At 40.1% G+C, this 288,358-nt stretch overlaps 4 protein-coding genes, 3 long non-coding RNA genes and 1 other non-coding gene across 33 annotated transcripts in view; 5 read left to right on the forward strand and 3 right to left on the reverse strand.

Annotated features, from left to right (window-relative positions):
* Positions 1-36,867: 36,867 nt before the first annotated feature.
* LOC135970955 (uncharacterized) lies at positions 36,868-60,901 on the reverse strand. 6 transcript variants are annotated; one of them, XR_012434941.1, is made up of 6 exons: positions 60,779-60,901; positions 54,777-54,880; positions 52,518-52,599; positions 51,314-51,471; positions 43,712-44,001; positions 36,868-39,161 (listed from the first exon to the last, which is right to left on the reverse strand). It is a non-coding gene; the product is annotated as an uncharacterized lncRNA (long non-coding RNA). The 6 variants fall into 6 exon arrangements; XR_010586904.2 differs by having other exon boundaries at positions 51,314-51,477; positions 52,518-52,610; XR_012434940.1 differs by lacking the exon at positions 36,868-39,161 and having other exon boundaries at positions 43,320-44,001.
* A 22,185-nt stretch (positions 60,902-83,086) lies between these two features.
* Positions 83,087-90,748, forward strand: SPP1 (secreted phosphoprotein 1). The gene is made up of 7 exons (XM_005555383.4): positions 83,087-83,176; positions 84,254-84,321; positions 84,431-84,469; positions 87,434-87,514; positions 87,781-87,822; positions 88,861-89,184; positions 89,902-90,748. The coding sequence occupies exons 2-7, from the start codon at positions 84,268-84,270 to the stop codon at positions 90,304-90,306; spliced, it is 945 nt and encodes a 314-aa protein (XP_005555440.3). The 5' UTR covers positions 83,087-83,176; positions 84,254-84,267; the 3' UTR covers positions 90,307-90,748.
* A 1,163-nt stretch (positions 90,749-91,911) lies between these two features.
* Positions 91,912-108,701, reverse strand: LOC102137500 (uncharacterized). The gene is made up of 3 exons (XR_010586906.2): positions 108,619-108,701; positions 100,524-100,676; positions 91,912-92,769 (listed from the first exon to the last, which is right to left on the reverse strand). It is a non-coding gene; the product is annotated as an uncharacterized lncRNA (long non-coding RNA).
* Positions 100,516-100,679, forward strand: LOC123573797 (U1 spliceosomal RNA). Its single transcript, XR_006698529.2, has one exon. It is a non-coding gene; the product is annotated as a U1 spliceosomal RNA (small nuclear RNA).
* Positions 107,885-177,212, forward strand: PKD2 (polycystin 2, transient receptor potential cation channel). Of its 5 annotated transcripts, none has more exons than XM_005555387.5 (15): positions 107,885-108,581; positions 120,827-120,940; positions 137,929-138,062; positions 140,060-140,310; positions 145,030-145,254; positions 148,579-148,807; positions 153,962-154,129; positions 157,864-158,045; positions 159,733-159,853; positions 163,735-163,833; positions 166,776-166,897; positions 167,162-167,279; positions 169,286-169,449; positions 176,157-176,304; positions 176,803-177,212. In XM_005555387.5, exons 1-15 carry the CDS (start codon positions 107,984-107,986, stop codon positions 177,037-177,039), a joined length of 2,910 nt encoding a protein of 969 aa, XP_005555444.3. In that variant the 5' UTR covers positions 107,885-107,983; the 3' UTR covers positions 177,040-177,212. The 5 variants fall into 5 exon arrangements, 4 of the variants coding, with proteins under 4 accessions (XP_005555444.3, XP_065401309.1, XP_073896205.1 ...); XM_074040104.1 differs by lacking the exon at positions 107,885-108,581 and adding an exon at positions 127,162-127,234 and having other exon boundaries at positions 120,825-120,940; XM_074040103.1 differs by lacking the exon at positions 107,885-108,581 and adding an exon at positions 136,783-136,880 and having other exon boundaries at positions 120,835-120,940.
* Positions 114,857-115,921, forward strand: LOC135970956 (uncharacterized). Its single transcript, XR_012434945.1, has 2 exons — positions 114,857-115,007; positions 115,135-115,921. It is a non-coding gene; the product is annotated as an uncharacterized lncRNA (long non-coding RNA).
* Positions 177,213-192,437: 15,225 nt separating the features above from the next.
* ABCG2 (ATP binding cassette subfamily G member 2 (JR blood group)) overlaps positions 192,438-288,358 on the reverse strand; it is a 142,202-nt gene continuing 46,281 nt past the window's right edge. The window contains exons 1-17 of one of the 17 annotated variants that reach the window (XM_074040112.1): positions 253,926-254,160; positions 252,803-252,857; positions 239,870-240,091; positions 234,110-234,169; positions 233,338-233,452; positions 232,607-232,759; positions 223,968-224,125; positions 220,409-220,560; positions 217,550-217,651; positions 215,893-216,143; positions 209,675-209,757; positions 203,715-203,804; positions 201,475-201,599; positions 199,609-199,763; positions 197,679-197,768; positions 196,735-196,817; positions 192,438-194,544 (exon numbers count right to left, since the gene is read on the reverse strand). In XM_074040112.1, coding sequence (XP_073896213.1) covers positions 194,397-194,544; positions 196,735-196,817; positions 197,679-197,768; positions 199,609-199,763; positions 201,475-201,599; positions 203,715-203,804; positions 209,675-209,757; positions 215,893-216,143; positions 217,550-217,651; positions 220,409-220,560; positions 223,968-224,125; positions 232,607-232,759; positions 233,338-233,452; positions 234,110-234,169; positions 239,870-240,072 — 1,968 coding nt within the window. In that variant the 5' untranslated portion in view covers positions 240,073-240,091; positions 252,803-252,857; positions 253,926-254,160 and the 3' untranslated portion in view covers positions 192,438-194,396. Of the gene's footprint in view, positions 194,545-196,734; positions 196,818-197,678; positions 197,769-199,608; positions 199,764-201,474; positions 201,600-203,714; positions 203,805-209,674; positions 209,758-215,892; positions 216,144-217,549; positions 217,652-220,408; positions 220,561-223,967; positions 224,126-232,606; positions 232,760-233,337; positions 233,453-234,109; positions 234,170-239,869; positions 240,092-251,476; positions 251,567-252,802; positions 252,926-253,876; positions 254,161-254,744; positions 254,831-287,269; positions 287,366-288,358 lie in introns of those variants that run through there. The other 16 variants (XM_074040109.1, XM_074040111.1, XM_074040110.1 and 13 more) reach the window with 16 other exon arrangements.
* On the forward strand, positions 258,848-259,210 carry LOC102140135 (large ribosomal subunit protein eL31-like). Its single transcript, XM_045393357.3, has one exon. It carries the CDS (start codon positions 258,848-258,850, stop codon positions 259,169-259,171), a length of 324 nt encoding a protein of 107 aa, XP_045249292.2. The 3' UTR covers positions 259,172-259,210.

Here is a 288,358-nt window from a genome sequence, read left to right on the forward strand (position 1 = left end):
AATTTATAAGAAAAAGAGGTTTAATTGGCTCAAGGTTCTGCAGGCTGTACAAGAAGCATGGCTGGGGAGGCCACAGGAAACATACAATCATGATGGGAAGCAAAGCAGGTGTAGGCCTCTTACATGAAAGAAGCAGACCCAGAGGTTGCGGGGTGGGATGCAACACGATTTTCTTTTTTTTTTTTGAGATGGAGTCTCCCTGTTGTCGGCCTGGGTCGGACTGCAATGGCATGATCTCGGCTCACTGCAACCTCTGCCTTCCGGGTTCCAGCAATTCCCCTGCCTTAGCTTCCGGAGTAGCTGAGATTACAGGGTCCCGCCACCAAGCCCAGCTAATTTTTGCATTTTTAGTAGAGATGGGTTTCACCATGTTGGCCAGGCTGGTCTCAAACTCTTGACCTCAGGTGATCCACCCTCCTTGGCCTCCCAAAGTGCTGGGATTACAGTCGTGAGCCACCGCGCCTGGCCGTGACACACTTTTAAACAACCAGATCTCACAAGAACTCACTATCACAACAACAGTGCCAAGAAGGAAATCCATCCCCATCATCCAATTACCTCCCACCAGGCCCTCTAACATTGGGGATTATAAATGAACGTGTTATTTGAGTGGGGACGCAGATCCAAATTCTATCAAGGATTTTAAGAGTAGAAATGAAAAGTAAATCTAAACGACTAACAAAAAATAAATATTCCCTACACTCATTTATTCAATTTTATGACAAGTCCATTAACATGATTATATATAATACATCGTCAGAGGCAATAACGGGAAATATGTGCAAGCCCACATCTTTCCAAAATGCATATTCTGTATTATCTGAATATTTCCTAGCAGACTCTAGAAAAAATAAATGCTCCTCCCCAATGTAAAGAGTGGTCAAGTGTCCATTTCTTCTTAGTTCTACCATTGCAAGAGGAAGAATTGTTTTCTTTTAGGAAAAAAAAAAAATAGCTTCCTTCAAAGGCATTAAAGAAAAAGGGAAAAGAAGGTGGCCATGAATCTTATTCTGGTAAAGTGCACCTGCTTAGGTTTCTTAAGTAAGTCTTATTTTTTACAGTCTTTCTTTACTTGAACTCCCCAACACCTACACACACAAAAAGAAACATCTCTCTCTCCCATTGACATACACACAAAAAATCTTTACTCACAAAAGAAGCAGAATTATGACTTTTTTTTCCTTTTTAAGTAAATTGATCTCTGCAAGCCATCACTTCATTGTGCCAGGAACCGGGTTTTAAACCCTATCTTCTCATCTAGGAATTGATTTTTGTTTAAAGGAAAAATAAAGCAGGAACAGGGACATTTCCTTTTTCACGCTCATTTAAAAAAACAAAAACAAAAAGCTAATGGTGAGGTTCTGCGTGGCCTAAACGCTTTCCAAAGGAGACAGTAAGCTCCCACACAAAAAACGAGTAACTTAAAATTTCCCCCTCTCTTGTCCTCATTCGGGCTTAAAATATTACCAAGTATTAATTTTAGTGTTCTGCCTGGCTATTAAATCACAAACCACACTGGCTGGTGAGAAATGAAGAAAGAAAAGAACCATTATTCACAGGCAAACCAGACAGTCCCACAAATAGCTCTATAAAAGTAAACTAAGTTATAATTTCTCTCTCCCTCATGAGTCAGAAGAGAAAGGTTCTAACTATCCAACTATGCAAGTTTGGGGTGGGAATTTTTAATTGGACAAGCAAACAGAATTTACTTAGAGATAAGAGATCAGCAGAGAAATTATGATTGGGTTGGTAAAGATTTGCCTACATTTTCTCTCTGATAAGAGGGCAATACAGAGGCCAGAGAGCCTGAGACCTGATCAGGCTTCCAGATGTGTCTCTGCCACACATGACTGCACACCACAGATAGTTACACTGTGTCTTTCTACCATGTCACCGCGCCTTTCTTTCTGCCTTGTCCAACCTGTTTCCCTCCATCTGCTGTCTATGACTTCTCCTTTCTTCCCTCAAAAAGTCTCCACTCTCACCTCCGTTGGGCATCTCCCTCTCGAAAGCTCTCAAAACATTGCCCATTTCTATTGTATGGTCTACCCTCATTTGTCTTTCTTAGTGTTCGCTGGGCACATCTTCCAACTAGACTTTCGTAAGGTCTGTGAGAATGATGAACTTGCCCTTTCTTAACTTTCAGTTCTCTCATGTGCTTTGGACATGAAATAAGTACACTACATTTGTAAAATATTTCCTAATTTATGTTATTTTGTTGGTTCATCCTTTTATTTCCACTTCTGTCCCCATACACCATAGAACAAAGCCAAGAATAAAGCTGGAGTGAGGGAGATGAAATGTGGAGTCGCATGTAGCAGGGAAGGAGGAAAGCTCGGGGAAGAGGAACAAGGATACATGAAGACAGAAATGTACAGTCAGACTTCCCTGAACTTGAGCCCAGAAGGAAAAGAGATAGAAAACCCAGATAAATTTCATGACAGGGGTGGGCATTTCCTAGAGCAGAAGGAATAATTGCCTGGCTTTCCAAGGAACAGTCAAGAGATCAAGCTTCACAAGGAAACGTAACATCCAAAAAGATGCTCCCCAGGATATAACAGAGACCAAAGACACAGTAGTGTGCTGTGATTAGGCAGACAGACAGTCAGATTAGCACTTGTTCTCCTCTCCAAGCTCTCAAGCGTGAGAGACAAATCCAGTAACTCCAATGTACCCCAGAGTAGGCACAGAAGAGAGTTGGCCAGAGGGGTGGAAATCTTGCTGAGGGACAGCCATGGTGAATGAGGTCATAAAGCAGGCAGGCTGGATTCAGACTGCATGGATGATGTGGCAGACATGCAAGGGACCTACAATGCCAGCAACCCTAGGTAGGGTTAAGGCAGCAGAAGAGGACCACTGGCCCTGACCCAAACAAGAGAATAGGTCACAAATTCGCCAGATGCAGATTTTGTCAGAGGTCAACAGGGCATTTGGCACCCACCAGAGGCCCAAGCAGAGAGTACAATAGCAAAGGAATTTTCTTCTTGCTTTAACTAAGCAAGTGAGTGCTATGGTCAAGTTTAATTGATGTCTGCAGGAGGAATCACCAAAAAGGAGTAAAACTTGTTCCCAGTTATCAGGACAGAGATTCCCAATTTAAAAAGATATGGGCAGTACAAGGGCCCCACACACTTTCAGTCCGTGTACCAAATGAAGACAGAATTCACTCCAAGAGACCATATACACCAGATCCAGTCAGGGTCAATTTAAGTTCATCATAATGCCACGTTTTGTTGTCACTTGTTTTCTGACCCAATACTTTGCCTAACTTGTACTAACCTGCTTAGGGAAATTGTAGCATATTCTCAGAGGTGGGAAGGTCCTGTATAAACAGAAATAATTATTTACGGAAAAGAGTTGTAAACTGAGAGTATAACAGGTTCAAGGCGATGGCTTTTGCAGGCTGGAAAAAGTAGTCATACGTAGGTGAGTGTGTTCTCCCCCACCTTAAAGTAGGGCCCTCTTTATCCTTCCACCAAACCAAACAAAAACACACAGACAACAATTACTCTTTCAAGCATTAGCTCCCAAAATGCAAACTTGGCTGACAATTTCATGGGTGACAGAAACACAAGTTTCTATCATATGCCATACAGAAAATAATAATAATAATAATAAACCCCACTAAACATTTCTATTTTGTTTCAAATTCCTTGTCAGATGCCAAGTTCAGATTTCTTCCCCTGGCTCAGTCCTTCCCCAAGATAGTCTTCAAAATCTCTTCTAGCAAAGTTCACATCTGTCCCTAAATTTGCAAACCACATTAGGAAAGTAAAATCCTAAATTCTAAAATGAAGCCAGTGGTAATTGAGCAAACACCTCTTGCTCTTTCATCATCAAGGTTCTCTTCCTCATGCCTCTACCCTAAGCAGAAGTCTCCATCCAAAAAGAGTGGATTTATTCACAGGGGCACCTAACAAAAGTACATTAGATGCTGCCTATATATTTATAATTGTGTCACATGCACATAGTTGCAGAAATCTGGTTTATAACTTAGGTGTGGAATTTAAAACCAGTAAAGTGATTGTATGTTCTCATGTGCCCCACTTTGTCTCCTGTCTAACGAGACATGAGACATAATGTTGCATGGATCCTCGATGCTAAGGCATATGCACTCATGTTAATATGCACTTTATGTTAATGCCACACTGAAAGGCTAGGCACAATCACAGATGCTCAAGTATCACTGATATTATAGGCCCTCTTCCAGCTACAACCTTGATTGTTTTCATACAGACATTCTTTCCGTCCATATCACATCTTCATTTTTCTCCATTTTTTAAATATGTCACAATTTTTAAAATGTGATCCTGTGCCTAGCAAGTGGCTTATTCTCTTATTGATCTCCAAATCAGAGACAGGGAGATGAAATAACTTAGGTAATTTATGAGTATTCCTATCATTTTCTAACGTGAGATGTTTTTTAGAGTTTCTGGCTTTTGCCCTCAAATAAAACTAAATTGGAATATCTGCCACTTGTTAGTTTATTGATCTTGGATGAGTAAGAATCTCTCTGAGCCACAGTAAAATACTTAATAAAGCTTGTTATTACTTGGAAGAACAACATAATAATTGAGTGCCTACCATAACATTTGTGTGAAGATTTAATGAGATGATAAATTTAAGTTTCTCAGCCAGTACCTGGCACATAGCAAGTCAGTATGTATCAACTGTCATAAGGCAGGTGCTGGGCTAAAAATTTAATGTGTGTTATTTAATCCAGACAATACCCCTAGAACCTTCATACTTTACTGTCTCCATTTTAGCCAATGAGGAAACTGAGATCTAAAAAGGTTAAATCACATGCCTAGGATCACACAATTGAAGATAATGAAGGGGAAATTCAATGCCAAGTCTGTTTAACTTCTTATCTGTGAGGTGGGGATAATAATTCCCACCCTACAGTACTGTTCTCAGGATTAAATGAGTTAATACTGTAACATGTAGCATGTGACAGTTACTCAATATGTTTTCGTTTCCTTCCTGTTCTGCCCATGTGTAACTCCTGACTTACAATTTATCCCATCAAATTAAAAATTATCAATAACTAAGATCAGGGCAGAATTGAAGTAGATAGAGACACAAAAACCCTCCAAAAATCAATGAATCCAGGAGCTGATTTTTTTTTTAATTAACAAAATTGATAGACCACTAGCCGGACTAATAAAGAAGAAAAGAGAGAAAAATCAAATAGGCACAATAAAAAATGATAAAGGGGATATCACCACTGATCCCACAGAAATACAAACTACCGTTAGAGAATACTATGAACACTTCTACACAAATAAACTAGAAAATCTAGAAGAAATGGATAAATTCCTGGACACATACAACTTCCCAATACTAAACCAGGAAGAAGTCAAATCCCTGAATAGACCAATAACAAGTTGTGAAATTGAGACAGTAATTAATAGCCTACCAACCATAAAAAAGCACAGGACCAGATGGATTCACAGCTGAATTCTACCAATGGTACAAACAGCTGCTACCTTTCTTTCTGAAACTATTCTAAACAATTGAAAAAAAGGGACTCCTCCCTAACTCATTTTATGAAGCCAGCACCATCCTGATACCAAAACCTAGCAGAGACACAAACTTCAGGCCAATATCCCTGATGAACATTGATGTGAAAATCCTCAATAAAATACTGGCAAACTGAATCCAGCAGCACATTAAAAAACTTATCCACCACGATCAAGTCAGCTTCATCCCTAGGATACAAGGCTGCTTCAACATATGCAAATGAATAAATGTAAAATCACATAAACAGAAGCAAAGACAAAAACCACATGATTTTCTCAATAGATGCAGAAAAGGCCTTTGATAAAATTCAACATCTCTTCATGTTAAAAACTTTCAATAAACTAGGTATTGATGGAACATATCTCAAAATAATAAGAGCTATTTATGACAAACCCACAGCCAATATCATATTTAATTGGCAAAAGCTGGAAGCATTCCCTTTGAAAACCAGTACAAGACACAGATGCCCCTCTTACCACTCCTATTCGACATAGTATTGGAAGTTCTGGCCAGGGCAATCAGGCAAGAGAAATAAAGAAAGGGTATTCAAATAGGAAGAGAGGAAGTGAAATTGTCTCTGTTTGCAGATGACATGATTCTATATTCAGAAAATCCCACCATCTGAGCCCAAAAACTCCTTAAGCTGATAAGCAAATTTAGCAGAGTCTCAGGATACAAAGTCAATGTGCAAAAATCAAAAGCATTCCTCACACCAATAATAAACAATCAAAGAGTCAAATCATGAACAAACTCCTATTCACAATCGCTACCAAGAGAATAAAATACCTAGGAATACAGTTAATATGGGATGTGAAGGACCTCTTCAAGGATAAATACGAACCACTGCTCAAGAAAACAAGAGCAGACACAAACAAATGGAAAAACATTCCATCCTCATGGATAAGAAGAATCAATATCATGAAAATGGCCATACTGCTCAAAGTAATTTACAGATTCAATGCTATTCGCATCAAACTACCATTGACATTCTTCACAGAATTAGAAAAAAAACTACTTTAAATTTCATTTGGAATCAAAGAAGGTCATGTATAGCCAAGACAATGCTAACCAAAAAGAACAAAGCTGGAGTCATCATGCTACCTGCCTTCAAACTATGCTACAAGAATACAGTAACCAAAACAGCGTGGTACTGGCACCAAAACAGACATAGACCAATGGAACAGAACAGAGGCCTCGGAAATAATACCACACATCTACAACCATCTGATCTTCAACCTGACAAAAACGATCAATGGGGAAAAGATCTCTTATTCAATAAATGGTGCTGGGAAAACTGGATAGCCATATGCAGAAAACTGAAACTAGACCCCTTCCTTATACCTTATAAAAAATTAAGTCAAGATGGATTAAAGACTTAAATGTAAAACCCAAAACCATAAAAACCCTAGATGAAAATCTAGAAAATACCACTCAGGACATAGGCATGGGCAAAGACTTCATGATGAAAACACCAAAAGCAATTGCAACAAAAGCCAAAATTGGCAAATGGTATCTAATTAAACTAAAGAGCTTCTGCACAGCAAAAGAAAGTATGATCAGAGTGAACAGGCAACCTACAGAATGGGAGAAAATGTTTGAAATTTACCCATTTGACAAAGGTTTGATATCCAAAATTTACAAGAAACCTAAACAAATTTACAAGAAAAAACAAACAATCTCATCAAAAAGTGGGCAAAGGATATGAACAGACACTTCTCAAAAGAAGACACTTATGTGGCCAACAAACATACGAAAAAAAGTTCAACATCACTGATCATTAGAGAAATGCAAATCAAAACCACAATGTGATACCGTCTCATGCCAGTCAGAATGACGATTATTGAAAAGTCCAGAAACAACAGATGCTGGTGAGGCTGTAGAGAAGTAGGAATGCTTTTACACTGTTGGTAGGAACGTAAATTAGTTCAACCATTGTGGAAGACAGTATGGAGATTCCTCAAGTATCTAGAACCAGAAATACCATTTGACCCAGCAATCCCATTACTGGGTATATATGCAAAGGAATACAAATCATTCTACTATTAAGACACGTGTACATGTATGTTTATTGCAGCGCTATTTACAATAGCAAAAACATGAAACCAGTCCAAATGCCCATCAATGGTAGACTGGATAAAGAAAATGTGGTACATATACACCACGGAATACTATGCAGCCATAAAAAGGAATGAGATCATGTCCTTTGCAGGGACATGGATGAAGCTGGAAGCCATCATTCTTAGCAAATTAACACAGGAACAGAAAACCAAACACCACACATTCTCACTCATAAGTGGGAGTTGAACAATGAGAACACATGGACACACGGAGAGGAACAACACATACCAGGGCCTGTGGTGGGTGCAGGGAGAGGGGAGGGAACTTAGACGATGGTCAATAGGTGCAGCAAATCATCATGGCACACATATACCTATGTAACAAACCTGCACATTCTGCACATGTATCCCAGAACCCAAAGTAAAATAAAAACTAATTATATAAAAGAAGAATACATATTAACGTTATTCCATAGTATTGTTACCTCCCAAAGGCTTCAATTTTGTGAAGGGATTTTTTTAAAGTAGAACTATTCATAATTTCATATACAGCTAGTCATTATATATCCATCGCATTGCCATATTCCTAATACACACCAAGATAAATGCAAACCCCGAAGCTTACAATTTACTTGTTATCATATTAGACATTCAGATGGTGATCCAAGTAGCAGTTTACTCAGATTAAACACACTAAGCAAGTCAAGATAAGAATATCAAGATTAAATTATTATTTAGAATTATTTTTAAAGGGCTTATTTTTTCCTTTTAAAATTTTCACTTTCCCCCAGCATCCAGACAATTCTTAGGCTACTGAGTTCTTTTTTCCTGAAGTATATTTCTGTCCTGAGCTCAGTCCTATGTCCTATTCTCAAGTCTGTAACGGTTTCCAGTTACCTATTAAACTACTTAGAAAATCTTTCATCTGACATTCAAAGTCAACCATGATCTTACTCAGAATGAATTTTTCTGCCTTAATCTCTCTCCCTGGTATGTGTTCTACCCTATACCAACTATTCTCCAAAAACACTCATTGGCTGCCTTTACTCATAGGCTTCTCTGTCTGGTTTACACCAGCTTGTTTAGAAAAGCATGTACTCATTTCAGAACCATAAATTTCCATACACATAATTCTGTGAGAAAATCAGCTTGCTTTCCAGTTACACATTCACAAGCATTCATATCATCTAATTACTACAAACCCTTTGTATGCTCTGCATATAAATTGCTAATTAGCTTCCAGTTAAAAATAATTAGTCCCTTGTGATTTTATGTGAAAATGGGTGAATCACAGCGACCTGCCTGATTTTCATTCATAAGAAACAGTGGCATTGGTGTAGGAGAATGAAAACAGGGAAGGTATGTTGAAATTCCGAGAGGAAGAGGGCCACCCTCCGCTGAGTGAGGCAGCTTACACTTCACGCCCAGGGGAAGCTGACTCATTTCCTGCCCTCTCCTCAATTACCTCTGAAGCCTTCTCCTCTTTCTTCACCTCTCGCTGAAGCCGCCACTCTTGCCACTGATTCAGTGAATCACAGAGAGGTCACCCAACCAACCACGAAGAAAATCTGAGTTAGAGTAGGAGACGAAGAAATATGTTCTCTTTTTTCAATTAGAGAAAAATAAAAGTAAATTCTCCAATGGGAAGTTTCTACAATTATTAATAGAATTGATGGAACTATAGAGTAATTTAAAAAAAATCTTCTTATTCAGGTATATGTACACGATGTACTGCATGGTGTACAAATTGTAAGATGCAACTCAATTAATTTTTACGTATCTACGTAGGTATACATGGATCTATGTATGCGTGTTGTGTGTATGAAAACCATGTAATCCCACGACCATCAAAAGATACAACACCCAACATCCAGAACACTCATGTTCCTTCCCAGTCAATACACACCATCTGTCCTCACAGAAGTAACTGTTCTGCCTTCTCTAGCCATACATTTGTTTCCCCTAAAACAAATCTTGTTTCTTGATGTTCTCGTCATTGGACTGTAGCACCTACTTTTTTTGTGTCTGGCTTCTTTCACTCAGTCTTATATCTGTGGAACTCATTCCTATTGCTGTATACAGCAGCAGTTTGTTCTTTTTAATTACTCTATAATTTTTCTATTGTCTGGATTTTATGAAAAAAGCTGCTATTATGAATGAGAAGTCGTAAACATTCTTGCACGTCTTTTGCTGGATTTACAAAAACTATGCAATAACCTTTTACCTAATCGTTCTACTTCTGCTTCTCTGCTTCGACCTGGCTTACGCACCACCATCCCAGGAATCTCCCTCAGTTGGCTGGAACCCTGGCCCCGCACGGAGCTCAACAGGTCCCTCCCTGTCAGTGGAGCGCATTATGACTCCAAACAAAACTTTCAAGGCCCTACATGATTTGGCCACATCCCACCTCTCCAGGCTTATTTCTTGTCTAATTTCAACATTTATTACCCCCCCCCCCCCAGTCTCCAGTCAAAATACATAGCTCACAATTCTCCACACATGCCCCAAATGTTTGTTTGTGAACATACCAATCCCTCCCTACCCAGAAAGTATTTTCCCACCAATTATAAATATGTGAATTTAAAAAAAAAGTTTGCCTCTGATAATTTTAAAGACATGTTCCTGACATGACTTTATGGAAAGGTTATTAAAAAAAAAAACCATAAATGACCTAAATGGAACTTTCCACTCAATTTGGAAGAAACTAGCTCCATATACCTGGGACAGTTTTGCTCATAGGTTAAGCTTAGGGGCTTTGAGGAATGCTGGCTTTGCTACTTCCTAGCTGTGTGACTTTGGTTAGAATATTTCAGTTTTTTTAGCCTTAGTTTTCTTATCTGAAAAATTGAAGCAGAAACCTCCCTCAGAAGATAGTTATAAAGAAGAGATAAAATATTGCATACAAACTACTTAAAACAGTGACATGCACAAAAGGAACATATAATAAATAGTATGTAACATTATTAACAAAGAAGTGATACATCTTGGAGGCTAAGAGTAAAAACTTGGAGACCAGATCACCTGGATTCAAATCCCAGTTCCTAGCTTTCTGGCTTCCACTTACTAGCTGGATGACGTGGGCACATTGCTAACCAACCTGTGCCACAGTTTCCTCGCCTATAAATGGTGGCTAGAATAGTACCTTCTTCAGAGGGAGTCACAAAGAATAAAAGAACTAACATATACAAAGCACTGAATCTGACAAAGTGAGGGAAACATAATTATCAGCTACTTATAGTACTGCTATTATTACATATCAACAACCACTATTACCAGTATGTTTAAGAGAATACTATCATTCTTGTAGATTTGAAGTTTTGATTGACAAAGAAAAGACTCAAGGTTATTAACCTAGAGATCTTTTGCTGACAGATTATTCCAAATAAGAAAGAAAACTCTATAAAGGCAGAATGGTGGACCCAGAGGTGCTATTACTGTGGTATGATCAGTAACACATGACTACAGTGTCACAGACTTACACAACAGAACTACCAACATCCAAGGTGAATTCATACTGTGAAACGGACATCTTTGAGCATCCTTGCTTCTCACTGACTAGCAGGGTTCTCTACTGGGCAATGGTCAGAAGGTGGTGCTTAGTAATTCACATTGACATCATCTGTGTGTCCTAAGACCCTATTATCAACTTCATCTTTAGGACCTGATCACCTAAGGGAAGCAGGGCTCCCTAACACTAGCTTCTAAGCTGTACCAGGGTAATCCATACTTTCCAAAGACAAGTAACAAGTTATAAAAAGAATAAGAGAGTAAGGCTGGAGTTCAGTGTCTATGGTTAATAAAATGATTCCTTATTTTATTATTTTATTTCTATTTCATAGATAAACTGAAGCAAGATAAAGTTAAGTACATTGCCTATGGCCAAGTAACTCAGAATAAGCAAAAGACAGGCTATAAATGCACAAACTTGAATTCATAGCCTAAGCTATTCCAACACAAACAGCAAACTTTATCATTTTTTGGTGGGTGGGGATTTCTTACTAGTAACTTCCAACAGATAAATCCCAGTGGAAAAATAAGTTCAGATAAGAAATTCCTCATATCATTTTAGAGTAGAGTCCAGTAAAATTAAAAGGTGGGCCAGGTACAGTGACTCGTGCCTGCAATCCCAGCACTTTGGAAGGTCAAAGCAGGTGGATTACTTGAGCCCAGGAGTTTGAGACCAGCCCGGGCAACATGACAAAACCCTGTCTCTACAAAATATACAAAAATTGGCCAGGTGTGGTGGCACACGCCTGTGTTCCCAGCTACTTGGGAGGCTGAGATGGGAGGATTGCTTAAGCCCACGAGATTGTGGCTGCAGTGAGCTGAGGTCACACCACTGCACTCCAGCCTGGGCAATAGAGTGAGATCCTGTCTCAAAACCAAAAATATAAATAAATAAATAAATAAATAAATAAAGGGGGTCAACTCGGGAGCTATCCTTTCTGTGGACCTCTCTGAGGTAGCTGTTGTTGACCAATAAGAGATGGAGAGTGACAGAGAGGGTACAGGAGCAACTTTTGCCCTGATTTCCACGGAAGCTTAATTTTCTGAAAAGAAGAAACAGAATGGACATGTTTAAGGGTAGAGGCTTTGGGGATCACTGAAGTCTGTAGGTAATTTGCAGGTAGTTTTATGATTCTGCTGTCACAAATGTGCCTTTAGAATGCTTCCAGGTTCCATTACTCCCCAAACGTTACCAAATTTTTTAGTTCTCCTGAATCATTTTCACTAACACATTCAAAAATTCTGAGTTGTTTGAGTTGGTGAAGAGAAAAATTTTGAAACATCTCATTTTGCAGAAAAACAACACCTCTATTTTACTTTAGGGTTGGAAGCTTTCTCAATAAGCCCTGCTAAGACTTACAAATGTTAAAATAAACCTCCATTTTAAACTTCTAAGGCACTATATTTATTTATAACCGCAATCATCACTGGAAGCATTAATCTGCTTAATGGATACCATGTTAAAAATTAGAAAGAGCTCACGATTGTCTTGTTGGAAACACTAATATTAGCAGAAAAGGGGAAAGACGACTAAACAGAAAAACCACAAACTACTACCAAAGTGATATTGTGTTCAAGAAAAGTGGTGAGAGCGTCTTGTGTAGCGGTGAGTGAAGCCAGTTAAGGGCAAGCTTATTTCAATCAATCACTCGTCGGTGGAGATGGCCTCATTACCGTCTCTCCTTTGGTAGGAAGTGCTTCATGAGGGAAGTACAGTTTAGGGAGGGAAAAGAGGAGATAGAAGAATCTATTCAAGGGATAGAAGTGTCACCTAGAAAAAAAGCTTCATAAAACAGGGGACAAGTATTATTTTGTAGAAAGGGAACTCTAAGATTGCTTCAATAGGCAAAGAAGTTGGACCCACTTTAGCAGGCACATCACCTCCCTATGGGATCTCATTCCTCCTGTGTTCACGGCTCCTAGCTCAGGGCATTGGCCCTTTTGAGATATGGGCATTTTCTGAGTAAGTTAATTCACTTTCATTGTCCATTGTTTCATAATTCAGTCCTGAATTATGAGACTACTCTGTGTTTAATATCAAAGACGACTATTTCAGGGTATATTAAAATCTGTCCCCAGGATTATCATTTTCTGTATACATGTAGGCAACACTTGCTGTATTATTTTCTATTATTAAATTCAGTTTTCTGCACTGAATCACTCTCTTCACAACAATTTCAAGTTCACTGAAGACAAAGAGCAACAATTGTACTTCTTTGTTTAATCTCCATAGTACCTGCTCTATGCACGTAACACACAATACATCTTGGTAGAATAGATTTACTTCCTTCAATGTTTATTTCCTTCGATGGAAACCCTAATGTTTTCCATTTTAATTTATAAATGCTGCTGTGCTTCATATTTCAAGTGATTGCTCTGAAGAACAGACTAAACCAAAATGCATGAATTTAACAAGAGAGGGAGTTCAGGGCATAAAAATAAAACTATCCTTCTTGCTTTTAGTTCACATATCAAATCTTGTGATTGTGTAATTAGGGCATATGTAGTATGGAAAACACCTCATGTTCCTTTTGCAACAATAATTTTTCCCACTGAGGAAAGAAGGTTTGTAGAATAATTCCAAAACAGAGAAATTGAAATCTACTAGAATGGGGTATTCATTATTGCAAAATGCTCACTATCCCTTCGGAATGTTCTGCTGTATAGAGATTACCAGAAAGTATAGACTCTGAGCTATAAATAGCCTCAAAAAACCATGGAGCATCTGCTTTTAATTTGTGCCTGGGTGGCTTATACATCAGACAGGAAAACATGCCTGGTTTTAGGAGGTTTGAACAGATGCCAGGAGTAAGTGCCCATTTCCCAGAGTTTGTTGTCATTTTGGTTAGTGAACTCCACCTACCGAAACAAAAATTATCCCTGTGTCTCACAGGCTCCCCTTTAAAGAAATAGAAAGAAGAGCAACCCTTTTTCCCAGCTCTTCCATACAGATATGTTTAAGCCAGTGATTCATAAAAGACTTTCAACACTTTATTTGTGCATACTGTACAGTCTTAATTTTGGTGTTAATTCAACCTTATTTTTGTTGTCTCCTGGCCCTGTATTGATGACTGTTGCATTCCAGATCTTTGTCTGTTTTGTGTTTAACTTCACACAATACCCATTAAGCTGATAAATATTCCATTGGATCATTTTTATGAGTAAACATGTCTTCACAGCTTGAGGTTTAGTTGAATCTTAAATCTGGCAGCAGTTATCACTGTGTAAGAAAAATTGGGTCAAATTAGAAATTTGCAGAACTTCTCCTGGTCTTTTCACCCTCCAATTCTGCCTGATTTACTATGTCTTCCCACATTTACACTTTGTGCATGCGGGGTCAAGAGACCAAGTTGTTGAACCAAGGGATTCTCTTTGTTTTCCTCATGAGGGAAATGAACTTCACAAAATGAGCTTGCTGAAAGTTCCAAATCTCATGAGGTAAAATCTTTCCTGATTGATTCTCTGCAGGTATCAAATTTGTTTTCTTGTTGAAAAGCAGGTTAACCAATAATTAGGTGCAACAATTTCTCAACATGGATCTTATGCGGAAGAAATCTTTCTAAAAAATAACTGTGGTTTATGTTTCCTGTCTGAGGTATGCCTTACGTTAATTCCACAAAATATTTAGTTTTTCCTAGCTCAGATCTTGAACAACTCTCCCAAGATTTTGACCCTTATGCGCTCCTTATTACCAAAGAACTTTCTTTTATCTTGGGCTCTAGGGGGTATTTATTTGTTGATTAACTATAGTTGGCTAGTATTGACTGAAGACTCATTATATAATGTATTGAGTAGATTTAAATGGGCAGAGAATACAAAAGGTGCACAATAATCCCATTCCTCAGACAGCGCTGTCATATGGTTGATTATCAAGACAAAACTGACACCCATGGCACAACTCTAGGATGAGTAGAATTGATGAAAAAATCGAAATCTGCCATAGGAGTTCAGAGAACCTATTAATGTGAACTGGGGCAGTCAACCTGAGTCTTGGGAGAGTTTAGACTTGATCTGGACCTTAAAGTATGGAGAGATTTGAGTGGGTAAAAGGAAGTCAAAAAATATTTGCTTCAGATATGAAAGTAAAGAACAAAAAATGAGATGTTGTTTCTGAGAAACAGGGAGAGGTAGGGCTAAAGAGCTGAGGGCTTGCTTTTTCAGGTTCCTGAGAACTGTTCATATGAAAGCTCTTTTGCTGCCTCTTTTAGCCTCTTGACTCTTGCTGAAGGACCCCCAAATTTTTTCACTAGGGCACGAAACTAGGACCCCTAATAGCCTGCATGAAAAAGTAAAGTCTAGAGAATTTAAGTTCCCTAGACAGTTACTAGAGAAAATAATATATTTTGGAAATGTGTTAGTGCCTTGGCTCCTTATCTAATCTTTCAGGTATACTTATTTTTTGCTGTTGTTTTTTGTTGTTGTTGTTGTTTGTTTTGTTTTGTTTTGTTTTTGAGACAGATCTTGCTCTGTCGCCCCACAGGCTGGAGTGCACTGGTACAATCTTGGCTCACTGCAACCTCTGCCTCCTGGGTTCAAGCAATTCTCCTGCCTCAGCCTCCTGAGTAGCTGGGACTAGATGGGCGTGCCACCACACCCTGCTAATTTTTATATTTTTAGTAGGGACGGGGTTTCGCCATGTTGGCCAGGCTGGTCTCGAACTCCTGGCCTCAAGTGATCCACCTGCCTCGGCCTCCCAAAGTGCTTGGATTACAGGCGTGAAACACCACGCCTGGCCTCAGGTACACTACGTATTTAAAAAAAGAAAGCTCCATCTGCATCATTAGTGATGACTGTCAACCTCTATTTCAGATATGAAGAACAATAGCACAGATGTAGGAGACATGGCTATAGAGTCACAGAAGTGATGCTTCTCTTAAATACAGCAAAATATCTAGCTTTCAATGGTGTTGACATCTTCAAAGTAGAATCCTTGAAAGGCTATGTGATTATTCCAATGATGCATCCATTCTTCAAGTCAGTTTTAGGATCCTTTTTTAAAAATTGCTCTGGGAAACTGCAGCAGAGCTCCTAGAGTATCTTCCCTAGAGGCAAATCTTCCATCCTCGCCTCCTGATCTCTGCATCAGCACCTGCCTGCCTTGCATGCAGACTCTCCCCAGCCTAAATTGAGGCATCTTCCTTAATTGTGTCCCTGCCTCTCCTCTGCCCTTGTCTTATTTTTCGCTTTTGTCCCTACCCCTGCAATCAGACAATGCAAGACAAGGCAGAGGGCATGTGGCTTGAATCTGAGGAGACAAACTAAATTATGAGGCAAAAAGTCAACAATGCAGTGAAATAGAGAGAGGTCAGAGATGCAGGAGAATTAAAAAGATATCATATAAACAACCATCACAGCCAAAAATACTGTGAGGATAGGGTAACTAGGACACTGTAGGGAATGGAAAGAACATACTGAGTCACAATGAGAATGCAGCACAGACACTAGAATTTGTAAACTAAAATTACAAACTAAACACAATAGCAATTATTGGTATGTCCATTGACTTCCAGTTTATCAGACCAATTTCTATTCGCTTTCCCTAAAGTCAGCTTATCTCTGCAAAACCCTTTTCTAATCTTTTGGGATGCAGAATTGGAGAGCAAACAGATTATTGCAGAACCCGAGAGGCAAGAGGAATGGAAGGGCCTAGCGGGAGAGGGGGAATTGCAGTTGGCAAATGAGAATCTATAATTACGTGTCAAAGAGTATAAGGTGTGAAAGAACAGGGATCCCAGAAATATTCCAGAAGGTCCATAAGTATTTACTTTAATGCATTTCAAATTACACAATGAACAAATTGATTAACTTTTCAAATATGGTTGGTTAAGAACTGTGCCCCTTGGACAGAACACCAAACAGACTAGACCACACACAACAGCTTCAATGAGGTTACATGATCAGATGCAGCTGCTACATTGCACTAGGCCTGTAGGCTATGAGGTACTCACATACACTTTCCCGCAGGGCAGGAATGCAAGTGGTGCTGTGGCTGGCCAGGCATGGAAAGGGGCACTCAGTCCATTTCCCAGTCTATGAGAGCAGACTGCTGACCAACAGTGGGCAAAACAATCAATCCCCTAGATGCCTTGAGCATTTTGAAGTCTATGGAAATCCCAGGGCAACCCTAGGGCTAGAGACTATAGTATCAATGGCATGAGGCATGTTTTCTCTTGTGAGCTCACCTCAGCTTCAAAGGAGGAAACACGCACACACATATGCCTGCTTTTCTTAGACTCTCATTGTGTTTATCCCAAACCACCTCTTCTGTTCATAGGAAAAGAAAGGAATTTATTTGTTGTATGTTGCAGACCTGGAGATGAAAATCACCCTTAGACTTTTCACTAGAGCACATTTTTCTCATTTCATTTCTGAGTTTCACATCATCTGTCACGAACAAGAGGTATAACCATATAGTAGTAAGATTTTATTTTACTAATACATCATAATATAGAAGTGCAAGTAAATATTTTATTTCCCGAGGATAATCATGGGTGATTTTACCTTTAATCCCAATATGCTGACCCCGCCTAATTGCTTCTGAAATAACTTTTGGAAGTAACATTCAGAGCTATTATATGAGCATATCAGAAAGTGTCATTTTATAGTGACACCTCATTATATTTGGTTACAAAGACTTTTAGCATTTTTTTTTTTCCGGAGACAGTCTCATGTTGTTGCCCAGACTGGAGTGCAGAGGTGCCATCTCAGCTCATTGCAACCTCTGCCTCCTAAGTTCAAGCAATTCTCATGTCTCAGCCTCCCAAGTAGCTGAGACTGCAAGCATGCACCACCATACTTAGCTAATTTTTGTATTTTTAGTAGAGACGGGATTTCACTATGTTGGCCAGGCTGGCCTTGAACTCCTGGCCTCAAGTGATCCTCTGGCCTTGACCTCCCAAAGTGCTGGGATTACAGGCATAAGCCACCATGCCTGGCATTTTAGCCATTTTTAATATCAAATTAAAAATTCAATTTAAATATTAGGAGTATAAAAACTTGCCATCAAAGAGGATATGCAAAGAATGAGAAACAACTTTGACTGCAGTTGAAAAGAGACGTTTCAGCCATGTTTTAAACACTATTAACCTAATTTAAATGAATGCGTAGCCTTCCCTGAAGACTGATTCAAAGGGAAAAGTCATCATTTTAAAGGTCTACATTTTGGCTCACTGCAGCCTTAACCTCCTGGGCTCAGGTGATTCTCCAGCTTCAGCCTCCCAAGCAGCTGGGACTACAGGTGCATGCCACCACAGCAGCTAATTCTTGTATTTTTTTGTAGAGACAGGGTTTGCCATGTTTCCCGGCTGGTCTTGAACTCCTGGGCTCAAGTGAGCCGCCTGCCTCATTCTTCCAAAGTGCTGGGAAGGACCAGCCACTGTGCCTGGTCCTTTAGGAGAATGCTGATGCTGGCTTTATTTTCTTAATGACAAGAAGAAACAATCTCCTGAATGAGTTTTATACATAAACACAAGCAATATAGCACTTTGCAATCAGAGAGAATTTTTTATTCCCAGATGTTCATAACATTTAAAGATGGTTATCAAGTAATCAATGCAAAATGTTGGTTGAGAAGCTTTTATTCCAAAGAATAAAACTGTGCTTAAGAGCTTTATTCAGTGTCAAAGCATGTCGGTGGCCGAATGCAAACAGGTATTCTGATTCTCAAATTGAAATATATCCCTGTGCCCTTTTTTTTTAATATGACAAAGTGACTATAGACCTACAGGGATTTGCTTACAATTATTTTTTCTCACAATTATTTATCTATAACATCTCCCTTGTGGGGACATTTACAAGATAGTTGGCCGAGAGAGAATAGAGGTTGAAACATAATGCTCAAAAAATAAAATAGAAACCGTAATATTATAAATAACTAATATTCTAATGGAACAGTCATATCATAGGCTCTTAATCCCATTCTAAGAAAATAAAAATATCTTTACTTCAGAAAAAGTAAAGACAAACTTTTAAATATGGCACAATATTATTTTTAAAAAGAATTAGATTGAAATACTGCCATATATTGTGATGGAAAAATGTGAAGATTTTAAATGAAGAATAAAACCAAATTTGATTCTTCTCTTCTGCTCTCTCCCATCCTCTTTGCCTTTGTTCCTTCCTCTCACAACCACGGATGCCTGGGACACCCACTAGCACAGGGATACAGCCAGGAACAAGTTACACATGGTCCTTAACATCTTGACACCTTCAAAATTGCAGGAAAGACATATTAGATAACTAATGCAATGTGAGGTGTATAGTGAAATGGAAATATAGTACTTTTTACACAAGTGACCGTAAGTAATCTTAGTTTAAGTGATTATTGTCTGTCTCTGCACCTTACATAAAAAATGAAATCCCATCTCTATTCTGTGATGGCATCTCATGGCTGCCAGTCATATCCAGAAAATTTCCCCTCAGGTATGAATAGATCAGTGATAGGCTCTACTGGCATGATTGCCAGTTCTGTTTAGCAAAAATTTTCACGATTTTTCAATCTTTATTCGTTTAACAGCCTAACTGATTCTTTTCCTGTCCTAAACAGAAATATTTAAATTTTGCTAACTTTCTTTGAATTTGGAACTGTCAACATATGCTTTTATTCTAAAATATTTCAAGTCAAAAAAAAATGTGGTAGGATGAGGTGCTGGTACACAGTCTATATCCCCCAAATGAGTGTGCTAGAGCTGTCACCAAAAGTGCCACAAATTGGAAGACAACTGAACAACAGAAACATCTGTCTCTCAATTCTGGAGGCTAGAAGTCCAAACTCGAGGGTCGGCAGGGCCACACTTCCTCAGAAACCTGCAGAGGAAGCATCTTTCCCTGGCTTTTCCTAGACTCCAGTGGTTCTCTGGCAATGTTTGGTGCCTGTTGGCTTAGAGGTGCATCATTCCCATCCTCCAAGTTCACAGACCATCTTCCCTCTGTGCATCAGGCTCTGTGTCCAAATTTCTCCTTTTTACAAAGACACTAGTCATATTAGATTACGGCCATTCCTAGTGACCTCATTTTACATTGATTACCTCTGGGTAAAAACCCTTTTTCCATGTCGGGCGCGGTGGCTCACGCCTGTAATCCCAGCACTTTGGGAGGCTGAGGCGGGCGGACCACTTGAGATCAGGAGTTTGAGACCAGCCTGACCAGCATAGAGAAACCCCGTCTCTACGAAAAATACAAAATTAGCCAGGCCTGGTGGCGCATGCCTGTAATCCCAGCTACCTGGGATGCTGAGGCAGGAGAATCACTTGGACCTGGGAGGCGGAGGTTGCAGTGAGCTGAAATCGTGCCATTGCACTCCAGCCTGGGCAACAAGAGCAAAACTGCGTCCTAAAACACAAAAAACAGACAAGACCCTATTTCCAAATAAGGGCACATTCTGCAATACTTCAACCAACAATTCTACCTCTAACAGCCCCAAGCAAAAAGACACATTCTTTATTGATACTTGTATGAAATAACTACTTACCGAACCACTTCACCCTGTACTTATAAATCATCTTTAAGGAAGGCTATGCATTATCTTATCTAATGCTGTAGTTTTTCTCTTCATGGGAAGAGTCCTAAAGAGATGAAAGAAAAATTCTTGGTCAAATTTTTCTTTAATGTGTGGAAAATTTTATCACTTTGAAAAGAGCCTGACAATAGTGGAAAATTCATAAAGGAGCCTTGGTATGTCACCAAACTAGATTTTTATTCTCATCATGCCCAAAGGTGTGCCTTATGCCTTTATATCCAAGTGACTTCAGCAACTAGATGTGATGAGAAAAACATGATAAAGCATTGGGAAATGTAAAGTCAGCTCTACTATGAGGAAGAACAATAGTAAATGGTTGATTCAACAAATATTTATTAAGCGCAACTATGTGCAGATCCTGTACTAGGTTGTGAGGACGCAAAGTTGAATGTAACGCGGTCTTGGTTTTCAGAAGCTTATCTCCCTAAATGAAGAAATAAGATAAATAAAAAATATATATAATACAGGATATTTTGGTTCCAGTGGAGGAAAAGGGAAGATTAAGTAGAACCTTGAAATAGAAGTGTATTTCCAAAAGTCAAAAATTAAATAATGGGGACTAACATACCTGTTTTTAGTATTCCATGGCATTTTTAAGTACAGAAATAGTAGTATTTTTGTGATGTAATACCATAACTTAGATGGGGTCTTGCTCACACTCCCTAGCCTCAAGCAGTCCTCCCATAGCGGCTTTCCAAAGCGCGGGGATTACAGGTGTGAGCCATCACGTTTGGCCTGTAACTTAGGCTTTTAAAATGTAATTTTAATCTTTCACATCTTGAGAGGTGTCCGATGATTATAAGTGGCATTCAATTTTTGAACGGAACAAAGATGCACTCATTTGAAAGCATTTCATTCCTCTATATCCTAAAAGCTAACCCCTCGTTCCCAACCACAGCCTGTACACATGCTGCTCCTCCTGTATTCCCATCTCTGCATTGACAGCCCCATCCTCCAAAGCACTCAAATGAAAATTTCAACCTTTTCTTTGCCTCACTTGGTGGACACCAAGTCCTGTATAACCCACCTCCTGAGAATATCTAGAAACTGCCCCTGTTCTTCGTCCCCATTGGCCATCAAGGGTCCTATCTTTTCTTGCCTGGACAATATAATCATTCTAAGTAGATGTTTCTGCTTCTTTGAATCTTCTTCCTCCTCACAATTATCTACTTTCCCATCCTGTTACCAAAAAGACTTTTCCGAAATGAAATATGATCACATTATGACCCTGCTTTAAAGCATAGGGTGTGTCTTCATTGTCTTCAATATGGAGGAAAAACTCTTTCACAGCCCAGCCCCTGCCTCTCTCCGGAGCTTCCTCTCCTACTGTGTTTCCATGCATGCTTCACTGCAGACACACTGACTGCCTGTGGTATCCTGAACATCCGTTGCCCTCTTACAGGTTTTGTCATGCTAGCCTCCTGCCTAGATTGCCCTTCCCTGCATTCCCTCCTGTATTCATCTCATGTCGCTGCTGACACAAATCACTGCAAGCTTAGTGGCTTAAAACAGCACTCACTTATTTTCTTACCATCTGCAGGCCAGAAGCCAGAAATCAGTTTCACTCAGCTAAAGTCAAGCTATTGCAAGGCCAGTTCCTTCTGGATGCTCTGGGGGAGAATCTATTTCCTTGCCTTTCCTAGCTCTGGAGACCTTGGGCATTCCAGGGCTGGTGACCCCTTCCTGTACGTTACTCTGACCTCCTGCTTCCATTGTCACCTCTTCCACTGTCTGCTCCTCTGTTAGCAGATTTCTATGTCCTTTTTATAAGAACATTTATGGTTACAGAGAAGCCCACCCAGATAATCTAGAACACTCTGTCTCAAGATCTTAATTTAATCACATTTGCAAAATCCCTTTTGCCATATAAGATAACATTCACAGGCTGGAATGATTAGGCTCTGCTTATTTTCAGGAGCCATTATTCTGCCTAGCACACCTATCTTATCCTACCTCAGCCTTTCAGAGGCAGCTTAAACATTTCTTCTTTTCTGGGACATTTTCTAACATCCTATTCCCTCCCCAATCCCATTACTCCCTCCAGCAGTTCCCACTGAGTACCTCATTAAGACAACCAACTGTCTGGTTTTGCTTGGGACTAAGGGGGTTCCCAGGACACAAGACTTTCAGTGTTAAAACCAAAAATCTGCCAGACAAACCAGGATGAGTCAGTTACCCTAAGTCCTCACCTTTCTTTCCATATCACCCTCTCTGTAGCACTCAGCACGTGGGATGGTAAGTTAGAATTCTCAGTTCTCTTGCCTTTCTCCTCTGCAGGGCTATGAGTGGGAATGTTTCTTTTGTGTTTCTGATGCTCACGCCTCGTTTCTGGCATGTGGCAGATGCTCCGTAAAGTGAATGGAGTTTGTGGAGGAGCCCTGCAACAGCAGACAATCTAGGCAAAGTGGAAATTTTCCGTCCTGTGTTTAGAACAAAAAACAAAATGAAACAGAACATCAAACACCGGTATGATGTGCTATGTTCTCTTGGGTACTTTTTTCTCTGATTTTCTCATCTACACTCGCAAATTTGAGTAAAATTAGACACAGTTCTTTGCAAGAACCCAAATATTCGCAGTCCTTGACAGAACACACTGTCTTCAAACAGAGGCTCTACTATTTATAGCTGATTGCTTCACGGCTTCTCTTGCCTGTTTTTTGAATGCCCTTTGCCACGAACAAAGCAGACTGAAAATAGATTTGGGGCCAGGTTCTGGGAGTCTTCTAACATTTCTTTATTCTCTTAAACACTGATAAAATTGACCCATTCTGGGAATCTGCCTCCTGAATGCTACAGCAGCTGGAACACCAGACATGTGACCCTCTCTGATATCACTTCTCTCTGTGTGCCCTCCAACCAACTTTGTTTACCTCTACAAAAGTGCCCTTGGGCAAAGATGCCCTGCAACTTAGAGTTAATGGAAAAGCAACTGAGGTAAACATTAAAAAGGAAGACTCTCAAGCCTGTAATCCCAGCACTTTGGGAGGCTGAGACGGGCGGATCATGAGGTCAGGAGATCGAGACCATCCTGGCTAACACGGTGAAACCCGTCTCTACTAAAAAAAATACAAAAAACTAGCCAGGCGAGGTGGCGGGCGCCTGTAGTGCCAGCTACTCGGGAGGCTGAGGCAGGAGAATGGCTCGAACCTGGGAGGCGGAGCTTGCAGTGAGCTGAGATCCGGCCACTGCACTCCAGCCTGGGTGACAGAGCGAGACTCTGTCTCAAAAAAAAGAAAAAAAAAAGGGAGACTCAGACAAAGACATCATTTAACCAGAGCCATGGCTTCCACAGTCCCAGTTCAGAGAAAAATCATTTCTATTGCTGAGTAGGGAATACGTTTATGCCCTGAAGCCAAGTGTGCCTATAATGCTTATGAACAACCACATGAATGGAAACCCTGGACAGAATGAGGGACCAGAAAGAATTAAATTCACATCTTCTGTTGCCCACATTTAAAATGAGAGAAACTGGGAAATTGAAAACTATTTGTGTTATGCATCTGCATAAGCAGAAGCTGTGTAAGAAGTTACTCCTAATGAAAAAGAAAATAAAACGTGAAACTTTAAAATGAGAATCAATTATATTCTATCAGTATATTTCCAGATCTTTAATGATGAGCTATGCCTTCCATATAGAATTGAATCACATCAATCAAAGTGACGAATTCAGCACAAAAGCAATTAGAGGGAAATATTTGGAAGACTACAAAAACATAATGTTGTAGATAAAAGTAAATATATTATTTTGGTTTGGAAAAATATTTCAAATTCTACTTCAGGTTTATAAATCCTTTCTGTAATTCATGATAAAGGGGAAAGCTCTTGATTATTCTCCTCAAGACATACACATATCATGTCTACGTGAATGAATCTGAAACCTGTGTGAATGAGGATAACTCCAGAGGTCATGACAGATGAATGACTCATCTACTCAAATGCAGCCACCAGAGCCCTGATTTGAACTCTGGGCATACAGCTCTTTAAACACACCCCACCATTTGCCTGCCAATGTGTCATCACAGCTATAATTTCACTTCCAAACTCACTAAAGAGCCATCTATCAATGCACTACTGATTGGTTTTTACACATAGTGAGTTGCAAAGCAGTATTTTAAAACTAGCTGTGTAAGAAAACCCAGATTTCCCTAGCGTTATGTGCTCTCCAGACACAAGGACATAAAGCTAATGGAAATGAGAAGGAAAAGCAAATGTCCCCTTCCTCATTCCATCAGATCTGGCTTTCTGATCACCCTGTTTTATCAGATTAAAATGTAAAATGAGACTAGTGAAGCTGATTTAAATAATCTCTCTCTAACCATGAGAAAAATTGGAAGGCCCAACTAAAGTCATGTTAAATGTTAACTTCTGCCAGGAATTGAAGCTGAAGTTTCACCAGCAGAACAGGAAGTCAACTTGCCTCTATTGTCTTTACAGAGCACCAGGTAACATTAAAAATTCAAAATTGCTAAACACACACACACACACGGATAACTTCTTTCTCGTCTTCATGACATATTTTATGTTTTCTTTCTCTTTTTTGTTTTTCTGACTCTCTAACTAGGTAGATATTTTACTTCTCGAGTCCCTAAGACCTTACTTTGTAGCTTCAGAATTTTAGAGTCCGAAGGGATCATCATCTAAGGCAGTGGTTCCTGAAAAGGCTATAACCTTAGGGGGTGAAAGAGAGAGAAAAATATATTTAAATAAGTTTTGTTGTCTGATAAACTTACTGACTTGTTTTCTCTTTTCATCACAGACTGGATAGAACTTTGTCTAAAATGAACCCTGATTCACAGACAACAGCTTGGGAACCCCTGATCTAATTTCATCCCCAACCTTCCGCTACACAAATTAAAATTCAAGGTCACTTGGCCAAGATCACAGAGTTCATTGCTTTTGAAGGGAGCCAGGCTTTAGACACTCAAGTCTCTTGACTGTGTAGTGTGTATTCTCTCATATGGGCACCACGCCCCACCAACTCCTTACCCATGAATAAAGTTAATGCTACCATTTTTATATACCTCTCATGGTAATCTGGAAAATTAAGTGAAATTATAATGTATTTTCAGCCAAACATATAATTAGATTATAAAAACTAAGACTTTATTCTAGACCTATAATGATTATAAAATTAAAATTATAATTCCATAATTTTATAAATTCTCATATTCACAAACAAAGTAACAATGTCATGCAATGGAATAATTTCATCCAAATTGCAGATGATGCAAAATTAATGCTTTACAACTATTTTATTATGAAATTAATTAAAAAGCATTATATAAAACTACGTGGACATGATTATCTCAAAAATGAAAAGGAATATTAAAATACATGTCTAGTTAGAAGGTTTAAAGATAATACTCCAAAATAACAATGGTTATGTCTGATAGTAATATTCTGGATACTTTTTTCCTTTTGAATGTTTCTATAATTTCACTCTTTTTAAAAATATTCATCTTTCCTTTTATAATGATAAGAATCAACTACATTTTTTAGTCCAAAGAATAAAAATAAATCCAATATTGTGTTTGTGTATGTTACGCCAACATGCTTTTTTTTTTTTTTAAGTAACACAGATGTGTTCATTCAAATAAGTTGACATTTTCATCTTGGTTTCATCTTGGTTAGTTGGTTTGATGAAAGTCCAAATCACATGCCAATGAGTAAACTCACTAGCCCATATGACCCAGCTCTGTATAATTTTGTTTCACAAACATTGAGAAGCAACAACTTTTGGGGTAGGGGGGTGCTAGAAACATCCTTTGACCAAAATTTATGTGAAATGCATGTGCCAGAAATTATAATGACAGAAAAAGGAATTTGATGTCAAACATTTTAGTAAATTACAATATGTACTCTAGAAACATTTCCACTGGAAGGAAAACATCCATTTGAGTGAATGTGTAATTTCTATTTTTATAATACAATGTGGGCAGATTATTACAAAAAGTATATGCAACCATGTGAAGTTTAATGCTTAAATATAAATAATTAGTATCTAGCTTGGTTATGAGTTAATAAAACTTTAGAAATCAATTAGAAAAATCATACATTTAATTTCACTTTCCACTATTAAGTACGTTAGATGTTTTTAAAAGCTAAAACAAAAAAAATATTGCAAGGATAAAAATGAAATTAATACTGTCAAATCTTTTCTGGCTTCATCTGATGTTAAACATTAAAGAGATGTCTGGCCTGTTAAAAAAAAAATCTTGGATCACAGAAATAAATAGCCTCTGAGAGAATTAAATGGGTTTTTAAAAGCATATTATTAATTTTAACTTTTATGTCAAAATCATTAAAAAATCATATACAGGACATAATAGAGAAGACGAGGGTGACAACAATTGAGATTATAGATGGTCCCCAATTTGTAAGATTTCGACTTAGATTTTTCTACTTTACAATGATGCCAAATCCATATGCCTTCAGTACACTCCTCAACTTACGATGTGGTTACCTCTGGATAAACCCATTGTAAGTGGAAAATACCATAAATTGAACTTTACTTACAGTATCAAGATACAACCCCATTGTAAGTGGAGGAGTATCTGTATTTGAAGGCAAGCTTCAAAAATTCAATTCAAATTGGCTTGAAGAAAATGAGAATTCATCGCTTCATATAAATGAAGAAGCAAGGGGTTCTGGCTTCAGGTGTGGCTGGATCTGAGAACCCATATGACATCCCTAGGACCCGGTCTCTTTCCATCTCCTGAATCTGTTCTTCTCTGCTTTAATGTTCCTAAACGCAAACAACAGAAACCAACTATGGATAGTTTAAGCAAAAAACTGAATTCACTAAAGTATTTTAGCTAGCTCACACTACCTTTGGAAAGCCTTGAGAATGAAATTTGGAAACTCGTAGCCAGTAACTCAACTGCAAATCAAGTTAAAAACCAACTCACTGGAGATACCATTGCCAGTATAACTTGTCCTAGCAGCTCTGGTTCCAGGCACCCGATGCTTCTGCTAGAATCATAGCTATTGGGGCTTCTAGAAATGGGATAAAGCTGCTACTGCCTCCCAAGAATAAAGTCCTTATTTACCTCATTGGCTTCTGATTAAAAGTCTGACAAGAGTGAGTTTGATAGCAAATTCTAGAACACATATACTGGAGTAAGAAAGACTCAAAGGTAAGAATCTAGCTTTTACAGACAAAGGTGGTCTCATAAATTGGGGAATTCATCAACATAGGAAAGTTGTTCGAAGGTGCTCAGTGGCCAAAAAGAATAACAAATATATGCCATGCCATGGATTTTTCCTTAGGCAATATATGCTGCCAAATGGCTACCAGCAGCTCCAAAATCCCCCCAGGTCCAACTCGTACAATGAACACATCTGTGCTTCTTCCTGCTAACCTGGCAAAACACTCGTTCCCCACTGGCTCTGACAGTGTTTCATGCCCAAGTCTGAACAAATCACATGGTCAGGGGAATGTGTGCCTTTGGCCAACACTGAATCACGTGCCCATTCCTGGAGGTGGAGGCAGTGTTATCCCTACTTGAAGCATTTGAAGTACTTATTCTGAAAGCAGAGAATGCAGTCCTCCAGAGAGAAGCTGCTAGATAGCTTCCAGAAGAAGGAATGGAAGAAAGAATAGGAGATGAGGAGATGGGTAAAGGCAACAAATGTTTTTTACAAATATTTTGATATCCAACTTAACTTCTCAGTTCAACCAAGAAATGGAATGAAGTTTCTGGTCAGACCATGTGTTCTGATTTGGATTATCTTTGCTTTGGTCAGTCTTATAAAAATAATTACAATAACAGTACTAAGAATGACACTTGTATGGTGCTAGGTTTCTCTAAATTATGTACGTATAAGTTATATATATATATAAAGTTATATATAACTTAATTATGTTCTAACTAATGTGTGTGTGTGTGTGTGTATATATATACATATAAAATCTTCACAACCTTATGCTGTATATTATTACCATCATTTTATAGATGAAAGGACTGAGACCCAGGATGTTAAATAATTTGATCAAGATCAGATCCTTGGTTGAGTAGAGTAACTGGAATTTGAACCCAGGCAATCTGACTTGAATCCATTCTCTTAACTATATAGTATAAACTCCAAAGAGAGTACATTACCTGTCACTGGTGATCTTTAAGAAGAATCTAGGTAATCGCTAGAGGGAGTTGTGAAAGATATTTTTCTATTTAAAGTAAGATTGAGGATCTTTCTCTCCTCTCAATTGGCTGAACGCAGAGAAGTGCCTTATAGAGAACCTACAATTATCCCCCCGTGGCCCAGCAGTGTGGGTTCTGCTACCCGGGGGCAGGTCAGGCTGGGGCGACTCTATGACTCATGTTTCCCAGGCTGGCCCAGGTGCTAATATGCTCTAGCTTCCTTTAAGGAAAGCTACTTCTGGAAGTTTGTGGCCTGCCTGGGTGTCCGCAGTTATCCCCCACTCCAAAAATTCCCCTGGAATGCCTAAGCATTGGCCAGTGAATCCTCATCTCCACATTTCTAAGCAGCTTCTGTAGTCTGGGGCTGCTCAAAGATCTGCTGTGCAGAGATAAAAATGCTTTGCTAATCTGGTGGACCAGCCTCTCATTCCTCTCTCCTACATCTACAAGATGGCGAAGGAGGAGCCACAAATCTTTCCCAAGCCTTGTACACAAATCCATTAGTCACAGTACAAACTGCACTTGAATGACAATCTACTACCAATTACATTAAACTGTCGGTCTCCACATTCAGCTGTAGCATTTTTACTTTTTCTGAACCATTCTCATCATGTCAAATATTGAACCTGTGAGAGTAAAGTTATGTCCATATGCACTATGAGACAGACATTGCTGACCTCTACCCAACAAATCATTGCACCTGCTTCTTTCAGCTGACAGAGCCCTGTTCTTGGGACGGGAACTGAAAATGTCAGATTCAGTTGTTTCAGCTATAAGTCCGTTACTGGAAATCCTTGTTTTTTTGCAAAACTAGGCCCTAAAAATAATAGAGCTTATAGGAAAAAGAAGGGGTTGGGGGTAAAAGTAGACCTAAAAAAAAAACATAGAGGGTATTTCAGAATATAATTTGGACAACATTAGGCCGGCAGTTAAGATAGCTAGGGCTACTCAGGATATAATAAAAAGCATTAAAACAACATGGACTATTCATTTCCGGTTCATGTATTCACATGTGGTTCATATATGTTATGCTTAAAAAGTCACTTTAAAAAGAGAAAGAAAGAACAATATGGAATGCATTCCAGAATTCTGAGACAGTGAGGCTGCTGATAGAGTGGGTATAGAGTCAGGCCTCTGAGCCCAAGCTAAGCCATCATATCCCCTGTGACCTGCATGTCTACATCCAGATGGCCTGAAGTAACTGAAGAATCACAAAAGAAGTGAAAATGGCCTGTTCCTGCCTTAACTGATGACATTACCTTGTGAAACGCCTTCTCCTGGCTCATCCTGGCTCAAAAGCTCCCCTGGTGGGCACCTTGTGTCCCCCGCCCCTGTCCACTAGAGAACAACCCCCTTTGACTGTAATTTTCCACTACCTACCCAAATCCTATAAAACGGCCCCACCCCTATCTCCCTTCGCTGACTCTCTTTTCGGACTCAGCCCGCCTGCACCCAGGTGAAATAAACTTGTCGCTCACACAAAGCCTATTTGGTGTTCTCTTCACACGGATGCGAGTGAAATATAGGAGGAAGTGGAACCCGCCACAGGCTTAGAGTTGTACAAGACTCAGGAGTAACAGGTGCCCTCACATGAGGGAGTGTCAGGAATAAGCACTCATTTTACATTTTCTTTCACAAAGTTAAAAAAGGTTCCTGCCTGTACAGCTAAAGGCTTTTGCCTTTCCTGCTAAAAGTTATTATTAATTCTCTCTCCTGCTAGGCTGCTATAGTCTGCTCTTTTGCTACACCAACACAGCTTCCAGAGTATGTCAACATAATTCCCCTATTTATCAATGCATGTATGTGCTCATTTCCTGGAAATGGATGTGGCAGAACAGACTGTACTCCCTCTCCGAGCCTTCCTGCAGCAGGCAATGGCCATGTGACTTGGTTCTGACCCATGAAATAAATATAGGGAGACTGCTGAGAAAGCCTCAAGAAGAACCTCTTCCTTTCCTATTTTATATTTTGTCATATGAGGATATAATACTTGGAGCAACTGATGCCATTGTATAGCCATGGAGAGAGATACTGCTGCCACACTGATGGTGAAGAAGAGGAGGGAGAGGGAAGGAGGAAGGAAGGAGGAGGTGAAAAAAAAGAAAAGAGAAGAAAGGGGAGGGACTGGGAAGGAAGGGAAGGAGAGGGGAGGGGAGGGAAGAGAATGGGAGAGGAGGGGAGGGAAGGGAAGGGAAGGGAAGGGAAGGGAAGGGAAGGGAAGGGAAGGGAAGGGGAGGGAAGTGAAGGGAAGGGGAGGGGAGGGGAGGAGAGGGGAGGGAAGGGGAGGAGAGGGGAGGGCAGGGGAGGGGAGGGGAGGGGAGGGGAGGGAAAAGGGAAAAAAGGCAAGAAAAGAGGGGCCAGATCCTTGATGATAGCATCAAAACACTGAAACAACCCTGGAACTATTTATCACCAATTCAAACTTTTAAGCCACTTTTGGCTTTATGCTTTTAATTTTATTTTATTTTTAGAAAGATAGGGTCTCCCTCCGTCACCCGGGCTGGAATGCGTGATCATAATTCACTGCAGTCTTGAATTCCTGGGCTCAAGTGAGCCTCCCACCTCAGTCTCCCAATCTAGATAATTTTTTAAATTTTTGTGAAGACTGGAATCTAGCCATGTTGCCTTGGCTGATCTCTAATTCCTGGCCTTAAGTGATCCTCCTGCCTTGGCCTCCCAAAGCACTGAGATTACAGGTGTGAGCCACTGTGCCAGGCGGGTCTTATTCTCTTTACTTGCAGCACACCAATATCTCTGGCATTTCCTGTAGAGCACTATGAAAGGAAATTAAATCTTGGTATCTCAAAATCACTGAACCAAGAGTAAAGTCAAGCTGGGAACTATGTCAGGCAAACCTGCCTCCCATTTTATTCCTAAATAAGATAGCTACAAAGATAAGAAGCTACATACCTCCCTCACAGTTTGCCCACAAGAAATTCCTTGTGGACAAAGGACAGACAGAGCTCAAAGTCATCCCTCTGAGGCTCACCTGAGACAAATGCATATCTGATTGCTTCCTCTGCCCTATTGTTTATGTAAAAATGCAGATTCACTAAGTCAGACTAAATCATGTCTTCAGTGGAAGGCTGATCAGGGACTCAAAAGAATGCAACCTTTTGTCTCTTATCCACTTTTAACCTGGAAGCCTTCACTTCAAGTTGTCCCGCCTTCCCAGAATGAAACAATATACATCTTACATATTGATTGATGTCTCATGTCTCCCTAAAATGTGTAAAAGCAAACTGTACCCCGACCACCTTGGGCACATACTATCAGGACTTCCTGAGGCTGTGTTGTGGGTGTGTCCTTAACCTTGGCAAAGTAAACTTTCTAAATTGACTGAGACCTGTCTCAGATATTTGGGGTTCACAGCACTCACATATCTATTATGTCTGTTTCCTACAGGCCTGTAACGAAGTATCACAGACTGGGTGACTTAAACAACAGAAATTTATTGTCTCACAGTTCTGGAGCCTGGAAGTCCAAGATCAAGGTGTGGGCAGGGTTAGTTCCTTTTGAAAGCTGTGAGAAAAGGATCTATTCCAGCCTCTCTTCTTGCCTTGTAGATAGTGATCTCTCTATACCTGTTCATACCCAAATTCCCTCTTTCTATATGAACACCAGTCATACTGCATTAGAGCCTGCCCTAATGACCTTATTTTAACTTGACTACCTCTGTAAAGACCCTATCTCCAAATAAGGTCACATTTTGAGATACTTGGGTATGAGGGCTTTAACATAAGAATTTGAAGGTGAGGGAGACACAATTTAACCCCAAACACCCACATAATACCCTGAGATCTGGACAAATGTATTTCCCTTTGACATACCTTTGTGAGATGTTAGTTATACAGGTCCACAATCCTTTATCTGAAGCCCTTGGGGCCAGAGGTGTTTGGGAGTTCAGAATTTTCTTGATTTTTATAAAGATAATGATATTTATACATGTATATTACAGAAGAGTCTGGGGCAATACCCCATAATCAATCATATTGTAAACCAAAAATAAAATTCTAAGCCTCCCATCTGACTGAATGGATCTTTTCTCTCTGCCAAGGGCATTACAAAGTTAACCTGAAAAACTGGTTCAGGCTATGATGGAAAGAGGGGGCAGCCAAACATCCCTCATTATACTCTCCACCCTTTGGAATTCGGGCACAACTGACCAACATTAACATTAAAACAGGGATCTTAAGACTGAGAAAATAGGCACTTTGTAGCAATAACATACCAAATTCCAACCTGACTCTAGTATCTCATCACATGACAGATAGCAGGCCCTGAAAGAAATCTGAGTATTTTACCCCAAAATATATTTCTTTGACATACTTTGAAATGACCCTGCAAAGCTGTCTCCTATGGGAAAAATCTACATTCTGTAGAGAATCCCCTTCCCTTTCCAGGTCTTTTCCTGATCTAGGAGAGATTAAGTAAGAGTTTGGTACCTTTTGGAGTCTAATAAGAGACATTTTCATCTATTCTTTCTGAAGGCTGCTACCTGGAGGCTTCATCTACATAATAAGAAGCTTGGCCTCCAAAACCCGTTATCTTAACTCAGACATTCCTTTCTGTTGATTCCAGTTCTTTATCTAATAACTCTATCAACCAAGTGCTAGTCAAGAAACCTTTGAAGCTACCTATGACCTGAAAGCCTCTGCTTCAAGTTGTCCTGCCTTTCTGGTCCAAGCCAACTTACGCCTTACATATATTGATTGACGTCTGCCTGTAACTTGTGTCCCCCTAAAATGTACAAAATCAAGCTGTAACCCAACCACCTTGGGCACATGTTCTCAGGACCTTTTGAGACTGTGCCTTGGGCCTTGGTTATTCATATTTGGCTTAGAATAAATCCTTTCAAATATTTTGCAGAGTTTGACACTTTTTCATCCACAATATTAACCTTATTGCAGTAAAACTAAGAAATATTCCCACAACACAAGAAAAAGACTATGAAGACCTTCACAGTAATTCAGGTCAGGTTTTGCTATCAAACGAATTTTTTAAAATGTTTGTTTTCATGCTTTCATAATTTCAGAATTGTAGGTAACAGATTTTGGACCTGAATTGCCTACTCTCTGTCACATGAAGCCTTCCTCAATTTCTAAGTTTGCCCAACCTTTCTTCCCTGAGCTTTTCCTCCTTCTCTCCTTTCTTCTGTCACCAGTTGTTCCATTTCCTGTCTCCTTTTCTTCTTTCCTTTCCCAAGACTTTTAGAAGAACAGTTATTTTTTTGTTGATGCCCTTACCAATCTGCACAGGCAAATCTAAGAAGAAACATCTGTACATCCTTTAGTACCTTGAATCAAAAGCCATCGGCCTTGTTCAAATCCTAAGAAACCCTTCTGAATCTTTGTGCACACAGCTACGGCTTCAACAAAATGAGAAACTGACATTTAATCTGTGGGTATACCCCTCTCCATTTATTCATTCGTTCAGCAAATATTTATTGAACACTTGCCATTGTTACCCATGGCAGGTATCTGAATTACCAGCGGCGAATCCAAACTGTAACACCATGAGCCAGGAATTGTTTTAGGTAGTTGTTATGCATCTGTGAACAAACAAAAAGATTCCTGCCCTCCTGGGGCATATTAAAATATAGAAAGTGAGTATGATATGAAAAGACTTTAGAGAACTCTGAAAATACCATGAATTAATGCCGTGAATTGATGAGTTAGTAGAATCCAACATAATTGAAATATAAAATCTAAAAACTAATGTATCTAATAATTTATAAGCCTGAATCTAAAAATCTATTAAGATATTTTTGAGGTAGGAATTTACTCTGTGTTACTGCCACTTAAGGAGCTGCCAAGAATGCTCACAAATAATCAAAAGAATCAGTCTTTCCGGTCCATCTAATTCTCCAGAGCTTATTGAGATTCTGCAAAGGAAAGAAATCACTCTGTGGCTCATGCCTGTAATCCCAGCAGTTTGGGAGACTGAGGCAGGTGGATCACGAGGTCAGGAGATCAAGACCATCCTGGCCAACATGGTGAAACCCCGTCTCTACTAAAAAATACAGAAATTAGCTGGGCGTGGTGGCTGAGGCAGGAGAATCGCTTGAACCAGAGAGCCGGAGGTTGCAGTGAAACGAGATGGCGCCACTAAACTCCAGCCTGGCCGCAGAGATAGATGCCATCCCCCACCCAAAAAAAAATCACTCTGGCTGCCCATGGAAATGGAAATGCAAATCCATGGGACCCTCCCTGCCCTTTCCATTAATGGGCAGCCCAGGTGATTCTTAAGTAGATGACCCTGAGAATCAAACTTTGAAAATTCAAATTGCTGCTCTTCCCTTAGCTGATGACCTATATTAAATTACATTTACTACAGGGAAGGCAGAGTTGCCTTTTGCTCAGGTGTATCAGTCAGCGGTTAGTTTTTTGTCTTGAAATGCAAACACTTTACAGCACTTCTTTTCAAATATGTGTGGCACCCATTCTAAATCCCTATGCTAGGAAGGAGATGGATTTCTATTCAATCAGTTTTTAAAGGATATTCTGAAAGAAATGGAGCCATACTCTTGAAAGGAAGGAAGAATGAAGGGGATTGATAGGGTTGTTCTCTATTTTATTTTGCTGCTACAGTTTAATTACAACTGCTTTAAAGAAGTGACGTCTCAGTCTGATAAATGCAATAACATCTTGATGACTGAGAAAGTGACTCAATAAATTACTGAAAAGCTATCACATTACTTTGCAAACAGACAAAATAGTCAACCAAAAATCAATTTATTACCCTGAGATTTTTTCATGGGTGTGTTTGATAGTTATATTCGTGTTTCTCTTCTTAATTTTAACTGATGATCTATGCTAAATTAGAAAAATTAAGTATTATATAGACATTTCTTGAATAATAGGGGGTTTTCATTAGACAGTTTGGTTTTAAAATGTTCAAAGTTTTCTAAGAGTGCATTGGGTTATACACCAACCTTGTTCAATCTGTGGCCTGCCGGCTGTATGCAACCCAGGACAGCTTAGAATGTGGCCCAATGCAAATTCGGAAACTTTCTTAAAACATTATGAGATTTTTTGCGTGTGAATTTTTTTTTTTTTTTTTTTTTAGCTCATCAGCTATCATTAGTGTTAGCGTGTTTTATGTGTGGCCCAACACAACTCTTCTTCTTTCAATGTGGCCCAGGGAAGCTAAAAGATTCGACACCTCTGTTATACACAATTGTGATCAGAAGTAAACACCACTCAAGAATGAAATGAAAATTGTTTTGTATATGACAGGAAATATTTTATTTTACACCAAGTGGATATCCTAAAAAAAATTGATAAGTTACTAGAAAAATGCCATGTACCAAGATTTAATCATGAAATAAAAAGTCTGAACAAACCTGTAACCAGTAAGGAGACTGAATCAGTAATCAAAAACCACCCAGAAAAGAAAAGACCGGTACCAGATGGTTTCATTGTAGAATTCTACCGAATATTTTAAGAAAGGTTAACACCAATTCTTCTCAAACTCTTTCAAAAAATTAAAAAAGAGGTAACACCCAGTCTTATTATCTGAGCACAGAATTAACCTGATAGCAAAGCCAGATCAATCTACTATGAGAAAAGAAACCTATGGGGTTCAATATCCATGATAAATATTGATGCAAAAATTCTCAATAAAATTCTAGCAGAGTTCACCAGATGCGGTGGCTCAGGCCTGTAATCCCAGCACTTTGGGAGGCCGAGGTGGGAGGATCATGAGGTCAGGAGATCCAGACCATCCTGGCTAACATGGTGAAACCCCATCTCTACTAAAAATACAAAAAAATTAGTCAGGTGTGGTGGCGGGCGCCTGTAGTTCCAGCTACTCAGGAGGCTGAGGCAGGAGAATGACATGAATCCAGGAGGCGGAGCTTGCAGTGAGCCTAGATCGCACCACTGCACTCCAGCCTGGGCGACAAAGCAAGGCTCCCTCTCAAAAAAAAAAAAAAAAAGAGAAAAAGAAAATTCTAGCAGAGTTCAAATGTACATTAAAAGGATTATACACCATGACTAAGTGGGTTTTATCCCTAAGAAGCAAGGATTGTTCAACGTGTAAAAACCAATCAGTGTAATAAACCACATTAACAGAAGAAAGGATAAAAATTACATAATCATCTCAATTGACACAAAAAGCATTAGACAAAATTTTCATGCCTTTTTATTATAAAAACACTCAACAAACTAGAAATACAAATAAATTACCTCAAGAAAATAAAGGCCATATATGAAAAGCCCACAGCTAACATAACGCTCAATAATGAAAAACTGAAAGCTTTTCCTGTAAGATCAGGAACAAGGCAAGAATATCCATTCTCTCCACTTCTATTCAACATAGTACTGGAAGTCCTAGCAATTAGGCAAAAACAATTAGGAAAAAAATACAAGGTATCTAAATTGAAAAGGAAGAAATAAAGTTATCTCTGTTTGCAGATGACATTGTTACTGGAAAAGGATCCCGATCCAGAACCCAAAAAAGGGTTCTTGGACCTTGCACAAGAAAAAATTTGGGGTGAGTCCAAAGAGTAAAGTGAAAGTAGGTTTATTAAAAACCTAATGAAACAAAAGAATGGCTCTTCCATAGGCAGAGCAGCAGTGTGGGTTGCTCGATTGAGTATATTTATAGTTATTTCTTGATTATATGCTAAACAAGGGGTGGATTATATATGAGTTTTCTGGGAAAGGGACAGAGATTTCTCAGAACTGAGGGTCCCTCCTTTTTTGAAACTATGGAGGGTAACTTCCAGTCACTGCCATGGTATTTGTGAACTGTCATGGCGCTGGTGGGAGTGTCTTTTAGCATGCTAATGCATTGTAATTGGCATATAATGAGCAGTGAGGACGTCTAGAGGTCACTTTCATCACCATCTTGGTTTTGGTGAGTTTTGGCCAACTTCTTTACCTCATCCTGTTTTATCAGCAAGGTCTTTGTAACTTGTATCTTGTGCTGACTTCCTATCTCATCCTGTGACTAAGAATGCTTAACTTTCTGGGAATGCAGTCCAGCAGGTCTCAGCCTTTTTTTACCCATCCCCTATTCAAAATGGAGTCACTCTAGTTCAAACGCCTCTGACCATATTTGTAGAGACTTGTAAGAACTCCACAAAAAAGTTGTTTAAGGTAATAAATGAATTCAGCAAAGTTGCAAGATACAAAATCAACACACAAAAATCAGTTGCATTTCTATACATTAACAATGAACAATCTTAAAAGATAATTAAGAAAAATATTTCATGTATTATAGCATCAAAAATATATAATACTTAGGAATAAACTTACGCAAGGAGGTGAAAGACTTATACACAAAACTACACAGCATTGCTGAAAGAAATTAAAGAAGACACAAATCAATGAAAAAACATCCTATTTTCACAGATTGAAAGGCTTAATATTATTAAAGTATGCAAACTATGCAATCTACAGATTCAATGCCATCCCTATGAAATTTCAATGGAATTTTTTAAAAATAAAAAATCCTCAAATTCATATGAAATCTCAAAAGAAGCCATATAGTCAAAACAATCCTAAGAGAAATGAGAAAACCAGAGGCCTCACACTTCCTGATTACAAAACATATTACAAAGCTACTGCAATCCAAACAGTATGGTATTGATGTAAAGACAGACATACAGACCAGTGGACCAGAATAGAGTCCTGAGACAAATTTTCATGGGGATTGAACAATTTTACATCACCACTAACAGTGCACAGGGGTTCCAATTTCTCCACATTTTTGCCAGCACTTGTTATTTTCTGTTTTTTGGTTTTTTTTTTTAAATGGCAGCCATGCTAATAGGTATAAAGTGATATCTCACTGTGGCTTTGACATGAGTTTTCTAAATAATTAGTGACGTTGAACACCTTTTCATATGCTTATTGGGCATTTGTATATCTTCTATGGAGAAATATATATTTAAGTCCTTTGCCAATTTTTTAAATTGGGTTATTTTTGTTGTTGTTGTTGTTAAGTTACAGGTGTTCTTTATATATTCTTGATATTGACTCCTTCCCAGATATATGATTTGCAAATGTTTTCTCCCATTTTTGCCTTTTCACTCTGTTGACTGTTTTCTTTGCTGTGCAGAAGCTTTTTAGTTTGATGTAGTTCCATTTGTCTATTTTTGCTTTCATTGCCTGTGCTTTTGGTGTCACAGGCAATAAATCATTGCCAAATTCAGCTTTGTAAAGATTCTTCCCTACTAGTTTAGGAGTTTTAAAGTTTCAGATCTTTAATCCCATTTTGAGTTCATTTTAAAATATGGTATAAGGTAAGAGTCCAACTTTATTCTTTTGTATATGGATATTCAGTTTTCTCAATACCATTTGTTGAAGAAAATATTATTTCCCCATTTTATAGTTTTAGTGCCCTTGTTGAAGATCACTTGACCAGTGGGTATAGAGTCAGTTTTGCAAGATGAAAAGTTCAAAAAATCTGCCAAAACAATGAGCTATAGTTAGCATTACTATACTGTACACTTAAAAATGGTTGAGATGGTAAATTTTATGTTTTTTACCACATTAAAAAAAAGAAATAAAATATTGCCAGCACCACAGAAGTCCCTTGAAACTATCTTAATCAATTGCTTACACCATCCTCAAAGGTGATTATTACATCTAACATTATAATTTAATTTTGCCTGTTCTTGACATTTATATTAAAGGAAATTAATATTATGCTTTCAGATATGTTCATGTTGTAGCATATAGCTGTAGTTTATTCTTTTCCATTGCTGCATGGTATTCCATTCTACTGTTGATGCCTATTTTAGTTATTTCCACTCTAGGTCTATTATAAATAATGCTGCTTTAAACATTCTTGTATATTTCTCATTTCACATGTGCACATATTTCTATTAAGTACATACCAATGAGCAGAATAGCTAAAAATGGCATAAATAGGGTGACCATCTAACTTGCTTTCTCTAGCAATAGGACCTCTCTGTGCCAATTATCCCAGCATTTTAGCAAGTTTAGGCTTTGTCCTTGTCCTTCCCTCCCTTCCTCCCTCCCTCCTTTCCTTCCTCCCTCTCTCCTTTCTTCCTTTCTTGACTTTATTCTTGTGCTCTTTACGTTCTAGTTGAAGTCCCTTTTTTCCTCATTGAAACATCTTTGTCACTCAATGTTTTACACCTTAAGTCTTCTTAATGATATAATTCCTACAATAAGCAAATAGACTACAAACTACAGCAGTGCAGGCTGCCCTGGCAGTAATGAGATATCGATCAGACTCCTGTAGAAATTATCTGGATCTGGACAAAAGGCATTTGCAATAGGCTTAAAAATGTTTCAACACTTCTACCAGAATAGTCAGAAATAATACATGGTTTGATGAGGGAAATAAAAACTTGGCAGACACATACTTGGAAAAAAGAAAAAGACTCGTGCCAGTTAGAATGATGATCACTAAAAAGTTGGGAAATAACAGATGCTGGAGAGGATGTGGAGAAATAAGAACGTTTTACACTGTTGGGAGTGTAAATTAATTCAACCATTGTGGAAGCCAGTGTGGCGATTCCTCAAGGTTCTAGAACTAGAAATACCATTTGACCCAGCAATACCATTATGGCATATATACCCAAAGGATTTTAAATCATTCTACTATAAAGATACATGCACATATATGTTTACTGCAGCACTGTTCACAATAGCAAAGACTTGGAACCAACCCAAATGTTCATCAATAACAGACTGGATAAAGAAAATGTGGCACTTATACATCATGGAATACTATGCACCCATAGAAAAGAATGAGTTCATGTCCTTTCAGGGACATGGATGAAGCTGGAAACCTCATTCTCAGCAAACTAACACTAGAACAGAAAACCAAACACCTCATGTCCTTACTCATAAATGGGAGTTGAACAATGAAAACACATGGACACAGGGAGGGGAATATCACATACGGGGCCTGTTGGGGTTGGGGGGCTAAGGGAGAGATAGCATTAGGGGAAATACCTAATGTAGATGACAGGCTGATGGGGAATACCACATATGGGGCCTGTTGGGGTTGGGGGGCTAAGGGAGAGAGAGCATTAGGGGAAATACCTAATGTAGATGACAGGCTGATGGGTGCAGCAAACCACCATGGCACGTGTATACCTATGTAACAAACCTGTACGTTCTGCGCATGTACGCCAGAACTTAAAGTATAATAAAAAAAAGAAAGAAAAAGACTTTCACACGAAACTGAATAAATGACACAAAAGAACAAAATTCAGAAGACACCAATATAAATATAATATAAACTCAGAAGACACCAATATAAACTCCCTCTTCCTTCTCTACATATAATTCATTATTAAATTTATCTTTATAATGAGACTGTTCTGCCAATGTGATGTCTATCACTAAAGATTTAATTCTGTGTTTACTCAACTTTGGTCCAGGAAATGCATGTTCTATGAGATATTAATAGGATTCTCATAAAGTATTTTCTATTCTAATCAGTTGGGGTAGCTTTGCATAGTACATCTGCCTTCCTTCACAAGAAACATATTAAAGGCTCTAGGAATTCCTACAGTAAAGAGACATTAACCAAATATTTAACAAAGTTATTTTGGCTGCTAAATCATGGAATGTCTTCTTAACATCTTACTGAACTGTTCAACAGCTTTGTGTTCCCTTTTGGGAAATGGTAATTTAGTATTGGAGAACAATTCATTTCTAATTCTAGCATGGCTAAGGAGATAAAAGGCTCCCCATTATTTTTCCAGGAGTTTTGTCTCACATAAGTTAAGATTTGCTCACTACCTCCCATAGCTCATCTCCCATAGCATTTTAATTTTATTTTTCTCCTGCACCTTTTAAATTTATGTTTTAAAATTGACAGAGTACATTGCATGTTTTTATCATGTACAACATGATGGTTTGAAGTACATATGCATTGTGGAAAGGCTAAATCTAGCTAATTAACAAGACGCATTGCCTAACACCGTTATCATTTTTGTGTTAAGAGCACATAACGTCCACTGTCTTTACATTTTCCAAGAATACATTATACCATCATTAACTACAGTCACCTTGCCATAAAATAGTTCTCTTAAAATGTATTCTTCCTATTTAACTATAATTATGTATCCTTTGACCAACTTCTCCCCATCTCTCCTCCCGACCAACCATCCCACAGGTAACCACTGTTACCACTGCTCTCTGCTTCCACGAGATCAACTTCTCTAGATTCCACGTATCAGTGAGATCATGAGATATTTGTTTTTCTGTGCCTGGCTGATTTCATTTAACATAATATCCTTTAGGTTCATCCGTGACGGTTGCAAATGGCATTTTTCCTTTCTATGGCTGATTATTTCATTGTGTATATATACCACATTTTCTTTATCCATTCATTCATTAATAGATACTTAGATTGATTACATGTCTTTCCCACAACATTTTTAGGCTTGGGAAATCAGACGAGGAATAGACCCTGGTGTATGGATATCAGAAGTCATAGGCGCTGATTCTCACACTAATAACTGTAACCTCTGAACTCCTGTTACCTTATCTATAGGATGGAGCTAATCTCTGCTTTTTAATTTAATATCAACACATATTAAAAGCTAGTCCTCAGCAAATTTTTCTTCTAAAGCAATAGTGGGGCCAGGTGCAGTGGCTCATGCCAGTAATCTTAGCATTTTGAGAAGCCGAGGTGGGAGACTCACCTTAGCCCAGGAGTTTAAGACCAGCCTGGACAACACCGCAAAACCCAGGCTCTAAAACACACACATACACACACACACACACACACACACACACACACACACAAATTAGCTGGGCATGGTGGTGCACACCATGCTACTTGGGAGGCTGAGGCAGGAGCATCACCTGACCCCAGGGAGGTCAAGGCTGCAGTGAGCCATGATCACACTACTGCACTCCAGACTCCAGCCTGGGCAACAGAATGAGACCCTGTGGAAAAAAAGCAGGAAAACAAGAAAGAAAACAAGAAAGCCAGAAAGAATGCAAGAAAGCAAGAGAAAGAGAGAAGAGCAAGGAAGGAAGGAAGGAAGGAAGGAAGGAAGGAAGGAGAGAGAAAGGAAGGAAGGAAGGAAGGAAGGAAGGAAGGAAGGAAGGAAGGAAGGAAGGAAGAAAAGAAAGAAAGAAAGAAAGAAAGAAAGAAAGAAAGAAAGAAAGAAAGAAAGAAAGAAAGAAAGAAAGAAAGAAAGAAAGAAGAAAGAAAGAGAGAGAGAAAGGGAGGAAGGGAGGGAGGGAGAGAGGAAGGACGGAAGGAAGGAAGGAAGGAAGGAAGGAAGGAAGGAAGGAAGGCAGGCAGGCAGACAGACGTGATTGATAGATGATTAAAGGTATAAAAATGGACGAGAAAATATCAGTAATTGCTTGTTATTAAGTCCTGTGAGAAGAGTTAATATAGGATAATGTGACAGTGTTTAGATGACTGCTTTTGACTGAATAGCTAGGGAAAGACTCTGAGGAAGTGATATTTCAATTGAAATTTGAAGTACAGGTAGGCAGATCTCGGGGATGAGCACCTCAAGAGAAAGAGCCACAGGGGATCTTAACGCGACTTGCAACAGGGTTGAAGGAGAGTGGGGAGAGATTGGCCTGGAGAGGGAGGCAGACACCAGGTCAAGTATGGCCTTGCAAACCATACTCTTTGGGTTTTATTTCAATTACAATGACAAGGCACTAAAACATTTTAAGCAAGAAAGTGACATCACGTACCCATCTATGCCATTGAGTGGTTGCAAAGAACGAACTAAGTGTGTGCATGAATCAGAGTTCCAGTGGGACCTACTCAGGCCAGGTAATTTGAGGAGAATTATTTAAAGAGACTATTATGGGCATGTTTTAAGGAACAAACTAGAGATAGTTCATTACCCACTGGCTACTAATAGAGGGGAACCCATTACCCCTTAACCTGAAGGGGCAAGATAATTTAGTGGCTATCTAAACCTGGAGGAAGTTGTTAGCTGGCAAATTCCAGCTGAAAAGGGCTGTAGACTTGAGGAAACGGGCATGTCCAACCTGCAGCTCTATGAAAAGAAGGAGCCACAACTTCACTTTCTTCTGCTTCCCATTGTGCAAACCCAATTAGGAGCCAGAGGCAAAGTCCATTGATCAAGATCCACACAGACAATGATAGATGAGGGTGGAGGATGGATCTGGTAGAACGGCAGAAAGGATCCAGCATAGTCTTGCTTCTTGACATCCACTATCATCCTTTGCTTGGGTGACAACTTTGTGTTCCCAACCAGTTACCATATCTCCAAGGCCAGATCACTTGCAACCTAAAAATGTTAGCCATCAGCAGTGCTCTTCATAAAAGGAGTGGGAGGAAACATGGGGACAAGAAAAAATGATTAGAGGACATAGCTGTTAAAATCTCTGCTTCTGTAACTGGTCAGTATGTCTAAGTTGTTAACCACAACATCTTTCTTCCAACGTCCATTTCTTGTTTCCTTATTCTATTAAAGTATCTTAGTTGAATGGGTTTTTAACCTGATTGCCTGAGTCAAACTTTAGTCCTATAGGAGCTGAGCCCTTTGGTGGTCCTATCTTTACTACACTGCCACAATTTTCTATTGCCAAGGGCCACGGGGTGATAAAGTCCTAAGTAGCCACAAATCCCACTGGGGTTCCATAAATAATCCTCCTCATCCCCACTGCATATTTGTTTCTCCTTGGTAATCAGGATCAATCAATTACCCAGCCAGTACATGCAATAAGCTCTTCTCTGTCTTTGCTTCATCTGCCTAAAATGGCCAATGGGCAATCTCAGGTTCTAATTCAATGGAACTATTATTGTATTTCCTTATGGATTCATTTCTCCTTCTGGTACTATAAACCCACAGAATCCAAGATTGCAAGGATGTGAGGAAAACATTCCCCAAAACAAATATTTGGTATAATAAAGTCCATTCTCGCCTACAGCCCTTGAATCTTGGACATATGGTTTCACACACTTAGGAACTTATATTAGCCACTTGTTTAAGGAATATACTGCATCATATAAGTAACACCCTGTCCTCACAAGATTTGTCTCCATATGGTGCCATAAATGAGTCTACATACGCCATTCCACAGGAGACTTACCTGAATATCACGAATGGTGTCATATTTCAGGTTCATATTGCTATAGGCAGATTGAATACTCAATGATGGCATAGACAAATCAGTTATGGTGAGACTGAGCCCATACTGGTGAGACCATGCATAGCCTCCATTCCTGCCACCATGTTCACTTTATATACCTCCATTGACCAATCATATAAATGGCTAGGGAAATAGGCAGACTGACATCGCTAAGAGAGATCATCTTATCCATTTAATTATTCAAAGCACTCATTCACCACTTGGATGCCCTCTAATGGGCATTTACATGGGACACAAATATCTTCCCACTCTGTGCCCATGCTGAGAGGCCCATCACAGACATCTCCTCAGACCTTGTCACCACTCTTCTTATTTTGTTCTTTCCAATTCCTTAACCACTGGCCAGTCAGTTTGTATAAATTCACCCTTTGAGCTATCTCCCCTTTCACATTAAATAGACACCCAAAAGACTGCCCAAAATTCTGCCTCCTGAGAACATTTTCTTTCCTTACTATCTTTCAGTACCACCTATGCGGGGCCGTAATGCAGTGTCTATCCATTTCTGTTAGAGGTCCACATGCCATCCATCCATAAGCCAGGCCCATTCTTTCTTCTCCTTCAGCTGGTCATAGAGAATTCCCTCAACGAATTGGAGCTATTATCCAAGGGAAAAGCAGGAGAGTAGTAAGAGCAACTACCGTGGAAGTCTGAACCACTCACTCATGCAGTTTATTTGTGCTTCCTGACCCTTCTTGGCCCTGTCTCATACATAACACTTTCGTTTTACACTGGAATGATATGTGCATGTCTAAATTTATGATGCATATTTTCTTATTTTCAAAAGTCAGGTTTTCAGTCTTTGACTCACCCAGCAACAAACTAAAAGTTGTTTTTCAGGTCAAGTATAGTTGTCAGAAGAGGCCAAGTCTTATTCCAAACACCTGAGAGTCTTGCTCTGCGAGCCTGCCAGAAGCTCTCTATAACATCTTTGTCTGAAACTAAAGTGTAGTGCCTTGAGTCTAACAGGTTAGAAGAGTGAAGCAGCCTAGACTTGCTGAAGAGCCTTTTGTTGCTTTTCTTGGTGTGACCCTACTCAAAACTGGCAGCCTAATGGATTTTCCAGCAAATATCAGGGGCGGCGTCTCCATGTGTGGTATATGAAGCCTCCCAGATCCAAAGACGCTTACAAAACGCTGTGCCTCCTTCCTTGCAGTGGACCAGGCAAGATGCAGAAACTTATATCTCACTTTAGTAGGGATACCCCAAAGTACCCAAACAAGATGACTGGATACCTAATAACCTTGCCTATGTGACAGGTCCTTGCAACTGAATTGGCACCCTCTAGCATTCATGTGTCTTACTTAAGGCATATAGGTTCTTGATAGTTCCTGCTCATACAGTCCAAGTAGCAAAATTTCATAAAAGTAATGGACTAGCATAAAGTTTTGTTCCCTCCAAACCACATTATAAGAGAAACAGGTGAGTTGATGTAGATAGCCCTTAGGGAAATCAGTAAAGTATCCTGCTATCCCTGCAACTTGAATACAAACTGCTTCTTATTCACTTAGCTGATAGAGATGTCAAAAAGCATTTGCTAGATCAGTAACTACATACGAGCCAAGGGCTATGTTTTATTTTGCTGTTTCAGTGAAGATACCACATCAACTGCAAGTGGCATTACCAACTTATATCTATGGTAATCTACAGTCATTGACAAATGGTCTCCCCAAAATAATATATTAATAAAGTTTTCCCCACTGCTATATGGACTCATTAGCCAAGGAATGAGAAGGTTGTTTGCTCAAATGAAAATAACACCTGGCTAATCTTTTCTGAATGCTGGGCACTCTTGCTCAGAGAAGTGTTAATAACTTGTGGATTCCAGGGTTAGAGTGGGAATAAAATAGTGTCCTATTAGTGGTTGGTGGGGTATTTGAGGCTTTGAGGTCAAAAGGAGATCTAGTCTCGCTCCAGGAGGGAGTCGGATTCCCTGAGTTTAAAAGGATGTTTAGGTGGCAGTTTCCATAAAAAGCAGAGTTCTGCGTCCTGCCCAGGGAAACACCCCTGGAAACTGCCAAACTTCTGAGTGGAGTGGCAATGTGGATGTGAAACAAAATCACTAAGCACCGGCCAGGCGCGGTGGCTCACGCCTGTAATCCCAGCACTTTGGGAGGCCGAGACGGGCGGATCACTAGAACAGGAGATCGAGACCATCCTGGCCAACACGGTGAAACCCCGTCTCTACTAAAACTACAAAAAAAAAAAAAAAAAAATTAGCCGGCCGTGGTAGCAGGGGCCTGTGGTCCCAGCTACTGAGACAGGAGAATGGCACGAACCCGGGGGGCGGAGCTTGCAGTGAGCCGAGATCGCGCCACTGCACTCCAGCCTGGGCGACAGAGCGAAACTCCGTCTCAAAAAAAAAAAAAAAAATCACTAAGCACCCTCACCTCATGCAGGGGAGGTCCTGATGGCTGAGCTCAGCACAGAGCTGCCAGCGCAAAAGAATTTGGACAATTCACATTTTAGTGGTGAGCAGGATGGACCAAAAACAGAGGCTGGTTCTTGTGCAATCTCCAGAGTCCACAAAAAAATCATTGCATTTGGATGTCCCATTGTCTAGACAGCCCACAGCTAAGGCAAATTACTTTATCCAATAAGACCCTTAAAAGTACTTTTTTTCTGGTGCATATATTTATAAAGCATTTTGAAGCCTTGATATAAAAGTACCCAGAAAGCAGAAGGGTGACCATACTCTAAAAATGAGTTTAAACCTGTGGAGGATCATGCAGGAGTGCCCTTTGGAGAGTGAGCCAGGAACTAGCCTTTGTTTCCCTGCATGAGTCTGTCAATCTTGCTTTCATGCTGCTTTCTTTAGCTTTTTCATAATAGTCTTAACAGTCATGTCAACACATCACTTATTACATATTGTTAAAAGGGATTACTTTTGGGAGACTGTACTGAAAGGAGAAATTGCTGCCTTTTGCAATTTCCTATTTCTATTCTTCTGGTAGAAAGGCAATAAAATCTTATTTTAACAAAAACTAAAACTAAAATTTTTCATGTAATGTTTTTACAAGGAATATTTTTTAAAATCACCCTTGCTATAAAAATAGTGCTGCTCACTCCATCAGTTCTTAATTTAAAACAGATTTTCAACACTCTTAGAGAAATAGAGTAATTTACCCAAGGTCTGTGGCTTTCTTCGTTATTCCAGCCCCAGCACAAGGAAAATATTCTCTGTTTGGCTCTTCCCAGTTGCATAATGGAGAAAAAACTATCAGGACAATTTTCTTCAGTATGAAGTGGGAAGCTATGTTTTACTGGATTTTTTAAAGACACTCAAGTGTTACATCTTTTTGACAAAATTAATGGTTCCTCTCTGGTTAGCAAAATAAATGGCAACTTAATTAACTATATGAATGTTATACTTGAAGTCTGCCTGTCCACATTTTCTTCTTAGGAGTTAAAAATGATACAAATCCCTAGGGAATTATTCTTATTTCAGATCACTGAAAACAGCACAAGCATATTTTTAAAGTGTAGAATTGTCCAAAAGAAATTCTATAAAAAGTGGTTTCTATTTTTTTTTTTTTTTTTTGAGGCAGGGTCTTGCTCTATTGCCCAGGCTGGAGTGCGATGATCATGGTTCACTGCAGCCTTGACCTCCCAGGCTCAAGTCATCTTCCCAACTCAGCCTCCTGAGTAGCTTGGACTATAAGCATGCACCACCATATCTGGCTTTTTCATTTTTTGTAGGAGTGGAGTCTCACTATGTTGCCCAGGCTGGCCTCAAACTCTTGGGCTCAAGCAATCCTCCTGCCTCTGCCTCCCAATGTCCTGAGATTATAGGCATGAACCACTGCACCCATCCCTCTATTTTTTTAAATTGTCCTGCAAGATACTCATGGAAATACAAAAATTTTAAACTCATGGCCACAAACTATACAAGGGCCATGTCCTCTATTAAAAAACAAAATGAAGACCAGGCATCAATGTCATTATACGGTACATTCTGGGAGAAGATTTAAAGAAAAACAAAAAGAAAGAGAGAGAGTGACTGGAAATGCTTTTTAAATGCCTCTGGAAACATTGTTTCTATACTGTACTCCCATTTGTTTTTACTTTTCCATTTGTGGCCTCATAATGTTGTAACAGGATCTGGATACATCACTCATCAAAATAATAGGTGAAGGTTTTGCCATCAACACGAGCTCATGCATCAGACAGCAGAAGCTGACTACATTTCTAGATCTGTGATTTTCAAAAGGTAAAAAAATCTTAAAAGACACCCTTAAGAATATGATACTCTGGTGGTTTCTGTAAAAGAAAATGGTAGAGAAACCTGAAAACAATGTTCTCTGTGGTGTTTTCCAGAAAACCTAGAGGTCCAATCTGGGTATCTCACAGAGGAGTTTGTTAACACATTTACAGGTTTTGCAATGAGTCAATAGTCCAGGCTTATCCTCTGGGATAGCAAAACATTAGGGCTACACATAAATACGTCTAAAGGAGGTCATTTCTCCCAGGATTCAGTAAATCAATATCTGTTTTCTTTCTTTCCTTCAGCCAAAATGTGAAGGACTTTATAGGCCCTGAATGCAGATAGAAAGATATAACTAAAATCAGCATGATAAAAAGCATTAGTAGAGAAGCTATTGAATCTACTACTATAAAAAAGAAACTGAGGCACCTGGGGGAAGGGGTGACTGTGGGCACAGCTTCAGCAGACTTAAACGTTCCTGCCTGCTGGCTCTGAAGAGAGCAGCATATCTCCCAGCACAGCACTCGAGCTCTGATAAGGGACAGACCGCCTCCTCAGTTGGGTCCCTGATCCCCATGCCTCCTGACTAGGAGACACCTCCCAGCAGGGGTCAACAGACATCTCATACAGGAGAGCTCCAGCTGGTATCTGGCAGGTGCCCCTCTGGGACGAAGATTCCAGAGGAAGGAACAGGCAGCAATCTTTGCTGTTCTGCAGCCTCTGCTGGTGATACCCTGGCAAACAGGATCTAGAGTGGACCTCCAGCAAACTCCAGCAGACCTGCAGAAGAAGGTCCTGACTATTAGAAGGAAAACCAACAAACAGAAAGCAACAGCATCAACATCAACAAAAAGGATGCCCACACAAAAACTCCATCCAAAGGTCACCAACATCAAAAACCAAAGGTAGATAAATCCATGATGATGAGGAAAAACCAGTGCAAAAAGGCTGAAAATTCCAAAAACCAGAATGCCTCTTCTTCTCCAAAGGATCACAACTCCTCACCAGCAAGGGAACAAAACTGGGCAGAGGATGAGTTTGATGAATTGACAGAAGTAGGCTACAGAAGGTGGGTAATAACAAACTCCTCTGAACTAAAGGAGAATGTTCTAACCCAATGCAAGGAAGTTAAGAACCTTGATTAAAAAGTGACAGGAACTGCTAACTAGAATAACCAGTTTAGAGAAGAACATGAATGACCTGATGGAGCTGAAAAACACAGCACGAGAATGTCATGAAGCATACACAAGTATCAATAGCCAAATCAATCAAGCAGAAGAAAGGATATCAGAGATTGAATATCGACTTAATGAAATAAAGCATGAAGACAAGATTAGAGAAAAAAGAATGACAAGGAATGAACAAAACCTCCAAGAAATGTGGGACTATATGAAAAAACCAAACCTATGTTTGATTGGTGTACCTGAAAGTCATGGGGAGAATGGAACCAAGTTGGAAAACACACTTCAGGATATTATCCAGAAGAGCTTCCCCAACCTAGCAAGGCAGGCCAACATTCAAATTCAGGAATTACTGAAAACATTGCAAAGATACTCCTCGAGAAGAGCAACCCCAAGACACAAAATCATCAGATTCACCAAGGCTGAAATGAAGGAAAAAATGTTAAGGGCAACCAGAGAGAAAGGTCGGGTTACCCACAAAGGGAAGCCCATCAGACTAACAACAGATTTCTCTGCAGAAACCCTACAAGCCAGAAGAGAGTGGGGGCCAATATTCAACATTCTTACAGAAAAGAATTTTTTTTGTCAGACAAAAATTTAACTTTTTATGAGATTTCAGTTTTTGAAATACACAACTCTTATAGGTAACAAACCTGCACATTCTGTACATGTATCCCAGAACTTAAAGTATAATAAAAACTTTTAAAATTTAAAAAAAGATAAAAATAAATGTCAAATTTGGGTACATATATTCTTTTTCTTCTTATCTCACAAGTTATAAACACAATATTCCCAATTTATAATTAATAAAACCTTGATTATTTTAAATGAAAAAAATTAAAAATAATTAAACTGAGTAAACAAGGTGAAATATGGCCTGTTAGGGCACTTCTATCATGGCTTTAATTAAATATTGTCCTAAATGAACAGAAAAGAAATTTAATGAAGCTTAACAGTGTTAGCTATACATATCAATAAATTATACATCCATATATATACATGGAGTATGTATTTTTGGAAGGGTAACCTGAAGAAAAAAGGCATACAGAGGCAGAATGATGGTGTGCTGAATGCAGATAAGAGCTAGCTCACCTGTTTGGCCTTGATGTTGAAGGGGCTACTCTCTATCATCCATACAGCTTTCACCTGGTTAACTCCTGCTTCCCCTTTCAGGATCTTTGTCTGATGTCCCCAGGTGAGGTTAGGCGTCGTGCTGTGTGCTCTGAGAGCAATGGCATGCTGGTAAATGTCTATAACTGGCTCTTTGAAGGAAAAAACCTGATCTGTAGCAATTTCCACAGTGTAAATATTCACACCATGGTTTATCTCGAGCTACCAACATGATGTCATTGAATGAAGAGTTAGGGAAATGCATGCACTAGCCAGCATTGAGAACAATTCCACCACACAGATACGACAGTCATAAAGAACCTCAGGAGCAAGATTATCAGGAAATGATGTGGCATTTATTACCTTTGCTTTTTAGTCTAATTTATCTAATTTATTTTTAATATAATTTATCTAATTATAAGTTTACATAACAATCTTTAATAATGTCTGTTTTTAAAATGAGCTTGCAAAATTCCTGGAAATTTAACAATCAGCTCCCATCAACTGGCAGATGCCACCTCTTCCTCCTATCCCTGTTCCATAGCATCCTGTATTTATCTCACAATAGCACTACCATGATTGATTTTAATTGCTTGTTTAACTGTCTTTCTTCCCTGATAGACTTTATTCTTGATGAGGGCAGAGATTGCTTACACCTTGCTATTGAGCTACCAGAGTTCCTGACACATCACGTTTCAGAATTCTGTTTTATAAACAAATGAACAAAATGGATAAACAAATGCCATAGGTACCAGCCCTGGTCTCAGCACTAGCTACCAAGAGCCAGCCTTTGTGTTACTGCCCAGAATGAACCAGCCGACCCTGCACTCTGGGTTGCATTTCAAAGAATCACTCAAAAGTCACCTATCAGAATCCAATGAATTAAGAAAGCTACAACATACATAAATCAAAACACCATACTGTACATTTAAAATATATACAATTTTAAAAAGAAAGCTATAACACAACAGAATATAAGTAAAGATAGAGTTTGGATGAATGCTATTCAATCCATCCATTTAAAAAAGTTTTTAAGGACCTGTCATGTTCCAGGCACTAGTGATAAAGCAGTGAACCAAGGAGAAAATTTTCTACCGACATAGGCCTCACATCCTAGTGGTAGAGACAGGCAAAAAAATTAACTAATTAATTAATTACTGTCTTACAAAATGCCAAGAAAGGATACATTCTATGAAGAAACCGAGACAAAATATTAAAGACTGAGAAGTACGAAGATAATGGGGAAAGCCTTCTTGAGGAAGCAGCGTCTGTGAAGACACTTGAGTGAGGGGAAGGGACCAGTCACGTGACCATCCGAGGGAATATTCCAGGCAGAATGGACCGCAGAAGCACAGGTGATGTGGCACATGGAGTCCAAGCATGTTGGAGAAACAAGAAAGACATACATAGGATTGGAGTGAGGTGTGTTAGGGGAAGAGTGTACATGAGATGAAAGCATAGCATGGGGACAGATTATGTAGCTACTTAAAGGTCAAAGAAAAGATTTGATTTCATCTTGTGCATGTGATGCTGTCAAATTGTCAGAAAAACAGTTTGCAATATTTCACCAAAGCAGAATGAGTTGAGTGTGTGTGTGTGTGTGTGTGTGTGTGTGTGTGTGTGTGTGAACTTTAATCACCACCCTGGGTGCAGTTAGCTAATATTTGTAATATTCTGAGCAGTAATTCACACACAGGCGCATTTAGTGTTTGGAAAACCATAATCAGGAGTACACATTTCAGAGCTGCTTTTAGCAAGTGCTTCAAATTTCCCTGTCTAAATCCTCACCAAAACGTTTAAAAATAGCGTTAGGGACATTAGAAATAATCTTACGTTGCTGTGATTAGTAGTATTTAATAAATATAATTGGCTACAAAGTCTGTATAAACACTCTTTTCCTTGCAGAAAAGAGGTGTAAAAATCTGGCAGGCTCAACAGTCTAACATTTACAGGACACGGCTGTGGCTCTGAAGTTCTGTTCATCAGGCCTGCGTCTCCCCATCCCACCCCATCCCCTTCTGTCCTAAGTGCACACACATACACACACTTACATTTTATACAAGACTGTTTACCTGATACTAGTAGATGATTGGCTCATCCTACACTGAAATATTGACAAGGCTGCCTTAAAGTGGATCTTGTGGAATGACAAAAGGACAAAGGACTGAACGAGATTGAATAAGTGCTTTTATATCTGTTTGCTAATAGTTGCTTATACGTGTGGCAGAATTCTGAACATTCCCATACCCTACCAGGGAGTGAAGCTATGGGGACGAAGATGAATGGCACTCATCCACATCTAATGGGAGTGGTATAATGTGTGGAAAACCTGAGGGAGTTGTTGGGCAGCATGATAACATGCCTAACTTGCATTTTAAATTCTCATTTAGAGTAACCGTTATTAATTTTTGAATATTTAAAAGTGTTCAGTAATAATTAGCACATAAGCTTCAAACTTCTTTATAAAATAGAACTATAACAAACAATCATCCCCTTCTGAGGAGAAAACTTTGCTGAGGAACAGTAGACATGAGTAGACTGATACGTGGGTGAAATGGGTGTTTGCAGAAGGCCTGCTCTTTTGAGAACACTAAATCCTTCCAGAACTAAAGATATTTCACATTTCAGTGATTTTCTGTGAGCAAACAAGATTTTCTCAGTATCATGTTATTTACTCTGTTATCTCACACTTCACAGAGAACCTCTTTCTGTCATTAGGAAGGCTCAAGTGATAAAAGCAGAATGTTTCATGACTATTACTGCAAAACAAATAATTAGGCTAAAGTATTTTTTACAGTCTGGAATCTCTGGGTCAGGAATTCAGGAAGTGCTGGGCTTGGTGGTTCTGGCTTGAGATCTCTCCTGCGGTTGTAGCCAAACAATGGCTAGAGCTGTTATAATGAGGACTGGGCGCCTGGGTGATAACCAGGTACCACCACCCCCACTCTGTCCATTTGGTTTCAGAGTTTCTGCATGTGGTCTCTCTGCATGGGCTAGCTCGGGCTTCCTTACAGTATGGCACCTCAGGGAAGATGGGCTGTTCATATGGCAGCTGACTTTTTTGAAAACAAATGTGCCAAGAAAACATGATAGAAACATGCATTTTTATGACTTCATAAATCACATAGCATCACTTTCAACCAACTCTCTTGGTCAAGGAAGTCACAGAGGCCCTCCGTCTTCAAGGAGAGTGGACTTTGAGTCCCCTTTGATGGGAGGCATGGCAAGATTACCCTGTAAGGAGAGCACACATGGGATACTGCAAGATATTGTTGCAGCCATCTTTGGAAAATACAATCCATAACATTTTATTTTTTACCATATTGTCAATATGGGTATGCTGCACACGGACTTGACATAAGTGCCATCATCTTAGTCTGCTTGGGCTGCTACAACACAATCCCATAGACAGGGGTGGCATAAACAACAGAGACTTATTTCTCACAGTCTGGAGGCTGGGAAGTCCAGGATCCGGGTGCCAGCATGGTTGGGTTCTGCTGAGGGCTCTCCTTCTGGTTCACAGATGGCCATCTTCTTGCCGTGTCCTGACTTGGTGAGGAGAAGAAAGAAGGTGAGCTCACTCCTGCCTCTTCTTAAAAGGGCACTAATCCCATCATGAAGGCTCCACCCTCATGACCTAATTGCCTCTGAAAGGCTCCACCATCCCACTGGAAGTTATAGTTTCAACATATGAATTTGGGGTGAGGGGAAGGACACAAACATGCAGTTCAAAACAGCCATCATAACCTGTTTCAAGAAGGATCATTGTATAATAGTTCACATCCATTTAGCCTTTGCCATGTTCCCAGCACTTGCTAAGTGCCTCATGTGCCTTAGCTTGATCTTCACAACATTTCTATGAGGTAGAGATGACTAATTTCTCCATTTTTCTGAGGAGAAACTGGGTTTCAGAGAAATGAAAGTAGCTTGCTGTGGAATGTCCTTACCAACTCAAATCATAATATCATTAAAATAAAGCTATAAAAACAAAAACACAATAAAAATACCCAATTGATGAAAGGTTTCTCCCTTACATAATTAGAAAAATATAAATAATAAGGAAAATAACTTTATATTTTGTTCTGTTTTGTTTTAATAAAATTCCGTCCAGAAATGATCTGATGTATTGATAACTAATCCCTTCAATGTCTTCAGTTTTTATATCTACAGGCAGTGTATTGTTATAAGGTGTCATTAGTATTCAGAATGATAAAAATACTTTCCAATAAACCCTCCATTAGCTAGAACCCTGTGTTTCCTGAGGACCGGAATTCACCATGGTTTTTCCCTAATTTCATTTGGATAAGAAATTTTTGTCGCTTTTTATTCCTATGGTCATACAACATAGAAAATGGAAAATTCGGAAAAACTAGACCTTTCCCACTAGCTGATAAATCTTTTGGGAAGAAAATGAATCCTATTTCCTTGTTCTGTTGAACTTTTCTTAGGGGAGTTTTATTAAAGAACCATGCCATTTAAAAGGAAATTTAACTCATCTTTCTAGCCCAGTTTACTCTTATCCTTAGGATTATATGTGTAGGGAGAACTCTTCACAGGAAAACATTTTGTCCAGAAAATACCCTCTTCTCCCATCCAAACTCCCTGAAGTCTAAATATAATTATTGGACTCTTAATATGTTATTCACACTACTAGTTCTTACAAAAAAAACTCAGTTAAAATATTGACAAGGCTTCCATAAAGTGGATCTTGTGGAATGACAAAAGGACAAATAACTGAATGAGGTTGACTAACTGCTTTCATATCTGTTTACTAAAACTCGTTTATACAAATGGTACTTGATATTTAGAATTTCTGAAACAAATCTGAACTTGAATGGAGCACCCCAGCCCTGTGGAGTGGGGATGTCTTTAAGACTTAGGGTCAGCCAGGAGAGGTGGCTCAAGCCTGTAATTCCAATACTTTGGGAAGCCAAGGCAGGAGGATCACTTGAGCCTAAAAGGTTGAGACTAGTCTGGCCAACATAGCAAAACCCTGTCTCTATCAAAAGTACAAGAATCATCCAGACATAGGTAGCCCATGCCTGTGGTCCCAGTTACTCAGGAGGCTGAGTGGGAAGAATCGCCTAAGCCTGGGGAGGTTGAGGCTACAGTAAGCCATGATCACGCCCCTGCTCAATCGTGATAAAGCTTGAGCAACAGAGTGAACCCCTGTCTCAAAAAACAAACAAATGGAACAAGATTTAGGATTATTTGGTTAAAAAAAAATCAGGAAAAAATCCTTGTTCATGTATTACTTTCAGTATCTGGGTAATGAGAGCAGTTTCACCAGTAATATTTACATGAGAGCACAATCAAAGGTAATATTAACATTTATATGGGCACCAAATTGTGTGATACCCCAAAAGGAAATGTGTAATTTCATTAGTACATCTCTCCCTGATCTTCATCCAAGCAGAATTCGTTGGATCCTCATTCGTTTATACTGTATCATTGTATCTCTTAACATATTGCATAGTAATCATTTCAAATCCTTGCTAGCCACTTATTTGTTTTGTAACCATAGGAAAAGTACTTAACATTTCTGTGCCACCATTTTCTCATCTGTACAATGGGAATAACAATAACGTTATAGCACAGAGTTGTTAGGATGTCTTAACGTTTGATAAATTAACCACTGATTATGTTTGTCTCTCTTCTACACAAAACATTCAGGAAAAAAAGAAATTCAGAAGAACCAAACAAGACTCACCAAGCAGTTAAATACCTAGATGTTAATCATATCTTATTATATAGAAAGATAAATTCAAAAATTCCAGCCCTAGTGACATTTTAACAGGGCCTTGATGATACATGCTAATATATGCATAAAGAACAATATAATCACAATCAAAGATGTTCTTCCTGAACTGCTCTTCAACCTATGTTTATTTCCTTTGGCTCTTGGCCATCTTGTTTCATTCTCTTGCCTCTCCTAATGAATTTTTCATTTTGATTCAACTTTTGAACTGTTTTTTAGTTTGTTAATGTTCCATTTCTTTTCCAAGCCTTTCAACAGCTTGCTGCCTCCTGAAACAGTGTCTCTTAATTTACACTCCTTTGGCATTGACCCAGATCCCTTCAGTGCCTCCCACCAACTACCATGCACCTCCTCTTGCCGGGTATGACCCTGACTAGCATGAATCACCTCTCTCCCTGCCTAAACCAGAAAGGGCTGGACAAGGAGCTAGCCAATATGTAAACCTGTGTCAACCAGGATAAGGAGGTAAAACGCAAAATTTAAAAGAGTCATTTTATAAGATAATGAGATTGGGGATAATTACCCACTCCTGCAAATATTCTTTGATTTTTTTTTTTTTTTTTTTTTTGAGATGGAGTCTCCCTCTGTCACCCAGGCTGGAGTGCAGTGGTGTGATCTCGGCTCACTGCAAGCTCCGCCTCCCGGGTTTAAGCGATTCTCCTGCCTCAGCCTCCCGAGTAGCTGGGACTACAGGCGACCACCCCTAGGCCCGGGTAATTTTTTGTATTTCTGGTAGAGACGGGGTTTCACCGTGTTAGCCAGGACGGTCTCTATCTCCTGACCTTGTGATCCGCCCATCTTGGCCTCCCAAAGTGCTGGGATTACAGGCATGAGCCACCGCGCCCGGCCATCCTTTGATTTTAAAAAGGGTCAGGGGGAGGAATATAAACGTGGATAGACCTTACAGTTTTCAAATGTTTGAGACACAACTAAGAATTTTGACAATTCCAGCTCCTTGTGAGAATTTGAAAAGCAAGAGTATCTTATATCTGATATTCTTGTACAGTGAAAACAGCAGGGACATAAGAACCTGGCATAAGAACCTGTATGCCAGTCAGGGTCATACATGGCAAGAGGAAGTGTACAGTAGTTGGTGGGAGGCACCAAGAGGAAGGAGATCTGGGTCAATGCCAAAGGAGTGTAAATTAGGAGACACTGTTTCAGGAAGCAGCAAGCTGCTGAAAGGCTTGGAAAAGAAATGGAACATTAACAAACTAAAAAACTATTCAAAACAGTTCAGACATAGGTCAAATTCAGGTTCTATCACTAAGTAGCATATGACTGTGACTTTGACTGAGACCTTCTGCTACAACTTCTCATCTGTAAAATATGTTTAATAATACCAACCTTGCAGGAATGTTGTAAAGATTAAAGACAATATAGACCAATTGTTTACAAAGATGACTTGAGTAAATGAGTGCTGAGAGTGCCCTGGAATTGCAAGTTATATCACAGGGTTGTTAGGATGTCTTAACGTTTGATAAATTAACCACTGATTATCTTTGTGTCTCTCTTCTGCACAAAACATTCAGGAAAAAAAAGGAATTCAGAAGAACCAAACAAGACTCACCAAGCAGTTAAATACCTAGATGTTAATCATATCTTATTATAGAAAGATAAATTCAAAAATTCCAGCCCTAGTGACATTTTAACAGGGCCTTGATGACACATGCTAAGATATGCATAAAAAAAAGGGTGGAATCAAAGGAGCAGCTATCAGGATGGGAGAGATTAGGGAAGGAGAGGTTTGGAGAGTCAGCTGCATTTCCTTGGCTTATTCATGTAAGCTAACTGTTATGGACTGTTTAAAAAGAATAACCTTTTGTTTTGTTTAAACCTTTTGTTTAAAAAGAATCCTGAAACCAGTGTATGACTAGCTGACAAGATATTTCCTTTTCTTTCAGAATTAGTACCTCTACAAATTCTTATTGTAATGCAAGTGAGTAAACTCAAGAGAGAATATGTGAAAATGCAAAAGGAAAACCAACCTCAACCAACCCCCACCCATCTAATGGCCCTGTGAGAACTTCAGCGCAAAGAGAATAAATCACATTTGTCCCCACAAAGATTGATGGTGAAAAGAATCCTGCCATAGAACTCATTTATATCACAGGAGAAACTGTAATGTCAAAACTCATCTGGGGGCAAAGCGCAGTAATCCAAGCACTTTGGGAGGCTGAGGTGGTAGGATCACTTGAGCCCAAGAGTTCAAGACCAGCCTGGGTAACATGGTAAAACCCTGTCTCTACAAAAAAATACAAAAAATTAGCTTGACATGGCGAAGTGCACTTGAAGTCTCAGCTATACAGGAGGCTTGGGTGGGAGGATCACCTAAGCCTGGGAAGTTAAGGCTGCGGTGAGCCATGATCACACCACTGCACCCCAGCCTGGGCCACAGAATAAGACCCTGTCTCAAAAAAATAAAAATTAATAACTTTCATCTGAAGTCTGAAAGTAGATATCATTTTGTGTTTAACATACAGAGAGGAATAGAAAGCAAAGTTGTTCTGCTTTAGAAATGGAACTAAAATTTGGGGATTGGGGGTGAAACAAAAGAGGAGAAAGGACTCGGAAGCTGTTATGGGCTGAATTGTGTGTCCCCCAAAATTCACAGATTGAAGCCTTAGCCTCCAGAATCTCATAATGTGACTCTAATTTGAGATAGGGTCTTGAAAGAGGTAATTAAGCTTAAATGAGGTCACTTAAATGAGGGTGGCCCTAATCCAATCTGATTGTGTCCTTGTAAGAAGAGAAGAGGACACATAGACACTAGGGATGTGTGTGCACAGTGGAAAGGCCAGGTGAGGGTGCAGAAAGAGGGTAGCTGCTTGCAAGCCAAGGAGAGAGGCCTCGGGAGAAATCAACCCTGCCTACACCTTGATCTTCAACTCTAGTTCCAGAACTGTAAGAAAATATGTTTCTGTTGTTTCACAGAATACACCCAGTCTGCGTCCTTTGTTATAGCAACTCTAGCAGACTAATACTGGAGATGACAGGGAAAGGATGTGAGCAGGAGTGGGCAACGCAGTGACCAAGAGTGAAAGCAAGCAAGTCTAAGGAGAAACAGCCAGTAAGAAATGGTGGATAGATGGCCAATGGAGGCCACGGTAGAACCATGATGACTATTACTAAATTTTAACCTTTGGCTGGTAGTCAGTAATACTGTAATTCTACTGTACAACTCCAAAGCTTCAGTAATAGGATGCTACATATAACTATGGATTTGTGTGTTTGTTGTTGTTGTTTTAGTCAATGAAGGAATCAAGGCATTGTCTAGAGGGGGGCAAAATGATTTAGAAAAAAGATTGCAATTGCAAGAAGCGGAGGGAGGTGAACACTAAAACTTCAACAGCTACAGATATCAGAGCAAGAGGAGACTGTGGAGACCTAAGTTATCCAAGCAGCTGCTCCTGCGACCACTGGTGCAACTGGACAGCATGGAATGAATGCACTGAGAGGTGCTTGCTTTCTGCCTTGAAGGGCCCCGAGGGATTTTGGCATGCCTGGAAAGTGAATCTTAATTTAATTTTTAATTTTTAATTTTTTGAGACAAGGGTCTCGCTCTGTTGCCCAAGTTGGAGTGCCAGTGGTGTGATCATGGCTCACTGCAACCTCAATCCCCTGGACCTAAGTAATCCTCCCACCTCAGCCTCCCAAGTAGCTGGTACTATAGGCAAGCACCTCCACACCCGGCTAATTTTTTGGTAGCAGTGGAGTTTCACCATGTTGCCCAGGCTGGTCTCAAATTCCTCAAGTGATCTGCCTGCCTCAGCCTCCCACAGCAATGAGATTACAGGCAGAAAGTGAATCTTAAGTAGACAAGAAGAAAGGAAAATGTTTAATACATAGTTGTCATTTGGTGTACTACTTTACACTGAATCTCACATTAAAGTAAGACAATTAAATGTATCCACTGTGACTGAGCTCAGATACCTTCTGAAAAGTTTCCATGTAGTAGACAGTTAATGCTTTTCTGATTTAACATTAGCAGAAAATAGGAGTTTAAATGCTATATGTTAAAACTGTGCTCTCAAATTTAACAGGTGATAACCCTGATTAGACTTAGGCTAGTGTCTCAATACTCATCTTTGCCTTGATATATTGTCATGTGATGAATAATAAATACGCTGATACATGATCAGTAATAAATACCTTGGCACGTTAATGTGAAACATACTAGAAAGAATGAAAATGGACTGAAAAGAGTCTTTCTTTGACATTCTAAATACTTCATTACCTCTAAAGCACACGTGACCGTCTTAGCTAACATGCAAAACAAATTACTGTGGAACGGGGCTACTTATTTTAACATTTCACTTTATTTATTGAGCCAGCTAAAGAAGGATCTCTACGTAAGAAGAATAGAATTTTCCATCTAGTGACCAGATTTTGAAGAATGATTTTTTAATTATTGAATTTGTAGTAATTATTATTCCAAACAACTGATTTTTGAGGGCTCAAATACTGATCTTTCTATAATTGTAGTCTCATCAGTTTCAGTGAGGTTCTCCAGTGTAATTCCTGACTTCTAAGATTGGGATTTGAATTATGCAATTTTTATCAATTCAGCAAAATGTACACATGTGCTGTGGTGAGGGTTTCATCTTCCTGAGGTTATGCTTATGGGCAGGGGAGAAAAAAAGATCTCCAATGGATAAACTGTCATTATAGCTTGGTCATAGTGGACTTTCCTAGACTTCTTTTTTACTACTTAAACAGGAAGCTAAAGAGACAAGAACTTTCTTCACAAACCTAACTTCACATATTTTTTTAAAACTGCATAAACCAGAGCCAAAAATAACTGCCTGATAACTTCTTCTTTAACTCCAAGTTACTTTCCAAATTATACCTTTTTATAACAGGAAACAAACTATGTTGATTGTATTTTATACAGGAGTATGCTTTCCGTGATTGTCTAAAATAGACTAAAATAGAAATTTTCGTAACAGCCTAATTTGAACATAAGTATTTTGCTATTTAACACTATGAACACAATAAGCTATTGTAATATATTTATTATAACATAATGTATTATATATATATGGGTGTGTGTACATATATATATAGAGAGAGAGCACATATATATATATATATACAGAGAGAGAGAGAGAGAGAGAGAGAGAGTCTCACTCTGTCACCCAGGCTGGAGTGCACTGGCGAGATCTCGGCTCACTGCCGCCTTTTGACATCTCAGGATTCAAGGTCCTCCCACCTCAGCCTCCTGAATAGCTGGGAATTCAGGCCTGTGCCACCATGCTTGGCTAATTTTTTTGTATTTTTTGTAGAGACATAGTCTCACTTTGTTGCCCAGGCTGGTCTTAAACTCCTGGGTTCAAGTGATCCTCCCGCCTCAGCCTCCCAAAGTATAAGGATTACAGGCGTGAGCCATGGCACCCAGCTGTGTTATATATTTAGTTGTCAACTTTTTCATAATCAGCTTTCATGCTAGAATTCAAACTCTTTGAAGGCAGGGGCTTTGTTTGGTTTCACTGCAGTTTCATTAACTGAATGAGTGAATTTCTGATTGTTACCTGTACATACTTACGTCTCATGTTTCTTTTGCTCTATAAAAATAACTAAATTAATTATATCATAATATGAAGATGGAAAATAAAACATTCCTGCTGTTTCATAATTATAAACTTTAACAGAATTAATCCAAAAAAATTGTATTACTCCTTTAAGCAATACATGGCTTACTTATTGTTTCTCTAGTTTTGGATTCTATGATCTTCAAATACAAAGGAAAATAAATGGAAGGAATAATAATAAAGCCACTTAGTAAGTTCATAATTTTCCCATGGTGATGGGACAACAAAAAGGGTACATTTTTCAAAAATAAGGAATTATCTTGTATTGGGTTTTATGTATGTTTTTAAATTGAAATGCATGTATAAACTTTCATATGTATTGTGAACTAAACCAAAATTTAAGTAGAAATATCTTTAACTGATAATACCTTTTGTAATTTAAGCTTTTCAGTGGTCGGTAATTAAGTAAGAAACAGTTTTCATATTTTCTGCATTGGACAAAGTATGCTAAACAGTAAGAATAAATCTACTGTGTCTGGTGAAGCAATGTATTCCAGGAAAAGAAAGGTACTTTTTAAAACCACTTTGACCAATGAAATTAGATGTAGTAGTCAGGCTCTTTTCTCCTAAGGAAGGTTCACCAAGTTCCCGTCAAACCTGCCTGTATTCAGCTCCTTAAGTACACACCCCAGGTCTTTTCTTTTCTTGCAGATGGTGCACATACTGTTCTCTGTCTTCTGGAGCATTCTTTTCCTTGCTTTTACAGCAAACTTCCCCCGAATTTTTTATGTCCCAGCTTATATGCATCCCCTCAGAGAGGCCTTTCTTGACCACACTATCTAAATAATTCATTTTTAACTATTGAACCTAATTGTTTATTTGTATTTCTTTGTATTATTTTTCTTCCTCTCCTCCCTCTCCCCATTCAACTGAAAGGAAGAACAGATATTATTTCCCATGAAAAGAAGCCTATTTCAAGCTTTATGGTAATTTAGAGGAGAAAGATAATACTTCTTTTGGGATGGCCAGGTAGGTTTTGCAGGACACATGCTGTTTCCTTCCACCACAATGGAATAAATAACATTCCTTCTCATGGCTGCTAGCTCATACAACCAGTGTGACCACTGAGCGAAAAGGGAATAGTTACCCATTGATTCCAGCTTCCTTTCCTCTATCAGCTGTGTGCAATTGCTGCCCATTTGTCAAAAATTCCTGCTTTCACTGTGTTCATGTTTTCCTCTCCTTTGCTCATAAACTTGTGAACTCCCCTAAAAGTTGTGATTAATCACATTTGCCTTAGCTACTCTGAGCTCTTCATCCCTCTGAGTATTTGTAGAACAGTGGAGAGTCTCATGGTAGGAGGGAGTCCAAGGACAGTGATGTGATAGCATTTCACTGGCTACATAAACAAAACCAGAAGAGAGACAGAGATTTGGGCTTTGGAGACCCCACAGCAACCCACCTCCCTTCGGGCCCAGGCACATGATGGCCATTCACTCTCATTACTTTCACTTGCAACCTGTGTGTTTATTTCTAGTTCTATTTGCTCTATAATTGCCTTTAATGAATGTTCTGTCACACTTGAGCAGATGAGGGCATTAAACTAGCCAAAGGCCATAGTTGTCTCCAAATTCTGAGGAGAAGAGGTTAGTGTCAAAACATGGCCTGTGTTTGGAATAAATTGTCATACGTATATCAGTGGGTTTGCTATGAAGACGTAAAAGGAAAATGTGCTGCTGTTTCATGCTTCTTAGCTCAAAATCACAGTGATATACTTCTTACCTTTTCCAAGAAGAGTCACACCACCAGCCTCACATTGCCATGCAAACTCATTCCCAGCCACATGAATCAAGTGAGATGGGAACACCAATGCATTTGAGTCAACAAAGGTTAACCTTTTTCTGGAGGGAAAAAGTGTTATAAATTCCCTGAAAGTGTGTACATGATTATTTACCATTTCCTAAACCTGAATACATTTATAAATAGTGCCATTTAGCTATTTTCAATTAAGTCTTTTGTTTCCAGAATTCTTATAGGGGAAATCCTGCATGGACCTTACCAGCTATCAAAGTCATTTTAGCAGAACTTACAGCCCACTACAAAATTGGTGTCCCAACAATGACAAAATGGACATCCCTTCAAAAATGCAGCTGGCGGCTTTTTTTGCTGAGTTGATATTTGTTAATGCAAAGATTGGCACCACTATCCGTTGGAGGGAAGCAAGGGAGAGACATAGACAGAGACAAACAAAGAAACAAAGTTTCTATCAATTGTTTTCTATCTAAACTATTTTTAAAAGTTGCATTTGCACTTCTCATGGAAAAGATGATGTAGCATAATTAGGACAAGTGCTTATTTCCCTAAACAGCTCATAATTTTCCATCTGCAAAAAAATGTCATTTGACTTCAGTAAGCTGAAAACACTCAGGAAACAAAGGGAACATAAGCTGAATGTTGACCGTGGTTTTAGATTTGCTATTTCCCAATATATTGCCTGTTTAAATGCAGTAACTTTATTTTGTTGCAGATTCCCAAGTCCTAGTTATTCTGCATTCTCTGCTATTATTACATACAGTAGCATTTCTCATCATGTATGTGCAGAGTGTGCCCCATTAAAATAATTTTATTTTTAAATGTTTTTCTCTTGCTGCCAATTTGTCAAATTTCCTAGCTATAACTGGTTTTCTCTTCTTTGCTTGTAAGATGGAACACGTGATAAACTAACATGATTTCCTACATTTAATGTCATATATAACTATGCATTTATCTGAAACATATTTCCTACACTTTGAATTTAGCACAAACTCCAGAATCTCAGGTATTGTTTCTGTGAGGCCTTACTAAGTTCCAGGCACTTGGAACTAAGTAATCTTTGTATGTGTGAGCTCATTTAATCTTTACAACATTCTGGAGGAGGTGCTATTTCTGTCCCTATGGACAGAAAGGCCCAGAGAGGTTACAGAGGCCCAGAGAAAGTAAATAGCTTGCTCGAGTTGCCTCAGTTAGGAAGTGACCAATACAACGTTCGAACTAACCAATACAACTGACCACAAAGCCCTTGCTCCTAACGGTAGTGCTATAATAAAATGTAGAGTAGTGAATGGATCTGTGATTTATGAAAAAAATAATTTTTTTGAGACAGAGTCTTGCTCACTCACCATGGCTAGAGCGCAGTAGTACAATCATACTCACTGTGGCCTTAAACTCCTGGGCTCATGTAATCCTCTTGCCTTAGCCTCCCAAGTGGCTGGAACTACAAACACACACCACTGTGCTTGGCTAATTTTTTGTAGAGATGGGGTCTTGCTATGTTACTAGGGCAGGTCTTGAACTCCTCAGCCTCCATAACTGTAAGAAATAAGTTCCTTTTCTTTATAAATTTCCCAGTTTCAGGTATTTTGTTATAAGCAACAGAAATGGACTAAGACGTCAGTACATTCCCATTTTCTCTTCCACTTTTCTGTGGCTACATATAGTCATCCTTTTCCATCAGAGAGCTATTACTCAATCAAAAAGCAGAAATTTTAGAACTCATGTAGTAACTGGTCAGTCATCCAATGATATTACATCATGAGGATAAGCTTCAAGGAATAGTGCGTTTAAAATTGCAAAAGAAAATATAATAAATTAATGTGCAAAGGACCTTGACACAAATGCTCCATGCTTTGGGACATTTATTGAAATTTAGTTGCAGACTATTTCCTTATTGAGTTTTGCTTTTCTGCTTTCCTGGAATACAGTCATAAAGCCAAATTTGACAACCTTATACTGGTAAATCACATCCTGCCACATTACATTATTTCTTTGTACTCCCACAGAGATATTTAATGACTATTTTAGAAGAATAGAAAAGATGATAAAGACTCAAAAAATGTAATGTTCAACTTTTATAAAGTATTTTAAAATAATTTCTCAGTTTCAAAAATATTCTTACCTTAAGCACTTATTATATGTTATTTTAAAAAAAATTCTAAGATGTGTTAAAAATCACCCCCGAAACAGTAAAGTTTATAAGCTAATAGACATTCACAGCAACTTGCTCTGTTCTTATCCAATTGATACTTTCTTATCTTTAGTCAAAACAATGGACATTTATAACAACTTGGTCTGTTTTTAATAAATTTGGCACTTTCTTACCTTTAGTCATTCCCTCAAAAACTCCTATAACAGGCTTCTCTGTCTACGGAGTAGCCATTCTTTTATTCCTTTACTTCCTTAATAAACTTGCTTTCACTCTACGGACTTGCCATGAATTATTTCTTGCCTGACATACAAGAACCCCCTCTTGGGGTATGGATCCAGATCCCTTTCTGGTAACATCTTTCTGGTGACCACGAAAGGTACTATAGTGAGGAAACCCCCAACTCAAAAGCTACCTTTCGGTAGGTGAGGGAGTGCGGTAGCATCTTCCTGGCAAACCCTGAAGGGACAATATTGAAGAGACCCCTGACCCAAGAGAAAATCATCTGTGTGCACCAATTGGCTGACTTTGGGCAAGTAGGGTGCATATACCTGGGTAAAGGATGGGATTGGGTTAGAGGCCCCATTTAGGGGAGTTTCTCTCCTAAAACAGAGTGGGTAAAAGGTCCTTCTTAAGAAAATGCAAGGATGCTTGACCAAACGTGGGTCTGAGGTCCAACTTAGGAAGGTTAGAGTCCTTCCTAAGATTTAGGGAGTTAGAGTTCCCTCTCAGTGAAGTCCCTTTGGCTAAGAATGGGTTTGGCACTATGGGATGTTAACTACTATCCTCTTTGGATTAATCTGCCTTGCACTCTTTGCTGATCGCTGTGGCTAACAGAATTAGGCATGTACAGGACCATGGGACATGAGGAGCTTTTTCCTCCCCAAAAGGGGAAACTGGAAAGCTGATGGGTCTGCTGGAAGAGATCCCTTCACTACCGACAAGTGGAAAATGCCATATTTTCATTTGCTAAATCTGGCATCCCTATTGTCTAAGTCCATTTGTGCTGCTGTAACAAAATACCTAAAATTGGATAATTTATAAAGAACAGACATTTATTTATCACAGTTCTGGAGGCTGGGAAGTCCAAGATGAAGGCACTGGCAGGTTCGGTTATCTGGTGAGGGCTTCTTTCTGTTTCCAAGATGGTGCCTTGTTGCTGTATCTTCCAGAGGACAGGAATGCTGTGTTCTCACTTAGTAGAAGGGAGAAGGGCACAAGAGGGGCAAACTTCTTCTGTCAAACCCTTTGATAAGGACACTTAATCCCACTCTGATGAGGGTGGACTCCTCATGACTCAATCACCTAAAGGCCACAGCTCCCAATACTTTTGAATTAAGGATAAATTTCAACATGAGTTTTGTAGGAGACAAACACATTCAAACCATAGTACTTACCATAGGGTTAAATACAAGTTTCTGTTTTATCATGGGTTAAAAAATGTCTTGATAATCAGACATATTGAATGGTGATGGCCACCCAATAAGATTTGCCAGGTATCAGTGGAGAAACTAATATTGATCATCCTTATAATCTTTTAAACTTTTTAATAAATTATTTGAAAAAAACAATTTAGTTTAAAAATAAATAACTTGGATAGAAAAAATCTTGGCTGTTCAGGCAAACCATATTCTGAGACCTGGTCCTGCAATTAAGTAAGTATATGCCATTGGAAAACCATTTATCCTCTACAACTTTGTATTAATAAAATGAACATAATTCCTTTCTTATTGTGTTGCGAAGGAAAGAGGTAGATTCAATTGTGAAAGTTTCTTTATACCCATTCGTCTCTCACTCTGCTCCGTAGACATAATCATTGCTGACCATTGGATGTGTAGCATTCTCACCATTTTGTATACATTTGTATATTTGTGTGTATGTGCACGTGTTCTTTTTTATTTACAAAAATTGAATTATATTTTACATATTGTATTGAGACTTGCATTTTCATTTAAAAGTCTTGGATATCTAAAAGCACTTTTATTTATTTAACTTTACTAAATAGGTAATACATGTTCTTTATGCTGGGCTGAGTCCAAAATAGCCCACCATGATCCCCAATTTGTGGTATTCATGCCCCCCGTGTAATTACCTCCCCTTGAATGTGGGACGGCCTAACAACTTGTTTTAAGGAATCGAATATGGCAAAAATAATGGGATGACATTTTCATGATTAGGTAACACAAAAGTTTGACTTCTGTTTTGCAAGCAGACTCCCCTATTGTCTTCTCGGCTTGTGTGCTTTGATAAAGCAAGCTGTCATGTTGGAGAACTAAGGATGCCTCCTGCAAATAGATAAGTGGGAACTGAGGCCCTCAGTCCAATAGTCCTCAAGGAATTGAATCCTGCCAACAACTATGTAAGCTTGGAAGCAGATCCTTCCACAACCAAGCCTTTGAATGAGACTCAACTCTGACTGACACTTTAATACCAGCTTCGTGAGACACTCTGATACAGAGAACCCAGTTAAGCTGTGCCTGCATTCCTGACCCACAGAAACTCTGAGATAATATATGTGTGTTGCTTTAATCTGCTTAATTGGTGGTAATTTGCTACTCAGCAATAGGTAGCTCATGCACACATTATACAAAATTTAAAAGCTATAAAAATTATTTCTCTGAAAATTTGTTTCCCTCCCATTCTTTTCTCTAGCCAATCAGATCCCTTTCCCAGAAGCAAACAAACACTGTTACAAGCATCAATTTAGACAGTCAATCTGAAAACACTTCAGATTTTTAAAGGACCATGCATATTAAAGGTACTGATACTATTCTTATTACAATTCAAAGATTTACAGATGATTCTAAGATCTTTGATTAGTGAAAGTGAGAACATGAGACCAACCTGGGCAACATAGTTAGACCTCATCTCTACCAAAACAAAAAAATTAGCTGGGCAAGGTGGCACATGCCTGTAGTCCCAGCTACTTGCTAGGCTGAGGTGGGAGGATCGCTCGAGCCTAGGAGGTCAAGGCAACAGTGAGTCACGATTGGGCCACTGCACTCCAGCCTAGATGACAGAGAAAGACCCTGTCTCAAAAAAAAAAAAAAAATTTTTTTAAAGAAAGTGAAGACAACAAGGATAACTACAGAACTATCTCACAAGAGACTGTAAAGAAAAGGCAAAAAAATTAGCAGGTAAGTAACAGATAAGTGTCAAATAATTTACATGTCAAATGCAAGTAGGAATATTTACACCTGGTATAAATTTAAAGTACATTTACAAGATTTTGTAAAAGGAACTGTTACTTATTACCAGAAAGGGATCAAACAATTATTAAATACTTATCCCTAATATCATTGATTCAGTGACCCATGCTGACCATAATGCAAGGCATTATCAGGATGCATGAAAACAAAAGACAAAGCATTGTATTGAATGGTTCAAAGCTATGCTCATGCATCTGACACAGTATATGGAAGACAGTCAATGGCACCTCAAAACTGACTTGATGTAACTAGAAATGACAGGGTGGGGATGAGGGTGAAGGATTGACTCATATACTTGAGCTAAATAATAGACTAAAATTAAAAAGATGTTTCATCTGGAAGAGAGGTGAGCAGACTTTTTCTGTAAAGGGTCAGAGAGCAAATATTTTAGGCTTTGCAGGCCATATGGTCTCTATCACAACTATGCAACTCTACTGTTGTAGCACTGAAGCAGCCATAAACGATGCGTAAATGAATGGGTGTGGTCGTGTTTCAATAAAACTTCATTTACCAAAATAATCTATGAGTGGGTTTGGGCAAAGGGCTTTTGAGCTCCTGATCTACAAAGATAAAGACAAATGATGCAAGCAGCTGAAGTCTTTTAGTTTCATATGATTAAAAGCTTGAAGATATCAGAAAAGACCCAGATGCCAAGAAGAAACCCATCTCCCCACCTCATAATGTCAATTCCAGTACTGCTTTCTGAGGACATGGAATCGACTATCATTGAGGGCATCTTTTTCAGTTTGCACTAAATCTGCTCTAATCTTCATTCCTTGTGATTTTCTGCCCTTTTAGAATTTAAGTTGTCTTAGAGCTGAAATGAAGCCACAAGTCAAGAACCATCCCCTTTTTCCTCAATGCCCTGCCTTCCTACCGTCTGTCTTCCAGCTGGGAGAGTCTAGGACTGGAATCATAGTGCTAGATAGGAAATACTGTTTTTAATAGAGGTCTCATTTTTATCTTTTGAGATTCCTATCACCATTTTTTTTCAAAAATGCATTTTGGTTAACTGCATAGATACATACAATGCATATTTTTAAATCATAACAACTGAAACTGATATTTTTATTTTGTTGTTTCAAAGCAACTAAAATTAACATTTACATGCCAACGTATAGAACTAAATGTTTTATATTTTGTGCAATATTTACTCCAACACTTAGCTTTCTTTTAGAATTCTTCCTGAATTCTTAGCTTTCTTTTAGTAAATTCCTCAGCTGTTTACTATATACTTTTATGTTTCACACATTTTTGTTAAAAAAAAAACACCACTCAAATCCTGTGTGTGAAAGAAAGATCTACACACAACCGTGTACCCACTCAAACCTGGTACAGTAGGATAACAGTTTAATCTTATTTCCTAGTCCTAATCTGCCTGTCCACCTGGTTAACACTCAGACTAGAAGATGGGACCACAAAAAATAATAAGTCAGCTGCCAATTTTGTAAAACTGCTGTGGAAGTAAAACATGTTTTAGAAAAATAGATTTACTGTATGTAGGATTTCCATCCTTCTTAAAAAGTAAAATTTTTATACTCATTTGTATTCTAGTCAGGGATTACAAAATGTTTGTAATCTTTGTAATCATCATCTTTGTAATCTTTGTAATGAAACTCTGTCACCCTTTTCCTTCTAAATTCAGAATAACATCATCTCTACCGTAAACCGGATTCCTAAGAGACCACGCTTGATGAAACAACATGTATGTTTTAAATCTTACTAGAGGTTAAGACACCACAGTTTCACTTGTGTCTGAACCAACTCCTCGTAAACAAAAATAAAGCTGAAACCCCAGTCTGAGATGCTTTGGCACTGTCTAAAAACAGAAAAAGGCCACTTTGCTGATCGCAGCCTCCACTTCCTCCCCAACCCAGACAAATGGGTGTACCCACTCTGCTGATATGCCACACATAACCTCTTTTGCTACTTCACTAAGAACTCTGGCTAACCCCTTAGCCCAGCTGTGACCCACAGACCAAAAGACCACCAAAGGTTTAGGAATATCAGTGAAATAAATATACAGGAAAGGATCAAAACTTCAGCTCCCAACAATAAACAGTTTCTTACATAACCTACTGTTTCCTCTAATTATGGTCATCTCCATATGAGGATGGTAGAGTGCTTTAAAATTCTTCAAGTTTCCTAGAATTTACCTCCCACACAATATTTGATCTGGTGAGAGGCAACTAAAACTAAAATTAATCTGTGAACACATCCTTACTAGTAAACGGAAGTCATTCAAAACCTTCAGAAAACATGACTTTAAGTTCTCAAATATAACTAGATGGGTTGATTTTAACTTGATCTCTTATTTATTTATTTATTTATTTATTTATTTATTTATTTATTTATATAGAGACAGGGTTTTTGCCATGTTGACCAGGCTGGTCTTGAACTCCTGAGCACAAGTGATCAAAGTGCTGGGATTACAGACTTGAGGACAGAGCCTAGACAATTTAACTTGATCTCTAACTGCCACTGTCTACTTGTTAGCAGGTCAAAAAGCAAAAGGTATCCAAAAAACAGGTAGCCTAACTAAGAAGTAAAAGCAAATGATGCTGTGCCAAAGATTCAGAAGCTGCGAGATGAATTTATCATTTAGTGGAAGGCAGTTGTAGCCTCTTTCTTCTCAGAAACAAGCTAACTTAACAATATTTAATTATGTGGTATAGGCAAGATAAAATTCAGGTTCCCAGATTCCCAACATTGGACACTATCCACTAAAACCTATATCAAAGCTGATTCTCTCCTTGCAAAAGTGGGAAAAACAAAAACAGAGGATCAAGAGAAGCCCACTATCCTAATCACTTATCTGCTGATATTGCATACCATCTTCTTGTGGAAATAAATGAGTCACATACTTACTGTATAAAATAATCAACTTCAAGTCTAACATATTAGTAACCTCGCATGAGCTTATTCTGGCTTTCAGAAATGGGAGCAAAAGTTAATAGAAAATAGATACATATAAAGTTATAGCACCATAACTTAAATTCAGTTTCACGAGTCTGGTGACCTGGAACACAGATGATAAAACCCAAAAGCTATGAACTGAGCAATATTATGCATATGACATTGTGTCAATTAAGGTAACATCTGCTATCGTAACAGATATCACTTAAGGCAATAGAAACTTATTTCTCATTCATACTGACGGCAACGGTGGGCCATCTGGAGCAGCTGCTGTCACCTTGGCAGCTGCAACAGGGAGGCGCCAGTGGTGGTGGCAGGAGCAGCTGTAGGAGCAGCCCTGAGGGGGAAGGGGTACCCCTGTGTCCTGTGTCCAATGTCCGGGAGGCAGCAGACTGCGCCACCCCCACCCTAGCAGGACACACCCCCAGGCCCAGAGCCTCCGTAGCTCGGACCCTGGCCCCGTGTTGCTGCTTTCACCCGCTGCTGCTGCAGGGAGGACGTGTGGAAGATGCGGACAGTCCCCGAGGCCCACAGCCCTGGGGGCCACCACAGTGGGTCCAGGCCAAGTCGTCCGCTGGCAGCGGAGCAGCGGTCAGGCAGAGAGGGTCCCCAAGGCAGAGCTGGGTCGGGGGCAGTGTGACGCTTGCACACAGAGCGTGGCAACCAGGCCAAGGTGCTGACCTGGGGTGCACTTCAGGGCCCCATGGCTGAAAGTGGGAGCAGTGCCCACTTTAGGACCCAGCCAATGGTGCAGTGACAGCACCCACCCCACCAAGCCAGGTTCCTGCACCTTGGGAGAAGGCCCTGCACAGGCTGACTGGGGCTGGGACTGTGTCCCGGGGGTCCGTTTAGCATTGAAGTGACCACCGGGCCTGACACTGTCGACTGCGGGGCTGGGTCCCCGATCCACTCCCAGAAGGTCCCCCTCAGACAGGGCTGCGAGCTGGGTGGGCAGGATCCCCGCCCCCCCAGGAGCAGGAACTGGACGTCTCTGCAGTCTGCACCCCAGGGGGCCTGTCTGCTCCTGCTGCCTGGTCTCTCCCCACTCCTGGAACCCACTCCAATCTTGGAGTGGGGTTGGGGCCAAGCCGGAGAGCTGTCACAGCCCAGCCGGGTGTGCACATGCTCAGGACAGCGCTGACACACCAGCCCCCTGCCACCTCGGCCTCCTCCAGACTTTAGGCACTGATGAGTGTTGCGGGGAGGGAAGTGGAGGCGAGGATGAAAGCAGCCCAGTGCTGACTTGCAGGTGCCCCTTTGTGCAAGCAGCCTGGGTGCCATGGACAGCCACAGGAGGCAGACCAGCTCCTGGGCAGAAGGGGGCAGGTCCAGGTGAGGCCCCACCTTCAGGCCAGGGAGAGCCTGAAGGCTGGGGGCCAGGCTGCCAGTCCCACAGACTGGAGTGGAGAATTGTGGTACCTTTTCCAGGCCTGTCCACGGTTGCCCATGGACCAAATGGTATGCACTTCTTCACCTCTGAGGTCCGTAAATGCCCTGGGCTAGGCCACACCAGGGCAGAGGATGGAGAGATAACGGGACAGCCAGCAGCAGAGAGGAGCTACCCACTCTGCTGAGAACTGAACACTTTTCGGGATGACCTGCCTATATCTCTGATAGGAGCTGAACACTTATCAGGACACCCTAGCTACGGAAAGGAGCTGCCCACTGTGGGTCTTCTCTGAGGTGTTCTGTTGCTTAATAAAACTCCTCTTTGTCTTGCTCACCCTCCACTTGTCTGCGTACCTCATTCTTCCTGGTCACAGGACAAGAACTCAGGACTTGTGGAATGGTGATGCTAAAAGAGCTGTAACACAGACAGAGCTGAAATATGCCCCTTGCTCACCACTTTGTGGGCAAAGAGGAGAGAAGAGCTGCAGCCCTTCAGGGAGCCCAGACCTGGGATCTCCCTGAGCTAGGGCTGTGACTCCCTTTTTGAGACCTTGTGGTTCCTGGTGTCTCTGAGCCTCTGGGCACCACCGCATTCCCTAGTATGAGCCAGGAAAGCTGCAGCCTTGCAGAGAGCTGGCACCCATGTCAGCACCTGGAGCTTCCTGCCCCACAGCAGCAGCTGGCGTGTCTGACTGCATAGTGGCCAGACCCTATGCTCACTCACACCCCATTGCCACTCCATGCCTGACTCGTGGCCTCCCTTGGAGGCATGGGATCCAGACCAGTAGCATGAGCTGAATGCAGCCTGCCAGGCTGAGTGGGCAGAATGAGTCCAGTGGGCCAGAGCAAAACTCAGGCAAAGGCACCACCGGCTGCAGGTTTCAGGCCAAAAAAGCAACACTCCAAAGATCCTATAACAATATGATATCTGATGCTAGGGTTCCAGATCAGCAGACAGCTCAAGCCATGTTCCCCCCGGGCTCTGCTATCCAAAATGCTTGAGTCCTCTTCATCTGGTGAAAGGGTAAGGAATAAGACTATGGGGGAGGCACACTGTTTGAAGTTTTTAGGCACTTCCTCCTGGAAATGAAACATATCACTTTGGTTTACATTCCCTTAGCAAGAACTAGACATGTGGCCACATCTAAATGCAAGGGAGGCTGAGAAATATAGTTTCAGCTGCTTCCCAGCAACTACTCTGAAGACAACACATCTTTGGTGTACAGCCAACAGTACCTGCACAATTATTATTGTAGGTGCTACAAAGAATTCAAATGTAGTAAGACATAAGACTATGAAAGGTGTCTTTCTGTAGAAATATGATACCTGTTAAAATACAATAAGCAATTTGTTCAAAGTTTAGAGAGTTAAGAAAACTAATATTTAAGATCATTATATCTATTAAGCATGAAGCTAATGATATTAACCCACAATCAGTAGGTGTGTGTTTTGAACAGGTGACTCACAGCAATTTGAGATTAGCAGAGACATATTGACATTCTCCCACACTGTATGACTCATGACCATAGCATGGCATTAGCTGGGTGGCATATGTGAAAAAAAATAAGCTTTTGTTCTTATTAGATTTGAACTTGTTAGAGGCAAGATTTTTGAAAATCCCTACAAAATTTCTCTCGTCAGTATCACTGGAACTTACAGCTTTTGATGTATGGTTATTTAGATTTCTTTTTTCTTTTTTTTTTTTTTTCATTTCAATCATGTTTGGTCAAATTTGGATGCTTATAATTTTGATTCTTATCTTAGAAGTTAGCCTCTGGGGCCAGGCATGGTGGCTTGTGCTTTCAACCCAAGACCACTTTGGGAGGCATTTTAGGAGCTGAGACAGGAGGATCTTTGAGTCCAGGAGTTTGAGACCAGCCTGGGCAACATAGGGAGACCTCGTCTCTATAAAAATTTCAAAATTAGCCAGGTCTGATGGTGCACACCTATAGTCTCAGCTATAGGGAAGGGAAGGCCAGCTACTGGGAAGGCCAAGGCAGGAAGATCGCCTGAGCCTGGGAGGTCAAGGCTGCAGTGAGTCATGATCACACCACTGCACGCCAGCATGGGTGACTGAGCAAGATCTTGTCTCAAATAAATAAATAAATAAGTTTGTCTCTAAACATTAGCTCCTCAACTGAGCTGCATCTTAGCATCCTCTTGAAAGCTTTTGTTAACACTGGTGTGTAGAACTAAACACTTCCTTCCCTGGAACCCTACTGACCCTGTAAATATACACCTAATATTTGTGCAAAGAGTAAATGCAATCAGGTAAACAGAAGTGACTGGCACATTAAATGGCTTCTATTATAGTTATCTGAAAAAATTGAAGTCATAATACCAAACTTATGTCATCGTTAGGAATATTAGACAAAATGCATATTTTTAAATCTAGTACTTTACAGGTTTCCCATAAATATATATACAATTACCATTATTGTTGCTGTTATTATTGTTGTTATTATTTTGAATATCTCTCCTTTTAAAAGGCAAAGACAGAAGTTTTAGGCTTGCCCTTTCTACCGTAGAAAAAGTAAATGTTAAGGGCATAATAATTACAAGAAAATTCCCTTGTTTCTTAGGGAAAAAACAAGCAGCAGAAATTGTGTTAAGCATGAAATGGGTGAAAAGAGGACAAACTGATTCTGAATGACTCGTGAACAATATCATTAGATACAAAGGGAAATTAATAGGTTGTCTAGACTAGTAAAATCCACAGATGCTTGGAAATGAAGGAGATGTGAATGCGGGAAAGAAAAATCTAAAAACATCTCCAGATTATGGTGAAGCCCTATATGCCTGACCTGTTTGGCAGCAAAACTACCCCCAAAAACCACAAGAGGCATTTTCCAGGAAAGAGGCAAACCAGTCTCTCAGTTTCTCCTTGATCCCCCACTCTGGGTAGTGAAATCTGAAAGAAATTCATGTGACCCATACTGGGAAAATGCCTCTAGAAAACCCATATTGTGGGAGGTAAGAATAAAAAATTCTCAGAACATGAAAGATTGATTTATTAAAGTTGTATGTTGGGATTGATTTACCTCCTTTTTAAAAAAAAAAGTTTTATTTTTAGTAGTGTTATTGTAATAATGCTCATTAATTTTTATCTATAGTTTAAAATAAAGCAAAATACATGATATTTTACTTAAAAACATCATAATTCTTCAACTTTCACCTGTCCACTGGTCTATTAAAGACTCTTTGTGTTAAAATCCTCCTTCAATGTGAACTTCTCTCAAGACCATCTCTGCTCCTACCATCTGTTTACTCCTCTTGTTGTAATGTCAATATTTTATTCCTCATGAACTTGAAAAGGAAACATAAATCACAGAATTTTAGAGCTGAAATTGACCTCTAAAATAATCCAGATTAACTCTGTCAAGGAACCTGAGACCCAGACAAGAGAAAGCATATGCCAGAACCCCATAGAAAAGAATGTGAGATGGGAGACAAGAAAATCTAGCCTCTTCAAATTCTGCAATGGCATTTTAAAAATGTATATATAAATTATTTTAAGAACCCAGTAAGAGCTCCAGCCTCTTGGAGTTTATACTAAATGTACATGCTACCTGTGGCTACCATAGGATTAAACATTATTAAAATAATGCTCCTTCATTCACTTGTTCCTCTAAGCATTTACTGAGTGCCTAGCAGGAAATTGTGTATACAAACATGAATAAATCCCGGTCCCTGACTGCTGGGAGTTTACTTTTTGGCGTGAGGAGGACAAACATTTAAGGCAATAAAGCATCATCGGTGCTATGCTAGATCAAGTGCAGGCTGTAGGAGGGGTTAAAAAGTGGCAGTTGGTTGTTTCTATTTAGACCAGAAAAGGCTTTATAGGGAATGCTTTGATGCATGATGTGCAAATATTTTGGAGACAGGTGAGGATGAGACTGGATGGATATTCTAGATATAAGGACCATGCAATGTGAGTAAAGGCATGGAGACCTGAAACAGAACGACACACTGGGGAACCCACATGGCTCTGCATGATTGTTTTAGGGAGTATAGCGAGAGAAGATGGGCAGAAATAAGGCTGGAGAGACGGAGTAATGCCAGACCCCAGAGGACCTCCATGTTATGTAAAAAGTAGCAATCACCTGGGCAGTCCTTTTTGGGCACAGAAAGCATGCCTGAAGTTCTCAGGTGTAATTCACTCAAGCTGAACACTACCTCTGTTTGAATCTAAAGACGTTTAATTTAGGGAGCCGGGGGCAGTGGTTCATGCCTGTAATCCCAGCACTTTGGGAGGCTGAGGTGGGCCGATCACTTGAGGCCAGGAGTTTGAGACCACCCTAGCCAATATGATGACATTTCATCTCTACTAAAAAAAAAATTAGCTGGGCATGGTAGTGCATGCATGCCTGCAATCCCAGCTACTTGGGAGGCTGAGGCACAAGAATCGCTTGAACCCGGGAGCCAGAGGTTGCAGTGAGCCAAGATCGTGCCACTGCACTTCAGCCTGGGCGACAGAGTGAGACATTGCCTCAAAAAATAAATAAATATGTTTAATTTGGGGCTTTATGAAAACAACAGAAAATAATCAGCAAGAATAACTCAATTTATGTAAGAATTATATACATTTCATAAATGAGCTAAATTTCTTCACTGAATAAATATTTTTGGTGCATAAACTGCAGAGGGATTAGCATATCATGGAATGTACACTACGAGGAATTCAAACATTAAAGAAGAAATCAAATTTTAATATAGAATATTTTAAATTACAGGTTTAAGAAACATAAATGTTATGCCATGGGATCGGGGCATTAATGTAAATTACGCCTTGACAAGAATTGTCGAAACAAAAATCCTAAGCCAAATGTGACCAGAAAAATATCTGATTGAGCTGCTTTTGTTGTCTAGTTTTGCTCCCCTTTCTTCTGATTTTGTTTTCTCTTTTGCACTGAAATTGTCACCTTTTCATATCAACCTTATGATAGATTCTCTACCAAAATTACTCAAACGTCGGATTTTAAGTAAGAATTCTCATAAACCAATTTCGGAGAATGATTTTCTCCCCTCAAATATATTCTGCAAAATGACTGTCACTGACCGCTTATTGCCACAAAATGTCTTTTTCTGAACAAACAAGGTCCTCCTGCAGCTGCTAGACTTTCTATTTGTGTTTTTCCACCCTGTTCTACCTCCCTCTTTGGGTCCTCCCTGATTACAGCCTCCTCTATTGTTCCCCAGGTTGTTACAGGTCTTATGTTGCTGTGATTGATGCTGAGTGGGAAGGGGGACTTTCTGTTTGAATCCAATCCCAGAATACCCATCCCTTCAACTCCAATGTGGACACAGGGTCTCTACCATATACCTTCTCTACCCAGGGTGCTGCCAAGTTTACTGTTTAGCCACACCCTCTTAATCTCATTGGTTACTCAAGTTTCAAATTTCCTAGTTGATTTTCATGAATAAATGGGCTCCATGAGGGTAAGAATGGTGTCATTTAAGAAAAAAAAAGTTAGTAATTTAAGTCCATTTTAAAGAACCTACCATTTAAAGAGCATTAGAATGCCCTCAGAGTTACTAATACTACTTTAATGAAGAAATGCTAGATTTCTAGAGTACTGGCAGATATTAGATATCAATATATGAGATATATTCTGAATTCAAGCATAGTGCCTATGCATTGTATTCATAAGCAAAAACTCTAAAGTCAGAATTCGTTGTCATAGATGCAGGGCTGAGTAGGTAATCACCAACAATTTATTGAGCACTCATTCCATAACAGTTCTATGGGTCTAAAGCAAAACTTTTTTTCATTTGTTTTAAATTGAAACTAATGTTTACCAATAGTAAGACTACTTTTTCAGGAGCTGACTTTTGTTGTCTAAGTTATTGAGCAATGGAATAAAAGGTTTTATGGGTTTTGTTTTTGTTTTTGTTTTTTGTATTTCTGAAATGCTCTAATTTCATGTCTGAACTTGAAAATAGCACCCTCTTATCATCCACCTTTGCTTGCTACCCTGTGATAAATAATGCCCCCTTTCCCAGTCTATATATGATGATTGGTGCTAGGTTTCCAAATAGCTTTAATGCCCAACTTGTTTATGAGAGATTTGTGGTGTTACCAAGATATCAGAGTCATATCTGAACCTTGACTGGAGGGAAAAAGTAATTATTTGTAGAGCTGAAAATGCTGAAATAGTTGGTTACACTTTACTAAGTAAAATATAATTAAAAATGTTCAAATAAACTAGAAGTCAGTTTAATAAAGTTGTCCACCAAAGTAGTGACATTGAACACTTACTTTTTATTATATGGGAATTTTCATGTAATTCAGGAAAAAGACCATAAGGCTCTTTGTTTCCATGTGTCCTCTTAGTGTCTATAATTTAAGATCACAAATTACTCTTCGCATTCTAGTTTGACAACTAAACATTTTTTGCTTTCCACATACAAGATTTACGGGGAGTTTGTGCATTTTGACCTTTTGATTCTAACAACCAATCATTAGCCAACCAAGAATGGAAATTTTGGAAATATTACAGATAGAACCACTGTGATTTAAATCATTTAACATGTCAATTCTGACAGAAAATCCTACTCAGAAAAACAACCAGCAGCAGCACTTTTGAGTGCAAACAGCATGAAACATCAAGAAACATGAGCCTCCCCAATAGTCACAATGACGCAGCATCCATTCCCTACTTTACAGAATTGCCTCCCATTATAAATCACTTTATCTTCTCAACTCTGAAGCATCCCAGACACATTCTTTACCTGTGATTTCACAAGACTTTTCTCTGAGAGAGGCCTTGGGACTAGGAACTTTTTGAATGAGTGTAGAAGTCCGGAAGGAGACAATAGTGTCAACCTGGGATTGCCTAAGGCAACAACAGAGCAAAACAAGAACGCTTTGGTTCTCTGGGTCTCTGTCCCTGATTGCATAATGGATCATTGTTGGGAAATATTTCCTCACCTGGCATTCCAGGAAATGGAGCGCTCTACAGCTGTATATAGTTCTGTCATTAAATGTGTTCTATCCGGCTGGAATAAGAAAATTCATAGAACCAGATTGTGGTCTGAAATCTTTTTTCAGAAATGCTGCCATCGTGTGGCACTGTGGAGCTATGACCAGAAGAGTCCTGTAAAGGGTCATATGGTTCATCTCAAGATGGTTGGGCTCCAGCATAATCTATTCCTATAATTAATTCTAGCTTCATATTGAATCATTCCCGTGGGCCAGAGTAAACTACAGTAAATCCTGTGGAAATTTTGTTGTTTTTAGAATTTTCGGACTTCCCTCCACTAAATTGACAACATGACAAGCTTATGTGGGTAATATGTTTAAAGGAAAAAAATAGTTTTTAAAAGCAGAAAAAAGAAGTCTATTTTGCAACTTTATAATCTGTGTGCTTTCTATTTTATAGAGATAGTTGTCATCTTACTTATTAAAATGGGTGCTTATTACCTACAAGCCAATAATATCAATTCATCTGGAATACATCCAATTTAAGGGAGACATATTTCCCCCTACCAAATGTTCATGAAACCTACTTATTAGCTATATACTAACACTGCAAGAAATTATTTAATCTATATTTATGTTAAAAGTAATATTTGGCAAAAAGAAGCTGACACTTTAGAACTAATAAAAACCACAATTACTTTTGCAGCAACCTAATAATAAATAGGACCATTTATTTTTCATCTTAATCACACACAAGTCTTACAATAAAGGTGTAAGGTAAATAAATAGTGCAATCTGCATTTCACAACTGAGAAAGCAGATGAAGTAATCTCAAGACAATGTTAAATATTTTAAAAGGACCCAGAGCTCTGCTATCCCTGAATATTCAGACTTCCCCTGTAATTTTCTTTTATTCAAATACGTTTTAAATACCTAGTAAAGTGTTTTTTAATCCAGAAATTTTTAAAAATCTTTTTCTTTTTAAGTAGCCTAATTTACATACCCTGGGAGAAAAACTAGAAAAAAAGATGATTCCAAAATCGAATCTGTTCCTTTAGAAATGCGCAAAATTTCCTTATTGATGCATACCATTTAAAGATCTTACATCTACTCTCATTTTAATAACCTATTCTTTTTAAAGACATTACAATTCGTGACTGCCTGCCCCTCTTAAAAATTTCATACTAGTTAACACACATACACTCCTTAAGATACGCAGGGCATTTGTATCTAATATGTGCTAAGCATTGTTAGTTTAACATACTAATTCATTTAAACCTCTCAAAAATCCCATGACCTAGGTAATAGTATCTGCATTTTATGGATGAGGAAACAAGGATAGGTAGGCTGGGCGATTTGCCCAAGGTTGCACAGGTCAGCAGTGACACAGCGGAATTCAGAGCCACAGTCTGGCTCCTGAAGCGGCCCTCTCAGGCAGTCATCCTGCTCTCAGTCAGAAACTGCTTTACTTCTGCAACATCTAGAATAAGATACCATTCTTCTCTTTTATATAGAATTTTATATTTTAATGTCACTAGTGTCTTTTGTCTAAGTAACAAGCCACTGCATACTTGAAATCACAAAGCTAAGCTTGAGTAGTAAAGGACAGAGGCAGGTTTTCTGAACTCTTTGCAGGCTTGAACAATAGCCTTCTAGAAATATAGTTCTTCAATAAGTATAATCATATAGGCAAGAGTGGTTGCAGATATTACTTTTATGTTACTTAAACTGAAAGAAACAAAACTCCTTTCTATTTAATCTTACATTAATGTTTTTCCCTACTTTCTCCCTTTTCCATGGGATCCCTAAGTGCTCTTCCTGGATGCTGAATGCCCATCCTGTAAATGAAAAAGCTAGTTAATGATACTGTACATAAGTAATGTTTTAACTGTAGATGTGTGTGTGTGCGTTTTTGTTTTTTTGTTTTAACCACAAAACCAGAGGGGGAAGTGTGGGAGCAGGTGGGCTGGGCAGTGGCAGAAAACCTCATGACACATCTCTCCGCCTCCCTGTGTTGGTGGAGGATGTCTGCAGCAGCATTTAAATTCTGGGAGGGCTTGGCTGTCAGCAGCGGGAGGAGGAGGCAGAGAGCACAGCATCGTCTGAGACCGGACTCCTGTCAGGCCAGTTGCAGCCTTCTCAGCCAAACGCCGGCCAAGGTATGCCTTCAGTTTGCTACTGGGTTGTGCATTCAGCTCAATTTCATGGGGAAGTTCAAGTTCTAAGGAAAAATATTTTTAATTGTAATGCTGTTAAACAGATTTAAATTTTCTAGCCTTTTTAATAAGCAGATTAGATACATTGCAGGTCTCCTGGAACAAAGGTGTCTAGATATTTGGAATGCCAATCAAATATAAAACTTAAAAATACTTCCACTGGGTCCTCAAAAGAACGGAAACTACTGCGGCTAATCAGAAAATAGTAAAATTCAATTCCCCTTTGGAATAATTATACCTATATCATTTTCAACGGGTGACTGCAGGAATGTAAAAGAAAAGGGATCTTTTACACTAATTAAGCCAATTACAATGCTATTTTTTAAATGATGTATCTTATTTTCAAGGGGAAGAAAACTCTTTCTGAATATGTTACTGCTAAATTTAGCTGTTAAAATATTCACCAAGATACCTGCATGACACTATGTAGGCTTATTATTACAAATAGAAAAGTTGTTGGCTATTTTCAATGTTTTCCTTTGCATTTCAAATTTTTAGAACATCTTACTTAAATAACAAATTTCAGAGATAGTTTCATTTCACCTAAGTAGCATCTACTTAATAATTTAAGCTAAAAATCACATTTAAAGTACATATTGGAAAAACGAATAAAGCAAATTTTTTTCATTTTTTTATCTGTGCTTTTTCTTCTCTAAAAAGCATTCCCATACTAGCTTATTAATAGAATTAAGTTACTGTTGATCTGTTTGTAGGTTTAGTAGAGCTAGATATATAAGGTAGTAATCGTACAATTTCTGGAACTCTAAATTTAAAAGTTGAATAAATACAGACTTGTAAAATTTCCCTTTCCCTTACCTAATAAAGATGGAGAATAGGTGGCAATATAAATATTAACTTGAAAGACCATAATACTAAAAAGAAAAGGCTTCTCTAAGAAGTAGAAAAGATTTTACAGAAAATATATTTTATTTGTGATTATTTTGTAATGTGGTAGTACAAAAAGGTACCATTGTTTTAACCTATGAGGATGTCAGCTATTCCTTATGAAATGTTTTGCAGGAAAACTCACTACCATGAGAATTGCAGTGATTTCCTTTTGCCTCTTAGGCATCGCCTATGCCCTGCCAGTGAGTACAACTGAATCTTAAAGAAAATTCCTGAAAATAACTGAATTATGTGCTTCTATGTGCTAGGAGGACATTCTTGTAATCTTTCTTCATCTTTTCTGTTTCAAAGGTTAAACAGGCTGATTCTGGAAGTTCTGAGGAAAAGCAGGTAAGCATCTTTTAGGTTTATTACATAGTGAAATCATTTACTCAATTACAGCGAGAGGCGCAACAAACATATTTGCTGCAAGATTACTTATCTTCTCAGTCAAATCTATTGGTTTACAAGTATTTATTGACTGCCTGCTATGAATCTAGGCCAGTACCAAGCACAGTATAGTTTTTAATAAATATAAGTTTGTAAAACCAACCCAGATATTTTAAATATAATAATGTCTAGGCCAGTATAGCATGTAAGATAGAGTTATACGAAGCTGTGTGACTTTTTTTCCATTAGTCCACATATTGATCTAAAAGCAGAAAATTCCAGCTTTTGCTTTATTTAGTGGATTGCTAAGTTTAAAATTCACATCAGATATTAGTCAGAACTGTTTGTATGACCATAATATTCACAATATCGTCTGAGATATTAGCTGAGAAGCCCATTGTGAAAAGAAAGTCTATGTGTGCTGTTTGTATCTATTGTGATTGTCAGCTGATGTTAGATCACATTTTCCAACCAAACATAAGACCAACCAAACTCTTTATTATAATTATTTGACCAGCACTAAAGATGTACCTACCCCTCCACAACAGATGAAACCGTGCCAACCAAACAACAAATGGGCATTGTCCCCAGCAGCTTGGACAAAAAGGCACACAGAGTTCAATTCCAGTTGAACAGAATAAAGGCCAAAATAAGAGTTGCCTTGGGGGTCACTGCAATTAGATTTCTTAATGAAGACATTAAAAGAAGTATTCTGTGTGTGTTTGTGTGTGGGGGTGTGTGTGTCTGTTTTCCAACTGATTTGAAAACACAGATGTTGACTCCTAATAATAAAGCAGAAAAATTAACATCTCCAGAGAAGATAGAGGTCATACTATTTCAGGCAAGAATTAGTGCCTTTTTAATAAATGAAAACATGGCAAAGATGCATTTTAGAAGGCACGTGGAGTCATAACAATTTAAGAAATCTAGAAGGCTCAAGGCCCAGCCTTCTAGAATCCCAGAAACTTAAAGCTAGTAAAAAATTGGGGAAGTCTCTAAGGATATATGCCTGAAAATACACACTGGTTATCTGTGAGTGTTAGGATTACTGGGTGGTTTTTAGTCTATTCATTTTGCTTACCTTTATTTTTTTCACATTAGGTTTTAAAAATTATAAATTTAATTTATAAATCCATTCTCTCCAAGCCTGTATTACATGTGTCATGAGAATAGATAGATAGATATGAAAAAGTGAAGAGAAAAACTCTGAACGCATCTAGTCCCATTGTTTCTGCATCTTCTTTTTTTTTTCTGGGACAGAGTCTCGCTCTGTCACTCTGTCGCCCAGGCTGGAGTGCAGTGGCGCAATCTCAGCTCACTATAAACTCCACCTCCTGGGTTCACGCCATTCTCCTGCCTCAGCCTCCCGAGTAGCCGGGACTACAGGTGCCCGCCACCACGTCCAGCTAATTTTTTATATTTTTAGTAGAGACGGGGTTTCACCTTGTTAGCCAGGATGGTCTCGATCTCCTGACCTTGTGATCCGCCGGCCTCAGCCTCCCAAAGTGCTGGGATTACAGGCGTGAGCCACCGCGCCCAGCTGTTTTTGCATCTTCTTAAAGCAAGGAACCCCTTCTTTCAGCAAAACCTTTCAGAGAAGCCCAGTATGAAGCCCCTCTGGTTAGAGCCAGCCATGAGAGAAACTCTAGTACTTCTGACTGGTTTTCTCTCTACCCATCTACCCCTTAGGTGGCTGCAGAAGGGACTCTGTACAACCCCCAGAGTTATTCTGAATGACAGGGACATGTAATGATTGGCCCTGAATGATTCAGCAGATCAGATGACACTTACACAGAGCAATTTCCACTCCTCTGCAGTAGCATATTATCAGTATTTTCCAGATAAATAACTTGGCTAAAGAAAAATCCATTTCATTTACATCTTTGGCACCTTAGAGCTATAGAACTTTTGTGCAATGATTTTAATATTATATTTCTGCATTGTCTGGTAAGATAGCTGCCAGATACATATGGCTATGGAGTACTCAAAATGTAGCCTAGTGCAACTGAGGAACTGAATTTTTATCTTATTTCTTCGTTTTTTTTTCTTTTGAGATGGAGTCTCGCTCTGTCGCCCAGGCTGGAGTGCAGTGGCACGATCTCGGCTCACTGCAAGATCTGCCACCTGGGTTTACGCCATTCTCCTGCCTCAGCCTCCCGAGTAGCTGAGACTACAGGTGCCGGCCACCATGCCCGGCTAATTTTTTTTTTTTTTTTTTTTTTTTGGTATTTTTAGTAGAAAGGGGGTTTCACTGTGTTAGCCAGGATGGTCTCGATCTCCTGACCTCATTATCTGCCTGCCTCAGCCTCCCAAGATTTCAGGCGTGAGCCACTGTGCCCGGCCATTTCATTTTAATTAACTTAAATGTAAATAGCCCCATGTGGTTAGAGTATACTGTATTAGACAGCACAGCCTTAGAGAGTTCCTTCTTGTTCCATGGACTGGACACAGTGAAGATCAACAGTAATTAAAGGCACGTCTGGTTTAGATGTGCTTTATCTGAGAGGAAAATTCAGCCAGCAAACATACAAAAAGAAAGCATAGTGTGAAGTTCAGGGTTAAGAGCTAGTTTGCCTGCGTTTGAATCCTGCCTGGCTCTGCCATTTCCTACCACTTAACTGCATTGTGGCTGATTGTAAGGTGGGAATATTAATGATACCCATCTCATAGGGGAATGAGAGGATCAAATGAGTTCATATTTGTAAAGCATTTTGAAAGAGTGCCTAGCCCACACTAAGTGCTACATAAGAGTGTATTAAATGAATCTGCAAGAAAAAAAAAATTACAAAAAGGTACCTAAGGGTCTGAGTGACTATATGCATGCATATTATGCTTATCCATCAAGACTGGTGAAGAATGGTTGTTTCTTCCATTCATCCCTACGTTTCTTTTTTTAATAATGATAAACATGCAACTTTTTTATAGCTTTACAACAAATACCCAGATGCTGTGGCCACATGGTTAAAGCCTGACCCATCTCAGAAGCAGAATCTCCTAGCCCCACAGGTATTTTTAAACTTCTCATAATTCAACTACAACGATGAAAGATAGCTACAAGCAGGCCATTTGGGCTGCTCAGATGAATCCTGCCTGCCCGCCGGCAAGCATGTGCTTAGGACATTGACTGATCTGCCATGTTGGCTTCTTCCCGTGTTAAGCCATCCACAGATGAGGCAGAAAAATAAAAACTGCTTTGGATTAAAAAGGTTAACTTTTGAATAAAAAAGCTAGGTATGTGTGATGCACACTAACATGTGCCATTCCTTCTTCAGAATGCTGTGTCTTCCGAAGAAACCAATGACTTTAAACAAGAGGTAAGTTCTCATTTTCAATCAGAGGCCCATCATACCTTGAAGAAACGAAAGAAGCCATTGCCTGGATTCTCTTCTGATGAAATTTCATTAGCTAATTTTCCAGTAAATTGGCAGTCTTTAAAACTTGCTCAGAAAGAAAACATGTATTTACTAAATATCAGAAATACTAGGTTTCCTCAGATATGTTTAGCATTACAGAAAATGTTCATTAATGCCTGTTATTTGAAACATTAAGCTGATTGCAATTTATTTAAGGTATTTTGTAGATATCAAATATCTAATAAGCATCTAATTAATGCCTATCAAAGCTAAGATTTTGCCTTTAGGAAAGTTCTCTTTCCTAAAAAAATAGTTTATTTGACAACTATTCTTTTTATTAGGATCATTCATATATTTGCTAAGCAAAGAGTAAATTTATTTTCCTTAAGATTCAATTTGAATATACTAAGAATATTAAATCAAGTTAAATTACCCAATATATTTGTCAATCTGAAATTTAATGGACATTAATTGTTTAATTCAAGGACAGTTTTGAGCTGCAGTTTATACACACATGCATAACAGTCACCTTTCAATTATCCATGCTAATAGGAAAGGGGTTATAGATTTTAGTACACACATTAAAATAGGGATACTCTTCTCTTTTGATAAATCTCATTTCAAATTTTAAAAAGTCTCATAATTATGTGTCTGTAACTATTACATCATTGAATTTAGTAAATTAAATAATGTTTAATATGTATAAGGCAAAACAATGCTATTGATATGAAGATTATACTCACATATTTGGCTTGAAAATATCTATGAAAATAATTTTTGTTGGAAAGTAGGAAAAGTTCCTCAGAATGTTATTAATCCCTGTGTTAAAAGAGAAATTGGAAGATGCTCACTTTAGCTCCTAAAAGCCATGGTATATACTGTGAATGCAAAGATTCTGAAACTAAATAAAAAGAAAGATAGTAAAAGACTAATGTGCTATGAAGACTAAGGGAAAATAAAAACCCACACACTAATTTTCCTGGCCATTTTAATTTTCAGACCCTTCCAAGTAAGTCTAACGAAAGCCATGACCACATGGATGATGTGGATGATGAAGATGATGATGACCATGTGGACAGCCAGGACTCCATCGACTCGAATGACTCTGATGAAGTAGATGACACTGATGATTCTCACCAGTCTGATGAGTCTCACCATTCTGATGAATCCGATGAACTGGTTACTGATTTTCCCACAGACCTGCCAGCAACTGAAGTTTTCACTCCAGTTGTCCCCACAGTAGACATATATGATGGCCGAGGTGATAGTGTGGCTTATGGACTGAGGTCAAAATCTAAGAAGTTCCGCAGACCTGACATCCAGGTAAATCCTTTAACAGACACACCTGATAGTTCTGACTAGAGCTCAAGTCTAGGAAACCACAGTTTGCATATTCATTCATTCATTCATTCATTCATTCATTCATCCATTCATCCATTCATTCATCCATTCAGCAAGAATTCATTCATATTCTACTTTATGATCATTGAATACAAATCTTTTTCTGCTCGGTGGTTTTTGTAAGTACATAATTTCTCTCTAGATTTGATTCTCAAACACAATTCTACTTTTTGAAATCCTGGATCACTTATTTTTAGATTAAAATGAATGGAAAACACCAATTATTTAAAAAAAATATAATGGTCATGTTTCGAAGTTAAATACCTAAGAGGAGTTGTAGTTGCAAATTACACTGAATCCTTAGTCACAGAACCTGGATTTGACATAGGCTTGCCATTTACTATTCTCTTTATTTTTTAACTTCCAATTCACTTCCTCTTTATGTAGGTTTCAATATAATGAAACCTACCTGATAAGTTTCATTACATATGTAAGTGATGTACTTATTAAACTAAAGGAGACGACATATGTGAAACGGCTTGGTAAAGTACTATACAAAGTAACATGCTAGTATAATTTCAGCCAGATTTAGCCAATTTTTAGTATAAGATGGCCTAAAAGCTAGAGAGCAGAAAAGGATTACCGTATTCCCATCCCTAGCTGTTCATATAATTCTTCTTCATTTGTGCCATGATTCAGTACCCTGATGCTACAGACGAGGACATCACCTCACATGTGGAAAGCGAGGAGTTGAATGGTGCATACAAGGCCATCCCAGTTGTCCAGGGCCTGAACGTGCCTTCTGATTGGGACAGCCGTGGGAAGGACAGTCATGAAATGAGTCAGCTGGATGACCACAGTGCTGAAACCCACAGCCACAAGCACTCCAGATTATATAAGCGGAAAGCCAGTGATGACAGCAATGAGCATTCCGATGTGATTGACAGTCAGGAACGTTCCAAAATCAGCCATGAATTCCACAGCCATGAATTTCACAGCCATGAAGACATGCTGGTTGTAGACCCTAAAAGTAAGGAAGAAGATAAACACCTGAAATTTCGCATTTCTCATGAATTAGATAGTGCATCTTCTGAGGTCAATTAAAAGGAGAAAAAAATATAATTTCTCACTTTGCTTTTAGTCAAAAGAAAAAATGCTTTATAGCAAAATGAAAGAGAACATGAAATGCTTCTTTCTCAGTTTATTGGTTGAATGTGTACCTATGTGAATCTGGAAATAACTAATGTGTTTGATAATTAGTTTAGTTCGTGGCTTCATGGAAACTCCCTGTAAACTAAAAGCTTCAGGGTTATGTCTATGTTCATTCTATAGAAGAAATGCAAACTATCACTGTATTTTAATATTTGTTATTCTTTCATGAATAGAAATTTATGTAGAAGCAAACAAAATACTTTTACCCACTTAAAAAGAGAATATAACATTTTATGTCACTATAATCTTCTGTTTTTTAAGTTAGTGTATATTTTGTTGTGACTATCTTTCTTTTGTGGTGTGAATAAATCTTTTATCTTGAATGTAATAAGAATCTGGTGGTGTCAATTGCTTACTTGTTTTCCCACAGTTGTCCAGCAATTAATAAAACATGATCTTTTTTACTGCCTATATAATGTTTTTAAAGGTTTACTTTGGTTTTAATTGATACATAATAATTGTACATATTTATGGGATACTGTGTGATGTTTTGATACATACATACATTGTGTAATTATCATATCCATCACCTCATACACTTGTCATTTATTTGTGGTGAGAACATTCAGTCTTCTTTTCTAGCTATTTTGAAGTATACGATACATTATTACTGACTATAGTCAAGCTACGTTGCAATAGAATACTAGAATTTATTCCTCCTAGCTAACTGTAACTTTGTAGCCATTGACTAACCTCCCCTCATCCACTTTCCCACTCTCCCAGCTGCTGGTAATCACTATTCTACTCTCTACTTCTATGAGGTCAACTTTTCTAGATTCCACATTAGTGAGATCATGCAGTACTCGTCCTTCTGTGCTTGGCTTATTTAACTTAACATCCTCTAGGTTCACCTGTGTTGTCAAAAATAGAAGAGAACATTCTCCAATACACTTTATGAGACCAGAATTACTCTGATATCAAAACCAAAGACAGCATCAAAAGGAAAAGAAAGAATAGCATAGATCAATATCTCTCACAAAAGTAGACACAAAAATGTTAGCAAATCAAATTCAACAATAGCAAGAATAATGCACCTCGATCAAGGGGGATTTACTTAGGTATGCAAGGCTTGTTCAATATTTAAAAATCAAACAATATATTTTATTATATCAAGAAGCTAAAGAATAAAAACCATGATAATATCAATAATGTGGCTAACGTATTTCACAAAATTCAACATCCATTCAAAATTTACCAAAAGACAGAAACAAAAACGCCCAGAAACTCTCAGGAACAGAAGGGAAGTTCTTCAGCCTTATAAAGAGCATTTAGGAAAATCTATAGCTAACATCATTCTTAAGGCTGAATGCTTTTCCTCTAAGATTGGGAAAAAAAGCAAGAATGTCACCTCTTGGCCGGGCGCAGTCGCTCACGCCTGTAATCCCAGCACTTCGGGAGGCTGAGGTGGGCGGATCACAAGGTCAGGAGATCCAGACCATCCTGGCTAACACGGTGAAACCACATCTCTACTAAAAATACAAAAAATTAGCTGGGCGTGGTGGTGGGTGCCTGTAGTCCCAGCTACTTGGGAGGCCGAGGCAGGAGAATAGTGTGAACATGGGAGGCAGAGCTTGCAGGGAGCCGAGATCATGCCACTGTACTCCAGCCTGGGTGACAGAGCAAGACTCTGTCTCAAAAAAAAAAAAAAAAAAAAAAAAAGAATGTCACCTCTCATCACTCTTATTCAACATAGCACTATAAGTTGTATGAACTGTAATAAGGCAAGAAGAAGAATTAAACGGCACACCAATTGGAGAAAAGAAAATGAAACTGTCTCTATTTTCAGATAACATGATTATGCAGAAAATTCTAAGAAACCTACAAAAACACTCCTAGAACTAAGAGTTCAGTAAGATTGCAGAATACAGATCAGCTCACAAACATCAACTGAATTCCTATATTCTAACAATGAACAAATGGAAACCAAAATCAAAAACATAATACCATTTATAATTGCTTCAAAGAAAATGAAATATGTAAGTGTCTGTCTAATAAAGCAGTGACCTTTTTGGCACCAAGGACCCATTTCATAGAAGACAACTTTTCCACGGACTGGCAGGAGGTGGAGTGGGGAGGATGGTTTGGGGATGAAACTGCTCCACCTCAGATCATCAGGCATTAGATTCTCATAAGGAACATGCAACCTTGATCCCTCGCATGAGCAGTTCACAACAGGGTTTGTGTTCCTATGAGAATCTAATGCCACTGATCTGACAGGAGGTGGAGCTCAGGTGGTAATGCCTGCTCGCCCACCACTCACCTCTTGCTGTGTGGCCCAGTTCCTAACAGTCCGCAGACCAGTACTGGTTTCTGGCCCAGGGGTTGGAGACCCCAGTAATAAAGCATGCACAGAATCTGTATGAAGAAAGTTACAAAATGCTGATTATAAAAAAGAAGACCTAAATACCTGGGGAGACACAACATGTTCACAGATTGGAAGGCTCAACATATAAACAGGTCAGTTCTCCCTAAATTGATCTGTACGTTTAACACAATTTTTATCCAAAAATCATCAGCATTTTTCGTAGACATAGGGAAACTTATTCTAAAATTTATATGGGAAGGTAAAGGCTTTATGAATAACCAAAACAATTTTGAAAAAGAATAATAAATCACTGTTTATGATTTTAAGGCTTACAATGTAGCTACAGTAATCAAGAAAGGGTGGTACTGGCAGGAGAATGGAAACATAGATCTATGGAACAGACTGGAGAACCCAGAAATATACCTACATAAACATGCCCAGTTGTTTTTGACAAAAGAAGGAAAACAATCTTATAAAGAAGAAGAGATTGTCTTTGCAATAAACAGTGTTGGAGCAATTGAATATCCATAGGCAAAAACAAAAACAAAACCCTAACCTCACACTTCGTACAAATATTAACTCAAACTGGATCAGAGACTTAAATGTAAAATATAAAACTATAAAGCTTCTAGAAATAAAATAGTAGAAAATATTCAGACTTAGGACTAGGCAAATAGTTCTTAGACTTCATACCAAAGGAATAATCCATAAAAAGAAAGAGTTATAAATCAGACTTCATAAAAATTTAAACCTTTGTTCTGTGAAACTTCCCACAAAAAGGATGAATAGACAAATTACAAACAGGAGAAAATACTTGCAAACCACACATCCTGCAAAGAACTTTTATCTAGAATATAAAGGTCTACGCACTAACTACTCATAGTGCAGAATCCACAAGTTAAAGGGCTTAGACTCACAAGACTGTCTTCATTTCAGACATCAGTCCTCACCAGTCCTGGGTCTCCAGGGTACCCATAACTGATGTCCAACTTGGCTACACATTCGGGGGTTTCTATGACCTCCTTTCAGGTTTAATACTCTGCTGAAAACAACTAAAAAAAAACTCAGAAAAACATTTACTCATGTTTACCCATGATACAGTTTGGCTGTGTCCCCACCCAGACGCCATCTTGAGTTGTAGTTCCCATAATCCCCATGTGTCATGGGAGGAACACAGTGGGAGGTTATTGAATCATGGGGGCGGTTACCCCCATGCTGTTCTCATGATAGTGAGTGGGTTCTCCAGAGATCCGATTTATTTATTTATTTTTATTTATTTATTTATTTATTTATTTTTAGATCGAGTTTCGCTGTTGTTGCCTAGGCTGGAGTGCAGTGGCACAATCTCGACTCACTGCAACCTCCACCTCCCAGGTTCAAGTGATTCTCCTGCCTCAGCCTTCCTAAGTTGCTGGGATTACAGGCATGCGCCACCACGCCCAGCTAATTTTGCATTTTTAGTAGAGACAGGGTTTCTCCATGTTGGTCAGCTGGTCTTGAACTCCCAACCTCAGATGATCTGCCCACCTCAGCCTCCCAAAGTGTTGGGATTACAGGCGTGAGCCACCACACCTGGATGATCTGATGGTTTTATAAAAGGCATTTCCCACCCTTTGCTCTGCAGTTCTTGCTGTTGCCGTGTGAAGAAGGATGTGTTTGCTTCTTCTTCTGCCATGATTGTATGTTTCCTGGGGCCTCCACAGCCATGCTGAACTGTGAATCAATTAAACCTCTTTCCTTTATAAATTACCCAGTCTCAGGTATGTCTTTATTAGCAGCATGAGAACGGACTAATACAACCAGCTTATTATAAAAGGTACAACTGAGGAACAGCCAAATGACATAGATGCATTAGGCAAGGTATGGGGAAAGAGGGGTGTGCAGAGCTTCCATGCTCCTTCTGAGTGTATTACTCTCCCAGCACCTTGATTTGTTCACCAACCTGGAAGCTTCCTGAAATCTATGCTTTAGGAGTTTTTAATAGAGGTTTTATTGCACAGATATGATTGATTATACCATTGGTCATTGGTGATTGAACCCAGTCTCTAGCCCCTCTCCCCTTTCCAGAGGTCAGGGAGAGGGACTAAAAGTTTCAACCCTCATAACCATGGTTTGCTCTTTCTGGTTACCAGGCCCTGTCCTGAAGCTATCCAGGGACCCTGGCCACCAGTCATCTTACTAGCAAACAAAAGATACTTGCCACTCAGGACAGTAAAGTGTTTTATGAGCTGTATATCTGGAACCAAGGACAAAGATGAAATATATTTTTTACTAAACCACAATAAAGAATTCTCAAAAGTCAAAATTTAAAAATCAAACAATCCAGTTAGGGAATGGACAATAGACATGTCCTGACATTTTAACCAAAGAGGACACGAAGATGGGAAATACACACATGAAGAGATGCTCAACATCCTTAGCCATTAGAGAAAAGCACATTAAAATTGCAATAGCATATCACTACAACACACCTATCAGAATGACTAAAACTAAAATTAGTGACAACATGAAATGCTGGCAAGGATGTGGAGAAACTGATCATTCATACAGCTGGTAGGAATGTAATACAGCATAACGACTCTGGAAAATACGTTGGCATTTTTTTTAACTTAAACAGACTTACTTATGATCCACAAATTGCGCTTTTGGCTATATATCCTAGGGAAATGAAAACTTATTTATTTTCATACAGAAATCTGTATATGTTTAGAGCAGCTTTATCTGTAATAGTCCAAAACTGGAACTACCCAAATGTACTTCAATGGGCAAATGCTTGAACAAACTGTAGTGCTGTATGCATTCTATGGAATACTCAGCAACAAAAAGTAATAAACTACTGATACACACAACTTGGATGAACCTTGAGGAAATTATGCTGAGTGGAGAAAACCAACTATAAAAGGACACATAGTGCAAGAATTCATTCATATAACATTTGTGAAATAATGTAATTATAGAGATGCAGAACAGATTAGTGGTTGTCAGAGATTAGAGATGGAGGAGATGAAACAGTGTGGCTATAAAGTTGTAACATGAGGTAGTTTTGTGGTGATGATACCTTTAAGTATTTTGATGGTGGTGACAGTTATGCAAAGCTACACATGTGATAAAACTGCATAGAGCTATGCACACATGCAATAACTGAAATCTGAGAAAGCTCTATGGATTGTACTGACATCAATTTTCTGGTCCCAATATTGCACCTGGTTTTGTAAGATGTTAACACTGAGGAAGCGTTGGTGTAGGGTACACAGGACCTCCCTGTATATTTCTTGGTACCTTCCTGTAAATCTATAGTTATTTCAAAGTAAAAAGTTTAATTACAAAAAAAGATATATAACTAATCTCCCATCATACCGCCTTTTCTAACTTTCACTAAAATGTCCATGAAGACAGAGAATAAAGATGAAGATTTACACCAACGAATCATCTGAGTATGTCCTAATCTCTCCTAACTATAAGACAAAAAGTGTACACAGATTTTTCCTCCAGATTTCCCCAGATTTTGCTTAAGGTAAAAGAAATCAAGAAACAGGAGGAGGAGGGAGAAAAGGAAAAAGAGGAGGATAAAGAGAAGAAGCAGGAAGAGGAGGTGAGAGAGGGAACAAAAGAAAGAGAGTCAGGGGTGATGTCATGCCTATAGTCCTAGCTACTCAGGAGGCTGAGGCAAGAAGACCCTGTGAGCCCAGGAGGTCAAGGCTTCAGTGAGCTATGACCGCACCACTGCATTCCAACCTCAGAAACAGAGTGAGACCATGTCTCAAGAAAAAAAAAAAAAAAAAAAAAAAGAGGAGAGAAGACAAAACCACTTCATACCTGCCCACTGTCTGATGGCTAACTCAAAGATGAAGAACTTGTGCCAACAAGAAAGCGTTGCAGTAATTCCTCCATCTTCCATTAGCGATCTGAAAGACAGTAATGTTCTGTACTGTACCCTTTCCCTGATATCTTTATTTATCAGAGCAGAGATGCCAAATCCCAGAAAACAGTTGAGCAGGAAATAGAGAAGGAAATAAGCCTACGTAAAATTCTGAAAATTAATTTTCTTGCAGATAAACCAATATATGTGGATTAGAGATAAAAATAACCCTGGTAGCAGTATGCACAAGGATTTTACACACATATTTTTGGTTTTATTTTATTTTATTTTAGACAGAGTTGCTCTGTCACCCAGGCTGGAGTGCAATAGTGCGATCTTGGCTCACTGCAACCTCTGCCTCCTGGGTTCAAGTGATTCTCCCGCCTCAGCCTCCCAAGTAGCTGGGACCACAGGTGCGTGCCCCCACACCCGGCTAATTTTTGTATTTTTTTAGTAGAGACAGGGTTTCGCCATGTTGGTCAGACTAGTTTGAAAATCCTGACCTCAGGTGATCCACCCACCTCGGCCTCCCAAAGTGCTGGGATTACAGGCGTGAGCCACTGCACCCAGCCTACACACACACTTTATGTTGACAAATTCTTTCTTTAATGGGACATTAGAAAATTACATGTCAAAGAATGCTTAAAGATATCCATTTATAGAATTTAACAGAGGCTATATAGCTTGCAAATATGAAGGACAAAATAAAGAAAATGGTACATAAAGCGAAACTAAATCATTGAATAACAAGAACGTATTTTTAAAGAGAGAACACTGAAATAACAGAATGATGAAAGAAATCAATTGTAACAACAAATATAAATAGACGAAGCCTCTGCATTAAGACAAAGATTCACATAATGGAAAATAATAATAATAGATCCTACATCATTTTTTGTTTCATTTTGGTTTAGGTGTTTTCCTTACAAATAAATTAAAACATTTTTAAAGATTTGCAACATTATTGTCAAATAAGAAGTAAAATTTAAAAACAAACAGCATGAAATGAAACAAAGAATTTATTCCACATTGTTAAAGATCCAATAAAGATATAAATACCATAAACCACTATGCACCAAATGAAAGACCAACAAAATATTATAAAGCAAAAACTATTACAACCACAATGAATAATAAAAACATACAAAGAGTGAAAATTTTTAACTGATTAGATGGAATAACTTAGATTCACTTAGAAAATTGGTGACATACTTAGTTGAATAGTTTCACAAGGAGGCGTACAAGACAGATCAGCCTTTAGACTAGTTTGGTCCTACTACAGAGGCATTGTCCTTCTGAGTATTCTCCTCAACACCTCATATAGTATAAGATTTCTCCCCCTCAGATGACAAAAACTTGAGAAATTTCTTGGTCTACGTGAACATCAGGAATTTTTCCACCTGCTTCTTTCCGGTAGTTCTTTCCCTTGCCTCAGATGGGTTCCCCAAACGCATGCTCTGAAAACTCAAGGGAGACTCTCTGGAGGTAGCCGGAGCTCTTTCTCTGTGCCAATACTCTTTTTTCTAGCTCTTTGTGAATTCTGTCCACTTTGATTTTCCCCAAATTCTCAACAAACTCTGTCTTCTCAATTGAGTGAGACTTGTAGCTTGGAATCTCTCTCTAGGGAATCAGTGGGGAAACCATAGGGTTTACTTCCTTTGTTTATCTTCTTTGAAAAATTACTGTTTATGGTCCGTGTTGTCCTATGTTTGAGAACCATCCTTTATAAATTTTGTCTGTATTTTTTTTAAGTAAGAGGGTAAATCTGTCCCTGTTGCTCCATCAGAGCCTGGAACAGAAATCCATTAAAAATAATTTTAGCTTTAAAAAAGAATGAAAAATATAAAATAAAATACATGACCATGGAAAAATGAAAAGTGAGCTGGCAGAATTCACAGGAGGAATTAAAGATTTTAAATAAATAATTAGGAAAAGAAAAGCCACCTTTAAAACCACAAAATCATGAATGGTACAATAATATGAAGGTCAAGATTTATAAAAATCCTATTAAAAATAAAAATAGAAAATGACAAAAAGAGAAATTAGAAAGGAGATAATACAGAAACATGACACAGTAGCTCAATATATGCATAATAGGTATTGCTAAATTTACAGAATTAATAAAACAGCAGATTATTTGAAATTATAAAAAAAGAAAACCTTGTTAAAATAAGTGAAAATTTGAATTTGCTAATTAAATATGCACAATACCTCCTAGGTAAATAATTATGCTGAACAATCAACAGAAAGATGTATCTGAGAGCAGGATAACAATAATGAAAGTAATAACAATAATTTCACTAAACAGACATAACTTCTGGGCCAAAAAATACTACTAATAAAATAAAGTCATCTACTCAGCCTAAGAGAAAAACAATGGGTTTAATCTGACCTCCTACTTTTCCCATAAAAACATTTAATGGTAGAGGAAAGTAGAGGAATATTTAGAAAATCCTAAAGAGAAGGAGAAAAGATTGAGCCAAAAATACAATGCCCAATCCATTCGTTTTATGTCTATGGTAACAAAAAGGCTTTCTTAATTTTGAACAGATTTGGGGAATAATGAAGCTTTAATGGGTTGTTCTTTGAAAACAAACAAACAAACAAAAAAAAACACCTAATAAAAAATCTACTCAAGAAGGATTAAATCAAGAGAAAAAAATTCAAGGAAGAAAAATTCATGTTTGTAAAGTACTGGTAGTAACTAACTATTGGGTACTGTGTTCAGGACCTGGATGACAGGATCTTTCACACCCCAGATCTCAGCATCACACAATATACCCAGGTAACAAACCTGCACATGTACCTCTGAGTCTAAAATAAAAGTTGAAAAAAAAAAAGAGAAAACTAGCTTTATTTTTAACGGTTTGCTTTGATATAACAGTGGTGTGTAACTCTGTACAAACATTGAAGGTGAACAGAAAACTTATGAATTTTGATTATAGGAACTGTGGAATATTCTATATATATCTGAAACGTATAGTTACTTGTTTTAGGATATCCATAATAAAACTCTTTCATGTGGTTTTCTGGGTCATTGTTTTCAGGAATAAGCTTGGTGTATAATATTGAATGCTCTTGGAAGTTGGATCTGCATATTTTCCCTTTTATCTCTGTAAATTAAACAATATTAGGAACTATCTTCTATAAAACAGAAATTTAACAAATGTGTTAATGACTATCTATAAAGATAATATGCTTTTAAAAAAGTACTGGTAGTGAACAATGAAAAATTAAAATATATAAAATAAGTTATATTTACTGTTGTACAACAAAATAAAAGTTTATAGACTTTGGCAATGTAACAGATATTTATTTTAAAAGGTGTTTGTTGGTAAAAAGTTTACATTTGCTAATATCCTTATCTTTAGAAGAAAGGTCAAAGGCTACTGTTTTAGTCCGTTCTCACACTGCTATAAACATACTATCCAAGACTGGGTAACTTATAAAGAAAAGAGGTTTAATTCATTGGGCACATGTACCCTAGAACTTAAAGTATAATTAAAAAAAAAAAAAAAAAAAGAGGTTTAATTGACTCACAGTCAAGGACCTTCTTTACCTGGTGGCAGGAGAGATAAGTGAGGATGCAGGAAAAACTGCCATTTATAAAACCATCAGATCTCATGAGAATTCACTCACTGTCACAAGAACAGCATGGGGGAAACTGCCTCCATAATTCAACCACCTCCCTCCCTTGACATGTGGGAATTACAATTGGTGATAAGATTTGAGTGGAGACACAGAGCCAAACTATATCAGCTACTGAAAAAAGTTGATAAATTTAAAAAAAAAAAAAAAAAAACCTGAAGATAAGCCACAGACTAAGAGACAGTATTTGCAAAAGACCTATCTGATAAAGGATTGTGATTCAAAATACACAAAGAACCCTTAAAATTCAATAAGAAAATAAGCCACCCGACTGAAAAATAGGCCCCAAAGACTTACCAGGCAGGTAGATACCATGACCACAAGGGTAGTTTTTCCTAGGGCAAGGCTTCTCTAGTCCAATGAAGACTTGCTTATCCCTGTGATTTCTGCAAATGTGGGAAACTCAGCTGCGTAATTTGTGGTAGTAGCATACTGCAGTCATGCTTTTCCCTGGTAAATAAAAGGAAAAAAAATGAGCCAACAACCTGAACAGACACCTCACCAAAGAAGATATACAGATGGCAACTGAGCATATGAAAAGTACCCCACATATATGTCATTAAGGAACTGCAAATTAAAACAATGAGATCCAACTGCCTGCCCATTAGAATGGCCAAAATCCAAAACACTGATAATGCTACTGCTGTTGAGAATGTGGAAAAAGAACTCTTACTTATTGCTGGTGGGAATGCTGTAAATAATATTACAAAGACATACGTACCTGTATGTTCACTGCAGCACTATTTATAATAGCAAAGACATAGAATCAATCTAGGTGCCCATCAATGATGGATTGGATTTTTTAAAACATGGTACACATACACTATGGAATACTATGCAACTATGAAAAAGAACAAAATCATCTCCTTTGCAGCAACATGGATGCAGCTGGAGGCCATTATCCTAAACAAATTAACATAGGAACTGAAAACCAAATACCACATGTTCTCACTTTTAAATGGGAGCTAACCATTGGCTGCCCATGGATAAAGATGGCAACAATAGACAGTGGGGAATACAAGAGGAGGGAGGCAGGGAAAGGGGCAAGGGCAAAGTCGAAATTTTTAAAAAAATTTTTTAAAAAGGATATTTTTTGGTTCATGGAGTCCAGGGGTGGATCTAGCTTCAATCAGTGCTAACTCAGTGGCTCAAATGATGTCCTGCGAACCTGGTCTTTCTCTGTCTCTTTGCTCTGCTCTCTTAAAACACAGATTCCTAGGACCTAGCTGAGACATAATGAATCAGAATCCCTAGAAGTTAGACTCCAGAATCTTTATTTAAAATAAAACAAAATAAAAAACCCTTCCCAGAAGAATGTCATACAGCTCTTATTGGTTAAATGTTTTATCCACGTATAGCAAGCTAGTTACAAGCTTCTTGCAGGCATAAACAACTTCTTTAGCATCCTAATCATATCTAAGATTGTATAAAGTGGACATAAAACAGGTACTCTGAAAAGTCTGGTAGATCTGGGAATGCTGGAAGCCTCATTCATGTTGGCATCAAAAGGTATTTGAAAAAAAATTCTGATAAGCTTTGGAAAAATCTGGGCTATTGAAAATTGGATTTAAAGTTTTTTAAAAAACAACTATACCCAAAGGGTATTAGTGAATAAACTAGAGTTGATGAAAAGAAGAGTCTCACACAGTATTTCAAAGAACTCCATTCTTGGCCCCACATTGTTCAAAATTCTTTTGAACCTGGATAAAAATATAAATAATAAATATCATATCTGCATCTGACAAAACCAGGAGATGGCACATGATAAAAATGTATTTCATAATGTTCTTGAATAGCATGGCCACCCAAACATTAGTTCAATTTTAGTATTGTTCCAGTATCCACGTTATAAATATTTTTTGTATCTCTAGTGTTGGCGCCATTTTTCCCCTGGGCATCAACATTTTGGCTGCCAGCTTGTCTGGACTTACATCTTTACAACTCGAAATCTGGTGGGAAGAAAAGCTTTTCTTTTCCAACAACTGGAAAAAAAATTTCTAGCCTAATCTTTTTTAACAGAACAGGATAACATACTTGTGAAATACCATTCACAGGGGCCAAGGGGACGGGGTGCTGATTGGCCAAGCCTGAGCTCCACAGTCACCACTTGGGAGCTAGCGGTGGTGTCAGCCACACCTGAGACACACATAGGCTAAGAATGGCAGCTGGGGTGGGAGGGTGCGGCTGTCCCCAAGAAAACTTGCACTAGAAAGCGGACTGGCTGCCGAGCAGCTAAATGATGGATTCAATAAGCCAGGGTCCCTGCTCTCCAGGAGCTTATGTGCCACTCAGGAAGATGTTTATGTGAACAGATACTTTCAGTATAAGGTGGCAAATGTTGGAATAAAGGTTTACAGGGTAGAGAGGCATGTAAATTCAGGCTAGGGGTCAAGATTGTGTCTATGGAAGGTTCCAGGGAGAGACGAAGTCTGAGTCTAGAAAGATTCCTAAGTTTTTATGGGTAGAGAAGTTGAGAATGATCTAAGGATGTTTCCAGGCAGTTTAACTATAAGATTTGATCCTGTTGAAGTTGGGAATCATGTCTTATCTTTGTCACTCTGGAATGCAACACAGTGCCTGGCACGTAGTGGACACTCAGTAAATGTTTATAAATGTATTAATATTCCTTCATTAGTCCTCAACAAAAATCCCGTGGGGGATTTATAAGATGGGTATTTAACCTCATTATCCACAGAAGGAAATTGAGATAGAGAGATTAGGTCATTAAAATCACGGTGCTTGCCAATTATGGTGCCAAGATAACCCCCACAGAGACAGGGATGTATGCAGGTCAATCCAAACCAAAATCTAGTCATGAAGAAGGCCATAAATTCTAGCTTTATGTTATTAAAGCAGCAAAATGAGAAACAAAGTAAAGTCAAAGTCTTACTGTGGTTAGCAGTTCTTCTCACAAAGCCCAAAACACCAGATTTTCTTCTAATGATTTCAGATGTCAAGTGGTAAAAACTGATTTTACAATGTTCTTGAGTAAATAAGTACTGGGGAAAAAAATGAGGAGGAAACATGTTTGTTTGGGTAAATTGCTAAGCAACACCACACATGCCAGAAACTCCTTTTGGATTTCCTTTCGAGGTGGAGACCGCGAAACCAACGGGTACTTCAGTTCGTGTCTGTTTCATTAGTTCACACTGGAAAATAAAAGCCAAACAGGCAATTCTAATAATACAAGAGTCAGAGGTGTGGAGGCCACTAATATTAAATTAGACTGAAGTGCTTAAGGTTGCCTTTTAAAACGGCCCATTCCAGAGTCCACGGTGGCACTAAGACTGAGGTAGGATTTGTGCAGCGTGTCCAGGAAGATCTAGCACACTGATGAAGAAAAAAAAAAGAAAATAGCAGCCAGGCCATGTTATCTATCCCACTTGATAGTTCCAGACCCTGCAGACGATGGAAGTTTGTAATGTGACAACAGGATTGTGGCAATGAGATGAAAAAAAACTTGGTGCATGTCACTTATTTAATAATGGAAAACTTCTTATGAGAAGTAATGTCTTCAGATGGATATTAAAGGAAGGAATTCTGTGGGTAGGGAGAGAAATTTACAGCCTCAGGGCCTGCTTGAGCAAAAGCTGGGCACTCTAAAGGGGAGAAACAAATTAACATAAAAGCACAAAAGGGAACCTTAGTAAGCCAGAAGGAATGAATAAGTATTTGAACAGGAAATCCATGAGATGGCTGGTGCTGGGTTTATGAAACTTAAGATTGAAATTAATATTGAAACTCCAAAATGTAAGATTCAGGGTGCAATGAACCAAATGCTATTTAAGTGGTATTATACACAAATTGCTGTGAATTTTTAATGATTACATTTCTTGCAATAATTTGTAAAGAAAATTTTGGGTAAGCACACATATAACTCTGAATTATGTATGTGCAGACACATTTCCAATCAATTTGAATTCTTTTAAGGGTGAGGATATAGTTTTAGGAAGAAGATTCCAGATTTTGTTTTAAATAGGAACTGACACTGTAGAAAGAAAAAAAAAGGCCTATTTATGATATCATTAACTATAGATAGTCTGTATTCCTTAACATGCATCTGAGGCTTCCCATGATCTGGCCCTACCTACCTTCCCTACCCATGCCAGCCTGGGCAATCTCTCTTCTGAATCCCCTCAAACCCTGTAAAATATAAGCTCACCTCTATTAGAGCTCGGCTTTTCCCCTATTTAATGAATTGCCATCTCTCCTAGTATTGTGCCTGGCATATAGTAGGTGCTTAGTAAGTATTTATCATGGAAGCCTCTAGGATGGGCATGGAGCCCTCACAGCCTCACAGAAACTCACAGCCTAGCTGGAACAAAGATAACCACAAAAACAATTATAATAGATGAAAACAGTTATCATAATTAAGATATAAGAGCTAAGACTAGTTCTAACACTATTAGCACGTACATGTCAGACGGTGTTGTTCCACATGCTATGGTCTGGGTGTTTGTGTTCCCCCATAATTCATACATTGAAATCCTAATCTTCAAAGTGATGGTATAAGGAGGTAGGACCTCTGAGAGGTGATTACATCATGGGGGTGGAGCCCTCACAAATGGGATTAGTGCCCTTAGAGAAGAAGTTCAAGGGAGCTCTTTTGCCCCTTCTACCATAAGACACGGCTAGGAGGTGCAGCCTGTGAACCAGAAAGTGGACCCTCACCAGACAACAAATCAGCTGGTAGCATGATCTTGGACCATCCAGCTTCCAGAACTGTGAGAAATAAAGGTTCACTGTTTATAAGCCACCCAGTATATGGTATTTTTTATAGCAGCCCGAATGGACTAAAACATATGTATTAATTCACCTAATCCTCACAACAACCCTATGAGGTAGGCATTATCATTATCCTCATTTTTGGACGCACAAGGCGATGAAGTGACTTGCCCAAGGTCACACAGCTAGGAAGTAGGGAGCAAAATCGGAATCCAGGCAGTCTGGTTCCAGGGTCCTTACCACGAATTAGTGACTGCAGGCACAAGCACAGAGTAAGTGTGACTCAAAGACCACTGAAGTTTCTTCTAAGTCTGGGATTCCAGATGATTGCTTCACTAGTGCTAACAGTGAAGTATAGAAATATGGGGGAAATATTTATGAAACCTCTTCCACACTGGTGCTGCTCAAACTTCGGATGCCTGATATTCCCCTGTGAAGATTCAGAATTTCAGGACTGGAATCCGGAAGATTCTGAGTCAATAAGGTTGGAACAGGGACCCAGTATCTATATTTTTATCAAGTGCTCCAAGTGATGCTGGAGATCTTCTGATCACAGTTTGAAAACACTGTACTAGGCCTATTCTCCAGAGGACCCTTTGGCTCAGATTCTGCATTCTCTTTCCAGGCCTGGCTCTCCTCTATTGGAATGTGTCTGTAATAATCCTTTGACTCCGCAGTGCTGGTGGTGCTATTCAGGGCATCTTCAGCTTTAGAAGTTCCTTGGATGACAGGCACCATAACCCTTAACCCACTTGGTAATCTCTCATTTTTGGTCTGTCTCCTCTTGAGGGCCAGGGCCGTATCATACCCCACTCTACATGCCCAGATCTTAATTCAGGGCACAGGAAATGTCTTCAGAATGAACTGATGAATAGCATGAGCCAAGGCTGTACTCCAGACCCACCAGTCTTGCCTTTGAGAAGCTCACAGTTAAGAGAAGAACATGAATGTCTAAATTAACAAACTGCAGGATCAGGTAATAGGTAGCCATAACTACCTAAATATTAGCAGCATGTTATGTGTGCCTAGGGAACAAATGAATAATTTGCTACGGGGGATGGACGGCATGGGAGGCCATGCTAGAGGAGTAGATTAAGAGCTGTTATAGCTAAATTGTGTCCTCCCCAAAATTTGTGTTGAAGTCCTAACCCCCAGTACCTCAGAACATGACCATACTTGGAGATGGGGTCTTTACAGAAGTAATGAAGTGAAAACAAGGTCATGAGGGTAGGCCTTAATCCAATATGATGTATAAGAAGAGACAATTAGGACACAGACGCATACGAAAGAGGGTAGAGGGCGTGAGGACACAGAAGCGGGGCCATCTGCAAGCCAAGGAGAGAGGCCTCAGAAGAAACCAGCCCTGCCAACACCTCCTGAGAAAATACCTTTTTTTCTTTTCTTTTTATTTCCTTCCTTCCTTCCTGTTTTTCTTTCTTTCTCTCTTTCTTCTCTTTCTCTCTTTCTCTCTTTCTTTCTCTATGAGACAGAGTCTCACTCTGTCTCCTGAGTGCAGTGGCCCGATCTCCGCTCACTACATCCTCTGCTTCCCGGGCTCAAGCGATCCTCCCACCTCAGCCTTCTGAGTAGCTGGGACCAAAGGCATACGCCACAAAGCCTGGCTAATTTTTGTATTTTTTGTAGAGACGGGGTGAGAAAATAAATTTCTGTTAAGCCACCTAGTCTCTGGTACTTTGTTATGGCAGCCCTAACAAACAAATACAGGAGCAGAATACGAGAATTTACTAAACCAAACAACGGAAATTAAATTTTATCCTTTAAGCTGCCGGAAGCCCACAGAGGTGTCTAAGCATCAACGTGACAAATAAGTAGCTTTGATTCCGCAATATAACCTGGAAATAGTGAGGACACCGACGTGGAGAATAGAGATGGAGTCCACAGAGATCAATTGTTCTAATGTGCAATAATGCAAGACATAAGATCAAGCCAGCAGGAGTGAGAAACAGCGATCATATCAGAGAGATATTTGTGGGACAAAAGTAACAAGAAGATGAGGTGTAAGCGGTGGAGGGTAAACGGCGAGCCTTCCCATGAAGAAGAGTGGCCTGGGAAGTGAGGAGGACAGCGAAGCCCCAACCCCCACCTGGGGATACGGGAAGGAAGTGAAGCAGGTTCCAGACAAGGGGACAAGATAATGGCTTAGGGTAGGATAAGTTTCAGACAATTGCAGAGCATCACGTTAGATGTGTTCAGAAGAGTGGAAACAAAGTCCTGTGCCTAGGCCCTCATGCAGGATTCTGTTGCTATAAGTCAGTGCTGGCCGCGGGGAGACGGAAGATCACGGTGGAGGCACCAGCGATCCGAGAGTCCTAAGACGAATCCCTGGGTCCCCACAATGTGTGGAGAGGGAAGCCAACCAAAGATCGAGAAAGCATCTCCAAACCAGCAGAATCAGGGACAGGAGGCCCGTCAAATGCACAGCAAGTCAGCCTTGGTAGTTTGCAAATGAAAAGATTTCTTTGCCCCGCTGGAGACTTCAGCTCAGGCTGGATGTCGCTAATTCACATCATCTCACCAAAAGGTTCTTTCCCTGCACTTTGGTAAATCGAGGCAGAAGTGGCTAGTGCTTAACGGGCACCCAAGAGTTTTCTTGGTGTCGGGCAGGCAGCGACAGCTCCAGGAGCTCTTTCCCTGCAGGCGGGCGGGCGGGTGAGCGGGCGGGTCAGCGACTCCCGCCCTTCCCAGGCCTTCCCGGGAATGGAATGTGGGCGCCCGCGCCCGGGCTCCGGTTCCACTTGGAACGCGGGCCCGGGAGCCGCAGGGCAAGCGCGCAGACCGCGGGGGCGGCTCCCGCGCGCCTCCCTCCTCAGCGCGCCGCGGCCGATGGGCGAGGCGGGGCGAGGCCAGAGGGAGGCGGGCCGAGGAGGCGGGAGAGGGTACGCGGGACCGCGGGTAGGTCGGGGGCGGGGAGCAGGAGGCGGCGGGCGCCGCGAAGAAAGGAACATGGCTCCTGAGGCGCATAGCGCCGAGCGCGGCGCCGGGCACCCGTGCGCCGGACGCCAGTGACCGCGATGGTGAACTCCAGCCGCGTGCAGCCTCAGCAGCCCGGGGACGCCAAGCGGCCGCCAGCGCCCCGCGCGCCGGACCCGGGCAGGCTGATGGCGGGCTGCGCGGCCGTGGGCGCCAGCCTCGCCGCCCCCGGCGGCCTCCGCGACCAGCGGGGCCTGGAGATCGAGATGCAGCGCATCCGGCAGGCGGCTGCGCGGGACCCCCCGGCCGGAGCCTCGGCCTCCCCTTCTCCTCCGCTTTCGTCGTGCTCCCGGCAGGCGTGGAGCCGCGATAACCCCGGCTTCGAGGCCGAGGAGGAGGAGGAGGAGGAGGTGGAAGGGGAAGAAGGCGGAATGGTGGTGGAGATGGACGTAGAGTGGCGCCCGGGCAGCCGGAGGTCGGCGGCCTCCTCGGCCGTGAGCTCCGCAGGCGCGCGGGGCCGGGGGCTTGGGGGCTACCACAGCGCGGGCCACCCGAGCGGGAGGCGGCGCCGGCGAGAGGACCAGGGCCCGCCGTGCCCCAGCCCGGCCGGCGGTGGGGACCCGCTGCATCGCCACCTCCCCCTGGACGGGCAGGCGCCCCGAGTGGCCTGGGCGGAGAGGCTGGTTCGCGGGCTGCGAGGTAAGAGCGTGCGACCCGCAGCTGCCAATGCACAAACCTGAACGGCCGGCGCCAGCCGGGGCCATCTCCCGCGGCGGCCGCTCCCGGGGTTCCATCTGGCATCCCCTCTGCGTTGCGCCTGCCTTGGAAGCGCATTCCCCACCTCCGCTAATCCTGCCCTATTTCCGGTACCCAGCGCGGAATTCCACTGCGCTCTTGTTGGTGCACATTTATTGAATACCTCCTTCTTTAGGATATGTCACTATAGTCTTTTTTTAACTGAAAATTAGTGAAAGCCTAATTAGAGTGAAAGAGTACATCTGGGTTTTTTTTTTTTTTCTTGTAGGGGAAAAAATGAAAATTACTTGTAGTATAACTGATGGTAGTTGCAACTGCATATTTGATAATGTCACAGAATCTAAAGGAAAATATTACAGTCACCCGTGGTTTCCTTCTTACCTGGATGCTGCATTGTCCCGGGCTGAAAAGGGTAGCAGTACAGAACATATAATGTCAAGTTGTGGGAGGAGTGTGGCAGATTGTCATTGATGAATTTTTTTGGTGATGTGTGTGTTTGTTTTGGGGAGTGGGAGCTGTTGAGAACACCACAAATAGAATAAAATAATATCCGTGAAGTTACTTGGCCGTTTCTGATTCTAGACATTTTTCTAAAAACAGTTGCAAAGGAAAATTACATTGTTTTAAAAAAATTTGATGTTTTTAAATAACTAAATTAATGTTCTTTGAAATTCCACCAAAATGATGAAGTCACCAGATAGCAGCTGATAAATGTATCTGAGTCCAGTGCGCTCAGCTCTACAAAAGGCAGAAGAGGAATTTTCGAATTTGCCAGTGCCCCAGTAAGAGGACATGAATTTTCCAATACCAGAGGAAATTATCTTTTTACAAATTTTGTCAGAGGTGTCCTTGGAAAAGTGTCGCGTTTGCTTTTACCCTCCAAATTATTTTAATCTATATTTTTAAGAGTTTCCATTCTCAGTTGTTTTGAGTTTTTCTTGTTCTTCCCCTTATGTCAGTTTTGAAAGTCTTGCACAAAAACAATCCAGGTGCTGTTACAGCAATGTGATTAAAACCAGGTCAGGCCTACACAATAATCCCAGTTCCACCACTCATTTGCTGTATGACCTTGAGCAAGTTACTTAACCTCTCTGAGCCCCGATTTTTGGTTTTTGTTTTTTAAAGATATGATCATAACGCTTAGTCCTTGACTCGTTGAGAGAATTAAATGAGCGAAGACAAAATGTGCAGCGTGTATTTGCCATGTGTTAGCACTTCAGAAATATACATGTAAACATTTTGGTACTTCTTTTATGGAGGTACTTACACTAGTTAATTCAAGGCATGGTGGGGAACAAAAGATCCTTTTTGGATAACCTGTGTTAGTAGGTTAATGATTAATAAAACACACTTTTTAAGGTTCAAAACTAGATTAATTAAATTATATGTTATTTTACACCATTTAAAATGTGCATTTAAAAAATATTCACTGAAGTGAAACAGAAGTTCCTTTTAAGTTAATAAATAATGGTAAGTTGCATGATCCTTTTAACTCAGTTTAAGAATTTGATAACACACCTAACTTTGTTTGAATAAACTTAATAATAGAATATAGAGAAATAAAATATATATTTCATATGAGTATGTATGTAAATTTATTTCTTTTAAAGAAAAATTTCAGGAAACAAAATGAGTAAGCTCCTAGTCATAAAACCTCTAGTGAAAGCGTGTCAGTGGTCTGATTTGTAGGCGAGCAGACTCAGGACTCAGGAATTTTTTTTTTTTTTTAAGAGACAGGGTCTCATTCTGTCACCGAGGCTGGAGTGCGGGGAAGTGAAAGTAGCTCACTGCAGCCTCAAACTCCTGGGCTCAAGCTGCCCTCCCACCTCAGCTTCCCAAGTAGTTGGGATTACAGGTGCAAGCTGCTGCTCCTACCTGAAGAGTTTTAATTATATAAAATTCTTAAATAAATTGTTATTCCTTTTATGAAGAAATATAATTGATATTCTTGTCACTTATTCAATAAGCACATTTGTTAAATATTTAGCACCTACTGTGAAGATAGCACTGTGCTAGCTGCTATGAAGAAATAAACTAGAATAGCATATCACTGTTTTCCTATGGACGAAAACCCAGAAAGGTAAAATAAGTAGCCATGAATGGGTTGAGATTCCCCCCGCCCCCTTTGAATACTGATGACAGAAATCTTATATGCGCTATGTAAGCAGTGCCCTAGGGTCAGAACAGAAAGTAACTTGCAATTTTTAAAGGTAGGAGAAATGACCGAAGTTTGGAGTGGTCAGAGTTTCCCTGGAAGTCTCTTGCCTGTGGGACTCACTCAGACTACCTGAGCCTGAGCTCCTCATTTATAAAATGGAGGAGTTGAACCTAGCCTCCAAGGTCCCTTCTAGCCTCACCATGCTCTGGTTTATTGTTTAATGATATGAATCCAAGATGGACAAATGGTCGATTTTGCTGCTTCTACAGTAGATAGATCTATCTTCTTAAGTGGAAGTAAAATAGTAAAGAAGACATGTTTGAGGCCTGTTTGCAGGATGCATTGTATCTCATCAAGGAATTGAGAATGTATCCCTAAATATTAGGAAGGAGTTGAAAGTTTTTGAGCAGGAACAGAACATGCTGAAAGGAAATTGAGTCAGCAGCATGGCGTACAGGAGAGCTTGGCAGAGGAAGACAGGAGGCAAGAAGACCTGTGGGAGGCAGCCAGAAAGGAGGTGAAGAGGGCCGGCAAAGGAAGCCAAGGATGATTGAAGAGAGGCCAGGCGCGGTGGCTCAAGCCTGTAATCCCAGCACTTTGGGAGGCCGAGACGGGCGGATCACGAGGTCAGGAGATCGAGACCATCCTGGCTAACACGGTGAAACCCCGTCTTTACTAAAAAATACAAAAAACTAGCCGGGCGTGGTGGCGGGCGCCTGTAGTCCCAGCTACTCGGGAGGCTGAGGCAGGAGAATGGCGTAAACCTGGGAGGCGGAGCTTGCAGTGAGCTGAGATCTGGCCACCGCACTCCAGCCTGGGCCACAGAGCGAGACTCCGTCTCAAAAAAAAAAAAAAGATTTAAAGACGAAGCGCAGACTTAAAAGTATCCTCAGGTATTTGTTTATTCTTTTCTTAACAAACTCTTTCAGTACAAAGATAAAATGTGGCACTCTGAGTCATAAAATTTTCTGAATTTCAGAAGTTGAATATTTTTCTGAATGTATCAACCTGTTAAAGTCAGTTCCTGTTTGTTATTTTAGGCATATATTCTTGGGCTTTTTTTTTTGTTTTTTCTAGAGAAACTATGAAGTACCAGCTGTACAAGTAAGGGTAGGCCAAACTGCTAAAACAGATACCTCCCTCCCCTTCAGTACCCTGAAGAACAAGAAGTTAATTTTTTGCTCATGTAACATTTCGGAGAGGGTATTCCAGGTTAGCAGCAGCTTTCCCCCATATGGTTATTAAGGGATCCAGGCTTCTTCCCTGCTGGCTCTCCCAGGGCCCTGTCATTGCCTCTGTGGTCGTGGCTTAACAGCCACATGTAGGTTCTGGTGGAGAGTGTGAAGAAGGCTTGCCACTGCTGTTTCCTTAAAGGCCTTGTCCTAGAAATGGCCCACATCACTTTCAGTCATGACCCATTGGCAAAGTTCTTAATTATTTAGCCAAGGATACCTACAAGGGAGGGTGGAAAATGTAATGTAGGCATGTGCCCAGGAGGGAAAAAATGAATTTCAATAGATGGCTAGCGATGGCCTTATTAGTGCTCAGACTCAAATGAAATAGTAAGTCGACTCTTATTTCTTCTAAAATAATTGGGTCTTGACATTGAAATTGGTGTGTGTGCTGATTGTGTTTAATAAGTGACCTCCAGTGCAGTTATTTTATTTTGCCACACTTTATGCAATTTTTATTTTTTCTGCCTTCCCTTTTGATGTCTAAAGGGAAGCATAACTAATTATTGGAAAAGTTATTGAAACTTAAAAAAAGATTTGAACTTGGCTTTAGTTGATGCTACCCCACAGAAACTGCAAACATCCAACTCACCGTTCTTAGTTGCTGCTAGTGATAGTCTATACACAGTGACTCATGAATTTAGCCTGTCTTGAGGCTTCAGAACTTAGTCTTAGGTCGTCACCAGAAGAGCATTATCCTAAATTACAGCTTTTCAATGGAGGGGAGGGGCAATCTTGCCCCTCAGGGGACATTTAGCAATCTCTGGAGATATTTTTGATTGTCATACCTGGGGGGATGCCCCTGGCATCTCCTGGTTTGAGGTTAAGGATGCTACTAATCTACAATGCACAGTACAGTCCCCGCCACACACCCTACAAAGCATTCTCCCACCCAAATTACCAGGAGTGAGGACTTTGAGAAACCCTGCCCCAGACTGTTAAATTCAAAAAGAAATAATGGTTTATTACTCACTGTGTGCCAGGCACTGTGTTAAAATCCTTATATTCATAGTGTCATTTTTATCCTCACAACAACCTGTGAAGAAAGAACTATCATCCATCACCACTTCACTGTTGAGGGCACTAAGCCTTCTAAAGGTTAAATGACTTGCCCAGGGCCACAACTAGTAGATGTTGCAGTCAGGACTTAATTCCAGGCACTTTGTGTTCAAAGTGTTTCTCATCCACTGTGCTGTATGCCAGTAGTGCCCAAACCTAACTTTAGCCAGCAATTGTCTGCATCTCTTTAGTTTATGAACATTTATTTATTAGGGCATTGCAGGATAAATCATACCAACACAGTCCATGTATCCAGAATTCTAATTGATCTAGGGAATGGGAGAGCCTGCCTCTCTATAATTTTTTTTTAAATTGGTGTGACATATATATAACATAAAGTTGGCCATTTTAACCATTTTAAGTACGTAATTGAGTAGCATTAAGTAGATTTATTATATTATGTAAATGGACTTAACGCAATTTATTTCCAGAACTTTTATCATCCCAAACAGAAACTCTGTACCCATTAAACAATAGCTCCCTGTTTCCCCATTCCCTCTTGCCCTAGTCCCAGGTAGCCTCCATTCTACTTTCCCTGTCTGTGAGTCTCCCTATTCTAGCTACCTGATATAAGTGAAATCAGACCATGTTTGATCTTTTGTGTCTAGCTTATTCACTTAGCATAATATTTTCAAGGTTTATCCATGCGTGAAAATTTCCTTCCTTTTTACGACCGAATAGGATTTCATTGTGTGTGTACACACACATTGTGCACACACAGTGAAATCCTATTTGGTCGTAAAAAGGAAGTTTGCATTCATATGTACACACACACCACATTTTGTTTATCCATTCATCAGTTCGTGGGCATTTATGGTTTTTTTCCACCTTTTGACTGTTGTGACTTTCCCTTTATTTTTAATCTGAACTTTACTCCATCACTTCCTCCCTTTCCTTTTTTATTTGCACCATAATTTTGAACAAGCAGACTTTGTATTTTCATTACTCTGGGGATTTTTTTGAGGGAGGCTTGCTGCCCTTGGGGTTATGATAAGGTTGTGCCGGTAACAGAATTCATGCAGTAAAAAACTTTTATGGGACTTTCTTTTGTGATAGGTACTAGGGATGCAGAGATGAATAGTACAAGGTCTCAACCTTCAAGGACCTCAGGGTTTAGTAGAGAAAACAGAGGTATAAGTAAGTCATTGCAATGCCAGTTCCCAGATATGGGAGGATTCCAACAAAGGGAGGATCAGGCCAGGCACAGCAGCTCATGCCTGTAGTCCCAACACTTTGGGAAGCTGAGATGGGAGGATCACTTAAGCCTAGCAGTTCAAGGCTACCCTGGGCAACGTAGTGAGTGGCAAAAAATACAAAAATTAGCCAGGCAGGATGGCACATGCCTGTAGTCCCAATTATTTGGGAGGTTGGGGTGGGGGAATCAGCTGAGCCTGGGAGATTGAGACTGCAGTGAGCTGTGATCACACCACTGTACTCCAGCTTGGGTGACAGAGTGACAGCCTGTATCTAAAAAAAAAAAAAGGGAGAGAGAGAGAGAGGATCAGATCTACCTGGAGAGGTCAGAGAAGGTTTCCAGAGAGAATAAAACTTGAGCTACATTTTGAAGAATGAGGGGGGAATACAAGGAGGGAAAAATAACAGGAACAAGACCTGTTCCTGTTACAGCAAACCTGTAACTCCCGCCATGGAATGGGCACATTTTCCTGTAGACAGTTGGAGCAAGTATGGGCTTCAAGCTTAGGGGGCTGATATGATCACTTGTCAATCTGAAGATGACTCTTGCAACAGTGTAGAGGATAGGGTGAGGTGGATAGGTTGGCGGCCGACAGACTAGGTCAGTGTAGAGGATAGGGTGAGGTGGATAGGTTGGCGGCCGACAGACTAGGTCAGTGTAGAGGATAGGGTGAGGTGGATAGGTTGGCGGCCGACAGACTAGGTCAGTGTAGAGGATAGGGTGAGGTGGATAGGTTGGCGGCTGACAGACTAGGTCAGTGTAGAGGACAGGGTGAGGTGGACAGGTTGGTGACCAGTGTAGAGGACAGGGTGAGGTGGATAGGTTAGTGGCCAGTGTAGAGGACACGGTGAGGTGGATAGGTTAGTGGCCAGTGTAGAGGACAGGGTGAGGTGGATAGGTTGGTGGCCAGTGTAGAGGACAGGGTGAGGTGGATAGGTTGGTGACCAGTGTAGAGGACAGGGTGAGGTGGATAGGTTGGTGGCCAGTGTAGAGGATAGGGTGAGGTGGATAGGTTAGTGGCCAGTGTAGAGGACAGGGTGAGGTGGATAGGTTGGTGACCAGTGTAGAGGACAGGGTAAGGTGGATAGGTTAGTGGCCAGTGTAGAGGATAGGGTGAGGTGGATAGGTTGGCGGCCGACAGACTAGGTCAGGAGAGGGCTGACCAAGAGGAGGAGGGGTGACGAGGGCTGGAACCAAGGCATATGAGCTGCGATGGAAAGAAGCTAGGTAGAAGAGAAATAAAAACCATCAGAACTGTGGAACCAACTCCATGGGAGGGATAAGAAGAAGGCCTATTCTAGGGTGAAACCCAAATTTCTGGCATGGTACCATTAACCCAGACAGAAAGAGTAGATTTTCAGAGAAAGAAAAAGAAACAAATTTTTGGGGAGGTGAGTGTGAGCTCTCTAGAGAATATGCAGGTAGAACTACATGTTAACTGTAGCATATACTTGTCTGCACCTCAGGAGATGACTGATTAAGAATTCAGGATTCAGGCCAGGCACGGTGGCACACACCTTTAATCCCAGCTGCTTAAGAGACTGAGGCGGCAGGATTGCTTGAGCCTGGGAATCCGAGACCAGCCTGGGCAACATAGCAAGACACTGTCTCAAAAAAAAAAGAGAAGAAAAAAAAGAAATTCAAGATTCAGGAGTCAATATTACTTAAGGTAGCAACTGTCTTTTCTATAGAAAATGGACAAATATAGATAAAAGCCACTTCCCTTTTTAAAAGTGTCCCTACAATTCAAATGAATACTAGGAAGGATTGTATTCATTCTTGTAAATGAGACTCACATGTGTCTTAGCACAAAAAGAGGATTCTTTTATGATATAAATACACTGAGAATTTGGTCAGGCCATCACAATGAACTGATAGTTCATACGGATTTGAGTCTTTATACCACTCTGAAATCTGGACCAACTGGGCCTCCAAAAGGCCATTTTGCAGATCTGGGCTTATTTCTGAAGCTACAGACAGGCCGCTTCCAAGCACTCTTAAGTGCTCCACAAGTAATATTTCTAATTCCCAAGGACAACCCCACAAAAAGGTACTCTTACTTCATTTTTAGATGAGGAAGCGGAGGCTCATGATGTCAGGTAAGCTTTCTCAGCTCCCAAGTGGTTAAGCCCTCAGTTTAATATCATTTGACTCCAAAGCCCTGCGTTGCACCATGCCTTGATAATAGGCCATATGGGTTTCATGTATTTCAGATGGGGCAGGGTAGTGTGAGGTGAAAGATCCACAATTAACCTTTTAACCATGGAACTGAAATATTAACAGATGAAGTGATACAATAGCTGGAATTAATTCTAAAATAATTGGGGTGGTAATGGTCTGTGACCTGTTAGGAACCAGGCCGCAGAGCAGGAGGTGAGCAGCAGGCTAGTGAGCATTACTACCTCCTGTCAGATCAGCAGTGGCATCAGATGGGTGAGGATGTAAATGAACTAGGATTGGCATTGAGTTGAGATTGTTGGATCTAGGTGATAGATTTGTCATTATATCATTCTCTCTTTGTGATATTTCTGATATTTTCTAAAATAAAAAGTTGTAGTTATTTATTTATTTAGACAGAGTTTCACTCTTGTTGCCCAGGCTGGAATGCAGTGGTGTGATCTCGGCTCACTGCAGCCTCCGCCTCCCGGGTTCAAGCGATTCTCCTGCCTCAGCCTCCCGAGTAGCTCGCCACCACACCCAGCTAACTTTTGTATTTTTAGTAGAGACCAGGTTTCACCGTGTTGGTCAGGCTGGTCTCAAAACCCCTGACCTCAGGTGATCCACCCACCTCAGCCTCCCAGAGTGCTGGGATTACAGGCGTGAGCCACCGTGCCCAGCCAATAAAAAGTCTTTGAAAGGGTTTAGATAAAATAGTTGGGGAAATGACATTTTTGTTCAAAGCCAACTATTTATGTTTGGAATATCTTTTGTGCTTGGAGTTCTCCATTACAGAGTTCCCCAGTGTTCATATTAAGAAGTAACATTGTGCAGAGGAATGCACTGTTTAGATCAGCAGTCCCCAGCCTTTTTGGCACCAGGGACCAGTTTCATGGAAGACAATTTTTCCACAGACCTGGGGTGGGAAGTGTTTGGGGATGAAAGTGTTCCACCTCAGATCATCAGGCATTAGTGAGATTCTCATAAGGAGCAGGCAATCTAGATTCCTCACATGCGCAGTTCACAATAGGGTTGTCACTCCTGTGAGAATCGAATGCCACCGCTGATCTGACAGGAGGCAGGGCTCCGGCGGTAAAGCTTGCTCGCCTGCAGCTCACCTCCTGCTGTGGAGCCCGGTTCCTAACAGTTCATGGACCAGTACCCATCTGCAGCCTGGGGACTGGGGACCGTGCTTTAGATGATGTACTCTGGCTTTGCATTCTGGCATTAGCTAAGCACCCTCTTAAAGGAAGTTGGGTCTATACTCATTCCGTGTTCTCCCTAACAGCTGGAAACATTGAATACCTGCAGTGCTGGGAAGTTACTCCCATCACAACTAGAACAGCTGTGGGAAAGACAACAGTTGATTTTGAAGAATGTCATCAATTTGCACATGATTCCGTCCTTAACCATTCTTATCCTAACAGCTCTGCCAAACATGGAGAATAGTTGGCTGCAGGACAGCTATTTTTCCTACTTGTAGATGCAACTATTTCTCACCCATCCGGATGTAAAAGGTCCTTGTACCCTAAGATTGGTCCTACATACACACCCAGTGGGAAAATGGGATGAAAAATTTAAAGCAGTAAATATTTGAGGAAGTAGATAGAGTAATTTAGAAAAAGAAAATACACAGGGCCAAGCACAGTGGCTCACATCTGTAATCCCAGCACTTTGAGAGGCCAAGGCGAAAGGATTGCTTGAGCCCAGGAGTTTGAGGCCAGCCTAAGCAATGTAGTGAGACCCCACATCTATAAAAATTAAAAACTTAGTTGGATTTGGCAGTATGTGCCTGTAGTTTAAGCTACTTGGGAGGCTGAGCTGAGGCAGGAGGATTGTTTGAGCCCAGGTGGTCAAGGCTGCAGTGGGCCGTGATTGTGCCAGAGTATTCCAGCCTGGGTGATAGAGTGAGACTCTGTCTCAAAAAAAAAAAAAAAAGACAGAAAAAAAGAAAGAAAATATATGGAGGTATATAATATAAAAATATAAATAAGGGAGGCCGAGTGCAGTGGCATGCCTCTAATCCCAGCACTTTGGGAGGCTGAAGCAGGAGGATCACTTGAGGCCGAGAATTCGAAACCAGCCTGGGCAACATATTGACACCTCATCTCTGTGAAAAATCAAAAAATGAGGTGGAAGGGTGGCTTGAGCCCAGGAGGTCAAGGCTTCAGTGAGCTGTGATTGCATCACTACACTCCAGGCTGGGTAACAGAGAGAGACCCTGCCTCAAAATAAATAAATTCATACATACATATGAGGACTTGTTTCTTTCCATTTAAAATGTTTCATTCAAAGGCTAGAATTAAATTGCCATAGGCCATCACAAGTTTAACTTGAATAAATTATTTTTTTTTCGAGATGGAGTCTCACTCTGTCACTCAGGCTGGAGTGCAGTGGTGTGATCTTGGCTCACTGCAACCTCTGTCTCCCGGGTTCAAGCGATTCTCCTGCCTTAGCCTCCCATGTAGCTGGGATTACAGGTGCCCACCACCACACCTGGCTAAGTTTTGTATTTTTAGTAGAGACGGGGTTTCACCATGTTGACCAGACTGGTCTCGAACTCCAGACCTCAAGTGATCTACCCGCCTCAGCCTCCCAAGTGCTGGGATTATAGGCATGAGCCACCGCACCCAGCCTAGCTTGAAGAAAATTTGATAGGAGTTTGTTTTTTCTATTTATAGGCCAAGCAATACCATGTATAAATATTAAGAATCATGGCTGTTCCTTAGTGCCTAGTTGTTTATAAACCATGAGAGAGAATGAAATCATTGACCAAGTGAGACAGGGCAACAGTCTTCCCTGGGAGTAAAGAGACGAGCAGTTTCTGTTGACATATATTTTAGGCCTGGCCTCCAAAAAAAAATTTACCCAAAGCAGTGGTGTGTTGGTGTCCAGGGCTACCGAGCCTAATCTTTGGCTGCCTCTGTGTTATTTTAAGTTGTAATTTTCCGTGTCATCTAAATTTGTAATAATTCTTTAGTATGATAGTGTTTCAGTGAACAAACATTCTGCTTGCTGCATTTCTTCTGAGTGAGTAATTCCCTGACAACTACCAGATCTTGGCAGAAGCAAAGTTGGTCATAAGTTATACTCCACTCTCAGTGTTGGTGAAACGTATGATGCGTAACACAGTGTTTTTGAATTCAGTGCTGATTTTCCTAAAGGACATTTGGGAGGAAAAAAGAAAAGGAAAGGGAATACCCAAATTCAGGAATAGAACATATATATTATTATAAGACTTAAAAAATACATGAACACTAATCATGAACTCATTTCTTCTTAGTAAAAGACCTTATGCTCTTTTTCCCATTTCTCTGTGTGGCTTGATTATGGTGAAAGTGGCTGTGTGAGTTTCCATTATTGAAGGAGTTAAGGTCTGTGGAATCAAAGTGTGAGACAACATGCAGGGACCAGGTTGGTTTCCATTTAACAGCCAACCTAATGTAACTGAAAGGATTGAGAGGTTTGTCTTTTTTGGAAAATGTTAAGGTTCTTCCAAGTAACCAGCAATGTGACTTTACCACACTGTTCATTAACAGGGGTTTGGATGATGACCACCATGTCTGCTGCTGGCTGAGTCCAAAACTGCGGTCACTCTCTCCAGCAAGCTCAGGGAGGGTTACGTCATCTTCACTCAGCCAGCCCAACGCTTTTTCCATCTGCTAAAATGTAGAACATGGTTGCTGATTCTACCCTTTCTACAGAGAGAGAGGGAACATGGATGAGTTGCTGCTTTTAAAGATTGTATGTTAATTGCTGTTTTAAAAATCTGCTAAGCCAAGCACGCTTAGTGTAATCAGTCACCATGGAGTTTTTTAATAGGACAGCTTCTGCTCTTACAGAGCAGAGCTTTTATGCCAGTGGGTTAGAAGCATAACATGTTTCTATATTGAAATGATTCTCCAACAAGGACTTCTTTTCATCAGGGGTGACCTAAAAGGTATTACTTGAAATACAGTTACATCATGTTCTTAACTGGGTTTAGTAGTAGGATAATTACAGGGTTGTATCCACCTCAAATGGGAAGAACTGATAAGTTTTGCACAATTATTTAACTCCTCTGTTAGGCCTTCCTTATTTCCTGTTCTCTTTTTAAAATTTGACTAAGATACTCCTAATGGGCTTGGGAGCCTATAAAATGATCAGGATTGTTGCCTTATGTTTTGCATGGTTGGGGTAACAGTGGAGCCAGATGTACCCTTAAATAAAAGGTAGGCCTACAAAACCAGTTTCTCATTGCATTCAAAATGTGATTTAAAAAAAAAAAAAAAGGAGACTCTCGCTTACAGGTGATACTGTTTAGTTTGTTCTTTGTTTTCCCTTTTGCCATTCATGAGATTTCTTAAATAAAATGACATCTTTTCTTTTTTTCATTATTATTTTAAAGGTCTCTGGGGAACAAGACTCATGGAGGAAAGCAGCACTAACCGAGAGAAATACCTTAAAAGTGTTTTACGGGAACTGGTCACATACCTCCTTTTTCTCATAGTCTTATGCATCTGTAAGTAGAATATTTCCTTCCACTTATGGGAAAGTTTTGAAAAGATTTGACCTGTCCAAATCATCGTTAAAAGGAAGTGTCTGTGCACCAGAGGGGCAACTCGGAAGTTACCTTCTTACCTTTTTTTTTTTTAATTTGGGCATTTGTTTATTGACTATCTTCCTGTGGTAGAATGCAAGCTTTATAAGAGAAGGGACATGATTTGTTCTCTATAACCCCATTTCCCAAAACTGTGGATGGCAACAGAAGGCTCTGAAAAATATGCAAGAAAGAATTTGACCAAGTGCTAAGTGACTGTGGACTTGCGTTTAACATGGGAAGGGAAAGGCAAAGAGTTCAATTCCAATTTAGAATTTGGTCAGGTTCTCTTCTGCACTCTGGTAAACATTAATTAAAAATCAGCATTATCTGACCAGCCAGTTCATCGTCAGTGGTGACGATTTTCACTATGAGATACTCGTGGCAACCTGCCCGACACCAAGAAACCAAGTTAGAGGATTTTTGTATTAGATTTCTTAACAATGAATACAGTGTCACTATTATTACAGTATCATCATTATTGTCATACTGTTATTATATCAGGTAACATAAAGTCTGCATAAGAATTATTTCCAGAAAAATGACTTTCCAAACTTAACTTTCAGAAAATACAAATAATCCTACTAATATTGCTTTTGTTGGCGTATACATGTAAAAGTCTCCTTCTTTTAGATTTGGATAGGTTGTGTCATTGCCTCATTTTAATACATTATTTTTGTCAATCTTTAATAATTGCTAGACTTTTACTCCACAAGAAACTTGCTATAGGCCAGTCTCTTTCCTGTTCTTTTCTTCTTCAGTTTGTCTTCCCATCCTCTGGTAGGGGGAGGGGAGGGATGCCTGAGCTAGATTAGCTGTAGGAACCATTTGTCTCAAAGTCCAGAAAGCCACAGGTGATGGATTTGTCCTCTAAATCAAAAGGCGTTTGATGATGGATTTCTGTCATGTCTCATCTAAAGTCTTCACGAGAACAGATGAAGAAGCAGATTTATGACCCCAGAGCCTCCTACCAAACTCCTCTGATAAAAGGGTTCCTTTTTTTTTTTTTTTTTTTTAATTAGAAACAGAGTCTTGTTCTGTTTCCCAGGCCAGAGCGCAGTGGCACAATCATAGCTCACTGCAGCCTGGAACTCCTAGGCTTAAATGATCCTCCCACCTCAGTCACCCAAGTAACTGGGACCACAGCTGCATACCACAATGCCCGGCTAACTTTTAAAAACGTTTGTAGAGGTGGAGTCTCACTTTGCTGCCTATTCTGGTCTCCAACTCCTAGCTTCAAGTGATCCTCCTGCCTCAGAAGTGCTGGGATTATAGGCATGAGCCACTGCACCCAGCCTGGATGTGATATTTTTATGTTTTAAATTGTTAGAGTTTAGAAACTGAGATTGAGTTTGTTGCCTGCGTTAAAATGGTGCTTAAATATTAAACTGCAGAGGCCTTAAATATTAACAAGTTGATTAGAATTACTAAGTTCTTTTCAAGCTTTACATATACAGACAAATTTCTTATACAAAATAGAAGGTAACCCCTGTACATAAGTCTAGAATTTCAGCAGTCCCCCAAACTGACTGAGCATTAGAATCACTCAGTGAGTTTAAAATACATGTGTGGTTTGCCCAGATCTACTAACAGAGCCTCCATAATATAGCCTAGAGAAATGAGTTTTCAGATACAGTGATAAATTTGGAAAGTAAGCCAGAGAAGTACGCTGAAGACAGAGAGTTTTAGGAAACATGCCTAAAGTCACATTTGAATTGATTTTCTTGTTTATTTGATAATATTGTTGCTCTTTGTTCTTTTTCACACGAATCACATTTTATTTCTTCTGTGAGCAGCTATATATTTTAAAATTTTGTTTTTGGAATATTGTAGAATCTCTGGTTAGGAAGATATCCTAGCAATCATATGGTCTGACCTCACTGAATGCTAAAATTCTCTTAAACATCCCTCTCGTATGGTTACTCATCCTGCCTCTGATTGAACAAGAGTCCCAGGTTAAGGGACTTACTTCTTTGAAATCGTTCATTTCATTTTTTTATAGCTATGTTAGAAAGTTCTTCCTTCAGTGAAGCCAGAGTCTGTCTCTTGTGACTTCTACCCAGTTGCACCCTCCAAACCTACCTATACCAAGTATCTTTTTTCCATGTTGCTTTTCCAATTCAGCTCTTCGGAAGTTTGGAGACAAATACCTAATCTCCCCTAAGCCTTCTTCAGGTTAAGCCTTTCTAGTTCATCCAACTGTTGATTATGTGATTGGAGACACAAGTTTGAGTGACTCCCTTGATGGAAAGTCCCTCTGGTGCATGTTCTGTTCATCAGAGTCCCTGAGAAAGCACACGAGCCTCACCACGGTGAGTGGGGCCATGAGATTCCTAAACCAGATGCTACACTGTGGCTTGTGCAACCTGCCATGGCCAGACTCATGAGACTGTCTCATCATATAAATAATTCTTTAGTATCTTCACCAAAAACTGTGAATCACTGTATCCCCCAGCTATATGTGAGCTAGCCTGGGACCATAGTGGAGGACTCCTCTTTCAACCCTGTTAAATTTCATCTCATTAGGATCTGCCCATTTTTCCATTCTGTTGAAATTATCTTGGATCTGGATTCATTCATCTCAACATCAGCTACTCCCTGAAGCCTCACAGTATCAGCAGAGTTATTATCTGTATCCATATCCTTGTAAATTATTAAACCAAAAAAGATTGGTCTAAGAACATCAGTCCATTAATCAAGGCTCTTTGGTTGGAGTTCACTTCATTATATTATCATCCAGCTCAGAGTGTTCATAAACAAGATGATAGGAAAGACTTCTCCAAATGCCTGTCTGCGTAATTCCAACATTCCTCTGATCTGTGAGCTGTTGACCAGATTAAAAAGGAAGTGAGAATAACCAGGCAAGGTTTACTCCTAGCCAAACCTTACTGGCTTCTAGTGACTGAGTCCTTTCCCTATTGCTTACCAGCAATCTTTTTAATTACTAGTTTTAAAATCTTGCCAGCAATGTCAATATCAAATTACCAAGAATATCAAACTCATTACTCTGTATGTAAATAAGATAGTGGATTTACCCCTATGCCTTGGGTATTAGGCTGTTCTTGCATTGCTGTAAATACCCGAGACTGGATAATTTATAAGAAAAGAGGTTTGGCCAGGCACTGTAGCTCATGCCTGTAATCCCAGCACTTTGTCAGGCCGAAGCAGGTGTATTGCTTGAGCCAAGAGTTCAAACTTAGCCTGGACAACAAGGTGAAACCCCCTCTCTACAAAAAATACAAAAATTAGCTGGGCATGGTGGCATGCTCCTGTAGTCCCCGCTACCCAGGAGGCTGAGGTGGGAGGATTGTTTTGAAGCTGGGAGTCAGTGATTGCAGTGAGCCGTGATTGCACCACTGCACTCCATCCAGCCTGGGCAACAGAGCAAGATCCTGTCTCAAAAAATAAATAAATAAATAATAAATAAATAAAAAGAGATTTAGTTGACTCATGGTTCTGCAGTCTGTAGGGGAAGCATAGCTCCAGCATCTGCTTCTGGGGAGGCCTCAGGAAGCTGTTACTCATGGCGGAAGGTGAAGCGGAGCTTGCACATCATGTAGCAAAAGCAGGAGCAAGAGAAAGAGTGGGGCGGGGAAGAAGCCACACACTTCTAAATGACCAGATCTCATGAGAAATCTCTCGTTACCTCAAGGACGGTGCCAAGAGGATGGTACTAAATTATTCCTGAGAAATCCACCCCCATGATCTGATCACCTTGTACCAAGCCCCAGCCTCAGCATTGGGGATTACATTTCAACATGAGATTTGGATGGGGACAACATCCAAACTATATCACCTTGCATAGAAGGTGATTTTAGGGTTTTAGGGTAGGTAGGGTTTTAGAAAGCAGTTTGACATAGTAAGAAGAGTACAGGTTTTTTTTGCATCAGACAGACCTGAGTTCAAATCCCAGCTCCACCGCTAACATGCTAGGTAAATGTGGGCAAGTTAATTAAGCTTTCTAAGCCTTTGTTTCCTCACTAGTAAAACAAGTATTTGGAAATATCATTGTGAAGATTAGAAATAATACATGAAAAGATCCTAGGATGCTGTCTGTCATACAGTAGTAGTAGTAAGAAGTTATTCTTGCCAAAGATTGTTGAGAATGGCAGAATTATCTCAGTTCTAAGAGCTATAGTTTCTGGAGCTCGGTCTCAGATTGATTTGGAGCAGCTAACTGCTCACCAAGAGCTTATTTTCCATCTTACCAATGAAAATTATGTCCCCTGTGTTTTAAAAATCAGTCTACTTAACCAAGAGAACAGAAATGACATGAGAATTAAGTAATCTAACTTTCTCTGTAATTTAGGATTTATTCCTACTAGAAACCTGAGAGTTGCTATGAATTCACCATTAAGCACTTACCAATATACATGGGTTACTGTTATAAATAGCAATAGTATTGCTATTGTGTGAGTTAGGTGTTGAAGTTAAAGAAGGGAATAAAGAATATTATAAGATCTTTGAAAACAGTGGCTGTGTATGGTGGCTCATGCCTATAATCTCAGCACTTTGGGAGGCTGAGGCAGGCAGATCACTTGAAGTCAGGAGTTCGAGACCAGTTTGGGCAACATGGCGAGACCTTGTCTCTGCAAAATATACAAAAATTAGCCGGGCATGGTGGCATGCACCTGTAATCTCAGCTACTTAGGATGCTGAAGCACAAGAATCACTTGAACCTGCGAGGCAGAGTTTGCAGTGAGCCAAGATTGTACCACTGCACTCCAGCCTGGGCAATAGAGTGAGACTCTGTCTCAAAAAAAAAAAAAAAAAAAAGAAAGAAAGAAAAAATGCAAGGAAGGTATTTGGTGAATGTATAATAAAAATATATTTACCAATTCCTTTTTCTGTGTTCTCATTCTATAAAATTGAGTAAAAAATCTATAAGTTTAAACACAATAATAGAAACCACAGAAGTTAGCTGAGTCAACGTTGTAGAAATGTAATATTTCTCTCTGTCAAAGAAATAGGCAACATTAAAAAGCAGAAAAGCAATTACAAAGAATGATTATAAGAAACATCACAAAGGATTAATATTTTAACACGTGAAACTCAAAAATCACTTGAGAAAAACAGTAGACTTCCATAAATATTTTACAGAGTAGAAAAAATAGGCTGGGCACAGTGGCTCATGCCTGTAATTCCAGCACTTTGGGAGGCCGAGGAGGGTGGATCACGAGGTCAGGAGTTCAAGACCAGCCTGGCCAAGATGGTGAAACCCCGTTTCTACTAAAAATACAAAAATTAGCCAGGCGTGGTAGCAGGTGCCTGTACTCCCAGCTGCTCAGGAGGCTGAGGCAGAGAATTGCTTGAACCCTTAAACCCGGGAGGCAGAGGTTGCAGTGAGCTGAGATCACACCACTGCATTCTGGCCTGGGTGACAGAACGAGACTCTGTCTCAGCAAAAAAAAAAGAAAAACAATCCAGGGGCAGGCACAGTGGCTCATGCTTATAATCCCAGTACTTTAGGAAGCCAAGGTGAAAGGATCACTTGAGGCCAGGAGTTCAAGGCCAATCTGGGCAACATAGCAAGACTTTGTCTCTATAAAAAATTTTAAAATTAGCCAGGCACGGTGACACACACCTGTACTCCCAGTTACTTGGGAGCCTGAGGCAGGAGAACTGCTTGAGCCCAGGTTTGAGGCTGCAGTGAGCTATGATTGGACCACTGCACTCCACCCTGAGCTACAGAGTGAGACCTTGTGTCAAAAAAGTAAAAAAAATGAAAATCATCCAGGCATGGTGGCACATGCCTGTACTCCCAGCTACTCAGGAGGCTGAGGCAAAAGGGTTACTTGAACCTGGGAGATGGATACTGCAGTGAGCTGTGGTAATGCCACTGCACTCCAGCCTGGGTGACAGAACGAGACTTTGTCTCAAAACAAATAAAAGAAAATAAAAATAAATACAATTTATTCAAATACAAAAGTGATATGGTTTGATTCTGTGTTGCCATCCAAATCTCATCTCCAATTGTAATCCCCATGTATTGACGGAGGTTCCTGGTAGGAGATGATTGGATCATGGGGATGGTTTCCTCTATGCTGTTCTCATGAGAGTGGGTGAGTTTTCATGAGATCTGGTTGTTTGATAGGTGTCTGGCACTTACCCCTTCTTTTTCTCTCTCCTGCTGCCTTGTGAAGAAGGTGCTTCCTACATCCTTTGCCTTCCACCATGATATTAAGTTTCTTGAGGCCTTCCCAGCCATTTGGAACTGTAAGTCAATTAAACCTCTTTCCTTTATAAATTACCCAGTCTCAGGCAGTTTTTTATAGCAGTGTGAAAATGGTCTAATATAGAGACTTGGTACCAGGAGTGGGGTCCTGCATAAAAATAATCTGAAATTATGGAAGCAACTCTGGAACTGGGTAACAGGCAGCAATTGGAACAGTTGGAGGGCTCAGAAGAAGACAGGAAGATGTGGGAAAGTTTGGAACTTCCTAGAGACTTGTTGAATGGCTTTGACCAATACACTGATAGTGATATGGACAATGAAGTCCAGGCTGAGGTGCTCTCAGATGGAGATGAGGAACTAATTGGGAACTCAAATAAACGTCACTCTTGCTATGTTTTAGCAGAGACTGGTGGCATTTTTCCCCTGCCCTAGAGATCTATGGCGCTTTGAACTTGAAAGAGATGATTTAGGGTATCTGGCAGAAGAAATTTCTAAGCACCAAAGCATTCGAGAGGTGACCTGGCTTTTCCTGAAAGCATACAGTTATATGTGCTCACAAAGGGATGGTTTGAAGTTGGAACTTATGTTTAAAGGGGAAGCAGAGTGCAACAAAAGTTTAGGGAGTTTGCAGCCTGACCATGTGGTAGAAAAGAAAAACGCATTTTCTGGGGAGAAATTCAAGCTGGCTGGAGAAATTTGCATAAGTAACGTGAGTTGCCAAGACAATGGGAAAATGTCTCCAGGGTGTTTCAGAAAATCTTCAGGGCAGACCCTCGCAACACAGGCCTGGAGCCTAGAAGGGAAAAATGGTTTTATGAGCCAGGCCCAGGACCCAACTGCTCTGTGCAGCCTTGGGACATGGCACCCTGTGTTCCAGCCACTCCAGCTCCAGCTATGGCTAAAAGGAGCCAAGGTACAGCTGGACCATTGCTTCAGAGGGTGCAAATCCCAAGCATTGGCAGCTTCCATGTGGTGTTGGGCCTTTGGGTGCACAGAAGACAAAAGTTGAGCTTTGGAAGCCACTGCCTAGATTTCAGAGGATTTATGGAAACACCTTGATGTCCAGGCAGAAGTCTGCTGCCGGGGCAGAGCCTTATGGAGAACCTCTACTAGGGCAATGCAGAGGGAAAATGTGGGGTTGGAGCTCCCACACAGAGTCCCCACTGGGGCGCTGCCTCATGGAGCTGTGAGAAGAGGACCACCATCCTCCAGACCCCAGAATGGTAGATCCACCAACAGATTGTACTCTGCGCTCAGAAAAGCTGCAGACACACAGTGCCAGCCTGTGAAAGCAGCTGTAGGGGCTGTGCCCTGCAAAGCCACAGAGGTGGAGCTGTCCAAGGCCATGGGAGCCCATTCCTTGCATTCGTGTGCCCTGGATGTGAGAAAGGGAATCAAAGCAGATTTTGGAGATTTAAGATTTAATGAATGCCCTGTTGAGTTTCAGACTTGAATGGGGCCTCTGACCCCTTTGTTTTGGCCAATTTCTCCCATTTGGAATGGGAACATTTACCCAATGCCTGTACCCCTGTTGTGTCTTGGAGGTAACTAACTTGCTTTTGATTTTACAGACTCGTAGGCGGAAGGGACTTGCCTTATATCAGATGAGACTTTGGACTTGAACTTTTGAGTTAATGTTGGAATGAATTAAGACATTGGGGGACTGTTGGGAAGGCATGTTTGGTTTTGAAATGTGAGAAGGACATGAGATTTGGGAGGTGTCAGGGGTAGAATGATATGGTTTAGCTCTGTGTCTCCACCCAAATCTCATCTCCAATTGTAAGCCCCATGTGTCAAGGGAGGGACCTGATGGGAGGTGACTGGATCATGGGGCCAGTTTCCGCCATGCTGTTTACATGATAGTGAGGGAGTTCTCATGAGATCTGGTTGTTTGGTAAGTGTCTGGGGCCTCCCCCTTCTCCCTCTCTCTCCTGCTGCCTTGTGAAGAAGGGACTTGCTTCTCCTTTGCCTTCTGCCATGATTCTAAGTTTCCTGAGGTCTCCCCAGCCATTCAGAACTGTAAGTCAATTAAGCCTCTTCCTGCCTATTCTCAGGCAATTCTTTAAAGCAGTGTGAAAATGAACTACTACAGAAAGTATTTAACTTTAAACTCAGTAGTATCCAAAGAAGTAATGAAAATGGAGAACTGAACAACAAAATCATAGTACAATGTGGTGTGTACTAGGACAGGAAGAGCCCTTTTAAGAAAAGATCTATGTATTTCCATTTATTTATCTCTGAAAGAAGGAAACTTTGCCTTGTGTTCTGAAAAGGAAAGGAATATTTTATTTTACTTGTAAAACTCTTACACGGATGCTAGTCTAAATATATAGTTTTCCTGATTTGCCAGAGATTCCATGAAGATCAAGTTGATATCAAGATCAGTGAAGTAAAGGTCAGTGAGTTAATCTCACAGCAGCTGCAAGCTAATTCCATTTCCAGTGAAAAATATCCTGATAGCTCCCCACATATCTTTTCACAACAAATAGTTTCAGTCTTAAGATCACATGTTGCAATCCATGAGAAGTAACTATTAAGCCTTGGACTATGGCTGGAGGGCTCCTCACCCTTTCTGATATATTGACTGGACAAAAACTCAATTTTAAAATGACAGGAAATAGAAGACATATAGATGTACTTTAAATGTGACCAAAATGGGGCCGGGCACGGTGGCTTAAGCCTGTAATCCCAGCACTTTGGGAGGCCGAGACGGGTGGATCACGAGGTCAGGAGATCGAGACCATCCTGGCTAACACGGTGAAACCCCATCTCTACTAAAAAATACAAAAAACTAGCCGGGCGAGGTGGCAGGCGCCTGTAGTCCCAGCTACTTGGGAGGCTGAGGCAGGAGAATGGCGTAAACCCCGGAGGCGGAGCTTGCAGCGAGCTGAGATCTGGCCACTGTACTCCAGCATGGGTGACAGAGTGAGACTCCGTCTCAAAAAAAAAAAAATGTGACCAAAATGGGTTGTGAAAACACAAGACAATATCCAAAAGTGCTGGCAACACAGTATACTGTAGAATATTGGGTGTTTACCCTTGCTATTGTGTGGCTGAGCTTATTGCCACTGCCACCCCTTGCAAGAGCATCAAACTGCCTATCACTAGTCTAGGAAAAGATCAAAATTCAAAATTCGAAGTACAGTTTCTACTGAATACTTATCACTTTTGCACCATTTTAAAGTCAAAAAATCAGTAAGTTGAACCATCCTATATCCAAGATTGTCTGTATGTAAATATTATACATCTTTCTCTCACTTTTAAAACACGATAATACCAGCCAATACTACCATTCTCAGAAGCACTTGTATCAACAGCCTTTACCCCTTAAAGATTTTCCTCACAATTTTACAATTGTTACTTACAATTTTCTTTGAAATGTTGACCAAACCTGGATTAAAAGATTTGGGGGTTTTAGTGACTGTATTTCACAAACTCTCTTATTGATTCTGCAGTCTCACTTCTGCCTCCTAAAAAAGCCCTCACAAAGGTCACTGGGGATGGCTCTTTTCAGCCTCGTCCTGGCATTTGGTCCAGTGGAGTTTAGCATTCTAGGACTTCCCTCTTTGGCTTTGGTAACTCTCTCTCTTCCTGTGTTCCTCCTTGCTGTGTTCACTTGCTTCACTTTCTTCTCTCTGAAGCGTGTTTACAGAATGTTTTCTCTGATTGGGCCTGTGACGTTCTTTGGGTCATTTTTTCCACAGACAATGCTTCAACTAGTACTCGCGTGCCAGTGACTCCCATGTCCCACTCATGAGCTCTGAACCTAGTACCAGCTTCTGCTGGACATCTACGATGGGATCTCTCACAGCCCTCTCTCACTGGTAACATGCCCCATCCTGAACTCATTTCCCACCCATCTATCCAGCCATGCTCTCTAGTTCACTTGAACCCTGGGTGTCATCCTGGATGCTTTCCCTTCCCAGTCTTCTGTGATCATTCTGCCTCTTCAGAGGCTCTCTAATCTGTCTTTTTTCCTATGTCGCTCTTGTGCCTATTTTAATCCTAATCATCTCTTTCCTGACTTGTTCAGTTGGTCAGTAATTTAATTAAAAACAGATTTAGGCCCTGTCCTTAAATGTGATAAGTGATATGAAAGGAGGTGATTGGGGAAAAGGATTTCCCTCAAGGAAGGCCTCTCTGAAGCCTGAAGCAAGATTGAGAACAGAGGAAGAGAGAATTGTATGAATGAAGGCTCTGAGGCAGGAAAACACTCAGATCATTCCAGAAACACTCAGAAGCCAAGTGAAGCCAGTTCCTGGAGATCAGATCATCAGATGAAGATGGAAAGGTGACCAGGGGCCAGACCTGTAGTTCTGGTTGGCCTTGGTGAGGGATTTACAGTAGAACACCCCATGGTTTAAGTTTGAAAGGGACAAGATTCCTTTAAGAGGCCTCGAAATATGAACCACAGATTAGATGGAAGCTGCTCTCCCTGTGTCTGGACTTTTTAGAATTTCCAAGCACTGCTGTTTCTGGAACCAGATTAATACAAGTCACTCTTCCATTTATTTATTTATGTATTTATTTGAGACAGGGTCTCACTCTGTCACCCAGGTTAGAGTGCAGTGGCATGAACACAGCTCACTGCAGCTTGGGGGCTAAAGAGATCCTCCTGCCTCAGCTTCCCATGTAGTTGGGACCACAGGCACACACCACCCAGCTAATTTTATTTGTTGTAGAAATGAGGTCTCATTTTGCTGCCCAGGCTGTTCTTGAACTCTTGGGCTCAAGCGATCCTCCTGCAACATCCTCCCAAAGTGCTGGGATCACTCTTCCATTTAACATGGTATCTCAACGTCAAGATAAACTTTAAAATCTTTAGACAATAGGCTGGCATTTTACCAAACGATCTTTACTTACTTCTTTAGAACTGCCACTCCCTATAAATATCTGGTTCTTCAACCACATCAAACCACTTGTGATCTCAAAAAGCCTCAGTGTACACTGTTCCTTTCTGTCATTCTAATTCCTCCTCATCCTTCAAAATCAGCTCAAGAACCAGATCTAGACAGAAGCTTAGCGGTGCCCACCCGAACCAGCCCCCATCTCCGAGTTGTGCTGCCATTCAGGTCTACCTCTTCACACAGGATTATCAGACCAGACCAGCTCATGCATTCACCCCCCTCACAGGGATGGGATGCAGCTGTGCACCTCTCAGTGCCGACACCTGGAGAGTCTCACGAACTGCTGACAGCATTGCCTGTTTCCATTTCTTGTTCACTAGCACTTCTCGTTTCCTAGCACACAGAATTTCCTGTAGTATGTCCACTTAATCAATTCAAGCCTAATAATTCCTTGATTTGTGTATAGTGCTTTGCATTTATATACTGATGGTCCCCAACTTACGATGGTTCGATTTATGATTTTTCAACTTCATGGTGATGTGAAAGTGATACACATTCTATAGAAACCATACTTTCAATTTTGAAGTTTGGTCTTTTTCCAGGCTACCATACTCTAGAGATGGAGCCACAGCTCCCAGTCAGCCATGTGATTATGAGGGTAAGCGACCAGTACTCTACGGTGTATTGTATTGCCAGATGATGTTGCCCAACTAGCCTAATGTAAGTGTCTAAACATGTTTAAGGTAGGCCAGGCTAAGCTGTGTTGTTCATTCAGTAGGTTAGTTATATTACCTGCATTTTCAGCTTACGATATTTTCAGTTTACAATGGGTTTATCAGGATGTACCTCCACTATAAGTCAAGGTTATCATCTTGTATAGCACTTTGAGTTTATAGAGTCCCTTCAAATGTTTGTTTGCATTTTATTTCCACTGCATCCCTGTGAGGATATCATATAATACACAGCTAGCAAAGCAGTTCGTTTTCCTGTGCAAAGTGATAGCTTCATCTTGTGGCAGATTACCTGAAATACTGCGGCCAAGGCATCTTGGTTCTACTGTCTTTGCATCTAGTACGGTTATATTTTTATGGCAGCTCTGATTTCTTCTTTGGCCCAAGGGTTATTAAGAGAGGGAAAAAATTTAATTTCTTAACAGATATATATATCTATGTCAAGTCATATACTTAATTCAAACCCTTAATATTCCTAGGTAATTTTTGTCTACTTTATCTGTCAAAGATTGAAAGATACAGGGTTTTAAGTTTCCAACTGCCATTGTAGTTTTGATAATTCTTTTATTACTAACAGGTATTGCTCTATATATTTTGATGTTCTGTTATTCAATACATAAGAATTCATTACAGTTAAGTCATTATGTATAGTATAATTGACCAATGTAAAATAACCTTTTAATCAAACTGAGTGTTCACCTTATAATGTCCTCTGTCAGAGGATTATAATACCACTTAAAACCTTTTAAAAAATATTTTGTCCCTGATATATTTTCCCATTCATTTATTTTTAGCTTTGAGTGGGTTTCTTCTAACAATTCTAGAGATGCATTTTTATTTTTTAACCAATATTTAAAACTTTGTCATTTAGTAAGAGTCTAAACCATTCATGTTTCATGTGTTTTTTTTTGTCAAATTAATATTATTTAGTATTTTCCTCTCTTTTATATGTTCCTGTTATTTTCCATTTATATTCTTTTGCTGGATGGAAATTTTTTCTTTGCTTTTTTATCCTAATGATTTGGAATTTATATAATATATACTATTCTACAATACCCTTTATTTGTTTTTAATATTTGAACCTATATTTTTCAACAATATTAACAATAAAATAGTATTTGTTGCTATTTTGAAATGATAGACCATGTTTTTAAGGCAGCTTTTGTTAGTTCACATGCTGGTTGTTTGGTGATAGTTTCTTTTTTTTTTTTTTTTTTTTTTTTTAAAGTTTTTGAGACAAGGTCTCGCTCTATCGCCCAGGCTGGAGTGCAGTGGTGCAGTCTCACCCTGTTGCCCAACCTGGTCTCAAACTCTGGAGCTCAACGGTCTGCTCACCTCGGCCTCCCAAAGTGTGGGGATTACAGGTGTGAGCCATCGTGTCTGGCCGATACTGTGTTTTACTGTATTTTGCTCTAGTTTATTTTATGGAAAATGGAAATTCAGGGGTTAAGACAAGGATTAAATAGCAGAAGAAAGATGTGTACATATGTACAGATGTATGTGTCCTTTATGTATTTTTTAATACTCTTGTCTCCTTTCTGGTCCTCATTTAAGGTTATCTATTTCATGCACTAAATTTTTCTTCACAATTCATTTCATTTAGAGAGTGAATGCTACCTTCAAGTGGGCTTTCTCCAGTTTCCTTTCAGGGACTTAAAGGAGAAGTGATGTTAACAGTTTTATATTGCCATTGCATTTTACAGTGTGCAAATGTCTTCACATATATTTCTCCATTTGAGCTTTACAAAAGCCCTTGGTATTATTCTCATTTTCTGGTTTCCAAAATCAGGCTTAGAAGAGTTAAATAGTTGTCCAAGATCTCAAGATGCAAGACCTGCCATCATGAACAGAGGCAGATGTTCAGGATGGAGGCAAGCTGAAACTCAAAACCAAATCAGTATGACTCCAAATTCAGGGGGCTTTTAGCTGCCACCTGCATGGGCTCATGGTGTAGCTGACCACCAGAGTTTGTGAGCTGTCACTCAGGTGTGCCATGAACTTCCTTGGGACCTGGCACAGAAGGACTGAGTTAATGTTTGCTGATTAAATATCTGTTAAGGCTGGGCGCGGTGGCTCACGACCGTAATCCCAGCACTTTGGGAGGCCGAGCAGGGAGGATCACTTGAGCTCACAAGTTTGAGATAAGCCTGGGCAGCATGGCGAAACCCCATCTCTACGAAAAATTTAAAAATTAGCTGGCCATAGTGGTGCATGCCTGTAGTCCCAGGTACTCGGGAAACTGAGGTGGGAGGATCACTTGAGCCCATGAGATTGAGGCTACAGTGAGCGGAGATGGTGCCACTGCACTCCTGCCTTGGCCATAGAGCCAGACCTTGTCTCAAAAAAAAAAAAAAAAAAGAAAGAAAGAAAAGGTACAGTAATCATCCCTTCAAAGCTGAAAGGGATTATTTACCTGGCTGTCCAGCAGATGGTGCTACATAACCAAGAGAATCTGTTGCTTGCCCTTTGGTGAAGCTATTAAAGCCAATATAGATCTTGAGAATTTCAAAAGCAAAAATCAGTACTGGATTATGAGTGGTCTAGGAAAATAAAGGGATACATTTTCAATTCAGTATCTAAGATCCTTATATTTACATACTTATATATAGTTATACCATATTTATAAATAAAAATATGTAAATAATTTATCAAAATTCCTTTTTAACAACAACCACAGTAAACCCACAGGTTAAAAACTCCACAACAGTCTATATTAATCAGTCAATCCAAAGTACATTCCAATTCCAAGTTAATTGAAAATAATCAACTTAATTATTTGGTTGGCTCTTAGCAGCCTTCACTGCTTGCTCTTGTGTCATGTCCCTTTCTCTCCTCGATTGACTGTAGACTGACAGGCCTTTGCAGAGGACAGTGTACTCATGTCCATCCTTTGCATCCTTTGTGGGAGTTGGCTAGGCAGCACTCGCTGGGGACCCTATGAACTCTTCTGAGTGCAGAGATCACATCTTGTTCATCTTCATGCCCAATACCTTGTTCCATAAATATGAGTGGATTAGAATTCTAAACTCTTAACTCTTGTCGCAAGACAGTTCTGAGAGGTAGTAAGTCACGTAACACCTGAAGAGGACTGTTCTTGTCCTAATTACATTAGGTTATAGGATGACAGGTGAGGGAGCCAAACCAGGGGGACTGGACATTTTTCGTACGTCTCTAGATACGGTATACAAGTTGTGTGTATTATGTCTATTTACTGCTTAATTGATTGCTTGAGATGAACTCCCAAACACACTCGTGTTTGGATCATTATTACCTACCCTTCTTAAATAATCTTAATTTCCTATGATGCTTGAAAGGGGAAGAGGGGCCAGGTGTGGTGGCTCACACCTGTAATCCCAGCACTTTGGGAGGCCAAGGCAGGTGTATCACCTGAGGTCTGGAGTTCAAGACCAGCCTGATCAACATGGTGAAACCCCATCTCTACTAAAAATAAAACATCAGCTGGGCATGGTAGCACATGCCTGTAATCCTAGCTACTGGGGAGGCTGAAGTGGGAGAATTGCTTGAACCTGGGAGGTGGAGGTTGCAGTGAGCCGAGATTGCTCCATTGCACTCCAGCCTAGGCAACAACAGTGAAACTCTGTCTCAAAAAAAAAAAAAGAAAGAAAAATGCAGAGTGGGGAGAAGACAGCTGCATGAAGGAGAGATTTGCTAAATAGTACTTAATCCCAAAATAATTTCTATAGGTTTGAATATGATCCCTGAAATGTATTATAGTTTCAGGTAAGTATTAATCGTGGGTATTCAGAACTGTAGTTTTTAAAAAGCATAGAACATGTTTCCTTCCCCTTGAAACGTTTTATCAGCTAATTATAGGAATTATATTATACCTGCAATCATTAAAGTCCAGTATTAGAAAGTACTTGGTAAAGTGCTGAAATCTATAATAAATGCATTATAACAATCCAGTTAAGGAGGAAGAGCCACCATATTGAACATTTGTTAAGTGTCAACCACTGTACTGGATAAATTTTAGTTATTGTTTTTATTTAGGCACCAAAAAATCCATGGGATAGTTGGTTATCCCCATCTTACTGAAGAGGAAACTGAAGCTCAGAAAGTTTAAGCAACTTGCACAGGTCGTATAGCAAGTAAGGAGCATGGCCAGGAGTCAGACCCTGATCTCCTTTGGTCTACTAAGCTTGTAAAGGATCTTCCCACCTCCTTCCAAGACCATTCAAAATAATCAGTAAATGTCCATGGCAGGGATGTAGTTCGAGTTATAGGGTTCCATTCAAGATTTGACTGGTAGGTGGGAAGCAGATATGTCTGTGTCAGTCAGCATCTTAGAAAAAGGAGATGATGAACTCAAGTGGTGATTAAGAGAAGTTTAATGAAGGGACTATTTACAGAGATGTGGTGGGGTTAAGAGAACCAAAAAGGGGAAGTGATGCACTCAAAAAAAGTAACCACCTCCAGGCTTTAGGGAACTGGGGGAGGGAGTGGCATAGTGGGAGCCCAGTGTGGTTGTGAGAAAAGGGATTCCCTCAGCACCCATGGCCAAGATTAGAGTCTCCACTGCCAAACTGCATCCAGATGGTGAGGGTATGGAGAACAGGGGTGGGGGAACAAACTCTGTCCTTGATATCCCCATAGGGCAAAGGATTCCAGTTGGTACAGTTCATAAAGGTTAGCCTCAGGGCACAGAACAGGGCGGAGAAGAATGGAGAATTGATCTGGAGGAAACAAACAATGGCTTGCCCATGTTACTGCAGGGAGAGTAGGCAGTGTGCACAGCAGGAGGGTGGGGAGCCCAGCATAGCTATGACCTTGTGCAGATCAGCCTCACTGGTATGGAGGATCTGAGCCGAGAGGTGGTGGAAGATGAAATTGAGTAGGCATGTTGGAAGTCCCAAATATCAAGTAAACGTTCCTGATCTTACACTGATACTCAATAGTAAGCCAATTTTGTTTCATATGAGCCAATATTAATATTACATATTTCTTTTATAAGCCAGAGAGATAGGGAGATATCCTAGAAGAATGATAGGGGGAAGGAAGGCAGGGGTAAGAGAAGACCTTCTGTGGATATTTGTCCAAACTGTTTATCCATAGGAACAATCCCTTCGTGAAGGCTGCTGGTGTGTGAATGTGTGCCGATTCCCTTGGGGCGTTCATTTGGATCTTTCTGTGTTCCAGTGACCTACGGCATGATGAGCTCCAATGTGTACTACTACACCCGGATGATGTCACAGCTCTTCCTAGACACCCCCGTGTCCAAAACAGAGAAAACTAATTTTAAAACTCTGTCTTCCATGGAAGACTTCTGGAAGGTATTTGCAAATAACTTTGAAAGTACCTCTTTATCACAGAAAATTTTTCATTTGGCTTCATCATTTCAGTGCATGAGTATCGACAGGACCTGCTTTGCATTTAACACTGTGTGAGACGTAAGTTATGGTGAGTTGTTAGAAGTTACTGTTCCTGCTCTCAAAGAGGGGTAAAGTTAACACTGAGAACTTTGCCTGTGCCTTGCACTGTGCTGAGTGTTTCATACCTTACCTAATTTAATTTCTATGGTAACTCTATAAGGTAAGTACTAAGAGTATGCCCTAGTTTGTTAGTGAGGAAAATGAGATTCAGGATGCTTAAATCATATGGTCACATGGCTAGGGAACAAGAAAAATCGATTTTTTTCTAGCCTGACAGCTACTTCTTCATCCTAGTTTATAATTCGTTCCATGAGTCAAGATTCAATAAATATTTATTGAGAATCTCCTAGAATGTAAGGCCAGTGAAGGACAGTGTGGTTCTTCTGTCTTGCTTCGCCTTTTGCATTTTGTCTCTTTGTTGATGATGGCATATATCCCCAGCTCTTAGAACAGTGCTTGACACAAAGTAAGGACATTCTTTCAAAGGTCTGCTGTTGGTGGGGCTTGGTGGCTCACGCTTGTAATCCCAGCACTTTGGGAGGCCAAGGCAGGAGGATTGCTTGAGCCCAGGATTTCAAAACCAGCCTGGGCACAACATGGTAAGACTTTGTCTCTCCAAAAAAATTAAAGAATTAGCATGGTGGGGTGGCACACACCCGTAGTCCCAGCTACTCAGGAGGCTGAGGTGGGAGGATCACTTGAGTGATTGCTTGAGGTCGAGCCATGACCATGCTACTGCATTCCAGCCGGGGCAACAGAGTGAGACCCTGTCTCAAAAAAATCCAAAAAAAAAAAAAACAAAAACAAAAAACCAAAAACAAACAAAAGGTTTGCTGTTGTGAAGTTCAACCCAGTCCAGCCCCTTCCCAAATTCCAACATAGTTAACAGTATAGCAATGAATGATACCACAGGAAAAATATTAAACTCATCTGAGGGATATGGGGCTTGGAATCTAAGAAAATTGGAAGGGAAATTGAAAAGAAAATTATTGTTTCTCCTTAGGGAGATAGTTTCTAAAATTCTTACTAAACCCTGGGGTCAGAGCTATTGATTTTAAGGATAGAGACAACTGGGTCACAAGAACCTATTCATATACAAAAGTACTTGGCATCCAAAGCCACACTTGTATAATATGAATCTTTCACCATCTGAGAGGGCAAATCAGTCTATCTCTGTTGATCATCTGATAAGGATAGCACACTGAGAAATAGATCTGTTTTCCCTACAGGCATAGCTAGTTGTACAAACTAACAAGAGACTTTTGTATACACATTCCATGATGATAAATGCCAGTCTCTAAAGGGATAAGGAGGGATTGGAGAGTTCACCATACAGCAAAATAGTCCAGACAGGTGAAAGGTCTATCAGATGCCAGGCTGGTAATCAAAACTGTAGCCTTTTCTCTAAACAAGTTTAGAACCATGATTATGTGAGACATTATTTAATAAGGGGAAGTGGAGTTAATTATGACCCCACCTTTAGTCCAGGAACAAAAATCAGAGCTGCCACATATTAAGTACCCACTCTGTGCCAGGTGCAGTAACTATGCAAATCAGAGCTGCCACATATTAAGTACCCACTCTGTGCCAGGTGCAGTAACTATGCAAATCAGAGCTGCCACGTATTAAGTACCCACTCTGTGCCAGATGCAGTGACTACATAAAAGATGGGTTTTCCAGATGCAGGAACCTTGGTTCAGAGGACCCTGCTCAAGGCCTCATAGCTAACAAGTGATGGGGCAAGATGCTATCCCAAATCTCTCTGACGACAAAACTCATTCTTATCACTCTACTATTTTCATAGAGTTGCCAAATGCTTGGTTATGCAAACGTTCCAGGCAAGAGCAAGACAGCAGCTGAGCTTGGAACTTTTTCAGAGATGTTTCCTGTGCTTTTAGTTCACAGAAGGCTCCTTATTGGATGGGCTGTACTGGAAGATGCAGCCCAGTAACCAGACTGAAGCTGACAACCGAAGTTTCATCTTCTATGAGAACCTGTTGTTAGGGGTACCACGAATACGGCAACTCCGAGTCAGAAATGGATCCTGCTCTATCCCCCAGGACTTGAGAGATGAAATTAAAGAGTGCTATGATGTCTACTCTGTCAGTAGTGAAGATAGGGCTCCCTTCGGGCCCCGAAATGGAACCGCGTAAGTGTCTGGGACTCATTGCCACTTGGTGATATTCACTCATTTATTCTCTGACCTCCCACCATTCATTCATTCATTCCCTGACACCTTCACCGAGGCAAAAAGAAGTTCAGTGACTCTTCAGTGCTTATATTTAAACCTTAGCCAACTTGACCTTTGACTTCTCAAGTTTTCACTACTTTTTAGCCTTCTTCAGTTTCTACATGCATATTTTTCAAAAGACTAAATCGTTGACCATATGACCCACAAAAAATTAATTATCTGAGCCTTTGAAAATTTCATTTAAGATGCCCTGGGCCCTGTTTTTATAGGTCCAGTAACATCATCCACTAAGTTATTTAACAGCAAGTTTTCAGCTGCAGGAACTCTTTTTTTATAGGTCTTACAAACAGGTTTTTGTTCAGAATGGAGTTATTTAATGTGTAAGCTTGTGAGGCCATTTTTTGTTTGGTTTAAAGCCCATTTTACTCAAATGTTTGAGATTTTAAGTATGTATTTGTACACATGCATATTTACAGGGGCTTTTTGTACACTTTGGTACCCATACTTCAAACATCTTGTGTATTAAGGGAGGGCACTTACTATTTTAGAAGTATTGTAGTTATTATAAAGAAACAGGAAGACCTCCCAGGCCATTTCAGCGTGGGCCTTTGGGGTTGCTGTCCCTGGATACGTCACTGGTCAGAGTCATCTTCTAAGCTTTGCTCAGCTAATGCTGTCGGTTCATCTAGGTTCTTTTCTTGGAAACTGAGTTGCCCAGAATCCACATTTGTTACTATACAATGGGCAATCACCTTTTCAATTAGTGTATTCTTCTTGTACCATCCAGTGTATACTCTATTTATACCAGAACCCATAAGAAACAAATTTAGTAAAAATCCAAGTTGGACACAGTTTCTCATGCCTGTAATCCCAGCACTTTGGAAGGCCAAGGCGGGCAGATCACTTGAGGTCAGGAGTTCAAGACAGCCTAGCCAACATGGTGAAACCCTGATTCAACTAAAAATACAAAAATTAGCTGGGTGTGGTGGCATGTGCCTATAGTCCCAGCTACTCGGGAGGCTGAGGCAGGAGAATTGCTTGAACCCAAGTGGTGGAGGTTGCAGTGAGCCGAGATCTCACCACTGCACTCCAGCCTGGGCAACAGAGCAAGAGTCCACCTCAGAAAAAAAAAAAAAAATTTAGTAAAACTCCGGAGCTTTAGAACAAAGGTACTAAATAATCTCAAAGAACATTATCATCCAAGTTATATTAGTGATTTCGCTTTCTTTAAAAATAAAAAATTTATTAGAGATGGAGCCTCTTGATGTTGCCCAGGCTGGCCTCAAACTCCTGGGCTCAAGCAATTCTCCAGCCTCAGCCTCCCAAGTAGCCGGGACTATAGAATATGCCACCATGCCCAGCTTTATTTTGCTTTCTAGTGTGCCTTTTTGTAGTAAGCATAAGCATGCCTTCCATCTGTGATACCCTTTCCAATATTTTATTTATCTCACATCACTAAGAAGATAAATTTATACAGCCACGGCTCTGTGCCAGACATTATTTAAGAAGTTATTTCACGCATTATCTCATCTACTTTCACAAAACAACTCTAAAATAGGTATCATCTCCATTTTATAGATGAAAAACCTGAGGCTCACTTGCCCAAAGTGTCACAGCTAGCAAATGGAACTGAACCAAGATTTAAGCAGCCTGACTCCAAAACCCATGTTTCATCTACTAAACCTCTTCCATATTAATTCCTCCTCCGTATTAATTACATCATTAGGGTGGCTTTTCGATGCTCTCAGCTGCCCATCAGTACTCAAGCTTCCTGAGGGCAGGGATTCTATTTTGTTAACTGCTGTGTTCTCAAAGCCTTGAACAATGCCTCATATGTAAAGATACTAATAAATATGTGTTGGATGCATGTATGAATGAGTGATTTCTACTCCAGGGTGGATTGCCAAAGGGGACCTTCCCTGTCATATCTAAACCATCCCTTTATTCTTCGACATTCTCAAGTCACTCCAATTTCTTCTTCCCATCAACTCCAAACTTCTTGGAAGAATAGTCTTCATTTGCCACTTCCATTTCCTTACCCTCGATTTACCTCTTAAAGCTTAGGTTCTTGCTTTTGACATCTCACCAGGAAGCCACTAGGGACCTCTAGTTAGCAAATCCACTGAACAAATCTCAGTCTTTATCCCCTTCATCCTGTCTGCAGAAGGTGGCAGTGTTGACTGCTCATTCTTTTGACTTCCGTGAGGAACTCTACACTTTGGGTTCTTTTAACTCTGAAACCCCTTTCTCTCACTTCTCCTGTCTTATTCCCAGGTTCTATATTTGTATCTCCATCTTTTTTTTCTTTACTCTCTTTCCCATGACATTCAGATGGCTTCCACTGGCATCTTTATTTGGTGACTCGTCATTTCTTTAACAATGTGCCAGGCATGTTCCCATTGCTAGAAGTCACCCCTCTTCTAGTCCCCGTGATGCTGAAGAAACAAAGCAGCAGGAAACAGAAGCAAACATCCTTTCTTCACAGAGCTTGCATTCTAGTGATACAAGATACATCTCTATTCCGCCTGGATGTCCCACACCTCTTGTGATTCAATATGCCCCAAATTAAACTTATCGTTTTCTTATGGGATCTGCTCTTCCTTCTGTTAATGGCACTGCTATCTTCCTATTGCCCTGAAAGAGACTCCAGAGTCATTTTTGAGCCATGTTTCCTCCTTGCCCCAACTTCCAAATCAGTTGCCAAGTTCTGCTGGCAGTCACTGTGGTGAGACTCTCTCACTCCTTCCTTCCCCTTCCCATCTTCACTGAGTGAGTTCAGGCCTCATTACCTCTTGGTTATTGCTAATGGAGCTATGTCAGGGGTCCCTAAGACCACCCCCATGTTCAGTGATTCACTAGAAGGACTCAGCATAGAGGCATCCTCATAGCTAAGGTTTATTATGGTGAAAGGATACAAAAGAAAAGGCACATGGGGAAAACCCAGTGTAGGCTTCCAGGAGCCCTCTCCCAGTGAGGTCACATAGGATGTGCTGAATTTCTCCAGGAACAAGCTGTAACAATGTGTGAAATGTCTATCAGAGAGGTTAATTAGAGACTCAGTGCCTGGGGTGTTCACTGGATACTGGTACTGGTTTATGACTGGCATGTGCCAAAATTGCCGACTCCCAGAAGGAAAGCAGGTGTTGAGTGTAAAGCCACATTGCTTGTACAAATAGCACAGGCACAGCAAGCCTCTCTTACCGGTCAGGGAAATTGTACACCAGTGCAGGGAGCTGTTTATCAGTCAGGTTCCCAGATGCCAGCCAAAGTCCAACCTTGCAAACAGGCCTTCCTAAGGAAAGACCATCTCAGGCCTGCTGTGTTAACTCTTTTCTGCACGTGAGCCCTCTTCCTCCCCACTCCAGTCTTCCCTGCCGCCACCAGAGCAGCCCTGTTCTGTGCCTCTCAGAACTTTCCCTTCATAGACTCCTTCATGTTTGCCCTTCAGAAGCTGACCACAGACTACCTTTCGATCTACCATTCTTTACCTTGTGGAGCCAAACTGAACTACTTACTTCTTCTCTTGACCAATGGCTCACCGTTAGAAATGCCCTTTCCATTTTGTATTAGTCTTTCTCACGCTGCTGATAAAGACATACCTGAGACTGGGCAATTTACCAAAGAAAGAGGTTTAATGGACCTACAGTTCCACATGGCTGGGGAGGCCTCACAATCATGGTGGAAGGCAAGGAGGAGCAAGTGATGTCTTACATGGATGGCAGCAGGCAAAGAGAGAGAGCTTGTGCAGGGAAAATCCCCCTTGTAAAACCATCAAATCTTGTGAGACTTATTTACTATCACGAGACCAGCATGGGAAAGACCTGCCCCCATGATTCAATTACCTCCTACCGGGTTTCTCCAACAAAACATGGGAATTGTGGGAGTTACAATTCAAGATAAGTTTGGTTGGGGACACAGCCAAACCATATCAGCATTCACCTGTGCAAGTCCAGGTCCTACTCACCTTTCATGGCTCAGGTCCAACACAGCTTCTTCCTAAAGCCTTTTCTAATCCATCCCTTCATTGCCAGATCCCCAAATAAGGATAGCTTTCCTCTGATCTGCCAGCCTAATTTCTTAAGTCTTTTGCTTCTTATTATTATCCACCTTGTATTTTACTTGTTTAATTACAACTTTTGTTTTCCTACTTGTTTTAAATTTGGGAGGGAAAGGACCTTTATATCCCCATTAGTGCCAAAGAAGCATCTGTTTTCTAAGAGATCCTCTGAATATTTGTGGATGAAATTCCCAAATGCTGACAATGCCACTTGATGAACTTGTCCCTCTTTTGGCTGTAAATTTCTCTGGGGACCTCAAGTTATCTAGTCCCTGAGCACAGTTACCCAGAGAAGGCAGCCATATAAACTGAGCAGAGGCTCTAGAGCAGAGCAGAGGCTCTAGGGACAGACAGCCCTGGCATTGGTTCCTGAGTCTACCTTCAAAACTTTGGGACTACATTGACCTCACTAAGCCTCAGGGCCCTCATTCCTAAAGTGAGGCTAATAACAGTATGAGAATTAACCAAGAAAACACTTATGAAGTGCCAGGTCAGGCACATTACCCAGCTTGATAGGCCTTAATGCATACTTTATTTTACAAGGAACCAGCTGTCCTTGTAATTGCCACAAGTGTTCCACTGATTTTAACTGTTTGTTTTTTGGTTTTGTTTTTAATCAGTTGGATCTACACAAGTGAAAAAGACTTGAATGGTAGTAGCCACTGGGGAATCATTGCAACTTATAGTGGAGCTGGCTATTATCTGGATTTGTCAAGAACAAGAGAGGAAACAGCTGCACAAGTTGCTAGCCTCAAGAAAAATGTCTGGCTGGACCGAGGAACCAGGGCAACTTTTATTGACTTCTCAGTGTACAACGCCAACATTAACCTGTTCTGTGTGGTCAGGTGTGTACTGAGGACACGCATCCCTCCTATTTTTGTGTATTTGTATGTACATCCTATCCTGGGGTTGGCCAGAAAAACCTTTGCCTGCCGTTAACTAAATGAGGATGCCAAGGACCCAGAGAGATAGCAAGGGAGGGGTAAAAACTGAAGGCTTATTGAAATAAAGGATATTTGAGGAAGGAAGTTGGGATCCTAGAATATTACAAGTTGGAAAGAACCTTAACTCTGGTCCAAGTTCATCTCAATGCTGGAACCTTTCCAGATAAGTATTGTGTTTTTCTAACATCTGTCCCTACCCATTATGAGGATGATCGGTGCCACATGTTCCATCACCAAGTCCCCTGCCTATCAAATCTTGATTCATTCCCTGGAGTTTCTCACTCTCAGATGAGCCTCTGCTATTATCACACAAGCACAGTAATTGGAGTGCTTGTAGGACGCTCAGTAGGATACCCAGGTACCTGCTCATGCTAAGGGCTGTCAGAGTCACATAAAGTTCCTTCCTCAGATCCTGGGATGTTGCCATGATGACCCCTCTGGGAGACAGTAACGAAACTGACAAAGATTCCACTGGCTTGTCTGGGACCCAACTCCATTCATTTATTCAGCAAACATCTATTGGACACTTAATATGGGCTAGACATTGTTCTTGGCTCTTGGGACATGTCAGCAAACACAACAAAGATCCCTGCCTTTGCAGAGCTTGCCTCCAACCAGGAGGAGATAGAGAATAAACATTAAACAATAAACAATACAAATAATATAGTAGTTATTTTATTATATAATATATAAAATATTAGAAGGTGATAGGTACTATTAAAAAGAAGGAAAAAGCAGAGCAAGAGGGAGTCAGAGTTCACCCACTTTAATCTTCCTGGTGAGCATGTCAGCAATACCCAAACATCACTAACATGGATTATTGCATGTATATTTACACACAAGATAAGAAGGGTTTATTCTCATAATAGTCTTGTCATTGTTCTTGAGGTTAAGCTCAATTCTGCTTTACGTGGCTTGTTGGATTGTCCCAGTCCTTGTATTTAACAACGTTTGCAGAAAATAGTACCACATTAAATCAATTACAGGTTATCCCTTATCTAAAATGCTTCAGACCGGAATGTTTGAGATTTAAGATTTTTTTCAGATTTTGGAATGTCTGCATATATATAAAATGAGATATCTTGGGGATGGGACCCAAGTCTAAACACAAAATTCATTTATGTTTCATAAATGAAACTTCATGCATATAGCCTGAAGGAAATTTTATTTTTCCCTTAGGGATGTTCAATAAACTGTTGTGTGCCTGCATGTTGACAATGACCTGTCACATGAAGTCAGGTGTGGAATTTTCCACTTATGCGGTCATGTCGATGCTGAAAAAGTTTGGGATTTTGAAGCATTTTATATTTCAGATTTTCAGATTAGAAACATTCAACCTGTCCTTGCTCACAGTGGCAAAAAAAAGAAAAAGAGAAGGAGGGAGGGAGGAATGAAGCTAGGAAGGAGGGAGGGAGGGAGGGGAAGGAGGAAGGAAGGAAGGAAGGAAGGAAGGAAGGAAGGAAGGAAGGAAGGAAGGAAGGAAGGAAGGAAGGAAATACTCAACCAGTAGTCCAGTAGTAGTTATCACTAGAAATGAATGAAAATCTATTGCAGTTATTATTGAGTTTTTCCTAAGTATTCCAGTGAAGATCAAAAGAATAGAATAAAAAGGAAGAGAATAAAAACAGAGAGGCAACTCTGATATTTTAGTAAATTCTATTTATAGAAGGTATTGAGTATTTCTTTTGCTTCCTCATATACTTTAAGGATAAACATTGTTAAGACAACTGCTTCATTTCTCTATACTGTTTTTCTAAGTTTCTGGAAGTGGTTGACTACTGCAGGGCCAGAATGGACCAGAGAAATGACTTGACTCTTGAAGGCCACTTCCTTCCCTTTTGAGTTCCCAATGAGGCTGTCACATACAAGACTCTTGGCTTCAGTGTTGCTCTCCTGAGTTTTTGGTTCTTACCCCTACTCTCCAACACATCAAATAGGAAAGAAAGAACAGGAAAACTGACAATGAAAAGGAAGGAAAATGTTCACACTTCTCTGACCAGTTCTAATTTACCATAGTCCCTGTTTTTACTTGATTATTGCTCATGCATGTGTCCTGGATGCTCAAGTTCCAGGTACGGCTATCTGTCCTGTAATGGCAGAGATAATGATGGCTAGTAGCTGACTAAAGGGCTTTTAAATGTCTTAAAATGAAGCAGCTAGAGATTCTGTTTCTAGTTAGATAAGGAGTCTGTGTCATTAACTGAATCACCCAGCTTTCTCAGTGTGACACCTACGAAATGGTGTTTGACAAAAAAAACCCTCAGTCCAGTTATGGTAAAGCGGTAAAGATCAGAGCCATTAGTATGGATGTAAAACAGTGTATGTTTTAGACAATCAGACATCTATTGAGTACACACCTATTCATTATAAGGCTCTGGGAAGAAGAGAGATTCCCTGGAGGACAAACTATTTGATGCTATTTAGGTTTTACCTAATGAACGAATGAGAGACTCAGTTCCTATCTTTACATATGTACAAAATATATCCTACTTCTCAACGAGATCACACAAGTTTTGAGTGGATGGCTTGTATTTCTTTATATTCTTCATGTTGCCTAGGAGAAGGACTTGAATTTAATAAAGTCCTAGGGCCAGGCACAGTGGCTCACTCCTGTAATTCCAGCACTTGGAAAGGCCCAGGCAGGAGTATCATTTGAGCCCAGAAGTTTGAGACCAACCTGGGCAAAAGGGCAAGACTCAGTCTCTGCCAAAAAAAAAAAAAATTAGTCGGGCGTCGTACTGCACACTTATAGTCCCAGCTACTCAGGGGTCTAAGGCAGGAGAATCCCTTGAGCCCTGGAATTTGAGGCAGCAGTGAGCTATGATTGCAACACTGCACTCTAGCCTGGGCAACAAAGCGAGTCCCTAGCTCTTAAAAAATAATAACAGAAGTCCTAGAAAAGTTTGTGTGTTGATTTACTTTTACATTAAAAGTATATGGCATTTTGAGCAGCATAAATATAGAAAAATAGAGGGAAGACTGAGCAGGAAGTTCTCCTTTGGGACTGAAAGACCTCAGGAAGTCTTACTCCATTGATGGCACAAAATTCTACAAGTATGGAATTATTAGCTATGATCAAAATGTTTTGCCACTAGTTTGAGGGGACTCATCGTAGCGGTTTAATTACCTTGTAGTGCACGAACAGAATAGATGGCCATCCGTTCCTGGCTATATTCATGTGTTGTTGTTGTTGTTATTGTTTTAATTGTTCTTATTTCCATGCAGGTTATTGGTTGAATTCCCAGCAACAGGCGGTGTGATTCCATCTTGGCAATTTCAGCCTTTAAAGCTGATCCGATATGTCACAACTTTTGATTTCTTCCTGGCAGCCTGTGAGATTATCTTTTGTTTCTTTATCCTTTACTACGTGGTGGAAGAGATATTGGAAATTCGCATTCACAAACTACACTATTTCAGGAGTTTCTGGAATTGTCTGGATGTTGTGATCGTTGTGGTAGGTTTGAGAACAACACCAAATTTCCTATTCTGTCCTACAAGCATGTTAACTAGAGTCTTAGATCTCCTCAGCCTTGTGGATCTTGATATTCCCAAAAAAGAATCGAAAAGTCCCCTTCAAGTATATCAACTTCTGTTACTAATTATTTTCTCATTTTGCATGAGTAACTTTTCTGAGTATGAAGTGGAGAGGTATTTACAGTATGCTCTCAACCATGCTAATGAGAATATCTCAGTAATTCATATTTGGCTTTAGTATGCCACAGGAGATGTGGAGGAGAAAACAGTTTTTTTTCTTTGTTTTTTTTTCACTAATGATATTTTTCTTCAACTGCTAGTAAAGATCAATTTGTATTTTCCTGCACATGTGTAAAGTTACAGCAAGAAAAACCTTGTCAGCCAGGTGTGGTGGCTCATGCCTGTAATCCCAGCACTTTGGGAGGCCAAGGCAGGAGGATTGTTTAAGCCCCAGAGTTCAAGACCAGCCCGGGTAACATAGTGAGACTCTGTCTTTACAAAAAAAAAAAAAATTTTTAATTAGTCAGGCATGGTGGCACACACCTGTAGTCTCAGCTATTCCAGAGGCCGAAGTGGGAGGATCATTTGAGCCCAGGAGGTTGAGGCTGCAGTGAGCTGTAAATGCACCACTGTACTGCAGCCTGGGTGACAGAGTGAGACCTTGCCTTGAAAAGAAAAGAAAAAAGAAAAATCATCCTGAAAATATTTTGGGTGGCAGAGAAAACTTTCTGCAGTTTAAAATTTTCTGCAAATAGTGTATAGGGTATAAAATGTAAGTTATATTCATCAAAGTTTTCTGTATGAGGTACAAGAAATCAAAGGCAGGCCATGCATGGTGGCTCATACCTATAACCCAGCACTTTAGGGAACTGAGGTGGGAGGATCACTTGAGGTCAGGAGTTTGATACCAGCCTGGGCAACATAGTGAGACCCCCATCTCTAAAAAATAAAAATAAAAAATAAATCAAAGGCAGAGTCATAATCAAGACCATGACACCATGTAAATTCTGTGTCTGCCCTTGACTCTATTATAACTGCTAATATTTTTTCAAGATGTTTACCTGTCATTCTTATCACTTAATTAAGCATCAGTCACTTCCTTCCTATGGCCTCAGTGTATAAAAGACATTTTACAAGCTTTTCTCCCTTCAGCAATAACAGGTAACCTTTCGCTAAGTCCAGTTTTACATTTAAGTATATAACAACATGCTTAATTGTTAGATGCTCACAAGCTTTGCTTGGCATAGGTGTACCATGTATTATTCTATGTCTTTCCTTCCCACTGCCTATGATAACCATTACCTTCTGAAATCTCAGTAAATAATGCACTACCCTATTAGCATTCTCTCTTCTGTTAGCCCTCCTCATGAGAATTATTCTTTCCCTCATCCCAGGCCTAAAAATTCATTTGGCCTTTGTGAAGCATTTACATCAAGTCATTATTAAACTCTTCCCCGCTAGAATTATTAATAGTTGATAAAATATAGAAAATATGTTATTCATATGTGAGTGAAAGAACACTTAAGGTATAAAAAAGAACTACCTGGCCATATATTGCATGGCAATAACAATATTAGCAGTGATAATAATTGTAATAGTAACAATAATAATGGCTAACACTTTAGAAGCTACTGTGTTAGGCATCTCTGGGTGCTTTTCATGGTACAGAAACTCATTTGTTCCTCATAGTAACACTGCCTCTCAAGCCATGGATATGTGCACTTCAGAAAGAGTTTTTACTTAAAGTAAAAATTCCTATAGAATAGATGGTGTTGACCTCATCAGGTCATGATGCAGTTAGAAGTGCATCCCATCTTTTATGATGGCTATATAACATCACACAAATCAAGATAAACCCTTGATCCCCAAATTCTCAATGTATTAATAATGAACAGAGTTACACAAGAATTTTAGCATTTAAGGAAACAGGAGAGACAATAATGCTGGAAATAATTTTTCAGAATATTTCTGTTCAGAGTGATGGCAGAGCGCAGGCCATATACATTGACAATTATTCCAGAACACAATTATTGTTTGGAACTATAAGCATGCAAACCCTGCCTCTTGGCTTATATGGATTTATTTATATTTAGGCCATTGAAATAGTGGTAAAAAGGTAAGTATGATATGCTAATTAAGAACAAACTTCCTTTTTATTTTTTAACCAAAGAACTCAATATCAACGAAAGACTAGTCAGTGGTATTCACCCTTTTTGATCATACACACCTATCAGTGAAAGCTTTGACTACACACCCTATTGTATTATCTTTATTTGTAAATTGTATGCATACATTGGTGTAACAGGTACATCCGTAAAACATACACATACATAGAATTTTAAAGATTGGGATAAAAATTAATACAAATAGAATTCCAACACTTTCTTACCACGTACCTAGAAGTTGTAACATTTTCTTCCCATACCCCAGTGAATTGCCTTGTGCCGCTTTGGCTACCAATAGGAGAAAAGGCGATGATATCATGGAAATTGTCTCTTTGACTCAGCAGCCACAGCATTTTGCAAGTATTTCTTTGAAAACTTACTTCACTGTGCTTTTCAATTTTTTTTTTTTTTAAAAACAACACTTAATACTGCCAGACAACAATTCAGACAGTGTGCTTTTTGTTTATAAAGAACAAGGTAGAGCTACTGGAATCCCACTTGTCCTTTGAAACATTTGCTGATCAAGTGTAGAAGTGAGGGCATGCTTTCTGGTCACCCACAGAACACACCCTGTGCTCTACTGGACCTTCAAACCAATGAAAAGAGCCAACACTTTTTGTTTTATCTAGCCAAAATTTGCTTATGTTTACCAAAACCTGAAAAGAAATTATATTTTAAATATAAATATAATGACATCTTGAAATCACTTTGAAATTTTCTTTGTTTTCCTTTTTTGTTTCTCCAACATGTTCTGAAGTACACAGGCTGCATCAGTCAGCCATTTGTCCTGAGCAATAGTCTTTCAAAACTAGCAGAATTGCTTGAAAAAAGAAGACTATTAAGGAATTTAAACTCAAATAATTTGTTGACTGCTTGCTAGGTTTTACGGGGTAAAATGACTAATTCTTTTTTTTTTTTTTTTGAGGCAGAGTCTTGCACCATCCCCAGGCTGGAGTGCAGTGGCGTGATCTCGGCTCACTGCAAGCTCCACCTCCCAGGTTCAGGCCATTCTCCTGCCTCAGCCTCCCTAGTAGCTAAGACTACAGGCACCCGCCACCACACCCAGCTAATTTTTTGTATTTTTAGTAGAGATGGGGTTTTACCGTGTTAGCCAGGATGGTCTCGATCTCATGACCTCGTGATCTGCCTGCCTCGGCCTCCCAAAGTCCTGGGATTACAGACACGAGCCACTGCACCTGGCCTGACTAATTCATTTATTCAACGAGTATTTTCTGAGCACCTACTATGTACTTGGCACTATTCTAGGCACTGGGGATATAGGAATGAATAAAATAGCCCAAATCTCTGCCCTCCTAATTTTCTGATATGGAGAGAAAGTTCTTTTATAGACAGGGATGAGAATCCCACAGAAAGCTCAGGAGTGATGTAACATTGCAGATGCTCACAAAATCTCTTTCCTCATCTCTTCTTTCATCCCCTATTTGGAAGGAAAGGTTTCAAAGAAATTTAGCATATTATGACGTTGTCGTATAAATGACCATCTTCTTCATAATTTTATAAACATTTGTCCTGTGCAGAGTAAAAACAACTGGACTACATAACAAATTATACCTGGTGAGAGTTGGGTAAAGAATTACCACTGGATCCAGTCCACCAACCCAAATGTTTTTCTACATGGATTAGTTGAGATGAGCTCCTCATCTCAGGAAAAGTCCTTGGTTCACATATTCCCACTGCAGGACTTCTTGAGCCCACTGTGTTCATCATTCCCACCACCAACACAAAAATACAAAATTGGCTCTGGAAATCCTTCACAGATAAGAAAAGGAAGATGGTGAGGTTGGCTTTTTAGCTGTGATCAGCAACCAGGCTGGTCTTTGCTATGAGAATCACATGGGGGACCATGATCTGGATGGCCATCTCAGGAAGGGAGGGCTAATGAAGTGGTCTCTGGTCATCATTCCTAAGAAGAGAGAATGGACAGCAAAGATTGCAGCACCTGCCACAGCCCACCTGCTGCAGATTCAGACCCCCCAGTGGGGCCAGGTGGTTATGACTAACCCCTAGCACTGTCTACATTTAGTGGTGATGGATGCCAAGGAGGGGGCAGTGTCCCCTTTGATCTGGTTCTAAAGCCTAGAACCAAAGCATATGTGGAAAGTTGTAGGGTCATGAGTTAAGGGACAGAAATGAGCAAGAGAGAAGCCCTTGGCTCGTTTATTCCCACTGCAGGCCTTCTTAAGCCCTCTGTGTTCATCATTCCCATTGTCTTTCAAGCCCAAGCTCATTCTTTGTTCTCATGGGCACTCCTTTTTAGGATATCTTATGCCCCTCTTGACTTTATGTTGTGTGATACCAACTCTTCAGTAGTTTTTTGTATTATTTAACTTCATGCGTTTATCTGCTCTTGAACCAGAATATAAGTGTCTTAAGGGCAGGAGTTATGTGGTTTACTTCTGTTTATTCCTCTTAGCCCCTCGCACAGTGCTGTATACATAGACATATTATACATACTATATTTTTGTTGAGCAAAGCAAAGAATGGCTGGCAGTTGGAGAATGAAGAGAAACTGGAAAATTTTAAATGTAAAAATCACAAAAACAAAGCAGGTTTAAGGCAAGAAAGCAAAAGGGTGGAAAGTGATTAAAATGAAGGTGGCAGAAAAAAACAGAAAGCATTCCTCTTGGAGTTTGAGTCTGTTGTAGTGTGATCTCTTCTGTGTATGCATGTACGTGTGTGTAATGCATATGTGCACAATGCATGCATGCATGCCTTCATTGGGTTTCTATTCCGAACTAAGGAAATGCAAGCAATATATTGTTTTACTTATTTTATGGCAGGGCTTAACACTTTCCATTTGAGTGAATGACTTTTAAGAATGACATTGGGTAAGTATAATGGTGAACCCTACAATTAATACATTGGTGAAGAAAAGTATACTAGTCATATTAAGGTACGTTTTATATTTCTAAAACACTGTAATAAAATTTAAATCTTTTGCTTTCCAGCTATCAGTGGTAGCTATAGGAATTAGCATATACAGAACATCAAATGTGGAGGTGCTCTTACAGTTTCTGGAAGATCAAAATACTTTCCCCAACTTTGAGCATCTGGCATATTGGCAAATACAGTTCAACAATATAGCTGCTGTCACAGTATTTTTTGTCTGGATTAAGGTAATTTTTAAATTTCATGTTCTACATTTTAAGTAATATTTTCTTTCAAAAATAATTGAGTTCCACAAAATCATAGAATACTTGAATTCGAAATTCAAGTGACTGGCCAGAGCTACTCCATATTTACTTGGTTTTGAGACAGGGTCTTACTCTGCCACCCAGGCTGGAGTGCAGTGGTATGATGACAGCTCATTGCATCCTCAACTTCCCAGGTTCGAGCGATCCTCCTACCTCATCCTCCGAAGTCACTGGGACTACAGGCATGTGCCACTATATCCAGCTAATTTTTAAATTTTTCTGTAGAGACAAGGTCTCACTATGTTGCCCAGGCTGGTCTTGAATTCCTGGGTTCAAGTAATCCTCCCACTTCTGCCTCCCAAAGTGCTGGGATTATAGGCATGAGCCACCATACCAGGCCTTATATTTTACATATGAAGTAAACTATTGAGACTCATGGGATCATTCCTCTCACTGTCAATGATATACTTCTCCTGCTATCTGAATTAGTGCAAGATCAGTCCCTATAGGTTTTGTTTAACAAATGCAGTAAGAGGCCTTTCAGTGTGTTAGCTGGGCCTGGGGCCCGGGGCTGCTCTGACACAGAGGCAGTTCTGAGTTTTACCTGATATGAGATGAACAGGTGAAGGAAAAGGAACTCAGAGAGAGGGAAGGATCAGGTGGAGGGAAGGGGAGAGTTGCTGCACTTGGAAGTGCTTGCTGGAAGGAATCGCCTCTTTTCCAGGTAGAGGCTGTAAGGGAAGCTTTACCTAGAATTAAGGTTGGAACAGACACCGCTTCCAAATAGTTCCTTCCTCACTCATTTCCTTATCGTCTCAAGACATAATGTGCATTTCCATGTGTGTGAAAGGTTATGACATTTCATATACAATGAGCCTCAATTCTGGAGATGGAGGAAATTTCAATAATTCTCAGGCAGCAGCTGCCATCCCGTCACCAGCACAGGCTCTGATTGTGCCGTCCAGACGTAACTACTAGCCACATGTGCCTATTTAAATTCACATTTAAATTAATTAAGCTTAAATACCATTAAAAATGCAGTTCCTTGGTCCTACTGGCCACACGTTAAGTGTTCAGTGGCTATATGTGGCTACTCTCTAGGACAATGGAAATGTAGAACATCTCCATCATCACAGAACGTTCTCTTGAACACCACTGTTCTAGAAGGTACTTACCCATTACGTACTTTCCTGAGTTGGTATTCATACCTAGAAGGCCTGAGGTTTATCAAAAGGCATAGATCCAGAGCAGGCACGGTGGCTCATGCCTGTAATGCCAGCATTTTGGGAGGCCAAGGTAGGCGAGTCCTCTGAGCCCAGGAGTTCAAGACCAGCCTGGGCAACATGGCAAAACTTCATTTCTATTAAAAATACAAAAATTAGCTGGGGGTGGTGGCACTTGCCTGTAGTCCTAGCTACTTGGGAGGCTGAGGCGGGAGGATTGCTTGAATCCAGAAGGCAGAGGTTGCAGTGAGCCAAGATTGCGCCACTGCATTCCAGCCTGGGCAACAGAGTGAGACCCTGTCTCAAAAAAAAAAACAAAAAAATGCATAGACTTTATCCTGTATTTCTCATGCTATTTATTTATTGACATGCTTGTTCAAGAGAAATCATCACTAAAGCACAAAACCTTGATTGCAACATAGTAATAATAATAGTAATAATAATCAAATAGCAAAAATAATGATAGTAATAAGAATGTTCTGTGGTGATGGAAATGTTCTATATTTACATTGTCCTAGGCAGTAGCCACTAGCCACGCATAGGCATGGAACACTTAACATATGGCTAGTGGGACCAAGGGACTGAATTTTTAATTGTATTTAATCTTAATTAATTTGAATTTGAATTTAAATAGCTGCACATGTTTGGATAGCACAGTCAGAGCCTGTGCTAGTGACAGGATGGCAGGTGCTGCCTGAGAATTACTGAAGTTTCCTTGATTATTATTAGTTTAATAATAATAATCAAGATAGTAATAATAATCAAGATCTCAGCTGGGCACAGTGGCTCTTGCACTTTGCGAGGCTGAGGCGGGCGGATCACCTGAGGTCGGGTTTGAGACCAGCCTGGCCAAGATGGTGAAACCCTGTCCCTACTAAAAATACAAAAAAAAAAAAAAAAAAATTAGCTGGGTGTGGTGGCATGTGCCTGTGATTCCAGCTACTTGGGAGTCTGAGGCAGGAGAATCACTTGAACCCAGGAAGCGGAGGTTGCAGTGAGCTGAATTGTGCCACTGCACTCCAGCCTGGACAACAGAGCAACACTTAGTCTCAAAAAAAAAAAAAAAAAAAAAAAAAAAGATCTCAAATGCATTGGGATTGTATTAAGTAATGTGATTACAGCAATCCTCAAAAAATATTTCACTGGCCAGAAACAATGTATAACAGACCTTTAAGTAAACTTCTAAAGATTTACCTGCAACATGTGTCTCAGGCTGTTGTGTTTTATTTAGTGCTTCTCTTGGAAATGTCTTGCCCCTCCGTACTTTATCATTAAGGTCTTTAAGGCGGGGATCATGACTCCACTTCTAATATCTCATCGTGTGCTCTTCCACTGAGGCTTCTACCTAAAGCTACACAATCTGGGCAGCCATCCTCAGTGCCTTATCTACCAACATGCTCAATATGGCTTTGTAGTCAGGCAGAGCATGGTTCACTACCAACATGCTCAATATGGCTTTGCAGGGTTCACTGTCTACCAATAGGGTTCACTATCTACCAACATGCTCAATATGGCTTTGCAGTCAGGCAGAGCAGGCTTTGCAGTTCAGGCAGAGCAGGCTTTGCAGTTCAGGCAGAGCAGCTGGCTGCAGGCTCCAGCTGACTCCTGGGGATAGAATGCCAATATTTCAGACATTGCAGAGATTTGAGGCAATGTACATAAAGCCTTCCACACATAACTGATGCACAACACATGACAATATTATGCAACAAGAATTTCCTGGGGGGTTTTATAATTAATTTTTATTTGTGTGGAGTTTTTTTCACTCTCTTTTACTTTAATCCTTTCTGGGGGGAAAGCATCACTAGTCACAGTTCATGGCAGCCTCGACCTCCCAGGTTCAAGCAACCCTTCCACCTCAGCCTCCTAAGTAGCTGAAACCACAGGTGTGTGTCACCACACCTGACTAATTTATTTTTATTGTTTAGTGGAACAGAATCTTGTCGTATTGCGCAGGCTGATCACAAAGTCCTGGGCTCAAGCGATCCTCCTGCCTCAGTCTCCCAAAGTGCCAGGATTATAGATGTGAGCCACTGCACTCAGCCTTTTTTTTTTTAATTGTAGTGATACACATAGCATAAAACCTACCATTTTAACCATGTTTAAGTGTACAATTCAGTGGCATTAAGTACATTCACAGTGTTGTGCAACCATCACCATTATGCGTTTTCAGAACTTTTTCATTATTCTAAACTGAAACTTTGTATCTATTAAACACTGACTCCCAATTCCCCCCAGTCCCTGGTAACCTCCATTCTACTTTCTGTCACTATGAGTTTGACTATTCTAAGTACCTCATGTAAGTGGAATCATACAGTATTTGTCCTTTTGTGTCAGGCTTATTTCACTTTGCATAATGTTTTCAAGGTTCATCCATGTTGTACCGTGTCAGAATTTAATTTCTTTTCAGAATGAAATAATGTTTTATTATGTACAGTCACACCACTTTGTTTATCCATTCATCTGTTGATCAGTCTTCTCTCTCTTCTACAGCTTTTCAAATTCATCAATTTTAACAGGACCATGAGCCAGCTCTCGACAACCATGTCTCGATGTGCCAAAGACCTGTTTGGCTTTGCTATTATGTTCTTCATTATTTTCCTAGCATATGCTCAGTTGGCATACCTTGTCTTTGGCACTCAGGTTGATGACTTCAGTACTTTCCAAGAGTGTATGTAAGTATATATGAAATTAAGAAGAAAAATTTAATCAGAGTTGTCACTGTTTCTCAAGAATAAATCTTCATATGAGGTTGCTATATGACCACCAAGTATTTAAAACTAGTTATTTTAAATAAGAATTAATTACCTTTTCCCAAAACATTGATCTACCAATGCAAAGAAGACGATGCTTAAGATAGCAGCCCAAAGTAGTAAGATACAGATAACAGCCATAGGAAACCAACACTGTTCTAAAGACTGAGGTTTTCTTTGCACCAAATGCAGATGGTAGCTTCTAGAAGGCTGTTTGCCTATATTCTTACTCCTGCTGAATATTGTTGCCATATATTTAGAACTTCAAGTTATTTTCTAAGGAAAAAAGCAAGATATTTCTAATATTCTAGGGTAAACTCAGACCAGTACAAGAATTTTCAGGTTTTTTTCCAAAGATCCCAAATGTGAAATAACAAAAAGCAGCCAATGTCAGATTTCTATGCCATTTAGAAAGGAGTTAGTTTAAAAAGGAATGGAAGTGATAGAGTTTCGTGCATAGATATCTCTAATTAATATTGCTGTTGATAAAAGCGATTTTACTAAGACCCAGCACTGACAACACTTAGCCACTTTGACCCCATTTTAAGTACATGTCAGAATATTGGATCTTTGAGCACAAACCATTTTGGGTTTTGGGCAGGAGTTGTTGTTTTGTTTTGTTTTTGAGGCGGGGTCTTGCTCTGTTGCCCAGGCTGGAGTGCAGTGGTGTGATCATAGCTCACTGCAGCCTTGAACTCCTAGGCTCAAGTAATCCTGCTGCCTCAGCCTGCTGAGTGGCTGGGACTGCAGGTGTATGCCACCATGCCTGGCCAAGTTTTTACCTTTTTTTATGAGAATGGATCTCACTGTGTTGCCCAGGGTGGTACTGAACTCCGGGACTCACACTATCCTCTCACCTCAGCTTCCAAAAGTGCTGGGATTACAGGCATGAGCCACCACACCAGGCCCTTTTCTTTTTTTTAAAGAAATTTTTAACTTTAGACCCAGGGTGACTGTTGTCAAGGTTTAGAGTTAACATGTTTTACCTAGATTATGTGTTGAATTGTTATAGCCAATTGCTTTATAAGTTATTGAATAATAATTGTATTTTCTTTTTTTGTTGTTGTTATTTTTGCTTTTTGAGATGGAGTCTCGTTCCATCCCCCAGGCTGGAGTGCAGTGGTGCAGTCTCAGCTCACTGCAACCTCTGCCTCACGGGTTCAAGCGATTCTCCTGCCTCAACCTCCCGAATAGCTGAGATTACGGGTGCCCGCCACCACGCCCAGCTAATTTTTGTATTTTTAGTATAGACGGGGTTTCACATGTTGGCCAGGCTGGTCTGGGATTCCTGACCTCGTGATCCGCCCGCCTCGGCCTCCCAAAGTGCTGGGATTACAGACGTGATCCACTGCGCCCGGCCTGTATTTTCTTTTTAACCAAATGGAAATAACCTCTGTAGCATGAAAGCATTTTATTATTATTGCAGAAGGCTTTAATTGCTGATATAAGTAGCAAGACTTTTTAAATGAGATTGACAATTTTCTGTTATTTGGCAGCTACCTATACTGCTAAAAAGGTCCAAAAATATGAAATCATCTTTAAGAAATGTTGCATCTACTACTGGACATTCTTTGTTTTTGTATTGTGGTGTTTTGTTTTATTTTTATAGCTTCACTCAATTCCGTATCATTTTGGGCGATATCAACTTTGCAGAGATTGAGGAAGCTAATCGAGTTTTGGGACCAATTTATTTCACTACATTTGTGTTCTTTATGTTCTTCATTCTTTTGGTATGTACATTTTTATTTATAGTGAGGTTCAATTTAAACTTCATATTCATAAATCCTTGTCTTCTCTTTTCTCTCACACTCTATGTCTTATCGTTTTTAAATAAAGACTCAGGAAGTAGAAAAACGTGTGGATGTTGGAAAACTTGTTTTCCTTTTATTCACAGTTTTAAGACTTATATCAAATACCTTTTCCATGGTCTTTCATTGATCCGTATATATGTGTCTATTCAATGCAAAAAAAATTAGATCTTTTCCATGGTCTTTCATTTCTCTCTATATATGTATCTATTTGACGCAAAAAAGAAATTAGATCATATACAAATTTATAAAGATACCTAAAATAGTGCTTTGCCTAAAAAGTAGAACATGCTTACATGCTTTTTAAACATGTGTCAGCACTTTTGTAGTCACTTGCTAGCATGACTTTTCTCTCTTCTGTTCTTTTTAAAAAATAAGAACTGAAAAGCAAGCTAGATCTAGGATGTCAAGAGTAATAGTTGAGTGAATCATCGCATGTCAAAATTAGGATATTCTGTTTTAAATTATTTATATCCCATTCATCTAGAGACTGCCTACAGAGAATATTCGGATAATTAAGTTTAAAACTAAATGTGACAATGAATGGAAATTGCATTAAAATTATTTTCAAAAATAATTTGATTCTCTTGATGTGGTGCAAATGAACATTTTTAATGTTTTTGCCCTAAGTTAATTAAGATTTTTTTTAAGGTGTTTTGTTTTTTTCTTAACATTTATGTATTCACTTGTCTACTGAGAAGGTGTTAAGCCAGCTTACTTTAGGCGGTATTTTTCATCTAAATACTAACAGTCATCTTAAGAACAATTTTCTTAAGAAAATAACATTTTTTCATTTCAATAAATTGTGTAAAGATCCCTTGAGGAAGGTTGAGTGATCACATTTTCAGCAATTCAGTGTAATAACTCTAACGTCAGTCCAGGTATTACTGGTTAAGTGTATGGTATTTATTGATTGGGTATTAGATGTACTGTATTAATTTCCTATTTTTTTAACTATTTTTTTTCTGGGGAGACACAGCCTCTGGTGTAAAACAAAGGCATGTTCCCTAGCTGTACTTTAACAGGACTGAAAAGGTCAGGAATATTATTCAAGTCCATATGTATCTTGCTGTATGCATGGATTATGGCTCGTGTTTAAACTTACACGTCTTAAGCTTCTTCTTCCTATCATATATTAAAGAAAACAATAAGAGAAGAATAAGCCTTTGTTACTCTACCATTGATAGTACTTTGGATTCTAGAGTACCTGAATCTCTACTAAGAAAGCAAAAACCAGGAATTGAGAGTCCTGCACCGGACCCTTCAGTTGATCTCAGGCCACCTAGTTTTCTCCGTTTATCAATCTGCCAAACAAAGGATGGATAGAATCGTGGCAACTGGAAATGCTCAAATGTGGAGTTGTTTGAATGTGGTCCTTTAGTAGGCAGCCGTCTTACCAGATCTAGAGTATTCAGTCATCTTACCAGATCAGTCACCAGAACATGACAAGAAGCTCTTAGTTTCTATCTTTATACTAAAATTGTTTTTTAGACGACGGCACAAAAAAGAATTGCTCTCCTAGCACCTCCCAGAGATACAGATGGATGGATGGATGGATGGATGGATGGATGGATGGATGGATGGATAGATACATACATACATACATACATACATACATACATACATACATAGACACATAAATAGCTACATAGATAGAAGTCTACTTTCAATACACACCTGTCTTTTAAGAAAATGACAAGCTGAGCATAGGGTTAGCCACCTTTCTGAGCTGATTGCCTGGTGTTAGTTTATTGCCCCTGTTTAACAAGAAGGCACAGTGTTATGAAGTGGCTCAACTGAACCAGGATAACCCCACTCTTCCCCACATCAACAGGAAGGACATCTTGGTACAGGTGTCCATCTGATAATTAAGCGAACCTTGGGAGACAGGATGGAGAGGAGGGTGAGCTTCCTCTTCCCACACCTTCAAGAGCCTTTCTCAAGCACTTTCTATTTTTTGAAATCTCTTTAGAGGTCCCAGCCTTTGATCCATTTCAATAAAGATATTGGCATGCATTAGTTAACAGCCACTTGGAAGCAAAACTAGAACATTAGATCCCTGAGTTGGAAGAGAGAAGGGAGAAGATGTTACTGGACTGCAGTTATCTGCACTTGGAATTGAGCATTTAGTCAAAAACTTATATGTATTCTATATTATATTCTCATTTCTGCTACAGAATTGTAGACAATATTCTTCCTTAATACAGAGGTTAATAGCCAACTAAAATAAGAGCGTTCTCATTTGTTCATTTCTCAACCATTTAATAAGTATTTACTGAGCCACTATATCCATGTGTATATATATAAAACATATATATACACACATATATAACATATATATACACATATGTATATATAATCTATATATAATATGTACTGTATAATACACCTTGTAGTGTTTTTTGTGGATTGTGTACTATGAGGTAGTATGTTAGATACTGCCAGTACCAGGGTAAGGAAAACAGCCTGATTCGGCCTTAGGAAGATTCCTCAGACTTGGGGGAAAGCAGACATTATCAAATAGAAATACTTGCAAACCACGGTTATGTGTTAAAAAGGAAAAACAAAGGAAGAGCATGTAAAAAAAGTGGGGGGACCTGATCTCCTGGATACAGTGCTTTGAGAAAGTCTGTTGTTGGAAATGCAGACCATTACTACTGGGGAAGAGAAAGATCAGAAAAATGAACTCACCATTACCGAATGGTAATAGTAGCTGTCAATTAGGTAGCACTTACCTGCATCAGGACCTGTTGTGAGCACTTTACATAGATTGTCTCACTAACCAGCCCAACAAATATGTAAGGGAGATACTATTATTTTTCCCATTTTATTAATGTAAAACAAATAATTCTTTAAAATTAGACTGAGAAAAGTGAAGCGACAATCTTAGCAGTGCTAGGACTGAAACCCGAGTTTGCTTGACTCCAAAGTCTCTCTCTCTTCCAGAAACTTTCTTAGTATCTTCCTACTAAGCCTGCTGTATTCCTATTTGCAACAGCCTTTTAAACTCTTCAAAAATGTGTCCTGTAAATTTCATATATGATTATATTAAAAAGCTTGGAATAAGCCTACAATTCTACTTATCTGTGTTAATCGTTGAAATTTGAAGAGCTTTTTAGAATTCTATACCCTCCAGTAGTGTATGTAAAAGTTTCTAAATATAGAGAACATAGGTAAGCAAAAATAATATTAAATAAAATAATCTCACCATTCATAGGTAAATATACTAATATTTTGTTGTATTTTATTCTTGTATCTTTTCACAAAGTATATCACAAAATTTTTCCTGTGGCATGACTTAAGGGAGAAAATAATCTTCCCAAAACATGTGGCAGCAAAACTGTTAATTTATGACATCAGGCCGTGCACAGTGGCTCACGCCTGCAATCCCAGTACTTTGGGAAGCCGAGGCGGGCAGATCACTGGAGGCCAGGAGTTCGAGACCAGCCTGACCAACATGGTGAAGCTCCGTCTCTACTAAAAATGCAACAGTTCGCCAGGCGTAGTGGCACATGCCTGTAATCCCAGCTACTCAGGAGGCTGAGACTCAAGAATTGCTTGAACTCAGGAGGCAGAGGTTGCAGTGAGCTGAGATCACACCCCTGCAGTCCAGCCTAGGCAATATAGTGATATTCTTGTCTCAAAAAAAAAAAGTGTTTTTTAGTAAATAAATATTAATTTATGTCTTCATAAAGCACTCAGGAAAAAAAAAGGATAAACAAAAAGATGTGTCAGTTTTTTTATTGATATTTCCAAATTATGTTTCTTCCTTTAATTTTTGCCCTCCTTTCATTTACAAACAGAATATGTTTTTGGCCATCATCAATGATACTTACTCTGAAGTGAAATCTGACTTGGCACAGCAGAAAGCTGAAATGGAACTCTCAGATCTTATCAGAAAGGTAGGAAAAGCCTTAATTCTCAGAATTCTTCTGTTTCTGACATAAAATGAGCATTGTCTCAGCCAGATTTTCAAATCAACATTGATCCACTGAAATTGTTGAAATAATACATCGCTATATTTCAGGAATAATTTAAATGTTCCCTATCTTGGAGTCTTGATGGATGTACTGCTATCTTGAATTTTAATTCTGGGAATCCTTTTGTGTCCTGGAATTAAATTTTCAATAATCTTTTGACACTTTAAGAGCTGAGCTGAAGGTTCATTACCTTTATTATTTTGACATCTACTCTAGCTGGCTCTCACTTCAGGATCCTGAGTTGAGAATAAACTAGAAGGGAAGATTACCTAAAGGAATTCCCACCTCTTCTATCTCAATTACCATTAAAAAAAAAAAAAAAGTTTTAGAGGAAAATACTTAGTAGTTCACCCTTTACCCTTGACCTTCCGTGGCAGTTTTAAAATAAGCAAAGGAAAAGATTCATGAATTCAGGTCCTAGCCTGGGGCCTGAGAACTTTCACTTATGCACCGTCTCAGGAAGGGTTTCATTGTTAAATAGAAGGGCAGGACAGGAAAGTTGGGCCCCTTTGTTCTTCTCAATGTAACTTCTTTATTTGGTTTAAAGTATAAAACGTATACAGCAACAAATAACCACATTTAAAATACACAGTTTGTTTCCCGACATCATTTTGCTGAGCCATAGTGACTCCTGAACTAATTTTTTTTTTTATTGCCAAGCCTTAGGATTATGTTATCTGTGATTTATGTTGCGATAGAAAACTTAAGCCTCTTAAAACAAAGTTCTTGGGATGGGACCTAAGAGTCACATTATCTTGATTCTGCATAACAGTTGCTTACATGTTAGCAAATCTCCAGTGTGTATGCAAGCACTCCTCATTTGGCACAATTCTGATACACACAAACTTCGGTTACCCCAGTTTTGTTATGTGACACCACCTTCAACAACACAGTTCACATTTCAGTTATCACAGGATATTAACTGTGAGTAACAGCACAAAGTACAAACTCCACTGCTCGCTCTTCAGTGTATAGATCAGTTACCTGAGTAACAGATGTGCAGGCTGAGCAGGCTCACTGGCAACAAGAGCAAAACTCCGTCTCAAAAAAAAAAAGGAAAAGAAAAGAAAAAGAGAATGGGCTAGCAAAGAAATGAATAATGGTAACCCTGGAAGTGAAATTCAAAACAGAGTAATGGATTTATAGAAGAAATAGCTGATTGAAGAAGAAACGGGAGTGTTGACACTGCGATCATTCAAGATATCCAGATATGGAACCAGAAGAACTTAGGGCACGTCTATCAACTTGAATGAGGAAAATAGGTGTGACAAAACGGATGAAGATGTCTTGAGGAAATGATGCCTGCAAAAAAACTTCGCATTAAGGGAACTCTTATTAGAGATAATTCACAATAATGAAAGTCCAAAAGAAAAAAATGCTGGGGCTGGACATGGTGGCTCACTCCTATAATCCCAGCACTTTTGAGAGGCCAAGGTGGGTGGATCACTTGAGGCCAGGAAGTCGAGACAAGCCTGATCAACATGGTGAAACCCCGTCTCTATTAAAAATACAAAAATGAGCCAGACGTGATGGTGCACACCTGTAATCTCAGCTACTCAAGTGGCTGAGGCATGAGAATCAGTTGACAACCAGGGAGGCGGAGGTTGCCGTAAGCCGAGATTGCACCCCTGCAAGCCAGCCAGGGTGACAGAGTAAGACTGTGTCTCAAAAAAAAGAAAAGAAAAATATGTTGGAAGCTGATCCACATTTAAGAAGGAATATGACAATTCACTAATGCATAGAAAAGAAGTTCACTCCACATTGTAAAGTGTACAATGTATTATCCAATGAAAACAAGGCAAGTGCTATTTAAACTACTCTGGATACATTTTTTACAAAGAAATAAAACACTTTAGTTTTTAATGTTTCCAATGTTTTACATTTTAGTGTATTAAATCAATATTAGTTTTCTTCTTTTTTAAACTCCCTATGCATTTATAACTGACACTAAGGGAGTGTTTAATGTTTTGATTAAAAGTTTTATAGATCACAGAACAATTGTAATTCTTCCCGCTGATTATTCAGATCATTTGGCACAATTTCAGCCTGCATGGTCATCTACAGTGCTGCACTATGTGCAAAGCAAAGTCAGGTCTGAAGTTTGCTAGTGAAAAATCCTTGGCCAGGGGCAGTGGCTCACGTCTAGCACTTTGGGAGGCTGAGGTGGGCGGATCGCTTGAGCTCAGGAGTTCGACACCAGCCTGGGCAACATGGTGAGACCCTATCTCTACAAAAAAAAAAAAAAAAAAAAAATACCCAGGCATGGTGACTCACACCTGTAGTCCCAGCTACTTGTTGGGGGCTGAGTTGGGAGGATCACTTGAGCTCAGGAGGTCGAGACTGCAGTGAGCCAGAGTCATGCCGCTGCACTCCTGCCTGGGTGACAGAGTGAGACCCTGTCTCAAAAAAAGGGAAAATACTCATCTACATTTCACTGGGTTTTTTGTTTGTTTGTTTATACACACTTAAGGAAATTACTGTCTAGAAGATAGATAATATAAAAAATAAAGACACAATTCATGATTCGAGTTTCTTGGTATTCGTAAGAACGGTTACACAGTCCTTTATGCTCTGAGGCAGACAGCTATAGCATATATAGTAATTTTTGTTTCTATCACATAAACTTGAATACACATATGAGTTCTGCATGACTTACTGAAAGACCCTGACTTTTTCCATGTAACTCTTCCACAAGTGTTTTATGGAAAATTGGATACATTAACTATTCATTCATCCAGCACATACTTGTTGAATGGCCAGTGTACACCAGGTTTATAGTAGTTACTACTGTGAATGGAAAGTAAAACAAATGCAAAAGGAGAATACACTAAACCAAGTGTTTTATTTTTTTCTCTCTCCGATAGGGCTACCATAAAGCTTTGGTCAAACTAAAACTGAAAAAAAACACTGTGGATGACATTTCAGAGAGTCTGCGGCAAGGGGGAGGCAAGTTAAACTTTGACGAACTTCGACAAGATCTCAAAGGGTAAGAATCATGCTTCCTGAGGTTCTGAAAAATTCCTGCTTCTAAAGATAAATTCCTGGTGATAAGGGTATTTCTAGCCCAAGTGCTCATAGAGATACTTTTTTTTTTTTTTCCCAGAGGCAGGTATCTTTCTAGAACATGTTATAAGAGGAAAACTTGCCCCCATTTGGCGATTTCTCCTTTCCTCCTGCATTTTGATGTCTTTGTGTTTAGGGTGAACTGGGTACAAGAATAATTTTATCTGTATCCTCTCTCTAATTTTAGGAAGGGCCATACTGATGCAGAGATTGAGGCAATATTCACAAAGTACGACCAAGATGGAGACCAAGAACTGACCGAACATGAACATCAGCAGATGAGAGACGACTTGGAGAAAGAGAGGGTGGGTCTGGTTTAGGAGAACAGGATTTGATTTGCTACCTACAACACCACAGATGTATCAAACACTATAGAAGTAATAGGTTATTGAGTCTCTTGCCCATCCCCACCACGCTCTCTTTCTGTCTCAGTCAGTTTATGTGTTAGTACCCTGTTTATTCCAGAAAGAATATATAACACAATTATGTATAAAAATGGATGGTTAGCATGATATAAAAAAGTCAAAATGAAAAGCAAGCAAAACAAAAGTAAAAATAATAGATTATTAATGAAGCTTAAAATGCATTCATAAAAACACATATGCTTATTAAGATTGGGCTACAAATTGGGCCCTAAGCTTGCTGGTAATCAGCTTGAAAAGACAAGCCTGATTAGCTGCAGAGTCCACAATTTCCATGAGAGTGAAGAAAACAAAAAAGGACTTACCAAGAGATATGAAATTATTCTGGTTATTTAGTGGCTATTTAAATTGTTAACTTTTTTTTTTCCTTTTTGAGATGGAGTCTTGCTCCCGGGCTGGAGCGCAGTGGCGCAATCTCGACTCACTGCAACCTCTGCCTCCCAGGTTCAAGCGATTCTCTTGCCTCAGCCTCCCAAGTAGCTAGGACTTCAGGTGCATGCCACCATGCCTGGCTAATTTTTGTATTTATAGTAGACACGGGGTTTCACCATGTTGGCCAGGATGGTCTCAAACTCCTGACCACAAGCAGTCCGCCCGCCTTGTCCTCCCAAAGTCGTGGGATTACAGGCGAGAGCCACTGTGCCTTTCCTAAATTATTAACATTTATAATAAAATAAAATTAACAGCTGCCTTCCATTTGAATACTTTTTACAAAATACTTAAAAGTAAACATAAGTGGGCTTTTGTAATCAGAAAAAAAATAATTCAAAGCTTTACCATTAACTTTCAAAAAAATGGTTAAACAGCAACAACAAAAATCTGTGGTAACCGAGGTACAGAGAATACAGATGAATGTTATTACAAAAGCCACTTTCCTGTGAGGGGAAGTCTAGGACAGTGGTTTCTAAATGCCGCTCCATAGAACAGTGCTAGTAGGTGATGGACTTCTCCAGTCACAATGAAATTTAAGCATAAAGATAATGAGGAAAATTTTTACAAGGCTATATTTAGACACAGTTCTTATTCTGACATTACATCCTTCCTACTTTGGAGCTATCGAATGTATTATCTTTTATGAAAAGAAGATGATACAGGTTGAGCATCCCTAACCCAAATATGTGAGTCTGAAATGCTCCAGAATCTAAAACTTCTTGAGCACCAACATGATGCTCAAAGGTCATGCTTAAAGGAAATGCTCTCATTGGAGCAGTTTGGATTTTGGGTTTTCAGATTAGGGATGATGAACCAGTAAGTATAATGCAAACATTCCAAAATATTTTTGAAAATCCCAAATCCAAAACACTTCTGGTCCTAAGCATTTCAAATAAGGGATACTCAACCTGTAATATATTTCTTCATTTCTTTATTTTATTATTATTTTAAGATGGCTCATGGCCCACTGCAGCCTCAAACTCCTAGGCTCAAGTGATCTTCTGGCCTCAACCTCCCCGGTAGCTGGGACTGGAGGCATGCATCACCATGCCTGGCTAATTTTTTAAAAATTTTTTTGTGGAGACACACAGGGTCTCACTTTGCTGCCCGGGCCAGTCTCGAACTCCTGGCTTCAAGCAATCCTCCTGCCTCAGCCTCCCAAAGTGTTAGGATTACAGGTGTGACCACTATGCTTCGCCCATATTTCTTCATTTAGTTTTTTCTTTGCCTGTTGTGTTTTTAAATGTTCTTTCTTGTTCAAACAAAAAGTTGGCTACTTGCTGTTTGTTAAATTTGCAAATCTATGAAACTGAAAAATGCAGAATTCCCAGCGTGGTGTTAAATACAAAGAAATCCCAGGCAGATGGCACGCACCCAGTTGTTTGCCCAAGCCCTTGGAGAAGCTTCTGTGGGGTCTCAGTGTTCTGCTCCTCACTCAGTGACTCCTTGTTCTTCAGGAGGACCTGGATTTGGATCACAGTTCTTTACCACGTCCAATGAGCAGCCGAAGTTTCCCTCGAAGCCTGGATGACTCTGAGGAGGATGACGATGAAGACAGCGGACATAGCTCCAGAAGGAGGGGAAGCATTTCTAGTGGCGTTTCTTATGAAGAGTTTCAAGTGTAAGTATAAATGAATTGGCAGAATTTACATTGACAAGATCCACATGAGACCAGGCAGTTTCCCTCATCTCTCTGAATTCAGTCCTTTCCATTATTAATCATCCGGCTTTTAAAAATAACTTGTATTGGCTGGCACAGTGGCTCATGCCTGTAATCCCACCACTTTGGGAGGCCAGGGCAGTTAGATCATGATGTCAGAAGTTCGAGACCAGCCTGGCCAACGTCGTGAAACCCCGTCTCTACTAAAAATACAAAAAATTAGCTGGGCATGGTGGTGGGCACCTGTAATCCTAGCTACTTAGGAGGCTGAGGCAGGAGAATCACGAACCCGGGAGGCAGAGGTTGCAGCGAGCCGAGATTGCGCCACTGCACACCAGCCCAAGTGACAGTGCAAGACTCTGTCTCAAAAAAAAAAAAAAAAAAAAAAACTTGTCAATTGGTGTTTTGTCTCTTACATAGTATGTTTATTATAGGAATTAGCAAATAAGAGCAAAAGAAAACATTAACATTTCCCATATTTCTACCAATGAAAAATGTTTATTAATATATCAGTGTTTGTGTCTCTATTTGCATGTGTTTATCAATGTTTTTATATATTTTTATGGCCTAACATATGGTTTGTCCTGGAGAATGTTCCTTGTGCATTTGAGAAGAATGAATATTCTGCTGTTGTTGAATGGAGTGTTCTGTAGATGTTTGTTAGGTCTAGTTTGTTTATAGTTTTATTCAAGTCTCCCATTTCCTGGTTGATCTTCTGCCTAGATGTTGGATTCATGTTTGAAAGTGGGGTATTAAAGTCTCCAAGTATTATTAGTTGGAGTTCATCCCTTCTATTCTGTAAGGTTTTGCTTTGTGTATTTTGGAACTCTGTTGCTGGGTGCATACATATTTATAACTAATATATCTTCCTAATGTATTGACTATTTTCTCTCTCAACTTGATGAGGCTAAAGAAAAAAAAAGAATTGACCCTTTTTTCATTCCAAGATGTTATCCACTTTATCTCTAGTAAAATTCTTTGTTTTAAGGTATTTTTTGTTTGATATTACTATAGCCATTCCAGCTTTCTTTTGGTTGCTGTTTGCATGATAAATCTTTTTCCAGCCTTTTACTTTAAACTTATTTATATCTTTGAGTCTAAAATATGTCTCTCCTGTAGACAGTATATAATTGGATCTTATCTTATCTTATCTTATCTTTTTATCCACTTTGACAATTTCTGTTTTTCTGTTTTTTGATTAGATTGCTTAATCCATTCATTTAATGTTATCATTGATTTAGTTGATTTCTGTCTGCTATTTTTTGTTTTCTAGCTTATGTCTTTTTTGTTCCTCTTTTACTGCTTTCTTGTACATTAAGTGAAATTTTCCAGTATAACATTTAAATCCTTTTAATGATTTTTCACTTTTTTTTTTAGTCATTTTCTTAGGAGTTGCTGTAAGACTTGATTTATACAATTAACTTATGAAAAATTACTTCAGATATATATTAACTGAATCCAGTGAGATATAGAAATATCATTTCTATTTAGCTTTTTTCTCTTCCCTCTTTTTGTGCTATATATTCATCTATCTATATGTATATAGTCATCTATGTTGCAAATCACATTGTTACAATAATATTACATTTTTATAACACATTGTGTAATATATAGTATATAGTTTTATATCTCTTAATGAAACTGAGAGAAGAGAAAGTATATATTTTTAAATTTGTGTATTAACCTACTTTTTACCATTTCTAATTCTCTTCTTTTGCTCCTCTGGATTCAAGTTATCATCTGTTGTCATTCTTTTTCTCCAGTACAGCTTTTCTACTGCCTACCTCCTATTATTGTCAAAGATACTACATTTCTATTATAGACCTTCAGATCCAACTACGTACATATTTTTACACAATTGCTTTTTAAATCAAAGGAGTTAAGGAACAAAAGGAGAAATATACGTATATACTATATTTTATACCTACACAATTATCTTTACCAGTGTTCTTTGTCTTTTCATGTGGATTCTGATTACTATCTGGAGTCACTTGCTTTCAGCTTAAAGAATTTCCTTTAGTATTTTTTGTAAAGCAGGTTTGCTAGCAATGAATTCTTTCATTTTTGTTATCTGAGAATGTTTTTCTTTCTCCTTCATTTCCTCTGACCTGTATTGTTTCTGATGAGAAGACAGCTGCTAATTTTACTGTGGTCCCCTTGTACATGATGGCTCAATTTTCTCACACTGCTTTCAAGATTTTTTTGGTTTTATCTTTCAGTATTTTTACTGATATGTCTGGGTATAAATCTCTGAGTTCATCCTACTTGGAAAGTGTTTTTTCTGCTTCTCTCACTTTCTCTTCTCCTTTGGGACCCCCATTATGCCTATACTTAAGGGCATCACACATATTTCTCTTACACTCTGTTGATTTGTCGTCATTTTTTTCCCTCTCTGTTCTTCAGATTGCATAGTCTGTGTTGATCTATCTTTAAGTTCACTGATTTGTTCTTCTGTCAGCTTGCTCAAATCTTTGTTGAGCTCCTCTAGTTATTTATTTATGTATTTATTTATTTATAGAGACAGGGTCTCACTCCATAACCCAGGCTGGAGTACAGTGGTGTCATCATGGCTGTCTACAGCCTGAACACCTGGGCTCAAATGATCCTCCTGCCTCAACCTCCCAAGTAGCTAGGACTACAGGCACATGCTGCCATGCCTGGCTAATTTTTAAAAAAAAAATTTGTAGAGATGGCATCTTGTTAATGTTGTCCAGGTTGGTCTCAAACTCCTGGCCTCAAGTGATCCTCCCACCTCGGCCTCCCAAAGTGCTGGAATCACAGGTATGAGCCACTGCACTTAGCCTGAACTTTTTATTTATTACACTTTTCAACTCCAGAATTTGTATTTGGTTCTTTTTAACAATCTCTATCTTTTTATTCTGTGTTTGATGATATCCTGTATTTGACGAGACAATGTTATCATAGCTTCCTTTTTTTTTTAAGAGATGGGGTCTCTCTCTGTCACCCAGGCTGCAGTGCAGTGGCATGATCGTAGCTCACTGCAGCCTCGAACTCCTGAGCTCAAGCAACCCTCCCACCTCAGCCTCCCAAGTACCTGAGACTACAGGCATGAGCCACTGTACCCAGCTAATTTTTATTTTTTGTAGAGATGGGGTCTAAGTTGCCCAGGCTGGTCTCAAACTCCCAGGCTCAAGTGATCCTCCCTGCTCAGCCTGCCAAAGTTCTGGGATTACAGGCATGAGCCGCTGGACCCAGCCTGCTTTATTCCTTTAACCATGATGGGGTTTTTTATTATTTGTTTGTATCAATCTCTTTGAGTATATTTATAATAGGTACCTTCAGGTCTTTGTCTGCTAAGTCTTACATCTGAGCCCTCTCAAAGACAGTTTCAGTTGTCTTTTTTTTTTCTTGTGTATGGGAACATTTTCCCGTTTGTGTGTGTGTGTGTGTTGTGTGTGTGTTTTGTTGTTGTTGTTAAAGATTGGACATGTTAGATAATATATTGTAGGAACTCTGTATAGTGATTCCCATTTCTCCCCAGGACTTGTTTTTATTGCTGTTTGCTTGTTTACTTTTTCATACAGTCTGTTTCCCCACAGTGTCTGCCTCTGACATTATTTCTTAGAGGGTGCAGCTGTGGCCGTGTATGTAGTCACTCTGGGAAGACAGTGGTTTTAGCAGGGTACTCATTGACTTTCTCTGACCTCTCTGTTATACCTTCTGCCTCTGTGGGTATTAGACCCAGTTATTACATTTCATTGTTTACTGATTGGTCTATTGTTTTCAAAAATGCCTTGGGATATAATTTGCTCCACAGTCTGATCCACTTAAATTCAGGCCTCTTTGCAGGGCTAGTTTTTGAGACCAGTCATGTGTGTTTGTTTGTTTGTTTGTTTGTTTGTTTGTTTTTGAAACAGAGTCTCACTCTGTTGCCCAGGCTAGAATGTAGTGATGCAATCTCAGCTCACTGCAGCCTCAACCTCTCAGGCTCAAGCAATCTTCCCACCTTAGCTTCTCAAGTAGCTAGGACTACACACCACCATGCCCGGTTAATTTCTGTATTTTTTATAGAGACGGGGTTTCACCATGTTGCCCCAGCTGGTCTCAAACTCTTGAGTTCAAGCAATCCACCCACCTCAGCCTCACAAAGGGCTGGGATTACAGACATGCACCACCATGCCTGGCCCCTGAGGCCAGTCTTTAACCGTCTTCTTAGCTGTCTCTTTCCCTGGTTCTCTCCGGTGAACTAGCAGGTAACTTGTTGATCTCATGAGGCTACCAGATTCCTCCTAAATGCTTATCCACACAGTCTCCATTGTTTTCAAGAGCATCCTTAGTCTTTAATTTCCTCACACTTTATTCCAAATAAAGTCAGTTCACTTGAAGACAGCTCTGTATTCCTATGACCTCTGTCTCCCCATGAGCAAAACTGTGCCACTGCTTTACAGAGCCAGGGACAGTGGCCCACCTCTCTGTGACATCCTGCTTTATGAACAAGTTAGTGGGCTCAGATGGCAGCCTCTGATATTCTCACCTTGCTTCTTCTGGCATGGAAACTCTACCTTACAAGTGGGAACTGAGTGGAAGAGAGCCCCATACCTCTTAGCCACTCTTACCAGGATTAGAACCTCTGCAACATGCATTTAAGAATGGGAGCAGGCTGGGTACAGTGGCTCACGCCTGTAATCCTAGCACTTTGGGAGGTCAAGGCGGGAGGATTGCTTGAGCCAGGAGTTCAGGACCAGCCTGTGCAACATGGTGAGACCCTCATCTCTACAAGAAATAGAAAAATTAACTGGATGTAGTTGTGCATACCTGTAATCCCAGCTACTTGGGAGACTGAAGTGGGAGAATTGCCTGAACCTGGGAGGCAGAGGTTGCAGTGAGTCAAGATTGCACCATTGCACTCCAGCCTCGGCAAACCTGTCTCAAAAAAAAAAAAAAAAAAAAAAAAAAAAGAGTGGGAAACATTGAGGCTGGGCATGGTGGCTCATGCCTTTATTCCTAGCACTATGGGATGCCAAGGCAGGGGTATCACTTGACGTTAGGAGTTCAAGACCAACCTGGGCAACATAGTGAGACTTTGTCTCTATTTAAAGAAAAAAAGCTTTAAAAAACTTTTTTTAAACAAGAGTGAGAAAGCCGGGCACAGTGGCTCACGCGCACTTTGGAAGACCAAGGCAGGCGGATCGCCTGAAGTCAGGAGTTCGAGATCAACCTGGCCAACCTGGTGAAACCCCATCTCTACTTAAAAAATACAAAAAATAGCTGGGCATGGTGGCGCACACCTGTAGTCCCAGCTACTTAGGAGGCTGAGGCAGGAGAATTGCTTGAACCTGCGAGGCAGAAGTTGCAGTGAGCCAAGATCGCGCCACTGCACTCCAGCCTGTGTGTCTCAAAAAAAAAGAAAAAGAGTGGAAATGTTAGGATGAGACATGCTGGCAGCCTGCCCCTCCCTGGGAGATACTGTAGCCCTGGACTAGAAGCTGGGGGAGGAGGGAGCCCTGTGCTCTTAGCTGCACCCATGTGAAGTTGTGCTTCTGTCACATGAGCTGGGGACAGGAGAGAAGGCTCAGATTATGGCTTCAATGCCACAGAATCTCTTCATACTAACATTTAGTAGATTTTCTTGAATAAATGCTTTTTCATTTGCTGTATGCCCTTAAAAGTTTCTAGAAATTTTAAATATTTGAGTTTTAAAAAATAATTTTCAACAGTTACAGCTGTTCCACTAAAGGGAGAGTCTACAGAACCCTCTTGCCACCATTGCAGAGGTTGTCTTCGGCTTACAATTTTTGAAAGTATTTGTATACATTTTTTAAGTTCAAAATAATAGAATTATAAGTGAACATGCTGTTTTCATACTGTTTTTCAAGCTTTATTTAACATATTGTGAACCTAATTCTATTTCATTAAATAGTCTGCCACAGTGTGATGTCTGATGTCTCCTTAGAATTTTATTGTATGGATGAACAATGATTATTTAATTTCCTATCAGTTGTTGGGTGTTTGTTTGTTTGTTTTTGTTTTTGCTTTTGAGATTGGGTCTCACTCTGTCACCCAGGCTGGAGTGCAGGAGTGCGGTGGAATGATCACAGCTCACTGCAGCCTCAACCTCCCAAGGCTCAGGTGATCCTTCCACCTCAGCCTCCCAGGTAGCTGGGAGTACAGGCACATGCCACCATGCCCACCTGTTTTTTAGAATTTTTAGAGATGAAGTTTTGCCATCCTGCCCAGGCTGGCTCAAACTCCTGGCCTCAAGCAATCTGCCCACTTCTTCCTCCCACAGTGCCAGGATTACAGGCATGAGCCACCATGCCCCACCCCCACGTTGGTTGTTTGATGTAGCCATTTTTCAGCGATCCGCTATTAAGAGGCAGCACTCTTTTATAGCCAAAAATTACACATAAACTTATAAAATTTTCCTTTAGAAAATGTTCTAAAAATGGAATGTCTAAATAAAGGGTTAGGCGTACATTCTTAAGACTTCTGATATGCACTGACTTGCAGGAAAGTTGTTCCAGTTAACACTTCTACCAGCGGCATCCGAGAGTTTATCTGTAAAGCTTGAGACAATTTAGAAAGTGTTTCAAATGATTGTGTTGCTTAAGAAAAAAATCTTAGCACTTCCATTCGAAAAGCCAATGGGGCTGAAAAGACAATGAATGACAAGCGCTTTGTCCCTCTGTACTGTGTTTTCCTTGCAGCCTGGTGAGACGAGTGGACCGGATGGAGCATTCCATCGGCAGCATAGTGTCCAAGATCGACGCCGTGATCGTGAAGCTGGAGATTATGGAGCGAGCCAAACTGAAGAGGAGGGAGGTGCTGGGAAGGCTGCTGGATGGGGTGGCCGAGGTCAGTAGTCATGAGCTGAAAACACCACTGCTGAGCATGGTGTTATTAATGAAAACATATGTTGGTGACAGTTGTATTTGAAGTATTAAAGAAGAGTAAAAAAAAAATTGACATTTATAGAAATTCACAATGATGTTTCCATTTACTCTCATTTTCAGATATTTTTTTTCTCTCTGAAACAGAAACACTCTTTCTATATCTTTCTATAAAACATCAAGGTAGTCTTATTGTCTAACGCTTACGCTGGGATGTTTATCTTCATAACTACAGGTTAAATTATAATCTGGAGGTGTTACCTTCTTAATACTCCATATGCTAATGGTCCTGCCTTCACTGCAGGGTAGAATTAAATGAAAAATTACTCCAGCAACTCTGAGATTTGCTATTATATGCTGTAAATCTCCAGCCTTACCAAACTGCACATTATTTGGTCCCTGGACTTCCTAACGCATTTCCTTCTACTGCCCCCAACACCCTGGTTTCTTTTTCCCTTTCTAGGATGAAAGGCTGGGTCGTGACAGTGAAATCCACAGGGAACAGATGGAACGGCTAGTGCGTGAAGAGTTGGAACGCTGGGAATCCGATGATGCAGCTTCCCAGATCAGTCATGGTTTAGGCACGCCAGTGGGACTAAATGGTCAACCTCGCCCCAGAAGCTCCCACCCGTCTTCCTCCCAGTCTACCGAAGGCATGGAAGGTGCAGGTGGAAATGGGAGTTCTAATGTCCACGTGTGATATGTGTGTGTTAGTATGTGTGTTTCTAATAAGTGAGGAAGCGGCTGTCCTGAGTTGCTGTAACAAGCACACTATTTATATGCCCTGACCACCACAGGATGCAAGTCTTTGTGACCGATTGCTAACCTTCTGCACTTTAATTTATTTTATATAAACTTTACCCATGGTTCAAAGGTTTTTTTTCTTTTTCTCATATAAGAAATCTAGGTGTAAATATTGAGTACAGAAAAAAAAATCTTCGTGAAGTGTATTGAGTGGTACGCCCAGTTGCCACCATGCCTGAGTCTTCTCAGTTGACAATGAAGTAGCCTTTTAAAGCTAGAAAACTGTCAAAGGGCTTCTGAGTTTCATTTCCAGTCACAAAAATCAGTATTGTTATTTTTTTCCAAGTGTGTGAAGGAGAATGGAGCATTCCTTTCCACCCTGGCATAGTTCATGAGCTTAATACATAGTTTTCTTTTAAGAAAGGAGCCTTTTATTTCAACTACCTTCCTGGGGTAAACTTTTCTAAAAGATAAAATGGAGCAGAACTCCAAATCATTGAATGGGTATGTAGTCATTAGGATAGAATCTGTGTGAATGGTTAAGATGAATGTTAAATACTATGCTTTTTTGTAAGTTTATCATATCTGATGTCTGTGGGACTACCTGTGTCACTTAATTTTTACATTATTTTGGCTCTAATTTGAATAAGCTGAGTAAAACCACCAAAGGTCAGTTATAGGATAAAATGGCATCTCTAACCATAACACAGGAGAATTGGAGGGAGCCCTAAGTTGTCACTAAGTTTAATTTCTTTTAATGGTTAGTTTAGCATAAAGATTGATTTACATGTTCTTTTTCCCATGTGGCTCTACTCATTTGCAACTGAATTTAATGTTATAACGAATCTAGTAAGAACAAGTTACTAAATTTTTAGTATGCACTGAAAGTTTTAATTCAACAATTATGTTCATTTTAAGCAAAATCTTAAGAAAGTTTTGAAATCCATAAAGCATTTGGTTTTAAACTATTTTAAGAATATAGTACTCAGTCAGGTATGACAGCTCACACCTGTAATCCCAGCCCTTTGGGAGGCCGAGGCAGGCGAATCACTTGAGCCCAGGAGTTCAAGACCAACGTGGGCAATGTGGTGAAACCCCATCTCTATAAAAAATGCAAAAATAAAAAACACAGTGCTCAAGTATTCTTGATCCTGTGTTTCAAAACTAGAATGTATAATCCAAATGGAGCTCAATCTAATAAGAAAGAGGTTTTGGTATTGAAAGTTCATACAGGCCGGGCGCGGTGGCTCAAGCCTGTAATCCCAGCACTTTGGGAGGCCGAGGCGGGTGGATCACGAGGTCAGGAAATCGAGACCATCCTGGCTAACATGGTGAAACCCCGTCTCTACTAAAAATACAAAAAACTAGCCAGGCGTGGTGGCGGGCGCCTGTAGTCCCAGCTACTCGGAGGCTGAGGCAGGAGAATGGCGTGAACCTGGGAGGCGGAGCTTGCAGTGAGCCGAGATCGCGCCACTGCACTCCAGCCTGGGTGACACAGCGCGAGACTCCGTCTCAAAAAAAAAAAAAAAAAAAAAAAAAAAAGAAAGTTCATACATTAGACAGTATCAGCCAAAATTTGAGTTAGCAACACTGTTTTCTTTATGAGAGGGTCTCACCTAAATTTATGGGGAGAAATCTATTTCTCAAAAAGAAAATCTTTTACAGAAATGTTGAGTAAGGTGACATTTTGAGAGCTAATAAGCAAAAGAGCATGCAGTGCTGTTGAATAACCCTGACTTGGAGAACCAAGAGAATCCTGTCGTTTAATGCTATATTTTCAATTCACAAGTTTTTCATTTAACTGGTAGAATGTCAGTCCAATCTCCAATGAGAACATGAGCAAATAGGCCTTTCCAGTTTGAAAGTGAAAGATACTGGGTTTCTGTTAAGTTTTTTCCTCATGGCTTCATCTCTATCTTTACTTTCTCTTGAATATGCTACACAAAGTTCTTTATTACTACATACTAAAGTTTGCATTCCAGGGATATTGACTGTACATATTTATGTATATGTACCATGTTGTTACATGTAAACAAACTTCAATTTGAAGTGCAGCTATTATGTGGTATCCATGTGTATCGACCATGTGCCATATATCAATTATGGTCACTAGAAAGTCTTTTTATGATACTTTTTATTATACCGTTTTTCATTTCACTTGCAAAATTTCGCAGAATTCCTCCTTTCTACCCATAAATTACATATATTTTTCTTCTTTAGTCATGGAGAATTCCCCCCTCATCTCTTCCCTATGATCTTTCCCTGTGTACTGGTATTATTAAAAAGATGTTACATATGCAGGTCTTTCTCGACAATCAAGAATGTTATTAATGTGTAATACTGAGCACTTTACTTCTCAATAAAAACTTGATATAGTAGCAGATGTGAGAGTTGTCTGTTTTCTAAGTTGTAACAGGTAATGTGCCTTTTATCATGAGACTTTGTTCTCTATGTCCGAAAACGACATTAATTGGCACATTTCTCTGTTTATTACACCAGCTACACATTTCAGGTACCCAATTAGCCTTTAAGCACAGGCTGTCATTTATGGCATTTTTGTTTGTATTTTCCTGAAACGAAGATTCCAGGACAGGTGGTTTATTTGAGAGGTGTAGGCAATAGGGATAGTGGAGTGGCAAAGATGGGGAGTAGAAGAGAAGGTGCCAGTAAAGGGCGTGTCGTCTAGCTGCGTAACAGCATAGGCTGCCAAAGCCTAATTCCTGTGGTAAAATGCTGAGAAACAGTGTAGGAAAAACTAGAACAAACAATTCAGCCTTATCCCAGCTGAGGGGCCAGGACTTTGGTTGGAAGACCACTCTGAGATAATGGTAGTAGTTCCCTAGCGCGTACAATAGACAAAGCAGCCTTTGCTGGCTTCTGAGCAAGCCTGCAGGCAAAGAAATGCAGACACTGGTAGACGAAAACCAGCAGGCATACACGGAAGTGCCACACGGGCAAGGTGCCCACATTATGCACTATGGATGATCACGCAGTGTTCAACCCTAAGGGAGTCCATCCCCTTAGGATACTACAAATGGGGCTCCGTGGAGTTGTGCCACATGGTGACTCTATGTAGACCACCCATAAAACAGGTAAGTTTAAAAGCATAAAGAAAACAGCACTAGGCTAAATCTCCAGTCCCCACTCTGTACTTACTAGTCATGTGATTATGCCAAGACAACTGGTCCAGTTTCTCTGAAGACTGTTTCCTCATTTGTCAAATGGGAAAATCAATACTTGTCTCCCTCATAGGATTTTGCTTGCGCCGTAAGAACATATATGTATGAAAGCACTTTAAAGCTGAAATTTCCATTACAAATGGAAGGAGGTACTATAGTACCTAGCCCAGTGACTTGCTCAGCAAGTTACAATCTGTTGAATCAGCAAAAAGGAAAGGAATTCTTGACAACTGCAAATTTGAAAGGTAAATAAAGGAGACTTATGTTGCCAAATAATAACTCAAAACACTTAAAAGTCTTCTGTGTTTGTATTTCAAAATTGGGCTATTATTTGTACAGTTTTGTGTACTGCTTTTTCATTTCATATTGTATCATAAACATTCCATGAAACCCTGATTTCTATTAATGGCTACAGAGCGAATCAGTATAAATTAATATTATTTATGAAGGCCGGACACAGTGGTTCACAACTGTAATCCCAGACCTTTGGGAGACTGAGGCAGAAAAATTGCTTGAGGCCAGGAGTTCAAGACCAGCCTGGGCAACATAGCGAGACCCTGTCTCTGTAAAAATAACTTATCTGGGCATAGTAGTACACGCCTGCATTCCCAGCTATGCAACTGAAGCGGAAGGATCGCTTGAGCCCAGGAATTCAAGGTTACATGAGCTACGATCACACTACCACTGCATTTCAGCCTAGACAACTGAGAGAGACCCTGTCTCTAAAATTAAAAAATATATAGAATATATGAATATGTGATACATGTCAATTCATAAGTTATACATTTTTAATACATATGAATTACCCAAAATACATCTGCCCTGTTATTGGACATTTAGATTCTTCCCATTTTTTATTATTATCTCTAATGCCATGACTAACATATGTCAACATAAATTTTTTTTTCACATATCTGGTTATTTCTTCATGGAATTCTGTATAGAAAAGTATCTGGAAATGTAATAATTAGGTTACTCTATGAACACATGGTCTTGACACATATTACCAATAATTTTTCAGAACATTTATACCAAGTCATATTATAACCAAATTTATAAGCACCCATTTGTCCACCTGCAAACAGAACTTTTCATAAAAAGTGTTTATTTTTATTTAAATTTAAACAGAAGGAAATTATGCACAAAAACGAAGAAATTGCTGAATCTCAGATACTGCTTCACAAAAGACAGGATTTCTTAAGAGTTTCTTCTAGACTTCAAAAAGCAGTAAACACCAGCCTGGGCAACATGGTAAAAACCCCATCTCTACAAAAAATAGAAAAATCAGCCAGGCATGGTGGTGCTTGCCACTGCACTCCAGCCTTGGTGACAGAGACCCTGTCTCAAAAACAAAAAAAAGCAGTAAACGAAAACGTTAAGAGGTAGAGATGTTTTTGTGGATGTAAATTTAAGTTTCAAGACAGTAGAACAGGGCCAATATTTTCAGAAAAATCACAGACCACCAATCATCTCTTAAAGGAAAAAAACAACCTTTGATGGAGAAGATTCATATTTGTAAGTGAAAGTGGCATCAATCTTACAGTTCTGTAAGGGTTTGATTTTTTCATATGGATCATCTGTGTTTTTTCTCTTATGAACTGTGCTGGTTCTTTTACAGATTAAAAGAAATATTTATCTGGTTCAAGTTGGTGTTTGCATTTAAAAAAGAAAGAAATATCTAATACTATTGGGGAAAGGGTCAACTCAAAGATGTACATAAAACGACCAGTAGTCCCTTACCACACCATGTAAGTGTTAAGAAGATAAGGGCATGCCGTTGACATGGTAGTATTATTATAAGCCAGTTGAGTTCTACTGCATCCAGACGGATGAAAAAATTGGATATGCTGCCCCTTTCACCATGAGCCTGCCAAATGGAGGAAGCATTGGGAGTATTCAGTCACCCAAGAAAATCGAAGAATCATGGTAAGAGCTATCTTGAAAATATAAGCTATTTTCTATTTATAAGTAATAGTTAAAAGATATCAGTAGCTTGAAAAACAGAACGGCTTTGAGAAATGCAATATTAATTAAGCAATGGAGGCAGCCAGTGCTCCCAGAAAATCCAAATGCCTATGAACTTCAATTCTAAAGAGATGTATTGAATGGTTATAGAGCTAATGCTGTCAACACAAATTGTTTTATTTATCCTGATCAGTCTATTAGCTTATCAAACAAATCTGAACAGACCATTAAGTTGAATGTGCAGTTGCAGGTTCAAAAGTTATTCACTGTTGTCTGTTTAATCTGAGTCCAGTCTTTGAACTAAAGAAAAAACAAACTAGAAACACATGATGAAATTTTCTAATGCCTTATTTATTTTATGCTAGTCTGTTCTTTAAATGAAGAATACACATTTGTTTTTCATTTGATCAAAGCATAAGATTTTAAAGGTTTGAAAAGCAATCCTCCAAGTTTCATGCTGAGTTCAAAATAAAAATGTTTTCATGTTCAGGCCATTATATGTTGCGTGATTTATCTTGAAATCCCTTTCTTTGAATAAGACCAAGCAAAATCTGTTCAGTCTTTATATAAACCAAAGCAGTTTCTTAGTCCATAATTCTTTTTTACCGTTAAGATTGTCAATACAATACATTCTGAGTACATAACAATTTGTGTGTGTGTGTACATATATATTTTTGTTTGTTTGTTTGTTTTTGAGACGGAGTCTCGCTCTGGCACCCAGGCTGGAGTGCAGTGGCGTGATCTCCGCTCACCGCAAGCTCAGCCTCCCAGGCTCATGCCTTTCTCCTGCCTCAGCCTCCCCAGTAGCTGGGACTACAGGCGCCCGACTCCACACCTGGCTAATTTTGTTTTTGTATTTTTAGTAGAGACGGGCCTTCACCATGTTAGCCAGGATGGTCTTGGTCTCCTGACCTCGTGATCCGCCCACCTTGGCCTCCCAACACAATTTATATTTTTGAAGGTCCCTTTATGTGTATTGTGCCATATGCTTCTCACAGCCCCAGTAAATGCTTTCGGCGTTTTATCTTATCCACCACTATTACATGCTCTCCTTCATCTCCAGACTACCCATTCCTGCCATTGCCCTCATAGGGACCCATTCTGGTAATTTTGGATATGTAGAAAAACAAATCCTGTTTGTGTGTTTAAATAAATCGATTTAAGGCCGGGCGCGGTGGCTCAAGCCTGTAATCCCAGCACTTTGGGAGGCCGAGACGGGTGGATCACGAGGTCAGGAGATCGAGACCATCCTGGTTAACACGGTGAAACCCCGTCTCTACTTAAAAATACAAAAAAACTAGCCGGCCGAGGTGGCGGACGCCTGTAGTCCCAGCTACTCGGGAGGTGGAGGCAGGAGAATGGCGTGAACCCGGGAGGCGGAGCTTGCAGTGAGCTGAGATCCGGCCACTGCACTCCAGCCTGGGTGACAGCGCGAGACTCCGTCTCAAAAAAAAAAAAAAAATCGATTTATACCATAGACCTTTTTTTTTTTTTGCTTACAATGCTTTTATTAAGGTGTATTTCTTCTGCAGTGTGTAGCTCTAGTAAGTTATCCTGTTGATTGTGTAGTACTTCCTAGCATGCAGCCACATTTTACATAATATCCATTACTATAGCAGAATGGTTGGCCCTAATTCTATTTCAAAATCTTTGGGCTGGGCCCGGTGGCTCAAGCCTGTAATCCCAGCACTTTGGGAGGCTGAGGTGGGTGGATCACTTGAGGCCAGGAGTTCACGACCAGCCTGGCCAACATGGCAAAACCCCATCTCTACTAAAAATACAAAAAATTAGCCAGGCGTGGTGGTGTGTGCCTGTAGTCCCAGCTGCTAGGGAGGCTGAGGCAGGAGAATTGCTTGAACAGGAGGCAGAGATTGCAGTGAGCCAAAATTGCACCACTGAACTGCATTCCAGCCTGGGTGTCAGGGTGAGACTCTGTCTCAAAAAAAAAAAAAAAAAAAAAAAAAAACCCGAATCTTTGTAAATTCGCTTATTGACTTTTCATAAGTTTCTCGGTGGGTATATAACAGAAGTTGGAGTGCTAAATCCCAGGCATATACTCTACCCAGAACGATCAGGTTGCCCTCCAGAATGACTGCACCAGCCTACAATTCCACTACATACATGAGAAAGCTGGATTTAGCCATACTCTCACCAGCACTGGTATCATCTAGCTTCTTCATCTGTGCTAAATGGAATGTTTCAAAAGTGAGACCTCATTTTATTTTGCATCTTTTAGATTCCCAATAAAGTTGAATATCCATCCCTTCACCTAGTCATTAGTCACTGGGGTTTCTCTTTGTAAATGACCTATCAAACCTTTAACATCTTACAATTTGATCTAATGGGAAACAAGTATGTTTTTGTTTATTGCCTATTTCTCTGCTGGGTCAAGGTCTTTTTTATTGTTTGTTACAAGTTCCTTGTATTGTTTAAATATTAATCCCTTACCAGTTTGGACCCTGTTAATATCTCTCATCCACCTGATAACTTTGCCAATGTTTCCTTCATTTTTACATAGAAAAATTCATCTATGTTTTTGCCTCATTGTTTTGGGGGTCTTAAAGAGACCTTCATGAGGTCACAAAATTTTTATGTATTAAACTTATGGTTTTACCTTTCACATTTAATATTTTAAATTTGTATAAAAGGTCTGTAGGTATTTTTGTCCACATAATGAGCCAGTTTAATCAACACTGTATTAAATAAGTCCTTTTTCCTTAGTAGCTCATGATGTCAATATATTTCAGATTCATGCATATATGTGCCTGTTTTTGAATGCTTTATCCCGTTATACTGATCTAGGATTGTTCCTGCACAATGACTTCTATGACTATGTCTTTTTAGTATGTCTTCAGATGTGGTGAGGTGATACCTCTCTGGGTTATTTTTTGTTTTGCAAAATCAGACTAAGCTATTTTTGTGAATCATTTTTTTTCATATAAATGTTAAAATAAGTTGGATGGGTTCCTGAGAGGAAAAAGAGGGAAACGTCTCATTGAAATTTAATTTGGATTGTGTTGAATATATTGGTTTGAGGAGAATTGATATCTTTACAATATCAGAAACACGATAATGCGCCCCTTTTTCAGATCTTCCATCATGTCCTGTGTCTTAAAATTCCTTAAAGATCTTATGCATTGTTTAATATGGTCTTACTGCTACTACAGCTTTACTGTTTTATGGTTTTATTGCTATGATGAACAGAATCTTCTCTTTCATTATAGTTTCTAGTTGGTTATTGCTATTCTAAAGGAAATTAATTTACTAATTTTTAAATAAATTAGTCTTACACTCAGCACACTTGTTGAAGTTTTTTACTAGCTGTGGTTCTGTGTTTCTTTAGGTTTTCCTTTCTTTTTCTTTCTTTTTTTGTAGCGACAGGGTCTCACTCTGTGGCCCAAGCTGGAGTGCAGTGCAGTGGTGATCACAGCTCACTGCAGCCTCAAACTCCTGGCCTTAAGTGATCCTCCTGCCTCGGCCTCTCACAGTGCTGGATGAGCAGGCATGAACCACCGCACCTGGCCTCTTTAAGTTTTCTATGTAGAAGACCATCTCATCTGTAAATAAGGACAGTACCATGCTAGAGAGAGGCAGCCAAAGTAGACATGCTTATTTCTCGTCTTAATGAGAATGTGTTTTAGTTTGTGTTTCTCTGAAGGAAGAGATAAGACAAGCACTTTGGGTTCAAGTATTTAATAGTTTATTTGGGAGGTGATATTCAAAAACTGGAGTAGGGAACAAAGTAACACAAAAAAGGAGGAAATGCCAGTATGCGGGTGTGTTGCCTCAGCTCCTCCTCTGAGAACATGACAGAATGCCCCTCTGTCTGAAGAACTAAGGCTGGGGCATTTGCCCACTGGCCCCAATCCCTACTGGTTGAGGGGTGCTCCCGGGTGTTACCAGGCTACACTTGCACACAAGGTGAACTTCTTTCAAATTTGGAGAAGGCCCAGGAGCAGAAAGTGAAGAGACATGTGGTGCAGGAGTGGGATGCTAAGGTCTAAGCTCACATGGAACTGTCCACCAGAGCTGCAACCAAAATCACATAGGAGACAGCAACACAAGTGTCTACTCCAGTCCACCCCTTGCACCATTCAGATCCACTCATGCACACCCTGGACTTTGTGAGGGAGAGGCCAGCTGTAATCTCTAGGTAACACAATACAGGACTAGAACTACCTAGTCCCCATTGCTGCTGCTGCTCAGACAGCTGTAGTAATAACTTCACCCTCTACTGTCCTTCCGGGAGTTCCCTCGCTCTTGGCTGCTACTTCAACTGTACTAAGCTGCGTGCCTGGTGCACTGATCCACATGTTCAATCTCGAGGGCTCAGAGCCCTTGGTTACCTTGCCCTTACAGAGCTGTGGAGCATGGAAACACTGAGTTATCTCTGTGAAATCTCTGCCCAATTATGTAGCAGTAACCCCAGCCTCTCAGGATGACAAATATATCTTTTCTCTGCCTGCTCTTCCACAGGTGTGGAAATCCCAAAGAGACCACGTGGCAGACAGTAGCAGACTCAGTGGAACCCTCAGTGTACTTCCAGGTGGACATGTTCCCCCGCTTTTTAAGTCCAGAACATCTAAACCAGCAGAGACTAAAGGTGCAGAAACAGAAGTGTAAATTCTAAAGATGGGTTAATGGGAATGATATTGAGAGAAGCCAGTATTGCTTGATTCATGGACCTGTGCATTTTAACTGTTGGAAGTAGGCAGGAAATACTCATTTAATGTAGGGACCTGGAAACTTTACATACAGGACCGATAACTATTTTAGGCTTTGTGGGTCATAATGGTCTTTGGTGCAACCACTTAGCCATCATAGGGCAAAAACAGCCACAAACACTACAAGAGTGAATGAGCATGGCTGTGTTCCAATAAAGTTGCATTTTCAAAAGCAGACAGTGGGCTGGATTTGGCTGGCAAGCCAGTTTGTTGAACTCTGGCTCAATCCATAAAACACATGCTGGAGGATAGTGCCCCACTTTTCACTGAGGGCATCACCCATGAACTGCCACTAGCATGATGCTTATGACCAGTCATGTCCTGTGGAATAAAACAGTAATAGCTAAAAATGTATTGAGCAGGTCCCATGACCAGGTATTTCTAGGCACTTTACATATAGCATCTTATGTAATTTCCATAACCCAACTGTGGTAGATACTATTAGAATCCCTATTTTATGGGTAAGAACATTATAGATTACCCTGAGCTAGTCCATCAGGGTTACAGACCTGGTGAGTAAAGGATGACAAGAGGAGGAGAACTGGGGAATCTTGCCTGGGCTTGACTTAGGACCTTTTAACTTCGCGATGGTATGAAAGCCATGCGCATTCAGTAGTACCATACTTTGAGTAGCATGCCACCATTCTGTTTTTCACATTCAGCATTCAATGAATTACAGAGATTAGCTGTAGAGATAAAAAGGCCCCATATTTGCCTCACAGCTCTTACAACTCCTTATCTTCCACTGACACCCACTGCACCCATTCTGGCTTATGCATAGGGCATTTTCCAAAGGAACCCACCTCAGGATTTATCAAGACGCGCCTGATAATACTGCAGTATTTTCCAAATCTTAGCAAGGAAATAATCTGTGTGACCTTTGGCCAGTTGCAGTCTCTGAAACACAAGTTTCCCCATTTGGAAAATGAAAAAGATGGAACAGCTTGAGGTTTTCCGAACAGCATGCCGCCAAGCCTCTCATTATTGAGCTGATTCTTTGAGCTGAGACTTTGGTGCCTGACAGAGGGAGCCAAGTGAGAGCCTGCATCCTCACTTAGATCAAAGCAGTACCGCTTCCAAGTGTCATTTAGCAGAGGCCCACATACAAATGGTCTCTGAATTGCGAGGGCTTGACTTAGGACTTTATAACTTTGCAAAGGTACAAAAGCCATGCACATTCAGTAGAACCAGACTTTGAGTCTCATTTAGTATTCAATAAATTACAGAGATATTCAACACTTTAATATAAAATAAAATATAAAGCCTATAAAATAGGCTTTGTGTTAGGGGATTTTGAACTGCAGGGTGTATCAGTGTCCTGAGCGCATTCTTAGACTAGGCTAAGCTATCATGTTCGGTAGGTTCAATGTATTAAGTGTATTTTTGACTTACGATATGGGTTTACCGGAAGATAACAAGATTGTAAGTCGAGCACCATCTGTACGCTGTTCTATGGGGCTCAGGGGTGGAAGGATGACTCTGCAGCTAACAAATGATCTGAAGATCAGGTGATGCTTATGGGTTCACTTAGTTCTACTTGTGCTTCTGATATTAGGTGGATACAAAATACAATGCATGGTTTTCTTTTTTTTTTTTTTTTTTAATTTATTTATTTATTTATTTATTTTTAATTTATTTATTATTATTATACTTTAAGTTGTAGGGTACATGTGCATAACGTGCAGGTTTGTTACATATGTATACTTGTGCCATGTTGGTGTGCTGCACCCATCAACTCATCATTTACATCAGGTATAACTCCCAATGCAATCCCTCCCCCCTCCCCCCTCCCCATGATAGGCCCCTGTGTGTGATGTTCCCCTTCCCGAGTCCAAGTGATCTCATTGTTCAGTTCCCACCTATGAGTGAGAACATGCGGTGTTTGGTTTTCTGTTCCTGTGATAGCTTGCTAAGAATGATGGTTTCCAGCTGCATCCATGTCCCTACAAAGGACGCAAACTCATCCCTTTTGATGGCTGCATAGTATTCCATGGTGTATATGTGCCACATTTTCTTAATCCAATCTGTCACTGATGGACATTTGGGTTGATTCCAAGTCTTTGCTATTGTGAATAGTGCTGCAATAAACATACGTGTGCATGGTTTTCAATGCAGCAGTTACCCAGTGATTGAATGAAGATCAAATTATAACAATGGAAGTTAGTGAGCCTTAACTTCTTATTGCAATCCTAAATAGGTGCTATATTTCCCAAATAATTACCTAGAATTTCCAGCCTACCTCTGACACAAGGGAGAAAAAAGGTAATACTTTCCTTCCTATTATAAGCATTCTAGAGGACCACTGATTCTTATCAGGGAAGCTTAGGAAATTCCACCCTATGTAATCACAAAGAAATGTGCCAGCCTGGGCAACCAAGTGAGACCTTATCTCTACAAAAAAATTAGCCAGGTGTGGTGGCGTGCACCTATAGTCCCAGCTACTCGGGAGGCTGAGGCGGGAGGATCACTGGGGCCTGGGAGATCGAAGCTGCAGTGAGCTGTGATTGAGCCACTGCACTCCAGCCTAAAGAACAGACTGAGACCCTGTCTTAAAAAAAGAAAGAAAGAAAGAAATTTGAAGTTTTATAGTTTAGAAAATAAGACTTACTTTGATTTAGAGTATCATTATGTTCATATTGCTAAGTGGAGGGAAAAAAGTAGTCTACAAGTCAACATGCAAGTTAACCATTTATTTAAAATATGTATACAAACAGGCTGCAAGCCAGATGGTAGCTATGTCTGGTGCGGTTCAAGGCCGGGATCTTTAGTCCACAGAAGATAAACACAAGCCTGTGAGGGTGGGGTGGGGACACTGCTATCTCCTGCATTGTCTTGGTGAAGGTTAGCTGGAGCAACTATTCAGGTTAGCTTGACACACAAATCCCTATGGATGTAGTAGACATTGTTGCATTGGTCTTAAATCCCAAATCTGTGTTTACCAAGGAACCCTCTGACCTCAGTTTCACACCTGAGAGAATAATGTAACAACATAATGTCCACATTAAAACTGTACTGTTTAAATGAGTGATTTGGTGCTCTGGGTTACAGATCTTTGGTCGGATGACTGGTGTGAATTCATTACTCAGAGAATAGCCACCCCTTTGGATGCACTAAAAACAAAAATTCCAGGCCAAGAGTGGTCTGACACCTGTAATCCCAGCATTTTGGGAGGCTGAGGCGGGTGGATCACTTGAGGCCAGGAGTTCAAGACCAGTCTGGCCAACGTGGTGTAACCTCGTCTTTACTAAAAATACAAAATTTAGCCAGGTGTGGTGGCACACACCTGTAGTCCCGGCTACTCAGGAGGCTGAGGCAGGGGAATCACCTGAACCCGGGTGGCAGAGATTGCGGTAAGCCAAGATCGCACCACTGCACTCCAGCCTGAGACAGAATGAGACTCCATCTCAAAAACAAACAATTCCTGAACATGAGAAACAAAACAAAACAAAACAAAACACACGCTCTCCCACATGCCCCGAGGCCAGAAGGCTCCATCTCAACTGATACCAGCCTCTCTTACCCCTCTTACCATACTAACTGCCACCACACAGGACTGACTGTAAAACTAATGGCGGATGCAGAAACCCACTTTTCGCCTTTTGTCAAAGCAGGGCAGAAAGGTGGGGGAGAGAATGAAGTATCAAGAAGCACTGTGTTTGTTCTATTAAGAAGAAATAGGATTTCAATATAATATCTTGAAATTTAAAATTACAACAAATTTCTTCGAACTTTGGTTTATCAGCATATTAACACAGCCTCACATGAAGCAGGAACAACAACTGTCTACAGCAGGCATCTCTGCAAACGACGGCCTCTGGGCCAGATCTGGTGTTCACTGGCTGTGATGTACAGCCCTCCAGCTAAGTAGAGGTTTTACATTGCTGAAAATGGTTTTTAATTTTTTTCTAAAGTTATGTTTTTTAAAAGAGGCAAATAGCAAAAAAAAAAAAAAAAAAAAAAAAAAAGACCCCGAGAGACAAAGTATCAGGCCCCTCTCAAAGTTTGTCAACGCCTGGTTTACAGGAATAATGAACTCCCCTCCGTCCTGCCTCCACCAACCAAAACAAAGTCTTTAAAACAAAATACACAAGACCAACCAGAAACACAGATGGAAAGATGCCTTTTTAAACAAAAGACCATCCTCCCTTCTTTGATCTTAGCAACTTTAGTCTGAATCTGCATGACAGATGATTCAAATTTTTGAAAAAAATCAAAATAAATAAATTATAGGGTTGCACTGAGAAATTTAGTGGACACTGAAAAAGTCAAATTGGCTGTTCTTCTTGAAGCTAGTTGAAAAAAAAAACAATGTAAATATCCATGCATTCACAGAACTTTAAAGGTAGAAGAAACTCTCATTTTACAGATGCATAAAGGAATTTGGGGAATGTAAGGTTCTATGAAAACAAAGAACATGAAATGAAAAAAAAGTATTAAGAATTACTTAGTCCTTTTGATATCCATGAGAGGTAGGGAGAGCAATAATCCCAGCATAAGCACATAAATTATCAAACCAGGACACTAAAAATAATTAAAGAGATGGATATAATTATATAACTTTGAAAACATGTATTTCTTGATTGCATATTTGCTTCATTATATTGATAGACCTAGAAGATAGATTTACTCAAATCTTATTTTAAAAATATCTTTCAGAATGCACCACAAGAAACTTGTTTGGATTATATTTTTGTGTATGTGCAAAAAAATGGGCTGTAATAGAAAGTTTTTTTTTTTTTTTTTACTGTGAAAACCAATCAAAAAAGTTTTTAAAATACTGTAATGACTTGCAGGTGTTGTCAAGCCAATGACCTTTTATAATCCTACTGCTACATCCAAAAGAAAAGTTCTTTAGACACAGGACAGTGAGGTATCATAAAACACTATATATTGCCATTAAGGAATGCAAAGCAATACAGATAGTATACATTTATAGTATAAACAGTACAAATAGCAACTTATATTCATTTAACTGAGGTTTATTTTATGTTAAACCACATTAATTCGTCTCCATTATAGATTAGTTCTGACATCCGGGAAAATAAAATCAAAAGAATATATATATATAAAAAAAACATAAAATGAGCACATAAAATTTACCATCTTAACCATTTTAAAATTAAGGAACGTTTTTTAAAGTGTGGTTTGTTTTCTTATAATGTAGAAATTTACTTAAGGATATATATACCCATATATAATATATAAGATATGAATTATATATAGGATATATATCCTATATAATATATATATCCTGATATATAGGATATAAAATAGAGAATACATATAATATACAAGCTGTATATAATATATGGATATCTATATCCTTAAATAAATTTCTATTTTATAAGAAAATAAACCACACTTTTTTAAAAGTTCCTTAATTTTAAAATGGTTAAGATGATAAATTTTATGTTATGTGGTTCTTACCACAACAAAAGTATATAAAAGCAATTTTAATATAAAAAGAGGATACATAAAACAGGATATAATTAAATTCTCATTTATTTAAAAAGTAGTTGTTAATAATTTTGGCTGTTTTGTTTCTTCTGAAGTATATTTTGTGTAAAAAGTATAGATAGATATTTCTCTCTGTGTAATAAGGGAAGGGTATATACAGAGAACTGTAAGGCACAGGTATGTGAAAAGCAGGAATTATACCAAGAACAGGAAAAACTGAGTAATCTTCATGATCACATAACCAAGAAAAAAGATAATGTGTTCCAAGATGATGCGTTAATCAAATATCATCCAAAAAGAAAAAAGTTCAAAGATAAAAATATAATGCCATGTTCCCAAATTGATGTTGTGACAAAATGTCAGGGCACCCACGGACAAACTAAATGAATTCCAAGATGACCAGTCTCAGGGCATCTACACACCAGTGATGCCCCAGCTCACTTAATTCCTGTAAGTATTGAAAAGTATTTATTTTTAAAAAAGAGGGCTACATGCAATGTGGTCTCCTGAATTGAATCCTAGAACAATGAAAGAATATTAGTGGAAAAGTGGTGAAATCTGAATATTGTGTGCAGTTTAATTAACAGTGATTGTACCAATGTTAATTTCTTAGCTTTGACAAATGCACCTTGCTATATAAAATGTTAACATTAAGGGAAGCTGGGCAAAGAGTAGACAGGAAATTTCCTCACTATCTTTGCAACTTTTCTGTCAATCCAAAATTATTTCCAAATTCTTTTAATTTATTAAAAAGTGGGGAGAGAATTAAGTATCAACCTATGCACACAGAAACATAACACTTGGCTGTAGCAGTGTTCTCATAACAGCAACACAGGGGAATACAGCAAGTGTCATTTCAAAAATAACACAGGGGTAAGAAAGGAAGTAGTGACTGGGAGAGTGGCTGAGTGGGCTTTTGTGTGCTACAATCTTCTATTTCCTGACCTGCATGGGTGGTTGCACATAATTCACTGAACTATATTTTTTGGTACATTACCCTTCAACTAAAAAAAGATTAAAATATTTCCCTATTACTGATGAAGATTAGAATGAAAAGGACATACAGAAATAAGGTATATAAGTAGGAAAGAAAACCTACGCAGGGACAGATGTAATAGTTATTAAATCCTAAGTAAAATTTCCAGAGCTGGAAAAGATCTTAGAAATTACCAAATCCAGGAGTGGTCAGATTCCTTTATGAAGGTAGATCTGGAGATACTTATGCACTGCGGATAGGCAGAGGCCAGACTTTTGTATTTTAGCAAAGTTCCTCAGAAGATTCTGACACACACCTGGATCATAAACCACTGAACTACCCCAAGAAGGTTACGTGACCTTCCACAGCTAGAATGTTCCAGAAATAGTGCAAGAATTCTATTAATGGACCTCTACTCTACCTACAGTTCAAAACCCTCAGCCAAGATTCCTGAGATATTACACCACTAGAGAGAAATATCAGTAAGTTCTATTAACTTTAATGTGCTTATCAAAAAGATTTTTCTATCACAGTGGTTTTTTTACCCTATAAGACAGACTCTTTTTTCCAACATATTTTCAATTTTACATTTCCAGTATAGCATTAATACATTTGTCATTTATTAAATAATGGCAAATCACAGCATCATAAAGTATTAAGACTGAAAGGCTACTAACCTACCTATTCATTTTAAAGATGAGGAAACAAATGCCAGAGACAGGAGTTTCCAGAATTCAATTCTCCTTTTTTAGGTTAATAAGTTAGACTAGATTTCTTGCCCATGGTTACTGTCTGAGGAGATGAACTAATATGCGATACATGATATCTTGGATTCTTTCATGTTTAATTCCATTTGTTGTGATTTCTAAAAATGTATCTCTTTAAAACAACTGCTATTGTGCAACAGTGTGACAGCAAGGGAACAGAAAACAACAAAAAAACTTGATTGAATACTTCAATCAAGGTGCTTCTTTCGTATGTGAGGATAAATCATACTGAATTAAGGGGAAATTTAAGAATATTTTTTAAGAAATAACAATTTCAGGTAGGCAATTGTGAGGAAAATAACAATCATACAAGCCAAGGCCACGTGATTCTTCCACAAGCCCCAGGGTGAGAGATCGATGCCCTGCTTTGTCAAATATTCTTCACCAGTACATCTGAAATTCAACAGAAAAAAGAATATAACTCATTCCTAGCATCTGTCAAATGTTACTCAGTATATCCACTGTTCCTTAAGGGAGCCTAAAAGTCAACCAAGCCTTTAATGATTATCCCTTCAGATGTCATAGCTAACAGTCATTGCGTGCTTAAAATTTTGCTAGACACTAACAAGCAACATGATCCTAACTTAGTTAATTCCTAAAACAATCCAATGTGATGGACATTGTACACACTTAAAAGATGAGGAGACTAAGGTTTAAGGAACTTGACCAGGTTTACAGAGTCATACTTTGAATCACTGACTTTTTAGCCTACTCAAATGTATTGGTTTCCAAATCTGTAATGCTGCTCTCTCCAAAGGGCAGAAACATTTATCAAGTAATAGTTCCCTTATCCCTGATAAAGAAAACATCTGCTTAAACAGATGACACCTATGACCCTTACTAAGATGATCAAAGCTCTTACAGTACTCTTTACCCTTGCAAACAGCCATAAAAAACAACACAGGCTAAGAATTCCAAAACCAGGAAAAGAGGTGTGCATGGTTTTCCTGCCAAAGTCACATTCTGTCAGCTCTTACACCAAGACTGTGATGAGCATCACAGATACTCAGGTACAAGACATTCCCAGCAGACTCAGCTATTAGGTTTAAGCCTTAAGTGGTGGCTAGAGTAGAGTAGGATGAACTCCTTGTCACAGGTTAGGAAAGCACCTGGTACTAAAAATACCTTGGACAGCCACAGTTACTGCCTGATACCATTTTTGTGCAACTCTTTGGAATTCAGCAATTCCAAAAACATACATAGACTCTCTTTTACTATAAGAATAATTTCCTCTTGGCCTAGCGCAGTGACTCACACCTGTAAGCCCAGCACTTTGGGAGGCCGAGGCTGGCGGATCACGAGGTCAGGAGATTGAGACCATCCTTGCTAACACGGTGAAACCCCGTCTCTACTAAAAATACAAAAAATTAGCCGGGCGCGGTGGCGGGCGCCTGTAGTCCCAGCTACTCGGGAGGCTGAGGCAGGAGAATGGCGTGAACCCCGGAGGCGGAGCTTACAGTGAGCGGAGATTGTGCCACTGTACTACAGTCTTGGCGACAGAGTGAGACTCCGTTTCAAAAAAAAAAAAAAGGAATAGCTTCCTCCTTTGCCTTCTGAGGATGAAGCCTCATCTTCCCTTACATGAAGCCCATGGTGGCTCCTCCTTATCTGGTCCCACTTTTCCCATCCACTTCATCCTGGCCACCCTGATCAAGCCAAAAGAGAGGGACAGAATAAAGAAAACCTCTGTGTATAGAGGATTTCCTGTGAATAACTGAAAAGAGTAATTTGTCCTGTTATTAAGAATTATTTATATTCTACTTGAACATTCAGGAGATTTAGGATCATATCAACATTCTCTTTTCTCTCATTAATTTATGTATCAAAATCAAACCATTAGCAATCATAGAAAAGGAAAGTGTTACTAAATTCTTAAAACAATATTATCTAGTGTTATTAGAATCTATTTTAACATTATGTGAAAATGGTTTTTTTCCTCAACTTACTCAAGTGTTTCTTGTTTTTTTAGAGGATAAATTGATTGATAGGGAATATTTCAAGTTAATTTAAAACAATACCATATGACTATGCGGCCTTTAATTTCATGATGTCTTCCAAATGCATGAGGCAGTGGAAGTGCCAGGATCTTGGCAGAGAAATGTTCACTTTCTTTGTGCTATTGCTGCCTATTTCATTCTTACTACTGTCCATGGGTTGGGCTCAGAAGTATCCGTGAGCTCATGGACCCATAGATTTCATAGAATCCATACAGTTCAGTGACCATAAGCCCTTGATAAAATATCAAAACCCCTCACTTCAATCTCAAATGCTCTGAAAACCAAGAATTCAAACCCACAATCGAAATATCAAAAGGATCTTTTAAAAGGCCCAAAACAAACAATAAGAAACAAACATAGGAAACATTGCTGCACGTTAAAGACAATTTTTACAGCAGCAGAATACTGAGGGGTTGTGTCGCATGTTCACGTGCATTCACGCACAACTCACTTTATGGATGTGAAAACGTAGGCTCGGAAAAGTTCAGTACCCCTGGAAGGACTCATACAGATCTAAGCCCAGTGGCCTTTCTACATCACACCATGGTAGTAACAACACCCATTTTGACACTGAACACAAACTTACGTTGCATAGTTACAAGTATTGTTTACTGTTGCATTGAGTCCTGGGCAGAAGTTTTGTCCCAAAAATTCATTATGCTGCAAAGCCTATAACACAAGCGGGAGCAGGGCAAGGTAAACAGTTTTAAATTTCAAGAAGTTTCCAAAGAGTTATCACAATCATGCCCTCTGAGTTTAATCTTTATTGTTATTTCTGAAAACATATTCACAGTCTTTGTCTCACTAAACCAACTAATGTTATTTTCCCTGGCAATCAAGAAGCCTAGGGCTGGAATTTTGGCTTCCAATACAAAAGAAGTAAAGTATTTGGCCAAAGCGGGAGACCTCTGGCTATATTACACCGTAGCTCCTTCCTCCTTCTCTCCCGAATTTTGTAACTCCATAAACATTCTAATTAAAACGATACAGTGGTGCTCAATGAATATTGTTAATTTACAGTGACAATCTTTTGTTCTTGTTTGTTTTCATTAGAACCAGTTGTAATTTCTGGAAGTTAGAAGCTTGGTTATACTATACTAAGACACAGACAATTTACTTTGGAGTTAGTGAGCTTGCAAAAGTCAATATGACTATGCTTATTATATGGTCTTTGTTCTTCTAATTTTCCTTTCGTTATAAACATATGTATTCTAGTCTCCCATCTCTCATTTATTTCCTTATTGAACTGAAACACAACAATATGTTTTTCATCAATTAGTCAATCTTTCTCCTTTACTAGGAGGTATCTCCCCACTCACAGCCCTTTAAAGGATGACTGAGGAAAATAGCAAATGACTCCCCGGCCATGTGTTAACCAAGGCTAACAGGAAATTCTCATTCCTTGCTCCTAAAAGGTTTCTGGATGGGAGACTTTCACAGCTCATGGTCAGGGCAATGAGAATAGGAAGCTCGATTTCCATTGTTCCTAGCTTGGGAACGCAGTCACAACGACGGACAAGGAAGACCTACCGTAAATCCATATCGTGGAATGCTGAAGTACTGAAGCCATGACAGCCAAGATGCAATGGTTGTGAGATTGACCAACAGACCCGAAAAAATCTACAAAAAGCAAATACTAAGAGTCAGGACTGCTTGAGTAATTTCATGCAGAATTCTAGAGAATACCCTCTTCAAGTCCCTACCACTTTGTAAGTATTTCTTTTAAAACCAACTCTTTCTTGAAGTTCTTTCCACTTACTCTAGACACTCACTAAACTCTTCTCCTCTGCATGTGCACATCTCTATATAGCTGAAGTCATTTATGGTTTTAAAGGAAGAACAAAATATCTAATACATATTAAATATTCCATTTAATCGGAAGATCCTCAATTGTCAAGACTACGTACTCAACTTTATTTGTAACTGCACGCAATGGAAGGTCAAGAAGCACTGACTATTATAACGACACAACCACTATGTGTGCTCACCAATACACCTGGCATTGGAAGAACCTATACCAGATCAACCCTGAGCATCACACGCCCACCACACTTCACATAAGATTTGTTATTTACAAAGGTTTGCAGTCTATATCCCTATGACTTTAGCAAGGATATGAGGTTGTGAATGCAGGCTTAACATAACCCAAAGTCTAGAACTGATACAGAGTATAATGTGGCAAGAGGCAGAGTATAAACAGGATTAGTGCTATCATTTAAAGCCGTCAAAAAGTAGTAGCACAATGGAGATGCCAGGAAGACCTGCTGAAGATTGACAAGAGAACTAATTGCCACTACAAGCATACCGGTATATGCATAACAATGATGATGTTGCTGGTATGACTATATATATTCAGACTTGACCTGACCAAGTGCTTAGCATATAACACAGCCATCTCTGAGTAAAATACAGTTTTATGACTAGTTTTTAATGTTCTGTGTAGAAATCCTTAAAAAACAATAAATCAACCAAAACATTTGTATTTGCTGGATGACAGTATGGGAAATATAAACAAGCCTTATCACTTCCTCATTAATGTTTGCATTGGTAGTTTTCAAGTCCAGAAACGGAAGAATTAAACTCTGGCAAGAGTTTGTGCTAATTATTTTTATTTAAAGACATCTACTCCTACTCTAGCAGACACGACATGTTCCTGTCAAGTATGATGTTGAAGGGGAAAAAATGTAACTGGTTTCGTTCAACTGTTGATTCCTCTAAGTGCAAAATTTAGGGGCATGTAAGATTAGAATTAAGTAACCATTAAAAAAAAAAAGATAAGCAGAAACATATTGAATGTCAGGAACAAAACCCAGAAAAGAGGTACTTAGTAGTGTGTGAACGCTCCAATTTTCCAATATTTTTAAAACATTCTTTTTCAAAATACAAGAGGGAACCAAAATAGACCGCTCACACCATACTCTGTTCTGCTTCTTATGAGGCTTAACATGTGTCTTGGAAAACAGTATTATAAATCCAACCAAACCATCTCTGCTGGTGGGTAAACAAGCTAGCAGTTCAATGTTGTATGTGGGAACTTTTAAAACAGAAATTAAAAATGTAAAAAAAAAAATAAGCTAGCAGTTCTCTAACACCAGCATGAAAGTCAGGCAAATAATCCGTCATTCTCAAGAGAATCTGCCGATCAAATGTTTTCTGGTTTTTGAAATTCCAATTTATTAAGGTTTCATAATATATCACCAAGAAACACTTTTTAAAAGCTCATTAGTAACAATATTAACTAAAATTATTGGAACTACATTAGAACATAGCAAAAAAGGTTGGATAAGGGCAAAGAGGAAAGTTAGTACATTCTCTAACATAATCTATTTCAGTAGATGGCCTTGAAGCAGAGTCCCATTTACAGAATCCTCAAAACAGGTTTCACATGACAAGTGAATGTGCAGGAAGAAATGAAGGAAAAAAACAATTCCTTCTCAGAGGAAACACAGTTCAGACTCACCATCATAAACACAAAACAGATGGTCATGAGAAGTGTTGCTACGGAAACCACACTCTGACCTGCTGCTATGGCCAGTGCCATGGAACTGGCCGAATAAGCCACCATCATAAGGGTAAACATCATAATGAAGAAGGCGTCTGCCGTTGGCTTCAATCCTTAGTCAGAAAGAGAAGAAGTAGTTAACCCAACTGCCTAGGTCACCATATGTTTGGGATTGCTTATTGTGCAAATTTAACACTAATATTTTGAGAAACTAGTAATCAGAATGAAAAAAAGTCATCCACTCTCCAACCACCCTGGGTCTCCAGTGTTGTTTCCGTCCATGTAAGTGCATGAAGTTCTCACAGAACTGCATAAGCACTGGTCCTTATAACACTTATGTGCCATTATGTATAATTATGAACAATTTCTGAGTTCCTGAAGTACAACCAGCCAAAATTCAACTGCCTTCTCTTTTCACAGGAAACTCATCAATAGCACATTCATTTGCCCATACGTCCCCACATTACTCATTGTGTGCTGTAACTGTGTGAGTGAAGGGACTGGGACGATCGGGATGGCATGACCTCACAATGGTTGTAGTGTCTGGGGGAGGAGTAGGGGGCCTCCATAACCCAAGCCTCCCTAGACAGATTACCACATCACTCTGGATTGAAATGGGACTAAATTAAGTTTCATAAACTGCTTTCTAAACTGTAGTGAGCTAATCCTGTAGGTCATACAATCTGAAGATTTGAAACAGCCACAAGAACACCAATCAGGAGTCTGGAGATCTAGATCCTAACCCTGATTGTTTAGGACACACCTATTATTTGTCAAATGGAAGGTTTAAGCTCAATCAGTAGTTCTTATCTTGTAGTGTCAAAATAGATATTTCTGGGGGTTGTGTGTGTGTGTGTGCATGTATCAGTGAAATATATGGAAATCAGATGCAAGGAGCCTGGAGTGAAGCCTGAGCATAATGCACAAATGAATCTCCACATCTATCAAACAACTATTTTTTTTTAATTAACAAGTCCCAAAAGTCACTGTCTTTCTCTCATTAAAGAAGCAGGGATGGAGAATATATATTAAATAAATACATATATATATTTAATCATTCCATATATCTCTAAGAGATTAAATATATTTAATCATTCTATATATCTCTAAGAGTGTGTGTGTGTGTGTGTGTGTGTGTATATATATATAGAGAGAGAGAGACAGAGAGAGAGAGAAAGAGAGAGAGAGAAAAAAAACATAGATAGGCTATAAATATCCCAGCTTCTCCAGCATAGTCTCAAAGTTTTATAAATTCTTTCCATGTTTGTGTATAACACAAGCATCTCTCAGTAAAGTATAGTTTTATAAGTGGTTTTACAAGTTCAGGCTGGGCACGTCAGCTCATTCCTGTAATGCCAGCACTTTGGGAGGTTGAGGTAGGAGGACTACTTGAGGCCAGGAGTGTAAGACCAGCCTGGGCAACACAGTGAGACCCTATCTTTACCAAAAACTCCATCTTTATGTGTGCCTGTAGTCCTAGCTACTCAGAGGCTGAGGTAGGAGGATCACTGGAGCCCAGGAGGTTGAGGCTGCTGTGAGATATGATCACCACCGCACTCCAGCCTGGGTGACAGAGCAAGACCCTGTCTCAAAAAAACAAAACAAAGCAAACAAACAAAAAAGTTCAGTTGGGAAACAGTCTCGACAAAAATAGTTGACAGTGAACAACTATTTCAGAGAGCGCAAAATGGACAAGCGTTTCCTTTTCTCATGGTTTGGTTTATATAAAGTTTTGAGAACCAAAAACATGCTTGCGAGGCACAACTCATTTCACCCATAGGCAAGACTAAAGACATGTCCTTTTTTGTTTTGTTACTTACTTACCTAACATGAAGTACACTATACAGGTAAATATAATACTTGGTAACATCCTCATGGGTAATAAATCAGATAACAGTTTTCCAAAAAAATAAGATGACACTCTGTAGTATCCGCTGATGTATTCATGTCTACAGAACAAAAATACGTATCATACATCCCAGATTAGTTTAAGAAGCCACAGAGCAGGCTAGACTGCCTGTTATAGACCTGTGCTGACAGCAGGGGTGAAACAAGCCAGTTTCCCACATCATCAGAGCTAGACCCACTACGCATGCCCATGAACACCTTGGGTGCCAGCCTGCCTGGGACAGCATCCCATGAAGCTCTGTGCACAGCCCCTCTTCTCATGACACAATTCCCTCCTATTGCTCTTTCTAGCTCCTGAACACTCAGTCCAGGGGAACAGATTCCACATATCCTCCCTCTCTTCAAAGAATGCTTTTCCTTCTTCAACGCTGGCTTTCCTTGAAGAACAGCACTTCAGTAGCTGATTTTGGTAGGAATAGAAGCTTTTCTTTTTCCCTATTTCTGGTTAGGAGGGTGGCCTGTTATTCTCCAAGTCCCCCAGTGCAGCTTCAGATCACTAAGCTCTTCTTACCTCTTCTACTCTCAAGTTAAAAAAAGAAAAAGACCTTCCTTCTCTCTCTCTTTTTTTTTTTTTTTTTTTTTGAGATGGAGTCTTGCTCTTTTGCCCAGGCTGGAGTGCAGTGGTGCAATCTCGGCTCACTGCAACCTCCGCCTTCTGGGTTCAAGCAATTCTCCTGCCTCAGCCTCCTGAGTAGCTGGGATTACAGGAGCAAGCCACTATGTCTGGCTAAATTTTTGTATTTTTTTAGTGGAGACGAGGTTTCACCAAGTTGGCCAGGCTGGTCTCAAACTCTGACCTTGTGATCCGCCCGCCTCAGCCTCCCAAAGCGCTGGGATTACAGGCGTGAAGCACCGTGCCCACCCGAAAAAGACCTTCTTTCAATGATCATGTCTTCCAGCCATACATCCCTGTCAACTATCAAATTGTAATCTTTCCTCTTCCTGACATCTTTCTCCCACAATTCCAAACTCTTCCACCTCCTTCATGCTTTCCCTTTCTAATAATTCTTACATGTGACATGTACATTTGGGCAAATGTGATCCATCCTTAAAAAATACCCAGCCTGGGAAACATAGTGAGACTTTGTCTCTACAAAAAATTAAAAAAAAAAAAAAAAAAAAAAAAAAAGCCAGGAGGCCCAGTGCAGTGGCTCACACCTGTAATCCCAGTGCTTTCGGAGGCCAAGGCAGGTGGATCACCTGAGGTCAGGAGTTTGAACCCAGCCTTGGCCAACATGGCAAAACCCCGTCCCTACTAAAAATACAAAAAAATTAGCTGGATGTGGTGGCGGGTGTCTGTAATCCCAGGTACTTGGGAGGCTGAGGCAGGAGAATTGCTTGAACCTGGGAGGCGGAGGTTGCAGTGAGCCAAGATCGCACCATTGCACTCCAGCCTAGGAGACAGAGCAAAACTCAATCTCAAAAAAAAAAAAAAAAAAAAAATTGCTAGGCATGCCAGTTATTCAGGAGGCTGAGGTGGGAAGACTGCATAAGCCCCGCAGGCCAACACAGCAATGAGCCATGATCATGTCTCTGGACTCCAGCCTGGGCGACAAAGCTCTTGTTTCAAAAAACAAAAAAAAAAGGGGGGGGGGGGAATAATACAAGAAATTAAACCAGTCTGCTCTTTACTGTAAGAATGCCTTCTAATGGCTCATGCCACTTCCCTGGTCCACTGAGGGCTAAGCATGGTCACATTCTTTGTCAACTTAATCTCCCCACTTCCAAGTTGCTGCTTAATCTCTACCAAGCCCCTCAAACTTTTCTTGTGAAGGTCATCGGTATTTACTAAAAACAAAAGATACTTTTCAGTCCCTTTATTGCTTGCTTTCTCCAACATTTGGATTTTCTGACCGTACTCAAATCTAGAAAAACTCTTTTCTCTGGATATCAGGTCCCAAAGGCTCAGGATTTTCTTCCCTATCCCTGGCTGCTTTTTCTCAATTAATATTGGTAATCCCTATACATATTTTCAAAACATCATGTTGCACATGATCAATATACACAATTTTTATTCATCAATTTAAAAATAAATTTTAAAAAAATACTAGTAATCCTCAGGATCCCATCCTTGGCCCCCAACTCCAGATGTGATCAGTCTAACCAACAGCCCCTGCGGCTGGACAGCCCTGTTCCCAGAACAAAGACCTACTCACATGAAGAGCTTCTTCTCTACCACAAAGAGTTCCACGGCCGACACGCTGCTGAAACACTGGTTGGTCGTCAGAAAGAAGAGAACCCCGGCTCTGCCATGAAAAGGGGAACCAAAGCACCACAGTCAACTCAGCATTCTTAGATAGATTTTCTACCCACAAAACTCTTTCATAAATGACAGTGTATAAAGTTAGGCAGGAAAAAAGGGAAACTGTTCTGGTTAAAACAGGGAAGCGTGAACCCCATCAAGCCTCTCCCCATCTCTTATGTCTCCACAGTGGTACCCATAGGACTACATATTATAGCTCATTTTGAAATTCACAGTCTTGGATTGTTGTGGACTGAATTGCATCTCCCCCCACCAAAATTCATATGTTGAAGCCCCAACCCCCAATGTGATGGTATTTGAAGATGGGTCCTTTGGAAAGTAATTAGGTTCAGATGAGGTTCCAGGATAGGGAGGTGGGGAGAGTGTAATGGGAACAGCGTCCTAATAGGAATAGACACCAGCTGCTCTGCCACACAAGGAACAGCAAGAAGGCAGGTCTGCAAGCCAGGAAGAGGGCCCTCACCAGAACCCAGCAATGCTGGCATCCTGATCTCAGACTTTCAGACTAGAACTGAGAGAAAATACCTTTCTATTGTTTAAGCCACTTGCTTTACGGTATTTTGGTATGGCAACCAGGCCAACACATAATTTTAACTAACAAAAATGCCAAGTACCATTCCTAATGTACAAACAGAAAAGTGGTAAGCTAAATAAAGTCTGCAAAGATTAAGATATTCAATTAGTCACTTTGATTTTAAAGTTGAACAAAGAATGTAAGTCATGTGGAAGCAAAATGAAAGACAGTGAAGGGAACCCTCAATCAACCCCTTATTATACGCATAATCTACATGCACCACACCACCATCAGCAGGGCCGTGACATTATCCTTGACATGCTAAGACAGCCAGCAGTCTATGAGGTTTCCAGAGTGCTCAGAGGAAACCAAGTGGCACTTACTGATAAAGAAAAATCTAATTTGTGTGTCGTAATAAAAAGGAACACTATTAGTGCTTGTTTCTCAGTGAAGTAATTGAGATTTAAAAAGGAAAATGTTGGCCGGGTGTGGTGGCTCATGCCTGTAATCCCAGCACTTTGGGAGGCTGAGGCAGGAGGATCACGAGGTCATGAGTTCAAGACCAGCCTAACCAACATGGTGAAACGCTGTCTCTACTAAAAATACAAAAATTAGCCAGGCGTGGTGGCGGGTGCCTGTAGTCCCAGCTACTCAGGAGGCTGAGGCAGGAGAATCGCTTGAACCTGGGACGTGGAGGTTGCAGTGAGCTGAGATTGCACCACTGCACTCCAGCCTGGGCAACAAAGCGAGACACTGTCTCAAAAAAAATAAATAAATAAATAAAAAGGAAAATGCTAAGTTAATCTACACTTTGATACAAATATGAATTTTATGAAGGCATGCCAACATCCCTGAAACACCATAACAAAACGATATAATTGACAGTGAAGGTGTGAGTTGAAACTGAAAAAGAGGTAAGTGACACATCATTTAAATGGCGTAAAAGGAAGAGAACATTTTTAAAACTGCAAACCCAAGTGAATAACACAATTACACTGAAAGAAAAAAAAAAAGACTCCATAGATACCTAAAGAACAAAGATCTAAGGGAACAGGCTAGGGTCTTTTTTGTTTTATTTTATTTTTAGAGACAGAGTTGCCCTCAGTCACCCAGGCTAGAGTATAGTGGCATGATCATAAACTCACTGCAACTGAGTTGAACTCCTGGCCTCAAGCAATCCTCCCACCTTGGCCTCCCAAAGCACTGCAGTTACAAGCGTAAGCCATGGTGCCCAGACAGAACAGTTTTAAAAGTATTTACATATAATTAAAATGAATGAAAAATAGCCAGGCCTGGTAGACATGCAGTAATCTCACTTTCTGCACACAAATAAACCTAATATCAAGTAAAAAGCTAATTTCAGAACATGGAACATAGCAAAGATTCAATTCAATTTGTTGTCCTGTATCTATCAGTACAGTAATGTTCATAATGATTCTGAAAAAGTAGACAATGGAAACATTCCTTCAAAATCCTAAGAAAATTTATTTTAATCACAGCTTTTTCTTATTAAGGAAGAAAATTCATTCTAATTCTTTCAAGGTAGTAATCCATATCTGTTATATCTACTTATTGGTCTGAATATTTTTTATTTTGATTTTTAAATTATAAATTGGCATATTATGGTTGTATATATTTGTGGGGTACCAAGTGATGTGATTCATGAATCATAAGTGTGAAATAATTAAATCAAGCTAATTATCACATCCATTGCCTCAAACCTTTATTTTTTGTGGTAAAAGTATCTTAAAATTTAGCTATTCTGAAATTTATGTTATTATTTACTGTGTTCACCACATTGTGCAGTGTTATCTCCAAAGAAAAATCCTTATTCCTCCTGTGTAGCTGAGGTCTTGCCCCTTTTGACCATCATCTCTCCGTTCCCCACACCCCTCCAGCCTCTGGTAACCACCATTCTACTGTCTCTGAAAGGTTCCATTGTTTCAGATTCCATGTTAAATGAGATTATGTGACACTTCTGTGCTTAGCTTTCCGTGTCTGGCTAATTTCACTTGGCTTAATATTCTCCAGTTCCATCCATGTTATTGCAAATGACAAAATTTCTTTTGTTTTCCCTTGTGTATATATACCACGTTTTCTTTATCACATCAGACCCTTAGGCTGATTCCGTATCTTGGCTATTGTGAACAATGCTGCAATAAATATGAGGGTGCAGAAATTTCTTCGACAAACTGCTTTCACATCTTTGGGGTAAATATCTCGAAGTGAGATGACTGGATCCAAATACTATTTTTAAAGTATGTCTTTTCCCTTAATATACACTGATTTGTTTAGCTATCACCACAACTCTGCAAAGCAGTTATTCCAGAGGTAGCTATTAATGCAAAGATGCTCATACTCTACCTATGATTAAAACCCAGTTTCTCAGTCACACAGGTTAGAGAAAGAGCAGAGAGTGCTTTCCTCTCTCAGAGAATTCATCCCCAAAGAAGAGAACTAAACCACTGGCCTCCAAGCAGTTTTAAATTATGAAGTACTAATATTCACCCCTGAACAAAACTTTGAGAACCTGTTTCCAGAGATGATGCTGAAACATTTTTTCCTAATCAATAAATCATTAATCATCCCAGGAGGGATTAAATCATACACACAGGCCACTTTAATGTAGTCCAAATGCTTATTTAAAAAACGATAGTGGGGTCAATGGGAGGCCGTGGGAGGAAGAACATCAGGAAAAATAGCTAATGCATACTGGGCTTAACACCAAGGGGATGGATTGATAGGTATAGCAAACCACCATGGCACACATTTAGCTATGTAACAAACCTGCACATCCTGCACATGTACCCTAGAGCTTTGGAAAAAAAATGATAGCAAGCTTAAGTCAAAAATACAAATTATGAGCCCAGGAGTTCAAAGCTGCAGTGAGCTATGACTGCACTACTGCACACCAGCCTGGGCAATATTGTGAGATTCTGTTTCAAAAACAAACAAATTACAATAAGATGAATGCCTTATTTCTCCAGAAAACATCTGAAGAAACACCTGAAGTTTTTCTTTATTTCTCTGGATTTTTCTACCAAGAGCTTTAATGGCCAGATTTTCAGTCCTCTTTAAAGTTCCAGTTGAGGACCAGGTTACTCCATGTACTCCATGTCCTTTCCAAATGCTTCCTCCTGCACAATATAAAAGGCCCACAGCCTTTAGATCCTGTGATATATTCTGTGCTGGGTTAAGAAATGGCATCGACATGGGACACAAACCGTCAACTACTAGCAAGTCTGGAAATAATCCAGATACCTCAGGCCTCAGAACAAGGAAAAGCATGAACAGTGACATCACTCTGGTAAACTGCTGTTTAATAATAGTCTCGTTGTAGAGTGACACTATCTGATTCCGTACAAAATAATTTATTTTACTTGAGTGATGAATCAACTTTTATGCTTATTCTTTAAAAAACAATCAGCCTTTTCCAGACATCAAAATAGTAAAATGGGGATGCTACCATCCACCTCCTCTAAATCACGTGGTGGTAACCTGAGACTATGGACAGCAAGCACTACGGAGCACAGTATCTGCCACAAGTGTTCTCCATACATGAAATAACCAGAACTCTGAGGGCTGTGAAATTCCTGAGTGCTTACGTTCAGAACGCAACATATCAATAAAAAGTCTCCTCATAAAATGAGGTTTTAAAGAGCCCATTGTGACTGAAACTAGGTAAGGATCACAACACTAACAAAAGTGCTAACCATGTAACAGGAAAAGCTGAGTCCCACCCCCACCATACCCCTAAGTCAAACACATACATTAAAAAAGTGACAGATATTAGTCCACAGGCAACAAAAGAAGAAACAGATCAACTGGACTACATCAAAATTAAAAATGTTTATGCATCGAAAGACACTGTCAACACTGAAAAGACAACCCAGGGAGTGGGGAAAAATATCTGCAAATCATGTATCTGATAAGGGATTAGTATCTCCTCAAAACTATAAAGCACTCCTACAACTCGACAACAAAAAAAACAAACAATTCCATTTTAAAATGGGCAAAGGACTTGAATAGACATTTCTCCGAAGATCCAGTGGGTCTCTACTGTTTAAAAGGGAGAAAAAGAAAAGTGTTGGTAAGGACATGGAGAGACTGGAACTCTTGTGCACTGCTGGTAAGAATGTAAAATGGTACGGCCACTGTGGAAGACAGTACAGTAGTTCCTCAGAAAAATTAACAGAATGATTATATGACCCAGAAATTCTAATTCTGGGTATATATCTGAATAACTGAAAGCAGGAACTAAAATAGTTTTTTTTTGGCGGGGGGTTTGTTTGTTTTTTTAAGAGACAGGGTCGAACTCTGTCACCCCAGGCTGGACTGCAGTGGTGCAATCATAGCTCATGGCTCACTGCAGCCTAGAACTCCTGGGCTCAAGCAATCCTTCCACCTCAGTCTCCCAAGTAGCTGGGACTACAGACACATGCCACCACACCTGGCTGAAAGAGATCTCTGTGCGCCTAGGGAGCACTGTTTACAACAGCCAAAAGGTGAAAGCAACCCAAGTTTCCATCAATAGATGAATGGAAAAACAAAATGTGGTATGCACATACAATGGAATATTATTCAACCTTACAAAGGAAAGAAATCTGACACATGCCACATGAATGAGCCATAAAGACAACATGCTAAAGGAAATAAGCCAGTTACCAATGAACATCCACTGTATGATTCCACTTATGTGAGGGTCTTAGAGTAGTCAGGTTCAGAGACAGAAAGTAGAATGATGACTGCCAGGGGTTAGGAGAGGCAGATGTGAGACAGGAAGTTATTGCTTAATGGGTACAGATATTCCATTTGAGAAGATGAAAAGAATTCTAGAGCTCGATGGTGGTGATAGTTGCACAACAATGTAAATGTACTTAATGCCACTGAATGGTATATTTAAAAATAATTGGGCCAGGTGGAGTGGCTCGTGCCTGTAATTCCAGCACTTTGGGAGCTCAAGGTGGGCGGACCCACCTGAGGTCAGGAGTTCAAAGCCAGCCTGGCCAACATGGTGCGACCCCGTCTCTACTAAAAATACAAAAATTAGCTGGGCATGGTGGTGGGTGCCTGTAGTCCCAGCTACGCGGGAGGCTGAGGCAGGAGAATTGCTTGAACCCGGTGGGTGGAGATTGCAGTGGGCTGAGATTGCGCCAGTGCACTCCAGCCTGGGCAACAGAGCATGACTCTGTCTCAAAAATAAACTGACTCATCCTACCCTCAATAAAAGAATGACATTTACACTATACTTGTCTTAAACTCAAATTCTTAATGGATTTTCGTAAGATTGAAAAAAGTAACAGCACTTTCTTAAAATCAAGATCCAAACATTTACTTACCTGTTCTGGATTCCAGTAGAATCATTGTTTAGCCCAAAGTAAATGGCACCTATAACCAGTCCCAGTATGACTGTGACAATGATCTTTTCAAAAAGAAAAATGCAAAAAAAAAAAAAAAAGGAAAGTTTCAATTAGAGATAAAAACTTACACACACAATTTATTAGTATAATATATATGGTTACATAATCAGATCTCGCCATTAAGATAAACACTCAATGACTTGACCAATGTCCCTGGGAGAAAATAAAACAGCATATGTTATTTAGACTGCTTCCTAAGTTAAAAATTAAGTTATCTGTGGTTTGGGGAGACTGGTAGGACACAAAGCACACTACTGGAAGAGCTGGGCTTCCTCCCATTGTACCACCCGGCAGTCAGTTCAGGGTCTGCTTCGGGTTACTGAGCTTGTGAATACCACACAGGGTAGCAGAGCAATGCAAGACTCAGCAAAGCAAAGTCCAGGTGCCTAAGAGTTTTGACCCTGAACTGAACTCTCAACCTTTGTGCCAACGAACATGAGTCATTTTATATTTCAAGAGGTTAAAGTGAAAACAGGATATCTTTATTCTTAACATTAAAAATAAATAAAAATTTTGAAGCACACATTAAAAAAATTCTAACAATGGAATTTTGCACAGTGAGGAAAGAGGGGTGAGATGGAGCCCGCCTATCCAACCTCTAGGGAGTCCACGCCTGCACTGGAAAAGTACATTGTCACTGTCACCAAAGCATTCGGCCAGCTTTCTCTGTACACACTCTGCATGCTTCCACTACCCATCTCCTGTCACTGCTTCCTCATCGCTTCAGCCAGTGAGGCCTATAGCCAATGCTGCAGACCTAAGCTGCCAATTCTTTGCCGTTCTCACCATTCTTCACCACTCAGTAGATTTCTATAGCTCCTAAGGAGATTGGACAAACATCACTCTTGTTTCTAGGACAAAGCATCTCTTAAGGACACTTCAATAAGCAAAGGGTTAAGGGTTATGTTATCAAATAATTTATTTGAGAAAATCCTACTTATATTTACTCATGAGTTAAATATTAAAAAACAAGAAATGGGCTGGGCATGGTGGCTCATGCCTGTAATCCCAGCACTTTGGGAGGCCAACGGGGCAGATTGCCTGAGCTCAGGAGCTTGAGACCAGCCTGGGCAACATGGTGAGACTCTGTCTCTACTAAAAAAAAACACACACACAAAAATGACCCAGGCATGGTGGTGTACGCCTGTAGTCCCAGCTACTCAGGAGGCTGAGGAACAAGAATCACTTGAACCCTAGAGGTGGAGGTTGCAGTGAGCCAAGATCGTACCACTGCACTCCAGCCTGGGTGACAGAGTGAGACTGTCTCAAAAAATAAATTGATAAATAAATAAAAATTTTAAAAAAGGAGTGGTAATCTAAAGAAGACAAAATATCCTACCATGTCTTGGAATCATCAAAGTTAAAAAAACAAAATCTCAATACTCCAACAGTCTAGTGGTATCAAGATTTAAAGTCACTGATCAAGGACACTTTTGGCATGAAGCACACCAAACTGCAAAAACAGTACCATGATCTGTGATAACTAGTTTGTGAAGAATCTAGTACGGAAAGAACATTATTTCAATATTTCTACTTATGAGATGTCTTTTAAAATTCACTTAGAAATTTTGGGGGGAAATCCATTATGCTGGCATATTTTCATTACCCTCAGAATATACTTCAACAGACCAAGCTTCCAAAATAAATGCAGATGACTGTATCCACATGCATGCATGCATGTGCATACAAAAGTCTATATTTTCACATAGTAAAACTTTTAAGAACATTCAATTCAGGATTTTTTTTTTTTTTTTTGAGATGGAGTCTTGCACTGTTGCCCCAGCTGGAGTGCAGTGGCACAATATTGGCTCACTGCAACCTCCACTTCCAGGGTTCAAGCGAATCTCCTGCCTCAGCCTCCCCAGCAACTAGGATTACATGTGCCAGCCACCAAGCCCGGCTAATTTTTTGTACGTTTAGTAGAAATGGGGTTTCACTATGTTGGCCAGGCTGGTCTCAAACTCCTGACCTCATGATCCGCCCACCTTGGCCTCCCGAAGCGCTGGGATTACATGCATAAGCCACCATGCCCAACCCAGACTTTTCAAACTAAACATTCCACATGCTTTGTCAAGTTTTCATTCAAACTTGTTATCTTATACTAACACTGAGTGTTATGATTAAGATGTTTCCTAAAAGTTTCAAAGTTCTAAAAATGTTTTCAAAGTCAGCTTTCAAACATATTGACAAAATAATCAATCCTGTAACCTTGGCATGCTTTTATAAGGTGTGTCTGTGTTATTCTTTCTGGCATTAAAGAAAGGAAAACAAACACACAAACTAAACAATGCACAATGGAGTGCACAGACCCCATCTGCTTCCAAGTTCAGCTGTTCAGGAAACACTTGGCACCTTAAATGAACATGAAATCTTCTCATACAGATAATGCATTCATTCTAAGATTTTCCAAATACAACCTTTGGTAGCTGCATTATCAGAGGCCAAATTTGAATCATATAAAGAAATAACTAGTTCAAGCCAAAGTGCAGCTGTAAAGCAACAGATACAAGATTTATCAGCAGAGAATCATAAAGCATTTTAACAACTCAATTTTCAAGAACTCTGAATTAAAACATACAAAATTATAAACCTTAAATCAGGAATCATTAAGCTACAGCCCACAGATCAAATAGGGCCAGCCACCTATCTTTGTTCACCCACGAGCTAAGAATGGTTTTTTACTTTATTTTTTATTATTTTTTAGAGACAAGGTCTCACTCTGTCACTCAGGCTGGAGTGCAGTGGTGTAATCATAGCTCACTGAAGCCTCAAAACTTCTGGTCTCAAGCAATCCTTCCACCTCAGCCTTTTGAGTAGCTAGGTCTACAGACATGCACCACCACACCTAGCTCATTTTACTAATCGTTGAATAAAAAGTCAAAAAGAATAATATTTCTCACAATATAAAATTTATATGAAATTCAAATTTCAGTGCCCATGTATAATGTTTTATTGGAATAAAATGAAAGTTACCTTTTTTTTTTTTTTTTAAAGAGGTCTTGGCTGGACACGGTGACTCATACCTGTAATCCCAGCACTGTGGGAGGCTGAAGTGGGTGGACTCACCGGAGGTCAGGAGTTCGAAGCCAGCCTGGCCAACATAGTGTAATCCTGTCTCTACTAAAAATAAAAAAATTAGCTTGGCATGGTGGCAGGTGCTTGTAGTCCCAGCTACTTGGAAGGCTGAGGCAGGAGAATTGCTTGAACCCAGGAGGCGGAGGTTACAGTGAGCCGACACCACACCACTGCATTCCAGCCTGGGCAACAGAGCATGACTCTCTCTCAAAAAAAAAAAAAAAAAAAAAAAAAAAGATAGGGTCTTGTTTTATTGCCCAGGCTGTTCTCACACTCTTGGCCTCAAGCATCCTTCTGCCTTGGTCTCCCAAAGTGCTGGGATTATAGGCATGAACCACTGCACCTAGCCAGCCTTTCATTTATTATCGGAATACTGCCATATTTGTTTATTTATGTTATTAGCTATGGCTGCTTTCACACTAAAACGGCAGAGCTGACTACCTGAGACAAAGAGACAAAGACCACTTGGTCTGCAAAGCCTAAAATATTTACTACCTGGTCCTTTACAAAAAAAAAAAAAGTTTGCCTACTCCTGCCCTAAGATAATATTCCAGTTTTTCACAAATCTAAACAAAACTTGTCCTGCTAAGCAGATGCTTAGGGAGATCCAAGGTTCTATTCTTAATCTAAGAGACTGCCACTACTCTGAATGTGGCTGGAATTCCTTTTGTGAAAGTGAGTCCACTGATGAGGCAGGGAAGCTAAACCTGGAGGCACTAGGCCAGGTGTTAGCATTGGAAGGAAGCCCAGTATCAAAACATGCAGAATCTCAGTGTGTGAAAAACAGCTATGTTCCAATTATGCCCTCTCCAGAATTACCACATAGGTGATTTGGACAAGACATTTATAAACCATGTTTTGAAGCAAGATAGTTCAAGTTATTTTCCAAGTAAGAAAAATCTAATGCATACATCACACCAAAAGAGCAATTCATTACATCATTTCACTGTTGACAATAAGTAACCCAGGTTGATTCTACCAGACTGATTTCCAAATAATATCAAATCTATGCTCAAAGAATAAAATTTTACCCTCAATTGATAGTATGTAAAAGTCCCAATGTTCTGACAGAAACACCAAATTATAAGTACTAAAAACATTTGGAGCAATTAGCAGTATGGCTCAACTAGGGATACAAGCTCTTAGATATATTTATATATACACTTAATTAGCAGTATGGCTATACATACATATATGTGACTATACATATATACATATATAATATGTATATACACACATAATATATATACACACACATATAATATATATATACACACACACATAATTAGCAGTATCACTCAACTAGGGATACAAGCTCTTAGATATATTTATATATATACTTAGGTATGGAAATTATGATGCACAAGTTTAAATGTCAGTAATATTTTACTACAGCCAACAACGTGCCATCTTTTAGTACTTAACAGAAACTCAATATTGTTCATAAAAATAACAGCCCCAAATTAACCAGCTAAATTGACTTCTTTGAAGAATGGACCAATGAATTGGGAGTACTTATGTTTTGGGTGACAGAGGGGTTAAGAATAACAGAAAAGGCCAGGCACGGTGGTTCACACCTGTGATCCCAGCACTTCGGGAGGCCAAGGTAGGAGGATCACTTGAGCCCAGGAGATCCAGACCAGGACAACATAGTGAGACCCAGTTTCTACAAAAAATCAAAACATCAGCCAGGTGTTGTGTACACCTGTAGTCCCAGCTACTCGGGAGGCTGAAGTGTGAGGATCGCTTGAGCCAAGAGTTTGGGGTTGCAGTGAGCTATGATTGTACCACTGCACTCCAGCATGAGTGACAGAGTGAGACTGTCTCTAAAAAAAAAAAAAAAAAAAAAAAAAAAAAGTTTAAAGAAAAGAATAACAAAAACCATAAGGAGTAATAATCACCAACTATCACAGAGCCAACCAAAGAATAAAGAAACATTATCTCATTTTGATTAACAGAAAGTTAATCTAACAAACGAATAGCCTTGTTCTATGAACTCAAATTTGCTTACTATGTTTGTATCACCTGTAAACTGTCTAAGGAAGGTCAATGATAAGGAACAGCACTTTGCACACAGGCTCTTCCCTTGGAGTGGCCAGCACATACTCCCTTCAGGTGTATTCAGTGACAGTAGGTGAAGGTTTCCCTGATCACCTGATTCCAACTGCAAATCAGCCTTCTTCTCCCTACTTCTCTCTCTTCCTCCCCTCTCTCCACCCCTTCTCTGCTTAAACTTCCCCATAGTTCCTTCTACCATCTAACATGCTATCTATTTAATTTATTTATTATTTATCACACCTGCCTTCCTCAGAAAATTAGCTCCATGAGCAGAGTTTTATTTTTGCCCATTTTGTTCACTACTGAATTCACATCCCTAAAGCACAGCACAGGCCCTACAAGAACATGTTGAATGAACCAGTGAACTAAAGTGAACAGCTACCAGAAAACTCCAAACATGGCTGACATTTCTTTCACAGTTTCCCAAAAAAAAACATTTTTCTCCTCAGATTATTCATTACAGCTTGTCTAAATCACAAAAATTCTGAGTTAGGGTAGTCTAAGAAACCACTAGAAAAAAGAAGCTGGCCAGATATGGTGGCTCACACCTGTAATCCTAGAATTGTGGGAGACTGAGACAGAAGAATCACTTGAACCCACGAGTTCAAGACCAGCCTAGGCAACACAGCGAAACCCCGTCTCTACACAAAACACAAAAATTAGCTGGATGTGGTGTGATGTGCCTGTAGTAGTCCCAGCTGTTCAGGAGGCTGAGGTGTGAGGATCACTTGAGCCCAGGGAGGTCAGGGCTGCAGTGAGCTGAGTTCATGCCACTGCACTCCAGCCTGGGCAACAGAGTAAGACTCTGTCTCAAAAAAAGAGAAGCTTTCCAAACGTAAAACTTAATTGTCCTTTATTTGTTCTGCTGACTGGTTCTATATCCCAGGTGGAGTGAAGATAACAAATAACTGGAAGGGTGGGTAGAAGATAAACATATCCTGAAGCAGATGATAACAGAACCACATGGTTCCCATTTGAGTATTTCAAAAGAATCTGCTGGTTACCTGAGCTATAGAGGCCTGGGGATTACCCAGCAAGTTTTTGAATGAACGCTTGGAAACCCATCTGAGTTGATGACAGAAGGAGGTGGTGTAGCTGATCTCCTTGAAGACTGTGATCTTCTTCTTCTTCTCACCCCCGGAAAGTTGATGTAATTCAGCTTTTGTCTCTTTGTAGAAGGAGGAGTCGACATAAATCTCGGCTAATTTTTCTATGAGTGGCTTATCCCGCTTGGAAGGCTCTATGATCTCCGTGGCTTTGCAATCAGTGGATAAAAAGGAAACATGAACAAAATAACAACTAATTTAGCCCATTTTTTCTGTGACCCCTTTCTTGGATTCTTCCCTAACACCTTCATTCTAAAGCTTTAGAAAGAAAAAATAGGCCAGGCACGGTGGCTCATGCCTGTAATCTCAGCACTTTGGGAGGCTGAGGTGGGTGGATTATAAGGTCAGGAGTTCGAGACCAGCCTAACCAATATGGGGAAACCCCATCTCTACTAAAAATACAAAAAAAAATTAGCCTGGCATAGTGGTGCGTGCCTGTAATCCCAGCTATTCAGGAGGCTGAGGCAAGAGAATCGCTTGAACCCAGGAGGTGGAGGTTGCAGTGAACTGAGATCGCACCACTGCACTCCCAGCCTGTCCAAGACAGCAAGACTCCATTTCAAAAAAAGAAAAAATAGAAATAAAAAATTATGAGCTCTGTCATTAGAAAAGTATAACAGGTCAGGTACAGTGGCTCACTCCTGTAATCCCAGTATTTTGCAAGGCAGAGGCAGCAGGATCATGCGAGGCCAGGAATTCAACACCAGCCTGAGCAATGAAACGAGGCCCTGTCTCTATAAAAATAAATAAAGTAAGTAATAAATTAAAATATATATTTAAAAAGAGAAAAAGAAATAAAAAGAAAAGTACAGAGAACTAGGCTGTCTCCTGCCAGTCTTTTGAATACAGCAAACCCACTGATGTTTTCCTATTTGACCTTAATTCTTTTAAAATAGACTTCTTACCATAGAGTTCTAATTCTTAATATAAAACTCCGGTCGTGGCCGGGGGTGGTGGCTCATGCCTGTAATCCCAACACTTTGGGAGGCCAAGGTGGGAGGATCACTTGAGGTCAGGAGTTCGAAACCAGCCTGGCCAACATGGTGAAACTCCATCTCTACTAAATATACAAAAATTAGCTGGGTGTGGCGGCACAGGCCTGTAATTCTAGTTGCTCGGGAAGGTGAGGCAGGAGAATGGCTTGAACCCAGGAGGCAGAGGGTGCAGTGAGCCGAGATAGCACCATTGCACTCCAGCCTCAGTGACAAGAGCTAGATTCCGTCTCAAAAAAAAAAAAAAAATCTGGTTGTTGCTTCCTACTATATGCAAATGCATAGATTGCCAAGTTTCTTATTTTAAAAACACTTTATAAACAGTGAGCATTTTAAAAAAATGTTAACTCCTCTTGGAACTGACACCACCATATAAATTCTCATTTATAAATTAAATCAAAAACACCAACAGCACTCACAGACAACAAAATGTTTGTGTTGACTGATATCAGAAGACTGCATTAACAGAAATTCACGAAGTCACATTTTAATTAGCCACCACGTTGTTAAACTTCAGCCAATTCAATTAGGCAAAAATCTGGGACTGTAACAGATTCATATACCTTTAAAGTCTTCTTCTCTGTTTAATGCCACAGCAGTGGAATCTCCATTAATGATGTCCAAGAAGAAGTCCGCAGGGTTATTATAGGCCTCACAGTGATAACCTATGAAAGAAGGCAGCCCAAAAACACAAACTTGATGGTCTTGGAAAATAAAGAGAAGTAACTTTCAGAGGGCAAGGGAAGTGAGGCTAGAGAAGACAGAATCTAACGACTTCTCCCTAACTTTCTTTCTCTCTTCTTCCCACACTAATTTTACCCTTTCTTTTTATATATTCAATCACACTATATATATATTTGTTTTTTGTTTGTTTGTTTGTTTTTGAGACAGGGTCGCCCTCTGTCACTCAGGCTGGAATGTGGTGGGGGATCTTGGTTCACTGAAACCTCTGCCTCCCGACTTCAAGTGATTCTCCTGCCTCAGCCTCCCAAGTAGCTGGGATTAGAAGCGTGCATGACCACGTCCAACTAATTTTTGTATTTTCAGTAGAGACAGGATTTCGCCATGTTCGACCAGTTTGAGGCTGGTCTCTTAACTCCTGGCCTCAAGTGATCCACCCGCAAGTGCTGGTATTACAGGCATGAGCCACTGTGCCCAGCCTATCACACAATATTTCAGCAATTCTTTGTCTCCGGGCCGAAAAACAAAAGAAAAGAAAAGGAAAGGAAAAGAAAAGAAGAAAAAAGAAAAAGGAAAAGAAAAAGAAAAAGGAAACACTCCCAGCCAACCTTGGATTTGCAGGGCATTTTGCATTAGTGCTTGGTCCTTACCTATCGTAATTCATGAGACCTGAAATAGCTATTGGTATGCTCTGGTGCTTAACAGTACTTCCTCAAAAATCTAAACATAGACCCAAGAAAAAAATACCAAAAGCCCACGTGTGTTCTGCTCTCTTAGTTCACCTAGGGAATGCCAGAATGATGGAACCCACATCAGCAATGACTGCTTCCCCACATACTAAATTCAGAGGTCCAGGGCCGAGTGCAGTGGCTCACATCTGCAATCCCAGCACTTTGGGAGGCCGAGACCGGCAAATCACTTGAGCCCAGGAGTTTGAGACCAACCTAGCCAACATGGCAAAACCCCATTTATACTAAAAACACAAAAATTAGCCAGGTGTGTTGGCTTATGACTATAATCTCAGCTACTAGGGAGGCTGAGGCACAAGAATTGCTTGAACCTGGGAGGCGGAGGTTGCAGTGAGCTCAGAAAGCACCACTGCACTCCAGCCTGGGCAACAGAGTGAGACCTTGTCTCAAAAGTAAATTAATTAATTAATTAATTAATCCCGAAATCCAAATCAACTGCTGTGCTGCTATAATTCTGAATAGAGAACAAAACCCCTGAGCAGTATTCTCGATAGAACATGGCCAGCACAGCACACCTGAACCGTTCAGCTTCAGATGATGAGATCATCTGAACTCAGTGTGGCCTGAAGTCTGACTCTTAGTTAATCTCCTTTTTTAAAAACTAAGAAACATGGTCAATGAATATCTAAAATTGTATTTAGGATCATAGGGAATCATTTATAATCATATCCAAATATCTCTAAAATGAGGCAGACCGCACAAGCCATTAAAAAAAACTCGCACATTTCTATCTAAAATTTTAAAAATCACACATTTCAATTTAAAATAAAAAGAACCATGCAGTCCAAGATTGTTAGAAATTTTGGTCCATCTAAGTCAGGTTTAGGACTAACCACTCTATTGACCAATACCCACTCAAGGGCTAAAGTTGCAATCTACAGTTACCAGAAAATTAAGTAGTGTCTGCCGGGCACAGTGGCTCACACCTGTAATCCCAGCACTTTGGGAGGCCATGGCAGATTGCTTTAGCTCAGGAGTTTGAGACCATCCTGGGCAACATGGTAAGACCCCGACTCTACAAAAAATACAAAAATTAGCTAGCTATGGTGGCATGTGCCTATAGTCTCAGCTGCTTGGGGGGCTGAGGTGGGAGGATGGCTTGAGCCCGGGGGGTTGAGGCTCAAGCAGTGAGTCAAGATTGTGCCACTGCACTCCAGCCTGGGTGACAGAGTGAGATCCCATCTCAAAGGAAAAAAACAAACAAACCTTAAAAAACAAAACTTGCTGGGCGCGGTGGCTCACACCTATAATCCTAGCACGTTGGGCGGCCCAGGCGGCAGATCACAAGGTCAGGAGATCAAGACCATCCTGGCTAACATGGTGAAACCCCGTCTCTACTAAAAAAATACAAAACAATGAGCACGGCGTGGTGGCAGGCGCCTGTAGTCCTAGCTACTCAGGAGGCTGAGGCAGGAGAACGGTGTGAACTCAGGAGGTGGAGCTTGCAGTGAGCCAAGATCACGTCACTGCACTCCAGCCTGGATGACAGAGCGAGATTCCATCTCAAAATAATAAAAATAAAAATAAATACAATTAAGTAGCATCTCCATGAGTGCTCATCAGGGCAGACCAACATCATGTGCACGGGGAAAAAATTATAAGGCCTCATCTGTTATATGGTCAAGAAGACAACCATATTAGGCCTTTCCAAAAATGTTCAAGTGACAGAATAACTAGCTAAAGGGCCAACATATTAATTACTGAGCTTTTAAGAAATGGTCGCTATAACTAGGAAGCAGAATATAGGCCCAGCAGAAATACTCATACACACATGAATACACATTCAAATAAGACAAGAAAGATACCTAAATAACAAGCTGTGGTGCACAATGAAGAAAAATACTAGCACCAAATGGATCAAACATATTTTGAAGTGACAGATTCTCATGGTATGTCTACCCAAAGACCAAACAGCACTCCTGCACACCCTCTTTGCTCTCCTTCAGGATTCTATTAATGAAGGGTTTTACAGCATAAAAAAGTCAACCATACCAGCTGATTCAAAGTATCCCAAGGCCTCCTGAGCAGGTCCATGGAACATAAGTCTTCCTGAGGCCAATAAGGTGAGACTATCAAACAACTTGAAGATGGAATATCGAGGCTGATGAATGGAGAAGATGATTGTTCGTCCCTGCTTAGACATCCTAGGTTAAAAGTGAGACAATAATGAGTCATTAAATATCTGAAACTTGTACTTCTTGCTAACATACTCTATTCTTGCCTTTAGATTGTTTGCTTCTAGTTCAACTTGACTTTGTCTTACTAACTTTTCATCTCATATTATTTACCTATAGTTAGGAAACCTAAATTCAAAGCTTTTATTAAAACAGAATAGGAATTTTCAAAGTATGTTGCATTGACAATCTAGAATCAACTAGAATGGTTATTAAAAATGCAGATTCTAGAACAGTCTTCCCAGACATTGAATTAGAATCTCTGGGAGTAGGTCTAGGGAATCTGCATTTTAAGAAGCAACCCAGGTAATCTGCAAGTATTTTCAAGTTTGAGAACTAACCATGGACTACATATTAAAACAGTCATATATCTCATTCTGACTTATCATTTAGGTCTTCTGGCTCTTTAAAACTTGGTTTTCACTCTTTTGCCCTAATAATGCAATTAACATAACTGAGTACTTACTATGTCTTTGCTAAATACTTTAGAGATAACTTCGTTTCAATTTTCACAGTATTGTTATGAGGCAGTTCTAATATTATTATTATTACCCTCATTTTATAAATATGTCTTAAAGGATCAAGCAACTGGCCAAGGGATCACTGTTAGTAAGAGACAAGGCTGGGATTTAATCTCTGGTCTAAGTCCATGGCCAAAATAGTGCTAACTTACCTTTTCACAGGAGTTTTGACTTACAGGTTGATAAGGTTTGGCTGTGTGCCCACTCAAATCTCACCTTCAATTATAACAACCCCCACGTATCAAGGGCGGGGCCAGGTGGAGATAACTGAATCATGGGGGCGGTTCCCCTATGCTCTTCTCATGGTACTGAAAACGTTTCACGAGATCTGATGGTTTTATAAATGGGAGATCCCCTGCACAAGCTCTCTTGCCTGTCGCCATGTACAACATGCCTTTGCTTCTTCTTTGCCTTCTGCCATAATTGTGAGGTCTCCCCAGCCATGTGCAACTGTGAGTCCATGAAACTTCTTTCCTTTATAAATTATCCAGTGTCAGGTATGTCTTTATTAGCAGACATACCTAGCAGACATGAGAACAGACTAATACAGTAAATTGGTACTGGTAGAGTAGGATGCTGCTGTAAGATACCCAAAAATCTGGAAGCCACTTTGGAACTGGGTAACAGGCAGAGGTTCGAACAGTTTGGAGGGCTAAGAAGACAGGAAGATGTGGGAAAATTTGGAAACTCCTAGAGACTTGTTGAATGGCTTTGACCAAAATGCTGATAGTAATATGGACAATCAAGTCCAGGTTGAGGTGGTCTCAGATGGAGATGAGGAACTTGTTGGGAACTGGAATAAAGGTGACTCTTGCTATGTTTTAGCAAAGAGATTGGTGGCATTTTGCCCCTGTCCTAGAGATTTGTGGAGCTGTGAACTTGAGAGAGATGACTTAGAGCATCTAGCAGAAGAAATTTCTAAGCAACAAAGCATTCAAGAGGTGACTCGGGTGTATTAAAAGCATTCGGTTTTATTCACTCACAAATACATAGTTTGAAATTAGAACTTTTGTTTAAAAGAGAAGCAGAGCACAAAAGCTCAGAAAATTTGCAGCCTGATGATGTGATAAAAAAGAAAAAATCTATTTTCTGAGGAGAAATTCAAACCTGCTACAGAAATTTGCATAAGTAATAAGGAGCCAAATGTTAACCACCAAGATAATGGGGAAAATGTCTCCAGGGCATGTCAGAGGTCTTTACAGCAGCCCCACCCATCACAGGCCCAGAGGCATAGGAGGAAAAAATGGTTTCCTGGGCCAGGCCCAGGGCCTTGCTGCTTTGTGCAGTCTCGAGACTTGGTGCCGTATGTTCCAGCCATGGTTAAAGGGGACCATGGAGAGTTCAGGCTGTTGTTTCAGAGGGTGCAAGACCCAAGCTTTGGTGGCTTCCATGTAGTGTTAGGCCTGCCCTTCGCCTAGATTTCAGAGGATGTATGGAAATACCTGGATGTCCAGGGAGAAGTCAACTTCAGGGATGGAGCCCTCATGGAGAACCTCTGCTAGGGCAGTGCAGATGGGAAATGTGGGGTGGGAGCCCCTACACAGGGCCCCCAGTGGGGCACTGCCTAGTGGAGTAGTGAGAAGAGGGCCATCATAGCTTAAGACCCCAGAATGGTAGATCCACCAACAGCTTGCACTGTGCATCTGGAAAAGCCACAGACACTCAATATCAGCCTGTGAAAGCAGCCACACGAGGGGCTGTACCCTGAAAATCCACAAGGCCAGAGCCTCCCAAGGCCCTGGGAGCCCACCTCTTGCATCAGTGTGACTTGGATGTGAGATGTGGAATCAAAGAAGATAATTTCAGAGCTGTAAGATTTGACTGCTCCTTTGTATTTCGGACTTACATGGGACCTGTAGCCCCTTCATTTTGGCCAATTTCTCCCATCTGGAACAGATGTATTTACCCAATGCCTGTACTCCTATTGTATCTAGGAAGTTACTAACTTGCTTTTGATTTTACAGGCTCATAGGTGGACAGAACTTAGCCTGTCTCAGATGAAACTTTAGATCGTGAACTTTTGAGTTAAAGCTGAAATGAATTAAGACTTTGGGAGACTCTTGAGAAGGCATGATTGGTTTCAAAATGTGAGGACATGAGATTTGGGAGGGAGGGACCGGGGTAGAATGATATGTGTCCCCACCCAAATCTCACCTTGAATTGTAATAATATTTGTAATAATTATAATAACAATACACAGGTACAAGAAGGGCCAAAATCACTGTTCGAAACTGTTACTATTCCAAATATTTTATGTAAAGAGTCATTTCAATTTTAACATTTTCTAAGAACCTACTGTATGCTAGCATGTATACAAAGACATTTTGCCTCAAAGAGGATCAGGCTAGTAGGTCAACAATTTCAGTACAATATGAAACAGAAGAAGCTAAGGATTCCTTGTAAGCAAAATGGGAGACTCACAACCCAGTCTGAAGATGATATAAACAGAGTAAAAAAGGCCCAACAGGAGAAAGTTAAGAAGAAAAAGCACTGAAGGTGGAAGAATAAGATGAAAAAGATGTGAAATAAAAAGGTCTACTCAGAAAACTACAAAATGTTCAGTGTTATAGAGCAGAGAGATAGACAAAATGTGTATGTGTGTGTCTGTTGGTGTTAAGAAGCTAAAGAGAGCACAAAACAGGCCCAACCCTGCCCCCGCCCTCACCACAGCCATCCTTCCCTACACTCTTACCTGCTTTGTTTTTCTTGATAATGCTTTTCACTTGTCAACTGACTTTCCCTCCAACAGAAGAGGAAGAAATTGTTTTGATCATTTCTGAACCCCCTGCACCAAGAATATCTGGGACATAGTAGTGATAAGATATTAACTAAAGATAATGTTCCCATAGCATTTACCTTTTCAGGAGCAAAAGGACAGCATTTGCTGTGCTTGAGTCTAAGCCCGTTGTAGGCTCGTCCAAGAACAAGATGGAAGGATCAGTGATAAGCTCCATTCCTATACTAGTCCTTTTTCTTTCTCCTCCAGACACACCACGGATAAATTGAGTTCCAACCTAAATCACAAATATTATAATTGTCAATGATAACAACCAGTCACTACCGTTTGGTGAGCTCCTAACATGTGCCAGTCCTGTAAGAGACACTTTATCTCATTAAGTTCATTTATTCTGAACAGCAAGTAAGTAGATACCTGGTAGATAAAGTAGGTATCTCTTTTATCAGATGAGTAAACTTAGGTTCAGGTCACAGCTGGTCAGTAACTAAGCCTGATTACAAAGCACCTCCTTGGGTGAGGCATAGAAGCGCAAGGGGTCAGGGAAGTACCTCCTCTAGTCAAGGAAAACCGTGAGGGACTGTGCCATGAGGGATGGTGTATTCCAGCCCAGACACTGCTCTTTTCCCATGATATTCACAACCCGCAGACCAGGAGATTCCCATGGGTGCCTACGCCACCAGGGTCCTGGGTTTCAACCACAAAACTGGGCGGCCATTTGGGCAGACACCGATAGCTGCAGAAGTTTTTTTTTCATACCCCAGTGGCGCCTGGAATGCCAGCGAGACAAAACTGTTGACTGCCCTGGAAAGGGGGCTGAAGCCAGGGAGCCAAGTGGTCTAGTCTAGCTCAGTGGATCCCAGCCCCACAGAGACCAGCAAGCTAAGATCCACTGGCTTGAAATTCTAACTGCCAGCACAGCAGTCTAAAGTCAACCTGGGATGCTTGAGCTTGGTAGGGGGAGGGGCGTCCACCATTACTGAGGCTTGAGTAGGCCCTCACAGTGTAAACAAAGCCCCCAGGAAATTTGAACTGGGTGGAGCCGACCACAGCTCAGCAAAGCCACTGTAGCCAGACTGCCTCTCTAGATCCCTCCTCTCTAGCCAGGGCACCTCTGAAAGGCAGCAGCCCCAGTCAGGAGCACATAGATAAAACTCCCACCTCCCTGGGACAGAGCAGGAGGCTGCCGGCACAGCTTCAGCAGATTTAAACGTTCCTGCCGGCTCTAAAGAGAGCAGTGAATCTCCCAGCACAGTGCTAGACCTCTGCTAAGGAACAGACTGCCTCCTCAAGTGGATCCTTGACCCCTGTGCCTCCTGATTGGGAGACACCTCCCAGCAGGGGTCGACAGACACTTCATACAGGAGAGCTCCGGCTGGCAACTGGTGAGTGCCCCTCTGGGAACAATGCTTCCAGAGGAAAAAACAGGCAGCAATCTTTGCTGTTCTACAACCTCTGCTGGTGATAACCCGGCAAACAGGGTCTGGAGTGGACCCGCAGCAAACTCCAGCAGACCTGCAGCAGAGGGGCCTGTTAGAAGGAAAACTAACAAACAGAAAGGAATAGCATCAACATCAACAAAAAGGATGTCCACACTAAAATCCCATCCAAAGGTCACCAGCATCAAAGACCAAAGTTAGATAAATCAATGAAGATGAGGAAAAACCTATGCAAAAAGGCGGAAAATTTCAAAAACCAGAATGCCTCTTCTCCTCCAAAGGATCACAACTCCTCGCCAGCAAGGGAACAAAACTGGATGGAGAATGAGTTTGATGAATAGACAGAAGTAGGCATCAGAAGGTGGGTAATAACAAACTCCTCTGAGCTAAAGGAGCATGTTCATGTTCTAACCCAATGGAAGGAAGCTAAGAACATTGAAAACAGGATAGAGGAATTGCTAACTAGAATAACCAGTTTAGAGAGGAACATAAATGACCTGATGAAGCTGAAAAACACAGCACAAGAACTTCGTGAAGCAAACACAAGTATCAATAGCCAAATCGATCAAGTGGAAGAAAGGATATCAGAGATTGAAGATCAACTTAATGAAACAAAGCATGAAGACTTAGAGAAAAAAGAATGAAAACGAACAAACAAAGCCTCCAAGAAATATGAGACTATATGAAAAGACAAAACCTACGTTTGATTGGTTACCTGAAAGTGACAGGGAGAATGGAACCAAGTTGGAAAACACTCTTCAGGATACTATCCAGAAGAACTTCCCCAACCAAGCAAGATGGGCCAACATTCTAATTCAGGAAACACAGAGACCACCACAAAGATACTCCTCAAGAAGAGCAACCCCAAGACACATAATCGTCAGACTCACAAAGGTTGAAATGAAGGAAAATATATGAAGGGCAGCCAGAAAGAAAGGTTGGGTTACCCACAAAGGAAAGCCTGTCAGACTAACAACAGATCTCTCTGCAGAAACCCTGTAAGTCAGAAAAGAGTGGGGACCAATATTCAAAATTCTTAAAGAAAAGAATTTTTCACCCAGAATTTCATATCCAGCCAAACTAAGCTTCATAAGCGAAGGAGAAATAAATTCCTTTACAGACAAGCAAGGGCTGAGGGATTTTGTCACCACCAGGCCTGCCTCAAAAGAGCTCCTCAAGGAAGCACTAAATATGGAAAGGAAAAACTGGTACCAGTGACTGCAAAAACATACCAAGTTGTAAAAACCATCAACACTATGAAGAAACTGCATCAACTAATGAGCAAAATAACCAGCTAATATCATATTCACAGGATCATAATGACGAGAATCATAATGACAAGATCAAATTCACACATAACAATATTAACCTTAAAGGTAAATGAGCTAAATACCCCAGTTAAAAGACACAGACTAGCAAATTGGACAAAGAGTCAAGACCCATCAGTGTGCTGTATTCAGGAGACCCATCTCATATGAAACACACACATAGGCTCAAAATAAAGAGATGGAAGAAGATCTACCAAGCAAATGCAAAGCAAAAAAAAGCAGAGGTTGTAAACCCAGTCTCTGGTAAAAGACTTTAAAGCAACAAAGATCAAAAAAGACAAAGAAGGGCATTACCTAATGGTAAAGAGATCAGTGCAACAAGAAGAGCTAACTATCCTAAATCCATATGCACCCAATACAGGAGCATGCAGATTCATAAAGCAAGTCCTTAGAGACCTACAAAGAGACTTAGACTCCCACACAATAATAGTGGGAAACTTTAACACCCCACTGTCAATATTAGACAGATCATCAAGACAGAAAATTAACAAGGATATTCAGGACTTGAACTCAGCTCTGGACCAAGTGAACCTAATAGACACCTACAAACAAACAAACACCAAAAAAACCTCACTCAAAACCACACAACTACATGGAAACTGAACAACCTGCTCCTGAACAACTACTGGGTAAATAACAAAATGAAGGCAGAAATAAATAAATTCTTTGAAACCAATGAGAACAAAGACACAACATACTAGAATCTCTGGGACATAACTAAAGCAGTGTTTAGAGGGAAATTTATAGCACTAAATGCCCACAGGAGAAAGTGGGAAAGATCTAAAATCGACACCCTAACATCACAATTAAAAGAACTAGAGAAACAAGAGCAAACAAGTTCAAAAGCTAGCAGAAGACAAGAAATAACCAAGATCAGAGAAGAACTGAAGGAGACAGAGACAGGAAAAAAACCTTCAAAAAAATCAATGAATCCAGGGGCTGGTTTTTTGAAAAGTTTAACAGAATAGATAGAGCACAAGCTAGACTAATAAAGAAGAGAGAAGAATCAAATAGATACATTAGATAATGAAAAAGGGGATATAATCACTGATCCCACAGAAATACAAACTACCATCAGAGAATACTATAAACACCTCTACGCAAATAAACTAGAAAATCTAGAAGAAATGGATTTTCCTGGACACATATACCCTCCCAAGACTAATCAAGGAAGAAGTTGAATCCATGAATAGACCAATAGCAAGTTCTGAAATTGAGGCAGTAATTAATAGCCTACCAACCAAAAAAATCCAGGACCAGATGGATTCACAGCCGATTTCTACCACAAGTACAAAGAGGAGTTGGTACTATTCCTTCTGAACTATTCCAAACAATAGAAAAAGAGGGACTCCTCCCTAACTCATTTTATGAGGCCAGCATCATTCTAACACCAAAACCTGGCAGAGACACACAAAAAAAGAAAATTTCAGGCCGATATCCCTGATGAACATCAATGCAAATATCCTCAACAAACTACTGGCAAACCAAATCCAGTAGCACATCAAAAACCTTACCTACCACAATCAAGTTGGTTTCATCCCTGGGATGCAAGACTGGTTGAACATAATAAACATAATCCATCACACAATAGAACAAACGATGAAAACCACATGATTGTCTCAAAAGATGCAGTAAGGCCTTTGATAAAATTCAACACCCCTTCATGCTAAAATCTCTCAATAAACTAGGTATTGATGGAATGTATCTCAAAATAATAAGAGCTATTTATGACAAACCCACAGCCAACATCACACTGAATGGGCAAAAGCTAGAAGCATTCCCTTTGAAAACCTGCACAAGACAAGGACGCCCTCTCTCTCCACTCCTATTCAACATAATATTGGAAGTTCTGGCCAGGGCAATCAGGCAAGAGAAAGAAATAAAGCGTATTCAAATGGGAAGAGTGGAAGTCAAATTGTCTCTGTTTGCAGATGATATGATTGTATACTTAGATAAGCCCTTTGTCTCAGCCCAAAATCTCCTTAAGCTGATAAACAACTTCAGCAAAGTCTCAGGATACAAAATCAATGTGCAAAAATCACAAGCATTCCTATACACCAATAATAGCCAAATCATGAACTTCCATTTACAATTGCTACAAAGAGAATAAAATATCTAGGAATACAACTTACAAAAGATGTGAAGAACCTCTTCAAGGAGAACTACAAATCACTGCTAAAGGAAGTAAGAGAGGACACAAACAAATGGAAAAACATTTCATGCTCACGGATAGGAAGAATCAATATCATGAGAATGGCCATACTGTCCAAAGTAATACATAGATTCAATGTTATCCCCATCAAGCTACCATTGACTTTCCTCACAGAATTAGAAAAAACTACTTTAAATTTCATATGGAACCAAAAAAAAGCCCATATAGCCAAGACAATCCTACGCAAAAAGAACAAAGCTGGAGGCATCACGCTACCTGACTTTAAACTATACTACAAGACTACAGTAACCAAAACAGCATGGTACTGGTACCAAAACAGATATATAGACCAATGGAATAAAACAGAGGCCTCAGAAATAATGGCACACATCTACAACCATCTGATCTTTGACATCCCTGACAAAAACAAGCAATGGGGAAAGGATTCCATATTTAATAAATGGTGCTGGGAAAACTGGCTAGCCATATGCAGAAAACTGAAACTGGACCCTTCTTTACACCTTATACAAAAATTAACTTAAGATGGATTAAAGACTTAAATGTAAGACCTAAGACTGTAAAAACCCTAGAAGAAAACCTAGGCAATACCATTCAGGACACAGGCATGGGCAAAGACTTCATGACTAAAACACTGAAGGCAACTGCAACAAAAGCCAAAATTGACAGATGGGATCTAATTAAACTAAAGAGCTTCTGCACGGCACAAAAAAAAAGAAAAAAGAAAAGAAAAAAAAAGAAACCTATCTTCAGAGTGAACAGGCAACCTACAGAATGGGAGAAAATTTTTGCAATCTATCCATCTGACAAAGGGCTAATATCCAGAAACTACAAAGACCTTAAACAAATTTACAAGAAAAACATAACTCCATCAAAAACTGGGCAAAGGATATGAATAGACACCTCTCAAAAGAAGACATTTATGTAGCCAACAAACATATGAAACAAAGTTCATCATCACTGGTCATTAGAGAACTGCAAATCAAAACCACAATGAGATACCATCACACGCCAGTTAGAAAAGAGATCATTAAAAAGTCAGGAAACAACAGATGCTGGAGAGGATGAGGAGAAATAAGAATGCTTTTACACTGTTAGTAGGAGTGTAAATTAGTTGAACCATTGTGTAAGACAGTGTGGCGATTCCTCAAGGATCTGGAACCAGAAACACCATTTGACCCAGCAATCCCATTACTGGGTATATACCCAAAGGATTATAAATCATTCAACTATAAAGACACAGGCACACATATATTTATTGTAGCACTGTTCACAATAGCAAAGACTTGGAACCAACCCAAATGCCCACAATGATAGACTGGATAAAGAAAATGTGGCATATATACACCATGGAATACTATGCAGCCATAAAAAAGAATGAGTTCATGTCCTTTGCAGGGACATGGATGAAGCTGGAAACCATCATTCTCAGCAAACCAACACAGGAACAGAAAACCAACCACCACATGTTCTCACTCATAAGTGGGAGTTGAACAATGAGAACACATGGACACAGGGAGAGGAACATCACACACTGGGGCCTGTCGGGGTGTCGGGGGCTAGGGAAAGGATAGCATTAGGAGAAACACCTAATGTAGATGATGGATTGATAGGTGCAGCAAACCACCATGGCACATGTATACCTATATAACAAACCTGCAGGTTCTACACATGTATCCCAGAACTTTAATAAAAGATAAAATTTACAAAAAAAAAGCACCTGCTGTTAACAGTTTGTTCCTTACCGAGTCAAATATTTAGTTTGAAGTTCAGAACGCTAAAAGATAGGTGACATGGTGAAATCACAGTCTAAAAAGGGAGATAAAGTCAGGAGAAGAAAATGTGAAAGCAACTATAATGTATTAGCCTTCTAACACTCTCTCCCCTCCCAGTGTCCAGGTGGACTTACAGTAAAAGCATGGGCTCCGTAGCTAGGAAAGTTCACTTTCTCTCATACCGTATTAACACCTTTTTAATTACCATGAGGCTTCCCAAACTGACCCCATATACCTAAGGTTAATAACTGGGAAATCTATGTAAATGATATTAATAGTTTTATTATTATATTAATTATACTATAACCATATAATTACTATAGTAATCAGACAATTCACTCTACATTTGTTATGTTTAAAATTTCATAAAAAGTAAATATTTTAAATGTATTGCTTCCGTCATTTAGATAAATAAACTAGGAAGTCAATAGCTGTGCCTTCACAGTCTGTTTTCCCTAGAAATCCTAACAAGCAACATAGGGCAATGGCTGCCTGAAGGTAAAGAACAGAGTGGAATAAACCGCCTTACTGGAAAGATAAAATCAAATAAATAAACAAAACCGAAGCAAAGAAAACCCATAAAGTGGAAATAAGTGGTGATGGTGGCATCTCAGAGTTACTCTTCCAAACAAAATACAGTAAAACACCCTGAACAGAAAATATTGTCAGAAAGCATAATATGAAGTATAGACCATTAGCACATCTCATTCTTCATTGCTTCTAAGTAAGGGATACCACAGGGGATTATGTTACAGGCATTACAATGCAAAAAGCTCATTTTCACCCAAAGCTTCAAATGTCTTCTCAGCAAATCTTCCATACCTATTAATCAATTGTAAAGTTCATTCATTCGTTTCATTTTTTTTCTTCACGATCCTCTCCAACCCACAAGAGGAGGTGTTACTTTGTCTCTCTTGCCCACAATTTTATCTCTAGAACCTAAAAGACAGCTTAGCATACAAAAGTCTGTAAACATCTGGCAGAAGAAAAAGAGGCAGAGAAGGAGGGAGGGAATGAGAGACGAAACCATCAAAAGAAAGGCTATAAAAAAACCACACTACACAAATGAGAAATAAATCCTAATTTGACCAAATATAATTTTGGAAGCCAAATTACAGCGAACTGAAATATATAGAGCAGGGGTCCCCAACTCCTGGGGAACCAGTATGCACAGCAGGTGAGCAAGCAAAGCTTCATCCGTATTTACAGCGGCTCCTCAATGCTTGCATTACTGCCTGAGCTCCACCGGTCAGGTCAGTGGAGGCATTAGATTCTCATAGGAGCACAAACCCTATTGTGAACTGCACGTGCAAGGGATGTAAACTGTGTGCTCCTTATGAGAATCTAATGCCTGATGACTGTTTCCCATCACCCCCAAATGGGACCATCTAGTTGCAAGAAAGCCAGCTCAGGGCTCCCCCTGATTCTGTATTATGATGAGTTGTATAATTATTTCATTGTATATTACAATGAAATAATAATAGAAATAAAGTGTACAATAAATGTAATACACTTGAATTATCCCAAAACCATCCCCCCTACCCTGGTCCATAGAAAAACTGTCTTCTACAAAACCAGTCCCTGGTGCCAAAAACGTTGGGGACTGCTGATACAGAGCAAGAATCCTTGGACTCTCATCACTTATCAATCCCAGAAATACACCTCAATAGCAATGGAACAAATTCCCTTGGAGGAAGAGTGACTGAAAGGAGGAAGATTAAAAGAAGAAGAAGAAAAGTTAGTGCAGATATGGAATGAGACATGACTTAAGCCATAAGGTGGGGGAGGAGCATAAGGAAAGGGCAGGTGAGGAACACTTTCACATACAACACCACATCACTTCAGGTGCACAATTCAAACACTGTGAAGATTTTTTTCCAGGTTAATTTCCACATTCATATTATGTAACAAGCTGCTTTTCTCATTGTTACGGAAAGCAATCACTTTTGACCATACACATTACAGGAAACCTCTGAATCAGAGTCGTTTTATCCACACGGGGAGGTCCTATTTATGCTGATCACGGTGCTTTCAGTTTTTCCACATTACCTTGGAGTCTGCCACTTTATCCAGACCCAACTCTTGAATGACCCTGTTAATCCGTTCGTTTTTTTCATGATTCGTCATAGTTGTTGGAAGCCGAAGAGCTGCTGAGAACTGTAAGTTTTCTCTCACCGTCAGAGTGCCCATCACGACATCATCCTTAAGACAAATAGCATTTTAATGAGACATAATGAGTCTTTTCTAAGACCATGACTGTTTAGTATATGTAACATAATCCACAAAAATAACATAACTAAGGTAAAGTTCTAGCTAATGATGAACCTGCAGTTCTGCAAATGACAGTTAACCCCATAGATGTCTGCAAAGCCTGCTATAATCATTTTCACCCCCTATCTGTACACCCAAATAGAATGCAAGTAATTATGTTAACTACCAGCAGACACTTCCAGATTGCTTCATACAAGGATTTGCTAAAATATCTTTCTAAGCTAGGGGAAAAGAAAGATGAAGGAAAGGCAAAAAAAGGATAACAGTAGTATCTTTTAGAAATGATAGAAAAACGAGAATTGATATCACTGTCCTTACAAGGGCCATATTCCAGATTCTCCCTGCCTTTTCACATAAGTGTCTATGCGAAATTAAGAAAAGCTGCTGTAAAGGAAGTCAGTTCTAGGAACATGTCACATAATCAACTGGAAGCACACTGAACTATCAGCCAAAGCACTTACCCATATAGAAACAGAGGAAACAGAAAATGCAAACCCACTAATACTTACTTGTACCACGTAACCTGAATTACATTTGAAATTGGTAGGTCGCAGTGCTCCATTTATCAGAACATCTCCAGACAATCCACTTGGATCTTTCCTTGCAGCTAAGACATCTAATAACCTATAAGAGGACGTATACGTTGTGGGTCTAATAACCTATAAGAGCATATATATGTTGTGGGTTTTTTTCCCTCCAACACAGGCTATATATTCCATGGCTACTTTGAATCCAAATTCTGCTTTAGTTAGAAAACTAACTGGTCAAGAAATTCTATGGTTTAACTAAAATTATGCTTTTAAAAATTCTCATCTTTCTCTTTTCATTGTACATTACAATAAAGCCCCAAAACATAAAGCAAGACACTATTGGCTGATCAAGTACAGATCTCCCAAATGGCCCTCCCAGCTGTCTGACCTTGGAGGTACCAACACAGGCAATGTGTTCTTTTATCTAAGACTCATGCCTTTACTTACATCTTCTGCTCCCTTTCCCTACTTTTAACATTCTCCCATTCTTTTTCCTCCCTATTAGCTGATAACATGGTCAACTGCTACATGTCAATCACCTTATCAAGTCCTATTAGTAAAGCTAACCTAATAAGACTACCTGGTCCTTGGGACAAAACCACACAACTACAGTTATCCACAGCACCTAGAACAAGACCTGACATGCATTGCAAATGCTCAATAAACACCTGGTCACACACACAGAAAAGTGGATTTTAAAAGCACATTAAAAGTGCACAGAAAAAGCTTACTTATACTCTCTTATACTCACGAAGATTTGCCTCCACCTGTGGGTCCCAGAATGGCATTGAGGCCAGGTTTCATGATCCCACTGCAAACACAAAAACAGACTGATTTACTATTCCACTTTAGATCAGGTTCTATTGATTTAGGGTCTGCACTGAATATACTCAATGAAGGTTGATGAAATTACAAACAGAAAACAAGCACAAACCAACTCTTAAAGAAAACAAACCAACAAACAAAAAACAGGCCATGCATGGTGGCTCAGGCCTGTAATCCCAGCACTTTAGGAAACCAAAGCAGAAGGATTGCCTGAGGCCAGGAGTTTAAGACCTGTCTAGGCAACATAGGGAGACACTGTCTCTACTTTAAAAAAAAAAAAAAAGATTGTTGATTTGATGTGTAATATACAATGGATGTTAATCACTGGTCAAGTCCTACAAGAAAAATGGCATAGATTCCTCTAAATTCCTTTCACTTATTCTCTAACCCATTTATATTTTCTGGAAGATGATATTCAACATTCAACGCTCCTTGAAATAACTAACAGATTCTTATGAAACATCCCTGTTACACTTACTGCTCTTAACACAGTGTGAAATACATGGCATGTTCTGAGTACCGTTTGATTATCAGTACTGTATCTTCAAGTGATCTCATTTGCCACCTAGTAAAATTCTACACAATTAATAAGTCGCTAATTTGTGGAATACTGGTAGAAGTATTCTCACTGCTAAAATCTAATCAGTCCAAGAAACATCTAAGTAGAAATCGAGGCTAGGATAAAGCACTTCAGGATAAAAAGAAAACATGACCGAAAGAAAAAAAAAAGCCTTAATCCACTTAGAAAAGTAAAAGATATATCCTCAAGATATATCATTTTCTTCCTTGTTAAGAGTCAGATAAATACACTGGAAAACTCCAAGTTTAGAAGAAGAAGACATCACTTTGGTAGGGGTATCCTTTAAGAATATGAAGACGTGGTACAGACATAAGAACGTTTCAAACAAAGTGGATGTCTGGGGGAGTGAATATTCAGACAGAGTAGGAAGGTGGAAAAAATTATGGCACTGTTGACTGTGCTGAGACCCAAGAAGATGGCAAATAGTTTGATTTTATCTAAAGATACCAAGTAGAATGATAAGTAGATAAGGAACTGGAGAAAGGAGAATTCAGCCAGGCGTGGTGGCTCACGCCTGTAATCCCAGCACTTTGGGAGGCCGAGGCAGGTGGATCACTTGAGATCAGGAGTTCTAGACCAGCCTGGCCAACATGGCAAAACCTCATCTCTACTAAAAATACAGAAATTAGCCAGGCATGGCGGCAGGCACCTGTAATCCCAGCTACTCGGGAGGCTGAGGCAGGAGAATCACTTGAACCCAGGAGGTGGAGGTTGCAGTGAGCCGAGCTGCACTCCAGCCTGGGCGACAGAGCGAGACCCCGTCTCAAAAAAAAAAAAAAAATGTTAAGAAGAGATAGCCAGAGGATGGGGAGATTGTTTATATTATGGAATAAGAAAATCAGCAAGTACATTAAGGATGTACTTCCTGATTTTTCTATTCCATAATATAAACAATCTCCCACCCTCTCTAGTGAGTTAGAACTAGATTTTTCACTTTTTGAGATTTTACAAACATGGAAATATAGACAGAATCTTGAGGGTTCAGATCAGAATTGGAGATATTAATGAGAAGCCATAGGTTTTAATCCATATACAAAGACAGCCACAGAAAGATAAAGATGGAAACTCCCAGGGTGCTGTGGGAATGGTCACCACTGCTCCCCAGGCTCCTCTCCCACCTGCTTTGGCCAGATCTGTATGCGCCTGCACATGGGAGGTAATTTTTTTTAAAGTTATGCATGTATGTGTATGCACATGTGTGTAGACATATATGCATTATATATATATTCTCTAGGTCTCACTCCACTGAGAAAACCTAGAAGCAATGACATCCCAATAGCAATGAGCATTTTAAACACCCAGATTTTGGTTTTGTAAATATCTCCTCCATAAAAATCAACAGCTGATACTAGGTCTGAGGCAGGGTAAGTACACAGTGAGTCTGGAATTGCTTGCCATGCCAAGTAAATATTCAAAGAACGAGGCAAGGTGGGAGGAACATTTGAGCTCACGAGTTTGAGATGTGCCTGGGCAACATAGTGAAACCCTATCTCTACAAAAAACTTAAAAGTTAGCTGGAAGTGGTGGTATGTGCTGGTGGTCCCAGCTACTCAGGAGGCTGAGGTGACAGGATCACTTGAGCCCAAGGGATTGAGGTTGCAGTAAGCTATGATCATGCCACTGCACTCCAGCCTGGGCAACAAAGTAAGTCCTTGTCTCTAATAAAATTTGTTTAATTACAAAAAGAGGCCGGGCGTGGTGGCTCACGCTCGTAATCCCTACATTTTGGGAGGCCAAGGAGGGTGGATCACCTGAGGTCAGGAGTTTGAGACCAGTCTGGCCAATATGATGAAACCCTGTCTCTACTAAAATACAAAAAATTAGCTGGGCATGGTGGTGGGCACCTGTAAACCCAGCTACTTAGGAGGCTGAGGCAGGAGAATCGCTTGAACCAGGGAGCTGGAGGTTGCAGTGAGCCAAGATCACGCCATTGCAATCCAGCCTGGGCCATTGCAATCCAGCCTGGGCAATAAGAGCAAAATTCCGTCTCAAAAAAATAAAATAAAATAAAATAAAATAATAAAATAAAAAAAGAATGAGGAGATATATCCAAAGAATGAGAGACGGAGGGAGGGAAGAACCCACCTTGAAAGATCTCCCACTGACCAAATCAGGAACAATAAGAGTATGAAGGTAAAACATAATAATGCATTAATTGAATAAAATACAAATCCATGACTCTATACTGGTGACAGATGAAGGTTTCTCCTTTCAGTAAAACAAACTAAGAGATAATGAAAATAGAAAATCACTGTTTAGCAACTATGATAGTGGTGGCTGATTCAGGCAGGAGCCATCCAGTGGGGACTGAAGCTGAAGTTTAATGTAGAATGGAGTTCAGGAATAATGTCAGCTTATCTCCCCTCATAACACTAATCAATTACCAAGGGGAAAGGGTGACATTATAGCCAAGTTTGACAGACATCAACATGACCAGGTGATCAATTTTAACATCACCAGGGGTGGGATGAGATAAGAAAATACCATGTTGGGCCGGGCATGGTGGCTCAAGCCTGTAATCCCAGCACTTTGGGAGGCCGAGGCGGGCGGATCACAAGGTCAGGAGATCGAGACCACAGTGAAACCCCGTCTCTACTAAAAATACAAAAAATTAGCCGGCCGCGGTGGCGGGCGCCTGTAGTCCTAGCTACTCAGGAGGCTGAGGCAGGAGAATGGCGTGAACCCAGGAGGCGGAGCTTGCAGTGAGCCGAGATCGCACCACTGCACTCCAGCCTGGGCAACAGCGTGAGACTCCGTCTCAAAAAAAAAAAAAAAAAAAAAAAGAAAATACCATGTTGAACGAGACTGAAGAGACAGGATATGGTGGGCAGTCAAATATGGGAGGGGCATGGTTGACCCAAGGCCCTGAGGACCTACCACAACCTTCCTTACAAGGCTACATTTCCCCTTGGCTGCTCCTGGACAATGTCTGAGTGGTCATACAGGAGAGGGTCCTTATTTCAGGAACACACACACTGGAAGAATTAGGGAGAAGGAAGCACCATGTGGACAGCCTGCACTCACACGGTTCAGAAAAAACACTAATGACCATGGGAACATGAAAAGACAAAGTGATGAGAACAAATGCAGTGAAATGTTGGCGAGAACCTGAATGAAAAGGGTTATGTTCCTGCAAGGTTTAAATTTCACATCAGGCCAGGTGCAGTGGCTCATGCTTATAATCCCAGTGCTTTGGGAGGCCAAGGTGGGAGGATCACTTGAGCCCAGGAGTTTAAGACCAGCCTGGGCAATGTAGAAAGACCCCATCTCCACAACAAAAAAATTTTTTTAATTAGCCAGGCATTGTGGTATCTAGCTACTCCAGAGGCTGAGGCGGGAGAACCACTTGAGCCCAGGAGTCTGAGCTTATAGTGAGCTATGATTGCACCACCACACTCCAGCCTAGGTGACACAGCAAGACCCCATCTCTAAAAAATAAATAAATAAATTTGAAATAATTTCAAAATATGTTATTAATTAAAAATTGTCCAAGAGTATAATGAATTTATCTTAAAATAACAGTACATCCACATATCTATGGGAATGAATAACTTTTTTCCATAAGATCTTCAGCGTTGGTGAGGGAAAGCTCAAATGCTGGGTATGGAGACAAACAAGCATAAGAGAAAGATTTTTCCTAAGACAGAAGAATCACAACTTTTTAAATTCTCATGGTCAGATTGTTTTATCTTCTTCCTCCCACAGAGGAAATCAGGTTGTAGTGACTTAGTTCTAGAAGTGAAATTACAAAATGTCCAGAGGAAAAACCAAAATCAAAACTCTCATCAGCTTTTTTAGAATGTAATTGACTATCTGAATGGTGATGCTGCTATCAAACACAAATCAAAAATAAGGTAAGTGACAGCAGCCCTTCATCTACCCCCAGAAACTGTATTTAGAGTTGGAGCCAGCAGATAGAAGAAAGACTGGAAATACTACAGCCAAAAAAGGCATGACCTTTCTCATGGATACTTAAACAGGAAATGCCAGCAGCAAAAACACCAACCTTTGATGACCTTTCAACTAAAACGTGAAAGAACTGCAAGATCTGACTGCATTTTTATGAGCTTGGGAAGGAACACAGTTCTATTCACGCAGTGAAGATGAACTCATCTGTTGCTGAAATACATGCCATTTGACCATAAAAAAATGCGTGGCTGGGCATGGTGGCTCAGCTCACATCTGTAATCCCAGAACTTTGGGAGGCCGAGGTGGGGGGATCACGAAGTCAAGAGTTCGAGACCAGCCTGGCCAACATGGTGAAACCCCATCTCTACTAAAAATACAAAAATTAGCTGGGCGTGGTGGTACACACCTGTAATCCCAGCTACTCAGAAGGCTGAGGCAGGAGAATCACTTGAACCTGGGAGGTGGAGGTTGCAGTGAGCTGGGATTGTGCTGCTGCACTCTAGCCTGGGTGACAGAGTGAGACTCCATCTCAAAAAAAAAAAAAAAAAAAAGGTGTGACGCCTCGAGCAGATGAGACTTCTATTGCATCAAGTTATTAATCTACTAGCTTTAAAAGATAAGATAAGCAAAATAAAAATACCTTCACAAAGTATGCTTTTTTTTTTCTTTTGAGATAGGCTCTCACTTTGCCACCCATTTGTACAGTGGGACAATCATCACCCACTGCAGCCTTGATCTCCCAGATTCAAGCCATACTCCTGCCTCAGCCTCCCAAGTAGCTGGGATTACAAACACACGCCACCATGCCCAGCTAATTTTTTGTATTTTCAGTAGAGACAGGGTTTCACCATGTTGGCCAGGATGTTCTCGATCTCTTGACTTCATGATCCACCTGCCTCGGCTTCCCAAAGTGCTGGGATTACAGGCATGAGCCACCGAACCCAGCCACATGTGGTACTTTTTTTTTTTTTTTTTTTTTTAACTCTGGCAGTTACTTTGAGAGTTAAACATATACCTAAATGTGACCCAATTATTTCACTCCTAGTTTAGCCAAAACAAATGAAAGCATATGTCTGTATATCTGTGCAAAGACTTTTACAAAAATGTTCATAGCCACTTTCTTGGAAATATGCAAAACCTGTGAGGTTCACTGTAGGTAAATTAAAAAGCTGTCTTTTTACAAGTTCATGTACATACTTGATATTCGATAGTATTTCTTTCTCAACTGGTTTTCGACCAGGTAGAAAGCCACTCTTCACTTTTACTCGATAGCAGATGTTATGAAAACTTAACACAGCTCCTTCAGTAAATGCCTTCCGGTCATTGGAAGTTGTCGTGGGGAAGCCATTGGTGTTTTCTTGTGACATTGGGATAAAAACTTCGACATTACTGGAAGACATCTGGAGAGTTTTTATCTTTCTGTAGACAGAAAAGCAACAGTAAGTTGATAGTCCAGATAAATGAGATTGCAAACACTAGGTGACAATACATTTAAAACAAGTCAATTTTTAAATGAGTGGCAATGAGTAGCTTCATTTCCAACGAACAGCCTATGCCACTGTGATAAGAACATCCTAAAAATATAAATGGGAAGACAGGCACAACTTGGAATGCATAAACTCCAATTAGATGTCAAATGGCTCCTAATAAGTAAATAGGAAGAGTATGAAAATTACTAAAAACTGATAAAGCAGGAAAAGGATGGATGAGGGCTAGAATTGTCTGGCTTGAAAAGCATGTAAGTCAAGTGCAGGGACAGAATACATGATCATCATCAGAACCTCTGTATTTTTTTTTCAAGGCCAGCCTGGCCAACATGATGAAACCCTGTCTCTACTAATAATATAAAAATTAGCCAGGTGTAGTGGCGTGAGCCTGTAATCCCAGCTACTCAGGGGGCTGAGGCAGGAGAATGGCTTGAACCAGGGAGGCAGAGGTTGTGGTGAGCAGAGATCGCACCACTACACTCCAGCCTGGGCAATAGAGCGAGACTCTATCTCAAAAACAAAGGAAAAAAAAAAGAACCTCTTTTTCTTTTTAATTGCAGAGTTTATAGCATCATTATTATCAAAAGGGGCTTAGTCAAGCAGTCAGAAACAGGAGACATTTCTCTGAATTTATAGCTCCAGACTTTATGTCGTAAGTTGTTATGCACCGTCAATCAGCAAAGAAGGTAAACTACAAAACTGTTTGCAATTACATAATCATTTCCTTAATTAACAAACATATTTAAATTCTAGGAAGATTTAAAGTTAGGTACGAAAATCATTAAGTAAGTCAAACCAAAAGTTAAGTAAAAATTTAAAACAAAAAAGAATATTAAATGTATAAATAAAATGTGAAATATTTCATTAAACAAATTACAAAAGGCCTCAAAAAAGATTAGAGTAAGACCTTAAGATGAGCTTAACAGCTTGTGAAACAGGTTTGAAGTGTTAACTTCAATAAATGTAGTTTTAATTTTTAAAAGTCAAAGTAATCCATGACAAAATTTCTCTCTGACTATGATGGAGTTGCTGTTCCAAACAAACAGTCCTCCTAACCACAACGACAAAAGTAGACAAAAAAAAGTAAGAAGAAATGTTGAAGAGTTCTGTCTGATAAAAGCAACCAAAGCGGCCAGGACATGAGGAACCAAAATCATGGAATGGAGGGACTGAAGCACTGAAACAAACTCTGCATTCTGCGTGCCCTTTCCTCTTGAGGTGGGTATTTGCACACAAAAATTGTACACACCTGGGGCACATCTCAGACAAACCAAGCAGGAAGCAGCTGCTAAAAGAAATGAGTCTGCTTACTGAAGTCACTACTATTTCTGGGCAGATATTTCAGCAGTCTGTCATCTGTCAGCACTAGGGAGACAAAATTTTGTTGGAGTTAAGTGCCTAGCAGAGGAGGAGCCCTGGAAAGAGATTCCAGAAGCATTATGCTTTGGGAATATGGACAAATCAAAAAACCAGCCTCTACTCAATCAAGACGATCTGCTCAGACTTTTAGAAGAAGGTTAAATCCACTCTCTAAGAAGATATCCAGATTTTCAATAAAAAATTGCCAGGCATCGGGAATCTCTCTGAATCTGCTATGATTCTGAGGGCTGCCTGATTCACGAATCATAAGTTTAAAAATAATGAAAAAATTTTTTTAAATTGCCAGGCATGCCAAAAAACAGAACCTGATGTTCCAGAAATGAGAAAATGGAAAGAGACCCACAAGTAATCTAGACTGGAGTTAACAGACATTGACATTAAAACAAAAGATTGACGTGTTTAAGAAAATTACAAGACAGACTCTCACCAAGGAACCAAGATCTACAAAAACAAATGAAAATTAAGAATTTGACAGATGAGTTTAACAGCAGCTTTCCTAATTTAGACACAAATTAGGAAAGAGAATTTAGTGAACTGGAAGACTAGTATACAGAAAACATCCAGGATAAAAACTATGAATGATGAAAATTATTACCATGAAAGGGGGAAAAACCTCCTAATTAAAAAGAATGAGAACTACATAAAAGAGCATAACAAACATATGGGATAAGATGAAAAAGGTCTGTCATAAGCATAACCGGAGACCTGAGAGAGGAGAGAAAATGTAGCAAAATGTGTACTTAGAATCAGTATTTGAAGAAACACTGGCCAGTATTTTCCAAAACTGACAAAGCTATCAAGCCATAGACTGAAGAAATTCTAGGAACGCCGAAGAGGATAAATACAAAAAAAAAAAAAAACAAATCTAGGCATATCATAATAAAACTGCCAAAAACCAAAGTTATCTCCTAAGAACTGCTTCTGTAATCCAGAAACATATCATATTTACAAGTCTCTTCATTTGGAGCCTGGAAAAGTAAAAACCATTTAAAGACTGACATCCAGCAAATTCAAGGTACATGGCTGCGTTTCAATCTGTGAACACACGAATGGCAATAATTCGCCAAAATTCTATTCTCTTGAAGCATTGAAAGAGAAGGCGCAAGTACAGTCAGCAGCCCTGTCCTTGAGTTCTGCATCTGAGGATTCAACCAATCGCAAATCGAAAATATTTAAAAATAAGCCAGGTGTGGTGGTTCACGCCTGTAATCCCAGCACTTTGGGAGGTCAAGGCAGGCAGATCACTTGAACGCAGGAGTTCGAGACCAGCCTGCACAACATGGTGAAACCCCATCTCTATAAAAAATACAAAAAATTAGCCAGGTATGGTGGTGCACACCCATATTTTTCAGCTACTCGGGAGGCTGAGGCAGGAGGATCACTTGAGCCCAGGAGGTGGAGATTTCAGTGAGCCGAGATCACGCCACTGCACTCCAGCCTGGGTGACAGAGTAAGATCCCATCTTAAAAAAAATTAATATTTAAAAATAAATATAAATGGATGGCTGTGTCTGTACAGAACATGTACAGAATTTTTTTCATCATTATTTCCTATACAATACAGTATCACAACTATTGCCATAACATTTACATTGTATTAGGTATTATAAGTAATCTAGAGATGATTTAAAGTATATGGAACAAAGCATGTATGTTATATGCAAATACTATGCCACTTTATATCAGGAACTTGAGCATATGTGGATCTAGGTGTCCGAGGGGAGTCTTGGAACCAATTCCCCAGGGATCTCTAGAGACAACTGCAATGTATGGACTTCACACCTTTACTTTAAGAAGGTTTTAAACCATCTCCCCATATATTCAGAAACCAAAATACACCAATTCCAACACTAGCAATCACTTTTCCTACTGTCATCCCCATTTGATGTTCATTCAGCCACTGAGGACCTTTTCTAACCTTCTCTAAAGACTTCTTAAGAGTATTAAATAACTTATTGCTTGAATTTAAATAGCTCACTGACTCAAGATGGAAATTTTAAAGACACTTTTGTGAGGTTTCCACAAATAAAAGGCAACAACTAGAGCTAAAGTACCCAAGAAAGAGTGATCACCCATGCCCATACAAGACAGAGAGTAACACTTATAAATACAATCACAATCTTAGAAGTGCGTGCAGAGAAAGAGTTTGCCTTTATTGTGATAGGATTAAATGTGTAATTCACATTACTCAGGAGCTGTTTCATTCCTCGCCAGGATTCTAACAATCTTCCTCAGGGAGATGCGGGGCCTTAGTCATTCATGAGTCACAAACCAAGTGATTAGACAGGTATAACCAAGGCACACCATCAAGCTGACGCACGTTACATCAAAAACAAAGGAAAAAAAAACCAAACAAACTATAATTCTAACACCAATATGGAGCAATACACTTACTCTAAGAAAAAAAATACAGTAAGGATTAAATAAAGAAAATATACCAAAACTCAGCACCAGACTCATCTCAAAGTGCCCAGTCTCTAATTAATATGGTATTTTGGGTTTAGGGAACTCTCTAAAAGTAACAACCACCTTTAAACAAACACCAGTCCTTCCCCATGGTCAGAAGCTTTCTGGTCATGTGTCCTGGTCTCATTGGATTAGCATCATCTTTTTATATCAAGGAAAATACCCCATCACACGACGAGATGTCCCTACAACAAAAATCAACCTCCCACCTGTTGCTGTTTCCTTATTTGCGGAGTACCAGCTAATGCTAATCCAGTTTTTTTCCTCTTTCTGTGTCCTAGACCCCCTGCCAAGATCTTAAGTAAAAGGAAGCCTCCAAATGGCTTTACACTTTACCTGATCCCAGCCGATTTATGTTATTTGGCCTGATTATGCATTTTAGCCAACTCGAAAAGGCCTTTCAAACAAGACAGAAAGGCTTTGCATATGGAGATTCTTTCCCCAGCTCTGCTGTCCCTTTCCTGCTGGTCTACCTATATTATTCATACCTTGCCTCTCTTGTTGCTTTCTAACTAGTAAGGCCATGTTTTTACTTTTTTTTTTTTTTTTTTTGAGATGGAGTTTCATTCTTGTTGCGCAGGCTGGAGTGCAATGGCATGATCTCATCTCACTGCAACTTCCGCCTCCCGGGTTCAAGTGATTCTCCTGCCTCAGTCTCCCTAGTAGCTGGGATTACAGGCGGATGCCATGACGCGCAGCTAATTTTTGTATTTTTTAGTAGAGATGGAGTTTCACCATGGTAGTCAAGCCTGGTTTCAAACTCCTGACCTCAGGTGATCCGCCCGCCTCAGCCTCCCAAAGCACTGGGATTACAGGTGTGAGCCACTGCGCCCGGTGCATTTTTACTTTTTTGAGAAGTTTAACCATTTGTCTTCAATATATGCTGGTACTCTCTTATAAAAATGATAATCTGCATTAAAGATACCATATTTCTCAATTTTTTTTTACTCTTTATCAAACTCTTAATTGCATAGACGACTCTTTACAATTAGAAAGCTCAAACTGCGCAACTTAAAACAGCATTTACATAGAATGAAAACGAGAATAGGAAAAAAAAAAAAAAGTACACAGGTAGAGCCTAAAGTCTTCAGCCTGCCACCTGCCCAGCTGGAACTACCGCATATGTTGGTAGAAGCCACAATAGCCTCAAGTTAATTCCAGACTCTACTCTTCCTTTTTTTTTCCCCCTAAAATGACACTAGTATAGGAAGATGCACTCTTACCTCATAGCCATAGGGCATGCTGCATAAATTACATACCTCTTTAAACTGTTTACTGAGGTTAATCTCAAAAGATAACAATCCTGAGCAGTCAAATCACTGTCAGGCGATTGCGACAAACTTAGCAGTGGAAAGGAAAAGGAACACAAAATCTGAAGTTTAACTTACATAAATTGTACCTTGTCTTTAAAAGATATTATGGTGCTTTATTGCCTTTAAAAGGTTGACGCACGGGCTTTCATGTTATCTCCAATTTGACAGATTTGTCCTGAGAGGTCCTGTGTTGATTCTATTCAGGCCCAAAGCCTCCTTGCATGGTGGTTTCAGAGTTAAACTGGCTAGGTGCTCTAGGACCCCACATTATGGCAGCACAGTGATCTGGAGAATGCAGCCTGATTCCTGACAGACAGGAAGAAACCCCATCACAGAAGGGCTCAGTGAGAAGCCACTGAGGCCTTTTAATCAAGAAAGGCTCACGACACTAATGATGTGTATAAAGGAACATTCTGGGCTGGGCCAGGTGTGGTGGCTCTCGCCTGTAATCTCAGCCTTTTGGACAGCTGAGGTGAGCAGATTACTTGAGGTCAGGAGTTCGAGACCAGCCTGGCCAACGTGGTGAAACCCCATCTCTACTAAAAATACAAAAATTAGCCAGGCATGGTGGTGTGCGTTTGTGATCCCAGCTACTCGGGAGGCTGAGGCAGGAGAATCGCTTGAGTTCAGGAGGCAGAGGTTGCAGTGAGCCAAGATCGTGCTGCTGCACTCCAGCCTGGGCAACAGAGCAAGACTCTGTCTCAGTAAATAAATAAATAAAGGAACACTTTGTTGTGTGGAGAATAACAGAAGGGAGAGGCAAGTGTGGAAGCAAGAACTAGCGGGGAGGTAACTGCAAAAACCCTGGGGAGCCATGTTTGGATAAGAGAGGCAATGACAGAGGGGACATCAAAGGTTAAGGCTTTGAGAGGGATGAACTTTTGTTAAATCAGAACCACAACCACGACTCTCATGGATGACAAACCTGCCCACCCTCCTTGGGTCTTCAGTTTGCAACAATGTATCGCTGTTAGGTTTTCTTAAATATTACTTTAGAGAAGAAAAATTCCTTCTCCATCTCCCGTGTGGGTTCTCTAGCTGGGGCCCTAGAAATTAAACTGGCAAAAGACAGGTTAATATGACCAAAAAAAAAAAAGTTTCCTTACACAAGCAAGTGTGGAAGTTTCATAAACAAATCAGACTCTAGGACAAGTCCAGATGATTGAGACTTTTTTTTTTTTTTTTGAGACAGAGTCTCACTCTGATGCCCAGGACGGAGTGCAGTGGTGCGACCTTGGCTCACTGTAACCTCTGCCTCCCAGATTCAAGCAATTCTCCTGCCTCAGCCTCCCAAGTAGCTGGAATTAGAGGCGCCCGCCACCACACCCGGCTAAGTTTTGTATTTTTAGTAGAGATGGGGTTTCACCACATTGGTCAGGCTGGTCTTGAACTCCTGACCTCAGGTGATCCACCTGCCTCGGCCTCCCAAAGTGCTGAGATGACAGACGTGAGCCACCACGCCCGGCGATTAAGACTTACATACAAATTTCAGGCTAAAGAAAAAGGGGTTTAAGGTTTCTGGGGACGAGTCACGGCAAGGGAAGGGAAGGGATGGGGAGGAAAGTATGGTAAATAAGGGCTGTCTTGGTATGCAGTTAAGTCCCTCTCGGGTGAAAAGAGCTATCTTGGAGAGACGCCTTTACAAATGGGAATTTTATTTATAAATGTACATTTCCTTTATAATACAATAAATTCATACTTTTTTGGCAGTTAGGGTGAGGTAGAACTTTTCAAGGATCCAGGGGTTCTCAACGGCCTTTAGCTCAAAATAAGCCAAATGCCAAGTACAGGAAAGAATTATTTCAAGCGCAAAGAAGCAAAGATAAACCCCTGTACCTTTTGCATAATTAATTCACTGGAATAGATTTTACAAAGAGAACTTTAGCTAAAAATCCCAAAACCAGACAAGTTGCCCAAAGACAGTCGAAAGAACGTACTCCATCTATGTAGCGAAATAGTGAGAAGACCCAGGGGTAAAGGTGAAAAGCCTGCAGAGCCTGGTGATAGCTGGTTGTCCAACACAGAATTTCAGTTCAGGCATATTTTGGGGTGGCATTTTCCAGTACCCTTCGCTAGAGACCCACATTCACTTGAGCATCCAAGTGTGAGCTGTATTCAGAGTGGCATCAATGGACATAAAATATCATATACAGTTTTAAAGTCTAATATCTTGGTGGCTGTAATAAGTTTCAAAATCCATAAAGATCTTTCCCCTTGACCTCCCTGTCCCTTGACCTCTCCCTGAATGATCCTGACCTCCCTGCTACATTAGCCAGGCATTCTCCCACCTTGTCACTGTGAATAAGGACACTCTCCTCACTCCCATCTTTTCAGCTTGCTCTCTCCAGTTATCAGAGGCTCTTGTTAACAGAGACTCTCTATTCCCATGAGATGAGAAAGAGAAGGAAGGAAGGGAGGGAGGGAGGGAAAGAAAGAAAGAAGAAAGAAAGTAAAAAAGAAAACTAAAAGAATTCATTTAACCAGCCTGACCAACATGGAGAAACTCTGTCTCTACTAAAAATACAAAATTAGCTGGGCATTGTAGTTTATGCCTGTAACCCCAGCTGCTCGGGAGGCTGAGGCAGGACAATGGCTTGAACCCGGGAGGCAGAGGTTGCGGTGAGCTGAGATCACACCATTGCACTCCAGTCTGGGCAACAAGAGCTAAACTCTGTCTCAAATAATAATAATAATTCAATATTTACTAGGCTTCTTTTATCTGACAGGCACTGGACTTACAGGAGTGAACAAAACAAAACAACAGTGAGGTTACATACGAAAAATGTCAGTCAACAGTGCTATGGAGAAAAAAAAATAAAAGCAAAAGAGGAAGGGTGGGCCAGAAATGGTGGCTCACGCCTGTAATCCCAGCACTTTGGGAGGCTGAGGTGGGTGGACTGTTTGAGGCCTGGAGTTTGGAGAGCAGTCTGGACGATATGATGAAACCCCATCTCTATTAAATATACAAAAATTAACCAGGTGTGGTGGCGCACACCTGTAATTCTAGCTACTTGGGAGGCTGAGGCACAAGAATTGCTTGAACCCGGGAGGCAGAGATTGCAGTGAGCCAAGATCACAACAATGCACTCCAACTTGGGTAACAGAGGTGGCCACGGAAGGCCTTTCCAATGAGACCCTCAAGCAGAGCTCTGAGGGTGGCCTTCTGGAGGAGCAGTATATGTCCAAGTGCTCGTCTAAGGAACAGCAAAGAGGCCAGTGAGGCTGAAGCAGAATGAGGGAGGGTAAGAGAGCAGGAACTCAGGTTGTATCTACCACTGACCACAGGAAGGACTTTGGCTCTGATCTAAATGACACTGGAAGGCACAGGAAAGTTCTGAGCGAAGAAATGATATCATCTATGTTTAAAGCAGGGGTGTCCAATCTTTTGGCTTCCCTGGGCCACACTGGAAGAATTGTCTTGGGTCACATATAAAATACACTAACATTAACGATAGCTGATGAGCTAAAAAAAAATCACATAATGTTTTAAGAAAGTTTACTAATTTGTGTTGGGCTGCATTCAAAGCCATCCTGGGCCACATGCAGGTTGGATAAGCTTGGTTTAAAGGATCACTCTGACTTTGGTCACGGGTATGGACAACGCAGGGAGACCACATAAGAGTCCACCGTAATAATATCAAGAGCCAAGATGAGGACACTGTCCTGCTCCCCTCCCTCCGTAGCCTATGAGAGCTTCCTGAAGCCTATTTATCTGTGCACGTTCTGCAAAATTGCCTGTCCCAAACAATTCTATTTCCAGACCTCCTCTAACACTGCCCAAACTAGGAAAACAAGGCCAAAAATAAATGACAGTGGTTTAGCTTCAGGCCCATAGGAACTGAATAACTCATTTACATTTAAGAGGGGACTGACAGAGAAGCCTCTATGAATTTAAATAAAAGGAGTAGTGACTGGGGCTAGAAGACATAGGGAGGAGGACAGTGGCAGAAGCTCTGGGGAAGTCATCACCCTTTCTCTTCTCCCTTTGCAAGGCTGACTCCACCACATTGGCACTGTGGGAAGATGAGCAGCAGTGAGGTGGGTGATTAGAAAATTTTGGAATCCTTAGCCCCCAGGGGGAAACAAGAGGAACAGGCAAAATCAAGTTGAGTGTTACATTCACCCAAAACCACACAGCACTGTGCCTACAACCCAGTTCTTCTCCTCCATGAGTCTAGTACATGTCGACTACATAAAGATCAATATCCCTGCTCCCTTCCAGTTTATAATTCAATCATCAGAATTGCAATAAAAATTATGAACAGAGGCCGGGCGCGGCGGCTCACACCTGTAATCCCGACACTTTGAGGGACCAAGTTGGGTGGATCACGAGGTCAGGAGATCGAGACCATCCTGGCTACCACGGTGAAACCCGTCTCTACTAAAAATACAGCTGGGCATGGTGGCGGGCGCCTGTAGTCCCAGCTGCTGGAGAGGCTGAGGCAGGAGAATGGTGTGAACCCAGGAGGTGGAGGATGCAGTGAGCCGAGATCATGCCACTGCACTCCAGCCTGGGCAACAGAGCGAGACTCCGTCCCAAAAAAAAAAAAAAAAATTATGAACAGAAAATTAGATGTGAGCAGCAGCATTACTTCTCAAAATTCTGAGACCTACAGTAAAAAACATCATGATCCAGCATACAAAGACAGAAAAGAAGGAGCATGTAATGTGTGTATACTCCAAAATCATAGAAGGGCTCATTAATTATTGCAAGGGATCCTCTCTCTAATCCATGGGTACAGTTACCATCTCAGACCAGATAATGCCTCATTATAAACACAGTATTTCTTCATTGCTAGTATAACTAACATAAATATGGATCTCAAATCTTTTTCTCACTGTGAATTCAATCAACAGATACCAAAATTATAATATTAGGATGTAGTTGAAGCTACTCAGCTAATCAAATGATCCTGGTTTCTTACCAGAGCCTAATAAATAGAAGCTCACATATGCATTATTTGTTTTGGAAACACTGACAGGGTTTCATTTGAGAAAAAAAATGGGAGCTTTAAAAAATTCCTGGCCGGGCGCGGTGGCTCAAGCCTGTAATCCCAGCACTTTGGGAGGCCGAGGCGGGTGGATCACGAGGTCAGGAGATCGAGACTATCCTGGCTAACATGGTGAAACCCCGTCTCTACTAAAAATACAAAAAACTAGCCGGGCGTGGTGGCGGGCGCCTGTAGTCTCAGCTACTTGGGAGGCTGAGGTGGGAGAATGGCGTGAACCCGGGAGGCGGAGCTTGCAGTGAGCCGAGATCACGCCACTGCACTCCAGCCTGGGAGACACAGCGAGACTCCGTCTCAAAAAATAAAAAATAAAAAATAAAAAATAAAAAAATAAAAAATAAAAAATTCCTAAATACTACCAATTTCATTTCTTTCCCATAAGAGACTGAATCCAAATTGGCAAATACAGTCAGGTCCTCTAAAATGTTAAAACTTTAAGGCAATACTAATCTTTTCAGACTTAGCATTTGCTAAGTCACAAACTTTTTATTAAACATAAAAAGCTCAAAAGCAACTCTAGGCCAGGCATGGTGGCTCACACCTGTATTCCCAGCACTTGGGGAGGCCGAGGAGGGTGGATCACCTAAGGTCAGGAGTTCGAGACCAGCCTGGCCAACATGGCAAAACCCCGTCTCTACTAACAACATAAAAAATTAGCTGGGCATGGTGGCACATGCCTGTAATTCCTGCTACTCAGGAGGCTGAGGAAGGAGAATTTCTTGAACCCAGGAAGCGGAGGTTGCAATCAGCCGAGATTGCACCACTGCACCCCGGCCTGGGCAACACAGCAAGACTCCATCTCAAAAAAAAAAAAAAAAGAACTCTAACACAACATCCAGTGTCCAGATCTTAGCTTCTAATACCATTCTAAAGCAAAATAATCCCAGTGCCTTGGAGAAATGGATCATTCCAAGGTTGGGACATGGAAAATACAAAATAAGCCTGAGCATTCTCTGATGCCGGAAATCAGGAAATGCATTAAAAAAGAAAAAGACTCCGGGCATGGTGGCTCACACCTGTAATCCCAGCACTTTGGGAGGCTGAAGCGGGCAGATCACTTGAGGCTAGGAGTTTGAGACCAGCCTGACCAGATGGAAAACCCCGTCTCTACTGAAAAACACAAAAAGTAGCCAGGTGTGGTGTTACATACCTGTAATCCCAGCTACTTGGTAGGCTGAGGCACAAGAATCGCTAGAGCCTGGGAGACGGAGGGTGCAATGAGTCAAGATCATGCCACTGCACTCCAGTCTGGGCAACAAAGACTCCATCTCAAAAAAAAAAAAAAAAAAAGAAGAAGAAGAAAGAAAAAGCAAGTCCCAGTGGTGAAAGCCAGAACAATTTGAGCAGCAGATTAAACACTGATAATATTGGATTATAAGCCATATAACAAAACAAATATCCATGAGCCCGTACTGATACAAATAACTGAATCAATGAACAGGAGAGAAGGGTCAACTCTTCCCTACAGAAGGGAATTTTAATTAAAAAATGTAGAAGGGCTGGGCACAGTGGCTCACGCCTGTAATCCCAACACTTTGGGAGGCCGAGGCGGATGGATCACCAGGTCAGGAGTTCGAGACCAGCCTGGCCAATATGGGGAAACCCCGTTTCTACTAAAAATACAAAAATTAGCCAGGCATGGTGACATGTGCCTGTAATCCCAGCCACTTGGAAGGCTGAGGCAGGAGAATTGCTGAACCCAGGGAGACAGAAGTTGCAGTGAGCCTAAATCATGCCACTGCACTCCAGCCCGGGTGACAAAGTGAGACTCCATCTCAAAAAAAAAAAAAAAAAAAAAAAAAAAAAAAAAAAAAAAAAAAAAAAACACGTAGAAGAAAGAAAATAGGGGTTTTGTTTAACCATTGGGGAAAAAAAAAAAAAAAAACTAAACTAAACAACATGTTCCACAAATGGATGCTTAAATTAATGAATAAAAGTTTAAGGAGAAATGGTAGTTCAAGTTTCTCTCCCAAGATCTCAAATACAAAGGGAACCTGGCAAACAGATTAACATCATAGGTAATAAGAAGTATCGGCTAGGGCACGGTGGCTCATGCCTGTAATCCCAGCACTTTGGGAGGCCAAGGCATGAGGATCACTAGAGGTCAGGAGTTTGAGACCAGCCTGGCCCACATGAAACCCATCTCTACTAAAAATATAAAAAAACTAGCCGGGTGTGGTGGCAGGCACCTGTAATCCCAGCTACTCAGGAGGCTGAGGCAGGAGAATCACTGGAACCTGGGAGGCAAAGGTTGCAGTGAGCCGAGATCGAGCCACTGAACTCCAGTCTGGGCAATAAAGCATGATTCAGTCTCAAAAAAAAAAAAAAAGTATTGACATCATGTACCGAATATGACATACTGAGATGGAAACTTTACTTGTCTGACATTTTTCCCCAAAATGTAGAATATTCATCTAAACATGACAGTAAACATCAAACAAATACAAATTGAGGGGCATTCTACAAATTAACTGACCGGGTCTTCTTCACTAGTGTCAAGGTCCATGAAAAAACAATGAAAGGCTGAGGAACTGTCACAGATCAGAGAAAATTAAGGATATTTAGCAGTTAAATGCAAAGTGAGATCATCGATTGGATCCTGGGCAAAAAAAAAGACAGTGGAAAGACAAGTGAAATCCAAATAAAGCCTGTAGTTTAGTTTATTGTATTATAGTGGCAGGCCCATGTTACTAGTTTTGGCCCTTGTTATGCATGATATTATGGGAACTCTCTGTACTATTTTTTGCAGATTTTCAGTAACTCTCAAATTATTTCACAATTAAAAGTTATTATAAGATAAATACTAAAATAATCAACATCTTTCAATATTTATAACAAGTGTATAGACTTAACATGCCATCTTTGTCGCTGAAACTTTCCTCACCAAGATCTATATAATCCAGTCAAAGCGTACTCTGAAAGCACTGTTTTGTAAAGAATATAAATCAAAAACATCTCTTCCTTACTACTCTGTTATATTTATTTATGACTAGCTGAAATTCAAATAATAAGAGAGTTGTAAGATCCTCCTAAAAACCAAGCTTTAGGGGATATCTCTAGGACTGAGAGGGGAGTAAGAACACTCATCTATCCACAGAAAATTACAAAAAGGAGTTCAATAATTCTTTAGCAAACCATCCAAAGCTTTAAAGGGATTGAGCAATAATTTGTCATTTACCTATTCCCAGAAGATAAAGGGAATAGGTAAATGACAATATATTGGTCTACTCCTTTAAAATATTAGCATTAACAAATGTTTCCTCTCCCTGTAGTAACTTCCGTGCTCAGTAGGTTTTTACCCTTCCAATATCAACTTTAGCTTCATACATTTGGAGGAAGGCCAAGAGTTTTACCAACCCACACTTAACACACTATGAGAGCCGGAATCAGTTTGCACCAGAGCATCATTTTCTGAAAAACCACTTTGAATTATCAGTTTTAAACTGCATACCTACTTTCAAATGAAACTGTGAGAGGCTAAAAAACTCAGTCATCTCGTTTCAACGGTTATCTATTTTCCAACAAATATATATATACAACGCCTACCCACCTTTCCAGACACACACTCTAAGCGCAATTGGCTTTTACCATTTACTCACTCCGCTTAATAGAGCTCGGTCTTAACCAAGGGCTCAGAATCTCAGGATGTGCGGGCTCAGAGGCAGAGCTTTAACACTTATTGATGTAAATGTTGGGATGAGTCAGCCCGACCTTCGAAACAAACCCTAAAGCAGCAGTTTCCGCTTAACAAGGCCACCGAGCATCGGCACGGTGCGTTGCCAAATCCTCCCCAGCTCCTCTCCAGGCTGCCTCCTTGCCGCGTCTCTCAATCTCAGTGGGAGTGGCGGGCACTGCCTTTTCCCTCCTGCACGCCCGGAACCGTTTGTGTGGGCACAGCACACAGCCCGCGCACTGCACAACCCCTTCGCCGGACCACACCCGGTGGGCCTCAGCGCTCCCGTAGCGCGGCGGCAGGCGCTGGAGGCGCTGCAGCTCCAGGTCACGATAGCAGCCGGCGGTTGGCGGCCTCGGGAGACCCGGACCTCGAGAGAACGAGCTCAGGCAGTGCAGACGCGAACTTCCTATCCCGCGCCTCGGACTATGGAGGGCCAGAGCTGAGCGCTGTGGCCCCACCCTAGCGCCCTGGGTTTCCCTGGGTCGGGGTTCGCGGGCGGGGATGAGGCGCGGTCCAGTCTGCCGGGCCGCGATAAGCGCCCTGGGACCCGGCTGAAAGCGCCCACGTATCCCGCGGCGCTGAGCCGCCAGCTGGACGGGAACCACCGCCCTCCCGCGGGGCTAGGGTCACCCTGCCGGGACACGCAGGGAAAAGCCAAACACTCCCGCCTCCGAGATCGAACGAATGGACCGGGGTGATTTAACTACGAGAATCACCGGGCGCTCTTCGGGCTGATCAATACCTCGTCTGACCTAGATGGGTTTGATCGCCGCCACTGGCCGGAGCGCCGAAGCACCGGGGACGCTGACACACAGGTTGTCCAGTCACAAGCGCTGCTCGCCCCCAGAGCAAGTTAAATGGGTGGTTTCTGGTGAATGGGCTTCTGAGAAAGTGGATGCTTGCGCCCCAGGGCCTTAAAAAATCAGGTCAGGGACTGAATCTAACCCGGGGAGGCAAAGGGGAGAAACTTACTGAATGAAAATATTACCATAGTTTAAATGTTATTCTTTATACTCCTGTGACTGACATACTTCTGTGCAATATTCTGATGGTGTGGAAAGGCTGGAAAGTGATTGCACATGTTCAGGAAACGGGCCATCAGGCTGTGTGAGTGTAGCCATCCCAACATCTGCTGCGTCTGCCCTAGGAAATTAGTACCTGCATGCACATATTTCCTGGTTTGCATTTACAAACAAAAATCATAATATCATTTAAGTTGTTTAAATCAACACTAGGAATAACTATTAATGGTTCACTCAATGCAGGAAAGTTTTAGCTAGGAAGCCTATATAAGAAAATTGACTCTACTTAATTTTTTTAAAAAAATTTAAAAATACCATACCGCATGCTTTGGTGCGCCCAAACATTTGGGTAAAATTATTCTTTTGAATTAATTTCTGTCAGTTTCAAGACCCTTAAAGACCCATATAGAAATATATATTAGTCATACTTCATTTTAAGACAAAATTAAGGCCAGCGCGGCGGCTCATTCCTGTAATCCCAGCACTTTGGGAGGCTGACACAGGCAGATCGCTTGAGGCCAGGAGTTCGAGACCAGCCTGGCCAACGTGGTGAAACCCTGCCTCTACTAAAAATACAAAAGTTATCTGGGTGTGGTGGCGAGGCTGTAATTCCAGCTACTCGCGAGGCTAAGGAAGGAGAAGCGCTTGAACATAGGAGGCAGGGGATGCAATGACCCGAGATCCCACCACTGCACTCCGGCCTGGGCCACAGAGGGAGACTGTCTCAAGAAAAAAAAAAAAAAAAAACCGAAGATAAAGTTTTCAGACCTGGCAGTTAAGGACTGTTTGCAAAAACTGAAAAATCTCCAAAGAATAAATTTTATTTTAATTTTCTTTTTAGTTCAACCAGATAAGTGAAAAGAATAAAATTGTATGATACCAGAAAAAATGAAAACATTTCAAGCAAGATCTGAAGGCCCTACAGGAGGACTGAACAAAAATGGAGGAAACACACATGAAACTGCTGTGCACATTTTAAAAAACGGATACTTAGTTGAATATAGCATTTTGTAATTATGCAAAATAAAAACAAATCAAAACCCTGTACATAGAGACCAGGCACGGTGGCTCACGCCTGTAATCCTAGCACTTTGGGAAGCCGAGGCGTGTGGTCACCTGATGTCAGGAGTTCGAGACCAGCCTGGCCAACACGGTGAAACCCTTCTCTACTAAAAATACAAAAATTAGACCGGGCGCTGTGGCTCACGCCTGTAATCCTAGAACTTTGGGAGGCCCAGTCGGGCAGATCACCTGAGGTCAGAAGATCGAGATCATCCTGGCTAACACGGTGAAACCCCGCCTCTACTAAAAACACACACACACACAAATTAGCCGGGCGTGATGGCGGGCGCCTGTAGTCCCAGCTACTCAGGAGGCTGAGGCTGGACAATGGCGTGAACCCGGGAGGCGGAGCTTGCGGTGAGCCGAGATCGCGCCACTGCACTCCAGCCTGAGCAGCAGAGCGAGACTGTCTCAAAAAAAAAAAAAAAAAAAAAAATTTGCTGGGCATGGTGGCACATGCCTGTAATCCCAGCTACCTAGGAGGCTGAGGCAGGAGGATCGCTGGAGCCAGGGAGGTGGAGGCTGCAGTGAGCCAAGATCATGCCACTGCCAAGATCATGCCAATGCCTGTCACTGGGTGACAACGCAAGACTCCATGTCAAGAAAACAAACAAAAAAAACCTATACATAGAAAATTGCTGGGCAAGGAGTGGCAGCTCACTCCTGTAATCCCAACACTTTGGGAGGCAGAGGCGAAATAATTGCTTTAGCCCAGGTGTTCAAGACCAGCCTGGGCAACAGAGTGAGACCCTATCTCTATTTAAAAAAAAAAAATTTTAATTACACTGGGTGTGGTGGCTCACACCTGTAATCCCAGCACTTTGGGAGGAGACCAGAGGATTGCTTGAGCCCAAGAATTCGAGACCAGCCTAGGCAACACAGGGAGTCCTTGTCTCTACAAAAAAATTTTAAAAACTTAGCTGGATGTGATGGCACATACCTGTGGACCTAGCTATTTGGGGGACTGAGGTGGAAGGATTGCTTGAGCCCAGGGGTTCAAGGCTGCAGTGAACCATGATCAGAGTGAGACCCCACTTTAAAAAAAAAAAAGAAAGAAAATAGCAGGAAAGTGTTCATTTGTTCTAGGTAGTAACATGGAATGTCTTTTATCTTGTATTTTAGTATAAGTTTCTAAATTTAATGTAACAAATTTAGAAAATTATAAATTTTATAACAAAAAAATGGATTTTGTTTAAAAGTAAAATGAACTGATAAAATAAACATATAAAGACACATGGCAATACTTAGAGTCATATCCTCACTTGAAATAGGACTAAACCTATAAAAAATTCTTCCTTACTTTTAGTCTAATTTTAAAAATATTTTAGATTGTGATGTTTCATATTTATAGGTCGGTTTATTTGCTAAATAAAGTTATATTGGGAGGCAGTGGAAAATTAAATAAAAATTAAAGTTATATTAGTTCCTAACCTCATCCTAATACTTTATCAAATTCTATTTGATAAGTTCAGATTAAAGCCAGCATTTTATAAATGTATTGCATTGTATAGAAATAAGTCATTTTAACTTGTAAGTTAGCATTGTTTTTGGAGCTAGCCATAGAATTTTAGAGAAAAAGGACCTTCCTCTTTAGGTCAGATGTTAGATGACTTTCCTCATTTTACAGATAAATCACCAATGCAAAGCAGACTGATTTGCACAAGGTTAAAGGTTAAATGACTCACAGCCTTCCAAGCCATTGCCCTCTGCCCTCCACCACATGACCTTTCTTTTATTTTACCAGACAAGAGTCACTGCCCAGTATTTATAGAGCCCCATATTGGGACTCCTGCTGAATGCCTGTGCACCAGTTGCAAAATGCTGGTAAGGCCCCAGTATGCTACATTTCTTAGTGCTTACTCCAAAGGTGAACTCCAAAATGGTCAATTTTCCCCTGGCAAGATCAGGTTTCAGACAGGATTCCCCATGGGCCTGGGGGTATTTGGGTTACATATATAACAGATGTATTCTGTCCGAGTATATCTATTTTCATTACCACTCCAAGTTAAGAAAATAAAAAAACAGTGGCCGAGAGGCTATGTGCACAGTATTCTCCCACAGCCCGGCTCACAGCTGTCAGGCTTTTGACTAATTTGGCAAGAGAAAGTTCAGTCTAGGCCGGGCGCGGTGGCTCAAGCCTGTAATCCCAGCACTTTGGGAGGCCGAGACGGGCAGATCACGAGGTCAGGAGATCGAGACCATCCTGGCTAACACAGTGAAACCCCGTCTCTACTAAAAATACAAAAACTTAGCTGGGCGAGGTGGCAGGCGCCTGTAGTCCCAGCTACTCGGGAGACTGAGGCAGGAGAATGGCGTGAACCCGGGAGGCGGAGCTTGCAGTGAGCTGAGATCCGGCCACTGCACTCCAGCCTGGGTGACAGAGCGAGACTCCGTCTCAAAAAAAAAAAAAAAAAAGAGAAAGTTCAGTCTATAATGGTGCAAACAGTTATTGTAAATAAAATAATGGAAACAGTTTAAACAACTCTTTCTAAAGATTTCAGTATAAAAGGAAGGTGAGAGAAAGGAATATAGGTAGAGGCTATCTTAGGGTTCAGAGAAAATATTCACGTGGTTTGAATTAGACAGACTAGAACATGTGTGCATGCCAAGAGGACAAGCCATAAAGAAAGAAAGAGTTGTTGGTAGTATCAGGTCCCTTGGGAAGCATAATGAAAATGGGATCCAGAGGAATTAGAATTAGAAAAGAAAAGGAAACTTTAGAATCCCTCATGCTCTTCCTTTCCAAATTGGGCCAGGTAGAATGGCTCCTGCAAAGAAAAGTGGCAAGAAGAAGGGCTGTTCTGCCATAAACGACGTAGTGACCCAAGAATACATCATCAGCATTCACAAACGCATTCACAGAGTGGGCTTCAAGAAGTGTGCCCCTGGGGCACTCAGAGAGATCCGAAAACTTGCCATGAAGGAGATGGGAACTCCAGATGTGTGCATTAATACCAGGTTCAACAAAACTGTCTGGGCCAAAGGAATAAGGAATGTTCCATACCGCATCTGTGTACAGTTGTTCAGAAAATGTAATGAGGCTAAAGATTCACCAAACAATCTCTATAATTTGGTATATACCTGATTACTTATATACCTGTTACCATTTTCAAAAATCTACAGACAGTCAATGTGGATGAGAACTAACCACTGAGCATCATATACATCAAATAAGTTATAAAATTGCCTATATATATATATATGGAAGTTGATATGGTTTTGCTGTGTCCCTACCCAAATCTCATCTTTTTTTTTGAGATGCAGTCTTGCTGTGTCACCCAGGCTAGAGTGCAGTGGCGTGATCCCAGCTCACTGCAACCTCTGCCTCGTGGGTTCAAGTGATTCTACTGCCTCAGCCTCCTGAGTAACCGGGCTTACAAGCACGTGCCCCCATGCCCAACTAATTTTTGTATCTTTAGTAGAGACAGGGTTTTACCATGTTGGCCAGGCTGGTCTCGAACTCTTGACCTCAGGTGATCCACCACCTCGGCCTCCCAAAGTACTAGGATTACAGGCATGAGCCATGGCTCCCAGCCCAAATTTAATTGTCATTCCCATAATCCCCACGTGTGGCAGGAGGGACCTGGTGGGAGGTAATTGAATCATAGGGTGATTACTCCTATGCTGCTGTTCTGATAGTGAGTTCTCATGAGATCTAATCGTTTCATAAGGGGCTTTTCCCCTTTTGCTCGGCACTTCTCCTTCCTGCCACCATGTAAAGAAGAATGTGTTTGCTTCCCCTTCTGCCACGACTGTAACTTTCCTGAGGCCTCCTTAGCCAGGCCGAACTGTAAGTCAATTAACCTCTTTCCTTTATAAATTACCCAGTCTCAGGTATGTCTTTATTAGCAGTGTAAGAACATACTAATACAGAAACTTTTCAAAAAATTGTCACAAAAGGGAAGGAAGTTGGATGTATCCTCATGGAGGTAAATGGATTTTTTGTTGTTGTTGTTTTTTGTTTTTGAGACAGAGTCTCACCCTATTGCCCAGGCTGGAGTGCAGTGGCACAATCTCAACTCACCACGACCTCCACCTCCTGGGTTCAAGCAATTCTCCTGCCGCAGCCTCCCGAGTAGCTGGGATTACAGGCACACACCACCATGCTTGGCTAACTTTTGTATTTGTAGTAGAGACAGGGTCACACCATGTTACCTAGGCTGGTCTTGAACTCCTGGCCTCAAAGGGATCTGCCTGCCTCGGACTCCCAAAGTGCTGGGATTACAAGTGTGAGTCACCACACCTGGCTGAGGTAAATGCTTTAATTACAGAAAATTGAAATAAATATCTGGCCCATAACTATACTTTCTCTCTGAAGTTGATGGATGTGCTGAGGGTATGGGTGTGAATGCCTGATTCAGGATTTGGGAAAATGATGAATATTTGAATAGGCTTGTATTAGTTTTCTATTGCTGCCATAACAAATTGCCACAAACTTAGTGGTTTAAGACAACACCAGTATATTACATTTCTACGGGTCAGAAGTCTAAAATGGGTCTAGTGGTCTAAAATCAAAATGTCGGCAGGTCTGTGTTCCTTTCTGGAACCTTTTCCATCTTGTAGAGGCCACGGGCATTCCTGGGCTCTTGGCCCCTTTCTCCATCTGCAAAGCCAGCAGTATAGCAGCTCTGTGACCCTGCTTCTGTCATCACGTCTTTGATTTTCTTCTGCCTCCCTCTTCCACCTTTAAGGACCCTTGTTATTACAATAGGCCCACTGGATAAGCCTATTTTAAAGTTATTTAGGCCAGGTACAGTCATTTGGGCAGGCTTACACCTATAATCCTAGCACTTTGGGAGGCCAAGGCGGGTAGATTACGAGGTCAGAAGTTCAAGACCAGCCTGGCCAACATAGTGAAACCCCGTCTCTGCAAAAAATACAAAAATCAAGCGGGCATGGTGGCATGAGCCTGTAGTCCCAGCTACTTGGGAGGCTGATGCAGGAGATCACTTGAACCGGGGAGGCAGAGGTTGTCGTGAGGCAAGACTGTGCCATTGCACTCCAGCCTGGGCAACAGAGCGAGACTCCATCTCAAACAACAAAAGAAAGTCATTTGATTAACAATCTTCATTTCATCTGGAACCTTAATTCTCCTTCGCTAAGTAACCTATCATTCACATTCTGGGGAATAAGACATGGACACCTTTGAGAGGTCATTTTTCTGCTCACCACACGGCCCCAAGGAAATGGAAGAGGATGCTAATGGAGGGACCCACTGGCACCCATTGAGTTGGTATGAAGAGTGTTTTAAACTGAAACATTTAAGATACAGAAAGAAGCCTTTCTGGAGCTTCCCTTATTTGACTAAAGGCAGAGCTTTCAGAGAGTGAAGCTGCCATAAATTCCCTCTTGGGGAGCTTCACTGCCAATAAGGAGACTTTACTGCCTGGAAGAAAACTCCACTGCCAGGAAGGAGACCACTTGCACCTGAATGACAAATTGCATAACTGAACATATCACAAATTGTCATACCATCATTTCTTTCCCTAAAAGCCCATTTGTCTTTCCATAAAAGCATATTTGTTTTCCCAGAGATCCCTTTCCTCCTCTCTTTTCCCATATTATTGGCATATAAACTCTCATCCCTAACTGTACAGAGAGTCTCTTCACCTGAATAAGTGTAAATAAACCTTGTCTATTCTCCTGTTCATCCATCGATTGCCAGTTAATTTACAGGCCCCCAAGCACTGGACCTACGTTGGCAGAGGAAGTTTTTTCTCCCAACACTAATATGAGACAGAGACTGCACAGCAACACCAAGGCCCCTACTACTTGGGATGGGACTCTAAACAGTGGTTTGAAAGCTGCAAATGGGCATGGCTTTCTCATTCACAAAGATGTAAAGGTAAAGGGTTAGGGTACGGTTTTGTTGGGTGGGTAAGGCAATGGAAAGATGAAGCAAAGGAGTCGTGTGAGTGAAGTGATTCACCGTCATAGGAAAGCGAAACCAGGAATAGGTAGGGAGAAAGAAAGTACATGGAGGGGTCACATGGAGATGGCAAGAGCTGAAACAGGAGGATCAGGTCACTGAGTGGGATGCTGGCATTTAATATTCACATTCCAGGTTTTGATAAGGTCCCACGGTTTGAACACAAGAGTGAAGTTATGGAAGTGGAAGGGAAGTGTATTTGTTTTCTATTGCTAGAGTAACAAATTACCATCAAGTTATTGTCTTAAAACAATACCCATTTATTATCTCCCAGTTGTGGAGGTCAGAAGTCTAGACTCTGCTCAGGGTATCATGAGGCCAAGTCAAAGTGTCAGCCAGCTGAACTCTTAGCTGGACGCTCTTCTCTAAAGAACCAAGCAGAGTCAGGTTATTGGCAGAATCCATTTCTTTTTGGTTCCAGGACTGAGTTTCCTGTGTCCTTGCTGAATGTCAACCAGGGGCACCCTCAGCTCCTCTTGGCTGCCTGCATTTCTTCTCATGTGGCCCCTCCACTTTCAAAACAGTTTGAGTCTCGCTCTTTTTCCCAGGCTGGAGTGCAGTGGCATGATCTCGGCTCACTGCAACCTTCGCCTCCCAGGCTCAAGCAATTATCCTGCCTCAGCCTCCTGAGTAGCTGGGACTATAGGCATGTGTCACCATGCCCAGCTAATTTTTGTTATTTTTAGTAGAGACGGGGTTTCACCATATTGGCCAGGCTGGTTTCAAACTCCTGACCTCAGGTGATCCACCCACCTTGGCCTCCCAAAAGTGCTGGGATTACAGGCGTGAGCCACCATGCCCAGGCTCTTTCTGCCTTTTAAAGGGCTTATATGATTAAATCAGGTCTACCTTTACAATCTTGGTATTTTACAGTCAACTGACTTAGGATTTTAGTTATATCTTCAAAATCCTTCAGATCAGTACCTGGATTAGTGTTTGATGAAATAACCAGGGAATGAACTAGAATTGTAGGGGTTAGGGGAGAGGGAGATCTTTAGAATTCTGCCAATTCTGGAGATGGAGTTGAGATCAGAGAGCACAGAAGCTAGGGTGATGGGATGATCATCAAAATAAACACAGAAGTTAACCAAGATAGCAATAATCTTGGAGAGATGAGAAAGGTCAAAAAGCAGGTGTCAAAGTCTTTTAGACATGGAAAGTGAACAGAAGGTGGGTTTTACACACAGAGAGACAGCATGGGGGAGGGGGCAGGGGATCATGGGGGTAGTAAGAGCCCAGATGCTGGAGCCAGAGCACCTTGGTTCGTATAACTTGCTTTATATAGCAGATAAGAGACCAATTAAGAAGTAATTCATTTGGTTATAAAGTTTATTTGGGGCCAGGTGCAGTGGCTCACACCTGTAATCCCAGCCCTTTGGGAGGCCGAGGCAGGTGGATCACGAGGTCAGGAGATCGAGACCATCCTGGCCAACATGCTGAAACCCCATCTCTACTAAAAATACAAAAATTAGCTGGACGTGGTGGCATGCACCTGTAGTCCCAGCTACTCGAGAGGCTGAGGCAGGAGAATCGCCTGAACCCAGGAGGCAGAGGTTGCAGTGAGCTGGGATCACACCACTGCACTCCACCCTGGTGACAGAGGTAGACTTCCTCTCAAAAAAAAAAAAAAAAAAGTTCATTTGGTTATAAAGTTTAAAGTTTATTTGGTTATAAAGTTCACTTCTAAAAATTAGATTGCACTGAAATAAAGAAAAAACCCCTAGATATTGATAATTAACCTGCAGGGTCAGAAAGTACAGTAGAGTATATAACAGTTGTCTCTGCAGATAGGCTAAAAGGTTAAATGTTAAGAATTCACCAAACTACATTTCAGTACCTATAAAAGTCTTTTGTTTAACTAAATTTTGTAGGGAAGTATAACATCCGTACCAAAAAAGTACAGGAAATCTAAGTGGACAGCTTGATATATATTTATGAAGTGAACACACCTGTATACCTATCACTCAGATTAAAAAAAAAAAAAAAAGTGTACTAGCAATGCCACATAAGCCTCCCTCAAGCTCCAGCCCTTCCAAAGGTAACATCTATTACCATTAAAGGTCATCCCTCCCAAAGGTCATCCCATTCTTTCTGACTTCTATCATTATATATTAGTTGTGTCTGTTTAAAACTGTATATAAATGAAGTAGTTATTATTATTATTATTTTTTTTTTTGAGAAAGAGGGTCTCCCTCTGTCACCCAGGCTAGAGTGGAGTGACACAGTCTCAGGTTATTGCAGCCATGGCCTCCTGGGTTCAAGCGATTCTCCTGCCTCCGCCTCCTGAGTAGCTGGGATTACAGGCATGCACCACCATGCCCGGCTAATTTTTGTATTTTTAGTAGAGATGGTGTTTCACCACATTGACCAGGCTGGTCTGGAACTCCTGACCTCATGATCCACCCGCCTTGGCCTCCCAAAGTGCTGGCATTACAGGCATGAGCCATCATGCCCAACCAAGCAAGTAGTTACCATTTTGAGACTGACTTCTTTCATTGAATATTATCTGCATGAAATTTATATATTTTGCAAGTCACAAAGCCATATTCATTCTTATCTTTATGCAGGATTCCACTGTGTGAATACAATATAATTTATTTATCTACTCTTGATGGGCCTTTGGGTACTTTCCAGTTTGGCAATACACCCTAAAGTGTTAGACTGGAAAAGAGTTCTAATGGTCAGTTAAACCCATCATCCACAAGTATGGCTAAATGGAGGCCCAAAATGTGAAACTACTTTCTCCCTTTGATTATGCTCCAAACAGCACAAACAAAACAGAAAAATAGCAAGACGATCAATATTGTAGAAGAAAGTAAATAAGTAAACGATGATTCCATTTCTCCCTCAAGCAGATGTCATCCAACCCCTCATTAAGCAATGTTGTTTTGAGGGCTCCCTTACATTAGGTCCCATGTTTGGCTAACTAAAGAAGAGAAACAAGACACAGGCCCAGGCACAGTGGCTCACGCCTGTATTCCCAGCACTTTGAGTAGGCCGAGGATAGTGGATCACCTGAGGTCAGGAGTTTGAGACCAGCCTGGCCAACATGGTGAAACCCTGTCTCTAATAAAAATACAAAAATTAGCCGGGCATGGTAGCATGCACCTGTAGTCCCAGCTACTCGGGAGGCTGAGGCAGGAGAATTGCTTGAACCTGGAAGGCGAAGGTTGCGGTGAGCCAAGTTGTGCCACTGCACTCCAGCCTGAGTAGCAGAGTGAGACTCTGTCTCAAAAACAAACAAACAAACAAAAAAGCTGCATTTTTAAACTTTTTTTTCTTTCCTCCTTTCCCGCCAGTCTCCAGACACAGCTTTGAGACGAACCACACATGTGTTTTCTGTTGTCTTGAAATACGCCTTTGAATGTGTTTTAACACTCTATTCCCTCCCCTTTCCCACCTTATGCTCCCATGCCTTATGCACATTTATTTACCTGGATGCTAGTTAAGCTCACATCATACTCACTTATCTGGTCATATATTTCTTTAGAATGTTCAGGGGCCTAATCCTGACACAAAAACAGGCACTTCTGGGATTCTCTCCCCAGCCGGAGATTACTTCTAGGCCAGAGTTCACTCCCAGCTAGATATTGACTGCACCACGGACTGGGATTGATTTGTAGCTTGGATGAGCCCACGAAGGTGCTGGCCCCTTCACCAGATGGAACAATAATTCAAGATAAGCTACTGGGGCAAGCCCACGCCACCTGGCACCTACTAGCCCCCTTGCCTCTCCTGCATTCAGAGCCCCTCTTCTGAAACCCCTGCCTTCTCTCCACAAATTGGAAAGTGGACATTTTTGTAACGTATTCTGACCACTTTCCTCCTTGCCGGCAATGGATAACAAAATTCACTCTTTATCATACCTCACTCTTGTTATTTTGTCTTCATTCCACAGGCAATGAGCAACCGGCTCCTCTTTCAGTTATAAACGTAATGTTTTAGAAAGGTTAATCTTATCAACATAAATGCCCATAATTAGCAGATGGGATAAAGAAAATGCACTGGTGTATATGTATATACCATGAGGGTGTAAGATATATACACCATGGAATACTATGCAGCCGTAAAAAAGAATGAGATCATGTCTTACAGGAACATGGAAGGAGCTGGAGACTATTATCCTTAGTAAACTAACGCAGGAGCAGAAAACCAAGTGTCACATGTTCTCACTTATAAATGGGAGCTAAAGGATGAGAACTCATGAACACAAAGAAGGATACAACAGACACTGGGGTCTACTAGAGGGCGCAGGTTGGGAGGAGGGAGAGATGCAGAGAAAACAACTTGGGTACTAGGATTAATACCTGGTTGATGAAATAACCTGCACCACAAACCCTTGTGACACGAGTTTACCTATACAACAACCTTTCACGTATGCCCCTGAAACTACAGTAAAAGTTAAAAAAAAAAAAAGAAAGAAAAAGAAAGGTTATTCTGTTCATGTACAGAATGGATGGGGGGATGTGGGAAGGCAGAGATCAGTCCGGAAATTAAAAAAAAAAAAAAATGATTGAACTAAAGAGATGACTTAAACTGAGAAAAGAGGCATCAAAGAAACATTGTAAATGAAGAATTTACAGAAGCTGGTGACTGATAGAACATTGAAGGTAAAAGACAAAGAAGCTAGAGCTGACATCAAGGTCTGAAAATCTTGGGATTTCACAAATGGAAAATTACGAGGTATAGGAAAGCATGTCTTACATCTCAGGATATTTCCATATATTACCTAGTTCAGTGCCTTGAACACAAGGAATACTCAGTAAATATTTGTTGTCTGAATAATAACGATGAGCTTATGTAATTCAGGAACCTATCTACCCTCACCAGAATCTGCCTTGCTGTGAAAATGGAGAAGAGTTTCATGAAAGACTGACCTTTCATATGATCCATTTCTGACTACTATAAATATTTTATTGCCTATAGAGATAAGACTTTATTTGTGGGAGCAACTAAAGTTAAAGTACAATCAGCATTAAATAAACTTATGATTCATTATACAGTGACCTGGCATTTTTTTCACATCCGGTTGGCATACCTAATATATGATGTCAACATCTCACCTAGAACTATATTTTAGTCTTCCCTACGTCATCATAATATTAGACTAAGAAGCATTATACTGTGTGTGACAAGGCCATCAGCCTGGCCAGGCGCGGTGGCTCAAGCCTGTAATCCCAGCACTTTGGGAGGCCAAGACGGGCGGATCACAAGGTCAGGAGATCGAGACCATCCTGGCGAACACGGTGAAACCCCGTCTCTACTGAAAATACATAAAAAACTAGCCGGGCGAGGTGGCGGGCGCCTGTAGTCCCAGCTACTTGGGAGGCTGAGGCAGGAGAATGGAGTAAACCCGGGAGGCGGAGCTTGCAGTGAGCTGAGATCCGGCCACTGCACTCCAGCCTGGGCTACAGAGCGAGACTCCGTCTCAAAAAAAAAAAAAAAAAAAAAAGGCCATCAGCCAATCTATTTTCTTTAATTCTTAATTTTAATTTTTGTGGGTACACAGTAGGTGTATATACTTATGCATACATGAGATGTTTTATACAGGCACGCAATGTATAATCATCACATCATGGAGAATGGGGTAGCCATCTCCTTAGGATTTTATCCTTTGTGTTATAAACAATCCAGTTATACGCATTTCATTATTATAAAATGTACAATTAAATTGTTATTGGCTGGGCGAGGTGGCTCATGCCTGTAATCCCAGCACTTTGGGAGGCCAAGGCGGGTGGATCACCTGAGGTCAGGAGTGCAAGACCAGCCTGGCCAACATGACGAAACCCTGTCTCTACTAAAAATACAAACAGTTAGCTAGGTGTGGTGGCAGACGCCTGTAATCTCAGCTACTCGGGAAGCTGAGGCATAAGAATTGCTTGAACTTGGAAGGCGGAGGTTGTAGTGAGCCGAGATGGTGCCACTGCAATCCAGCGTGGGGGATAGAGGAAGGCTCTTGTCTCCCTGCCAAAAAAAAAAATTATTATTGACTATACTAACCCTACTGTGCTATCAAATACTAGGTCTTATTCATTCTATTTTTTTGTACCCGTTAACCATCCCCACCTCCTTCCGACCCCCCAATACCCTTCCCAGATTCTGATAACCATCCTCCTACTCCCTATCTCCATTTCAATTGTTTTCATTTTTAGATCCCATAAATGAGTGAGAATATGCAATGTTTGGCTTTCTGTGCTTGGCTTATTTCACATAGCATCATGATTTCCAGTTCCATCTACGTCGTTGCAAATAATAGGATCTCATTCTTTTATATGGCTGTATAGTACTCCATTATGTATATGTACCACATTTTATTTATCCCTTCATCTGTTGACAAACACTTAGGTTGCTTCCTAATTTTGGCTACTGTGAACCATGCTGCAACAAACATGGGAATGCAGATATCCGTTTGATATAATGATTTCCTTTCTTTGGGGTACATACCAAGCAATGGGATTGCTGGATCATATGGTACCTCAATTTTCAGTTTGTTGAGGAGCCTCCAAAATGTTCTCCATAGTGATTGTACTAATTTACATCCTCACCAACAGTGTACAAGGGTTCACTTTTCGCCACATCCTTGCCAGCATTTGTTATTATCTGTCTTTTGGATAAAGCCATTTTAACTGAGGTGAGAGGATATCTCATTGTAGTTTTGATTTGCACTTCTCTCATAATCAATGATGCTGAGCACCTCTTCATATGCCTGTTTGCCGTTTGTGTATTCTCTTTTGAGAAATGGCTATTCAAATCTTTGGTCCATTTTAAAATCAGATCATTAGATTTTTTTTCCTATAGAGTTGTTTGAGCTCCATATATACTCTGGATGTTAGTCCCTTGTTAGCTAGATAGTTTGCAAATATTTTCTCCCTCTCGGTGGGTTGTCTCTTCACACTGTTGTTTCGTTTGCTGTGCAGAGGCTTTTTAACTTGAAATGATCCCATTTGTCCATTATTGCTTTGGTTGCCAGTGCTCGTGGGGTATCACTTAGGAAATTTTTGCTGAATCCAATCTCATAGAGAGTTTCCCCAGTGTTTTCTTAGAGTACTTTCATAGTTTGAGGTCTTAGATTTAACTCTTTAGTCTGTTTTGATTTGAATTTTGTACATGGCAAGAGATAGGAGTCTAGTTTCATTTTTCTGCATATGAATATCCAGTTTTCCCAGCACCATTTGTTGAAGAGGTGGTCTTTTCCTCAGTGTATGTTCTTGGCACCTTTGTCAAAAGTGAGTTCACTGTAGGTGTGTGGATTTGCTTCTGGGTTCTCTATTCTGTTCCATTTGTCTATATGTCTATTTTTATACCAGTATGATTCTATTGGTTACTATAGCTCTGTGGTAAAATCAGAAGTCAGGTAATGTTACGTCCTCCAATTTTGTTCTTTTTGCTGAAGATAGCTTGGCTATTCTGGGTCTTTTGTGGTTCCATATAAATTTTAGGGTTGTTTTTTCTGTTCTAACGAAGAATGTCGTGATATTGTGATAGAGATTGAATTGAATATGTAGATTATTTGGGGTACTATGAACGCTTTAATAATATTGGTTTTTCCAATCCATGAACATGAAATATCTTTCCATTTTTTGGTGTCCTCTTCAATTTCTTTTATCAGTGTTATATAGTTTTCATTGTAGAGATCTTTTACTTCTTTAAGTTAATTCCTAGGTATTTAATTTTATTTGTCACTACTATAAGTGGGATTTCATTTTCAGATTGTTCACTGTTGGTACATAGAAGTACTACTGATTTTTGTATCTTGATTTTGTATCCTGCAGCTTTATTGGTTTATCAATTCTAATAATTATTTTGTGGAGTCCTTAGGTTTTTCCAAATATAAGATCATCACATCTCAAACAAGGATAATTTGACTTCTTTCCCATTTGGATGACCTTTGTTTCTTTGTCTTGGCTGATTGCTCTAGCTAGGACTTCCAGTGCTATGTTGAATAACACTGGTGAAAGTGGACATCTTTGTTGTGTTCCAGATCTCAGAGAAAAGGCTTTCAGTTTCTCCCTGTTCAGTATGTTACTAGTGGGTCTGTCATAAATGACTTTCATTATATTGAGGTATGTTCCTTCTATACCGAGTTTTCTAAAAAGGTATTTGTTATGAAGGGATATTGAAAGTGGTCAAATGCTTTTTCAGCATCAATTAAAATAATCATAAGGTTTTTGTCCTTCATTCTGTTAACATGATGTATCACAATGATTGATTTGCATATGTTGAACCATCCTTGCATCCCTAGGATAAATTCCACTAGGTGATAATGAATGATCTTTTTAATGTATTATGAATTCAGTTTGCTAATATTTTGTTGAGGACTTTGCATCAGTCCTCATTTATCAGAGATGTTTCCCTATAGTTTCATTTTTTTAATGTGTCTTTGATTTTGGTATCAGGGTAACACTGGCCTCACAGAATGAGTTTGGAAGTATTCCCTATTTTTTGAAATAATTTGAGTGGGATTGGTATTAGTTCTTCTTTAAATGTTTGATAGAATTCAGCAATTAAGTCATCAGGTCTAGGCTTTTCTTTAGTGGAGTCTAGTGCACCCAGATATATAAAGCAAATATTATTAGAGCTAAAGAGCTAGGCCCCAGTATAGTAATAGCTGGAGACTGCAATACTCCCAAGATCATTGGGTCTTGCTTTTTGTTTGAGACAGAGTTTCACTCTTGTTGACTAGGCTGGAGTGCAATGGTGCAATCTTGGCTCACAGCAACCTCCACCTCCCAGGTTCAAGCAATTCTCCTGCCTCAACCTCCCAAGTAGCTGGGATTACAAGCACCCACCACCACACCAGGCTAATTTTCGTATTTTTAGTAGAGACAGGGTTTTGTCATGTTGGCCAGGCTGGTCTCGAACTCCTGACCTCAGATGATTCACCCGCCTTGGTCTCCCAAAGTGCTGGGGTTACAGGCCTGAGCCACCACACCCGGCCAGGTTTGCTTTTTTTTTTTTTTTTTAATCCATTTAAAAAAAATTTTTTTTTTTTAATTTTTTTTAAATCCATTCGGCCATTCTATGTCTTTTGGTTGGAGAATTTGGTCCATTTACATGCAATGTTATTATTGGTAGGTAAGGACTTAGTCCTGCCATTTTATTATTTCTTTTCTTTTTTTTTTTTTTTTGTGGTCTTCTTTCTTTCCTTACTGTCTTCCTTCTAGTGAAGGTGATTTTCTCTGGTGATATGATTTAATTTGTTGCTTTATTTTTCTTGTATTTGTTGTATGTTTTAGGGTTTGGGGTTACTGTGAGGCTTGCAAATACTATCTTATAACCCATTATTTTAAGCTGGTAACACCTTAACACTGTTTGTGTAAAGAAACAAACAAGCAAAAAGGAAACTAGTAAGACTCTATGCCTCAACTTCATCCTATTGCTTTTTACCTTTTTGTTGTTTCTATTTATATCTTATTTACTATGTCTTGCGAAGTTGTTGCCGCTGTTCTTTTTTATTGGTTTATCATTTAGTCTTTCTACTTCAGATAAGAATTTACACACCACAGGTACAGTGTTATAATAGTCTATTTTTCTGTGGACTTACTATTACCAGTGAGTTTTGTACCTTCAGATGAGTTCTGATTGCTCATTAATGTCGTTTTCATTCTGATTAAAGTATTCCCTTCACATTTCTTGTAGGACAAGTCTAGTGTTGATGAAATCCCTCAGCTTTTGAGTTGTCCCACAGCTTTCATTTGGGAAAGTCTTTGTGTCTACTTCTTGTTTGAAGAATATTTTTGCCAGATACACTATTCTAGGGTAAGAGTATTTTTCCCCTCAGCATTTTAAATATGTCGTGTCGCTGGGCGCAGTGACTCACGCCTATAATCCCAACACTTTGGGAGGCTGAGGTGGGCGAATCACTTGAGGTCAGGAGTTCGAGACCAGCCTGGCCAACATGGTGAAACCCTGTCTCTACTAAAAATACAAAAATTAGTTGGGCACGGTGGCATGCGCCTGTAATCCCAGCTACTCCGGAGGCTGAGGCAGGAGAACCCAGCAGGCAGAGGTTGCGGTGAGCCGAGATCACGCACTGCATTCCAGCCTGGGCAACAGAGCGAGAATCTGTCTCAAAAAAAAAAGAAAGAAAATGTCACGTCACTCTCTCCTTGCCTATAAGGTTTCCACAGAAAGTCTGCTGCCAGATGTATTGCACCTCTATTGTATGTTACTTGTTTCTATTATCTTGCTGCTTTTAGGTTTTATTCTTTATCCCTGACCTTTGGGAGTTTGATTATTATTATTATGAAAGATAGATAGATAGGTAGATAGATAGATAGGCAGATAGATAGATAGGCAGATAGATAGATAGATAGATAGATAGATAGATAGATAGATAGATAGTTTTGGTTTTTTTTTGTTGTTGTTGTTGTTTTTTTTTTTTTTTTTTGAGATAGAGCTTCGCTGTTGTTGCCCAGGCTGGAGTGCAATGGCATGATCTCTGCTCACTGCAACCTCCGCCTCCTGGGTTCAAGTGATTCTCCTGCCTCAGCCTCCCGAGTATCTGGGATTACAGGCACCCACCACCACGCCCAGCCAATTTTTGTATTTTTAGTAGAGATGGAGTTTCACCATGTTGGCCAGGCTGGTCTCGAACTCCCGACCTCAGGCGATCCACCCACCTGGGCCTCCAAAAGTGCTGAGATTATAGGCATGAGCCACCGTGCCCAGACTCTCTCTCTTTCTCAAAATATCTTATTGCATTGTACTCACCTATATTTGGACCAAGTTTGAGGACCCGTAACTGAAGTCACAGAAGGCAAAACTGTGGATGAGTGCGGACTACTGTATACAGTCTGATGGAACTTCTTTCTAATCCTTGCATATTTTCCACATCTTTATCTCTCTGTAGCAGGATCTTGGGTAATTTCCTCATGTATATTTTCCAGGTCACTAATTCCTTATACAGTTGTATTAACCTCCTGTTTAATCTTCTATGCATTTGAATTCTTAATTTCAATTATCAGGGTTTTAATTTCTATTATTTTTATTTTTTATTTTAGAGATGGGGTCACTCTCTGCTGCCAGGCTGAAGTCCAGTGGCACAATTCATGGCTCACTGCAGCTTCAAACTCCTCGATTCAGGGAAGCCTCCCATCTCAGACTCCAGAGCAGCTGGGACTACAAGCGCATGCCAACATGACCTGCTAATTTTATTTTTTTTACAACTTTTTTGGAGACAGGGTCTCACCACATTGCCCAGGCTGTTTGTTCTCAGACTCCTGGCCTCAAGCCATCCTCCTGCCTCAGCCTCCAGAGCGCTGGGACTACAGGGACATACCACCACAGCTGGCTAGGGTTTTTTATTTCTAAAAATACTATTTCGTTCTTTTTCAAATTGGCTATTTGATTGTCTCCTGTTCTTCCTCATGTTTTCAATGCCATCTTCACATTTTAAAACATTTCAAGCAGAGTTATTTACTTTAATTCTGATAATTATAATATCCAAAGTCTTTGTGTTTCTGGTTCTATTATCTATGGCTTGCTTGATCTCTTTTTTTTTAATTATGAATTTTTTGTTGGCTGCCTATCTGCAGGAATTCTTTGAGGACTGAGGAGGATACACTTATCTGGGAAAGTTTGTGTTTGCTTTCAGATACCTGGGAATATTACCCATCCTGACAGCCTTTGAATTACAGACGTGTGGGGCCCAGCATGATGGCATGTGCCTGTAATCCCAACTACTCAGAAGGTTGAAGCAGGAAGATCACTTGAGGCCAAAGGAGTTCCAGGCCACAGTGTGCTATGATTGTGCCTGCAAGTAGACTCTGCACTCCAGCCCAGGCAACATGGCAAGACCCCATCTCTAAAATTAAATAAATAAGGCTGGGTACAGTGGCTCATGCCTGTAATTCTAGCACTTCGGGAGGCCGAGGCAGGTGGATCACCTGAGGTCAGGAGTTCGAAACCAACCTGGCCAACATGGTGAAACTCTGTGCCTACTAAAAATACAAAAATTAGCTGGGCATGGTGGCAGGCGCCAGTAATCCCAGCTACTCGGGAGGCTGAGGCAGGAGAATTGCTTGAACCTGGGTGGCGGAGGTTGCAGTGAGCCAAGATCGTGCCACTGCACTCCAGTCTGGGCAACAAGAGCAAAACTTCGTCTCAAAAAAAAAAGAAAAAATCCTGAGCTGGGTGGCTCACGCCTGTAATCCCAGCACTTTGGGAGGCAGAGGCAGGTGGATCACCTGAGGTCAGGAGTTCAAGACCAGCCTGGCCAACCTCGTGAAACCCTGTCTCTACTAAAAATACAAAAATGAACCGGGCACAGTGGCACCCACCTGTAATCCCAGCTTACTCAGGAGGCTGAGGAAGAAGAATTGTTTGAACCAAGGAGGCAGAGGTTGCAGTGCGCCAAGTCATGCCACTGCATTCCAGCCTGGGAGACAGAGAAAGACTCTGTCTCAGGGGGAAAAAAAAATAATTAATTAATTAATTTAATTAGTAAGTAAATAAAGTATAGACTTGTGGTTTTTCAATCATGCAAAGAATGTTGATTCAGATCCCAAACCACTTAAGATCTGGCCAGCGGCTACACATTCTTAAAGGAGGCTTTATTTCTTCTTTTTTAAAACTTCAATTCATAGCCCAGTCCAAGATGGAAATGTTTTCTCTGCTTTTACAGGATGGGTTCTTTTTCTGGCGTGCCCATTCTGAGCTCCAGACAGTATGCATGAAGATAAGCTTTCATTTTGTGCAGACTCAGGGCTTTGTTCCCTATCTTCTCTGTGTAGTGGACTTTTTAGGTCATAAATAGCATTGTAGGGTTCAAGGCACACAGGGACTTCGAAGAGTAGCTTAATTGCCTGGTCTCTGCTCCTGTTCCATTACCGATCTTAGTGGACTCATCTAAACATTGAAAAGCAGTTTAACACATTATCAAGTATTTTTCATTATTATGTAGGTCAAGTGGTTTCAGGATTTCTAACACTGCAATATCGCTAAAAATAGAAGTCCTCAATTGTATTGGTCATCATATTCACCTTTTCTTGTTATCATGGAAATTCTGAAACATTTCCAAAGTAGAAAGTATAGTATGACAAACTCCTATGTATCAATCATCAACTAGTAGCCAATCTTTGTTTCATTGATATCGACCTTTTTTCCCTCTTTCCCACAGATTATTTTGAAACAGATTTCAGAAAGCAAACTACTACACAATTGATTTACTTAAGAAATGGAATTATGTTCTGTGTGATTGCATCTAAATAGTTTCTTTAACCACATCCTTTTGTCTTCCATTGTTTACTGTAAAATTATGAATCTAAAAAATTGAGTAGATTCAGGTCCAATCACTTGACAATAATACATTCTAGTCACTGTATACCTCCATTAGGAAGCTCCGAATGCCTACTTTTATTCATCACTATTTTCAGATATCTATAACAGATATGGATTCTATCTTTCAAGCAAACTCCAACACTATTATCACATCTAAACAATGTACAATTTATTTTTACTTTTATTTTATTTTGGTGGAAGTGCCAGGGACTGCAATTTTCTCAATAGCATCAAATATCCAGTCATTGTTCACATATCTCTAATTGTTGGCCAGGCATGGTGGCTCATACCTGTAATCTCAACACTTTGGGAGACTGAGATGGGAAGATCATTTGAGCCCAAGAGTTTGAGAACAGACCGGGCAATGTAGTGAGACCCTGTCGCTACAATAAAAAAGAAAACAGGCCAGGCGCAGTGGCCCAGGCCTGTAATCCCAGCACTTTGGGAGGCCGAGGTGGGCAGATCACAAGGTCAGGAGATCGAGACCATCCTGGCTAACACGGTGAAACCCCGTCTCTACTAAAAATACAAAAAATTAGCCGGGCGTGGTGGCAGGCGCCTGTAGTCCCAGCTACTCGGGAGGCTGAGGCAGGAGAATGGCCTGAGCACGGAAGGCAGAGCTTGCAGTGAGCCGAGATCGTGCCACTGTACTCCAGCCGGGGCAACGGAGTGAGACTCCATCTCAAAAAAAAAAAAAAAAAAGAAAACAAATATCACTGATTGTCTCATAATTTTTAATGTTTAAATTTTCAAATCAAAATCCAAATAATGTCCATATTACTTTTGGCTGATGTGTCTCAGACTTGTTTAGTTGAAAGGATCCCACTCACACTCTCTTATTTCCCCCTTACAGTTTGTTATGGACAGAATTGTGTCCTCGAGAAATTCATGTTGAAGTGCTATTTTCAATACCTCAGAATGTGACTTTATTTGTAGACAGGGTTTTTGAAGAAGTGATTAAATTAAATGAGGTCTTTATGGTGGGCCTTAATCCAACCTGACTCGTGTTCTTTTTTTTCTTTTTATTTGACTTTAAGTTCTGGGATATATGTGCAGAATGTGCAGGTTTGTCACATAGGTATACACGTGCCATGGTGGTTTGCTGTACCTATCAACCTGTCATCTAGGTTTTAAGCCCCGCATGCATTAGGTATTTGTCCTAATGCTTTCCCTCCCCTTGCTCCCCATCCCCCAACAGGCCCTGGTGTGTGATGTTCCCCTCCCTGTGTCCATGTGTTCTCATTGTTCAACTCTCACCTGTGAGTGAGAACACTCAGTGTTTGGTTTTCTGTTCCTGTGTTAGTTTGCTGAGAATGATGGCTTCCAGCTTCATCCATGTCCCTCCAAAGGACATGAACTCATTCTTTTTTATGGCCACATAGCATTACAGGCATGCGCCACCACGCCCAGCTAATTTTGTAGTTTTAGTAGAGACAGTCAGGGTTTCTCCATGTTGGTCAGGCTGGTCTGGAACTCCTGACCTCAGGTGATCCGCCTGCCTCAGCCTCTCAAAGTGCTGGGATTACAGGCATGAGCCACCATGCCCAGATGATGATAGTTTCTTTTGCTGTGCAGAAGCTCTTTAGTTTAATTAAATCCTATTTGTCAATTTTGGTTTTTGTTGCAATTGCTTTTGTTGTTTTTGTCATGAAGTCTTTGCCCATGCCTGTGTCCTGAATGGTATTGCCTAGGTTTTCTCCTAGTGTTCTCATGGTTTTGGGTTTTACATTTAAGTCTTTAATCTACGTTTAGTTAATTTTTGTATAAGGTGTAAGGAAGGAGTCTGGTTTCAGTTTTCTGCATATGGCTAGCCAGTTCTCCCAGCACCATTTATTAAACAGGGAATCCTTCCCCATTGCTTGTTTTTGTCAGGTTTGTGGTGTTCTCATACGAAGAGGAAATTTGGAAACACAAAGAGACACAGTGAGAAAATAAATTTCTGTTGTTTAAATCAAGTATTGTATTTTATTATGGCAGACCTAGCAAACTGCTACACAATTGATTTACTTAAGAAACAGAATTGTTATGGTCTTTATATGATTGCATCTAAATAGTTTCATTAATCAATCACATCCTTTTGCCTTCCATTATTTACTGCAAAATTTTAAATCTAAAAACTTGAGTAGATTCAGGTCCAATCATTTGACAGGAATACATCCTAGGTGTTGTATACTTCCATTAGGAAGCTCCAAACCCCTGATTGTCTCTCTTCTTTTGATGATTATTACTAGACCCATTAAGTATTTCATTAGGGGTTACAAATTTGTAGTAGGCTACATTTATAACCCCTTCTTCATTTATTAGCTGGAAATTTTATTTAAAGAGAACACTTCATTAAGAATTTGTTTACCTCGAGGTCCAGTATGTTCAAAACAGGCAGAGTAACTGCTGCATTCTTTTCCTTTATTTGTTTTCAAAATAACAAGTTTGATTCTATATCACAATCCAAAAGTGACTGGCCAATGAATTGTTTATCTTCATGAACTCATGGATTTAAACACATAATGTATTTACTATTTAAACACATAATTTAAACACCTAACTCTTTAAACACATAATTGCATTTATTCTTATTGATTCCCAAAATATCTTGGCCAGTGGAAGGCCCTTCAAATTGCCTTCAAGTTAGTAGTCTCCGGGTGCATTCTTGCTTGCTAGCATAACAACATGTTCCAGGCTCATTTTTCATTTCCTGCCTCAGATCTGGAACCAACCATTTATCTAAGAAGCTCTGACGCCTTTGAGTGAGAAATAGCATTTAGGAAGCATAATTTGTATTCTTCTATTTTATTTCTGAAATAAAAATATCTGAAGCAAGCATGGCATTAGGTTATGATGGGATAATGGTTGTGGGGACACTACAGACATTTGCTATGTTATTCATCCTTTGTGTGTGTCATGTTTCCATTACTCCATATATAACAACCCTTGTGAAGAATTCCTCACAGAGTTCTCTACAGAAAAGTGTTGTTTCTCCTGATGTATTGATAGTAATGATTAGAAAATTAGTCCTTAAATGCTCCATCTACACATGGTAATTTTTGTTTTTAATTATTATGATTATTCTCATTTTTTTTCTTTGTTTGTGGAGACAGGGCCTTTCCATGTTGCCCAGGCTGGTCTTGAACTCCTGGGATCAAGCAATCCACCTGCCTTGGCCTCCCAAAGTGCTGAGATTACAGGTGTGAGCCACTGCACCCAGCTTGATATGAGTACTGATTATTCTTAACCCAGTATTTACTAATATCATTTCCTCCTCTCCTGTTCTCTTCATAATTTTTTTATTTATCTCATGTCATCTTTTATCAACTCTTTTAATGAAAGCTATTAACTTACTTTTAATAGGCAGATAATAAATACAATAATGAAACCAAAAAGAATGCTTTTTTTTTTTTTTTTAATGACAGGGTCTCACTCTTTCACTCAGGTTGGAGTGCGATGGCCCAGTTACAGCACACTACAGCCCCAGCCTCCTGGATTCAAGTGATCCTCTCACATAGCTGGGACCACAGGCACATGCCAGCACACCGGGCTAATTTTTTTTTTTTTTTTTTTTGTAAATACAGGGTCTCAGTATGTTCCCCAGACTGGTCTTGAGCTCCTGGACTCAAGCAGTCCTCTCGCCTTGGCCTCCTACTTCTGGGATTATAGGTATAAGCCACTCCACCCACCCTCTACAAATTTTAAAGTAAATTTAATTTTAAATTTCACATCTTCCTTAATAATGAAATATGCTTATTCTATACTTAATTTCCTGAAGTCATAGTATTTCTCCATGTGCCTTATAAATGGTGTCAAGTTATAGCAAGTATTCTCAATCATGAAAGAAGTCAGGTTAGTCAATGTCCACGAACACTAGTTGAAAAATACTACTTAACATCAAAACCCAGCTAATCAAAAGAGATAAAAAGAGTTCTGGAAAAGAGAAGCAAAAAGACTGATAACACACATTAAATACATTTATATAAAAATGAATGGCCGGGTGCACTGGCTCATGCCTGTAATCCCAGCACTTTGGGAGGCCAAGGCGGGTGGATCACAAGGTTGGGAGATCGAGACCATCCTGGCTAACACAGTGAAACCCCGTCTCTACAAAAAACACAAAAAAAATTAGCTGGGACTGGTGGCGGGCGCCTGTATTCCCAGCTACTTGGGAGGCTGAGGCAGGAGAATGGCGTGAACCTAGGAGGCAGAGCTTGCAGTGAGCCGAGATCGCACCACTGCACTCCAGCCTGGGCAACAGGGCGAGACTCTCCCAAAAAAAAAAAAAATGAATATTACCCTTGTGGAAATTATGATTATATTGTAGAACATAATTGAAATATTATAAACATAAATATTTTTATGTAATAAAAACTAAGCAAGAGAGAGAGGTGGTGGAACAAGATCACTGAATTGTAGCCTTCATCAATTGTCCTCCCCACAGGAACACTAAATTGAACTACTATCCACCCCAAAAAACACCTTCACAACAACCAAAAATCAGATGAATGATCATAGTGTGGGTTTTAACCTCACATCATTGAAAGCAACACTGAAGAGGAAAGGAAAGACAGTCTTGAACTGCAGACACCACCCCTCCCCAATCTCACGGCAGTGGTCACATGCCATGGAGAGAGAATCTGTGTGTTGGGGGAGGGAGAGCACAGTGATTATGGGACTTTGCATTGGAACTCAGTGCTGCCCTGTCATAATGGAAAGGGACACTCTGCATTGGAACTCAGTGCTGCCCTGTCTTAATGGAAAGGAACACTTCACATTGGAACTCAGTGCTGCCCTGTCATAATGGAAAGGGACACTTCGCATTGGAACTCAGTGCTGCCCTGTCTTAATGGAAAGGAACACTTCGCATTGGAACTCAGTGCTGCCCTGTCGCAGTGGAAGGAACACAGGGCAGAACCAATGCTGATGAAGGGAGCATTTAGACCAGATGTAACCAGAGGGAATTTGCCTATCCCAGTGGTCAGGACCAGAGTTCCAGCAAGCCTTATCACTGTGAACTAAAGTGCTCTGGGGTTCCAAATAAACTGGAAAGGCAGAATGGGCCGTGAAAACAGCAATTCCTGGAAGTTTTGGTGCTATGCTGGGCTCAAAACCAGTGGACTTGAAGGGCAACATGACCTAGTGAGACACCAAGCTGGGGCAGCTAAGGGAGTGCTTGCACCAACCCTTACCCAAGCAGTGCAGCTCATCCTCCCTTCCACTTGAGCAGAGGCAAGGGAAGAGTAAAGATGACTTTGTCTTGCAACTTCAATACCAGCTCAACCACAGTAGAATAGGAAACCAATCAGAGTTGTGAGGCCCTAGCTCTTGGATAACATTTCTAGAAACACCCTGGGCCAGAAACGAAATTGCTGCCTTGAAGGAAAAAACACAGTCCTGGCAGGATTTATCACCTGCTGACCAAAGAGCCCTTGGGCCCTCAATAATCAGTAGTGGTACCCAGGTAGTACTTGCTGTGGGCATTTGGTGAGACTCAGAGACTTGCTGGCTTAAGCTGTGACTCAGCACATTCCTAGCTGTGGTGGCTATGGGGCGTGGCCACTTCTGCTTAAGAAAAGGAGTACTCTCAAGTGTAATGAAGACTGTCTTGCAGCTTAGGTACCAGCTCAGCACAGTGAGGTAGAGCACCAAATGGGCTCTTGGGGACCCTGATTCCAGGCCTTGGCTCTTAAATGATATTTCGGGACCTGCCCTAAGCCAGAGGGGAGCCCACTGCCTGAAGGGAGAGTCCCAAACCTAGCAGCAATTCAATACAAGCTGTGACTGAAGAACCCCGGGGCAGGCAGTACTTGCCACAGGCCTGGGACAGTACTGGGCAATAGGGAGAGACTCCTCTGCTTGTGGAAATGAGAGGAAAGTGCGACGGACTTTGTCTTATTGCTTGCGTTCCAGCTCAGCCTCAGTGGAATACAGAACCTGGTAGATTCCTGAGGTTTCCAGCTGCAGTCCCTGGCTCCCAGATGACATTTATGGACCTGCCCAGGACAGGGAGAACTTGCTGCCCTGAAGGGAAGGACACAAGCATGGCTGACTTCACCACCTGCTGATTGTCAAGCCCTAACACCTTGAGTGAACATAGGTGGCAGACAGGCAGTGGCTACCATGGGCCTTAGGCAATACCCAGTGCTATGCTGGCTTTAGGTCTGATCTAGTGCAGTCCCAGTGGTGGTGGCCACAGGGGTGCTTGTGTTACCCCTCTCCTAGCTCCAGGTGGCTGAGCACAGAGAGAGAGACTCCATTTGTTTGGGAGAAAGTAAAGGAAGAGAACAAGAATCTCTGCCTGGTAATTCAGAGAATTCTTCTGCATCTTATCCGAGACCACCAGATTTTATCTCTGTGAGTCTGCAAGAGCCACAACGTGATAGGGCTTGGAGTGCCCCCTGATACAGATATGACTACAGTGACAAAAAATTTAGATAACAACACCCAATTCCCACCGTACACCTGGAAAGCCTTCCCAAGAGGGGTAGGTACAAACAGGCCCAGACTACAAAGACTATAATAAATACTTATCTTCAATGCTCAGGGGCTGATGAACACCAGCAAGCATCAAAACCATCCGGGAAAACATGACCTCACCAAATGAACTAAATAAGCCACCAAAGACAAATCATGGAGAGACAGAGCAAAAGAAAGATGGAAAGAAAGATGACCTTTCTTTCAAACAGATAATTCAAAATAGCTGTTTTCAGGAAATTCAATGAAATTTAAGATAACAAAAAGAAGCAATTTACAATCCTATTTATAGGAATCAGAGTCCTAAAAATGTAACAAAACAATTGAAATAACTAAAAGGAATCGAACAGAAATTATAGAGTTGAAAAATGCAATTGACATACTGAATAATGCATCAGAGTATTTTAATAGCAGAATTGATCAAGCAGGGACATAACTAGTGAGCTTGAAGACAGGCTATTTGAAAATACACAGGCAGAGAACACGTGCACACACAAAGAATAAAAAAGAATGAAGCATGCCGACAAAATCTAGAACATAGCCTGAAAGGGGCAAAGCTAAGAGTTATTGGCCTTAAAAAGGAGGTAGAGAGGGGGTTAGAACTTTATTCAAAGGGACAATAACAAAGAACTTTCCAAAACTAGAGAAAAATACCAATATTCAAGTAAAAGAAGGTTACAGAACACCAAGCAGATTTAACCCAAATAAGATTACCTCAAGATATTTAATAATCAAACTTCCAAAAATCAAAGATAAAGGATCCTAAAAGCAGCAAGAGAAAGGAAATAAATAACATACAATGGAGCTCCAATATTCCTGGCAGCAGACTTTTCATTGGAAATCTATAGGCCAAGAGAGAGTGACATGACATATTTAAAGTGCTAAAGGAAAAGAACTTGGATCCTAGGATGGTATGTCTGGAGAAAATATCCTTCAATATGGAAAAATAAAGACTTCCTGAGATAAACAAAAACTGAGGAATTTCATCAACACCAGGCCTATCCTACAAGAAACAATAAAAGGAGTACTGCAATCTGAAAGAAAAAAATGTTGCCCAGGTGCAATGGCTCATGCCTATAATCCCAGCACATGAGAGGCCAAGGCAGGAGAATTGTGTGAGCCCAGGAGTTCAAGACCAGCCTGGAAAATATAGTGAGACCTTGTCTCTACAAAAAAAATTTTAAAATTTTGAAATTTTTTATGGAAATGATGGTGTGCACCTGTAATAGCAGCTAGCTACTCAGGAGGCTGAGGTTGGGGGCTCACTTTAGCCCAGAAGGTATAGGTTGCAGTGAGTGGAGATCATGCCGCTGTACCCTAACCTGGCTAACAGAGTGAGACCCTGTCTCAAAATAAATAGTAAATAAGGAAAACAAGAAAAGAATGTTAATGAGCAATAAGAAATCACCTGAAAGTACAAAACTCACTGGTAATAATAAGTACACAGAAAACCATAGAATATTATAACACCGTAGTTGCAAAGTATAGACTACTCATATTTTGAGTAGAATGACTAAAAGATAAACCAATGAAAAGAACTACAACAACTTTTCAAGACATAAAAAGTCTAATAAGATATAAATAGAAAAAAACAAAAAGCTAAAAAGTGAAGGGATAAAGTGTAGCATTTTTATTAGTTTTTGCTTGTTAGTTTGTTTATGCAATCAGTGTTAAGTTATCATCAGTTTAAAATAATGGGCTATATTATCTGAAGTCAGGCATGGTGACACATGTATGTAATTCCAGCACTTTAGGAGGCTGAGGCAGAAGGATTGCTTGAGTCCAAGAGTTCAAGATCAGCCTAAGCAACAAAGCGAGACCCCATACCTACAAAAAATAAAAGAAATAGCCTGGTGTGGAGGTGCACGTTTGTGCTCCCAGCTAATCAGAGGGCTGAGGTAAGAAAGGTCAGTTCAGCCCGGAGGCTGGGGTTGCAGGTAGTTGTGATTACACCACTGCACTACAGCCCGGGTGACTGAGTGAGACCCTGTGTCAAAATGTATGCATTATTTGCAAGCCTCATAGTAACCTCAAATCAAAAAAGATCCAACAGATACACACACACAAAAAAAAGAAATTAAAACATACTGCCAGAGAAAATCACTTTCACTAAAAGAAAGAATGGAAGGAAGATAAGAAAAAAACAACAACTACCATAAAACAAATAACAAAATGACAGGACTAAGTCCTTATCAATAATAACATTGAATGTAAATGGACCAAATTCTCCAATAAAAAGATACAGAGTTGTCAAATGGATTAAAAAAGCAAAACTCAATGATCTATTGACTGCAAGAAACACACTTCACCTATAAAGACACACATAAACTGAAAATAAAGAAATGGGAAAAAGCACTCCGTACCAATAGAAACCTAAAAAGAGAAGATGTAGCTATATATATGTAAGACAAAAAATTAGAAAAGACGATTATATAATAATAAAGGAGTCAATTCAGCAAGAAGATATAACAATTGTAAACATGTATGTACGCAACACTACAGCACCCAAATATATAAAGCAAATATTATTAGAGCTAAAGACAGAAATACACTCTAATATGATAATAGCTGGAGACTTTAACACCCTACTCTTAGCATTGGACAGATCTTCCAGACAGAAAATCAACAAAGAAAAATTGAACTTAATCTGCACAATACACCAAATGAAACTAATAGATATTTACAGAACATTTATCCAACAGCTACAGAATACAGATTCTTCTCTTCAGCCATGGATCTTTCTCAAGGATAGACCATATGCTAGGCCACAAAGCAAGTCTTTAAAAATTCAAAAAAAAAAAAAAAATCAAAATTACATCAAGTATCTTTTCTGACCAAAATGGAATAAAACTAGAAATCAACAACAAGAGGAATTTTGGAACTATACAAATACATGGAAATTAAACAACAGGCTCCTGAATGACCAGTGGGGTCAATGAAGAAACTAATAAGAAAATTAAAAATTTTCTTGAAACAAATGATAATGAAAATACAACATAGCAAAACCTATGGGATACAGCAAAAGGAGTGCTAATACGGAAGTTTATATATGCACTACACAAAAAAGTAGAAAAACAGCCAGGCGTGGTAGTTCACGCCTGTAATCCCAGCACTTTGGGAGGCCGAAGCAGGCAGATCACAAGGTCAGGAGATGGAGACCATCCTGGCTAACACGGTGAAACCCCATCCCTATTAAAAACACAAAAAATTAGCTGGGCATGGTGGCGGGCACCTGTAGTCCCAGCTACTCAAGAGGCTGAGGTAGGAGAATCGCTTGAACCCAGGGGGCAGAGGTTGCAGTGAGCCAAGATCACACCACTGCACTCCCACCTAGGCCACACACTGAGACTCTGTCTCAAAAAAAAAAAAAGTAGAAAAACTTCAAATAAACAACCAAACTATGCATCTTAAAGAACTAGGAGAGGAAGGGCAAACCAAACCCAAAATTGGTAGAAGAAGAGAAATTATGAAGATCAGAGCAAAATAAATGAAACTGAAACAAAGAAAACAATAGACAAAATCAATGAAACTGAAAGTTGGCGTTTTAAAAACAAATTGACAAACCCTTAGCCAGACTAATGAAGAAGAAAAGAGAAAAACAAAAAAATAAAATCAGAGATGAGAAAGGAGACACAACAACTGATACTGCAGAAATTCAAAGGATCATTAGAGTCACTATAAGCAACTATATGAGAATAAATTGGAAAACCTAGAAGAAATAAATTCCTACTAGAAATACACAACCTACTAAGAATGAACCATAATGAAATCCAAAATGTGAACAGATAAATAACAAGTAATAAGATTGAAGCCATAATAAAAAGTCTCTTAGCAAAGAAAAACTCAGAATCCAATGACTTCACTGCTGAATTCTAGCAAACATTTCAGGAAAAATGCCAATTCTACCAAAATGATTCCAAAAAATAGAGGAAGGGGGAATAATTCCAAACTCATCCTATGAGGCCAGGGTTACCTTGATGCCAAAACCAGACAAAGACACATCAAAAAAAGAAAACTACAAGCCAGTATCGCTGATGAATATTGATGAAAAAATCCTTAACAAAATACTAGCAAATCAAATTCAACAATACATCAAAAACATCATTTATCATAACCAAGTAGAATTTATCCCAGTGATGCAAAGATGGTTCAACATATACAAATCCATTAATGTCATACATCATATCAACAGAATGAAGGACAAAGACATGATTATTTCAACTGAAGCTGAAAAAAAACTTGCTAACATTCAACATCCCTTCATGATAAAAACCTCCAAAAAACTGGGTATGGAAAGAATATTCCTCAACATAATAAAAGTCATATATAACAGACCCACAGCTAGTATTATACTGAATGGGGAGAAATTGGAAGCCTTTTCTCTAAGATCTGGAACAAAACAAGGATGTCCACTTTTACCACTGTTATTCAACATGGTACTGGAAGTCCTATTTAGAGCAATCAGATAAGAGAAAAAAATAAAGGGCATCCAAACTGAAAAGGAGGAAGTCAAATTTATCTTTGCTGGCAGATGATATGATCTCATATTTGGAAAAACTAAAGACTCCAGCAAAAAACTATTAGAACTGACGTAATAGTTGCATCCTAAAGTTTCAGGATACAAAATCAACATACAAAAAATCAGTAGCATTTCTATATGTCAGTAGCAAACAATCTAAAAAATCAAGAAAGTAATCCCATTTACAGTAGCTACAAATAAAATAAAGTACCTTGAATGTAATCAAAGGAATAAAATATCTTTACAATGAAAGTGATAAAATAGCAATGAAAGAAATTGAAGAGGACACCAAAAATGGAAAGACATTCCATGTTCATAGATTGGAAGAATCATTGTTGTTAAAATGTCATATTACCCAAAGAAATCTACAGATTCAATGCAATCCTCATTAAAATACCAATGGCATTCTTCATAAGAACAGAAAAACAAATTCTAAAATTTATATGCAACCTCAAAAGACCCATAATAGGCAAAGCTATCCTAAGCAAAAAGAACAAAACCAGAAAAATCACATTACCTGACATCAAATTATAGTACAGAACTATAATAACCAAAAGGGCAAGGTACTGGCATAAAAACAGACACATAGACCAGTGGAACAGAATAGAGAACCCAGAAACAATTCCATACATCTACAGTGAACTCATTTTTGACAAAGGTCCCCAAGAACATATACTGGGAAAAGAATATCTCTTCAATAAATGATGCTAGGAAAACAGGATATCTATATTCAGAAGAATGAATCTAGACCCCTATTTCTTACCATAAACAAATATCAAATCAAAATGGATTAAAAACTTAAATATTAAGACCTCATGGCCGGGCAAGGTGGCTCACGCCTGTAATCCCTGCACTTTGGGAGGCCAAGACGGGTGGATCACCTGAAGTTGGGAGTTTGATACCAGCCTGGCCAACATGATGAAACCCTATCTCTGCTAAAAATACAAAAAATTAGCTGGGCATGGTTGTGGGCACCTGTAATACCAGCTACTCACGAGGCTGAGGGAGAATTTCTTGAATTCAGGAGGCAGAGGTTGCGGTGAGCTGAGATCACGCCACTGCACTCCAGCCTGGGCAACAAGAGTGAAACTCTGTCAAAACAAAACAAAACTCAAACTATGAATCTACTAAAAGAACACATTGAGGAAGATCTCCAGGATATTGAACTGTTGTCCAGTTTTTTTGAGTAATACCCCATGAGCACAGATGACTAAAGCAAAAATGGATAAATGGGATCACATCAAGTTAAAAACGTTTGCACAGCTAAGAAAACAATCAACAAAGTGAGGAGACAAACCACAGAACCATATTAATGGGAGAAAATATCTGTAAACTACCCATCTGACAAGGGATTAATAACCAGAATGTATAAGGAACTGAAAAAAAGTATATTAAAAAAACTAGTAATCCAATTTTAAAATGGCCAAAATATCTGAACAGACATTTCTCATAAGAAGACATACGAATGGCAAACAGGTACATGAAAAGGTACTCATTATCATCGATCAGAGAAATGCAAATCAAAACTGTCATGAGATATCATCTCATCCCAGTTAAACCAGTTTTCATCCAAAAGACGGGCAATAACAAATGCTGTCAAGAATGTGGAGGGAGAAAAGGGAACCCTTGTGCACTGTTGGTGGGAATATATATTAGTCCAACTACTACGGAGAATAGTTTGGAGGTTTCTCAAAAAACTAAAAATAGAACTTTACATATGATCCAGGAATCCCACTGCTTGGTATATACCCCCAAAAAAGGAAATCAGTATGACAAAGAGATATCTGCACTCCCTTGTTTATATTACAGCACTATTCAGAATAACCAAGATTTAGAAACAGCCTAAGTGTCCATCAGCAGATGAATGGATAAAGAAAATGTGGTACTTATACACAACGGAATACTATTCAGCCATAAAAAAAAAAAAAGTAGATCTTGGCATCTGCAACAAAATAAACGGAATTGAAGGTCATTATGTCAAGTGAAATAAGCCAGGCACACAAAGACAAACTTCCCATGTTTTCACTTGTTTGTATGAGCTAAAAAATCAAAACAAGTGAACTCATGGAGATAAGAGTAGAATG

The sequence above is a fragment of the Macaca fascicularis genome, chromosome 5, assembly GCF_037993035.2.
Source record: "Macaca fascicularis isolate 582-1 chromosome 5, T2T-MFA8v1.1".
NCBI lineage: Eukaryota > Metazoa > Chordata > Mammalia > Primates > Cercopithecidae > Macaca > Macaca fascicularis.

Coding starts and splice junctions, on each gene's coding strand:
- SPP1 (XM_005555383.4), top strand. CDS start 84,268: ATGAGAATTGCAGTGATTTCCTTTTGCCTCTTAGGCATCGCCTATGCC. Junction 84,322..84,430: donor GCATCGCCTATGCCCTGCCA/GTGAGTACAACT, acceptor TCTGTTTCAAAG/GTTAAACAGGCTGATTCTGG. Junction 87,823..88,860: donor CCAATGACTTTAAACAAGAG/GTAAGTTCTCAT, acceptor TTTAATTTTCAG/ACCCTTCCAAGTAAGTCTAA.
- PKD2 (XM_005555387.5), top strand. CDS start 107,984: ATGGTGAACTCCAGCCGCGTGCAGCCTCAGCAGCCCGGGGACGCCAAG. Junction 120,941..137,928: donor TCTCATAGTCTTATGCATCT/GTAAGTAGAATA, acceptor TCTGTGTTCCAG/TGACCTACGGCATGATGAGC. Junction 166,898..167,161: donor CTTCGACAAGATCTCAAAGG/GTAAGAATCATG, acceptor CTCTAATTTTAG/GAAGGGCCATACTGATGCAG.
- LOC102140135 (XM_045393357.3), top strand. CDS start 258,848: ATGGCTCCTGCAAAGAAAAGTGGCAAGAAGAAGGGCTGTTCTGCCATA.